General features: G+C 41.1%; 3 protein-coding genes and 3 pseudogenes across 7 annotated transcripts; 2 read left to right on the top strand and 4 right to left on the bottom strand.

Annotated features, from left to right (window-relative positions):
* The first annotated feature begins 30464 nt into the window (after nucleotides 1–30464).
* Nucleotides 30465–31695, top strand: LOC101703346 (26S proteasome regulatory subunit 10B pseudogene; annotated as a pseudogene).
* Nucleotides 31696–67177: 35482 nt separating this feature from the next.
* On the bottom strand, nucleotides 67178–84600 carry Mansc1 (MANSC domain containing 1). Of its 2 annotated transcripts, none has more exons than XM_087214086.1 (4): nucleotides 84443–84600; nucleotides 80844–81165; nucleotides 76001–76141; nucleotides 67178–68688 (listed from the first exon to the last, which is right to left on the bottom strand). In XM_087214086.1, exons 2-4 carry the CDS (start codon nucleotides 81064–81066, stop codon nucleotides 67805–67807), a joined length of 1248 nt encoding a protein of 415 aa, XP_087070212.1. In that variant the 5' UTR covers nucleotides 81067–81165; nucleotides 84443–84600; the 3' UTR covers nucleotides 67178–67804. The 2 variants fall into 2 exon arrangements, with proteins under 2 accessions (XP_087070212.1, XP_004845927.1); XM_004845870.4 differs by lacking the exon at nucleotides 84443–84600 and adding an exon at nucleotides 84224–84420.
* A 9317-nt stretch (nucleotides 84601–93917) lies between these two features.
* Nucleotides 93918–180304, top strand: Borcs5 (BLOC-1 related complex subunit 5). 2 transcript variants are annotated; one of them, XM_004845869.3, is made up of 4 exons: nucleotides 93918–94023; nucleotides 96776–96919; nucleotides 150708–150865; nucleotides 179658–180304. In XM_004845869.3, coding segments are annotated over exons 1-4 (534 nt in total). In that variant the 5' UTR covers nucleotides 93918–94022; the 3' UTR covers nucleotides 179889–180304. The 2 variants fall into 2 exon arrangements, with proteins under 2 accessions (XP_004845926.1, XP_004845925.1); XM_004845868.3 differs by having other exon boundaries at nucleotides 94011–94371.
* Nucleotides 124427–125920, bottom strand: LOC106009446 (dual specificity protein kinase CLK4 pseudogene; annotated as a pseudogene).
* On the bottom strand, nucleotides 138732–139348 carry LOC101701470 (proline-rich protein 13 pseudogene; annotated as a pseudogene).
* Nucleotides 180305–184950: 4646 nt separating the features above from the next.
* On the bottom strand, nucleotides 184951–257978 carry Dusp16 (dual specificity phosphatase 16). 3 transcript variants are annotated; one of them, XM_004845864.4, is made up of 7 exons: nucleotides 257320–257978; nucleotides 222081–222671; nucleotides 220946–221084; nucleotides 202439–202602; nucleotides 194553–194712; nucleotides 190403–190526; nucleotides 184951–188751 (listed from the first exon to the last, which is right to left on the bottom strand). In XM_004845864.4, exons 2-7 carry the CDS (start codon nucleotides 222306–222308, stop codon nucleotides 187578–187580), a joined length of 1989 nt encoding a protein of 662 aa, XP_004845921.1. In that variant the 5' UTR covers nucleotides 222309–222671; nucleotides 257320–257978; the 3' UTR covers nucleotides 184951–187577. The 3 variants fall into 3 exon arrangements, with proteins under 3 accessions (XP_004845921.1, XP_004845922.1, XP_004845924.1); XM_004845865.4 differs by lacking the exon at nucleotides 257320–257978 and adding an exon at nucleotides 255973–257282; XM_004845867.4 differs by lacking the exon at nucleotides 257320–257978 and adding an exon at nucleotides 256373–257282.
* Nucleotides 257979–278368: the final 20390 nt, after the last annotated feature.

The following is a 278368-nucleotide window of genomic DNA, read 5'->3' as shown; positions in this document are numbered from 1 at the left end:
GGAGGAAATTATAAAGATCAGAGGAGAAATCAATGCAATGGAGACTAAGAGAATGATACAAAAAAATCAATGAAGCCAAGAGTTGGTTCTTCAAAAGAATCAACAAAATTGACAAACCCTTAGCCAACCTTATCAGAAAGAGGAAAGAAAAGACCCAAATCCATGCAATTAGGAATGAAAAGGGTGAAACTACAACAGACCCAGCAGAAATCCACAGGATCATCAATACCTCCTTCTAGAACCTATATGCCAATAAGATGGACAACACAGAAGAAATGGACAGATTCCTAGATGTACATGAATTACCAAAGTTGAATGAAGAAGACCTAAAAATTCTGAACAACCCAATATCAACCAATGAAATTGAAAATGTAATTAAAAACTTACCAACTAAGAAAAGCTCGGGCCCTGATGGCTTCACTGCTGAATTCTACAAGACATTTAGAGAGGAACTGCTGCCACTACTGTTTAAACTCTTCAATGAAATTGAAAGGGAAGCAGTACTCCCAAATTCATTCCTGGAAGCAAGCATCACCTTGATCCCCAAAGCAGAGAAAGACCCAACTGAAAAAGAGAACTATAGGCCAATCTCACTAATCAACATAGATGCAAAAATCCTTAATAAGATACTGGCAAACAGAATGCAGAAGATCATCAAGAAGATCATACACCCTGATCAAGTGGGATTCATCCCAGGGATGCAGGGATGGTTCAATATATGAAAATCAATGTAATACACTATATCAATAGAGCCAAGGACAAAAACCATATGATTATCTCCATAGATGCAGAAAAAGCATTTGACAAAATCCAACATGCATTTATGATAAAAACCCTACAAAAAATTGGAATAGATGGTCTCTACCTCAAACTGATAGAAGCCATCTATGAAAAACCAACAGCCAATATCATACTAAATGGTCAAAAACTGAAATCCTTCACACTAAAATCAGGAACAAAACAAGTATGTCCACTATCACCACTCTTGTTCAATATAGTTCTGGAAACATTAGCCATGGCAATTAGACAAGAGAAAGAAATAAAAGGAATAAAGATAGGTAAGAAGTCAAATTGTCATTATTTGCAGATGACATGATACTCTATATAGAAGACCCCAAGAACTCCACCAAAAGTCTTCTAGACTTAATATCCAAATTCAGTCAAGTAGCTGGTTACAAGGTTAACACACAAAAATCAATAGCTTTCCTCTATGTGAATGACAGACTCACCGAGAGAGAAATAGGGCAAACAATTCCTTTCACAATAGCATCCAAAAAACTGAAATACCTAGGAATCAACCTAATGAAAGAAATCAAAGACCTCTTCTCTGAAAACTATGGCACTCTGAAAAGAGAGATTGAAGATGATATCAGAAAATGGACAGACATCCCCTGCTCCTGGGTAGGAAGGATTAATATAGTGAAAATGACCATACTTCCAAAACTGCTGTATAGATTTAATGCAATTCCAATTGAGATCCCAGCAGCATACTTCATAGACCTCGAGAAAACAATCCAAAAATTCATTTGGAGCAAGAGGAGACCCAGAATAGCAAAAGCAATTCTAGGTAACAGACACATGGCAGGGGGTATCACAATCCCCAACCTGCAACTCTACTACAAAGCTACTGTGATAAAAACAGCATGGTACTGGCAAAGAAACAGACTTGAGGACCAGTGGAACAGATTAGAAGATACAGAAACAATGCCAGACACACTCAGCCACCTCATCTTTGACAAAGGAGCCAAACACCCTCACTGGAGGAAAGATAGTCTCTTTAATAAATGGTGATGGAAAAATTGGGCTTCAACTTGCCAAAGATTAAAACTAGACCTATATCTCTCACCATGCACTAAACTAAAATCAAAATGGATTAAAGATCTAAATATTAAAATAGAAACTCTGAACCAGTTGAAACAGAGGTTAGGTAGAACCCTTGAAGACATTGGTTTAGGAAAAGATTTTATGAACAAAACCTCAGTTGCCCGTGAACTAGCACAAACAATCAACAAATGGAATCTCTTCTTATTAAAAAGCTTCTGCACAACAAGAGAAACCACCAGCAGTGTGAAGAGACAACCCACAATGTGGGAAAAAATCTTCACCTGCTCTTCCTCAGACAAATGTCTACTATCTGGAATCTATAAAGAACTTAAAAAGATCAGACCTCCCAAATTGAAAGACCCAATCCAAAACTGGGCATCTGAAATGAACAGACATTTCTCAGACAAAGAAATAGAAATAGCAAATAAATGCATGAAAAAATGTTCAACATCACTGGTCATTCGAGAGATGCAAATGAAAACAACGCTGAGATTCCACTTCACTCCAGAAAGAATGGCTGCTATCATGAAATCAACCAATAACAAATGCTGGCGGGGCTGTGGGGAAAGAGGAACCCTGCTCCACTGCTGGTGGGAGTGTAGACGGTGCAAGCACTGTGGAAATCAGTATGGAGATACCTCAAAGAACTAGGACTAGAAGTCCCATTTGACCCTGCTATTCCACTGCTGGGGATCTTCCCCAAAGAATTAAAAGAATCATACCACAGTGATATATGTGCAACCATGTTCATAGCAGCACAGTTTGTAATAGCTAAAACTTGGAAACAGCCCAAATGCCCATCAACTGGAGACTGGATAAAGAAAATGTGTTTTTTTAATAAAATGGAGTACTACTCAGCCATAAAGAATGAGAAATTAGAGTCATTTATAGCTAAGTGGATGCACATTGAGGCAATACTCTTAAGTGAAATAAATAGGACACACATGTGTAAATACCGAATAGTTTCTCTGGTGTGAGAAACTGAAAGTGTAAATAAGGACTAAATGTATAATAGGTCATGTGAAATAGGAAGAAAAGGGGAAAAGGGGAAGGAAGTGGGAGGGCTAGGGGAAAGGATAGAAGGGAATGGGATTAATATGAGAAAATGGAAAAATAGGAACAAAATCTTTGTCAATAGGGAGGACTGGAGGGGTTGAAGGGAGGGCTGGGCAAGGGTGAAAAATAAGAACCAAGAGAGACTATGTAAAGGTGCAAATTTCCAATGATGAATGTCATATTGTATACCTAAAATGTACCAATTATTAGAATGAATAATCGATAATGTAAAATAGGAGGAAAAGGTCCAAAGGGGTAGGGGTAGTGGGAGGGACAGCGAAAGGAAAGAAGGGAAAGGAAAAAATGATGAGAAATGGAAATAAAGTCTTTGTAAATAGGGAAGGGTGGAGGGTGTAAAGGGAGGGCTAGGAATGGGGAAAAAATAAGAACCAAGATGCATTATATAAAGGTACAATTCCCAATGAGAAATGTAATTGTGTTGTATACCTACAATGTACCAATAAAAGAATTTAATACAAAAAAAAAACAAACTCAGGATCCTCGTGCCTCAGCCTCCCAAGAGTGCTGGGATTACAAGTGTTTGCCACCACATCCCACTGAGTAAAGCATATTAAGGAAGGGAAACTCTTTTCTAATTCACCCCACTAAGAAAGGGAAACTCTTCTAATTCAAGTGAAATAAACCTCGGGGCTAATGGTGGGTTGAGGGTTAAGCTTCTAGTTGGAGGGGCTGCCAGACAGTTCAGTACTCAAGCACTTGCCTACCATGCATGAGGTCCTAGATTGAATTCCCACCATAAAAAAGAAAAAAAAATATTTGGAACCATAAACTTATCTAAGAGGATTAAGTATAACTAGAAAGAACCAGGTCAGAACCATGTGCTATATAATATCTAAGAGGAAACAAAAAAAAGAAACTAGAGAAAGAGACCCAAAAGGGGCAGATAGAAAACAGGTTGGAAAAAAAAAACAGGTTAAAGTACTACCACAAAAACAGTATGGCCGCTGGGGATTTAGCTCAGTGGTTCCACCGCCTCCCTTGCAACCACAAGGTCCAGAGTTCGATCCCCGGTACCAAACAAAAAAACCCAGTATGGCCAACAATGGCAAAACAATGCATTGTGGAAAAGTCTGCTAGGAGAAATACCGAAAGGGGCCCTGGGACTTATAACTTCTCAAAGAAGAAGAAGACTCAAACATTTTAAGAAAGCAATCTGGGAGTAAAATATACACACTTTCCAAACTAGAATTTAGCCATAGAAATTTCTTGGAATTTATCCATAGAAACAAAAGTCTTTTAAGATATGTGTACAGAGATATTATTACATTAAATAGAAAATGAAACCCCAAAAAAACCCATTAAATGGCAGTTCTTTTGACTCAGCCTAATCAAAAGAACCTGAATGTCCTTCAATAGGAAAGTCTGATAAACAGTGTATTCTGTAATTCTTTACTACAGAATATTATACAGCTGCTAAAAAGAATTTGACAGATCTGTATGTCTTGATTTGAAGGATAGCTATGATGTTAATTGAAAAGCAAGTTACAGAGTATATAAGACAGTGGAATTTTATATTTAGAAGAAAAGAAGGAATGAAGGGAGGGGACAGTGTGGGGAATAGGAAAAAAGAAAGAAATCCTATGTAATAGTTGTATATATGTCTGTTTTGGATTTGGACAAAGGGACAAGTAGGAGCACTAAACATGAAATTGTCGAGAGTAGACAAAACAGTATACTTACCTGGGTCAGAGGAGACTTAATTCTACTTTTAGACATTTTTAATTATTGTTTGAGCCAGAAGGAGAGTTGTTACTCTTGAGATTCAAATACTTGCCTTTGTAAAGTCAAAGTGAACTCAATACTCAGTGGTGACTAGCCAAAGCAGCCTCGACAGCATCAGGGGCCAAAGCAAGAGCGCAGTGGATTTAGAAATGAAGGGGAAACAGGGAGGATGGTAGTTTTTCCAAACTCTTGTTGTTAAAGGAAAAAGAGCAATTGGTTGGCTAGAAAGGAATTTGGGGCTGGAGGAATTTGGGAGTTGACTTGGTTAAGGTTGATTGCTTACTTTGTTTTTCTAAGTTTGAGAGGAACATGATCATATTTATAACCTAAAATGAGTGATCCAATAAAGAAGGAGAACAGAAAAGCGAGTCAGACTTCACAGAGGATCTGGGGCCAAGCAGGATGGATTGGCCTTGAAAGGAAAAGTGTGGGGGGAACAGAGTTTAAGGAGCTGGTTGACCTTCAGCTTCCCTCCCTCTACCCCCACTTTCACAGAGTTCCTCCAGAGGCCTTGGGAGGGACCCTGCCAATAATTCAGTAGAGTCATAAGTTTTTATAAATTTTACAAAAGTAAGGTTGTTGTATGCATTTTCTTTAAAATCATCCCCTTCCCCAATTTTATGTGTTCAAACAGACCAAAGCCTGAATCTGCCCCTGGAAACTACAAATAGGAGGGTTTGGGAGGTAATGGAAAAAATATCTGATGATCCTTATTTTCTTAATAAGTAAAAAGTAAAGTTGATTTGTTGAGAGTGAAGTAAGAAGGAATGGGATGGGGGGTTCAGGAAAGTGGTGAAGATTTGGAAGAACTGCTGCTAGGAACAGAAGAGAGAGCTGACAAAGGACATGTTATAGAATTCCCTACCATCAAAGAGAGTGCTTCCCATTAATTTGGTGGGTATCAGGAAAAATGGTGTTCTTGCCTGTATTTTTCCACCCTTAAATGGTAATAATCTTGTTCCTAGCTATACAATGAGAGTCATTCATGGATGCCTAAGAGGAATTAATTATTACTTGAAAATAAGATTACCTTGTTGCTAATAATATTCATATTTTAACATCAGCTATATAAGCTCCCTGCAATGATTATGAGAACATGAGCAATAAATAAGAATACTGCATATTAAAGTTCTTATGTGAGCCTCAAGCAGGATGAGAAAATATGTAAATAGAAGGTATCCTGAAACAGCCATATCAAAGAGAGGAAGGTGTCCATACGTGGGAGAAGAAACTGGCAGAATTAGAATATTGGCTACTGATATGCTTTGGATCAAGATGTCCTCCAGAGGCCTCATGCACTCATAGACAGGGTTTTCTGGAAGGTGACTGAATCATGAAGACAATATGGCTGACTTGCCATTGGGAGGTAGGGTCTCGTCAGAAGAGGAGGTCCCTGAAGGCATGACCTGAAAGGGTATAGCTCCTTCTCAGGCTCCTCTCCTCACTCTGCTTCCTCATCATCATGACATAAGCAGCTCTCCTCTCCCAGGCTCTTCCACCATGCTGCTTCTACCCTGGAACGAGAGGTCTATGGACTGAAACCTCCAAAGACTGTTGATTCAAAATAAACCTCTCCTTCTTTAATTTGTGGGTGTCTGGTATTGTGTAACAATAAAGTGACTAAGACAGATTTTAATGCAAGGAGTGAGGTCATTGCTGTGACTATCTGACTATGTAGTTTATAAACCATTAGAACTGACTTGGGGGAGGAGTTTGGAAACGTTTAGAGATGCTAGCCAAAGAAGCACTAGAATGCTGTAAGCTGAGTTTGATGGGAGAGTCTGGTCAAAGCTCAGAAGATTAGAATGCTGATAGAAATACAGACAGTAATGACCAGGCTTAGATTTCAGTTGAGTATAAGGACTCCAGTTGGCAGTTGGGCTAAAGCCCATGTATGTTATGCTCTGGTAGAAAATTTGTTTTTATTTTGGTTATGTCCTGAGACCCTATGGGAGACTAAGATTAAGGGTGGCAGACTCATTAATCTAGTGGAGGAAATTTCAAGACAGCCCAATGTTCATGCTTTAATATGATTACTTCTTGCTACTTTTAGTGAAATCTGCTGCTTGAACTGGCAGCAGAACTTGGCTTCAGCCACGTGGTGCTGATTTTGTAGGCATGCAGAATACAAGAGTTGTGGGGTCAGAGATGCTTCCGCCCAGGTTTCAGAAGAAGGTGTGGGAGACCTGCCAGTCAGCCCCTGTGAGAAGGAAGCCAAAGTGCAGTGGAGACCACAGGAAATTAGAGAAGTCAGGAACATGAAACAGCTAAAGAATGCTGCAAGTAGCAAGCAGAGCCATCCCAAGAGAGAGGCCATGAGGGCTACAACCAGCAATGCTGGAGGGGCAGGACTGCCCAAGCCATGTGGAGTTCATATCTCAAAATCATTATAACTTGCTCTGAAACTTTAGAAGATAGGCAGCAGCCAAGTGACCCATGATCAAGAGAATGGCCTATGAAACTAGGCATGGTGGTGTACACCCATAATCCCAGCACTGAAGAAGGCTGAGGCAGGAGAAGTTTAAATTCGAGTCCCACCAAGGTAACTTACCAAGACCCTGCCTCAAAATAAAAAGGGCTGGGGATGTAGTTTAGTAGTAAAATGCCCCTGGCCTTGATCCCCACTACAGGGAGGGAGGAGGAGGAGGGGGACACTGAAACTCGGTAGGAGAGGTTTCTCATGTTTTAATGTACCCTTATCCAATCTTCCTGCCTGGTACAGCAGTGATCTAGAAGATAACAGCCCATTTTCATGTTGTAAGTTCCTGGTTTGGAAGAGAGCATGTTTGTAAGGAATTTTGTGTTCATGTTTTGACCTGTTTGGGGGCTCCCTGAAGGACTGAAATAAGGGATCCCTTTTTTTTCTTTTTCTTTTTTTCCCCCCTTTAATTTATAACTCTTTCAAAGTAGAAAGTGGCTGTTTGAAGGATGTTTCTTGAAAACATTGGGAGGCAAAGGAATAAACGTCTGCATCTTGGGGAAAAGGATAACAATTGAATAAAATAATAGACATATATGGACATGTTGAAAGTCTGAGAGGAAAAGCTATGGATTGATATACTTGCAAAATGAGGGTTTTGAAAAGCTTCTGTATACAGGGAAATTAAAAACATTGTGTACATGCCCAGGGCAGAACACATCAAGAAAAGACTATCAACTTTCACCACTGGCTGATCATTAGGCTTAGCAGAAGTAGGAAGTGAAGGCTAAGGCAGAGTTTTAAATGGTCCAGCTAAGCACTGAAACATTGACCCTAACATGGAATCAATTTGCAAAGACATGAGAGTATTTTCTTCCTTTGTTGGTTTTAGTAGTTTAAGGGAATCTCTGTTAAACCATTACTTAAGGACTAAGCTGAAAGAACAGAGTCTACAAAGACCACATAATACAAAAAATACAATTTCTGAGCTTGGTGGCACACACCTGTAATCCAAGCACTCTGAGAGGCTGAGGCAGGAAGATCATAAATTCAAGCCGAACCTGGGCAACTTAGTGAGACCCTGTCTCAAAATAAAATATAAAAAAGGAGCTGAGATGTAGCTCAGTGCAAAGACTCTGAGTTCAATCACCAATATCACACACACACACACAAATTTTCTTACAAAGAGCATTAAGCATAGCAAGCAAAACCAGTAGATCCTGGGAAGGTAGATATTTGCTTTGCAGTTCCTGACCCCTTAATTCCTGATCCATCCAAGTAACCAAAGAGCCAGCATAATCCTATGACTATTCTTTATGGTTGGAGACTTCCTCTTATACCCTTTCCCAGGAGGGAGGATCTGCTCATAAGAAACAATACACCACAATTTGCAGGCTAAAGTTATTTATGGAAACTAGAAAGGGGGCACCAAAAAGAAAAAAAAAAAAAACAAGCTAAAAGAAATGCTGCTGAGAAATTTCTCGCCAAATTTAGTAATGTTTCTCTAAAGAACCATATTTCTCTAACAAATGTAGCAGGGCATTCTTTAGGATGCACTTAGCATTCCTTGAAGAATTCTCCCAGTGAAAAAATCAACTCACTGAAAAGAAGCCTCCTTAGTATTCCAAATACAGATTACATCCAGCTGCTTAGTGAAATTGCCAAAGGACAGGTTTTAACATAACATATTTCCATATAGAAGAACTGAGTACCAATGGACAGTATGTCCATCTTGGCTCCGGTATCTCCTGTGGCAATGCCAGAGTGATGTAGCTCACAATCCTCTGCAGTATTTAAAGATAGTAGGAGAAAGGAAGTAAACTTGGGGCATCTTAGAAAATTCTTCAGTGGCACATAAAGAGTTCTTCTCTCACTTCTTCCCAGGTAAAACTTCTACTGTAATATTGTGTCCCGGCCCGCGGGTAAGTCAACGGAGACCCTAGAGGGGGAGCGAGGATGAGAGGGGACAGGGGACACGAGAGATGGAGACAAGACAGGTTTCTGATCAAGTCTCGTTTATTATGGAAGCTGCTACAACATATATACCGTAGGGCGAGAGGGGAGGAGCAAGAGGAGTGTACTGGGGCTACTTCCTTGTTGCCGGGTAGATCTGCAACAAGCCCGGGCATGTCCGTAATAGGCACTTAAGAATTCCAGCGGGGGGGGGGGCAAGGCCCCCCACAGGTCCTCCCTTTAAAATTATAATTAGAAGAAAGGCGTCAGGAGAGCCAAGCCTGCGGGGGCTGAGCCTGTCTTGGGTCAGAGCAACAAACGTGTCTGCACCGTGCACCTTACCCGTCCTCGGTTAACCAGAGAATTAAAGCTCTGGCACCTGTCTTAGGCGGCGCACGAGGGCCTTTTTCATAGCATGGCACGCTTGCTCAGTTGCCCGTCATTGGCTTACCAGCCCTCTCACCAGGTACTCATCCTGATCAGCCATGGCTAACCGATTATAATGGACCTGTATGGGCGCTGTTTTTATTGCCTCGATTTGGGCTTTTAGGAAGGCCACGATTTTGTTATAAAGTATGGGCCCTAAAGAAATGAGCAAGAGTAGACCCAATAGAGGCCCCAACAAAGGGAGGAGATAGGGGAGAAAACCATTGAGGCCAGTCCAAAGGGGATTTTGTATGAGTTCTTGTCGTCTTCTGTTCAAATCTTCTTGAAGTTCGCGAATTTTTCCCCTGACGATCCCAGATTTGTTGGCATAAAAACAGCAATGTTCATTTAAGGCTAGACTGTGAATAAGAGAGTTAAGCTGCCCTGATTAAGCTTTTGAAGATAACCAGTGTGGACATGCTACAATAACATATTCAGAACTTAACCAATATGAACGTTTTGTAACAACATATTCAGTGCTTAAATATCAAGGACAACCAATACAATCAATTTATAACATATTTAGATAATATTCATTGTGATATGTCTCCCATAAGATTATATAATATAAAATTTACTAGGGGGTCCCTTTAATGAATTAAGACCAGAATAATCATTTTCTGGGTGGCCACTTCTATATTCATCAAAGGGAGTTCCCATCTATAATCGTTTTGACAAACAATTAAGAATATATATCTTTTTATTTTATAACTGTTAATTGCAATTTGATTGTTGCGTGTGGGTGACAATGCACGTCACTTTCATAAAATAAATTTCAGTGGTACCTTGATCAATTAACAACCTGGGAAGAAAAGCATGTCTTTAGTTTAATAATATTATCTATAAGTCAATTTAACAATAGGCGAATATCCTTTAAAGAGGAAGGAACATATTGAGCTCAACTGTACGAACACAAACAACAGACAATAGACAAACATATAAGACAGCGTACAAAACTAGGGTGCACCCAAACACAACTAGCCAAATTGAATTATACTATACTCTTGATGATTATTAGATTGTAATTGTAGGCGCCATTGTTAACTGGTTAAGATTGGACAACGTCAGGTCATCGGCATCATCAGCACGCCTATCAACTTGTTTTACTAGGCGTTCTGGGAGCCACCTGGCTGACTTCATTTCCTTGGAGTAAATACACACCGATCCTCGACCCCAGATAAGTACAGGATCGGGCCCGTGCCATGAGTGGTCCAGGGGGTCTTTCCACATCACCGAGGCAAATTGTCGTTGCGTCTCTGGTTGCCAGAAACGATTGGCTGCAGATAAACCTTTGGCATCCAAATTTAAGAAGTTAAGAATAAATAGTGCATGTGATATCAGGTTTCTAGGAGACCCCTTGGTAGGGTACCATTCCCCCTTTTTTATTTTGTCTAAAGTAATTTTGAGTGTGAGATTAGCCCTTTCTATAATGCCTTGTCCCTGAGGATTATATGGGATTCCCGTTATGTGTGTTATTTCAAATTGTTTGCAAAACTTTGAGAAGCCAGAGCTGGTATAGCCTGGACCATTGTCTGTTTTAATTTGTTGTGGACATCCGAGTACTGAGAAGGCAATGAGGAGATGAGCGATGACATGTTTAGTAGCTTCCCCAGACTGCAGGGTGGCAAATATGAATCCACTACAGGTATCAATGTTGACATGTATATACTTAAGAATGCCAAATTCAGGGTAGTGTGTGACGTCCATTTGCCATAGGGCATTTGGAATTAAGCCACGAGGATTAACTCCCAGATGAGGTGTACGAAGATGAAGAGTGCACGTAGGGCAGGCCTTAACAATTTGTCTAGCTTGTTCTCTAGTAAGCTTATACATAAGGCGAAGCGTGTGAGCATTAAGATGATGTAATTGGTGTGCCTTTCGTGCCTGGTCAATTGGAATGGGGGCATCAGCATTTATTGAACAGGCAAAAGCCTGCGGTCTTGTGGCTAGGTCTGCTAAGCGGTTGCCCTCTGCGAGTGGGCCAGGTAAGTTAGAGTGGGCACGAAGGTGCCCAATGAAAAAGGATTTGGATCTTTTTCTGATTAGATCTTGTAATTGGAGGAAAAGACCACCAGTCTGAGAAGCAAGTTTGATCAGTCCGCATGTCTCTAATAAGGGGACAGATTGAGCAATGTAAGCACTGTCAGTAAAGAGATTAAAAGCTCGGGCAGGGAATGCAGAAAAGACCGCTATGACTGCCTGTAGCTCAGTTAATTGGGCCGAAGAGTGGGCGGTTTGGAACTGGACAATGTTATCATCCCACACATAGGCAGCCATCCCGGTGGAAGAACCATCTGTAAAAACGGATAGGGCTTCTGGCAGAGGAGAACAAGAAGTGACTTTTGGGAAAATGAAGTCATGTCTGTTGGCAAAGTCAATGAGTTTGTTGGGAGGATAGTGATTGTCCAGTAACCCTGAATAAGAAGCGAGAGCAATTGGCCAGGAATCGGTAGTCTGCATAAGCCAATCGATCTGATCTTTAGGGTAGGGATGGATAATGACATCAGGTTCTTTTCCAAAGTACATCTTTCCATGGTCTCTGCCTAAAATAACCAGGTCTGCAACTGCAACATAATAGGGATAAAAGACCCGCTTAGGGGAAACTGGGAGATGAACCCACAAAAGGGGAGCGGTTTGCCAAAAGACAGCAGTGGGAGAAAGAGAGGTTTTGCAGATGATATACTGTAAAGGAGAGTTATAATCTATAAAGGTAATTGTTTGATTTTGGATGGCTTGTTCTACCGTGCTAATGGCTTTGCGCCCCTCGGCAGTGAGCTCCCGAGGTGAAGTGGGGTGGCTATCACCTTGTAGGGTATCATAGAGAGGCTTCAGGTCATGTTTGGTGAGTTTTAAATAGGGCATAAGCCAATTAATGTCTCCGAGCAATTTTTGGAAGTCATTCAGAGTTTTAAGACTGTCCAGCCGTAAGGTAAGCTTTTGGGAGGAAATATGACGTCCCTTCATCTGAAATCCAAGGTAACTGTAAGGGTCTTTTAGTTGAACCTTATCAGGGGCAATCTGGAGGCCACGAGATTCAAGGGCCCGCCGAAGGTCAGCATAACAAGCTAAAACCTCACTTCCTAATTGTCCCGCCACGAGGATATCATCCATGTAATGGATAATATACATTTGAGGCCAATTGTCTCAGGTGGATTGGAGAGCTGCGGCTACAAATGACTGACACAGGGTGGGACTATTGGCCATGCCTTGGGGCAGCACTAGCCATTGAAAGCGCTGCATTGGGGCACAGAAATTGGTCGCTGGAAGGCTAAATGCGAAGGGTTTTTGATCAGCGGGATGTAAGGGAATGGTGAAAAAACAGTCTTTTAGATCAATGACAACCTTATAGTATTCAAGGGGGATGGCTACCGGTGAGGGAAGACCGGGTTGTAAGGCTCCCATAAGTACCATGGTTTTGTTGACTGCTCTGAGATCTTGCAAGAGCCTCCATTTTCCCGACCGTTTTTTAATGACAAAAATGGGAGTATTCCAAGGGGAATGGCTAGGAATGATATGGCCAGCATGAAGCTGTTCCTGCACCAGCTGTTGAGCTGCTAGCAACTTCTCCTTGGAGAGGGGCCACTGATCGACCCATACTGGATCATCTGAGAGCCAGGTGATCTTTTCAGCATGGACCGCAGGAGTGTCAATGACCCCTATGGAAAATGGCCTAACGCTGCTCGAGGGGGCCGTGGGACGGGCTCAATGGGGCGAGTAAGGCTTGTAGGGTGTTTTCCTAACCCTGTTCCTGGAATGTACCCATTTTTAAACATCTGCATAGTGACAATTTCATTGGGGCTGGAAATAATTATCCCCATTTGTGATAATAGGTCCCTCCCCCATAAATTAATGGGTAACCCTGAGATGATATAAGGTTGAATGGTGCCCTGATTACCATCTTGGTCCCTCCAGGTCAGATCTTTGGCACTTTGTTTAGGATTTTGACTCTGCCCTATACCCTTGAGATGGGTGAGGGTGTCCTTCAATGGCCACGCCTGAGGCCAATCCTCTCCCTTTATGATAGTTACGTCAGCCCCAGTGTCTACCAATCCAGAAAACTGTCTCCCATCTAACCACAAGGTCATGAGAGGCTTTTGTGCTGAAAGTATCTCTGACCAGTAGACATCGGATGAGCTGAATCCCTGGCTGCCTCGGTCGTTGTTAAGAGCCTTATTAGAGGTAGAGAGAAGGGGAAGGAGTAACAATTGAGCAAATCTTTGGCCTGATTGAATGGTGTTAATAACTTTGGGGGAAGAAACCATAACTTTAATTTCCCCAGAGTAGTCACTATCAATCACTCCTGGGTAAACCAGCAGCCCATTCATGGTACTGCTGCTTCGGCCTATTACAAGGCCAAAGGTCTCCTTAGGTAAGGGTCCAAAGACTCCCGTAGCAAGGGCCTGAACTCCCATTTCTGGGGTCAATACTGTGTGGGCGGTGGCACTGAGGTCCAATCCGGCACTTCCTTTTGTGGCTCTGACAAGGTCTGAAATGGATTGCTGTTTATTGGAGCAAAATTGAGCGCCCTGTAAATTTGCTTGGAATTGGGGGCCCGGGGCTGGCCCCCCTTCCCGTTTCCCGAATTTGAACCCTGGGGAGGGGGGAGGGGTCGGCCCTGGGCATCAGTTTTGGATCGGCACTCACTCGCCCAATGCCTTCCCCGATTGCATCGGGGGCAGGGCCCTGGGGGCGGAGCGTTGGGGCCCTGCATTTTAGCGGTCAGGCATTCTCTAGCAAAATGGCCGGTGGCCCCACACCGGAAGCACTTATTGCCGACGTGGCGCTGCAGGAATTGTTTGACTGTGAAGCCTTGCATGGCAGCTGCCACGGCAAGGCCCTGTTGGTAGGCGGCCCCAATCCCAGAGCAAAGGCGAATGTAGCCGGAAAGGTCAGTTTTCTTTTTATAGGGGCGGATAGCGGCCTGACAAGCGGCGTTGGCGTTCTCAAAAGCAAGCTGTTTAACGAAATCCGTCCCTGTCTCCGCGCTCCCAAAAATCCGGCCTGCCGCCGTGAGAAGGCGGTGGACAAAGTCCGCAAACGGCTCGTCCGGACCCTGCCGGATATTAGTGAGGGAGGCACTCACGTCTCCTTTGGAAGGGAGTTTTCTCCAGGCTCTAGTGGCTGCAGTCTGAACCTGGGCATACAACCCCACGTCAAATTGCATTTGTTGGTCGTTAGCGGCATAGGCCCCCTCCCCAAGAAGCATGTCAAGCACCCAACCATTCCCCGCCTGAGCATTGCGTCTAGCGGTCTCTCGACAATTCTCAACATACTCAGATTTCCATAATAAGTAGTCACCTCCTGTAAGGGTGGCACGGGCCAGAGTCTGCCAATCAATTGGGGTGAGCCAATTTTCTGCCACCGATTCTAGAATAGCCATGGTGTAAGGTGCAGTGGCCCCGTACTGAGCCGCAGCCGTTTTAAGCTCTTTAATAACCTTAAAATCAAAGCCGCTATGGTGTCTCCATGCCTGACCCTGTGCATCAACAGTCTCAGTGACAGGGAAGGCTTCCACGGGCTCAAGTTCTAGGGGTACCCTTGACCCGGACGGCACCCTGGGGGTCGCCCCTCTAATGGGGGGTCGTGGCTTATGGGTGTCCTCTCTAGGGACATTTTCATGAGCCTTGCCTGTTCTTAAGCCCTCAAGCTGGGTAATAAGTTCTTGATGTTCCTTTTCTAACCTTATCTGTTCTTTTAGAAAGTCTATTTTGTCCCGGAGTTCCTTTTGGGGATCAACAACAGGATAGGCCAAAGCGGGAGTGCTGGGGCCCGGATGGATATAAGGAGGGGGGCACCCAGAGCCGCCCCGCAATGCTTCCCCCGCAGACTCGTCAGTTCCGGAGTCCTTTTGGGGTGGATCTGGGGGCGGAGGCAAGCAGCGATAGGCTTGAAGGGAGGGATATAGGGGCGGAACCTCCCGCGAGGGTGGGGCTGCCTTAGAGGCAGTAACGGAGGAAGAGGAAGCGGGGGTCCGGCGAGGCTTTGCCTTATAGGGCTTGGCAGGGATCGCGGCCGTTTGGGATTGGTCCGAGGGAACGTTATGTCCGTCGGGGGCGGGATCATCATCACTGTCAAAGGACATCAAGTCCTCTTCCTCGTCTGGCGAGGAAGGCGTGGCCTTAACTGGCCTGGGTCCCGGCGCCATATTGGCGTCCCGGGGAACTGCGTCGGAGTCACCAGCGGGTGTCAGCTCCTCACCACTACGGAGGGCTACCTCCCCAACCTGTATAGCCTGAGCTACCAGTGGATCCCTCGCTTTTTGGGAAATGATATCATTAATCAAATTCCAATATGAGAACGCCGCAATCGGGACCTTCCCGGGTCCGCAAGTGGCATAATAATCCTGGAGAGCCTCCCCCACCTTTTTCCATCTCTCTTCGTCAATGGTTCCCTCAGCAGGGAACCAGGGACAGAGATCTTTAATATAATCAAAAAATTTCAGCAATTGTTTGGCTGTAACCTTTACCCCTCGTGCCTGTAATGTCTTCTTGAGACCTTGCACAAACAGTTCATGCTGACTAATGCCCTGTCCCATAATCGCTGCTCAACTCACCGAGGTGCAAAAAGACGGCAGGTCCACGTCAATCGCAAGCCTCTCCTGTGTCGAGTGTGCTCTTTGTTCCTCAATCTTAATCTTAGGGCCCCTGAGCAGCGTCCTTCACTGGATCCCCCGTTCTCTGGCCCCACGTTGGGCGCCACTTGTCCCGGCCCGCGGGTAAGTCAACGGAGACCCTAGAGGGGGAGCGAGGATGAGAGGGGACAGGGGACACGAGAGATGGAGACAAGACAGGTTTCTGATCAAGTCTCGTTTATTATGGAAGCTGCTACAACATATATACCGTAGGGCGAGAGGGGAGGAGCAAGAGGAGTGTACTGGGGCTACTTCCTTGTTGCCGGGTAGATCTGCAACAAGCCCGGGCATGTCCGTAATAGGCACTTAAGAATTCCAGCGGGGGGGGGCAAGGCCCCCCACAATATTGTGTGTTGTTTCCAGATCTCTCTAGATTCATCAACACAACAAATTCAATTATCTACTGGTAGTTGTTACTAAGTTCTTTTTAATGGCTTCCGCTTTGTATTGGTGTACTGTATATATAAACTCTGTAGCACAAGGCAGCGTGTAGCACCCATTTTACAGGGCCAGGCACATAGGAGGAAGAAACTACATGTCTGATGATAATGAGGAGTTTAAAAAAATAAATAAAAGTACTATGAGCAACAGTCTTACTTGTGCTTAAGCTCTTTTTTGTGCAAGGCTCTGTAAAGGCAATTTGAAGGGAGCCTTTTAGAATTAGAGTGCCGAGAGACAACTTTAACAGGCTTTTATTGACTGTGATTGTTAAATTTCAGGGAACATGATTAGTCTGCTGTGTATTTGAAGCCATGTAATAAAGTCTTTTTAATAAAAAAAAAAACAGGGCCAGAAATTTAGCTCAGTGGTTCTGCCGCCTGCCTCACAAGAGCAAGGTCCTGAGTTCAATCCCTGGTACCAAAAAAAAAAAAAAAGAAAAATCAGGTTAATGTAAAAAAACAAATTCCGTAACAAAATAAGAGAATAAGGGCTGGGGATTTAGCCCAGTGGTTCTGCCGCCTGTCTTGAGAGTGCAAGGACCCAAGTTCGATCCCCAGTACCAAAAAAAAAGAGAGAGAGACAATAACAGTAGTTAATACACTGTGTATCGTTATCTTCAAAGCAGTCTCAGAGTACAAGACATAGACATAAAAGATTCTTACAGAAAAGAAACAGGTAATACCACAAAACTTTCTTTTCAATGAACTAAGAAACTAGTATATATATTAAAATTATATATACTAGTATATATATTAATTCTATATATATTATATATATAGAATTAGCATATATATTAAAATATTTAGCACTGGGGTTTTTTTGGGGGGGGTACTGGGGATCAAACTTGGGTCTTTACACTTGCAAGGCAGGCTGCGGAACCACTGAGCTAAATCCCCAGCCCTTAGTGCTACTGTTTTAATGAGGATCTGTTCCTTTTACTAAAGAGCTACTGACTTGACAATGAAAAAAACAGAAACGATGAATTATTGGCCTGTCTATAGAGAAAAAAAGAAATTAACAGACACTTCCACGAGGAAACATAAACATTGGACTAACTAGATAAATACTTCAGGTCAATTGTCTTAAATATATTCAAAAAACTAAAGGAAGCGATAGATAGATCCTACCTCTGTCCAGCAAACGGATGGATCAGTTATGGACTACTGAGAAGCAATCACCAAGACAAGAGCTGATGGGCCCGCGTTTTATTACGGAGTTGGAGAGTCTCCAATGATTCTCACATTTTAGTGAAATGTGATTCTCACTTCTGTGAAATCCGCTCCCTCACTGAATAAGCTTGACCTATAGAAGCAATAACAGATAATGACTTTAATGCTAGACAATGAAAGAAACGGGATTCTGGCTTGTTCTCTTGGAACATTTGATGTAGGGGGAAAATAACTTCCATGTCATGAGGACACTTGTCTAGTTTTCTCATTGCTGAGACAAAATACCCAACACCCAAAGTTAAAAGAGGAAAGGTTTATTTGCCTCACAGTTTGTTGAGGCTTCAGTCCATGGCAGAGGGGCAACAGTTCATGGAGGACCAAAGGCAGCAAAGCAACAAGGAAGCTCAACAGCGCCCTTCTGGCCTTTTATCTTATCTAGACTACCAGGATTAGGGTGGTGCCAAACCAATCAGTGGACTGATTTAGTTATCACACACCCTTAATCCCAGTGTCACACACTCTGGCTTCAGCAACCTCTGAAAAAGCCCTATGACTGAATGAGGTTTTGGGGGGCATCTAGACAGAAACTGTAACAGCACTCAAGAAGCCCTAGGCTGGATGAATCCTAATGGGATGGGTCCCTCCCTACCTCCTTGTCTGTATGTATCAGTCATCTTTCTCTCTCCCAGGATGGCTATTAGAACACTTTCTGCCTCAAGAATAGAATCAAGGGTTGGCAACCCAGCATTTGGGAAAATTCATACCCTGATCCCCACCCTCATTGTACCAAATGCTACAGAGGAAATAAGCAGGAAAAGAAAAAAATGAATGGCCTATTTGAATTTTCTTTATAAGATTAAAGGGGGACATATTCCTTTTACACTACTCAACTTCAGATAATCTTTGCCATTCATTACTTATCTGTGTGACGTAAATGAAGTACTAACAAATGAAATATTTGTAAAGTGAAAGGAATGTTTAATATATCACTGTTGTAAAATGTGTCCACAGACATGAGAAATTGAGCTATTTAGGTATTTCAGTGTTTGTAAACAGTATCCTTCTTTGTAATTTGATAGTTCTCAACTAGTTTCCAGCATTCTTCAAACAGAGCCTGAGTGTCCTTCATATGCTGGATATATACTGGAGGGGATGGTAATATAAAGAATAATAGGACACAGGATTTTTGGAAGGGTTCCACGTGTGTGTAAGAGGCAAGGAGCTATACATATAGAACACCCAAGTGCTATAATAAAAGTATATACAAAAATGGCAGGATCCATCCTTGTCTTGGGAAGTTTCAGAAGTCAGTAGTTTCACATGTCATTGGCTCTGTTCTGCCTCATTTCCGGAAAGATTTTGATGCACTACATTGAAAATCTAGTACGTACATTAACTGTATTCATTGTTCCATTTAATACAAGGGAGTCCCTTGCAAGTGAATTGTTATATTCACACACATTTTCCAGAGGACAAAACTGAGTGTCAGCAACTTGCTTATCCAAGTATACTGCTAAATCCAAAAACCTTTCCTGAGAGGGTGCCTCAAAATTTCATCAAATTACCTTGCCTTGCCTGGGGTAGGGGTATAACCTGGTGGTAGAGCGTTTGCCTAGCATGCACAAAGCCTTGGGTTTGATTTCCACCATCACAAAGAAAAAAAGTTGTCTGGATCATCACTATTGCTTTTTTTTTTTGCCTTCTAAAGTGCTCTCTGACCTAGGCTTTTGTGGTATCTTTTTTTTTTCCATTCATGTCATTTTTTTAAAACTTCTTTTATTGGTACATTTTAGGTATACAATACATTTACATTTCCCATTGGGAGCATGTACCTTTACATGATGCATCTTGGTTCTTATTTTTGCCCTGTTTCCCTGCCCTCCCCTCACCCCCTTCACCCTTCCCTATTTACAAGGACTTTGTTTCCATTTCTCATAATTTTTACTTTCCCTTCTTTCCTTTGCCCTTCCCCTCCCACTTCCCCTACCCCTTTGTCCCTTTTCTTCCTATTTCACATTATCTATTCTACCTTTTAGTACTTATTTACACTTTCAGTTTCTCACACTAGAGAAACTATTCAGTATTTACACCTGTGTCCTATTTATTTCACTTAAGAGTATCACCTCAATGTGCATCCATTTAGCTATAAATGTCTCTAATTTCTCATTTTTTATGGCTGAGTAGTACTCCATTTTATTTTTTAAAAAACACATTTTCTTGATCCAGTCTCCAGTTGATGGGCATTTGGGATGCTTCCAAGTTTTAGCTATTACAAACTGTGCTGCTATGAACATGGTTGCACATATATCACTGTGGTATGATTCTTTTAATTCTTTGGGGAAGATACCCAGCAGGGAAATAGCTGGGTCAAATGGGACTTCCAGTCCTAGTTCTTTGAGGTATCTCCATACTGATTTCCACAGTGGTTGCACCAGTCTACACTCCCACCAGCAGTGCAGCAGGGTTCCTCTTTCCCCACACCCCCACCAGCATTTATTGTTGGTTGATTACATGATAGCAGCCATTCTTTCTGGGGTGAGGTGGAAACTCAGTGTTGTTTTCATTTGCATCTCTCGAATGACCAGTGATGTTGAACTTTTTTTCATGTATATTTGCTATTTCTACTTCTTTGTCTGAGAAAGGTCTGTTCATTTCAGATGCCCATTTTCGGATTGGGTGTTTAAATTTGGGAGGTCTGATCTTTTAAAGTTCTTTATAGATTCGAGATAGTAGACCTTTATCTGAGGAACGGCAGGTGAAGATTTTTTCCCACATTGTGGGTTATCTCTTCACACTGCTGGTGGTTTCTCTTGCTGTGCAGAAGCTTTTTAATAAGAAGAGATCCCACTTGTTGATTGTTTGTGCTAGTTCACGGGCAACTGAGGTTTTGTTCATAAAATTATTTTCCTACACCAATGTCTTCAAGAGCTCTACCCAACCTCTGTTCCAGATGGTTCATCATTTCTATTTTAATATTTAGATCCTTAATCCATTTTGATTTTTGTTTAGTGCATAATGAGAGATATAGGTCTAGTTTTAATCTTTAGCAAGTTGAAACCCAATTTTTCCAGCATCATTTATGAAAGAGGCTATCTTTCCTCCAGTGAGGGTGTTTGGCTCCCTTATCAAAGATGAGATGGCTGAGTGGGTCTGGAGTTGTTTCTGCATCTTCTAATCTGTTCCACTGGTCCTCAGGTCTGTTACTTTGTCAGTACCGTGCTATTTTTATCACAGTAGCTTTGTAGTAGAGTTGCAGGTTGGGGATTGTGATACCCCCTGCCATGTGTCTGTTACCTAGAATTGCTTTTGCTATTCTAGGTCTCTTCTTGTTCCAAATGAATTTTTGGATTGTTTTCTCAAGGTCCGTGAAGTATGCTGCTGGGATTTCAATTGGGATTGCACTGAATCTATATAACAGTTTAGAAAGTATAGCCATTTTCATTATGTTGGTCCTTCCTACCCAGGAGCAGGGGATGTCTTTCCGTTTTCTGATATCATCTTTAATCTCTCTTTTCAGAGTGCCATAGTTTTCAGAGAAGAGGTCTTTGATTTCTTTTGTTGGGTTGATTCCTAGGTATTTCAGTTTTTTGGGTGCTATTGTGAAAGGAATTATTTGTCCTATTTCTCTCTCAGTGAGTCTGTTGTTCATGTAGAGGAAAGCTATTGATTTTTGTGTGTTGACCTTGTATCCAGCTACTCTACTGAATTTGGTTATTAAGTCTAGAAGACTTTTGGTGGCATTCTTGGGGTCTTCTATATAGAGTACCATTTCATCTGAAAATAATGAAAATTTGACTTCTTCATTTCCTATCTTTATTCCTTTTATTGCTTTCTCTTATCTAATTGCCATGACTAATGTTTCCCAAACTATATTGAACAGAAGTGGTGATAGTGGGCATCCTTGTCTTGTTCCTATTTTTAGTATTGAGGATTTCAGTGTTTGACCATTTAGCATGATATTGGCTGTTGGTTTTTCATAGATGGCTTTTATCAGTTTGAGATAGAGACCATCTATTCCAATTTTTTGTAGGGTTTTTATCATAAATGCATGTTGGATTTTGTCAAATGCTTTTTCTTCATCTATGGAAATAATCATATTGTTTTTGACCTTGGCTCTCTTGATACAGTGTATTACATTTATTGATTTGCATATGTTGAAACATCCCTGCATCCCTGGGATGAATCTCATTTGGTCAGGGTGTATGATCCTCTTGATGATCTTCTGCATTCTATTTGCCAGTATCTTATTAAGGATTTTTGCATCTATGTTCATTAGTGAGATTGGCCTATAGTTCTCTTTTTCGGTTGGGTCCTTCTCTGCTTTGGGGATCAAGGTGATGCTTGCTTCCAGGAATGAATTTGGGAGTGTTGCTTCCCTTTCAATTTCATTGAAAAGTTTAAACAATAGTGGCAGTAGTTCCTTTCTAAATGTCTTGTAGAATTCAGCAGTGAAGCCATCAGAATGTAGGCTTTTCTTAGTTGGTAAGTTTTAATGACATTTTCAATTTCATTGGTTGATATTGGGTTGTTCAGAATTTTTAGGTCTTCTTCGTTCAACCTTGGTAATTCATATGTATCTAGGGATCTGTCCATTTCTTCTGTGTTGTCCATCTTATTGGCACATAGGTTCTGGAAGTAGGTATTGATGATCCTCTGGATTTCTGCTGGGTCTGTTGTAGTTTCACACTTTTCATTCCTAATTGCATGGATTTGGGCCTTTTCTTTCCTTTTTCTGATAAGGTTGGCTAAGGGTTTGTCAATTTTGTTGATTCTTTAGAAAACCAACTCTTGGCTTCATTAATTTTTTGTATCGTTCTCTTAGTCTCCATTGAATTGATTTCTGCTCTGATCTTTATAATTTCCTCCCTTGTATGAACTTTGGGTTTGTCCTGCTCTTCTTTTTCTAGAAGCTTGAGGTTCAGTATCAGGTTGTTTAATTGGGCTTGTTCTGTTTTCCTAATATTCACTGCTATGAATTTCCTTCATAAGACTGCTTTCATTGTGTCCCATAGATTCTGATATGTTGTATTGTCATTGTCATTTAATTGAAGGAACTCTCTGATTTCTTCTTTAATTTCCTCTGTGACCCATTGAGTATTCAGAAGTGTGTTGTTCAATTTCCATGTGTTTATGAAATTTTTTGAGTTTCTTTTGCTATGGATCTCCAATTTCATCGCATTATGGTCTGATAATATACAGGGGAATAACTCCAATTCCTTTGCACTTATTTAAACATGTTCTATGAGTGAGTATGTGGCCTATTTTGGAGAACAACCCGTGTGCAGCTGAAAAGAATATGCATTCTGATTTTGTGGGGTGGAACACTCCGTAAACATCTATTAAGTTCATTTGTTCAAGAGTTTGATTGAGTTCTATTATTTCATTCCTTATTTTTTGTCTAGTTGATCTATCCATTTGTGACAGTGGGGTGTTGAGGTCCCCCACCACTATTGTACTAGTGCATATATGACTTTTCATGTCCGTTAGTATTTGTTTTATATAGTTGGGTGCACTAGTGTTTGGTGCATAGATATTTATGATTGTCATCTCTTCCTGTTGGATTGTTCCATTTACAAGGATGTAGTGTCCTTCTTTGTCTCTCTTAATCAGTGTTGGTTTGAAATCTACTTGATCTGCCAAGAGGATAGCTACTCCTGCTTTTTTTCAGGTTCCCATCTCATGGAGTATTGTTTTCCACCCTTTAACTTTCAGTCTATCAGTTTCCTTTTGAATTAAGTGTGTTTCTTGTATGCAGCGTATTGTTGGATCTTGCTTCTTGACCCATTCTGCCAGTCTATTTCTTTTGATTGGTGAATTGAGACTATTTACATTGATGGTTATAACTGATATGTATTGACTTATCATTTCCATGACTTTTTCTTTTTGTTGGATTCTCCCCTTTTACATTTAATTTCTTGTTGCACCCGATGGGTTCATTCTGCTTTGCTCCCTGGGGTTGTGATCCTCATTGTCTGTTCCTAGGATATTGTCTAAAATTTTTTGGAGTGCTGGATTGGTATTCATGAAGTTCCTTAGGTACTCTTTGTCATGAAAGTATCTTATTTCTCCATCCATTTTGAAAGATAGTTTTGCAGGGTACATCAATCTGGGTTGGAGGTTTTTTTCCTTTAGGGCTTGGAATACGTCACTTCAAGCTCTTCTTGCCTTGATGGATTTTGTTAAGAAGTCTGCTGTGATTCTGATGGCCTTTCTTTTGTATGTGATTTATTTCTTTTCTCTAACTGCTTGTAGAACTTTGTTCTTCTGTTGGGTTTCTGGAATCATAACAATTATATGCCAATGTGTAGATTTTTTTTTGATCAAGGCTATTTGGGGTCCTATATGCCTCACTTATCTGTATGTCAAGCTCTTTTCCCCTGCTTGGGAAGTTTTCTCCCATTAATTCTGTGAACAGTATTTTTGGGTTTTTTCGGTTTTTGGGGGGTACTGAGGATCAAACTTTGGTCCTTGAGCTTGTGCAGCAGGCAGCAAAACCACTGAGCTAAATCCCCGGCCCTGTGAATAGTTTTTTTATGTCATCTGCACTCTCTCCTGTTTCTTTGTTGACTCCAATCAGTCTTATGTTATTCTTCTTTGCATCATCTAGCAGCTGCTGGATTGATTTCTCATGGTCCCTTGCAATTTTGAAGCAATTTTTCTTTTCCTGGTCACTAATTGCAATCTTATCTTCTATATCTGAAATTCTGTCCTCACATTGGCTCATTCTGCTGTGTAGACTTTCAGTGGAGTTTTTGATCTCCTGGAAATCTATTTGCATCTGCTTTACGGATTCCATTTGTTTCCTATGTTGGGATTCCATCATGTTCCTCAGCTCCTGTCTAGATTTATTAATCATGTCTTGCACTACTAGCACAATCACTACTGAGAAATTATTTCTGAGTTCATTTTTTCCAGATCCTCTTTTGTTGCCAGTTCAGGGAGTCCAGGTGGTTGAGTATCAGAGTGTTCCATCTCATTTCCCTTTGGGGTTGCTGTAGGTGATCTGAAAGTTTGGTTTTGAGACTTGTTTACGTGTCTTCTCATTTTGATGGGGAAGGGAGCGGGTGCTGTTGGCACCCGTGTGGCTCACCTCCTCTGAGCTGGGAACCGTGCAGCGGCAGCCTGGAAGCCCCTACCTCTGGGCTGGGAGCGGTGGAGCAGCGGCCGGCTTTCATGCTATCTTGTCATGTGGGACCATTCTGTGATAGTGTAAGTTTATGTGTAATTGTAAGTTATGTGAATGTTATATGTAATACAATTTAGGGAAGAATTACATTGTTATTATTAGAAAAATTTTTATATTGAACAGATAAGGTGAAATTATATTGAGTACTCATAGATTCAAAGAAGAAGGAGAAAGGAGAGGGGAGGGAGAGGGAAAGGAAGGTGAAAAGGGGACAGGGGTGTAGTTCCGTGGTAGTGTCACCTATCATGTGTGAGGCCGTTGGTTTGATCCTGAGCACCACAAAATAAATAAATAAAAATATCAACAGAAACAAAAAAAGAAGCAGCAGCCCTGCAGAGTGCTTCATATGGTGAGGGACTCATACCTTCTCCCAAAACCTGAGTAGACCCTTCAGGCCCAGTCAACCCATCAGATGGCCGTGCCGTGGCTATTATCTTCACAGCTAGCTCCATCATCAGTGATTCCAAGACACTGAGGCTGCCCCTGAATTTCCAAAACTGTGAGATATTAAGTACTTATTTTGTTTAAGCCACTACATCTTGGAGGTTTTTTGTTTTGGGGTTGTTTTTTTTTTGATACCAGAGATTGAACTCAGGACCTTGTACTTGGGGAGGCAGGCGGCGGAACCACTGAGCTAAATCCCCAGCCCCTCTTGCAGGTAGTTTGTACACAGTAATAGGTAACTAATAAAAGTCGGGAGCAAAAAAAAAAGGAAGACAGATCCTTCAGCCTAAGATGCAGATCTGCTGTCTGTAGAAAGAAGGAACACTCAAGTAGCTCATTGAACCACAGCATAATTCCAAGAGTGGATTTACCAGCTGGGCAAGGCATCCTTAAACCAAAATACCCATCGGAGAACTCAGCCTTGCCAGAATGGATCTTCCCTAGTACCACTGCTGAGCTCAGGCACTATCTGGGAATAACCCTTCGTTCAGCGGCTTTTTGCTTGTTTGGCAGCTGGCCTTGTGTATCCTAGGCAAGTGCTCTACCCTGAGCTGTGTCGCCAGCCCTTGGAGCAACCCTTGGGAAGTGTAGCCTTCCTGTGAACAGGGTGAAAGATTCAGGAGGCAGCAGTCAGTTATGCTCTCCATAGCAAGAAATCTGAGTGACACATTTCATAGCCACCATTGTAGGCCCAGGAGCAGCAACAGCCCAAGGACTATGAGCACAATTAGTGTCCAGAGTTGTACTACTAAACAACATTTTCCTGTCAAAGTAACCTGAGCTCCTCAGAGAAATACCTGATCCCACACTAGGGTGAGGAAAACCTTTACATTTAAAAATAAACAAGTAAGTACAAGTATTTAGGCTATTTGGAAGATAAACAGGTTGTAAGTACAAGGTTTTACAATTTAAATCCAGAGAAGAGTCGGGAATGCCTCATTGTGACAGAGTGAAAAAGAGCTCAAGGAATGATGGGAACACGTCGAAAGGACGCATAAGCCAGCAGAAGGAACTTCCACTGGTGAACTCAGGAACAAATTCAGGGTCAAAATTAAACATGGCAGCAACGGATTAGCACTTATGGAATAAAATTGGAATTATGAGTCTAAGTAAATTAATATATCACAAATTGTAGGAGGGATGTGATATTTATATGAATTTCAAGTGAAAAAAGAACATGTTTATAATGGAGCATGTTTATAATCTGGCAGATATCACCCTAATCAAATGAATAGAAGCGGACGCCACTAGTGGTGAGGCAAAATGAATATATGTCCTGGCTGATATATGAGAAGAAAGCAGTCTCATCTTCATAATCCCTACTTAGTATAACCTTAGCATAACTATTCATTGGCAAACACCCATAAAGCACAAATTAAGGGACCAGCTACAAAATAACTGGCCTGTTTTCTTCAAGAGTAGCAAGGTCATAAAAGCCAAGGAATGCAGGGCTGGGGATTTCGCTCAGTGGTTCTGCCGCCTGCCTCACAAGCTGAAGGATCCAAGTTCGATCCCCGGTGCTGGAAAAAAAAAAAAAAAAAAAGCCAAGGAACGACTGGGGAATGGTACCAGGCTGAAGAGGGTGGAATAGACATGACAATTCAATGCAGCGTATGACTGAGAACAGGATCTTGTTGCTAGAAAACATTCTATTGAGACACTTGACAAAGCTTGACTGGAGCCTGAGAATTAGATGGCCATCATGCGTTGGTGTTATTTTCTTATTTTGCTGGTTCTGTTATGATTATGTAGGAGAAAGCCCTTCTTTGTAGGAAATAATACTAAAAATATTTGGGGAGTTATGGAGCATCTAGTCCTTATCCTTGAGTGATTGAGAACAGAAAGCTCTTTATACTAAACTTCACTTAAAAAAACTTTGTTTTGAAATAAAAAATAAATAAAAGCACTTATGTTATTTGAAAGATAAACATGTTATAAGTATAAAGTTTTATCACTTAAATCCAGAGAACTCTTTAACATTTTTTAACTTGGTGAGTAACTGCCCTGTTTCTTTTCTCCCCATCTAAGATTGCTGCAATTCATTCACAAGACTGACTGGAACCTCAACATTTAAATATCTAATCTCTTTTTTCATCTTTGGCACCAATGAACTGGATTTCCCCACTTGCATGAGTCACCTGATAGCAAATTTCCCAGCTTAAATAGTTTTAAAGTTGCACTGTTAGTAAAACAACATTGTGAACTGTGCCTCAGATTCAAGGTTTTATTGTAACAATGTGTCCTTTCTCGACATATACATTTTTCTTTCGTGCTATAAAGTTTTTCTTTTTTCCAAGTTTTATTTTTTTATTCATACATGTTTGCAATAAAACATCACATTCCTCATGTGGCGTTGGTACACGTACATAACATATCTTAATTTTTTTTCCACCCCTTCCCTCCTCCCCCTACCCTCTCATCTCTTGGTCCTTTTCCCTTTTGCAAAAGATCTGTCTTCTTGTTGCTGTAAAAAGTTTATCTGATGTTGAAGTTTTCATGTAGTTATGCCTTGGCAAAGCTTTCTCTGCTTTTCACCCCCAGAAAAATCACACAGCTTGATGTGTTTTTAGCCTTAGTCTGAATTGTAAAACACTGAATTCTTTCAGTTTTCCCACCAAGTGAAATGAAAGCATGTGCCATTGCTTTTTAGAAGCATGTGTCTAGATAAATAAAACATGGTCCTACACACTGCTGCCCCATCCAGTAATCCCTCAGCCCTGCCTCATCCTAACCAATTCTGACAGGGAAGATGAAGAGGAATACTGCAGTCAGAGAAGGAAAATTTCTTCTTCCTTTTCCATTTTCAAAATCTATTCCACTCCGAAGCCTATGAACCCAATTTTTGCCATGGTGATAAAGAGAAAAAAAAATCCTATCAAAATGTAAGAATGTTTTAGTAGTTCTCCCCAGAAAAGTGATTCTCAGTGGTTGGGAAAGGGGTGAGAGGTCATTGTTGTTGATGTCGTTGTGGTTGTTGTTGGTGTTGTGTACTAAGGATTAAACTCAGGGCCTTTGCAGTCAGTTACATCCCTAGTCCTTTTTCACTTTTTATTTTTTATTTTTATTTATTTAATTATTTATCTTTTTTGGTACCAGGGATCAAACTCAAGACCTTGCACTTTTGAGGCAGGCACAGTGCCACTGAGCTCAATCCCCAACCCTTCACTCTTTATTTTGAAACAAGGTCTCCCTGAATTGCTAAATTACCCAGACTGGGCTCAAATGTGTAATCCTCCTGCCTCAGCCTTCCAGAGTGCCAAGATTACAGGTGTGTGCTACCATGCCTGGTTAGTGGGAACTTTATACACATACACACACACACACACACACACACACACACACACACCATCTTGATATTTGGCAATGTCCAGAGACATTTTTAATTGTCAAAATCAGGCAGTAGGAGGTGATGCTGGCAACTTGTGGGTAGAAGGCATGGATGTGGCTAACCATCTGACAACATACTGAATACACCCATCCCCACAACCAGGATTTCTTAATGCCAAGATGAAGAAACCCTGAGCAAGATGGATACAGAGAAGAAGACATGGAAGGAAAAACCAGACCCCAGGAAACACAAACTCAAAGCATAATTTTTTTCAAGTTAATAAACCACAAATTCCACACAGATTTACAAAGATACAGGTTTTTCAGGATCACTTTTCCTATTTTGTGACCATGTAAGATGTGACTTTTAAATCCATTTGAGTTTTTGCTTTTGCTTTTGTTCTGTTTTTTACATTCTGGGGCTGGAACCCAGGGCCTGGAATGTGCTAGGCAAGTCCTGCACTCACCCCTGGAGATTTTTTTTTTCTTTCTTTTTTTCTTTCTTGTAATAGTACTAGGGTTGAACCCAGAGCTTTTGCATTGAGCTACATCCCCAGCCCACTTTTAATTTTTTATTACTTGAGACAGAGTCTCAATTGCTAAGTTACCCCAGCTGGGCTCAAACTTGGAATCTTCCTTCCTGCCTCAGCTTCCCAGAATGCTAGGATTCCAGGCATATGCACCACATCCAGCTCCTTGAAAAAAAAAATGTATATATCAATTCATTCATCAGGCATTTCTTGAGCACATATTGTGTGTCAATGCCAAGGACACAGAGATGATTAAACCTATCTCTTCCCTGAAGGAGCTAAGGGTTTTCAGAGGTAGAAATATACATAAATGAAGAGTTATAATACACAGGTCAAAAAGTAAAAGTGACCTAGGCCTGGTGCCTCAGGCCTGTAATCCCAGCACTCTGGGAAACTGAGGCAGGAAGATGACAAGTTTAAGCCCAGCTCAAACAACCTAGTGATTTAGTAACACCCTCCCTTAAAATTAAAAATAAAAACCAATAAATGGGCAGGGAGTATAGACCAGTGCAAAGGCCCCTGCCCCCCAGTACTGTGAACAACAACAACAACTGGTTTAACTCCTGGTATGACAAACAACAACAAAACAAAGAAGGGGAAGGACAGGAAAGAGACTTATTATGAAAGTTCTCTATGCCAATCACTTCTGCTTATCTCTAGTAATGCTCATATCAGCTCTCTCCAAGGAGTACTATTCCCATTTTACAAAAGAAGACATTACGAGATTAATAGCAAAACCCTATGAGTATGTATTAGGCACTATTCTCAGTGGTTTTACACACACACGTATTCACAAACATACTTTGAAGTGGACATGAATACCATCATCCTCATTTTACTTATGTGGGTGCTGAGGTAAATTATCTAAGGTCCTACCGCCGGGCCAACTGGCCCCAGAATCTATGCTCTTTACAGTTCACACTAATGCCTCTCTGTGACTCTCCCAAAGAAGAAAATGGCAAATCTGGGCTTAAATGCTAGAGTATAATCAGAAACCCAGTGCTCTGGCCTAATATACAATATTGCATACTCTTCTCTCTCCTAGAACAGAGCCCAAGGTGCTGCTGGATTACAGATGTCTGACCTTGCCTGAGGAAACCAAAGCAGGCTTCGTGTAGGAAGTAGCATCTGAGCTCAATATTTGAAATCTAAGGAGGTGTACACCAGGAGAGTCAGGGAAAGGAACCATCCCACCATGCTGAGCAGTTCATTGTGGTTGGAATCTAAGCTGTACCAAGAGAAAGCACTAATGAGATCCTAGAGAAGTAAGTAGGAGCCACATCAAGAAGTATGGCCCGGGATTTAGCTCAGTGGCACCGCACCTGCCTCAAAAGCACAAGGTCCTATGAGTGACGGCTTCTCATCATGGTGGAGCCCAGAGATAAGGCACTTCAGGACTACCGCAAGAAGCTGCTGGAGCACAAGGAGACCGACGGCCGTCTGAAGGAGTTAAGGGAACAATTAAAAGAACTTATCAAGCAGTATGAAAAGTCTGAAAATGATCTGAAGGCCCTACAAAGTGTTGGGCAGATTGTGGGTGAAATGCTTAAACAATTAACTGAAGAAAATTTCATTGTTAAAGCTACAAATGGACCAAGATATATTGTGGATTGTCGTCGACAGCTTGACAAAAAGTAAGCTAAAGCCAGGAACAAGAGTTGCTTTAGATATGACTACACTCACTATCATGAGATATTTGCCAAGAGAGGTGGATCCATTGGTTTACAACATGTCTCATGAGGACCCTGGGAAGGTTTCTTATTCTGAGATTGGAGGGCTATCAGAACAGATTCGGGAATTAAGAGAGGTTATAGAATTACCTCCCACAAACCCAGAATTGTTCCAGCGAGTAGGAATAATACCTCCAAAAGGCTGTAATATGGACCACCAGGCACAGGAAAAACACTCTTGGCACAAGCTGTTGCTAGCCAGCTGGACTGCAATTTCTTAAAGGTTGTATCTAGTTCTATTGTAGACAAGTACATTGGTGAAAGTGCTCGTTTGATTAGAGAAATGTTTAATTCTGCAAGGGACCATCAGCCGTGCATCATTTTTATGGATGAAATAGATGCTATTGGTGGTCGTCGGTTTTCTGAGGGTACTTCAGCTGACAGAGAGATTCAGAGAACTTTAATGGAGTTACTGAATCAGATGGATGGATTTGATACTCTGCATAGAGTTAAAATGATCATGGCTACAAACAGACCAGATACACTGGATCCTGCATTGCTACATCCAGGAAGATTAGATAGAAAAATACATATTGATTTACCAAATGAACAAGCAAGATTAGATATATTGAACATCCATGCAGGTCCCATTACAAAGCACCGTGAAATAGATTCTGAAGCAGTTGTGAAACTTTCAGATGGCTTTAATGGAGCAGACCTGAGAAATGTTTGCACTGCACAGGTATGTTTGCAATTCGTGCTGATCATGATTTCGTGGTTCAGGAAGACTTCATGAAAGCAGTCAGAAAAGTTGCTGATTCTAAGAAGCTAGAGTCAAAATTGGACTATAAACCTGTGTAAGTTACTCTAAGGTTTTTGATGGCTGCATGACAGATACTGACTTAATGTAAAAATAAAGTTAAGGAAAATAAAGTGTGTATTGGCAGTGAACTCCTTAAAAGTGTATAAATAAAATGTATGTGAATAACATAAAAACTAGTATGTAATTCAACTTTTAAAATTGGTGCGAAAAAATTTGTATGTTAATGTTGCATTTATTGCAGCAGAAGTTATAAGAGTATTAAAGCTTTTCATATTTGGAGTGTGAGCATTTTGTAAAACATTAAAAATGGTTTGAAAGGGTAAAAAAAAACCCGCAAGGTCCTGAGTTTGATCTCCGGTACCCCCTGCCCCCCCAAAAAGAAGCATGGGCTTTGTTCTCTAGGCAAAAAAGATGTGAAAGGACCATAAGCAGGGCATGATGTAACTTGATTATCAACAATTGTAACTGTACTTTGGGGTCTAGATTTTTCTGTCCCCCCGCTCCCTCTTTTTTATTTTTTTGAGACAGTACCTTGCTATGCTGCCCAGGCTGGCTCAAGCAAAGCTCCTGCCTCAGCCTGCCTGAGAAGCTGGGACCATGGGTGCATGACAATGTACAGTGGTACCTTGGTTCACGAACTTAATTTGTTCTACGATTTTGAAAAGATGGCCACATTTGCATCTGTGTGGGAAAGGTGGCTGCTGTGTGTTTGTCACTCAATGCTGAGTTTACAAACAACAACAAAATTTTACCAAACGCTTCTGTTTGCAAACCAAATTGTTTGTATACAAAAGTGTTCATGAATGGAGGTGCCACTGTACCTAGCTTTGTTATAATTCCTAACTTAACCTGGTTTACGTTTTATGGTGTGGGAGGAGAAAGGGGAGACTCTGGATTGCCTCTTCCCTGGCAATCCTCCCAAACATCTCTCCACCCAGTTCAAGCCAGCTGGCATCCAGGAGTTACATGCAGTCCTGTTGAAAACCAGGAAGCAATTACAACCAAGACTGAACTTTCTAGCTTGATGTGGTTGGACATTTTGAGTGTGACAGTGGGCCCATTAGTAATACTTATACAGTGCTTTATGGTCTACCAAGCTTTCCCATGCACTCTACTGTTTGATCATCAAAACAAGCCAGGGAAGTAGGTATTATCCCATGTCATAGATGTGAGAGCCGAAGCGTACAGAGCTGTGTAAGTGAAAGGGATGAAGACTAGACTCCAGACTTCAAGTCTCATTCTTGCCACTGCCTTTCTGCCCTGCCATCTCCCTCTTTAACAACATTTATTTATGTCTTTATTTTCCACAGGCATGGACAGCAAAAGCCAGGAGACTTGATTTTGGCTTGTATAGCTCCTGCCTCCTTTGGTCTCTATGCTTGATAATGCAGCTTGGTGACGTTTTTTCCAAATATGCCCTCTCTCCTTCCATGACTCTAAACTTCTGATGGATCAAGAATGTGATTGTTGGGTCGGGCATGGTGGCACATACCTGTAATCCCAGCACTCAGGAGGCTGAGGCAGGAGGACTGCCGTGAGTTCGAGGCCAGCCTGGGCTACATAGTGAGTTCAAGGCCAGCCTGAACTACATAGTGAGACTCTGTCTCAACAAACAAACAAACAAACAAATAAATCTGATTCTTTTCATGGCATATATGATCCTCTACATCATGACTTCTAACCTAGTGGGACCAACTATACTTGTTTGCCCAGAACTGCCAGACAGGGACTTTTGACGCTAAACCTGGGAGAATTGTGGACAAAGCAGGATAGTTGATTACTCTTCATCTTCCTCTCCAGCTGCTAATCTGAAATGCTGAAACTCCTACTTCTGAGCATCTATGTGACCTAGCAACTGCTGTCCTGTCTCAACCTCCCTGTCTTTGTTTATGCTCTTCCTTGGTTGGAAGCACATAACTCTGCCTTCTTTTTCTCTGCTGCTACCTACTTGTTCTTCAAAACTATGTTTCAAAGAGTAGGTAGTGATTTCTCCAGGAGACCTTCCTTGACTTAAGTGTCCTTTGTTTTGTGTTCCTTTCACTGGACAGGGTCTGAAAAGGTTCCTAAAGCTGAGATAAGGAACCTGATCCACACTGCCCATAGAATAAGTTCTCAGGATTGTTGACTCCTATCACAGAAAAACAGTTTTCAGGACTAGCTAGTAAGAGGCATGGGAAGGATTTTATTAGGCAGAAATTAAAAGGTACACACTCAAAGAAACAGTGTACAAGCCCTCAAGAGAGAAAGAGGTGTTTATTTTCTGGAACTGGGGTCATTTATTCTTCACTTGAGGAGATGGAAATCCTGGGAAGAGGTCACCTGGCCCCAAAAGGTTACTAGCCTATTCTACGAGCATGGGCCCAGTTTTTTGTGGGTTTTAAAAAAATATATATGGGTAATTTAAACATTCTTTGGATTCTCTCAACCCTATCTTAAGATCAGGTTCCTGTTCCCTACTTTCTCAATCGAGCCAATTTAAGAACTATCAGTATTCCTGAGGAATTTTGGATGTGATTGATCTGGAAAGAAAGAACCTAAATTTAACCAAGGGAATGTAGATATGGATCACCATGGGTAAATTTGACTGGGCCCCAGAAGTTGCAGTCTTCTTAGTACAATTTTTAGTTATGATTTCCTTGTCTCCTTTCTACCTATCTTTTATTTCTTCTAGTCTACCTTATCCCCTACCCCCAGGTTTTGGTTCCTTAGTCTTAAGAAGCTGCAGAAGGCCCAAAAGTCCATCTTTTTATGACTGCTTTAGGCTGAGGAAGGCCATTGATCTTGCCTAGCCAGGGATCAAAACTATTACCTTGATTGATCTAAAGGAAATAAAGAAAGATGCTTTTTATTGTTTGATGAACAATCAACTTTTGATAGTCTGGAAAAGAAGACAAGGACATTAGTAAGTCATTGATGATTACACTTCATCTTATAATCTTATTAAATAAGCCACGGCCAGAAATTAAAAGTAGAATATTGATGAACAGTGGCTTCAGGACAAGAAAACAGTAGAAGACAATCACATTTGACATGTCTTTTATCTTTAATATTAACCTCTACTTATTTTGAGCTGTTTACCCAAATATAATGAGTGGAGTTTAAGAGCATAGAGACTCCTACCTGTTTTGTCAATAAGAAATTTAATGTCAACTTATTTTAATTATAACAATGGTAAATTAATACACTAAATAGAGACATTGACTTTTTATCATTGGACCATTAATATTTTTACTATAATGCTGTATTTTGTAGACCTGAAGACCTTTTGTAGCAGTTGGCTCTAGATAATATAAACACATAAAATCTGAAGTAGATAGCACAGAAAGCTTATACCACAAAATCAATAATGATTAGTAGCTAGAATATTTATATTGGCATTTTTATTTTATAGACACCCATATATAAGAAGCTAAATCTTTATCTGAGAGGTACCTAAAAATACGCTCGAATAACACAATAGGAATACACTAAGGGTCTGAAGGACACATTTTTGGAAGGGCTAGTGAGAATATAAACTAAAAGTGACATTTTGGAGATAGATTTTGAGTTACTCATAATTATTTAAGATACACCACACACCGTTCATATCTCTCTGGTACACTTTTGGAAAGAGGCAGAGAAAGATAAAAAAAGGAAAAAGAAAAGATAGGATCCTATTTAGTTCCCAAGGTCAGACTACCTAAGCAGTTTGCCACAATTTTCCCAGGGTCAGGCTAAAACTCAACTCATTTTCCTCAGCGTCATGTTGCACGTACAGCCTGCCCCACCTTCTGTCATGACTAGTGTAGGTGTCCCTGCCAGTCAAACAGAAATCTTTCCTGAGACAGGCAATGTTTGCCAATCTATTTGCATCAATAGATCAGAAAGTCAGAAAAAAAGGAAGCCATGAACAACAGTGGGATTTACTCAAAAAAATCACCCCAAAGATATTTATATGTAGGGACCTGTAACATATGCAAGGGTAACACATGCAACTCAGAGGGTGTAAAAAATCTGGAGATGTTACTTAGCAACTGCAAATCACATACCATTTTTAATAAGGGAGATAAACTTGAGGCTAAAATTAGCATAACAATATCAGAAGAAAATAAAATGGAGGGAAGAAGCAATCTAGCAATAAAAAAAGTGACCCTGGCTGGGGATTTAGCTCAGTGGCACCACGCCTGCCTCACAAGCTCAAGGTCCTGAGTGAGCAAATTTCAGTTCATCTGACCCAGGAAAGGGTGTATTGACCTGAAGGAGTACCTGATGAGGCTGCTACATGTGACAAAACTTTTAGAGACTGAGAGCCCAAACTGCAACCCAAAACATACCCCAAAACCTACTTATTTATCACAAAGTGCCAACATGGCAATTAAACTGGAATGGTCAGCTGCTAGGGTGACTTGGCTTGAGTACTGACAGAGAGTACTGACAGACACGTGCCCACTGTGGCACGTGTGCCTCCGCTGTCTTAGAGGATACCTCTCAACACCTCCTTCCATTTTTGGTTAGAGGGAGCTAGTGCCTCTTGTCTTTGGTGCTTCTAATGTAAGCACTCATTTTCTAGGGACTTGGGAGCCTCTAACTGCTGAAAAAGAAAAACCTACAGCTGCAGAGGTTTTGGGACAAGGAGAGAGAAAAACAAAGAAAAAAAAAGAAATAAGTTCCACTTCAGAAAGCAAGGGGTTGGGGAAAATGGGGAAGAAAAAAATGAAATGAAAAGCCAAAGTCATGGTCCAGGTGTCTCTTTGACATCCTACCTACAGCTGGCTCACCAAGAGAAGATGCCACCAGACAGAGTCTGAGGAGTTCCTGAGGTGATGAGGAACCTGACCCACCCTACCTGTAGAATTAACTACAGGTTCACTAACTCCGTCACAGAAAAAGAATTTTTGGACTACTGTAGTTAGTAAGAGGCACAAGAAGGATTTTATTAGGTACACTTGCAAAGAAATGGAATGTGGACCCTCAAGAGAGAGGAAGAGGAGCTTACTTTCTGGAACTGTGATCATTTATGTTTCCCTTGGGAGGGTGGAAACTCTGGGAAAAGGTGGCCCACCCCCAGAAGGGTACTAGTCCATTTTACAGGTATGAGCTCAGGTGTTTTTCTTTTAAGATAAGTAATTTAATGCCACCTGCCTCAGAAGTGCAAGCTCCTGAGTTCAATCCCTGTTACCAAAAAAAAAAAAAAGATAATTAATTTAAATATTCTTTGGATTCTCTCAACCTGTTCCCTTATCTTAGCATCAGGTTCCTGTTCTTTGCTTTCTCAATCAAGCTGATCTATGGACATTTATTATTCCTGAGGAATTTTGGTTGTAATGGGTCTGGAAGGAAAGGAACCTAAGTTTAACCAAGGGAATGATGATAGTGATCGGCTTAGGTAACTTTGGGCCCCAGAAGTTGCCTAACTTCTATACTAGAAGTATAAATTAAAGTATAATTTTTAGATATGATTTCCTTGTCTCTTTTTACATTTTTTCTACCTACCTCATGTCATACAGACCTTTGTCCTAGCATGGAACTTCATTGCATTTAAATCATTTTTTGCTGTATTATGAACTGAATGTGCTCTGTAAAATTTTTATGTTGAGATACTAACACACAATGTGCTGGCATTGGGAGGCGATTAGGTCATTAAAAGCAGAGTCCTTATGAATGGAATTAGTAACCTTATAAGAAGAGACATGAGAGAGATGGTTTTTCTGTCCACTATATGAGGATATACCAAAATGGCCATCTCCAAATCAGATACCAGATCTTCTGGTTCCTTGATCTTGGCCTTCCCAGCCTCCAGAACCCTGAAAATACATGTTGGTGGCTCAATCGATGATAATAGCACTCCAATAGCTCAATCGATGATAATAGCAGTCCAAACTAAGACAGATGGTCTCTTCCAGTAGGCCATGCTTCATTGTAAGGCATCTCCATATCACAGTCCCTAGTGGAATCCCTGGCCTATCGTGGGCAGGTCACAAAGGGTTTTGAGCAGATCAAATGGGGCTAGGCCTCTGTAAGAACTGCTCCCAATTCCCTTCCATGGACTTCTCATCAGAGAGATGAGATTACCCTTAGAGCAGCAAGGTAAAAAAAAAAGTGTTTTTCAGGAGTCTACCAGAAAAAAAAAGGAAAGAGAGTCTTTCACTCTTTCCTAGCTACTCCCCAATATAACAAAAATAACAACCACCACCACTCTGTACATGATGTACACCCTGACCACACAATGTCTTGGGTATTGGTGGGCTTCAAAATAACTTTTTTTTTTAAACATTAGGCTTTGAGCTTTAAAAAAATGAATGTGTGAAAAGCAACCCAATTGCATTTTTAAAGAAAATATTTAGAGAAGTGTGTAGATACCAGAGGATGCATTAGGTAACAAAATGCCTGCCTAAAATACCTGAGATTCTTAGTACCCAAAGTGTGTTTTGGGGGTCAGCAACATGGGCACTCCTTTGGAGTCTGATAGAAATGCATATGCTCAGCCCTCATCCCAGACCTACAAAACCAGAATGTGCATTTAAACAAGACTTCCAGGTGACTCATGTGCACATTAAAGTTTCAGAAGACTCACTTAAAATAAGTAAATAAGGGTTTATTATTTCACATAGAAAGAACCTGAACATAGGTAATTCTGATTAATTATTGTAAAGTGATGTTAATCTAAGTGCTTTCTAACTTTTCACTTTGGCATCCTCAATTCTTTTGGCCACAGATGTAATATTTTGTTGTAACAAAGTGGCTGCCATGCCTCCAACCATCATGCCCCCACAAAAACTTGGAAAGGCAATCTATTCTTGTGCTTCTTTTTCATAGAGGAAAGTACTTCCTAAAAGCACCCCAGTAGACCTCTCCCTATGTCTCATTGGCCAGAACAATGTCACAAACTGTCTTCGAACTAGTAACTGGCCATGGGAAACAGGATTACTATGTCTGCTTACATGATTCATCCCCTGGAGCCAGGAAGGAGCCAACACATTCATGAACCAAATGGGGAGGGGTCTGTCACCAGGGACCCTAATCTCTGTTGCATAAGTGCTACATGGGCCTCTGAGGCGAGAGGAAGTAGCATTGCTAAGGGGATACAAAATTACTAAAGAGGAAGAGACATGTGGAAAATGTTCCCAATCTAGAACTTTTCGTGCAAATATTGAGAATGAATGAAAATCAGCATCGCACGATACATTTGACGAACAATGAGTGTACCTAGTGATCATAAAGTGACCTGCAGTCTTTATGAAGAGTAAAGCGGTAGGGGATGAAAGAAAGGTTTCAGGAGCTGAAAGAAATAAAGGAGTCAACAGAAACAATTTGAAATTTTGCCAGAAAAAAAGGAGAGCAGAGTGAGGGTGAAAGAGTAGCTCTGAGAAGGGAAGACTTTCTTTTTGTCCTCCCTTGCCTTTTTGCCCAAGCCTCACCCCTCGCCATAGCACATACCTGAAAACGCCAAGAGAATCAATGAAATAAAGAATGACAGGTATTGCTAGCAAGGAAAGAGATATGTCTTGAATCATAGGAGGCCTTGACTATCTCAGGGAAAGGACAGGACAGGCACATGATCTGTGGAGGAGAGAAATGTGGAATGGATGCTTGTGGTGGTGGCCCTCCCAGTATTGTTTCCAGACCAGCAACAGCACCTTTGAGCTTGTTAGAAGCGCACATTTTAAGGACTATGGAATCAGCAGCTCTGGGAATGGGACACAGCAATCTGTTCCTTAAGCCCAGCAGGTGATTCTGATACACGATCAAGTTGGAGAATGATCATGCTAGGACATTGTTTATATAGTACCTACCTATATGCGTACCTCTGCATTTAAACTATTTTGAGTTTTTCAGGTCAGGAGATGTTTTGCACCTTGTTCTGCATTGCTCACTCCAGCCAGATACACTTGTGTGTTCAAGGCAATTCACACACTGAGGCCTTCCTGGCCCTGTGCCAGTGTAAGGAACTCTAGGTAGACCAGGAGTCCTTCAGTGTAGCACTTTTGTTTTCTATACTTACTGGGCTGATTACTTATGTTTTTCTCCATACCCAGGCTCTTCTTAAATTCATAGACAGAGGACCATGGACTATGTTCTTTTTTGCCCATTAATGTCGCTCCATTGCTCAAACATGGAAGTCTGTGCCCCTTAGCATGGAAGTCCAAGCCTTCTACTATCTCAATTCTGCTTGGCTCTTCCTATTTCGTGTAAAGAAACTTAATTTCTCCTTGGCTTTCTTTGCTCTCGTGGAAATGTAAGTAGTATGTACGTAAATACTTTTTCCCAATTTCTCTTAGGACATCTGCAGATGTTAACAGATACTTCACAGTCCAAAGAGAAACCTCAGATTTTTCACACTGGAGTGGGGGGAGAACGGAAGACCCTAAAGCCCTATTAACTAACTCAGTTGTTATCAGGATTGCTGTTTTCCCTGCTAAGACTTTGTTTCCTAATGACAATATTATTTACTTTAATGAAAATTTTATATTTATACTAAACTCATAGCCATTAATTCCCTCACTACCAGAATGTGTACTTGTCTGAACTCAAATAGGCCACTTAACATGATACATTTGACATAAGAATAAATTGAACTGGTGAAAAATGAAAATTATATCCGTTTAGAGCTGTGACCAGGATTTTAGTTCATCAGACTGTATATTATTACCAATTCTTGATTATTGATATTAATGCAATTTTGCTTCACTAAAAATATCAATTGAGTACCTCTCTGTTTGTAGCACTTAGGCAATAAAGGTGAATAAGGTAGTGGCACACACCTATAATCCCAGCATTCTGAGAGGCTGAAGAAGGAAGATTTCAGGCCCAAGCAACGTAGTGAGACCCTGTCTCAAAATAAAAAATGAAAAGAGGTGGGAATGTAGCTTAATGCAAAGGTCTTGGGTGCAATCCATAGTACCATAAAAAATAGAAAGATAGGAAAAGCTAATAATGAAAAACATCTGTACAAGAGATTTGGAGAAGCAGAATGCCAAAGTTAGTGGTAGAAAAAATAAGTGCTAGGAGTTCACAAGCAATAGCTCTTTCAGCAGTTTGAATGATTTCGTGCAGTAGGTAAGATATCCTCATAGGAAGGGGGAGAGGGAGAGAGGCTCAGATACTCAAAGTATGAAAAAGTAGCAAAATAAAAGGAAGAAGAGTATCTTATATTTATGGTTCAGATCTAAAATGTTCCCCCCAAAGTCTCCTATGCTCAAAGGAAAACCTTTTGAATGGAGTTTGTGACACAGGCAGAGATTACCAAAGGGACCAAGAACCGACAAACTCCAGGGCCTTTAACCTGATGCTCATTAAAAGCATGGTTTGTGGTTCCTTCTGAGGCAGCCAGAGCTTAAAAGTGGTTTTTGCTCTTCATTTGAGCCTACAGATGCCTAGTAGGTAACTCAAAGTAGAACAATGCTTGACCATTTAGTACCTTAAAACTTTGGGTCATAACTTTGCCCAGTTCTGCACTTGGGTGTGTTAATCATTAAGAGAGTGTCTGTCTAAAAATTGGCAAAACAATGTCGATTAGTCCTATATTTACATAGCCTATCTTTTCCCCCTGTAAGACCAGGGACACAAAGATAAGAGATTTATGGAGACATTCAACTAAAAATGAGCATCCAAAAGTCTCTAGTCACTGCCCTACATCTAAGCCACCTTGAATTCCAGCAGAGCTTCTAGAGGATGGAGACTGCCCCAAGCAGAAATAATCATCTCATGGAGATAGAGTTGACCCCTGAAGCAATAAGGCCTCCTGGAGCCATGTTGCAAAACCAGAATTGAGATAATGATCAACTCAACTTTAGTCACCCTAGCAAATCCATAAAAAATGGTCTCATTCTTTGGTTAACATGCCAGTCTGACCTTCTTCATCAGAGCAGCGGTGCCTTGAGCTCCTCACACTGAAGTCCCTTCCCTGTTTTCTCTTATTTTGTAACTCTGCCTATGCCTACTACTGACACATCCTGAAATTCTTTTTCTGTGATGATTAGTTAAAAACCTACTCTGGGGGGCAAGGTGAGGTCCCCATCACCTCTTTGAGAGGACGTCCTTGGACCCCATGTGGTGAGAACTGGATGATGAGGGCTCTAGCTTCATCAGTGGATTAATCCATTGATAGATCATAACTTGATGGCATTATTGGGAGGTAATGAAAACTTGCAAGGCAGATCCTAGTTGAAAGGAATGGGTCATGGGAGTGCGACATTGGGGACTACTATATATCAATCCCTGTCCCTTGTTCTTTAGCTCTTGCTGTCTGCTTCTAGCTCCCATAAGGTGGACACCTTTCCTCCTCTCTTCCCTTCAACCATGATATTTCTGCCTTGCCACAGGCCTAAAAGCAATGAAATCAGCAGACCATGGATTGAAACCACCGAAACTGTGAGCCAAAATAAACCTTTCCTTCTCTAGACCTCAGAGAAAAAGCATTTTCATGCACTGGTGAGTAGAGCAGAGGTTATAGATGGTGAAAAGTAAGAAAATCATATTTTAGTAAGGTTACAAAATTCTACAGTTTCATCAAGTTCTCTGGAAGAGACAGATTAAATATAGTTTGTCACTGTGTAGTGAAACTGTAAATGCCTTATATAATCTGGTCAGTCCCTCGGCAGGAAACACAATGCACTATCACTCTGGATAACTGAGAACAAGTCCATAAAATGACTGTTTACAAAAACGTGGAGGTTAGTGAACATTTTCTTTGTAAGCTGGGGCTCGAACCCTGTGCATGCTAGGCAAGTGCTCTACCACTGAATTACATAACCCCTTAATGGAAACTTTAAAGAACAAGAGTAGCAATATCAGGGGAGCCTGGGGACAAAGAGAGGGAGGGGCCACCAGGACCCCAGAACCCATGGAGAGTCACTGGGCCACTTGACAAGAATTGTAGCCTTAGGTGGAAGAATGTGACCAACCCACAGAGGCCCTGCAGGATAAGAGCCAGGAGAATAAACGACTGATCTCATTGTCCTGCCCTCTGCTCTCCTGCTGGCATCTGCCACTAGTCAAATCCAACTAGAAGCTAGAGGGAAAGGTTTATCCAACATACCATGATGCACTGTTCTATGATTACACCTTCTAGAAACTCTTCCACATGTGTATAAAAGACAGGCACGAATAATGTCTTGCAGCATTGTTTTTAGTAGTCATACACTGGGACTGCTTGGGAGGAATCTGAAAGTTTCATCAGTAAAGACCAGGTATATTGAGGTATATTCATTTGTTAGAATGTAATACAAGCATTAAAATGATGGCACTGTGTGTGTGTGTGTGTGAGATAGAGAGAGAGAGAGAGAGAGAGAGAGGGAGAGAGATACATGCAGTATGGGAGATACAGAATAAAAATATTTAACACAAACAGAAAAAGTAATGGCTATAATTATTACATGTCATGGACACATATGTGAGAGAGGTATAAAAAACATGAATGGTGGACCAGGGATTTAGCTCAGTGGTTTCACCACCTGCTGCACAAGCACAAGCACAAGGACCCGAGTTTGATCTCTGGTACCCAAAGGAAAAAAAAAAAAAATATATATATATATATATACACACATATATATATATGAATGGTGAATGGGTGAAATCAGAGAAACCAAAATTGTGGTAGTGGTTCCCTGTGATGAAGGAGGAAAGGGAAATGATATTAGGGAAAATGGAAAAAGGAGCTGTATTACTTAGGGCTCTCTAGAGACAGAACAGTAAGACAGATAAACATATGCAGAATGAAAAAATACAGTGAATAATTAAATAGAAATTTTAAAATGTATTACAGTAAAAGACACATTGCCATTAATCCCCCTCAAAATATTTCCCCTCACTTAGAACACACTTATCTTTTCATTTCTACCTCTTTCTGGGTTTTTGTTTGGTTTGGTTTTGGTTTTTTGAGACAGGGTCTCACTGTGTAGTTCAGGCTGGCCTTGAACTCACTATGTGGCCCAGGCCGGCCTCGAACTTGCAGCCATCCTCCTGCCTCAGCCTCCTGAGTGCTGAGATTACAGACATGCATCACGCCTGGCTGTCTGCCGCCTTCTGAATCAGTTTTAGAAGTCCTCTTTCATGTCTTTCCATGGCTGCCTCAATGTTAAATCAATTCAAAATTTGCAGTTCTGTCAAATGAAAACATTACGATGTGTGTCCTCATTCACCTTATTCACAGGACCCAGCACCACGCAACTTTTGGCTCTTCTTCAAAATAAAAAATACCATGAAAGGTAAATGTTTTGAATCAGTTCAGGACATTGAGGCAGCCACACAAGGCAACTAGAGACTCTCATGAAAGAGGACTTCCAGAACTGCTCCAGAAAGCATCAAGAACAAAGGGATATGTGTGTTAGAAATGAGGGGGAGTACTTGAGGGGGATTGATAGCAATGTGTCTCTTACTGTATAATTTCTTTTAGTTTAAACATTTGCTGTACTTTCAATCATACCTTGTAGATAGACAGACAGGGATGATGGATGGATGAATGGATGGACAGACAGATGATAGGATTCACTAAGGGAATTGGCTCACATAATTATAGAGGCTGAGAAGTCCCACAACAGGGTGTTTACAAGCTATAGACCATGAGATATCAGTAGCAGGGCTGGTTCCAAATCCAAAAGCCTCAGAACCAGGCGAGTTAATGGCATAATTATCAACCAGAGACTATAGGCCTGGAAACCTGGGGATGGGAAGCTGGTTCATCTCCTGAGATACAAAGGCCAGATCTGATGTCCAAGGACAAGAAATCAGTGTGTCCCTGCAGAAGACAGAGAGAATAAACTCACCTTTCCTCCACCTTTCTGTTCTAGCTACCAGCCACGTGGATGTTGTCCACCCACAGAAGCCTATATCAATGTTTCATTCCCTTTTTTTTTTTTGCTGAATAAAATTCCACTATACATATATTTGGATTCATGATGTTTAAAATTTTTTAATTGTACTAAAATACACATATCAAAATTTACTTTCAACATTTTTGTTATTGTTCCTGTTGTTTGTTTGGTTTTGGTACTGGGGATCCACCTTGCGCTTGCCAGTTAGGCCTGGTGCCACTGAGCTACATCCCTGACCCTGTTTGTGTTTTGGAGACAAAGTCTCATTGTATGGTCCGGGCTGGCCTCAAACTCACCATCCTCCTGCCTCAGCCTCTGGAGTGCTGGGATTACAAGTGTGTTTCACCACACATGGCTTTATCTTAACTTTTTAAGTGTACAGTTCAATGGCATTAATAATATATATTCATATTGTTGTATAATTAACACTACCGTTTTCCTCCAGAACTTTTTCCTCATCCCATACTAAAACTCCATCACCATTAAACAATAACTCCCAAGTGTTCCCTCCCCCAGCCTCTGGTAATCCTTATTCTCCTTTCAATCTCTATGAATTTGACTACTCTAGGCACCTCACCTAATTGGAAGCACACAGTATTTGACTTTTTGTGACTGTCTATTTCACTCAGCATAGTAACCTCAGAGCTCATCCATGTTGTATCATGTGATAGAATTTCCTTTGTGTGGGGCTGAATAACATTCAATAATAGATATCTTCACTGCATCTCGTTTATCCATTCAGGTAGTGATGGATGGCTGGGCTGCTTCCACTTTGGAATAGTATGAATAATGATACTTTAGACACAGGGCACACATATCTGCTCAAGTTCTTGCTTCTAGCTCTTTTGAGTAGATACATAGGGGTAGGGTTGCTGGGCCACATTGCAATTCTATTGTCAGTGTTTTGAGGAATTACATACTGGCTGTGCCATTTTACATTGTCACCAACAGTGTGTGGTCATGGTGTCTCAGCGTTCCCCATTCGGTATGGGTGGAGAGGACTGGAATAGATGCCATCTGCACATTGCCTCTTAGGCCTCTTTCATTGGTTCAAAAGGGCAAGGCCAAGTAGTGCGGCAGGTGTGGCTCAGGGTGTGATAATTTTCTGTGTCAACTTGACTGGGCCATGGGGTGCACAGATTAAACAATGATTTTGGGTGCACCTGTGACAGTGCTTCCAGAAGAGATTAGCATTTGAAACTGGGAGCTCAGTATGGGTGGTCATCACCCAATCTGAGGGAACAGAGCCAAAGGCAGAGGAAGGAGGAACTCACTTTTTTTTTTTCTATCTCACTGCTTGAACTGGGGCAGTGCATTTCTTCCTCTAGAGTAGAATTTATTCCAGCAGCTCCCTTGGTTCTTGGGACTTTGGACTCAGATGACACTGGATCTCCAGCTTGCAGATCATGGGACTTCTCAGACTCCACAATTGAGTGGACCAATTCTTCACTAATCTATCTATCTATCTATCTATCTGTTTATTCATCCATTCATTTATCTAAGTCCTATTGGCTCTGTTTCTCTGGAGAATACTCACTAATGTACCAGGTAGACAGGTACCATGGGCCAGTTGAGACTTGGACAAAGACAATGCCTCTGGGAATGAAAAAGAGATGGACACAAGAGATGCTAGAATATTGCTAGAACCAAGTGTAGACAGAGACATGGAGAAACCGGAACCCTCATGCATTGGGGGTAGGAATGTCAAATGGTGCCTCTGCATTGGAAAACAGTCTGGCTGCTCTGGAACAATTAAACATAGTTACCACATGACTCAGCAATTCCACTCCTGGGTATGTATCTAAGAGAAATAAAAACGTGCCTACTCAAAAACTTGCACATAAATATTTATAGGAGCCTTATTCCTAATAATCAAGAGGTAGAAACATCCCAAATGTCCATGAATTGGTGAATGGAGAAAAAAAAATGTGATATGTCCATAAATGTAATATTATTCAGCCAATAACAGGAATGGAGTACTGATGCACTAAAGTGTGGATGAACCTTGAAAAGATTATGCTAAGTGAAAGAAGCCAGTCATAAAACCCCACATATTATAGTATTTGATTCACATGAAATGGCCAGAACAGAGAGATCTGCAGAGACAGAAAGTAGATTAGAGGTTGGTTTGGGTTGGGGGTGGCCTGGGATAATATAGGGATAAAAGAATGATAATCAAAGGGCATGGGGTTTCTTTTTGAGATGAAAATTTTCTAAAACTGGTGGTGATGTTTGCATGTATCTGTTCATATAATAAAAACTAATAAATTGTACACTTTAAGAGGTGGGTTGAGAGCCAGTCATGGTGGTGTATATTTGTAATCCAGCTACTCTCAAGGCTCAGGCAGGAGGATCACGCATTTGAGGCCAGCCTGGGAAATTTATACTCTCTCAAAATTAAAAAAACAAATTAGGGCCAGGGATTTTGCTCAGTGGTTCTGCTGCATGCCTCACAAGCGCAAGGTCTCAAGTTTGATCCCCGGTACCAAAAAAAAAAATTTAAGGGGTTGGGGGTATAGCTCAGTGGTGGAGTACTTGCCTAGCCTATGTGAGGCACTGGGTTCAATCTCCAGGACTGCAAAAGGGAAAAAAAATGTGATTGTATCTTAATACGGGTGTGAATTATATATTAATAAAGCTGCTTAAGAGGTGGGGTAGCTCAGTGATTCAGTGGTTGAGCACCTGCTCAGCATGTCCTGGGTTCAATGGGGGGTTGGGGGTAGAAAATGTAACTTGGACTTCATGAGTGACTACTTTTGGTGTCTGGAGAGAGGAAGCAGACAAAGAGAATGTCAAGTATTTGAGGAATAGCTCTTTGTTTTTTTGATACCGGGGATCGAACTCAGGACCTTGCACTTGCGAGGCGAGGCAGGCCCTGGAACCACTGAGCTAAATCCCCAGCCCAATGTCAAGTATTTGATTCATTATGATAGGAAGAATGTGATGGTGACCTTCACCAATGGAAACTGGACAATGTGGAAACTGAAAGAAATAAAAATGCAGTTTGGAAGAAGAGCTCTAATGACACCAAGGAAAAATAGAAAGGCAGTATAAGTTATTTCTAGATTGATTTGATTTTTTTCTAGTTTCTTTCCCAGAAGGTCCCAGAAAATGTATTTTTCATATATTTCATATCTTATGGGTCTATATTTAGTCATAGTCGTGGACCAAAAACTGAATCAATCTAAGCATGGTAGGAAAGCTAATTATCCTTCCGCTTTTATGCTGCTCTTTTTTCTTTTAGCAGAAGAGCTATCACTTTCTCATTTTTGCTGGGAAAATGGCCACTTCTCAGTTCTCTTTTGGCCAGATGTGTCCACTAGTTAAATGTGTCCATGTGACTAAGTTCAGGCTAATGGAATAGAAGGGAAAATGATATGAGTGCCTCTAGATCATCTCCGTAAAGATAGAACTACTTGTAGTGAGCTCTATCTTTGCTCTTTCTGCAGAACATGGAGCATGAAGCTGAGCCGGTCTCAACCATGTGAGCAGTAGATGGTGGTACAGTGAGATTACAAGTAATCATGTTCCTTAATGGCAAGTGGAACAGAGCTATCCAGTTCATCCTGCATATCTAACTACTGTATATTTTGTTAAGAGTCAAAAGTAAATGTCCGGTAGGCAGGAGCCGAGGCAGAGGCTGTGCTGGCCCCCTGGGCTGTGGGAGGCGCTCGAGGGAACCGTGAGCGGTGACCCCCCCCCCGCGCTCTCAGCAGGACGACTGGACCTGTATGCTGCTCATCCTGTTACTGAAAGCATTGTTGAAGTACAGGCAGAAGTGCAAAAATAGTTTAGTGTCTTTCTTTACCAGAGAACAAGTAGAAAACCAGCAAGAGATCAGTGCCAGGCTGGATAACAACCTTCATGCATGGGAAATGGTGCTTAATATTGTCTGGTTTACATTGTGCGCTGCTCTGTGACCTACAAATTGTTCTTGAGTTCTCTTTCACCCACATTTTAATCCATCTGCAAATGCTGAAGGTTGTTTCTCCAGAACACATCCCTGATTTTTCTGCCTGTTTCTGCCTCCTCTGTGGAGCTATAGTGCAACACCTGTTGTCTTACCTGGCCTGCTGCAGAAGCTTCCTTACCAGTACCAGCCTTTACTTGCCACCTTCTCTGCAGTACTCAGCCAAGCCAGAGTCACTTTCCTAAAGCATAAAGGAAATTGGAAGGGGCTTCCTGGCCACCATCCGTCCCACCACTCCCAGCCCAAAGGAAAGGGCATTTGGGCCCCTGTCTGTCCTGCCACTCCCGGCCCAGAGGTAGGGGCTTCTGAGATGCTGTCCCACTGCTCCTGGTCCAGAGGAAGGGGCTTCCCAGCCACCATCCCTCCCGCCGCTCCCAGCCCAGAGGAAAGGGCTTTTGGGCCACCATCCTTACCGCCACTCCCAGCCCCTGTCCCACTTCTCCCAGCTCAGAGGAGGTGAGCCGCGTGGGTGTCAACAGCACCTCCCCTGCACCCCCAGTCAAAATGAGAAAACACGTAAATAAGGCTCAAAACCAGACTTCCAGATCACCTACAGCAACCCCAAAGGGAAATGAGATGGAATACTCTGATACTCAACCACCTGGACCCACAGAACTGGTAACAAAAGGGGATCTGGAAAAAATGAAATCAGAAATAATTTCTCAGATAACAGGAGAAATTGTGCTCCTAGTCCAAGACATAATTAATAAATCTAGAGAGGAGCTGAGGAACATGATGGAATCCCAACATAGGAAACAAATGGAATCCATAAGACAGATGCAAATAGATTTCCAGGAGATGAAAAACTCCATTGAAAGTCTACACAGCAGAATGAGCCAATGTGAGGACAGAATTTCAGATATAGAAGATAAGATTGCAATTAATGACCAGGAAAAGAAAAATTGCTTCAAAATTACAAGGGAACACGAGAAATCAATCCAGTAGCTGCTAGACGATGCAAAGAAGAATAACACAAGACTGACTGGAGTCAATGAAGAAACAGGAGAGAGTGCAGATGACATAAAAAAAACTCTTCACAGAAGTAATGGCAGAAAACTTCCCAAGCAGGGGAAAAGAACTTAACATACAGATAAGTGAGACATATAGGACTCCAAATAGCCTTGATCAAAAGTAAATGTCCATCTTATTTAAGCCACTACTTTTTAATCTCTTTGTTACCATAGTTTTGCCTCTACCCAATCAATACACTAGGGAACACGGTGTGCTGTTGGAATTGATCCAATCAGGAGCCACCTCTGGGGGTGAGATCCGTTTCCCCTGAAGCACATGGGTTTTACAGAAGATAATGAACACCTGAATGAAAAATTCAGGTGCTTTTCCAAAGAAGGGGGAAAGGACTCTGAGCAACCAAAAGCAGAAAATATCTACTATACCCTAGAACAGGGTTTCTCATCTTGGGCACTACTGTCATTTGGGAATGCATAATTCTTTATCAGCACACTGTAGAATGTTAGCCGTATTTTCAGTCTCCACCCATTATATATGCTCCTGTCATAACAATCAGAAATGTCTGCAGACATGACCAAATATCTCTGCAGTTAAGAAGCGATTTAAGAAGCGTTGCTCCAGAAAGAGCCTTAGCGTTGCCTTTCCTGCCTCTTAATGCTAGTCTTTTTCTCTAATGACTGGTTGATTTAATTTGGAAACAAAAATATGCCTACTAGGAAATATGGACTTTAGTTTGAGTGCTTGTAGGGTAAAATCTAAGTGTTCAAGCAAGGCTTCCAAAATATTTTACACACACAAACACACACACACACACACACACACACACACACATTGCTGTCTCAGCCCATTTCTGCGGCGACAGAATACCACAGACTAAGGAATTCGTAATGAACAGAAATTTGTTTGGCTTATGGTTCCAGAGGCTGAAGATGCAAAGAGCTGCACCTTGCTGAGGATCTTTGAGTTGAGTCACAACACAGCAGAAGGCATCATACAGTGAAAGTGCAAGAAAAAAACCAAACTCACTTTTATAACATATCCACTCTCATGATAATGAACCTACTCCAGAAATAACATTAATGTATTGTTACTGGTGTCATAATTTCTTAAAAGCACCATCTGTCCACACTACTGCACTGATGTTTCCAATGCATGGACTTTTGGGGGATACATCCAAACCATAGCAACTACCTTACCTGTCTCGTCTACAATCCTATCCCCATGTGGCCATTCTCTTCAAATATTGAATTTTTCACTGTTCTCAAAGTTTCCATGCTTTTTTCACTTGTATGGTTTTTCTGCCTTGAGTACAATTCTCCATTTCTGTCCTAGCAAAACTTACAGACTCTCAAACTCAATTCAAACATGACCTCCTATATTTAAAAAAAGAAGAGCCCAATGCCCATCAACTGGAAACTGGATAAAGAAGATGTGGTTTTTTTATAAAATGGAGTACTACTCAGCCATAAAGAACGACAAACTAGAGACATCTATAGCTAAATGGATGCATATTGAGGCCATACTCTTAAGTGAAATAAATAGGACACACTTGTAAATACTGAATAGTTTCTCTAGTGTGAGAAACTGAAAGTGTAAATAAGGATTAAAATGAATAATATTGATAATTTGAAATAGGAAGGAAAGGTCCAAAGGGGTAGGGAAAATAGGAGGGGAGGGGGAAAGGAAAAATTATGAGAAAAGGAAAAAATGGAAATGAAGTCTTTGTAAATAGGGAAGGGTGGAGGGGGTGAAGGGAGGACAGGGGAATGGGGGAAAAAATAAGAACTAAGACACATCATGTACAGGTACAAGTACCCAATGATAAGTGTAAATGTATTGTATACCTAAAATGTACCAATAAAAGAATTTAAGGAAAAAAATAAATAAGTAAATAAAGAAGAAATAGTGCTTAAATTTCCTAAGAAAACTGTGTTTCTCCCTACAACTTTGTTAGTATCTCTAAGGTCATGCTTGGCACAATTTGCTATGGTTATTTGCTATAAATAATTGTTGTGTATTAATTGCTTTTTTAAAAATATTTTTATTATTATATTTTTATTTTTTAATATACTTTTATATATTTTATTATTAATTGGTTTTGAATCCCCAGCCCCTAACAAAGTGCCTGCTACAGAGAAGTCGCTCCATAAATGTTTGTTGTATGGATGAATGAAATGAAGAAACTGTTAGAGTAGTACCTTCAGATTTTACCAACAAAAATTGTAGTTTGGCCATAGACCATTCACTTTTATTAGCTTAGACTGGGTTTGCAGCAGGTGTCACTGTCACTGAGCTGGGAAGCAAGTGGGAGGCTAACCCCAGGGCACCAAATTGAGTATTTTCAGCACTGTGCCTTGGTAGTCCTCAGATCACTGGGCATGAAGTGTTTAAGCAGTAATTTCCAGTCTCCCCTGCCAGGAAGATACTGAATGAGATTGCACATTATAGTGTATTTTTCATGAATTTCTGTGCCTGACATGGTTTGTATCCTAGAGCATGGACTTGATCTTTTCAAACAAATCTGCCTGTCTTTATAGAGTCCTAGTTTAAAGAATTTAAAATGTATTTTGGAGATAACATATATTTAACATGTGAGCTACATGAGCCCTATGTGAGTATCTGAAACAAGATCCTGATATGCAGACAACACAAAAGTTAGCAAAGTATGTCTGTTTCCCAAACTTACAAGGCTCATTTTCTTCTGACCGGGTTGTATGGCTCTCTCCACTTTAGAGTATTATTATCAGAAGATGCCCACAGCATGGCATCCTGGTCTTTGCTGTTTCTCACTACTGTCTACTCATACTGATGGCAGAATTATCTTCCTGGTAAAACAAATATGAGAAAGTCTATAGGTATGGTTCAGATAAGTCCCCCCAAAAAGACCATGTTTTAAAGGTTTGGTCTCTAGATAGTGGTGCCATTAGGAGATGGTGGAACTATTAAGAGATGGGGCTTAGTGGGGAGTTTCCTGTTCATTTAAAAAGGATATTGGGACCCAGCCCCTTCCTATCTCTCTTATACTTCCAGCCATGCAGTGAGGACTTCTTCCCCCATGGACACTCACCGTGGTGTGCTGCCTTGGCACAGGCCCAAAAGCAACAAAGCCAACTGGCCTTGGACTGAAATCTCCAAAACTCTGAGCCAAAATAAGCCTTTCCTCATTTTTAGTTGATTACCTCAGGTATTTTGTTACAGTAACAGAAAGCTGACCAGTAAACACATCTGTTCAGGTAGCACAAACCCTGCATGAGGGCTTGGAAGTAATCAGAATGTCATAACTGATCCATCAACTCTACTGGGCTCTTTTTAGACTCTAAACTTAATCTTGTATTAACCTTACAGACAGATATCCACTTTGTAATATGGATAAGCCATATAGAAGTTTAAGGAGAGAAAGAAGGAGAAGGAGGAAAGAGAGTACATTGAGTTAGGGAGGGGCAGGAGGTCTCAGGGTCCCCATTATGACTTTCCTGACCTGGTCCACTGGATCTCAACTGTCTCCACCCTAGAACCACCTTGATGCCTTGGCCCAAATTAAATCAGAATCATAGATACTGACGTCTCAGCCACTGCTGAAATATCCAAGGATGTTTCAGGAGTCTGAACAAACTTTTATTTCCTAAATGGAGAGCCCAGGTCTATGTTGGGTAAGCAGAGCCTTATAATAGTTCTATCATGAATCTATGGAGCCAGAGAGGGATTGTTTCCCTGTCTCTCTCTCCCATCCTCTATCCCCCAAATAAGACAGTGTTACCAGAAAACAGAGGAGGAATCCCCAGGAGGAAAAAATACAGTACCATATATAGTACCTTAGTTGGTATAACTGTGACTAGGGCTTGAGGTTCATGTGCAGAGTCTGAACAACAATTACTAGCTGCTTACATCCTATTTTAGATCAGAACCTTGGTGGGGTTGATCTTGAACCTGGAAGTAAACAGCGCCAGGAAACTTACAATTCAACGCAGGTGGCAGAAAAAGATGTGGGCATATTTTCTTAGCTTTGAGTCAAGGGAATAGAAATCAGGAGGAAAATCCCCATTTTTCCCCAATGACAATGATATCTTCTGATGTTGAGAAGGTAAATATGTATATATAAGCCTCAGCCGTCCCTAAAATGTTTCAGCTATGTTATGTAATATATACCCCTGGAGCTAAGATATGATTCATAACCTATGTTTAATTCTCTCTTATTCATAAAATACGTGATATTTGTCAACATCATTATGATGTTAAGGCTTAAGAGAAGAAAGTAAATTCTGAGTTGGCTCCTTGTTACTCCACCAGGGACAAAGCAATGGAGGGAATAAAGTCTCATGTTTATAGGCTGCACATGAGAGGACTGTGTGGTGCAAAGATATTGCTACTCTAGGGAGAAAAATTTTACCTGGAGAGTTTTTACCCTAGAGCGCCTGCATGTCTGAAGGGAGCATATAACCTGGAGTGGTCTTTACTGGAGAATTTTTAGGTGTGGCTCATTAAGCCAAATGTCCCTAAGGAACATTTATTCTAAAGTGTCCACCACCTCTTAATGGTGCACATGCTGGCAATCAAGTCTTTAAGCAGATAGCCTTTGGGAGACATTTAGATTCAAATCATAACAGTCTCTTCTACCCAGGCTTCCCCACTTTCTTCACTTGACTCAAAGGACTGTACACTGGTTCCTTAATGGCTTCAGGTCACCCACAAATTCTGACCCCTGGGATTGGAGCCTGTGCCTCAGCTGCCAGATCTCCCTGTTGCCAAAAGGCCTCTTTCGCCTTCTTCTAATCGTGCGCCAGTGGCCTGCCCCTCCTGCTTGGGCTGACCCTCAGCTGCTACTGTGAATTTGCTTCTTAAAAGTGGTGTCTTTTCCCCTTAGGCTGTCTTTTCCCCTTAGGCTCATCATTTGGTCTTACCATTTTCTCCAAGGCTTCTGTCAAAGGAAACAGACTGAGTTGTACTTCTACATACAGGCCAGTGCCTGCTGCCTTTTTACATTGGTGCACCTGGTTCCTGATCTATCCAGGGTGTAGTAAGGTTTCTGAGTTTATAAAAGTGAAGACTTCTCAGGTTCCAGACACAGGATTGGATATTTCAACACAACAGGTTTATATGTGTTTATACCCTCAAAAGCTGTAGCAAACACTCCTCTTACCAAAACATCAATTGTGGATCCTTGTCCTTTTGGGGGGCTGGAAGCTGCTGTATTAAAAATACAAATGTAAGCCAGGTATGGAGGCAAATGCCTGTCACCCCCAGCACTCTGGGAAGTTGTGACAGGAGAATGGCAAGTTTGAGCCCCACCTGGGCAACTCAGTGACTCAGGGAGGCCCTGTCTCAAAATAAAAGTGTTTCTTTGTTTCTGCTTTTGTTTTTTGAGACAGGGTCTCACTATGCAGTTCAGGCTGGCCTTGAACTCACCATGTAGCCCAGGCTGGCCTTGAACTTCAGCAAATCTCCTGCCTCATGTCTGAGGGCTGGAACTACAGATGTGTGCAACCACACAGGCTCCAAGTGTTTCTTTAAGTAACTTTTGTGTTACTCTCTAATTATAAAAATGATACTTAAGGTAGGAATTTTTTTTCAGTACTGGGGATTGAAACCTGGGCCTTCCCATAGGCTACATCCCAGCTCATTTATTATTTTGATATAGGGTCTTTCCAAGTCACTAAATTGCCCACGCTGGGCTCAAACTTGCAATCCTCCTGCCTCAGCCTTCCAGAGTAAATAACACACATGTGTCACCACACTGGGCTAGAGTTTTTATAGACAAGCAAAATACAGAAGAAATATAAAGAAACAAAATCACCCAAAGTCTAATAATCCAAAAATGATGAACAGTTTGGTGTATTCACTATATTTTCTTAAGCTTTTACACAAAACTGGGATCATACTCAATATGGTCTTATATACTGCCATTTAATTTACTATTATCCTGCTAACATTCTCCCATATCATTAAAATTTTTTGAAAATGTGTTTAGTAATTATATAATATTTTGTGAATATACTGTGAATTACATAACCAATCCTATTCACAGACTTACATTGATTCAAATAATAAATGTGCTGATGTGAACGTATTGTGCATTGATCTCAATGTGGAGTTCTATGTCATTAATTAGAATCTTAGTTGTATAATTATTAGGAGAAGGATTACATTATATAAAGCAGTGGTTAATGAAGTTTTTAATCTCAGGACTCTTTTGCAATTGTAAATATTTTTGAAGACCCAAAGAAATTCTGTTCATATTGGTGATAGCCATGAATATCAACTATATTAGAAGTTAGAAATAAGGAAAAAATTTTGGGAGGTAGCAGGGATTGAATCCAGTAGTGCTGAGGTGCAGTCTCCACTCTTTATTTTCAGACAGGGTCTCACTAAGTTTCCTGGGCTGTGCTGAAACTCACCATCTTCCTGCCTCAGCCTCCTAAGTAGCTATTACAGGCATGCACCACCATACTCTGCAAAAATGAGAAATTTTGGGCCGGGGATTTAGTTCAGTGGTTCTGCTGCCTGCCTTGCAAACGCAAGGTTCTGAGTTTGATCCCCAGTACCAAGAAAAAGAGAGAAATTTAAAATATATTTAGTGCTTCATGTTAAAATAGCAGTAAGAAACCCATTATTGTTAAATGGATGGATTAGTGTGAGCTTCAAGTCAAGTGTGTAGGTTTCTTGCAGAGACATAAAAAGATTCTGAGTTTCTGGTGTTCTCATTCATGAGGCTGAGAATGGAGGGGCATAGAGAGGTGTGGACAGGAGGTCCTCCTTCTACCTCCACCTCCTTGGTGGAGGTAGAAGTAGGGAAGGTGGCAAGTCTGAGAGTCATGCAGTCTCCCTATGGGACGTGCAGAAGTGTTCAAGACTCTAGCCCACTAAGGTAGAACTTCAAAGGCTTATTGTCACATTCTTCCTTATCACACCTCTAAAATACCTGCTTTACAGGTACCTGCTGTGTAGGACTGGAGAGGCGATGTGGCTTGTCTCAGGTCCTCTTCCTCCTTCCCCTTGTGCAATAGAGCCAAGGCTAGAGCTCAGCTGTCCTGGTTGCTACCCTAGTGATGTGCCCATTGACTCAAGAGAGTGAACATTGTTGGTTAAATGATTTACCTTCAAAATCTCTGCCTTCTAAATGTGTTTAAATGGTATAAAAAATAGTTACCCCCTAGGCTTTGGGGCAGGTGTCTGATTGTCTGCAGGGGTAATCAGGCCCCTCCCACCTTTAATTTTCCACCAAGAGACTGAATGTGCAGATGTGAACAATGGCCAGGCTATGTACAGCTGTAGAATACTGACCTACACCCTCTGGCTTAATCAAATCACTTGGCTTCCAACTCAGGATCTCTACCTGCTTTCCAACTCAGCAGCAACCAGAGAAATCCAAATATGCTCCCCAAAACAATCACTTAAGATACCCCACTTCTAGGCAGCCAGCCTCCACTTTCCCAGTACTATGGGTCTTCAAAGCCGGCCTAGCCCAAGGCTTCCTTTCTTCGCTACAAAGCTTCCCCATTCTCTTCCCTGCTTTGAGTCTCTGCCACATCCAAGTGACGGTGGCTGACTCCCTTAGTTTAGAAAGCTCTGAATAAATAGCCTGGTACTCATTTGAGTTGTCTTCATTTATTTCTGTACCACTGAGTGAATAATAAAAGTGTTATAAAGCCAAGTTATGAAAAGAGCATCAGTTATTAAACATTTGTAAAGTGCTTTATAATCATTTTAGTATGCCTCATAAACACCTCTGAAACCCTGATATCCTAATTTTGGGGCTGAGAAAATTGAGAAGGAATCATGAGATTAAGTAGCTTGCCCAGAACTAGGAATGGAACATAAATTTTGAGGTCTGATGTTTATCCACCGAGCCCAGGCTGCTCTTTGGAATCATTACCATTTTAAAGTATTTGACTCTGGGTTGAGGGAATATTAAGGAGTATTCAGTCTGGCAGGCGCGAAAGTATTGTTTTTAGCTTGTTTTTCTAAGTTTTAGTAGAGGACATATGGGCTCCATTAAGTTTACTATGCAGCACAATTTTGAAGATAGTTTCTTTTCCAAAAAAATTTTCACCATCATTTAACATTTTAAAGTTCAGCACACACCGTCACATCTTGATACTTGTTTTTTTCCAAGTGTTGCCTTTTCCTCGTACTGCTGGGGTGAGGTGAGAGGTCATAAACCCAGCCATGGGTATGTACTATTGTTGTGGCTGGGGCAGTTTCCAAGGTTATGTAAGGCTGGGGTGCAGGGAGGGTGGGTCTGACAGTGCTGGACAGTCCCTCTCATGCAGGGCTTTCCTGCTTTTAAAGATGAGAAGCTTTCTTATTCCCTCCTCCAAGTTTTAAGGTTGTAGATGATGTTGACTTGAAAGGACATGAGGAAAACAGATCTATAGCACCTAAGTGGAGGATGAGGACATCTGTCTGGAAGGCAAGGGAGGGGGAAAGGATGACTCTTTGTACCTCCTTCCCGACTGCAAAATAAAGCTGTTCTTGTCCCTCTCTGTTCTGGGGCATTCAAAGAGGCTGTGAGGAGCAGCATTTGGTCTGGGTGCCATGGTACCTGGCCAGCCCGGAGTGGATTGCCCCCGGGGTTATCAGATGGCACTAGCTGAGGCTAATAAATTTAGCACTATGTGTAGTTTTGAAAATATTGAACAATAATAGCACTACATATAGTTTTATTAAATATTGAACATTTGCCTGCTAGGGTTCATTGGCTTAGTCCCTGGAATCATCTCATTTACCTTCTCATCCTTCCTTACTCACTTAAGCACTAATTCCAAATTCTATTCCTCCTCCATTATCTTTTCCAATTTCTTCAGTTCTTTCTTTTTTAAAGCTTATTGTGTATAAGCCTGCATAAAAAGCCTGCAAATATATGTGATCCAGTAGATGTTGTGTTAGCTGGTAAAGGTTTCCTTTTTTCCTTTGATGGTGAGAGCGAAGCAGGCTTTCAGGGCTTGTGAGAACAGGAATGGATAAAGAGACTTTCTGGAGAGGTGATTGGATCATGAGGGCCCTGGACTCAGCAGTGGATGGATCCACTGATGTTCATAGCTGAACATACGACGTGGAGGTGGGGTCCATTTGGAGGAGGTGGATCTTGCCTTTGAAGGGTGTATCTCCCAATGGTGCTCCTCTCCCTGGCCACCATGAAATGAGCAGCTTTGCTCCACCATGCCCCTCTGCCATGATGTCCCTTCCTTGGAGCCAGCTGACCATGAACTAAAACCTCTGAAACTGTGAGCCAAATTAAACTTTTCTTCCTTTAAGTTGCAGGTGTTTGGGTATTTTGTCCCAGCAATGATAAAACATATATGCACCCTCATTTCTTTTTGTTTCTTTTCTATTTTGGTATATGATTCCAATATATAAAATTTACATTTTTTGAGGAATCAGTATATATATACAGAGAATATGTATATGCAGAGAGAGAGAGAGAGAGAGAGAGAGAGGGGGGGGGGGAGCCAAAAAAATACACATTTCAGGAAAAGAAAAATAGTATGCTGCCGGGGATTTAGCTCAGTGGTTCCATCGTCTGCCTCAAAAAATAGTATGACGATTTTTCAACAGATGGTGCTACCCTCATATGGGGGACCCTAGAGGATGTCATATATTCCAGAAAACCCACTACACTTCTGACCCTTGGAGAAGAAATTGAAAATGCATGTGCAGCAATCTCAATGACCAAGATCACCCAAGCAGCAGTTTGCCGTACTATAAATGTCTGGGAGCTCATGGCCACCACTTTGAGCATCTCTTGTAACTGTAGAGACCAAAGGTAACTTGTATTAATCTCATGATATTGCAATGAATTTAGTAGTAAAATATTCATACAAATTTTTCTTTTCCTGAAGTGTGTATGCATTTTTTGATGATATATATATATGTATATTCATATCATAATCATTTTTGGTCCTTTTCTCAACCCTATGATTTTTCCAGTCTCCAAAGAGCCTGCCTCCCTGTTTTCTACCATCTATCCTTTATTTTACTCTTTACATATACTTTGGGTATATCATATAGGAGAAATCACATAATATTTAACTTTCTACGTCTGACTTAGTTCACTTAACATTATGGTCTCAAGATCCATCCATTTTCCTACAAATTAATTAATTCTTTATTGAAGAATAAAATTCTAAGATATATATATATTCATTTATTGATGGGTATCAAGGCTGTTTCTAGAGCTTAGCTGTCATGATTGTGCTGGTATAAACATGGACGTGCATGTGTCACTGTAACATGACTTTAACTAGATACCCAGGAGAAATACAGTCTCCTTCTTTCTCCTCTTTCCTCTCTCAGTGCTAGGGTTTGATCCCATAGCTTCACACATACTAGGGAACAGTTTTACCCCAATCTCCCCTTTTTAAATTTTATTTTGAAGTAAGGTCTAAGTTGCCCAGGCTGACCTCTACATTGTGGTCCTGCGTCAGTTGGCTGAGTAGCTGGGATTAGAGTGAGTCACCACACCTAGCCTCATTTTCTTTAATTTAAATGCAAGCTGAGGTTTCTTATTGAGAATGGAGGAAAAATGTTCACTAAATAATAAATTACATCATATATAATGAAATTGAAACTCAAAATTGGACCCTCCCTGTTCCAGTGACAGGGTATATGTGATATTAGATGTGCTATTTTCATAGAGATATATCCTTGCTCACAGGACTACAGTGTGGTGGAAGAATATTGAATGGGAGGGCTGGAGCACTGGGTTTTATTTTGGGATCTCTTGCTGTCTAACATAGTTTAGAGACAAATAAAGTTCTGAGCCTTAATTTGGCTGTGAAAGTGCTACTAAAGTTACCTTCATTAGGTGCACAGGTAACACGGAAAAAAATAAGAACCAAGATACATCATGTACAGGTACAAGCACCCAATGATAAATGTAAACGTATTGTATACCTAAAGTGTACCAATAAAAGAATTTAAGGAAAAGGAATAAAGTTACCTTCATTAAAAATTGATCAAAAATACAAGGGCACAAATAAAAACTCATTCTCTCAGTTCATCCTCTCTATGGACAAATCAACTCTGCTATCTAAGCCCAGATAATGTGCAGAGAAATGCACAAAATCAAATCCTCATCTACTGATCCCTGAGCACATGGTCTCAGTTAATATAGGAATATACACTTCATTACTGTGCACCTGGCTTTTATCCCATTCTCCTAAAACATGCATGTAAGTGGAGCCTTGACTTGATTTTCTCTTTATGATATAGAAGCTGTTGTACACACAGCCAAATCATATTACTGCCCATTGCTGAAAGGAATGACCTTCAACCAACAGGCTTTCAAATTCACTTATGATCATTTATGGAGTGTCTACTATGTCCCAAACACACTATTAAGCCTGGGAACATGAGGGAGACTTTGCTCTTTACCGTATCAGTCCAGCAGTGTAATACAGAAACTGATATGTTAGGAGATACCATGAAGTGTTTTGCTCATGATATAAATCAAGAGCTGTTCCAGGAATCCAGGAGGCATAATCTCTCCCTTGGGAGAGCCCGGAAAGATTACAGTGGAGCTGATGCTTGACCTTAGTCTTGAAGGATGAGAGGCAATTTGCCAAAAGAGGGGAAAGGGCATGTTTAAGCAGAGGGAAGAGCATAGCTCATCTAAGTGCCTGGCATATTTGAGAAATGATGAAAAGGGCTGTGTAGCTACAGCCCAAGTTTTGTGAAAGAGAAGGCAGAAGGGAGATCAGGAGATTAGGTTGAGGCTAGAATGAGGAGGCTTGCTAACGTTATGCCCCCATTCCATTAGTAATCACACCTACAGGCAACAGGGGGCCCCAGACTGTAACATGTGGAGTTACAGGTACATTCAAGGTAACCTGGAGTCATATGGAGAGAACTGTGATTTGAGAGGAAAGTAGAAAAAGGCAGGGAGATTGTCTTGGTTCATTTTGTGCTGCTATGTAACAGAATGGCTGATCCTGGGTAATTCATACTAAGCAGAGATTTATTTCTTATAGTTCAGGAAGTTGGGAATTCCCAGGTTCACAGAAACGTATCTCATGAAGGTCTTCTGGCTGCATCATTCCTGGGTGGAAAGCAGAAGGTCCAGGGAGCCCATGCATATGTGAATGAGATAGGGCAAGGGAATGAGACACCAAGAGGGGAAAGGAACCCACTCCCTCAATAACTAATCCACCCCCTGAATGACGCATTAGTCCATTCATGAGAGCAGAGCCCTATGGTCTATTCACCTTTTTTTTCTTCAGTGTTAGAGTTTTGAGGGTAGGACCTCACACGTACTAGGTAAATGATCTACCACTGAGTGACCCTCCAAGTTCAGTCTATTCACCACTTGAAGGCCCCAGCTCCCAAAGCTGTTGCATTGGGCATTAAGTTTCCCACACATGAACTTTGAGGAATGTGGCTAAACCATGGCAAAGACCAAACAGGAGATAGCAGTGGGAACAGCTGACTTTGAGAAGCATCCTTGAAAGAAAATTAATAACACATGGTAAACATTAGGTGTGGCGGCAGCAGAGGGGAAAATAGAGTATGACTTTGAAGCTGCTCAGTGTAGGAGAGATTGGGTGCCAAGTGGCACTATTAACTGAGATGAGGTGACCCGAGAGCAGGACGGTTCTCTATTCCAATGGCCCCTGGTAAAACAGCGACTCTTAGCTTTGGCACATGTGACCAGTGACCAAACAAGACAACAGGATCTCAGTGGCTGAGAAAGTGGAGGAAGCTACCCCAGAATGAGACCTCTGATCTCTTAATTTCCATGCTTTTGGCTCATTCTGTTCAACACCAATTTAAAAGCTGTTATCTAGAACACATATTATCTCTTGTGAATCTCTTTTTGGTTACACTTTGTATCATCCCAGTTATAAGAATATAAGGACTGGGAACTCTGCAACCAGACTACCTGGGCAAGTGACCTCAGGAAAGTCACCTAAACCTCTCTGTCCCTCAGTTTCCTCATCTGCAAAATAAGGATTAAAAAAAATTCTTCAAAAACTTGTAGGAATGAAACGAGTATGTGTGTTGTGTGCCTTTTACAGAGTATAAGTACCTTCTAAGTCTTTGCTACCATTATTATTATTACTACTGGGTTTTTTTGGTACAGAGATCAAACTCGGGACCTTGCACTTGTGAGGCAGGTGGCAGCACCACGGAGCTAAATCTCCAGCTTTACTACCATTATTAATAAGAAATCTGTCTTAGTTACATCTTCATTTCTGAGATGCAGTATCCAACACCTACAACTTAAAGGACAGGCTTCTTTTGGCTCACAGTTTGCAGAAGTTTCAGTTCAGTCAGCTGGCTCCAGGGCAGGGCAGGATGGTAAAGGGGTGGGGCAGAGGACGCTTGCTTATAGCATGGCAGTCAGGATGCACAGAGTTATGGGGGGGGGGGGTAAGACCCTTCCAGACCACACCCCCAGTGCCCCACCTCCTCCAACCAAGCTTCATCTCCCAAATCATATCTAGCTATAAATTCATCGTGGACTAATCCACTGATAAGTATCATGCCTCCATGATCCAATTATCTCCCAAACGCCCCACCTCTGAGCACATGAGGCTTTAGGAGGACATCTAGACACAAACCATTACATTCCTCTACACCCCACCCGAGACTCATGCTCATCCCTTTATGGAAAATGCACTTAGTTCATCTCTATATGTTGCCAAAGTCCTAAAAATTTCAGCACTGCTGAAAAGTCCTAGTCCAGAGTCTCCTCTAAGATTTAAGGCAAGCTCTTAGCTATGAGCCCTTGTGAAAAATGAAAGTTAAACACTACTGACATACAAAGGCAAGGATAAACATTCCCATTCCAAAAGAGAGAAATAGGTGGATAGAAAGGAATGGCACCACAGCAAGTTCTAAATCCAGCAGGGCAAACATTGAATCCTATAGATCAGTGGTGGTAAACCTATGGCATGCATGGTGCAATGGGCTATTCTTTATCACTGAAAACTCTAAAAGGTTCACCATTGCTGCCATAGATCCATGACTAGTGCCTGGGTAACCTGTGGTGAGATATGAACTCCAAAGAGCTTGGATGGCCCTGCCCCTATGGCATTGCCAGTAGTTGTAGGACCATGGCCTCTCTTGGTCAGGCTTTGTTCACTCCTTGCTTAGCATTTTTTTCCAGTACTAAGAATCGAACTCAGGACCTTGTGCTACATCCCCAGCAAAAGGATGGCTGCTAGGGCTGGGGATTTAGCTCAGTGGTTTCGCCACCTGCTGCGCAAGCACAAGGACCCGAGTTCGATCCCCAATACCAAAAAAAAAAAAAAAAAAAGGATGGCTGCCAAACCCCAGCCTCCAGCATGACAGATGAGGAAACTCACCACTGTATTATCAAGGACAACCGCTCACTCCTTGCAGCTTTCTTCACGTGTTCCATGTTCCTGGCTTTTCTAACATCCTGGAATCTCCCCTGAACCTTTGGCTTCACACAGTGCCCTCGAAGGGGCACACTGCCTGGCCTCCCAGGTCTCCTTCTGAAATCTTGGTGGAAGCTTCCATGACCCCACAACTCTTACATTCTGTATGCACCCAGAACTAGCACTATGTGGGTGACACCAAGGCCTGCCACCAGCGGGAGCAGTAGCTGAGCCCTTGCGCATCTTGCTGGTGGTTGTGGAGGCCTCTGATGGCTGAGCACAGTGAAACGGATCCTGGAGAATCAGTTCCTATTCCCTAGGCTGGCACAATTGTGGAGCATGGCACCCTGGGGCTCTCTTCTCAAAGCAAAGTCTTTTACTTTTGGAATTTTTACCCAGTAAAGGGTGGAGCCTTGCTAGTTCCTCACATTCCCTTGAGGCATTTTTCCTACTGTCCTGTTCCAAAATATTTGGCTTATTTTTAATGCTAAGCTTTTCAGCAACCAAGTTTTCCTCTGCTCCAACTTTGAGGGGCCCAGCTTTACTGCAGCTTCCTTTCTGGCCAAAGTCAAAGCTTTAAAAATCATTCTGCTGGGCTGTGTGCTCTTGATTTGCAATGTAGAGGTGGTTAAAAGCCCCAACAAGACCCAAGCCACAGCATAAATATTTGGCTGCTTTGAAATTTCCTCTGCCAGATTAGTTGGCCATCCTTAATCTCAGTCTCCCACAAAGTCTCTGGACATGAGCAAAATGCAGACAAATTTTCTGCCAGAGCATACCACACATGGCCTGGAGTCCAATTGCCAATGGAGTTCATCCCAACTGAAACCTCTTGAGCCTGGTCTTTTCCAGCTGCATTACTGTCAACATTCTGGTCTCAGCTCTGACCAGAATCTCTCATCAAGGTTGGCTTACAGACTTACCTCCTAAAAGCCTCACCTATGAACACATGAGGCTTGGGGGGGATCTAGATATAAGCCATAACAAAGGAATACTCGAACGAAAGTGCTGCAAGTATTGGAGATATAGTCTCACAGAACAAGGTTGAAACTGGCACTTCCAGTGTTAGTCCCATTGCTTAGCCAAGGCATCAGGGGCCATACATCTCTCTACCCCTGCACGTTAATTATTTCTGCCCCCATTACAGCAGAAAGGCTACAATAGGTGTCTCATGTCCTCACGCGGCCAGTATCCCAAGCAGAAAGCAGTGGAATGGGAGCAAAAAGAGCTTTCTTCCTTGTGGAAAATCTAGCCTACAGTCCTCAGTAGGTTTCCTCTCAGCTGAAACTGGGCCACAGGTTTAACCATCACTGCAAGATGGGTTAGGAAAGAGGATCTGGCATTTGCAACCTGTAACAGAATGGCAAAAACACAGCTGGGTCTGACTGTGGGGTGGATAATGAGTAGTGCTCACCACAGTCTGAAACTGAAGGGTTTTATGAGTGCCTCACTCAGGCCACAGAAAAGGGAGGTAGCAGTATTCATCTGAAATGAATAAACCATAGACTTCAACTCCTCGTCATTAGATTTTTGGAGTAGGTTTTAACCCAGGTAAGTATCTTCCTATTGACAAAGTTTTTGTTTGTTGTTTGTGACAGGGTTTCACTATGTTGCCCAGGCTGGCCCTAAACTCCTAGGCTCGAGAGGTACTCAAGCTTCAGCCTCCCGAGAAGCTAGAACTACAGGTATTGCCTCACTGTGTCCAGCCAAAGAAAGGATTTTTTCTTTTTTCTTTTTCTTTTTTTTTTGCAGTACCAGGGAATGAACTAGGGCCTTTTCACTGTGCTACACCCCTAGTCTTTTTTATTTATTTTTTGAGCAAGTTCTTGCTAAATCACTAATTTGCCCAGGCTGGCCTCCATCTTGGATCCTCATTCCTCAGCTTCCCAGTGCTGGAATTATAGGCATGTGCTACCACTCTCAGCTGAGAGGTTGTTTTTGAAGAGGGGGACCTTCCTAGTCTTCTCATTTATTCTAGACTGCCACCTTCCCTTCCCATAAACCAAAGGTGAGGCCTCATGGTTCAGTACACACTTTGTCTGAAAGGCTGGCTAGGCCAGTCACTGTGAAAGCCATCCAAAAGTGAGCAGTTGGCCCCACTGGTATACACCCAGAGTCCCAGCACCAGGAGGCAAAGGCAGGAGGATCACCTGAGTCCAGCTCAAGGTCAGCAAGCACAGGCGTCTCCCCCTTTCTTGCTCCTGAAGCAGCCTCACACACTCTGATAGTCTGTTTTGCATCAGGATGCTCTCCTACAACCCACTGCCCCATGGAGGCCCTGGCATTTTGGGCCTTCGTTAACCCTCTGGACTACTAACTCTTGCAGCCTTCTGCCTGGTCTCCCTTTCTAGAAAGCACCTGGTCCCCTGAAAGGCTGCAGCCAGGTAGACAGAGAACTACAAAAGTAGCAGAAGAAAGCTCTCTATAAACATTCACAGAAAGCCTTACTTCCACTCTCTAAATCCATTAACAAAGAGAGGGGATATTTTAAAATTCCAAGGCACTTGGTCACTAATCTGATTCTGGTCTATGTGTAAATATTCAATAAATACTTGTTAAATTAAATCGACTCAAGGTCTTATTTATTCAACCTACTTAAAGTTTATATAAGCTCTTGGAGACTTGTGTCAAACAGTTAAATTGGAAAATATATGAAAATAGTATTTTCAGTAGACCAGCTTTCCTCTTAATGTGCTTTATCAGCTTAATGTAAACCAAGGGGAAGAGGGAGGGGCACCAGGACAGCGGAGGTGAAGGGAAAGGCGAAGAGGAAGGGGGAGGTGAGAAAGAAAAATTCTGTTTCTTGTCGTTTTCTTCGTTTGCCTTCATTCCTATAACTACTTATTAGCCATCTACTGCCCTCTAGTGGTCACTGTGTAAAGCTCTCCTCTGAAGTCCACTGAGCTATATACTCCCAGTCCTTTAAGCAGCCTCGTCTAGGCTCAAATTTTCCATCCTCCTGTCTCAGCCTCCCAAAGCATTGACATTACAGGTGTCTAGCACCAACGCTTTCTCTGAAAGTCTGTTTTTATCTTTAAAAACCATGTTTATACCTGGAAGGGGCCAAACTTCTAGTTTTGCAGATAACTCCAAAGAAATAAAGTATCAAATTGAGCCAGGCAGCCTTCTGGACTCATAGTCAACCCACCTGTAACTCGACTCACACATTCTTCATTATAAGCATTTCTCAGAAATTTCAACAATCAATTAAAATTATAGCACACTAACCTAAGTGCTATATATTTTTTCCCATAGGTTCTTTTTTTTTTTTTGGTACTGGGGATTGAACTCGGGACCTTGCACCCAGGCAGCGGAACCACTGAGCTAAATCCCTGGCCCTTTTTTTTCTAATGCTGTTCCAAGTAAAAATAAAATAGCTGGCCAAGCTTAAGGATTTGAAATATGGGTACATTTTAAACTTTGTACAAGTTTAGACAATGTTATCACTGAAAAAAAAGAACAGATCCCAAGTGGATTTGGTTATTTATTAGAACCGATTTATCATTGTCTCCAAGTAGGCTAATATCCTCTCAAGGGAATCTCTCTTCACTGACGGGAAGGGGGGTTTGTCATTTTAACATGGAACACATATTTTCATCATTTCATCATTTTGTTGGTGGGAATAAACTGAAAGTTATCCAGCATGGATGTATCACTTACAGGAACATTACTGAGTAACAGATTTATTCAAATATTTAATTGGAAGGAAATACATCTGGAATAAGTTTTATTGGAATTCATTTAAAAAGTGAATCCATTAAGACTAATATCATAAACAGTTGACTTTATCTGGAACCAGAAATACTAATCAATCGGAACCGTGATATTCTGACCTGTTTTTTCCTTGCATAAAGCTAGCTGAATTTTCCAATTTATATGGCAATTACACTTTCTTACTTTAGGTAGAGCCTTATTTTCAGTGAATAGTTTAGAGAGATCACTCTAATTAGGTAATTTCTTCTCCCTCCTGATCAAAAAACAAAAAGAAAGTGCTGGGGAACATTTCCCTGTCTTTGAAATCTAATTCACTGAGATCAGCAAGTCAGCAGAAATGCAATGCATGTTGCTCCTCATTACTCAATAAATTTGGTCCTTAGATATCAACATAGATTCCATTGATCAGGTAATCAAGTCGTGAGTACCGCTTCCTGCGGAGGGATTCTGAGAATATCCTACCCAAGAGGGCTAGGCCGATCACCAGGAACAGAACACCAAAGAGCAGGGTCCCCAGGAGAAGCCACCTTTGAAATGGAAGCCCATCCTGGTTTCCTGAAACACTGCTCGGTGATGAACTGTCTACAGGGGCCTTCCCCTTTTCCTGGGAAACAGTTTTATTTGTAGCGGAAAATTCCACATTTGACAAAGGAAGTGTGGTAGGGTTATGCACATTTCCTGCATGTGAAGTGAGCCTGGAGGCTTCTCTAAAGGGCACTGATTCTGAGGTACCTTTCGAGTCTGTAGGTGTCTGAAAGACGGTACTCAGCACAGCTTGGGGTGTAACCACAGCTCGTGTGGAAACGGGGGTTGGAGGAGGCTGAGAGGGGACAGTGGTTATGGGTGCAATTGAGGTGGCCACCTGTGGTTGAGAAGTCACTGGAGGTATCGCTGAGCCACTGGTGGACAAAAGAGATACAGGCTTCAGAGTCACAGAGCTGTTATGTTGAAAACCAAGGGCCACTGCAGAGGGGAAAGTGGTCTTGTTTTCAGGCAACAAATGAGCTACTTCCGGCTCTGAGGAAGACTGTAAACTCTGAGAGTGGCCTTTGTCTTCATTAGTGGAGACCTGGGTACTTGCTTTACTGATCTGGACTAGTTTCTGCAGGTGATCTGAAGATGCAGACCTCTGAGAAGATCCATTTCTCCATAAGAGATCAGGAGGAAGAGGGGACAAGATGGCTTGTGGGGACTGGCCGTAAGACAGAGGAGGACCTTCTTGTGATAACTCTTGGTGTAGCAGATCAGTCAAAGATGGAACATCTGAAAAACACAAAGAGAATAACAGGAGACTTAAATCATCCATGCTAAGGTAGGTTAAAAATACAAATATATCAGCTTTTCCAGTATGTCTCCAAAACTGTTGATATGTGATTGATTGATGATTGATTGATTGATTTTGCCGGTGCTGGGGATTGAACGGAGAACCCTGTGCCTGGTAGGCAAGTGCTCTATCACTGAGCTATACATCCCTCATCTCTGTTACTTGAAATTTCAGCAAAACATGCAAAATTGAAAAAAATTAAGTTACTAAATCAGAATTGGACACCATTATTTTCTTTCCTGTGGTTTATTTGTAGCCTGATGGGACAGAAATGAATGGAGGAAGAGCAAGCAAATTATGGAAGAGGCGGGATCGGGGCTGCTTGGTTGATGGGGTGGGTGGGTATTTATTTACTGGCAGGGTCTCAGGGTGTAATCTGGAGAAGCTAAGAGGAGCTCAGCATGGTCCACAAGAGGTTTGGGAAGAAGGGAGGTGTATGGATTGGGGTCAGGCAGAGCTGGGCCAGGGTGACATGGGCAGGACAAGACAGCAGGGAGAAGGCTGGCATGAGGCAGGAGTTGCTGCAGGACATGCCACCCTGGACTGAGAGGATAGTAATTATTAGGACAAACTGTACTAATTATTAGGACAAACTATACCACTGGGTGAGGGGCAGGCAGGAAAAGGTACGCAGGAGCCTCAGGAAAATGAGTTGACGGAGTCAGAGAGAGAGAGAGGGAGAGAGAATCCTGTGGCATGCCTTTTTGTTCTGTTTTTGCTTGTTTGCTTACTTTTCCAGTACTGGGGATTGAACCCAGAGCCTTTGCAACTGAGCTACAACTTCAGCCTTGTTTATTTTTTTAAGACAGGGTCAACCTAAGTCACTAAGTTGCCCAGGCTGGGCTCCAACTTGTGCTCCTCCTGCCTCAGCCGCTCAGAGCACTGGGACTACATGAGCCATCTCTGGCTGCTGTGCGCCTTTGACAGAGACCAAAGATTTGATGAGGAGGAAGAAGGAGGCGCAGCAAGGTGTGGTCACCTCTGTGGGTACCCGGCCAAGGCAACAGCACAGGGCTGATGACATTTTCCAACCGTACTCAGAAGAGGGACAATTTCATTTTAACTCTCAAAGCTTAAGATTTTAGAGCCAATCAATGTCTTAGGTTGTAAGGATGACGAGGCTGATATCAGAAATCACGACAGCCACACGGCGGGTGTATGGGGCAGAAAACCACAGTCTTGATTCCCTAGGAGGATGAACCAGCCCTAGATCCTGCTTAGGATTTTGATCTTAACCACACACACCAGCCAGCACAGCTCAAACTGGAAAAGCTTGTTTGGCACTCAAGAGCACAGTGATCTTTGAATTGTTCTGTACTACTCTGCTATGTGGCTGACCAATTCACTTAGACCGGAACTGCAGGAAACACCAGGAGAGAAGCTGAAGGGCGTCTTAGCACTCACTGGGTCACTCTCTCCTTCCTCAAGTCCCTTCTCTGCCTGTTTCCAAACTAGAGTTATTGACTCTCCCAACAAATCCAGAGGAAGTTTCAGAGGTGTGACATCTTGTGTCTTTTCTCGGAGCCTCATATACCGCTAGGCGGTCCTTAAGCTCTAACCCATCCAGGACCTGGGTCCAGTGCTCAGATCTGGCTTGCAAACTAAAAAATGGTGTTTACATATAGAATGATTGAAAAAAAATCTGTGACACATGAAACATTATATGATGTTAAAATTTCAGTATCCATATTGTTTTATCAGCATGTAACCATGCCCAGTTTTTTTTTTTTAAAGGCAAACCCAGGCCAGATACTTCAGAGCTCTGGGATCTGAGTGGATTATTTATTTATTTATTTATTTAGAGACAAGGACTTGCTATATAGCCCAGGCTGGCCTCAACCTCACACAGATCCTCCTGCCTCAGCCTCTCAAGTACTGGGATTATAGGTGCACACCATCATACCCAGCCCATTTGTTTATATACTGTCTTTGCATGCTTTTGTACCACAAGGACAAAGGTGAGTAGGTACAACAGACTGTGCATGGCTCATAGAACATAAAATACTGGCCTGAAAAGCCATTAAAATACTATTTGACCATTGACAAACCTGGCAGACAACTGCTTTAGGATATAGCACTCTAAAGAGAATTTGGACGCCAGAAGTTCCTTTCTCCCCAATAATGCAGAACCAGAAAGTTTTTACTACAGGTGATGTTGAGCTCACAGGATTACCATGAGATAAATAAATCTTAATATTAATAATAATTTATCTGAAGATAAATCTTCAGAGAGGATCAGATTTTTTTATTAAGTTCTTTTATTGGTACATTTTAGGTATACAATACGTTTACATTCATCATTGGGTGCTTGTACCTGTACATGATGCATCTTGGTTCTTATTTTTCCCCATTACCCATGCGCCCTTCACTCCTTCCACCCTTCCCTATTTACAAAGACTTTGTTTCCATTTTTTTCTTTTCTCATAATTTTTCCTTTCCCTTCTTCCCTTTCCCCCTTCCCCTCCCACTTCCCCTACCCTTTTGCACTTTTCTTCCTATTTCAAATTATCAATTATTCATTTTAATCATTTTAACCCTTATTTACAATTTCAGTTTCTCAGGATCAGATATTTTAAAAATGAAAACTGGTGTGTGTGGGTTTCTGGCTCAGTGGTAGAACACTTGCCTAGCATGCACAAGCCCTTGGTTTTGATCCCCAGCATCAGAAAAAAAGACTCGACGTATTTCACTTTAAAGCTAAAAAAGAGGAGACTATTTAAGTAAATGCCCTGTGATAAGTGTGTGATATCAGAAATTAAATAAGGCCATTGACAAGAATGGCCAAAACAGCTGCTTTCTTCCTCAGGCCTGCAAGCTCAGTAATAAAGCAAAGCCCAGGAAACCCATGGCCCTGTCAGATGAGATGGATCTACTGACGAAGCTCCTAGAACAACGCAGAGATTCCTCGCCGCCCACTGCTGTGTGCTCAGGGCGCAGGACCTCCCCGAAGTGACAGACTCGAGCTGCAGACGGAGCTGGGAGACATCCTGATCCCCTCAACTCTTCTTTTCAGTTTCATTTTTCAAGGGACTTCACTGAGTTAAAAAAAAAAAAAAAAAAAAAAAAAAGAGTGGCTATTTCTTGGCAACCAACCGCGCAAACGTGCCCCAGGTATTCTATTTCTGTTGTTTTTTTGTTTTTGTTTTTGGTACCAGGGATCGAATGCAGGTCCTTGCGCTTGTGCGGCAGGCGGAGGAAACCACCGAGCTAAATCTCCCGCCCAAGGTATTCTCTTGCTGAATGCTCCTGTTCTTCCAGTCCTCAGTAGAAAGGACACACCTGAAAGCTACACATTCAATACCGCCAAGCTGCAATGGCTTTATGGAGGGAGCGGGGGTCACTGGCACCTTGAAACTTTCAGTCTGAAAATACTAGTCAATGGTGATACGGAGGAAGGGCTCCTCCAGAAACAAACCACGAAACAGATTATCTGCATTTAATTTCACTACAGAAAGGAAGCAGGTAATTTACCTTTTAAAGGAGTAATCTCAACCCACCAATTTGGGCAGATAATTCATACACATCTTGTCAACAATTCTTTGAGTATTACATCCAAGACTGATGCTACTTTGCCCCTAAATGTTTCATCAACTGCTCTGGGCTGATGATGCCCCCTGCTGGCTGCCACAAGAACGGGTTGATTCCAATTTCACTTCATTACATTCAAACTAGCCCTTCATTGGTTTACATAATCCCCACACTCTGGGAGGCTGAGGCAGGAGGGAGGCAAGCTTGAGCCCACCCTGGACAATTTAAAAATTTAGCAAGATCCTGTCTCAAAATAAATACAAAATATTAAAAAGGGCTGGTGATGTAGCTCAGTGCAAAGGCCCTGGGTTCAATCCTCAGTACACATGTGTGGGCATGCACATGGGCGCGCACACCAAGTTTATGTACATGCCGAGTTTCCTTTCTTGAATTTCCATTGGTGGGAACTTTGAGCACATACTTTCTGTATTATAGATGCACTATAAAAGCAATGACCAACTCAACTACAATTTCTATCATCATATTCCAGATTTTTACACAAAGAATGTGTGTTTCATGCTCTTTTTTAAGGGCATGTCTGATACATCAGGTTTCCTAGACCCATGAGCAAAACTTAGACACAGCCTCACTTGGGAGACAAAGCAGGGCCAGTGCCCGGGGCTGCTGGGCAGCACCATTCTCCAAAGTGCTCTCACTTAAGGCAGACAAGAAAGAACCCTTGATTCCAATCCACCATTCAACCCTCCACCTGCTCCTCCCCAACCAGCAGAGCATGTGCTTAGCACACTTAAAGTGCTAGGTTCAGTCTCCAGCATGCACACACCCACACATGCGTGCACACACACACTCTCACATTCATACTCCCCAACTCAGCTGAGCGTGGTGTTGCACATCTGTAATCCCAGTGCTCTGGGAGGCTGAGGCAGGAGAATCACAAGTTTAGGTCCAACCTGGGAGACTTGGTGACTTAGTTGTTGAACAAAAGAAAAGGCGGCAGAAAGGAAGGAGGAGGAGAAGGAGAAGGAAGGAGGGAAGGGTGAGCTGGAGGGTGTAGCTCCATGCAAAGACTCTGGGTTCAAGCCCCAGTACTGCCAAAAAATAAATAAGGGGACAGGGAGAAAGAAAAGAAAAGAAAATCTCCAACTCACCTAGACAGGAAGTAAAAAACTAAGACAAGACCTCACCGCTTCCTTTTTCCTGGTTCCCTACAGACACACCATCAGCGAGTCTTGTCAATGCTACCCCTGGAACAGCCCCAGGCCCACTCTTCTGTTCCTCCTCTACCATCTCCTGGGCCCCCGGGGGCCACTGCCTTTCACAGGCCCTACACTTCCCCACCCCTCCACGCTTTCCATTCCCCCTTGTGTGGCAGCCACGTGGTCTATTCCCAAGAGGGCAGCACACTGCACTTATAACGTTCCGGCTTCCCAACACACACATAGACTAAAACCCCCCTTCTCTGGCTTATAAAGCTTTATGTGATGTGGGATCCCTGCCTGCTTACATACTGTTCTCTGCTTAGCTCACTATGTGTCCACCAGCTAGGACTCGATGTTGTCCTTTGAACATCCCAAACCTCTTTGGCCTGAGGGTCACGAGCCTAGAAGGTCTACCCCTATCTGCCCCATCTGGCTCCTGACTGTTCAGGTCGCATCTGATTCCTTTGATCACCTTGATACAAGATGACTTAGTTACTTTTCTCTCATTGCTGAGACAAAATACCCAACATCCACAAGTTAAGGGAGGAAAGGTTTATTCAGCTCACTGTTTGTAGAGGTTTCAGTCCATAATCAGCTGGCTCCAAGGCAGGGCAGCTTGGCAGAGGGGCATCACAGAGGAGAAGCAGTTCATGGCAAGCAGAAGACAGCAAAAGCAAGCAAGCAAGCAAAGGAGGACGGGAGCTCTTTCTATTCCTCTTATCTTGTGCAGGCTACTCAGGGCGAGTGGCACTCACACCCTTATTCCTAGTCCCTTGAGCCTGGCACTGCACCATGAGTCAATTCCAGCATCACACACTCTAGATCCAGCTACTTCTGAAGAAGCCCCACTCATGACCACATGAGGTTGGCGGGGGGGCATCTAGATGCAAGCAGTAACACAAGACTACCATCTACCATTACTCAGCGATTAGCATTACAGCATCTTGCCCAAATTGCCTGCATAGCACTGTGTCTATCTTTCTCTTGATTACTTTTTATGTTTATTATCTCTCCTAAAATATAAATTCTAGAAATGAGAATTCGTTCATGTCTAATGCTGTACTGTTAGGACACAAAAAATGCTTGACACAGAGAAAATACTAAATAATATTTGTTATTCACTGAATAAGTGAGCAAACAGAATGACAATAATAACCAAGAGTATAATGACAAAAACTTTCCACAACTGAAAAGAAAATTTGATTTTTTGTCCTTTTTTTGCTGTATTGAGGATTGAACCTAGAACCTGGTACTTGCTACCCTGGCATGTGCTCTGCCTTGTCAGTGAGCTACAGCTTCAGGGCCTTTAATTTTTTATTTTGAAAGCGATTCCTGCTAAGCTGCCCAGGCTGGCCCTGATCCTGTGATCCTTCTGCTCAGCCGCCCAAGTAGCTGGGATTACATGTGTGTCTCCCACAATGCCTGGCTAAAAAGGAAATTTGATACTGAAAGCTTTTCAACTTGAAAAGTTAATAGGGCAAACTTGCAGCGAGACACAGCCAAATAATGATATTAATTCATTTAGCAGTTTCTTTTTTTAACATCTTTTTTGTTTATTTTTTATTAGTATGTTTGTAATATAGAATAATCATATTCACTTGGGAGAACTGGTACATGTATATGTTGCATCTGAATTAGTTTTACTCTCCCTTCCCCTTCCCCACCCATCTAACTGTTTATTTTCTGAATTTTGATTAAATCTATATGTAAGTTGCATGAGGATGGAGTCTGCATTTCCCATGCTTTGCATGGAACCTGGCACATGGTAGCTGTTCAATAAATGATTCCTGAATCAGTATCCCTCCAAGTAGACAATAAAATCCAGTAAATTTGACTGATATCATTATAAAATAATAGGGACTTAACAACAAAAGCATCAGAACTTTGTATAGTCACATAGGTTTTAATCTTACCAAGTCTTCTATAGCAGGGATGGCAAACCTCTGAGAGCTTTCAGTGATACCAAAGAGGTGGCTGTGGCACGCGTGCCATAGGTTCACCACCACCGCTCCAGAGATGTGTGAACTTACTCCAGTATTTCAACACCATTATTGATACTAGGGACTTCAAAAATGTCTCATAAGAGCCGAGGATTTAGCTCAGTGGTTCTGGTACCTGCCTCACAAGCGCAAGGTCCCAAGTTCGATCCCCGGTACCAAAAACAAAAAAAAGTCTCATAAAATATCTGTGCATCTTTTCTAATATGAAGGTAAAAACAAATATTCCAAGGTCTTTCACTGGAAAACAAACTTTGGCTTAATCAACTGAATTTCAGGAAGAGGAGGATAAGAAAGGATAATAGGATGGATATGATCAAAGTATATTTGAAAATGCCACAACGAAACATAATAATCTGTATAATTAATATGGACTAATAAACAGAATAAACTTCCTAAAAATAAAGCGGGAAATTTTAAGAAATTGAGTTTCAAGTCATGAAACACTGGTGAACCTTTTCATCGTTTGTTTTTTTTTTTTTGACTCTTTTCTAGAAAATCTTTCACAGAAGCCATCTCCTTAAATAATTCCAATCACAAAAGAAAAGAATGTGTTTTTTTTCTACCTGGGATTATCCTGTAACTCCTCAGGCCCTTTGCTGGTTTCAGTGGACAGGCTTCCACACTGGGACAGAAAAACAGGTAGCAGTTCGGTTGTCCAGCTGTTTTTCGAGTGTCGAAAATCATCAAGTTACATGCTTTGTCCCCTGCAATGAAAGGTGTTATTAGCATGATTTTGAAATAAGATTTTCTTAAGAGTAGCACAAGCAGGAAGAACTTTGTTTACTCTGGAGTCCAACACAAACACCGTTGTTCATTTTGTTCACTTGCTTGCTGGATGCTGAATCATTTCCTTTTCCTTAGTCCAGTCGTGTAAGGCAATTTTAAAAGACACTCAATGTACAAATCTGAGGGTAAATCTTTGGCAGAGCTGATTTTGAATAGTCTATTTAATTTTCTAAAAGTAAGACTGGAAATACCCCGGTAATATACTGACTTGCAGTCTTTACACGACTTAACATCAGCTGGACCCTGATAATTGGCTGTAATTCACACCCTGAAGACATCTCAGACACCTATAAAACTGTCAGCTTTCTTGGGTGGAGTAAATTAATCATCACAGAAATATCATGCCTCCTTTCACAAAGGATCTGAGTAGTGTATGGAATACAAAGTCTATCTTTATCATTTACTTATGTATTACATTTTATTAGTTAATTTTTATTTATTTACTAACTTTGCTTATTTACATACTTATTGTAGTACTGGGGACTGAATTTGGGCCTTCACAGTGAGCTACATCCCCAGCTCAATTTTTTGATTGATTGATTGATTGATTGAGACATGGCCTCCTTATGTAGTTCAGGCAAGCCTTGAACTGACTACATAACGTAGGTTGGCCTTAACTTGTAGCAATCTTCCTGCCTCAGCCTCCCAGAGTACTAGGATTTACAGGTGTGTGCCACCACTCCTGGCTTCGTTATTCATTTTTGTGGCCGAATGGGTCTTGCTATTTTACCCTGGATAGGCTTGAACTCTTGGAGTCAAGCAATCCTGCTACAGTCTCCAGAGTAGCTAGGATTACAGGGGTGTATCACCACACCTAGCTTCTATCTTTGTATTTATTTTTTATTTTATTATTATTATTGTTTTGTAGTACTGGGGATAGAACACAAGGGTGCTTTATCAATGAACTATATCCCCAGGCTTCCCTAAAGCCCCAGCTTTATGTCCATCTGATACATATTATTTATATTTATATGTAATATATATTATATATATTTAAATATATTATATATATATTTTGAGACAGGATCTTGCTAAATTGACCAAGTTGGCTTTGAACATGCAAACCTCCTGCCTCGGCCTCCTGAGTACACAGGATTACCAGTGTGGTCACTGTGTCTGCTTTTTATTTTTATCAGAACCATTCTTTTTTTTTTTTCCAGAACCATTCTTTTGCTGTTTCTTCACATTCCCCTTTTTGTCATTTTTGTTTTTTTATTTTCCTTCCTCCCTCACTTTTTATGTTAACTTCCATTCCTGGCTTCTTTTTTTCTTCCTCTCATGCCCAGTAGCAGTGATTCTCTCTATTCACCATGGACTAGAGTTGGTTTAGTCCTCCATGTGCCAGTCTCACATCTTGGTCTGTGACCTTGCGGGATCAGCACACCTCTGGTAGGGCTGGAGGTTAAGGGGCATATGGACTAACTATTAAAAATGTACGATTTGTCCCGCTACAATGGTGCACACCTGTGACCTCAGCTACTTGGGAGGCTGGGGCAGGAGGATCACAAATTTGAGGACACCCTGGGTAAGCTAATGAGACTCTGTCTCAAAATCAAACAACAGAAAGAACCAAGGCTTTAGCTTAGTGGCAGAGCACTTGCCAAGCATGTGCAAGGCCTCGGTTCAACCCCTAGTACCATGGGGTTGGTACAGGGAGGCTTTGCCAGCCATCAGCACCGCTCTCCTGGTGAGGCAGTGCCAAGGACCAGTCCTGACCGCCCAGGTGGAAGAGAAGACTCAGACCCTGCAGGGTCTAATCACATCGCCTCTCTGCTACTCAGGCAGTAAGAGAGGTACTCCTTCATTTCCTTTCTCAGCAGTGTGACACCTGGAATATCAGTCTTTTTGCCATCTAGATAAACAGGAGAGTCCATAAGCCCCCAAATCACATGCAAAATTTTGTGCTTTTTGTGTTTATGTTCATTTTTCTAGAATCTGTGGCTATCAACCAATTCTCAAAGTACCTTCTGAATCTAAAACAGTTAAAAATAATTGCTGAATAAATGAGGAAAAAATTGAGTACCATTAACTGTGGCCCACAGAGTAGTAATAATACTTTTTCTTGGAAAATAAAACAGCAAATCCTCATTTCTTGGAATTGAAAAGAAATGCCAGGTTTCCCATGTTGCCAGGAAATACCTACAATTATACCATTTAGCTTGCAAGTGATGTTTCTATTTTTAAAAAACTTTTTCTTGGTATTTGGGTTTGAACCCAGGACCTTCACATTGAGCCACATCTCCAGGCTTTTTTTCTTTTTTTAATGTATTTTTAAGACAGGATCTCCCTAAGTCACTAAGTTGCCCAGACTGGGCTCAAACTTGGAATCCTCCTGTTTCAGCCTCCCAGAGTACTGGAATTACAGGTGTGTACTACCAAACCTGTATCAAAATTTAAAGAAAAAATATCAAAATTTAAAGAAGTATAAATTTAAATTTCTGTGGGGTTTTTTGGGGGGCAGTGCTGGGAATTGAATCTGGGGCCTTCACATGAGCTACATCCCTACCCTCTTTTTATTTCATTTGGTTTAAAAAAAAAATTTTTTTTTTTAATTTTGAGACAGGATCTTACTAAGTCACTAAATTGCCCATGCTGGGCTTGATCCTGTGATCGTCCTGTCTCAGCCTGCCTGGATTACAGGCATTTGCCACCCTGCTCAGCAATCTCTCTGATTTCTACAAATTACTTCTACAAACAGTATCCAAAGCACAGCGTTCAATTGGAGACCACTGAACAGATTCTTCCTAGGCATCTGTTCCACTCTAGCTCTCCAAGTCTCCCCCCCTAGCCAGATATCTTATGATTCGATCCAATTCAGACTCTAACCACCTCAAGTTAGCAGCAGACCCCATGCTGAGCGTTTCTGGGGTCAGCCCAAAGCCTGCTGTCACTTCAGACAAGGGCGCCCAATGCAGAAGCCTCTGTCCTTGTGGAATTAGGGGGTGCCACCCTCCTGGCCCATGGATGGATGTGTTTATTAACCTTGAAGGTCCCCAAATTCCACCTCTTAGGGGACTGGATGGATACTTCATCACCTAGGTGTGACTGACTCAGTTATTGCCACTGTGATTGAACTCAATCTGCAACCCCTCCTTGGAGGTCTGGAAGTTAGGCTGAAAGTCCCAGACTTCTGAGTGAGCACCCACCCAGAACTCTTAGTCCTAGAAGCTGCAATACCCTGGTGGCCAGTTGCTTGCTTCTTGACTTACCCTAAGTCACCAGGTGTAGGGCGGGAGATGAAGTGGGGGTCTTGTGGTTCTACATAAAAATCAAATGCTGGCAGGGGAGACTTTGAGGAACCAGAAACAACAGCAATTCAAGCATGGATCAAAGTAGTGAAGGATGTACAAAAAAGATGAGCAGTGTGAATATTGACAAACATAAAGGATTTTTCACAGATAGAAAAGAAAATGATAGAAACCAGTGGAAAGAACATACTGGAAATTCAGTTGGAAAAGAGTACCTCTTTATTAAAAGTAATGCAAACAAAGGAAACCTCAATTAAAAAAGAATGTGCTGTTCTTCATGATATGATAAAAGGGCTACAACAGACCATTGAATATCAACACAATTTGAGAGGTGAAAATGAACAACTAAAAAGAAATGCTAATATGACAAGGGAAAAGCTGAACTCTCACAAACAGGACTATGAGAATAATATTGCCAAACTTGTACATGAAATGAAAATCAAAAAGGAAGAAGATAGAAATAAGCAAACTTTATCAAGACACGCAGAAAAAAATTGAATTAAATGAAGAAAAGCATAAAGATCCAATAAAGAAAAAGGAGATGGAAATCTGAGTTAAATGCAAAGTTAATAACTCAAGAAAAAGAAAAGCAAAATGAAACAATCAAACTACAGCTGGAGTTTGATGTGCTGGAGTTTGATGTGCTGGAGTTTGATGCCAAACTAGCAAGAGTTCAGACTAAGTCAAAACCATATCCAGATGCTACTATTTCCCCACGGAGTATCTACAGAAGGAAGCTTCAACATCTTCAAGAAGAAAAAAACAGAGATTGAAGTTCTTTGTAATACCATTCACAATTTGGAGCAGCGGCTTTCTGTTGGCAAAGATTCTCACTTTAAATGTAGACGATTTTGAGTATAACAGTAAATTCATTAATTACTATTTACTTTTTTAAAAAGCAATTGAAAAATTCGCTTCCATTTTCAACATAAGTATACTGCCTAAATAGCCTAAATAATAAATGACACAGCTTTAAAAAAAAAATCAAATGCTGATGTTCTCATCAGGTGAGTTAAGCTTACTTCTCTCGACTCCTGTGCTCTGTTTACATATTCTCTGAAATATCCCAGTGTATTCCAGTGTTCCATGGTGATGGCAGCTAAGCACTTAGCCAGAATTTTACTTTTATATATTCTAAGGGGACACAACATCAGGGGTCTTCAAACTTTTGTTTCCAAGGCTACCTGAAGGATGTTTCCACAACTTTAACACAGTTTAGGGGAGGGCAGGGCACACTCGGGGACAGCACCCCAGTGACTTGGTCACCCACATTTCTACCCCATTGAGAATCACTGGTATAAACTGGTTGGTCATGTCCCCCACCTACTGATGTCACGAAACACATGTGAGGAAGAGCTACCATGTTATTTACCTGCTATGTTTTGTGTGGAACAGCAAGAATTAATGCAGTCTTCTTGAGTTGCTTCGTGGATGGGCTCATTGCCTCTGATGCCCCTGGAGAGAGAAGACTGGATATCAATGACAACATCTGCTAGACTCTCCTTGAGGCAGGTCTGACTGGCAGACAGACTTAGTGTCAGGAAGCAGATTATCAGCAAAGAGAAAGGCAAGCGACATTCTTCCCTGGAGAACATTTTAGGCTCAGTTTAGGCTCAGGCTTCGCAGGTTAAGGATGATCCTCCCTCTGACTTCAGTTTGCTTCAGGAAGATTGCCCAGAGAGTGGGATTTCTCTCTAGAATAAAAGCAGAAAATCATCATTTGTTTTTTTCAACAAACCAGGGGTGGCACAGGCCTATAACTCCAGCACTCTGAGAGACTAAGGCAAGAGAATCACAAATTTGAGCCCAGCCTGGGCAACTTAGCAAGATTCTGTCTTGAAATAATAAAGGGCTAGGGATGTAGATCAGTGCCAGGGCCCTAGGTTCAACCCCCAGAATTGAAAAACAAAACCAAAAACAGGGAAGAAATATTTCATTTCCTTCAAGTCGATGAAAACGACCCATGTACAACTTAGAAGACAGAAACAAATTTTAAATATATCTTTAGTAGATTTGAGACAAACTTTCATTTAAAATTTGACAAAAGCTGGGCGTGGTGGTGCGCATCTGTAATCCCTGTGCTTGGGAGGCTGAGGCAGGAGGATCACTTCTAGTTCAAGGCCAGCCTGAACTACAGAGTGAGACCTTGTCTCAAAAGAACAAAATAAATCAATAATTTTTTTTAAAAACCTGACAAAGAACTAAACAGCATAAATATATATTCTATGTCATCAGTGATTACACGCTGACAGTGCCTATGAAGAGTGTGGACAGCAGGCCTGCCCCTGAGTGCTAGAATCCTTCATTTTCTTGCCTTTCTTGAGTAGGAGGAGAGAGGACACAAAATTTCTCATCACCATTGACACAGTGATAATGGGTTTGAGCACACTTCTTTTCTCAGGAATAACAACCAGCGTTTTAAAACCATCTATTGGGTGGTAGCCATCCTGAGAAGCAATTTGCATACATTACCTCCTTTAATCCTTAGACCAACCCCGCAGAATAGCTATTTCTACTTCATTTTATAATGGAGAGAGAGGGAGGGGGAGAGGGAGAGAGGGAGAGAGAGAGAGAGAGAGAGAGAGAGAGAGAGAGAGAGAGAGAGCACGCGAGCCTTTATTATTGCTGCTTCTCTTTATAAATATCAAACCAGAGGCAGATAACTTTAGATAACTTTAATAACCTAATTCTAGGAATTAGCCAGTCACCAGAAGAAATATTCTAGCTCAAGTGAGGACAAGCTGGGGGAGCTGTCCTTTCTGACAGCCCTAAAAACACAAGTCACACCATACAATGCCAACTCCATTGATGAGGTGGTTCTTTTAGGAAAAATAAACATTAAACTGGCAAAGCAATACCAGAATATCCTCACCCTCTCAACTTCAAATTTCCAGAATACAAATTGTTGACTGAATGATAATTTAGAACAGAATTACTCTTTCTTTAACCTATCTTTGTCATGAATCTGTCTGGTCTTCTAAGGAAGCTTCACATCTATTCTGAAAGATGTGTTTCAAAATACATAAAATGACATGTATAGCCAGTTATATTGAAATATAATTAGCAAAATAGTTTAAAAACTGTGCCTATAAAACTCTGACAAAAGAAATCGAAGATCTTAATAAATACATGTTCCACATTCATGGATAGGAAGATTCAATACTGTTAATATGTCAGTTATTCCTAACCTGACCTATAGATTCAACATAGTCCTAATCAAAAGACCAACAAATTACTTTGTCAGTACCAACAAAATGATTTTAAAGTGCACATGGAAATGCAAAGAGACATAGAATAGTGAACACAATAATGAAGAACTGTAATGGTGGATACAAAGCACTGCACATCTTTCAAAATTCACAGAACTATAAAACACATGAGTCAACCCTCTGTGAACTATGAACTTTAGTTGGGAAAAGAACCCAATAATTACAAAACGAAAACCAGTTATGATAATAGGACACAAGCCTAACATCCCAACTGTTATGTCCAATTTCTGTATACAATAAAATATTAACATTATTTCTCATATGCCAGTCTCCATATAAGCTCTTTACATATGTCCTTCACTTCTAAGAACCCTAATGAAGTCATTTACTATTTCCATTTTCAGTTAAGATAAAAAACAGAAATATTTATGGGATATATGGGCATTTTTACTAAGTTAGTTCTAAATAATAACTGCCATGATTTGGAAGTAGTGTTGACTATAATATTTTGTGACATGTGCAATAGGTAACGTATGAAACCATCTGATTTCTACTCATTGAAATCATAGCTACTGCTAATACTCCTGGGGCCTTGCATTTTTTCTGGAAGGAAATTCTACCTTTCAGTGAGAGGTTAGTGAAATAATAAAATTTTCCCACCTAAATTCACAGGCTTCCTGAATTTTCTCCATGGATTCCCCAGATTAAGCGTATTGGCATAAACCACACGTGTTATCCTGCTACATTTTGTAAGGCTCTTTTCTAGCCCTAGGGAATCAAAGGAGAAAAACCAGGTGCGAGATGCTTGGAATGCATTCTGATAAAGTCTTTAAGTGTTTGCAAGGAAACCTCAACTATGCACGGAGACTGAGAAGCTGTGGTCTCCGAATGCAGCGTCTTTACAGAACATGGACTGCAGAAGTGCTAAAAACTTTATCTCATTAAAAACACGCAGCGATTATTATCTAATAAAGGTCTCTGCCTCTTCTTTTTTGCCTCCACTTTTTAAATTATACTTATTATTTGGCTGGGGGCCTTGCACCTGCTAGCCGGCGCTCTATCTCGGAGCTATTCGACTCCGGCATATTAGGTCTGCTAATCGATCCTTCTTTTGGTCTAAAAGGTCTGAAGTCGAGATGAATCCTGCCGCACAAGAATACAGGGAGGAGAGAGAGGAAGCACCCGCGCTTACTCCAGCCGGCTGGAGTCACTAAAACTTACTTGTCCGTAACTATTTCAAATATTGGAAATCATTTTACTTAACGCATAGTCTTAATTTATCACATATTAGACAGATAATTAATAGTTCCAGTAAGGTAAACGGAAGACAAACCATGCAGCCATGGGGAATTTCCCCCTTCCTGTTGAGAAAGGGACGTTGCCCGCTGACTATTCTGCCTTTGGGGCCCTCATTCACTCCAGCCTGGTCCTTGGGTGCTCCGGTTAGGGATGGAGGCTCATTCGCCCCAGGAAAGCAGGGGAGCTGCTGGCCGCGGGAGGCAAGGCTGCAGGGGGCTGGCAGGGAGGGGAGAGGGGCCTTTACCTGGCAGGAGAGGACCCTGTGCGTCCCTGTGCCCCGCCCGGGGAGCCAGGCGGCCGCATTCGTGCACCCGCAGGGTTTTGTGGTGAGCAAGTTCCTGCTTCCGTCCCAGCCACCGAAAGTTTGCCGCGGGGGGAAGGGCGCGTTCCGGCTCCGCAACCCGGAGCTGCTTCCCAGCCACGTCTAGCCCGCAGAAGGAGCGTCCCCGCCCCGCAATCGCACCTGGTCCTGGGTGGGCCCCGGGCGGGCGCTGCGGGCTGTGAGGGCGCGACCTGCGCTGCACTCCTGGCCTGCTAGGCCGGGCCGAGCCAAGGCACGGGGCAGAAAGTCAGCTCCCAGAGACAGGATCCTCTCCAACACAGAGAGCTCTTCAGGGAAGGCGACCAGGAGCTGGAGCAGCGGGGAGGAATTAAGCTGTGTTATACACAGCTACCCACTCCCCACGAATGCGATCGTTATTACTGCAAACATGTACTAAAGAGAGAATAGAAAGGTTTATTATTACCATTATTTGCCTGGGGACCACAACTAGGGCCTTGCACCTGCTGGCAAGCGCTCTCTGGCAAGCGTTCCTCTGGGCTCTGGGTTCCAGTCGCCTAATCACCTGCCCCAGAAGCAGCCTTTGAGAGCAGTTTCTTTTTTCAAAGCAATGTGTTTATTAGTACGTGTTTGCAGTACATAGTGATTATATTTGTCATGGGGAGTTGATCCATGTACATAGCACATCTTAATTCCTCTTACTTCTCCTTCCCCTCCTCTCCTCATCTCTAGATCCCTTTCCCGTTTGCAAAGCATCCGTCTCCCACTTTCCTATTATCCAGCCTTTATTTGTTCTTTAAATTATTTACACTGTGGATTTCTCATGTAGGAGAAAGCATGTGGCCGTGTGTGATGGCGCATGCTTGTAATCCTAGCACTGGGGAGGCTGAGGCAAGAGGATTGCCAACAGTTCGAGGCCAGCTTGGGCTATACAGTAACTTCAAGGCCAGCCTGAATTACAGAGTGAGACCCTGTCTCAAAAAACCAAATAAGGGCCGGGGATTTAGCTCAGTGGTTTCACCGCCTGCCTTGCAAGCGCAAGGATCCGAGTTCGATCTCCGGTACCAAAAAAAAACAACAAAAAAACAACCAAATAAATAAATGAGTGAGAAACTATGTGATATTTATACTCTTGTGTCTGATTTATTTTGCTTAACATTATGACCTCAAAGTACATCCATTTTCCTATAATGGACTCAACTGCATCCTTCTTCATGGCTATCTAGTGTTCTACTGTGGAAATATACCACATTTTCTGTACCCATTCACTGGTTGATAGACAGTAGACTCCTTCCAAGGTTTAACTACTTTGAGTTGTGCTGTGTGAGCAGCTTCTGCATCCTATTTGGGGACACAGTTGTGAGAATCCTATTTCTACAGTTGGAACATGGAAGGTCTTCCATGAGAGAGGCCAGTTCTCCAGTTTAATATTACATGTCAGGCAAGGCTGGAGGAAAGCATTTGGCTTTTGGTTTATAGGTACAGGAAATAATGGTGGAAAGAATGGTGTCTGGGATAGTGGTTAAAGCTGTATCCCTGACACTTAGCATAAAACCTGGTATGCAGTAGAATGAATGGGAAATGAACATAGATTGTAGAAACTTTCTACATCCCTCCCCTCAATCCCGCTCCGTATACGCTCAAGTGAACCATTTCTATACTTCCGACACTTAATTTGCCAAGTGATCTAAACTGTCAATATCTTCACTTTGGTTGCTTTTCCAACCTGAATCACTACGCATTGTAGATGATTATTCTAGGTTTGTACAGCATACAGCTACATCCTGACTTTACCCAATCCCTACAGGAGGTATATGTTGTTGGAGAAAATTCATGAGCAATGGTCTATTGTGAGAAACTAATCTACTAGTTGTACTCAGATGATAAGCTACTCTACAGGTATAACAGTGATGCCAAAACTTGGTTTCAAAGAGATACCAGAGAGGCTGGGTGCAGAGCTGGACACCTGTGATCTCAGCTACTTAGGAGGCTGAGGCAGGAGGATCACAAGTTTGAGGCCAGTCTTGGCCAATCTAGTGAGACTGCCTCAAAATAAAAAATGAGCTCGCTGGGTTGAATCCCCAGTACTGGGAAAAAAAATGTTACCAAAGAAAAATAGATTCCACAGTGATTTTTCTGGATGCAACAGGGGACTGATGTGCATGTGAACTTTATCTCTGCAAATGAGATGCTTCAAGGTAGAGTGTTTGAAGGGCAGCCCATGCTAGGTACTAAGAAGACCTTTTCCTCAGAAATTTTAGACTTTGCTTTGATACAATGCACCTGTTATTGTTGAAATGCTGAAATTTTCTCCAATCACAAGAGTAAACAAATGATATTGATGAAAATAATGACTGAGGAAGCCTTTGTATTGATATGAAATAGATGTTTAAATTAGAAATTATGTCCAGTGTTACCTCCCTGCCTGAAGAGATTCTTAATCCTCTTATGAGAGAAGTTCTATGTGGAGACATATTTATTTAAAAATGTATTTTACCCCCAAAACACGTATTAAGCATCTGCAATAGAAATTAAAGACCAATAAGACATGGGATCTACCTCCAAGATGTTTCTATTTCAGTGGGGGAGACAGACAAGTAGATCAATAGTTGTGGGGTTTTTTTGTTTTGTTTCGTTTTTGGTACCGGGGATTGAACTCAGGTTGTTGCACTTGCGCAGCAGGTGGTAAAACCACTGAGCTAAATGCCCGGCCCCCGATCAATAGTTGTGTAAAGCATGAATGTCATGATAGAAGCTGCTGACTACAGAAGCTCAGATGGGATCCCAGGAAGAGGTGGATAGTACCGGGGATTAAACTTGGGACCTTGTGCTTGTGAGGCAGGTGGCAGAACCACTGAACTAAATCCCTGGCCCTGGATGAGTTAAATCTTATAGGATGGAGTTCAGCTGGCTAGATGGGGAGGGAAAAGCCGACTACTCCAGGCAGAGGATAGGACTCGACCTTTCAGGGAATGCAGCCCACCTGGCATGAAGGCTGCCTGTGTACACAGAGGATCAGAGAATGTTAATCAGAAAATATTCTTTAATATTCTGGACAAATTATCTGCCTGCCACATGCAGGATAACTGAAAGGAGGTAAGGTCAGAGGCTTTCTGTCTAAGGGGAAGCAGATTTCTGGCTTGTGAGACTGGGGGTTCCCCTAAGAGCACAGCTTTCTGCTCAGGTGAAAGTGACTTTTTTCTTGTGTTGCTGGGGATTGAACCCAGAGTCTTTGCACTGAGCTACATCCCTAGCTCTTTGAAAGATTTTTTTTGCCTCATTAAGTTTATTGGTACATTTTAGGTATACAATACAGTTACATTCATCATTGGGATCTTGTATCATTACATGAGTATCTTGGTTCTTATTTTTTCCCCTTCCCCTGCCCTCCCTTCACCCCCTCCACCCTTCCCTATTTGCAAAGACTTTGTTTCCATTTTTTTCCTTTTCTCATATTTTTTCTTTTCCCTTCTTTCCTTTCCCCTACCCCTCCCACTTCCCCTGCTCCTTTAGACCTTTTCTTCCTATTACACAATAACAATTATACATTTTTAAAATTACAGTATCAAGACCTAGGAGACATTACCACAGATTTTACAGAATTTAAAAGGATATAGAAAGCAGATTTCAAAAATCTGTATTGAAATAAATTTGACAACTTCTAAGAAGTACCTTGGAAGACAAATTAATGAAACTAACTCTGGAGGAAATATAAAATTTGAATAGCCCCTATTAAAGAAAGTATGTTCCTAGCTTGAAAACCTACCTATATGACAACAGCAGGCTCATAAACATTTTAACTGATAAATTATATCAAACATTTAAAACAGAAAAACAAAAAGGAACACTTCTCCCCTCATTTTAGGAAATCAACATTGTGCTAATCCTAAAACTGGATAAAGATAATAGAAGAAAAAAGTATGAACATAGATAGAAATTTGTTTAACAAAACAAACTATTAGAAGTCAGATCTGGCAGTATGTACAAAGTGGGTTTATTATAGGGATGGCAGTGTTGGTTCAGCATTGGAAGATCCACCCCCAAAAGTCATCATTTTAACAGAGGAAAGGAAAAAGCCATATGATCCTGTCACTAGTTGGAGAAAAAGGATTGGACTAAATTCTACAGCTGTTCATGGTAAAAGCTATCAGGAGACTAGAAGTAGAACAGAACCTTCTCAACAGATTAAAGACATGTACTCCATACTTCCAGCGAGAACGCCTTATATGAATGGAGAAGATACAGTGCTTTCTCCCTAATGTGGGGAACAAGGGCAGATATGCATACTCTTCACCTGTCCAAACAAAAATAGTCTAGCAATAAAATGACACAATTAGGATAGGATTGGCAAGGTAGAAGCAAAATCTTTATATGTAGATGAAATGATCATCTACAGAGAAAATGCTAAGAAATCTCTAGGAGTCCCTAGAACTTGTATTTGAATTTAGCAGGACTAGAAAACACAAGGTATATATAAAAATTCAGGTTTATGTATACTTGCTATAAATGAAGAACTGGATATTGAAATTTAAAAGTTATGTAGGAGTACAAAGGACCTAGAAAAGTAAAAAGAAAAAGAAATAAAACAGTGTTGGAGGACATTTAATACCTAATTTTAAGACTTCCTCTCAAGCTACAGTAATCAAGGCAGTGTTGGTGTAAGGAAAGACATATAGATCATTGGAATAAAACAGAGAATCTAGAAATAGAACCACACATATATGGTCCACTGAGTTTTGAAAGATTATTAAACATTAACATTTTATAGAATATAAACTCAATTCAAGAGCCAAGGAAAAGATAGTGTTTTCAGCACATGACACTAGAACACCTGGTATACATATATAAAAAATTAACCTCAACCCTTTATTTCCATACATAAAAATAACTTGAAAGGATCTATGAACCTAAATATGAAAGCCTAAAAGTATAAAACTTTAAGAAGAAATTATAAGGGAAAATGTTTATGAATTTAGGGTAGGCAAGAACTTCCTAGGATACAAAAAAACATGATGTATAAAAGAAAAAAATTGATAAATGAGATTCCATCAAAATTTAGAACTTTAAATGACATTGTTAAAATGAAAAGTGGTCCTTAAACAGACCATATTTACAATGCATATAACCTATGACCAGAATATATAAAGAATTCTTAGAGCTCATTAATAGACAACCCAATTAAAAAGTAGACATAAGAAGATGATAAATAGCCAGTACAGCACAAGGAAAGGTGTGCAACACTAGAATCAGAAAAATACTGCCGGGGATTTAGCTCAGTGGTTTTGCCGCCTGCTGCACATGCGCAAGGACCTGAGTTCGATCTCCGGTACCAAAAAAAAAAAAAAAAAAGGGAGAAAAATACTAATCAGTACAATAACAAGATTGAATTATACGCTCATTAGGGAGATAAAGTTAAAAGTTTTAAAAGCCTTGTCATAACTTTTTCTTTTTGTTGGATTCTCCCCCTTTGCACTTGATTTGTCACTCCTAATGGTTTCATTCTGCTGGGCTTCCTGGGATTGTGGTCCTCATTGTCTTTTCCTAGGATATTGTCTAAAACTTTTTGGAGTGTTGGTTTGGTATTCATGAAGTTCCTAAGGTTCTCTTTATCATGAAAGTATCTTATTTCTCCATCCATTTTGAAAGATAGTTTTGCAGGGTACATCAATCTGGGTTGGAAGTTGTTTTCCTTTAGGGCTTGAAATATGTCACTCCAAGCTCTTCTCGCCTTGAGGGTTTGTGTTGAGAAGTCTGCTTTAATTCTGATGGGCTTTCCTTTGTATGTGATTTGTTTCTTTTCTCTCACTGCTTGTAGAATTTTGTTCTTCTGTTGGGTTTCTGGAATCCTATTATATGCCTATGTGGAGATTTTTTCGATCAAGGCTATTTGGAGTCCTATATGCCTCACTTATCTGTATGTCAAGTTCTTTTCTCCTGCTTGGGAAGTTTTCTGCCATCGCTTCTGTGAACAGTTTTTTATGTCATCTGAACTCTCTCCTGTTTCTGCATTGACTCCAATCAGTCTTATGTTATTCTTCTTTGCATCGTCTAGCAGCTGCTGGATTGATTTCTCATGGTCCCTCACAATTTTAAAGCAATTTTTCTTTTCCTCCTCACTAATTGCAATCTTATGTTCTATATCTGAAATTCTGTCTTCACATTGGTTCATTCTGCTGTGTAGACTTTCAATGGCGTTTTTCATCTCCTGGAAATCTGTTTGCATCTGTTTTATGGATTCCATTTGTTTCCTATGTTGAGATTCCGTCATGTTCCTCAGATCCTCTATTTTTTTATGTGTCCTTTCTAGATTTATTAATCATGTCTTGCACTATGGGCACAATCTTTGCTGTTACCTGACAAATTATTTCTGATTTCATTTTGTCCAGATCCTCTTTTGTTGCCAGTTCAGGGAGTCCAGGTGGTTGAGTATCAGATTGTTCCATCTTGTTTCCCTTTGGGGTTGCTGTAGTTGATCTGGAAGTCTGTTTTGGGGGCTTGTTTATGTGTCTCATTTCGACGGGGGTGGGGTGGGGGGGCTGCTGCTGGCACCCGTGTGGCTCACGTCCTCCTGGGTGCTGGGATTGGCTCACCTCTGCCCTTTCCATAAGCTTTTGAAAAATGTTGCCTCAAAGACTTTCACAAATTTCTTCTATGTATGGCTGAAAAAGAGTTGATATCACTTGTTTCTTGGACAGGTGACTTTGTACATGTTCTACAGCTTGCTGTGAGAATGGATGCGAACAAGAAAGAAGCTCCTTCATGATGTAGGCATCATAAATCTGCCGACTTCTACACAGGAGATCTTCCTCATTGTCAAGCTTCTCGTATTCCTTTATCTCTTCATAAAACTTCACCTGAGGTACAACTTCATTAATTTCATTCAAACAAAAATCTTTAAATAGCAAGAAACGAATTTTCTGATTGAAAATCTTGTCAAAGGTTATTTTATTTCTCTCCTCAAGATATTTCTGCATCACGATCCAAATACTGGGCTCCAGCAGGACGATCTTCTTGCTGGCGCGGGTGGCCAGTGTCGCCTTGCTCTTCTCCATGGCCCTCACGTAGCTGACATTGGCCAGCACGGCCTCCAGGTCCGCCATGTTGGCGAGCGGTGGCGGCAGCAGCTCCTGGAGACCAGCACAGGACGTGCTCTTGCTGCCACCGCCCGCTGAGCCCCCTGAAATATTTTTTTTTAAGAAAAAAAAATTTTAAATTTGTGCCAGCTGGGTTTAGATTTGAGCTCCTCCTACCTCAGTTTTCCAGAGTGCTGGGATTACAGGTGTGAGGCACCAAGCCAGGGTTGTGAAAGTGATTCTAAGGGTGCTGAGAGACATGGATCCCAAATGTTTTCTACCGTGAGAACCTCTGCAGTGGTACCCTTATATTATAAATTCTGATTTCATTTTCTTGCCAAGACTGAAAGCTTTCTATGGATAGGGACTCGGTCTTGTGGGATCTTTTACCCTTAACCTTTAACAAGTGCCCGGCACATTACAGGCTCCCAGGAAGTGCTAAGTCAGTGAACGAGGGCACTTTATTTTCAGATATCCTTTTACTGAATACAGATTTATGGGGCTATAATTCACACACCACACAATTCACTTAGAGAGTACACTCTGGTGGTTTTTAATATATTCAGAATTGTACAGTGATCACCACAACCAATTTTAGAACATTTTCATCACCCCCAGAAAGAAACCCCCATATCCCATTAGCAGTCACCCTCCATTTCTCCTCTGCCTCCTTCTCAGTTTTGAGAAACCACTAATTCTGTCTCTATAATGCCTCTTCTGGACATTTCATATAAATGGAATCTACAATATGTGTTCTTTTGTGATGGGCTTTTAAAATCAGCATGTTTTCAAGTTTTATCCATGTTGTACCACTTACTAGCAGTTCACCCCCCCCCTTTGGTCAAATGATATTCCATTATATAGATACACCACATTTTATTTGTCCATTCAGCAGCTGATGGGATAGAACTCCCTTTTAGAATGAAATACTCATCCAAAGAGAAGCATTAAAAAAAAAAAAATCCCACCAAATCAGTACCGATTCAGGATGGAGCACAAGACAAATATTCTTTGATGTGGAAGGAGAGAGACAAGAACCAGAATGAGTTATTCTCCACCTCATTCTTCTTTTACCTTCCCTTCACCCCTAAAGAGGGCAGATCTGGGAGGGGAACCAAAGAGGGAATGGGCCTTCCCAGTCCTAACAGCCTGGTGGGTTATGTAAGCCTCAAAATATAGTCAAACACCACCTTCTGGGAGCCGACTTTGATTTCTCTGGAGGTTTTTAGTTAGCAAGCCTTCATATTTAGGTGGAATATTTTCATATCTCCACAGAACGCTGAACTTCCATCATATGCATACAGTGGACCCTCAAGTTAGGATGGGCCTGACATACAAACAACTTGGGTTAATTAGATTAATGGAAGATTCATCTGCCTCTTATTATCTATAGCGTGTACCCAGGTAAACATCCAGATCTCAGCTGTATTTACTTGGTTACATCCAGCCCTCAGGAACCAATTGCGTTCATAAGTCAAGGGTCCACTGTATTTCTCATTGTACTGCAATGGTATTGAAATCAGGCAGTTCTTAATAGTTTCACCACTTAACCCCTTTTCACTGTGAGGAAATTACTACTGGCCTCAGGAGTGTTGCGAAAATTAAGGTAAAATATGGAACATATCTGTGAAAGGAAGGGGGACTTTAATCAATTTGATACTCCTGAAGTTAATTTATACATATAAAATCACAAGGTATTTGCTTGTAATTTCTTTTTTTTTTTTTTTTTTTTGGTACCGGGGATCGAACTCCGGTCCTTGGACTTGCGCAGCAGGCGGTGAAACCACTGAGCTAAATCCCCGACCCTGCTTGCAGTTTCTTGAAGCAGGCAATATAAATTGCAAAGTTCTGAGAAGCCCTGAGTCACCTAACTCCTTGATGGCACAACACTGCTAGGTCTGGATCTTTTTATTTGTCCAAACCAGCAGTTTTCTTTTTTTGCATCGGCACTTCTTCCTCGATTTTTTTCTAGTTTTAGAATAACTTTTCCCCCCCTGGTACTAGGGATTGAACCCAGGGCCTTCGCACTAAACTAGATAACCATTTTTTATTTAGAAACAGAGTATCACTAAGTCGCTAAACTGCCTACAGTGGGCTAGAACTTTGTGATGGATCCTGCTGTCTCAGCCTCCCAGAGTGCTGGGATTACGGGCGTGTAGTACAGTAACCTATGGATAATTGTCACGATTCCAAGATTCATTTCCCTCTGAAGATGCACACTCCCTAATTACGACAATCATTATTTTCTATTTCTTCATTCTTCGGCCATTACCAGCCCCATCCTTCACAATCTCCTAGCATTGTTGTATGGGTGTCCACTGCCTTAGTCCCAGCTTTCAGAACTTATAAAGGAGGTTTGCATCCAGAAAGTTGCAGATTCGAAACCAAGGTCTATATAGCACGTCTTCATCTGTGAAGCACTTAAAAATACCCATTTTATAAAGTTGTTCTAATACGTGTACACTACCATTCTTAATTATATACGGGTATTTAAAGGTGACGCATCATTACTACAAATGGCTTTCTGTTTGAGGGAGCTCTGGTTTTGAGGTGATCGGGCCCTTTAAAGCGCCGTCACCCAGGTCTTCGGGGCTGGTCCCCCCCAGCCCCTCCCAACCCGGAACTGATGTCACACGTAGCCGACCACGCCAATACGCGTCCCGGAAGAAGCGGCTTGAGGCGTTTGAATCAGTGAGTGAAGGCGGCGCCGCCCGCCGGCTGCGGATGCAGCGAGCCAGTGTCCCCCGCCTGTTCTTTAGGGCCCTCTGAGGGAAAGAGGGCGAGCATTGTGCGACCTCGCTGCGTGTCTGTTCCCCACTCAGGGCCCCTCTCTCCCCCAGAAGCCCCGCGTGGGCTGCGCGCGCCACCCCACGTGTTGGCTCCCCGGAGCTCGCCGGCCGTTTAGCCTCCTCAGCCCCTGCCCTGTCGCCCTGCCACCGGAGCGGTGACGCCCGGTCCGCCGTTCCTCCGCTGCCGGCACCATGGGTAGTGAGCAGAGCTCCGAGGCCGAGAGCCGACCCAACGATCTGAACTCCTCAGGTCGGTGTCCTTTAACCCTCCCACTCTCCTCCCGCCCGTCTGCTAGCGGAGTAGGCTGCCTCCTAGCCTGGCGGTGTCTGGGACGGCCGGCGGCAACATAGAGAAAACCCTTGTCGAGCTTAAAAAAAAAGTGTCCGGACCTTGATTCCCCTAAGCCACCGCGAGCGCCCATGCCCATTATTTGTTTCCAAAACAGCCGTTTGTTCCCTCTGCTGATCGTTAAAAGAAGACTTAATTAAAATTTGGCTCCCTCATCATGACTGACATATTGAGATTTGTCTTACACAGTGGATGGCTCATAGGATCTCTAAGAACAGGCTTTCTCTAAATCGGGTTCAGAGGAGATGTGTGCTAGCTACGCAAGCGCTCTGGATTAACTTTTGGATGCCAGTGTTTTCAGAGACTGCTTTTCTCCTCAGGTGTCTAGGTCCCGTTTGAAATACAAATTGACCAGATGGCATGCTCTGGGCGGCCCCCCCTCCCCATGTTTTTTTGGATTCCCTGCGGCATTTCAGGGAATGGGAGGGTTATTGTGCTGGGAATAGTTAACGTTCAGTGAAACAGCAGGTGTTTAATTGCGAACCTTTTGTGAGCCACGTTTTAGGACAGCTCAGAGTGCTCTCCATAAGCCCCTGGGTTGTTAATCAAATTGGTTACATCTGAGGCCTGTAGAGTCCTGGTCTTGAGAATTTGCCTTTGGTTAAATCTGGGCCTTAGAAAGAGCACCTGGTCTTAGAACTGCTCCATTAGTAGAATTTGGCATTCAGATATGTGGAAGCTAACAGATCTAGGGGTGAGTCACCTGGAAGGGTGTCCTTCAAGAGACTAGTTCAGACCTGCATTCTGGGGCTGGATTGATAAAGCTTTTCGTGGTGAGGAACATCAGTTAGCTTAGATACATTCTCTTATTTTCTTGAAAGGCCCAGAATATTATATATGTTTTGTAGCAAATACAGTAATAACGGCTATCTCTTGTTTTCTTGCCTATCACTTGATCTTAGCCAAAAGGCCGAGAAGCGATTGTTTTCTTGCCTGTCAGGTCAAAAGCATAGTTTGGGGGTAAGGGGTTTGGCATTTAAAAAAATGCTTGCTGGTGAACCGACAGCATAAGTTTATACCTGGTGTTAGAATTTGCCTGTTCCTCTGTGCCAGGTGCTTTGTATATACATATTTTTATTTACTCTTCATATACTGTCACTTTTGGGTAAGGTAATGGAGGCCAGCTGGAATATGGGGAAGTCCTTCTCCAGTCTCTGGGGTAAAAGAAATCACAATTTGTAGCAGGAAAGATTTCTGGCATCTCTTGTAAAACGTTAGATAAATTTCCGAAAGAGGTTAAGAAATCGTTCTTGAAATGGAGTCACAGTAGCAGAGATTTTTTCTAAAAGAATGAATGCCAAGCCTCAGGAAACTAGCTTTGCGATGGCAGTGCTGTTCTGTGGCATCTGTGGATCGGCCTTTGAGACGTGACTATGATGAGCCTGAGACTACTACTACCTTCTAGAGTAGTGATGGCAAACCTTTCAGAGCTTTCAGTGATACAAATAGCTTGCTGTGGTGGCATGCCATAGGTTGGACACCACTGTTGTAGAGTGTGAAACACTTTGAGGATTATTGCCCTAAACGCACAGGGTATTGGGAGAAAGATGTCTTTGTCTAGGAAATCTTTTATGGCTTGAATCGCTTATTTCCAAATGGATTATATTCTTCCAAAGCATCTGAAATTGACCCGCCTCTAACAGTCTTCCAAATTTCTGAATTTTGCCTAGAAGGATCTAGAATGGACCCATTTTTTCTGTCCTTCTTGTAGTAATGCTGTAACTTTAAGAGTGAGGGGCCTGGGTCTTCGAGAATAGACTCCTTATCCAGAGTTGAAACCAGAGTGTTTTGCCACGTTTATGACCTGGCCAACTGTGATAGGGAAAACACAGCTTTGCAACCCCAGCGTCGCATCAAAAACCCATAGGCTCCAATTCCTTCCCTAATTGTAGTGCTGTTGACATACTGCAACTCAACAGCTAAATTTTATACCTTCCTTTCCTCATTGTAAAATAACAATATATGTCAGGAGGATCCAGGAATCTAAGAATTTAGAAACAATTTGTGTATCCTTTTGGGCACTGAATTATAAAAAATATTTAGTTATGAAAGAGTTCACACATGTTAGATGTTCCAGTACTGTTAGTTTTTTTTAATACTGCAGAAAATAGAGGTCCCTCATAATTCATCTGCCTAGCCAACACCAAAAAGTAGATTTTATTGTGTAAAAATATTCTTTTTAAAAGAATAAAAAAATTTCACACATTATGAGCACAAAATAAAAATTCTTTTTAACGAAAAAACAGCTTTGGTGAGGCAGAGGTGGCTAATATGCGGCTTCTCACCAGTGTAACTGTATTTGCAGTGACTCCTTCTCCAGCCAAGCATAGAGCCAAGATGGATGATATTGTGGTTGTAGCTCAGGGCTCTCAAGCCTCACGGAACGTCAGCAATGATCCAGACGTCATCAAGTTGCAAGAGATTCCAACCTTCCAGCCCCTTTTGAAAGGTAAGGGGTTGCATTTTTGTCTTATCTGAACTTGCTGGAGGAATTTATGTGGGCCTGCTGGTCTCCCCACATAGCTGTGTACCTTACTCTCTCATCTCCTGCAGGTCTTTTCCTTCAAGGGCATCTCCATGAAGACTTTGTCTTAAATATAATGTACCTTTTTCTTTGCTTACTTTTCTCTGTGGCACCATTGCCATACTGTCAATTTGTTTACTATCTGTAATTTTCTACTAGAATGTGAGCTCCAGGAGGACAAGAACTTTTTGTTTTGTTCACTGTTTAATCCCTAGCACTTGAAATAGAGCTTGATATAAAATAGGGACTGAGTAAATGAATGAGTGAATGTTGTTGTGTTTGGCTCTTCTCTGTTTTATTTCCATGAAAAGACTGATTGTTACTGCTGATCTAGACTATGACTTGCCTAGTTGAGACCCATAGAAAAATTCCATTACCACTAGTACACTTGTAATTAATCTTGCATGAGAACAGAGTGTGTATATGAGAGGGGAGAGTACCCACTTAATTGGCATATTTTGAGATAGTTTATATAAAGGGCATAATTTATTGTTTTCATGTCTCAAGGATGGAGATAATTTTCTGTTAGCCAAACAGGAGTTCTGCTATAAGAGTTCCTCAGTTCCCCCATCCTCCCCCTCAATGAGGAGATAATGAATGTAAAACCCCAGTTAATTAACCTATGTCTTGGTTCATATTCTGTTGCTATTACTGAATACCATAGACTAGGTAATTTATAAAGAAACGAGTTTCATTTGCTTCACAGTTATGGAAGTCCAAACACATGGCACAGGCATCTGCTTGGCATCTGGTGAGGGCCTTCCTGGTGGGTCACAACATGGGAGGGGACATACATGGCAAGACAGAGCAAATTTGCTAACTTTGTCTCTCTTATAGTTATTAATGTTATCGTTGGGCCCCATACTCATGACTTTATCTAATGCTAATTCCCTCTTAAAGGGCCCACCTCAAGTACCATTGGCATGTGACTTTGGGGGTTGTGTTTCAATGTGAGTTTTTCAGGAGACAAACACCCAGACCATAGTAGCCTGGTGTAATGTGATATAAAACATCGTATACTTACATTGCTGTTTGTATTAAAAAGTTCCTCCCCCCTGCCCATACTTACATATCATCCCTTTAATTCTTACATCATTAAACATGTTTGAATGATATGTTCAAATGTGTTTAAATGACAGTGGGAGGTAGAGATTGAACTTGGACCTTCACTGATGTCAGATCCTATCAGGTACACTGTTCCATGCTGAACTTAATAAAAATGAGTGGTGCTTCTAGGTGATCCATATATCATCATATTCTTCCCCATGGTTCATCTGTTTTACAGATGAGGAAGTACATGCTTTCAGTCTCTTCTCCACAGCTTCAGGGTTGGACTTTGGTAAGCACTCTGACTTACGTAAACCAACTCATTGCATCCTGTTACTGTTCTTATTAGTTTTTATTATTTCAAGGAATAATGTGATTCTCCAAAAAAGCCAACATTAATGAAATTTCCATCTCTGTATATCCTTTTACAATCAGATCAGAAGACAGCCTTTATGTTTAGAAACTTAGAGTTGAACACAGTACCGCCCATAGTCAACACTTTTCATGTCCTTTCTTTCTATAATCTCTATCCTCTCACTAAAAGGTATAATAGATAATGTGAAATAGGAAGAAAAGGGGCAAAGGGGAAGGGGAAGTGGGAGGGGTAGGGGTAGGGGAAAGGAAAGAAGGGAATGGAATTAATATGAGAAAATGGAAAAATGGAAACAAAGTCTTTGTAAATAGGGAGGGATGGAGGGATTGAAGGGAGGGCAGGGGAAGGGGGAAAAATAAGAACCAAGAGAGATATAAAGGTGCAAATTTCCAATGATGAATGTCATTATATTGTATACCTAAGATGTACCAATGATTAAAATGAGTAATTGATAATGCTAAATATGAAGAAAAGGTCCAAAGGGGTAGGGGAAGTGGGAGGGGTAGGGGAAAGGAAAGAAGGGAAAGGAAAAATTACAAGAAATGGAAAAAATGGAAACAAAGTCTTTGTAAATAGGGAAGGGTGGAGGGGGTGAAGGGAGTGCAGGAAATGGGAAAAAATAAGAAGATACATCATGTACAGGTACAAGTTCCCAATGAGAAATGTAAATGTATTGTATACCTAAAATGTACCCCCAAAAAATTAAAAAAAAAATCTCTATCCTCTCACCTCCCAAATTCTTCTAGTCCTGGGCCTTTTGTGACCAATTCTTGCCTTCCTCTTAGGGAAATACTAAAAACAAAACTTTTGAGCTAAACTAGTAATTTTCTGGGATTAGTTTTTTACTCATTTGAAATCCTTCAGAGTTTATGGTTAAACAAAAAAAAAAAGCTGACCAGTAGAAGTAGAATCTGGGGAAGACTTGGAATGAAGGAAAGCTAACTTCAGATTTTAATTCATTAAAATAATCAACTCTAAAGGTGAACGATATATGCAGTTAATGAAATACAGTGTGATGCAAATGAACTTGGTTGCGTTGATAGGTTTGTTTTTTTTGTTTTGTTTTTTGAAGGGTATTGAACTCAGGGCCTCAAACATCCTAGTTAGGTGCTCTGCCCCTAAGCCACACCCCCAATCCTTTAAAAAAAATTAAAAAAAATTTTTTTTGATACAGGGTCTCTTGCTTAATTGCCCAGGCTGACCTTGAATTTCTGATCTTGCTACCTTAGCCTCCCAAGTACCTGGAATTACAGGTGTGCACCATCACACCCACTGATACTTGAGTTTTATTTTTTGGTACCAGGGATCGAACTCTGGTCCTTGCGCTTGCGAGGCACGCGGCGGAACCACTGAGCTAAATCCCCGGCCAATACTTGAGTTTTGATGGGACTTTGCCACCAACTGTGTTGCCCTGGCCTTGTTTTTTTTCTCTTTTGGGTCTTGGTTGTTAAGGACATTGAGAATAGTTCTGGAAGGAAAGAAAGCTGGTGAGGAGAAGCTGATGGTAAGAGGTTATTTGAAGTTTGGCTAAGGAAGCTAGAGAAAGCATTTGGTGACAGTGGCGTGAATCTAGAATGGCAGCCTGTGGCTGTGACCAGGCTACAGGCTCTAAAGAATAAAAGCCAGGGAGCATTTACAGTGATGCATATTTTTTACTTGTGAAGAAGAAGCCTCTTAGTGATTAGAAAAGATAGGCAAAGGGGGAAATTGGCTAGAAATAAGATGATGATAATAGCTAAGAATCCCTCTGTACCTCCACATGTGAGCTATTATCTTTTGTATTTTATAGATTAAAGCATTGAGACTTGGAGAGCTTAAATTCATTGCCTAAAGTCACGTGCTGTCTTAAGATGGCATCAGGACACCTTGTTTTAGTTACTTTGTACATAGTCCAAGACTCGGTTTCCAATTCTAACTAAGCCTCTTATATAAATCACTAGGCTACAGTGGGGAAGAGTAGTGTGCTGAGTGTGAGGTTGTCGGGTTTTAAGTGCGGCAGTTATGGCAGCGCCTCCTGCTTTGACATTGTTCTGCCTGGCAGTTTGAAGCCCTGTCCTCTGCCTGCTGGTCTGCTGCAGGCCCACTCATCACTGTCGCCTTTATGCTCTGATCTTTTTTTTTTTTTTCCACCTCTCCTGCTTTCAGGATGAGGCTGTTTCTCAAAGTCGTAAAAAGGCCATGCAGTGAAGGCTGTACCCCCAGGTTTGATTTCAGAAAACTTTTATCCAACTTAATGACAGTTTATTCTTTCAAAGCAATATCTTCAAGTATTACACAGATTTCACTGTTGTTCCGTAATGTCATATGTAATGTGAGTGCTGGTGGGGGATCTGCAGAGGCAGTGGCTGGGCGAGTTTGGGGCTATTTGGACGACTGAGGTAATGTTCGCATTTTTAATAAGCAAGCAGATTCTTTCTTTGGTCTTAACCTTTTGTGTAAATGTACCAGAGTATACTTTATGCTTTATAGTCAAAACATGTTCCTCTTTTTTTTTTTTAGACAGAGATTTGTTTCATGGTAATCTGAATTAGCAACTTAGTTTGACACGTAAAGCACTTAATAGGAAAAGAAAGAAAATTGGAAAGTAGCAGTAAATGACCACCACAGAATGCAAAAGAAAAATGTTGATTTCACGTAAGTTAGTAAGATTCCAAGGTATTAAAGCGGAGGGGGTTTTGATTTAAATTCAGTCACATATTTTTTAATGAGTCCCACTCCATGTCATTCTGTAGAAATGAAATATTCACAAGAGAAGTGCAGTCTTGTTGATGTTTATTTTGTACATAGACTAAGACATGGTCTCCCTATGTTCTTCAGGCTGGACTTGAACTCACTATGTAGTCCAGGCTGGCCTCGAACTTGCAGCAATTCTCCTGCTTCAGGCTCCCAAGTACTAAGATTACAGGCAGGTGTCACCATGTACAGATTGATGTTTTTTAATATATAAAAGTTATGAAAATAATTATTCACTTTTGGTGGAGCTGAGTATGTGCATACACACAAGCAACTATGACATTCTTTTAACTGGCCTGTTTTTGTTTCTGACCTTGGATATAACATAAGGGGTCATCTTACTGCCTAGGAAAAGGGCTGTCCTTGTCACCAGCGGAGAAGATTATTCACATACAGCGTAGATGCTTGATACTAAGTAGCTTTGTTGGGTATTCTCAGTGTTTAGGAACATGATGCACATGAAGTAGATTTCAGTAATTTAAAGGGGCCTGGTCAGTGGAGGCCAACTTATGGTACGCGTGCTCCAGCAGGGTGTTTGTTCACCCTCACTGGCTAAGTCTTTTCTTGGTGGAGCCTCACACAACAGTAGTAAAAGATCTGAAATCACGCGGAACAGTGAGAATTAGTACTTGAGTCTGTAGTAGGGGAATGAAGTAATAAGAAAGGGTGAGAAAGAGAAAGTGAGAGTGTGAAAACAATCATTATCTTCATGTCTTTCTCAGTCACTCATCCATCTTCTAGACAAAATAAAGATGGAAAGTCTTTGCATTCATCATTAAGCTGCCTTTACCAGCTGTCAGACCTTGTCATTGAACTGGAAAATGGTGTCAAGGGTGGGGCTGAGAATGGATGTTAATCAGAGCCACTATCTTCTCTGAAGAGCTGAAAAGTAACCTTTAAACTGAGATTGATCTTAAGTATATTTTCTCTGAAATGCTATACTTCAAAACTGACGACTTACTCTTGATTACTTTGTAGATTTATGTGTGTATATATAGCTCTTCAGTTAATCTTCTAAACAAGGCTGTTCAGTACTAAAATGTTACTTTCCTTAGAAAGAGGGAGGCACCAGGTGAGTGGTTGCTTTAACTGATGGAGGTGAAACTGTCTCACCAGAGCAGCCTCACACTGTTCCTCACTCCAAAACGTAGATCTGCGTGCTGGCATCCATTCTTGTTTCCATTACATGTCAGGGGAGGTTTCCAGACGTCTCTAAACTTAATGCCTTTCTTTTTCATCGTCTGACCTCTGCTGGGACTTTGCTTGTGTAGTTGCTTTCCAGCATCTAACGTTGTAGACCTTTCTTCTCTTATTGAGACTTACCAATTTTCTGTCTTTAAAAGAGAGGAGGTGAAAATACTTTCTTTTGACTTGTATGTCCCTCCTGGCTACCATGCTTTTCTCTCTCTCTTTAAATCTCTGCTTTGAGGCTCACTGTACATGGCCACTGCATGTTGTCCCTGAGTCCTTTCTATCTCTGCTATTCTTGGGGCTCTTATATGGCTCTCATGTACGTGATTTTGTTTTTTTGTTTGTTTTGGTTTTTTGTTTTTTTACATGGTTTTGTTGATATTTGGTTCCTTAGAGAATTACTAGTATTCTCTTTTCACACTGGAAATTTTTTTCTTGTCCACATTCTCTTTTTTTCTTTTCTATATTTAACTTGATCTTAGCCAAAGGCCAAGAAGCGATTTTTCTTTTCCATATTTAACATAGATTTCTGTCCTACTTACAAAATCTTCCTTCTTTTAGCTTCATAACCTATCCTACCATTGTATTAGGCCTTTGTATCTGCTCACTACTGTCTGTTCTTTTCTGTACAGCACATTTCCTAGTAGTCTTTCAGAGACAAGTTTCTTAGAGCTTTCAGTATATCATTCCAAAGATCTCAAGATTGTCAGTCTATAACATCATTTTCACCTTCCAGTCCTATTTCTCCACAAACTAGTCAATATAGCCATGTTATTTTAAATTCAACATACCTCATCTTTCATGTATGTCTCTGTTTTATTCATTTCACTTATGCAATAAAAAGAGGACTCTGTGTGTGTGTGTGTGTGTGTGTGTGTGTATGTGTGTATGTGAGCGTATGTGAGTGTATGTGAGATTGAGCCCAGGGTCTTTATACTGAGCTACATCCCCAGCCCTTTGAAAAAATTTTAAAAGAAATTTTTTGAAAAAAATTGTCATACAGGTTCTTGCTAAGTCAGTCACACAGGGCTTGGGCTCAAATTTGTGATCCTCCTGTCTCAGCCTTCTAGAGTGCTAGGATTATAGGCATGTGGGACCATTCCTCTCTGAGGACCTTTTAAAATTAGGTGAATATGCACACTTGAATGTATGCTTGAAGAGTACATTCTGCAGTTGTTTGGGTGTATTGCTCTGTAAATGTCAAGTCCTAGTGGATGGTGTTCACATTTTATATGTCTTTATTTATTTTTGGTTTTTTGAGACAGGGTCTCACTATGTAGTTCAGGCTGGCCTTGAACTCACTATGTAGCCCAGGCTGGCCTCAAACTCACAGCAATCTTCCTGCCTCAGCCTCCCAAGTGCTAAGATTGCAGGTGTGCCCCACCATGGCCAACTGTTTATTTAATTTTGTCACTTACTGTAAGAGAAGTATTAAAATATTTGTCTGTGATTGTCAATTTGCCTATTGTCAGTTTTTGCTTTATTTTGGAAGTCTATCATTAGTTCATACATATTAATGATTTAGTATGTTGATCATTTTCATCATGATGAAATTTTCATCATGATGAAAATGTCCTTCTGTTTATGGCATTATCTTATGGTCTGTTTCGTCTTGGTTTTTTTTTTTTTTTTTTTTTGGTACTGGGGATCGAACTCAGGACCTTGTGCTTGTGAGGCAGGCGCCAGAACCACTGAGCTAAATCCTCGGCCCTCGTCTTGTTTTAATATATCCATTTCAGCTTTCTTTTTTTTTTTGCATAGTTTTTTCCATTCTTTATTTTTATCTATTTATATCTTTACAGTTCAAGCATCTTATTCTCTCTCTTTCTGTCTCTTTTTTCTTTTTGGTGGTCCTGGGGATTTAACTCAGGGCCTTGTGCATGCTAGGCAAAACTCTACTGCTGAGCTATAGCTGGCCTTGGCAGTGCATCTTTTGTAGGCTGTATATACAGTGAGCAGTAGAATCTTGTTTTTGTATCTAAGCTGACAGTCTGCCTTTTAATTGGTGTGTAAATTGATATAGTTGACTTAAGTCTACCATTTTTGCTCCTCATTTTCTGTTATTTTCTGTTTTCCTTTTTATACTCTTCTTGCTTTATTTGGATCAGTTGAATACTTTCTCATATTCTGTTCATTAGCTTTTTGTGTTTTGTTTTGTTTGGTACCAGGGATCGAACTTGGGACCTTGGGCTTGCAAGGCAGGTGCTGGAACCACTGAGCTAAATCCCCGGCCCTTATTAGCTTTTTTTAGTTGTGTTCCTTTGCATTATTTTTTAGTGATTGCTCTAGGGATTACAATATATATCCTTAATTTATGGTAGTTCATTTAATGTTACTATTGGATTACTTCACATAAAATGTAAGAACCTTTCAATGGCATGGTTTCATTCACCTGCACTTTGCTGTATCTGTCATATGTAGTGCATCTGCATATGTTAGAAATTCCACAGTGCTTTTATATTAGTATTTGTTTTAAGCATATCTTTTTTTTTTTTTTTTTTTTTTTTCATATCTTTTTTTTTTTGGTACCAGGGATCGAACTCAGGACCTTGTGCTTGCAAGGCAGGTGACGGCACCACTGAGCCCCAGCAATCATATATCTTTTAAAGAAACTAAGAGAATAAAAAAAAATATGTAGAAAAAATATATAGAATATATACATTAAAAAATATAGAAATATATATAAAAATATATAGAGAAAAAAATATATATATGTGGTATATGGTACCACATAGTTACCATTTCCAGAATTCTTAATCCCTTCTTGTAGGTTCAAATTTCCCCTTGATGTCATTTATTTTTAGTCTGGAGAACTTCGTTTAGTATTTCTTGTGGTGCAGGTCATCTGGGGAAAAAAAGCCCTCAGATTTTATCTCTGAAAATATCATTTTTTTGCCCAGTTTTGTTATTTTTTTTTTATAATCACTGTTTTTGAAAAAATATTGTGAGACTCAATCTCATTTTTCAGCCCCATTTTTTTTTCTGTAGTTGAAATATCTGTTGTTTCTTGCTTTAATCATACTATAATGGTTGCCAAATAGTGATTTTTCTAATTATATCAAGATTTCTACATTTTTGAATTTGTATTCTACTGTAAGGAAGAGTTTTCTATTTTCCCCACTTATTTATTGATTCATTATTTAAATCAGTGTGGAACAGTGGACTGCTGGGTGTTTTTCAATGAGTTATGTGTTACTATTATTTTCAATATTAAAATGCTCCAAATTTGTATATTGGTAGCACCTTCAGTCTAGCTTCCTGTGTTCTTTTAACATATTCCTTTTATTCTTTCAACATGTCTTTAGTCTCTGGGGAAAAATAATATTCCAGACTTCTCCTCTTCCCTGGCCCCCACCGTAGGACCAGGCATTTCTCAGTCATGTTGGTTCTTTTCATGGAGACTGGTACTTAGAAGCCACTCCCTGATCCGCAGTGAATTAGCTAGGAAATGCATAGGTATGTGTGCACCTGCATATATACTCACACACTTATTCCCATGTTTATCTCTGTATCTACGTATATGTAAACTGATGGGTTGACACTAATGTGCACCACGTGTTCTTTGTAGCCTTATAGTTTGTTTTGTTTTTGTTTTTTTTTGGTACCCAGGATCGAACTTGGGTCCTTGGCGCTTTTGGGGCAGGCGGTGAAACCACTGAGCCAAATCCCCGGCCCTGTAGCCTTATAGTTTTGTTTTGTTTTGTTTTTTTGGTACCGGGAATTGAACTCAGGACCTTGTGCCTATGACGCAGGCAGCGGAACCACTGAGCTAAATCCCTGGCCCAGCCTTATAGTTTTCATTAAATATTTTGACCATAAATTCTTCCAGTATTTTTCTGCTCTCAACCCTCTCTCACCCTATTTGATACTTTCTTGCAGTACTGGACACATTTCAGTTATTATGTTTAGTCTTTTTGCTTTTTGTCCTTTGGATAATATTTATTGCTGTGTTTCTAGATTCAGTGATCTCTTTTTTTCTGTTGTGTTTATACTATTCCTAATCTGTCCAATGTATTTTTAATGTCAGATATTGTATTTAGCTTTAAATACTCCTCTCCCCTCCACTTAAATGTGTATCTCTTCTTATCATGTTTGTTTTCCTCTACTTTTTGAACATATGGAATATATTTATAACCCTTTTGAACTTTTTCAATTTGCTAGCTCATCACTTTGTGTTTTTTATTGATTGAACTTTCTCCCAGCTACAAGTCATATTTACCTGCTTCTTTGCAGGCCTGGAAATTTTTTATTGTATGCCAAATTTTACATATTTTGTATTTTTAGGTGCTGCATTCCTTTAAAGGAATCTGGACTTTGTTCTGGGTTATAAATTACAAGTTACTTAGAATCACTTTGACTCTTTCTAGGTTTTCTTTTAGATTTTGTTAGGGCTCAGCCAAAGCAGTCTTTACTCTCATTACTAAGGTGATACCCTTCTGAGTACTCTGTTGACCCATGTTTTACAAGGTCTCTCTATTGTGGCTGGTAGAAGCCTGAAATATTCTTAACTCCATGTGAGTTTCAAAAATGGTTTGACCTACTGCTTTCTTGTAGTTGCTTCTCTAGCCTTATGGAATTTCACTCCATAAATTCATAGATTAGTATTCAGCCAGTGATGTGAGGGTACCTCAGGAAGATCTCCTGGGTGCCCTCTTCCTGAGCTCCTGCTTATCCCATCCTCTGTTTTTAAATTCTAGACGTTTTCTTTTCTCCAAACTTTGCTCTCCCTAGCTCAGTAAGGCAGCTGGGCTTCTGAATACCATTCCTGCCATGGACTGAGTATTTTTTACCTCTCCAAAATTTGTAGGTTGAAATTCGAATCCCTTGTATGATAATGTTAAGAGATGGGGCCTTTGTGAGGTGTTTTGATTGTGAGGGTGGAGCCCTTATGAATGGGACTCATGCCCTTACAAGAAAAGATGGAGAGAGCTTGCTTCCTGTCTCTGTCACTTAAGAACACAATGAGAAATTGGTGATTTACAGAACAGATATCACATCTACCACTGCCTACATCTTGGACTTCCCAGGCTTTGGATCTGTGAGAAACAAACTTTTATTGTGTAAGCCACCCAGTCTGGTATTCTTGTTACAGCAGCCTGAGTACACTAAGAGCCTCCCTGGTCTACATCCTGGAAACTGCCTTTGGCAATAAGCTGGGAAGATGGTGGAACATTTTACTTCTCTCAGGAAATAAAGTCTTGTACTGCCAGTAGTACAATATCTAAAAAGAATGTTTCATAAATTGCATCTGGTTTTCTAGTTATTTATGACTAGAAGGCATAATAGCAGTTATGTCTTCTTGTGCAGAAGCAGAATCTTTTCAGAAATGTTTTGTAACCAATATTTTTTTGTCCAGTGCCACTTCTTCTATTTTGCTTAAGAACCTCATGCCAGCAGCCTTTGATTCATTTCTGCAACATATTGATAAACATCTATTGCCTGATAGTGTTAGGACAGTGAAGACACAAGAAATATGGCACAATTGCTACCCTTTAGGAGCTCATGTAATTCTGTGAGCAATTGAGACAGGTAATAATACAATATGAGCAATACTGGCTATATTCCCAAAAGACTAGGCTTATGTAGAGGAGAGAGTTGTTAATTTGACCTAGAAATTTGAGGCAGGCTTCACAGAGGAAGCTGGGTTTTTAGGGATAAATAGGAAGTAGCTGAATACAGAGGCTATTCCTAGCTTAAAAGTGTTCTACATAAATAAAAGATATAATTATATATGACTAAAATATTTTAAAAGAATTCTTGACCAGAATTATTATTTTTTGATGTACTGCTTGATTTTCTTTTCCTGGTCTAGATAACAGTTGGTATGGAGGTTAAATTCTGACTTTAAAACAGTGTTAAATGTTCACTTACTAGAATAACTGTCTGATTGTGTACTCTGTGTGTGTGTCTTAGTTACTTTTCTCATTGCTGACACAAAATGCCCAACACCCACAAGTTAAGGGAGGAAAGCTTTATTCAGCTCACAGTTTGTAGAGGTTGCGGTCCATATTTGTCTGACTCCAAGGCAAGGTAGCATTGTAGAGAACTGGTTCACGGCAGGCAGAAGGCAGCAAAGTAGCAAGCAGCAAGCAACAAGCGATGACCCTCCTTCTTCCCCTTACATCTTATCCAGGCTACACACCCTTAAGGCAGGTAGTACTCACACCCAGGGTGGGGCAGCCTTAATGCTAGGCTGCCATGAATCAGTTGCAGCACCACACACCCTAGATCCAGCTACCTCCAAAAAGCCCTGCCTATGACTGCTTAAGGCTTTATGGGGCTATCTAGATGCAATCCATAACTCTGTGTGTGTGTGAGTGTGAAGGGAGTGGTACTGAGGTTTGAACCTAAGGCCTTTGCACTGGGCTGTATTCCCATACCTTTTTTTTTTTTTGGTACTGGGGATCGAACTCAAGACCTTGTGCTTGCAAGGCAGGCATGGGGTGCCACTAAGCTAAATCCCCAGGCCCTCCATACTGTTTTTTTTTTTCATTTGCACACATGAAGTGTCCTAGGATGGCTTGAATTTGTGATCTTCCTTCTTTAATCTCCCAGTGTGCAGGGATTACAGGTATGTACCACCCAGCTAGTTTGGGTACTTTTTATTCACTATATTTTTGTTTCTCTAAACTTAATTTGTGTTATATTCTGAATTTAAACAAAATTAACCCAGGGACATTTTTTAAACCCAGGGACATTTTTACAAGCAGTATCATTTCCTGTCTGGGCTAGCTGATTACTCTAGTATGACAGTAAAGATAGATGTACAGTATGTATTTATTTTGAAGTTTCTAGTTTATAGTTTCTGCTGAGTGATAGCTTGGAAACATTCTAAGGATGGATGAATAATATAAAGTTCTGTCAGTTATTTTCAACTTTTCCAAAAATCCCATATAACATTTAAAAAAATTTTTTAACACACTAACATTTGAGACTATAATGTTTATTTAGGAAAGCTGAGGCATTATAGGTATTCCCACAATTTAAAAAGATTCCATTTATCTCTCTCCCCTAATTTTAACTCAATTACCGGACAGAATATTTTGATGCTAATTTTATAGTATTTGGAATTGATCATAGGTAAGGTTCTTCACTCCTGAGCAGAAGTGGAAGTCATGTGGTCATTTTAGAACTGTGCTACTTTAAATATTCATTTATTCATTTAACCAAATTCATTGAGCTCTTGTTGGTGAGATACTGTTAGAATAGGGCTATAAAAACTACGAAAACCTGATTTCTTCCCATGAAGAGCTCAGTCTGCTGAGGGAAATGAGATTGTTAACAGGATAAACTGTGGTTCGACATGGTAAGTACTATAAAGTATAACCCTTTAGGGAACCTAAAGGAAAGAACAGCTTACTCTCTGAGAGAGACTGGAAAGGTTGACTAGAATCAGAAACGCCTAAAAGAATTTATATTTACTAACTAGACAGTAAAGCTCATGCATCTCTTATCCAAAATGCTTAGCACCAGCATTGTTTCAGATTCCAAATTTTTTCAAATTTTGGAATATTTTCATAGGTCCGAAATGCTCTGAAGTCTAAAACTTTTTGGTCAAATTTCAGATTTTGGAGCATTTTGAGTTTTTGGATTATGGATGCTCAACCTATAATTATTTCCAAAACTTTATTGAGCAAAAGAAGCCATACCTGGAGAAACTTTTTGAAAAATGGGCTCTAACCTCAGATATTCTGATTAGTAGATTCAGATATAAGACAAGCATTCCAGGTGATTCTGAAATGGGTCCATAGATCACACTTTGGAAAATATTAAGCTGTTTGAGATAACATATCTGTTAGATTGTTCAATTAAATGATTTTAAACTTTTTTTTAGAAAAAGAAGTGGTTATTGAAAGAGTATTTTGGAATTTATTACTAGGTTTTTACTCTTTTTAGACAAACTCTTTATTAAAACTGTGATTCACATTTAATGCCGGTACATTAAATTTTGGACTTTCTGAGAAGTCATTGTTTGTAGAGGACTCTGTTAAAAACATCACAGGTTTTAAAAAAATGTTTAAAAATTTAGTTTCACAGAAAGCTAGTGAAATGCAAAGTGATATTTTAAAGAATGAATTGGATAGGGCTGGGGATTTAGCTCAGTAGTTCTGCCTGCCTTGCAAGCGCAAGGTCACGAGTTTGATCCCTGGTACCAAAAAAAAAAGAATTGGATAGATAATGAACTGTTTTTCCCTTTGAGCCAATGAAAATCATTTACAAAAGTTTCTAAACATTTTTACCAACTATGAAAGAATCAGTGAACAGATCTATGTGAACAAAAATGCTGTTTGAGTTGGAAGAGTTTTGGAACAGGTATCAGAATTGAGGGGTTCCTTTGTTCTTTACTCAGTCTTTTTTCATTTTTGCTGTGCTGGGGATGGAACCGAGGACCTTGTGCATGCTAGATAGGTGCTCTTCCACTGAGCTATAGCTCCTGCTCTTCACTCAATTTATTTTATTTTATTTTTTTTTGGTACCGGAGATTGAACTCAGGACCTTGTGCTTGCGAGGCGGGTGGTGGTGCCACTGAGCTAAATGCCAGGCCCTTCACTCAATCTTTTTAAACAAAGGCTTTTCTCTAACTTATAAAATAGAAATACTTATTTCAGTAAATTTTGTTGTATCAATATTAGTATATACTATCTACAAGAAAAGGAAAATAAATATCATTCAGAAGAGTTAACAATTATGCCAGCCAAAGATAAAATGGTCTTTGATGCTGATAAATATTGTAGTGTTTTTTTTCATATTTTGCCATTTTCTCAAAAGATGGTCGGTCTTTTAATGTAGTTTAGTTTATTGCCGTTCTGGTGTTAGGAACACTTTCGCCACTAGATGTCACTAGACTAAAACAATTAGCTGGTTGAAATCCCAACGAGTGGCAGTGTTTTCAAAGGCTTTTGCTTAGTAACATTTGCTCTTGCATCTGGATTTCTTATAAAACCAGGTCACATCTCATTTCACCCATAAGCTAGTTGGAAAAATATACATGTTCTGTGACACTCTAATAATCTTACTTTAGTGTTGTATCAAGACAGGAAGAGGAAAAAATTTACTACCACAGGAAACTTTACAGTGACCTTAATTCTTTGGAGAGAAAACTCTATCCTTAGTCTATCACTATACTCAAAGAAATAATTCAGCTTACTGGAAACAGTCCAGATCTCAATCAACTGATGAATCGGATGAACAAAACAGCATATGCCTGCACAGTGAAATACTACTCAGCAATAAGAAAAACTATAAGCACATTATGCTTTGATTCAGGAGAACCACCCTGAGAGTGTAGTGGCCTGTTGGCTAAGCAGGAAAAATAGACAAGATATATGGGGAAGATGGTTCAATCTAAGTAAAGAGTGAAAGAGGTGACTAAGAGGGCCATATCAACATTCTTCAAGTATCCAGTTAGTACCTGATCCTACTCTTAGGCAACCTTGGATCTGATTTTCTGGACCTCTCATGTAAAAAAATCCATGAGCGATATCTATTTTTTAAAATTCTGATTTTTAATTTTTGACTACTGTGAATAGTACTGCTATGAGTCTTTGTACCCATGTAGTCATGTGTTTTAATTTCAGAATGTGTTTTAATTTCTTTTAAGTGGGTTTCTAGGAGTGGCATTGGTAGGTCACGTTCTATATTTATGTTTACTTTTACCAAACTTAAACTTTTTTCAGATGGCTATGCCATTTTATATTCCTTATTTTTAGTGTTATGAGAATTCCATTTATTCTCTTCCTGATTGTAGCCTTTGGAGTGGATGTGTAATGGTATTTCATTGTGGTTTTCATTTATATTTGTGTTAGTCAGCTTTTTGTCCCTGTGACCAAATACCCAAGAACAACAAAGGAGAAAAGATTTATTTTGGCTCATGGTTTCAAGAGGTTTCAGTTCATGGTTGGCCAGCTCCATTGCTCTAGAAGCAGAAACAGCATTGCAGAAGGGCTTGACAAAGGGAAGCTGCTCAGTTCATGACAGCCAGGAAACAGAGAAAGGAAATTAGCTAGTGAGGAAGGAAGAGTCTAGAGACCAGTTATGGTCCCCCAGGTCATGGCCCCGAGATCTGCTCTGTTCAATCAGGCCTCAAGAGTTACCCAAGGTGATAACTCTTGTTACCATCACCTCCCAGAATGCTGTTACATTATGATCGCATCAATGAATTAATCCACTGGAAAAGTTAGAACCCTCAAGATCCAATCACTTTCTGAAAATGCCCCCTCTGAACACGTGAGACTTCTGGGGGAAATTTTAGATTTAAACCTTAACGATGATATTTCTCTAGCGATATTGTGATTCTTTTCATGTGCTCATTAGCTATTCTTATATCTTTTAAAGTAAAATAGCTATTTAGATCTTTTGCTTGTTGTTAAATGTGTCTTTCACTTGTATTGTAAGAAGTTCTTTATTCTGGATAGAATTCCTTTATCAGAAACATGATTTGCAAATATTTTTCATGTCTCTAATTTTCTTTTTCATTTTTTAATATCTTGAACCACAGACATTTTTTATTTTGATGAAGTTCAAGTTAACCTTTTCATGGAGATTTCTTCTACAAGTGTTGTTTTAGTAATTACATTTAGGTCTGTGGTTCATTTGGATTACTTTTTGTGTTCATTTGTTTGCCTATGGATGTCTAGTTGACTCTGCACTATTTGTTGAAAAGATGACTTTCCCTAATTAAATTGTCTTGGAACCCTAAAAAAATGCCATAAATGTAGGATTTATTTTTGGACTCTTTATTCCATTGATCACTATGTCCAAGTTTTCTTTAATGGATTGGTGTTGTATCTAAGAAGTCATCACCATACCCAAAGGGGCCTAGTTTTTTTTTTCTTATGTTATTGTCTAGGAGTTTTTATTATTTTGTCTTTTACCTTTAGGTCTGTGATCCTTATTGAGGGTTTTTTGCTTGCTTGTTTTTTTTTTTGTTGTTGTTGTTGTTTTTGGCTATGCTGGGATTGAACGCAGGGCCTTGTACTAGGAAAGTGCTTATCACTGAGCCTACATCCCTGGCCCCATTTTGCTTTAATTTTTGTGAAAGATGACCATGTGCACTTTTAATGATTATGTACTCTGCAGTTATTGGGTTGAATGTCCTGTATATGTTAGTTATATCAGTTATATTTGACAGCATTGAGTTGTCTTTCCTTATTGATTTTCTGTCTAGTTTACTGAGAATGAAACATTGAGTATTTACCTGTTGTTAAATTGTCTTTTGCTCCTTTATGTCAGTTTCTTTCATTTGTTTTGAGGCCGTATTTTTAGGTGTGTGTATATTTAGAATAATTATATCTCCCTGATGTAGTAACTCTTTTATCCTTAAGAAATGTTCTTTGTCTCTAGTAATCTTTTTATCTTAGTCTGTTTCATCTGTTGTTAATATAGCTACTTTATTTCTCTTGTACTCAATGGTATGTGTCTTTTTTTCCAAATTTTTATTTTTACTAATACATGCTTACGGGACATCATGATTACATTCATTTTGGGGAGTTGGTACATGTACATAACACATCTTAATTCTTTCTGTATGTCTTTTTTTTTTTTTTTTGGTACTGGGGATCGAACTCGGGACTTTGCACTTGTGAGGCAGGTGGCGGAACCACTGAGCTAAATTTCCGGCCTAGAACTATTCACTTTTAATGTTATTGGTCTGTTTAGATTTACCATTTTGCTATTTCTTTTACGTACATTTTTATCTGTTTTGTTTCAGTGTTCTTGTGTAATTACCTTTTTTGTACTAGGTAAATATTTTAAGTGTATTTTATTAATTCTTCCGTTGATTTTTTAAACTTTTCTGGAGTTATTTCCTTAGTGACTGTTCTAGGGAGTACAATATGCAATTTTTTTTTTTAAGTAAAGTTGGGCTCCTAGCACCCACTGTAGTTTATTTGTGAAACAAATGGAGAAAGAGCTTGTCAGTCCGAGGGAGGTTCCTCCTCATCAGAGTCAAACTCAACATTTTCATCTTTTATCCATTGAGGTTGTCCATCTGGAATCCACCCAGAGCTGCCCCAAACTATTATTGAGCTAAAGTGAAGTTTTCATTTCAGTTAATTATACTTTCAACTCCAGGATTTTCATAATATATAAAACTTGTATCTCCTTATTGAGAATCTTCATTTGTAGGTTCATTAATGTCATACTGTTATTTAGGTCTTTCATTATGATTTCCATTAGTTCTCTAACTTATAATAATTTCTCTGAAATTTTTCTTTGTCATGTTTAGTAGTTCAAACATTCAGAGGCAGTTTCTTTTAACAGACCCCCTCATAAGTCACACTTTCCTGTTTCTTTGTGTATCTTGTAATTTTTTGTGAAGAACTAGTTATTTTAGATAATGTTATTGTTGTTACTTTTTCTTCACTGTTCTTTGTTTAGTGACATGTTTTCTAAACTTGTGATATTTCTTTTTTGGTGATTTGTGGCCATTGATATCTCTGTGCTACTTAACACTCCCCTTCCTTAAACCAGTATTCATTTTGTTATCTTAGGTTCCTGTGGGTCAAGGACTTAGAAGAGGCTTAGCCAGGCATTTCTGCCTTTGTCTCTTATGTAGCTGCTGTCAGTGTTTGGTAGCTGGAGCTATAATAGGGATTGGAGCATCTGAGGTCTATCTGGGCACCTCTTATGGTCCTCTTCATATGTCTGTTTAATTTTTAACCCTGTTTTTATATTTTTAATTTTGCTTTCCTGGGGGTGATCCCTATGTCTACATTGGTTAATAGTTGGCCAGTTATTAAACAGAAATTGTTATCACTTGGATCCAGGAAGGCTTCTGTCATCCATCAATAGCTCTGTGTTGGGAATGTTGCACATTCAGAGTTCAGGCCATTTCAAGTCTTCTCCCTCTTTTACTTGGAATGAGGTTGCTTCAACAATGACTACAGCCTCACGTTGGTATTCATGTTTAGCACTTCCCACTTGCCCATCTCTGAGACAGTCAGCTCCTCTGATGATGCTGCGGGGGTGGATGTTACTCATTCCTCCAAATCCAGCCTCCCCTACTGCAGGAGGAACATACCTGTTCTCATAACCTGTTCCGTTCTGGTATTGCGTCTGGTTCATTTGAGGCAAGGGGGCTAGGAGAAGCCCCAGGTTTGAGTGCCATAGATTCCTACTATTTTTACCTAAGTTCAGCTGTTTTTAAAGACATAATCCTTTCCTAAATTGTTGATTTCCTGGACCTTAAATGGCTATTTTTATAAATTCTGTCCAACTTTATACTTACTCTTTGTGAACAGGGAAGTTTTTACCTTTATAAATTACTTTTTGTTAGTCTTCTTACTGGGATCTAGTGAGAAGTCAGATCTGTCACATCCATTTGCTTTTACTCTAGCTTTGTGTTTACATTAAAGGTGAATTTCTTTTTATTTTTTTTAAGTTTTTTTTTTGGTACTGGGGATCGAACTTGGGACCCTGCACTTGTGAGGCAGGTGGCGGGATTGCTGAGCTAAATCCCCAGCCCTGGATTTCTTTTTAGCCAGCATTTAATTGAGTCTTGCTTTTTTTTGGTGGTGGTGGTGGGTATTAAAACCAGGGCCTCATGCAAGCTAAACATACACTGAGTCTTACCTCTACCCCTGAGTCTGAGTCTTGCTTATTTACATACAGGTTGAAAAATCTGTTTTTTATTGCTCTTAATTTAAGGTAGTTTCAGTGTGGTTGGACAAGTCTTCCTATTTTTATTATTTTCTATTTGTCCCTGTTCTTTATTCTTTCCCCCCCCTTTTATTGCATTAGGATTGTCTTTTTATGATTCATTGTTTATCTCCACTACTGGCTTATTATTTATATCTTAAATTTTTTAGTGGTTCTAGGATTTATAATGTACAACTTTAGTAACACTTCATATATAGTATGTTTTTTTTTGAACTCAGTGTACTTCAATTTCCTCATCAGCTTTTGTGCTATTGTTGTCATGCATTTTCTTTTTCATATGCTATAAGCTAGTGGTACATTGCTATTATTTTTACTTTCCACCAAGAGTTGGTAAACTTTTTCTGTAAAAGGCCTGATAGTATTTTAGGCTTTGTAGCCATCTGGTCTTTGTTAGAACTCTTCAACTCCTGTTTCATGAAGGCAAATATAGAAAGAATGAATGTTACTGTGTTCCAGTGTAATTTAACTTACAAAAACAGGAAATGAGTGAGATTTGGCCCTTGGGCCATGCTTTGTTACCCCCTCTCCCCTTTAGACAATGAATTATTCAGAGCAACTGAAAATAAGAAAAAGGTATTTGGTACTTATTTTCCTTTCAGCCATTTCTGGAGATTTTCATTTCTTTGGCTAGACCAGGTTTTTGTTTGATACCATATTCCTTCTTCCTGAAGATCTTCCTTTCACATTTTTTTGTGTTAGAAATCTGCTGGTAATGAATTCTTTTCCTTTTTCTTAGTCGATGAAGTCCTTATTTTAATTTTTAACATGATTTTTAGTTTTGGTCCTGTGTATATAAGGTGTTTCTCTTTGTCATACTTCAAGATATTTTGGGGTTTTTCTTTTCTCTTTTAAAAATTTTAAGATATAATTTAAATACTGTAAAATTCACCCATTTAATATACATTTCTGTGAATGGTGGATCCATACAGTTGTGTAACTACTCAAAACCAGCAAGATATAAAATAATTCCATCATTCCCCAAAACTCCTGTGCACCATTGTAGACAGTTTCATATTTAACCTCAACTACTGCCGAACTGTTTTCTGTCCCTATAGTTTTGCCTTTCCTGGAATGTCATATAAATGGAATCATATGGTATGTATCCTTTTGAGTCTGGCTTCTTTCCCTTAGAATAAAGCAGTCAAAATTCATTTATGTGTTTATATCAATAGTTTGTTCCCTTTTATTGCTGACCAATATTCCATATTATGGACATACCAGAGCTTGTTGTTTACCATTGGAGAACATTTGGATTATTTCTAATATTTGCTGATCACAAAGCCACTATAACAACTGTTTCATAATAATTACAATGTATGACCAGATTGCTTTTCAAGAGATTTAATAAACCAATTTGGTTTTTTTGGTTTTTTTTTTTTTGAGACAGGGTCTCGGTTTTTAGTTTAGGCTGGCAATGAACTCACTATGTAAGCCAGGCTGGCCTCGAACTCGCAGCAATCCTCCTGCCTCGGCCTCCCAAGTGCTGGGATTACAGGCATGAGCCACCATGCACCAATTTATAGTACTTCAGTTTCATGATATCCTCTTCAACCCTGGATGATGTTGAAAATTTTTGCCTCTAAAACGAATGTCTTTTACTTAGATTTTAAAAGTAATATGTACTCATTTGAAAGTAATAGAATAATTTCTTCTCTGAGCTAACAGTTTTAGTTCCTAATATGATTGTCACTCAGGCCTCTGATCTAAAACCTAAACATACTCCATGTTTGCACTTTTAGAGTGTGACCTCCAGAAATCCTCTGCCTCCTTCTTCATGCTATATTCCTTTTACTATGGTGGCTACATTTACTTATGTCATCTAAAACTATTTTAAATCATCTAAAATTGTCAAGCCTTTTTCACATGTACTATGTTAGGCCAAACCTCCTTGTCATGTATTTCTTCAGATAGTTTTTGAATCTTCAGTGCAAGACTTGGCATTCATTCACAGTTCATTGTCAGATGTTACTCGTCTTTCTAGCTTATTAAAGCTTTTTAAAATCTCTATCATGAACATACTGCGTGGCTTTATTCAAGCCACTTAATGTTTAGCAGGACAGAACCCAGATCCGAGAGCTGGGGAGAGTTCGTATCACACCACAGACAACAGGCGTAGAACTCTTTTTTCCTATATTCTACTTAATATTTTGGGAAGAAAGATTTGGGCATGATTGAAAAATACAGTGAATATTTAATTTTTAAAAAACATTACAGTAAAAGATACATTGTCATCAGACTTACTCAGAATACTCCTCCTTGCTTTAAAAAAAATTTTTTAAGAACTGGGGATTTAGCTCAGTGCTGCCTGCACCTGCCTCACAAGCACAAGATCCTGAGTTCTATCTCCAGTACCAAAAAAAAATTTTTTTTTTTTTTTTAATATTTGGAGACAGATCTTTCTGTGTAGTTCAGGCTGGCCTTGAACTCAATATGTAGCCCAGGCTGGCCTCGAACTCACCACGATTTTTCTGCTTCAGCCTCCTGCATGCTGGGATTACAGGGGTGCACTATCACGCCCAGCTGGAATTCTGAATTCTGAATGAGTTCTAAGGAACTTTAAGGAATATATGTTTAAGAGGATAAAGTAAATATTACGTACAGAAAATAATCCACTCTCTTGACATACTAGAACTAATAGCAAATGTATCTGACTTTTTAATAAACATTCACCATAAATTTTGATTATTCCTTGTATATAATTAGGTTGAGGTAATGCTTATTATTATACTTATCTATATTCCTTTTGGTATCTTATCAGCACTATGTTTATTCTGCAGTATTTAATGAGATATACTATATATTATCACTATGCGTGTTTATTACTCAAAGTGCTTATTTAAAATATTGAGCTGTTTTTTCCTGAGACTTTAAACCTCATTGTCAGCCACACTTCCCAAACATAGTGTGATGGTGACTAGAAGAATGGAAATCACACCATTGAAGAGAGAGTAAAAATTCTATTTTAGGACTTGTCCCAAACCCCAAATTGGAGAGCAGTGTCATGGCTGCTCCTAATTTAATTACATGAAATCAATGAAGATGAACTGCTGGCTAAGGCAGTTATTACCCAAAAGCAAAGGAAATGTACCTGTAAATAAAGAAGGTAAAATAAATCTCATCATGACATTCACTGTTTCTTTTGGATGTGGTCACTGAGCAGTAGTAGATAAACATACCAATGAAACCACTGTGTCAGGCAGTGTTCTGTAATTATGCAATAAGGAAAAATAGGACACAGCATCAGTAATTAATTAAAGGAAACAAAACTCACAAGGGGGATACATTACAAAAAGGTAAGAGCCATTTGAGAGTCTTTTCAGAGGACCAGAGACAGGCTAAGTGACATTGTGGCCAGATAGGCTCTATCTTTCTGCAGTTCTTCCCATTTCCTGACTGTATACTGGATGAGATTGAAACAGTATCAGCCCAGCTCCACACATTAAAAACATTAGATGGAAATGAAAAAAAAATGTTCCTGGATATGAGTGTAACTCCCCTTAGTTAGACAACTAAGCCATTCTTTCACCAGTAGTTGAAGCCAGTCCTCCTCTGACTTGCAGAAAGTTCTGGCAAGAAGCTACAGTTCTGGGGCCTATTTATTTTGGCCTCATTTTATCTCTCCTTTTATTTTGGTAACACTCATTGAGTCTCAGTCATTCCAGCATGGTGATAGGACTCAGGTTATTGAGGCAAATGCTGTCAGTTCAGTTAGAAAGTATATAGAAAGATTAGCTATCTCTGGCCAGAGTTTTTCCCTTAGGCTTATACAAATAAATTTATTTTAATGCAAATTTATAATTCTAATTAGTTTTTTTTGTCCCCTTTGGTTCTGGGGATTGGCACCCAGGGCTTCACACATGCTAAGGACAGCCTGTACCACTGAGCTATACCTCAGACTCTAATTAGTTTTGTACACCTCTACAGGGATTTTTCTTACGCTTTCTCAAGTTATTCGATTCCTCCTTAGAATATTTGGTTGCTGCCAGGTTTGGGTATGCCCTTCACTGGACACAGGAACCTCAAGCTGTCTTTATATCCTCATTTCCCACCCCTTGCTTGTGTCATGAGCTCCAAGCCAGCCAGAGTGATCTGATTCTTTTCTTTACTCTGCCTCCATGCCTTTGCTGACGCTGTTCCAGCGAGAAAACGGTCTTCTCCTTCCCTTGCCTTTTACTCAGCCACTCACTTGATCAGCAAACATGCGAGGGCCACTGTGTGTTCTAGTAGATGTACTTACAGCAAAATATACCGTCTTTGCTTTCAAAGAACTTACTTCTGGTAGTTCACTACACTAGAGTGTAAGTTTTTCTTAACCCATCTCTTTCATCATCTTTTGGACCTTCCCCAAATTGGCAATGAACATATTTACATAAATTATGAAGAAGGAGGAAAAGGCTTAAGGTACCTGAGGTGACCACTGTGGCTGTACAGAGAGGATTCCAAAATGTCTGATTTTAAAACTACGTGTCCTAAATGAGGTGAAGCAAATATAACCAAAGCAGGTATAAAAGAGTGATATGGATTTAAATGAATGGTGTGAGGCTATATAAAAGCTAGAATAAATAGAGGCTTTTTAGGTGAAGGGCACAAAGGATAATTAAAACTAGAGAAAGTATGGTCAAAACAAAAGCAGAAATAAAGAGGTGTACTCAGTTTTGGGGCTGAGATCATGTTAATGTCTGACAGAACTATTTAACACCTCTTTTTGCTTCCATATTTACTGTCAAGAAAGGTGATAACTGGAAATGTTAAGACATAGAAGTAGCTAAAATCTCAGAAGAACACTGTTAAGTGCAATTAGCTATTCAGAAAGCGTTGTTTTCTGGTGTTTGTCTCCTCACACCACTGTACCCATCCCCACCTTTCATTAAAAAGTAGTTTCACTAAAAGGGGGAAGGGGCTCATTATGGTGGCATGTGGTTATAAACCCAGCTACGCAAGAGGCTGAGGTAGGAGGATCACAAGTTGAAGGCCAACCTGGGCAATTTAACAAGACCCTGCCTCAAACAATACAAAACAAAAGGACACCACACCCCAATCACAAGGCTGGGGGTGTAGTTCTGCATCCCCTGGGTTTAATCCTGGCTACTGAGAAAAGGGGAGGGGCAGGGCAATTGAAAGAAGGGTGATGATACCAAAATGTGCATCACTGACATTCCAAATCCTTTGGTTCCAACCCTATACCTTTAGAGCTTGCTCCTTTTTCAGATATTTATAGAACGTTTTGCTTTCAGCCAGTCTTGCCTTTTAGAAATTAAAAATTTTCAAAATAAGATCACAAGATGTTACAAGGTTCTGATCTTGAACTTTATTCAACATCATATAATTGACTCCTACTATACTTAGCAAAGGATCTGGACATACTATATACACAAGAAAGACTTTTTTTAATATATCCTTTTCTTGGTGCATTTTAGGTGTACAATATAATGGCATTCATCATTGGAGATATGCACCTTTACATACTCTCTTGGTTCTTATTTTTTCCCCATTCCCCTGCCCTCCAACCCCTCCATCCTGCCCTATTTACAAAGACTTTGATGCCTTTTTTTCATTTTCTCATTTTAATTCCATTCCCTTCTTTTCTTTCCCCTACCCCTCCCACTTCCCCTTCCCCTTCCTCTTTGCCCCTTTTCTTCCTATTTCACATCATCTATTATACCTTTTAGTCCTTATTTACACTTTCAGTTTCTCACACTTGAGAAACTATTTGGTATTTACATCAAGAAAGACTTTGATTGACCTTCAAAAAAGAGGTAGATGTATATTAATCATATTGGTGGGTGATAAATATTGGATGGAATATCTAACACGATTCCAGAACCAAGGGTCAAAATTATCTTAGAAGACTTGGAACACAGTAACATTTAAAAGCAGTACTGTAAATGTCTAGTCCAGAAGGTCATTGTCTGGAAACCTTGTCACATGAAGAAGACTTGAAGCAGATTAGAGTTTTAGTTTGGAGAAAAAATGACTCTGGGAACACAACTATGTTCTAATATTAAACAGTTGTCAAATAGATACAGAATTAAATGTAATTTTGTAAAGTCCTAGTGATTAGGAAAGAAGCCAATAGAGAGAGGTTATTAGGTAGAGATGGTTTGATACAAATAACTTTCTATAATAATTAATTGGTGATTTTTATCATACAGTCATAGTGTGTCAGATAGTGAGCCAAGAACTTCTCATGAAGGTTACTCATTTGTTGCTGAACAAATGCTGGCTAAACAGCACTTCTTAACTGAGATATAAATGTTCTCAAAAACCTGTGTCTGTAACTCCTGTGGTCTCTTGCAAAGTAGTTGTGTCAGTCAGCTTTCCATTGCTGAGGCAAAATACCTGACATTCACCACTCAAAGGAGAAAAGGTTACTTTTTGCTCTTTATTTCAGAAGTTTTAGTCCACAGTTGGCTGGGATCAAGGCAGAAACTGCACGGCAGAGGAAAACACCTTTCCTGATGGCAGCCAGGAAGCAGAGGGAGAGCAGAAATTGTCAGAGGAGGAGAGACACTCTCTTCAAAGGGATGTCCTTGGTGACCTTCCTCCTGCTGGGCCCACTCAGCTGTGAACTCACCAGTGGGCTAATGCTAGGACTTTGGGAGACATTTCACTTTTCAGTCATAATAATGGTAAACTCTCACTTCTAGAACTGGTTAAGCAGAATTGGAATGATCATCCTTCATAAGTTAGAATCAGTTCTTGCAATTCATAGAAGTGTGGAGGGGCAGCATGGGGAATAGGAGAAGAGCAGACTTTGCAGTTAGTGAAGGAGTGAAAAATGTTAACACGTTGGCCATACTAACTTGTGTAAGTGACTTAACCTCTTGTATTCTCATTTCCTCATCCATAAAATACCTACCTCACAAGGCTATTGGGAGGTTAATTTTTGTGAGCAGTGTGACGTACAAAGTAAGTATTTGGCATATATCAGGGACTCTTAATTGCTATATGCAAAAATTCTAACTTCAGCAGTCATGATCATTATATTTAGACCACCATCATTTTAACTTTATGAACATTAACACTACTTTGTCTTGGAAGTAATACCCTGTTAGAAGTTTTAGGTACTAGGCTTGATTATAATTTTGTGCTGCTCGGTGTGTATGTTATCTTTTGGGTTTTTCTGTCATCTCCCTTGCTGACTACAATATATAGACAATATATAGGATTTATGATAACTCAGCCTTTTAATTTTTTCCTGTTTCTTGGCTGTTCAAGGAGTTGAAATGATTAAATAAATAGGATGCAACTGGATGCGACATGATTTTTAGCTCGAAGAGTTCTCCAACCTAGTAGGGAATTAAAGCTTAGATTTTACAAGCATGTCATTCATATGATATTACTTGTACCTACCACTTGTATAATACCATATGCCAACTGCTATACTAATTGCTTTTTATGTAGGATCTTCTTAATCTTCAGAATAATCCTGGGAAGGAGATACTAACATCATCCTCATTTTAATATATAATGCTGAGATCCACAGTTTAGAGAACTTACCCAACTTCCAAAGAGATTTAAACTTAGGTCTGTTGTATCTCAGAGGCCAAACTCTTCACTGCACTGGAAGAGGTGGACCTCAGTTACAGAGACGACTGTATAGAGGAGTTAACTGAGCTGAACCTGAAAGAACAGACACAATTTTAGTAGGTGTGTTGGCTTGGGCTGGAAAGCAGAGGAAGGAATTCCTAGACCAGGAACACATGAGCCAAGGGGCCTGAGTATGCTGTGGAGGTGATGGGGAGGTTGGGACAGTGAGAAAACTGCTTGACCAAAGCAAAGAATGCATCCTCAGGAGAAATAAGCAAGGTCAGAAAACTAGATTAATGTAGACTAAACTATTAATGTAGACTCTTTAAGGCTAGAAAAAGGAATTTGGAGGTGATACCATAATACAGTACTATAACACCTACTGTAGTTTTATTTGTTGCAATAGGATAGTACTGACATGTTGAGAGCTACAGTTTTTGGATTAGTGTGACGGTAGCCAGAGATGGACAAGCCAGTTAGGAGGCTATTGTAGTTTTCTAGTGATAACCTGATTAAAGTCTGTGCGGTACTGGGAAGAGTGGAATGAGAAAAAAAAAGTTTTTTTTTTAATAGTCAAGATTTTCTTTTACTCAAAAGAAAATATCACTTTAAAGTTGACTTCCATGTACAAAAGACAAGATCAATCGCATTTATCACTGGACACAAAGATATTCCAAAGGCCTTTAAAAATGGCAATCTCAAAAAGAAAAAAAATTATTTTTAACTTTTATATTTCATTCATCATCAAGACCATACTTAAGGCAATTATGCTACTGATACAAAATGTACAGCATTTACACTTAACTGTACAAAATAATTTAATGTTTACAAAAATATTAGAATGTTTAGTTGACTGACACAGTCTTAAATCTCTTCTAGAGAAGCATATAGTAAGACCATTGACTTTCATTTCTTTTTTAATAAGTCAAAGAAAGGATGCTGTAATGCTTCATCCAAGGTAATTCTTTTAGTTGGATCATATTCTAACATTCTTCGAACCAAGTCAAACAGCTTCTCATGCTCTTCATCATGACTGAGCGTAAATTCCTTTAGTGGTTTGCGGCGTCTCCTAAGATATCTACCAGCAGAGCTATGTTCATCCCAATCTAGCTGGTTATGGTGAAAATACTTGGGTTTCCTTGTTTTCTGAATCATATGTGTTGGGATTTGTCCTAGTATTTATTCCATCATTGCCAGATGCTCTTTACTATCATGAGTCTGAAAGACTGAATCCAAGGTAATATTCAATAAGAATGCAACCTGTGCTCCAAACATCACAAGGCTGAGACCAACCTAAAGCCAAAATAACCTCTGGAGCTCTGTAGTGCCCTGTGGATACCAAAGTACTATGATGTTCATCATCGTATGTTGCACTTCCAAAGTCAACAACTTTGATATCTGCGTTTTTCAGTGTGCGCTCATCACATTTCATTTTAGAATTATATTTGACCACGTAGTCAGACTTTACAAATAAAATATTTTCAGGTTTCAGATCTGTATGGGTTAATTTATTATGATGCAAAAAATTTATTGATTGGCAGATCTGATATGCCATCTGCCTGATGTGATCAATTTGAAATGGCAGAAAGCTGTTTTCCTTAATGAAATCATAGGTAGTAAGTCCCAGCAATTCAAACACAGTACAAACATGACCATGATGATCAAACCATTCTAGCATCTGGATACATGGAAAGACACTACTGGGATCTGTACTATTTAAATGCTCCAATACTTGGATTTCTGAACGAGCTGCCTCATAATAACGGCCTACATTTTTTACAATCTTCACTGCTACATGTAAGCCATCCATGTCATGATCAATGTACTCTACAACTTTGCCAAAGGCCCCTTCACCCAAAGTGTCCACGATTTCATGTCTTGCTCTTAGGACATCTCTCCACTTTGACAGATTAGGTGACCCTCCTCAGCATCCTCTATACTCCTGGATCTTTTCCTTTGGTGCCTCTTCGAATGTGACTGATGGCTTGAACAATGTCTATTACACTTCCTTTTAGGACTGCTGCTCCTGCTTTGGACTGAGGATTTACTGCAGTGGATCTGATAAGCACTTTCAATGTCTCTGTGATAATGTCTAGGAACATATCTTTCGCAGTAGTCATTTCTGTATTCATCAACATATCTCCGGTCCTGATAATCTCTCTCATTCAAGGACCTTGCTTCTAAATAATGACTGGGATGAGTGTCCTCTTCAACAAAGTGCGGAGCTTCAAGAGGGTTGCACATGGGGCACAGTCAGATTCTTTAAACTGGTGATGTAGTTTACAATCCCTGTTCTCCTGTGTACTACTGTGAGATCGCCTCTTCTGTTTGTGACTTCCGTGGTACCTTTCATGTCCCCAGCTTTCTCTGCTATCCCAATCAGGGCAGTGAGTTCGTTTAGAATGCCACGTTTTACTTGATCATTAGAGGAAAGTATGTTGAGTCCATCTTCCAGCAAGACAAATGGTTTGTATATCATCCAAGGCTCCTGTGATGAAACAGTGGGTCTGTTTATCTGTAGCTCATCAAGGTTATTGGCTCATGTTCAACAGCAGGTCACAGTGGGCTTCCCACGTGCCCCACACTGCCCAGGATGTGTAACATCCCAGGTTTCTCCGGTGTTTCCTGACACTGGTTTCGAGTTTAATTTCTTTGATCACCGAGACAGCAGTGCCCCTGCATCTGACATCAGCATGGGTCTGTATCCAAGGTAGTCAGCTCTGCTGTGGCTCAGCTACCTTCCCTCCATTCCGTTCCTGTGTTTCCTTCTGGAGTCTCTGCTGCAGCCCAAGGACCTGTTCCTGATGGAGCTGGGAGGGTCAGCGGTGCCTGGCGTAGAGATCTCGAGAAAAAAATTTTGAGAGGGATTCTCAAGAAAGAAATGACAAGATTCGACAGATTTGGGTACAGAAAGTAAAGGAAAAAGAAAATAGCTGTACATTTCCTTGACTGGGGAGAGCAGAATATTATAATGGCAAAATTTGGAAAGAGAGTAACTTTTTAAATTGGCCCTGCAAAACCACAGTTGGTAGGAGTAGTTTCAGGGGTGCACACTGAGTATCCCCTGCACCTTTGTAGTCACGGAGAACTCAGGTGGGTGGGGAAGAGTAATAGGGGTGGAATAATGGCTGTCTTCCAAATTTGCTGTTTTCTTGAGTTGATTTTTCCCACGGTTCATGGAATGTAGTCTCATAGTCATGGCAAATGCCTTTACATTGATGTGCCTAACACAAATGTAATGTTGTATGAAAGGCAAGCTAAAACTCTGGAGTGGAAATAAGGGATTATAAATCTTTATACTGTCATTTTACTGTTAATGCTGAGGAATAATTAATCCTTCTGGGCCTGAATCTTCACAATAAGAGTGAATACTGGGCCCGAGATTTAGCTCAGTGGTTTTGCTGCCTGCTGTGCAAGCGCAAGGACCAGAGTTCGATCCCCGGTACCCAAAAAAAAAAAAAAAAAAAAAAAATAGTGAATACTGATATGAATTTATGGTACTCATGTTGGAAATTGCTACCCTCATTTAGAAGCCGTTAACCTTTATGTTGATAAAATAATGTTCTTAACTGAGCATGTGAAATCTGCATTGAACAGCTGCAGTCTTTCTGGAACTCTAACTTAAAAAGCCTCACCATTTTACTTTTTGAAAATCAAAAGCATGTGGGTGGGATGAAGTCACCTGAGCAATTTTCTATAATTGTAACTTTCAAAGCCTTTCCCTTTGTCTTTTTCAAGCTAATTTAACACAAACACACACACACACACAAGCAGCAGCAGCAAAATAAACCTATAATTTTCTTCTTTTTCTCTATTGACATTTTGGATTTTAATTTAAATTTTGGTAGTCCTAGGCATGAGACTCTGGGCCTCACTCGTATTAAACATTAACTCTACCATTGAGCTATACCTCCAGGGGGATTTGTTTTTGTTAAGTAGTTGCAGTTGCACAGGAAGGTGTTTTCTTGCTCTCCTTCTCTGGTTTATTTGGAACTTTGATTTTTCTTTTTTTGAAACAGGTCTGGCTATGTAGTCCAGGCCTTGAATTCACTACGTTGCCCAGGCTGGCCTTGAACTAGCAATCCTCCTTCTTAGGCAGAAACTTTGAATCTCTGAGAACTTTGGAACCCCCAAATAGCTTGCTTGGCTTCTGAGCTCTGAGTGGCCCTTCCTAAAGCATTTCTAGTAGGTGTCAGTTGGATCTAAACTGACTCTTCCAGAGCAGCTCTGGAAACTCCAGACCTTGACATCCTAGGAAGTGAACCAGGAATATGTTAGTGCCAACTCATAACCTTTTTGTATGGGGTTAGGTTCCTCAGGGCCGTCCTGATCCACACTTGCTGGAATGTGACTGAATTGCATTGGTGTTCAGAACAGCCCACACTGGAGCTAGTTTCTTTTTGCCTTCTGATGGTTAAGTCAGGTTTGTTGCTCTTGTTCCCTGAAAGAAGAACTGTCAAATAATAATGTTTCCACTTGTGTATTTTAATTAGCAGAGGAATGGAATGGAAAGTGATTTAAAGAAGACTTTCCAGAGTGAAGATTAGTACCTGACATAGTTTGGTAGTTTCATCATACTTAAACATGTTTTAAGAATACTAACACCAATTTTTCCAGTAAGTGATCTGAAAATAATTGTGAATTTTAGCTTATTTTATGTGTAGAATAAAATTATTGGCTTTCCAGAAGTATTCATTAAGTAATGCCTTGCCAAAGTGTTAAGTATGAAGTAATATTACATGTCTGTCTTGTTATTTCATTTCTTTTCTTTTTTCCCCTGTAAGCAAAACAAGTTAGGAAGAGAATTGTAGTCTTGCATTTTCTTTAATAACTTTATCTCTTGCTTATTACTAGAAGCAGAGATATCTTCAGGGAAGTTAAAATTATCAAGTTATGCTGTTATGTTCTTTTTTTTCCCTCTTAGTAACTCAGGGGCAATGCTTTGCCTTGCCAAAGCTGTTTGGAAAGATCTGTGAATATGTGTAGATTGCGTTGGGTCATAGACATGAAGTGTGTCATTTGTTTCAGAAGATACATGAATGCATCAAAAACAAGGGACAGAGAAAACAGTTCAGTTAGTCATCTTGTTGCTTCAAAACTGAACAAACATTTTGGGAGAGCAAGTTCTTGCTGGACATCACTAAATAAGAATGAGTTGATGTCACACTTGGCAAGAGGCAACTTTTTTTTCCCCCCATACAAATAGTACAACATGGTGGGGAGGAGAGATTGCAGGCGAAGGATAAAGAATTCTGGGGACAAAATAAGCTGGAAAACGAACCTGAGAATGAGTTGATTGTTACAAAAATAATTAATATGATATAAAAGCCATGCTTGTGCATCAGGAGGAATCTGGGTTATGACATGAACTGGTGAAGGGGGATATGTTTACCTGGCTCCTCTCCCCTCTTCCCACCTTGGAGGCTGCTGTTGTGCACAGATCCCTGCGGAGGGTTGTGTAACTGCCTTGACTTGTTTTCAAGGCAGAATAGTCCCTGTAAGTCTTTTGGCTCAATATAGTGTGGTGTTAGGTGTAAGTGAAGAAGTCTCTAAAATACACTGATATCAAACTTGAAATATAGTTATTTTTAACTAGCATTTTCAAACACCAGGTAGTACCGCAAGCTACGTGGGGTGTGTGCTACCACCTGCCTCCTCCTTCCCAGAATTTGATGCAGTTTTGGGAATTTGGGAAGCCAAATTAAGATGGTTAATTTTGCATATTCCTAAAAAACCAGGAAATGTCAAAATAAGCCATATATTTACTGAACTCAGTTGGCGTTATCTAGCTAAATGAATGTAGTCCAGTGCTTCATAATAGGAATGGGGAGGAGGGTTGGTGATACTGCGGGCATTTGGGGTTGGCCGGTCTTCATCGTGTGGCACTGTGAGTGTATTGGAACTGATTAGCTTCCCTCAGCCACTAAATCTCAGTAACAAGTCAGGAGAGCCTTTATTCTTCCAAACTGTCTAAGGGGATGGGTGGGGAAAGAGAAGAAACTAAAAACAGCATGTGTTTTACAGTATTACTAAGCAATAGTGTGTGGGGTTTTTTTTTGTTTTTTTGAGATGAGGTCTTGCTTTGTAGTTCAGACTAGCCTTGAACTCACTGTGCAGCTCAGGCTGGCCTTGAACTTGTGTCAGTCCTCCTGTCTCAGCCTCCTGAGTGCTGGGATTATAGGCATGTGCCACCACACCCTGCAATGCTGTAGTTTTCTTTATTGTTTGTTTGCATAAAGATCTTGGGAACTATTAGGGAAACATCTATTTTATAATATAGAGTAACTTTCATTCAGAATGGATTTAATTTAAAAAATAGTACAGTGGACCCTTGATTTATGAACTGGATCGGTTCCCAAGGGAGGGTTGACTATACATCAGAAGAGCTGAGATCTGGATGTTTACCTGGGTACATGCTATAGAGCACAAGAGGCAGATGAATCTTCTATTAACCTAATTAACCCAAGTTGTTTGTATGTCAGGCCAGTCATAACTTGAGGGGCCACGGTATTGGGAAAAAAAGTTTGGAAAGATGGAGGGAAAGACATAGCCAGGAAAGAAGGGTGAGGTACAACATGGTTTCTTAACTAGCCCATTGTTTCCCACATCTGCACCAGGTCTCTGGTTCTGTGGGTGGTCTCTCTGAGAGGCAGCAAATGAGTAACCCAGAGGTGCAGAGGTGCAGGCGGGACTGGAGAGAAGGTAGGGGAAATGGAACCGAGGACCAGGGGAAGAGGCAGGGTGAAGAAAAGATTGGGATTGGGTTAGAAAGACAAGTACAAAGAAACTGGAGATCTTTCATCGCACTGATAGTCTTACAGTGTTGGTATTTCTTGGGAAATTCTGGGTATCACTGATGTGGAACTTTGGAAGTTCCAGTTTGCTGTAATTATCATAGAGAAAAATTCTGCAGGATTACATCACCTAAAAAGCCTTCATATGCATGTTGAGGTATAGTATGTGGTGTCCTTCTGGGTACTTGGTCAGTGATTTAGGTACACTGCCACCTCTTGGTTTCATTGTGTCTGTTACATATGATCATCCATTTTTCCTTAGACTGCACTGAGTCATTAATTAAAAGTGTCATAGTTTTCCATTTATCTGGACTTTGTGAAAGGCATGCAATGCTTTATTGGGAAAGCTAAGCATAAACAGTGAAATGTTAGCTAAAAATTAGCCAAATTAAATATTACTAAGATGAATTTTTAAATAGTTTATAATATTCTTTCATTTGTTTTGACTGTACCTGAATTACCTACTATCTGTGGCCTTCATACACTTCTGTTTCTTTTTCTTTGCTTGCATTTTTGAGGTTTATTGATGTTGAAGTGTGCCTTGTTTATTTTCACCACTATATAGTATTCCATTGAATGACATTTTGCAGTGTATTTATATCATCCTATTAATGAACATTTAGGTTGTTTCCAGTTGTTCGGGAAATCTTGGAAAGAAATACATGGAGACACAGAATTTGGGTAAAATAATAAAAGTTCTACTTGCAAGCAGGCAGGACTGCCAAAAAACAGTGTGGTCAGTATCTGCATGCCTCTTTGGTTTCCTTTTTATATCCTTTTTAGCCATTATCTCATCCCTAGTGGTCTTTGATGTGTAAATACAATTCCAGTTCCTATTTACAAGTCACAGACACAAGATAAGCACATATACATTGTAAATTCACCCAGGCATTGCAACTTTGTTAAGTTAATGAAGTTACTGGTTAAAGAGTCAGATAACCATCACCTTAAAGTCATCTTAAACAACAAGAGTTACAGGGAAAACAAATCTTAAAGGAATATATTACTTATTTTGCTTCTACAGCTACCTTAATATTCAATATACTATCTAAAACTTTTCCCTATCAGTTCCACTATTTTTTTTTTTTTGGAGCGGGGATCGAACTTGGGTCCTTGTGCTTGTGCACCAGGCAGCGAAACCACTAAGCTAAATCCTTGGCCCACTATTAAACAGTTTTGCAGTGTACGTCTTGTATCCTTTTGCCCACATATAAGAATTTTCTCTAGGGTATATAACTCAGCACAAATTGCAGTCTAGCAGGGCGCATGAATTTTCAGTTTTATTAGTTACACTGAATTTACTCTCCAAAGTGATTATGCTGATTTATATCCTTACTAGCTAGGTATGAGAGTTTCTGTTGTTCTACATCCTCAATAAAACAGGATATTGTCCCAGCTGTTCCTTGTTTACTGATTAATTTAAAGGCAGCAGTGTGCTTAGCAACCATCTCAAATGTAGGATCAGATGCAAACTTGATTTTTTATGGCAGACTTCCCCCTTTTCAAGGAATTGTTTTGCTGAGTTACAAATCCAATATAATGTAGCATAGCTTTTTTGCTGATTTTTTAAAATCAGAAAATGAATATATGTCTTAAACAATTTGGAAAATGGAATTATAAAAGATTCAAAATTCAGGCCAGGGATTTAGCTCAGTGGTTCTGCCACCTGCCTCACAACCGCAAGGTCCTGAGTTTGATCTCCGGTACCAAAAAAAAAAAAAATCAAAATTCTAGCACACAGACTTTAACAGCAATTGACATTTTGCAGTCTCTTTACTTCTAGTTTGTATATGTATAGGCATTCAGTTACTTTACAATTAAAATCATACTGAATTTGCTTTTTACATTATAATTTCATTTAACATATTAGTACATTTCTCATGTCATTAACTATTATTTTAAAATACTACTGTAATAGCTGCATAACATTTGTCTAAATGTGCTTAATCATCCTCTTACTGAAGGACTTTGGAGGAAATAATACTTGAATAAAAAAAAAACTTACTCAAAGTTAGGTGTGGTGGCACACACTTACAATACTGCACTCTGGGAGGCTGCAGCAGGAGGATCATAAGTTCCAGCCCAGCCTGGGCAGCTCAGCAAAACCCTGTCTCAAACAAACACACACACACACACACACACACTCACACTCACACTCACACTCTAGGCTGGGGATTTAGCTCAGTGGTTTCGCCGCCTGCTGCGCAAGCGCAAGGACCTGAGATCGATCCCTGGTACCAAAACACACACACACACACACACACACGGGTACCTGCACCAATCTTGGTGTATAAATCTTCACCTGAATTTGTGTCTTTGGGATAGATTTCTAGAAGTCAGTAAATGTTTATAGACTTAGATTGAATAGATGATGAGCAGAACATCCACAGAGGAAAAAATAATCAGGAGAGAAAAAATAAGCAACAGACCATTCTTCAGAATCCAGTGATCCATTAATTCAGTTTCTCTTATATTTGAACTGAATGGTAAATTTGTGTTTTCTTTTGGGGGACATTGGTAGAGGGAAATTCTACCCTACACCAGAGTTGGTTGATTGCAGTGTTAGGATTTAAGATCCTTAGAGTTGGGAAGGACTTTTTAGAAGGTTAGATCAGAACCACTGAGCAAAATTCTCAGCCCTGAAGATCTAAGTATTAAAATAGAAACGCTGAACCAGCTGGAACAGAGATTAGGTAGAACTTTGAAGACATTGGTGTAGGAAAAGATTTTATGAACAAAACCTCAGTTGCCCGTGAACTAGCACAAACAACAAGTGGGAGCTCTTATTAAAAAGCTTCTGAGGGGCCAGGGATTTAGCTCAGTGGTTCCACTGCCTGCCTCACAAGCGCAAGGACCCAAGTTCAATCCCCAGTACCAAAAAAAAAAAAAGCAATCAGAATTTCACTCTTCCAATAAAAAAAAGCTTCTGCACAGCAAGAAAAACCACCAGCAGTGTGAAGAGACAACCCACAATGTGGGAAAAAATCTTCACCTGCTGTTCCTCAGACAAAGGTCTACTATCTAGAATCTATAAGGAACTTAAAAAAATCAGACCTCCCAGATTTAAAGACCCAATCCAAAAATGGGCATCTGAAATGAACAGACATTTCTCAGACAAAGAAGTAGAAATAGCAAATAAACATATGAAAAAATGTTCAACATCACTAGTCATTCGAGAGATGCAGATGAAAACAACAGTGACATTCCAACTCACTCCAGAAAGAATGGCTGCTATCAAGAAATCAACCAGTAACAAATGCTGGCGGGGCTGTGGGGAAAGAGGAACCCTGCTCCACTGCTGGTGGGAGTGCAGACTGGTGCAACCACTATGGAAGTCAGTATGGAGATACCTCAAAGAACTAGGACTAGAAGTCCCATTTAACCCTGCTATTCCCCTGCTGGGGATCTTCCCCAAAGAATTAAAAGAATCATACCGTAGTGATATATGTGCACCCATGTTCATAACAGCACAGGTTTTTTTTGTTTTTTTTTTTTTGTACCAGGGATCGAACTCAGGTCCTTATGCTTGTGTAGCAGGCAGCGAAACCACTGAGCTAAATCCCCGGCAAGCACAGTTTGTGGTAGCTAAAACTTGGAAACAGCCCAAATGCCCATCAGCTGGAGACTGGATAAAGAAAATGGTCTTTTATAAAATGGAGTACTACTCAGTCATAAAAAATGAGAAATTAGAGACATCTGTAGCTAAGTGGATGCACATTGAAGCGATACTCTTAAGTGAAATAAATAGGACATTGATGTGTAAATACCGAATAGTTTCTCTAGTGTGAGAAACTGAAAGTAAATAAGGACTAAAAGGTATAATAGGTAATGTGAAATAGGAAGCAAAGGGACAAAGGGAAAGGGGAAGTGGGAGGGGTAGGGGAAAGGAAAGAAGGAAATGAAATTAATATGAGAAAATGATAAAATGGAAACAAAATCTTTGTAAATAGGGAGGGATGGAAGGGTTGAAAGGAGGGCAGGAGAAGGGGGAAAAATAAGAACCAAGAGAGATTATGCAAAGATGCATATCTCCAATGATGAATGTCATTATATTGTATACCTAAAATGTACGAATAAAATAAAATTAAGAAAAAAATCCCAGAAAACCAAGGGGCTGCTTTCCCCTTAGTTTGGGCACGTCATGGGTTCCTTCCTAGTCTCCTGTTGGGCATCTTCCTGCTTCTGGGGAAACTGAAGCACAAAATTAGAATATGGTAACAAATAATTACATTGGTTTCTTCCTGAATATTATCAACCATCATGTTCTAGAAAGGGGCATGTTTTCACAGCTGCGTGCTTTAGGTAGTGAGAATTGTTTGAACTTTTATAACTTGGGTGTCTTCTACTGCAGGGGCAGTGACACATATGCTTAGTGGACTTGGAATGTAAAAACCTCTTTGTTTAGCCCTGGGATAGAAATCTGTGTTTATGGTTACATAGGGATTCAGGTATGTTATCACAGTGAACTTGAGACCAGGGGTCAGAGAACCAACTAATGGAGCTGCTGCATATATGACTTAATTACCCTAGATCAGTCAAACTTGGACTTAGTAATGATGGGATATACTGTGTATGTATTTATAGGTAGTTGCTAGGGAAAAGGAGCAAAGTTCCAGGCTTGGTTTTGTTGACCTTTGGTGTCACTTTTATCTTGTAGTTCTGTACAACTGCCTTTGCTGAATTCTCAAAAGACTGCAGTCCAGTGATTGATTGATAAGGGCTCATTCAGTTTTCTCACAAGAAGAGCCCATATCTTCAAATGGGGGTGACGTAAGTTTACTTCAGAGATAGGAATGAGTTCATTTCTTTGGAGAGATATGAAGAGAATGTGTAACTCTCCTTAAAAGAAAAATAAATTTAAATTAAGAATTTTGTGTGGAAGAGAGTAGAACGGAGTAACTGGGCACTTGAATCTTTTAGAAGTTACCAAGGATCTTTTAGCTAAGGCCCAAGGGAACACTAGCACTTAGTCTTTTTGTGAGGCTGTAACAAAACACCTGAGAATGGGTAATTTATAAAGAACAGAAATTTATATCTTGTCATTCTGGAGCCTGGAAGTCCAAGATCAAGACACTCACAAATTCGTTGTCTGGAGAGAGTCCAGCCTCTGCTTTCAAGATGATGTATTGAACACGTTTCCTTCAGAGGGAAAGAATACTGTGTCCTCCACATGGCAGAAGAGCCAAAAAGGGAATGTCCTCCTTCCAGTCCTTTTGTAAGGGCACCTGACACCATTCTTGAGAAGAGAAGTACTCATGGCTACCTGAACATCGGAGGGATCATACTCAAACCTTAGCAGGTACCAGTTGTGTGTTAGCAGAATTCATCCAAAGATGGGCATTCCTCATTATATGAAATAACAGGGCCATGTAGAGAGCGGTGCAATTCCTTCTCTCAAGGACCTGGACAGGTAGCCAGGGACAGAGCAGAAATCTTAGTGCTAATCCACAACATGAATTCTTGGCATTGTGGTAAATGCCACAAATGTAACCAAATGTGTTCTAGAGATGCAGCCCATAAAGGGAAGGACTTAGTCATAAACGAGTTAGATTGCTCCTGACAACATGTTGATCCAAAGTATTAGCAAATCTCAAGTAAGCAAAACTGTCTAAGCATAAATTAGGAGGAAAGTGGTATTTTTAATAAGATCTACAAATAAGTCATCGAATCGTGGACACTGCAGTTTAAAGAATTGGCAATGCTCCAGAGCTCTCATGGTTTGGCTACATTATCTCCTTCAAATTGCAATATTTCTGTTACCAGAGACCTTTCCGGGATTTTTTCTGTTAATTCCAGCACTTATTTCCATTCACTGGTTTTAAAAATCATGATTATTATTACTATGACTTACTTAGTATGGAGGATAATCTGCCTCCCAAGATCATCTTGACAATTAAAATAAAATTAGCTATTGATCCCTGGTACCGGGAAAAAAAAAAGATTAGCTGTTGTTTTTCTTACTCATGAAATGTAAATAAAATGCTTTATATGGTGCCTGACATGTAGCTAAATCTTAGTAAGTTATAGTAACGTGGTTTACTGTTTACAATAATTATATACCGCAATTATAAATTTATCCTTACTGAATCCTTTCAGTTACCTTTAAGGTTTATAGTTCTATCCCTTTTACTGATATGGAAGTTGAGTCAGTCCATCAGATTTTCTGGCTGATTTAAGCAGATAGCTCACAGAACGCCCAGAAGAGCTCTGGAACCCTGTTTTGGGCTACCTAGTCAAGTATTGTATAATGATGGAAATCCTAGCTGGGCATTGGTAGCCCTTGCCTGTAATCCCAGCACTCTTAAGAGGCTTGGGCAAGAGAATCTTAGATTTGAGCTCAGACTGGGAAGGTGAGCACCTTTTTGAGACCCTGTCTCAAAATTTAAAAAAAGGCTGGGATGTAGTGTAGTGCAAAGGCCCTGGGTTCAATCCTCACTACTTGAGAAAATAATCCACAAACTGAGCCTGCACCACCACTTTCCCCAGCCAGTCCTGGCTGGCAGTAGCCTGGACACAGGTCTGCTTCTACTGCTGTCTCACCAACACTTCGCTGGAATTGCTGTCACAGGGAATGTGCCAATTGAAGCCCCTATTCTGCAACATTTGCTCCCTGTTTTGAGTCTCCAGTGGGTATCTAGATGAGTGGAACTTCTGTTTATACTCTACCTGCAAAGCAGGTGGGTAAAAGAGGCTGCTGTTCTTCAGCTTCTTAGAATAATAGGCCAGGAGGCTCACACATGTGACAGTTCTGTTGCCAGTTCCTTGGGTCTTTTTTTTTGGTTCTGGGAATCTAACTCAGGACCTTGCGCTTGCCAGGCAGGCCCGGTGCCACTGAACTAAATCCCGGCCCTAGCTCCTTGGGTCTTAACTCTCTGTGGAAGAAATACTTTGTTCATATTTCCTTATAACCCGAGTAGGTGGAAGTTGACATTGTTTTCCTTATTAGTAGACTTCATATGTGGAAAAATTAGGGTTTTTTTCTAAAACCAATTTTGTTCTTAGAAATCTCAAAAAAAAAAAAAAAGAAAAAAAAAGAAAAGGAAGTTAATTAATTATTTTCAGGTCCCTAACCTGATTCTCCATGCATTTGTATGCCTCTCAAAGTCTGTATTTGCAAGAAATTGTGTGTATTTCAGACTGATGTAAGTAATGTGTTAAAAGCCAGTTTTCAGAAGAACAATTTCATTTCCTTAAAGCAAATTGTTTTAGAAAGGAAACAAGTCTTTTGGTGCTCCAAACAACTTCATCTGGTTCTGGATTATTGATGGCTCAGAAATGGAGAACCCCTGGGTTTGGTGAGCGCCAGCTGCCAAGTTGTAGGGAGGACACAGGCGGCCCGTTCTCACAGGCTGGCATTCATTCTTCCAGACGACTGAGAGAGCGGGCTTTCTGCCTTCACACAGTAAGGGCTGTTGCAGGATTTCCCCATGGGAATTGTGAATTGTTTATAATGTTTGTTTATTTTATTTTCATACTAAGCATGAAGGTTTTCTGAATTTGAATACTTTCTGTAAATAATTTTCAATTAGTCCTGATCCTGTGTTAAAAGAAGCACGCATAACAGTTTAGATTAATACTTCATTCTCCTTCCTTAGAAACGTGAAAGTTTGAAAGTTTTAGACTTTTAAAACCTGGTTCAGTTCTCTTGTTTTCAGAGAAGGAAATGAAACTTATTTTTCTTTATCATTTTATAGTTCTCATTTTGTTTCCTGCTGGTCACTTTTTTTTTCCCCTTGACTTCCTTATTAGAGAAGTATTGTGGAATATTTTTGTTTTTTGTTTTTTTTTTTAACCAGGAGAAATAGCTTTATTTGCATTGAAAGCTGGAGCCTGAGTGGGACCTGAGATAGTATACTGAGCTAATGATAGAGATCAGCTTCTAAAAGGGCAGTTAGGTTGTCAACCAAACAGACTACTGTATTTCCAAGCAGCCTTGCAGTTATACAATCAATAAAAGACCTGCTGGGAGCTGGGCGTGGTGATGCACACCTGTGATCCCAGCACTCAGGAAGCTGGCAAATATATTTGTCACTAAGTCACCCCAGTGTGCCATCATTACCAAAAAAAGGACAGGTTTTCCATCGTCATGAAATTTCCCCCAAACCCCCCAACCATAAGTATTACAAAAGAAAGTTCAAAAAAGATCACATTTTACAGATCGTAAGCTTATTTTCAGCATTTAGCTCAGCTGTAGATCTATCAAGCAGCAAGAGGATGGTCTTTGCTCTCCCAGGGCAGCCCTCTTCCCATGCTCCTAGGGGGCAGGGCTGAAGAACAGGAAAAGAGTTGGGCAGGGCAAGGTGGGGACACAAGGGCTAGTCTCCCCCAGTTCTACGTGCAGCAACTGAAGCTTGATGGGAGAGCAGGACTGGTGAGACTTGAGGGGAGCGGGAGCGTCCAGGCCCTGTGTTCAGTCAGAGTCACTGCTGGAAGAGGAGGAATGCTTGCCATGCTTGTGGTGTTTATGCCCCTTTTTATGATCTTTATTCATTTTCTTCCTCATCTGGTCCATCACCATCCCTGGGCACACCATGCCAGGGGCCCAAGGGTTCACAGGAGGCATGCCAGGCCATGGAGGAGGATAGGGACCTGAGGGTTGGGGTCTTGGACACCCGGGCAGGGGCACAGGATAACCATGCCCACATGGAAGGAAAGCTAGATTCCCGGGGGGAGTTCCTGGGGGGGGTGGGGGCAGGAGCCAGGAGAAAAGGCTGGATTGACAGGTGGTGCATGTGGTGGACACACAGGATAGGCACCTCCAGGGCACCTAGGGTTGGGTGGACATGGGTTTGGCCCTTGATACCCGGCACTGGGATTCCACATGTTCAGGTGTTTCCCCTAGCTGCCTAGGATTGATCCGCCCTTCTCTCCAGTTTCAGCTCTCACTTCCTGGTCACCCGTGTCTCGTACTTCTGCCCCTGCCTGTGTTACCACCTACTTGATCACTCGGCATGATGATTGGAGAACAGGCCTGTCTATCACTCTGGTGCTACTAGACTAAGAGGAAACGGTTGCTACTGGACGGGATCGAGCCCTTTGGCGGAATATTTTTTGTTTAGCAAAACTTAAAATCAATCTACTAAACTTCATTATAAAATGTACATAACCAAAAATTTTTCAGGTTCATCATTTTTTGAGCATACAATTCTGTGGCGTTAAGCACATTTGCATTGTTGTGCAGCGTCCTTGCTAGCATCCATCTCCATAGCTTTTCTGTTATCCCAAATTGAACTCTGTACCCAATAAACAGTAACTTCCCAAGCCCCAGCCCTGAAGAACATTATTCTCCTTACTTTCTCATGACTTTCACTATGCTGTTTACCTCATGTAAATGGAATCATACAATGTTTGTCCTTGTTTCTAGCTTATTTCAACTAACATAATGTTGAGACAGTTCATCTATGTTCTAACATACATCAGAATTTTGTTCTTTATTTAAGCCTGAATAGTACTCCATTTGGTATACTAGATTTTGTTTATCCACTCATCAATCACTAGACCTTGGGGTTGTTTCTGCCTTGTCTTTTGTATTAGCCAGCTTTCCATTACGGTTACAGAATACTGTACCTGATAGAATCAACTTCAAAAGAAGAAAGGTTTATTTTGGTCCACAGTTTTGGAAGTTTCAGTCCATGATCAGTTGGCTCTGTTGCTTTTGGCCTTGTGGCCCGCCAGTAGATCGTGGTGGGAATCCATGTCACAGGAAGCCTATTTACCTCATGGCTGGGCAGAAAAGGAAGAGGAAGGGGCTGGGTTCCAATATCCCATTCAAGTGCACACCTCCAAGGTCCTAACTTCCTTTCACAAGGCCCACCTCTTACAGGTCCCACCACCCATGGCAATAAAGCCACGGTTGGGGATCAAGCCTTTAACACATGGGCCTTTGGAAGACATCCGAGGCCCAGACTATAGCAGCTGTTGTGAATGATGCTGCTGTGAGCATTGGTATTTAGGTATCTGTTTGAGTCCCTGCATTAGTTCTTTGAGTAACCCTAGAGTGGAATTGCTGGTTCAAGTGCTAATTCTCTGTGTTTTTCCTCAGATTTTTATTATGGTAAGATACACGTAACATAAAATTTACCATCCTAACCATTTTTAAGAATACAGTTCAGGGGCCGGGGATTTAGCTCAGTGGTTCCGTTGCTTGCCTTGCAAGCACAAGGACCCGAGTTCGATCCCCGCTACCAAAAAAAAAAAAAAAAAAAAAAGGAATACAGTTCAGTAGTAGTAATTCATATTGTTATGCACCTGTCACTGCCATCCATCTCCAGAACTCTTAGCAGTTTGCAAAATAAAACTGTGTCCACTAAACAGTAACTCCCCATTTCCCCTCCTCCCAGCCCCTAGAAATTACTGTTCTGCATTCTTTCTCTATGAATTTGACTATTCTATGTATCTCATATAAAAGGAATCATATAGTAATTGTCCTTTTTGTGACATATTTCACTTACATGTCAAGATTCATCTAAAATTTCCTTTTTAAGGCTGACATACAATACATGTGTATATGGCATATATATACATACATGTGCATATATTATTCAACCTCAAAACAGACCAAAGAAATCCCTTTGTAAAGAGCATACATTTTGCTTCTCCGTTCACCCATCAATGGAAATTTGAGTTGTGTTTTCAGCTGTTGTGAATGATGCTGCTCTGGGAGCATACATGTGTAATAGCTCTTTAAAAGTCTGCTTTTAATTCTTTTGGGTATATGCTTAGAGTTAGAATTACTAGGTCATATGATAAATCTGTGTTTAATTCTTTGCTTTCCTCCAGTAGATACGCTAGTTTACATCCCCCTGACAATCCCGAAGTGTTCTATGACCATGCTAACACCTCCTATCTGTGTGGTGGTGGGGTTGTTTTGGTAGTAATGAGTGTGAGATGGTATCTCATTTCAGTATTCAGTTGCATTTTTCTGATGATTAATGATGAACATCTTTTCGTGTGCTTATTGGCCACTTATATAGCTTCTTTAGAAAATGCTCAAGTCCTTTGCTTATTTTTTAATTGTTTTGTTGTTGCTGCTATTATTAGGTTTCTATATATCATGAATATTAATTCTTTATAAAATACATGATTTAAAAATATATAATATAAAAAGAATGGACTAAGGATGTAGGTCAGTGGTAGAGTGCTTATCTAGCATGCATGAAGCCCTGGCTTTGATCCCCAGCACCACAAAAAAACAAAAAAATAACAAAAATTCCGTTTTGTGAGTTGTCTTTTTACTCTATTGATAGTGACTTTTGATGCATGACATTTAAAAAGTTTTGTAAATTCCAATCTGTCTTTTTCTTTTGTTTGCTTTGCTTTTGATGTCATCTAAGAAGTCATTGCTAAATTCAGTATCATGAAGCTCTTGCCTTATATTTTCTTCAATAGGAAACTATAATGAAGACAGTAAGAATTTTATTGTTTCAGTTTTATATTTAGGTCATGAATCCATTTTAATTTTTGTAAATGGTGTTAGATAAAGGTCCATTCTTTTTTTTTTTTTCCTGGTACAATGAATTGAACCTAGGACCCCACGCTTGCAAGGCAGGCACAGCGCCACTGAGCTAAATCCCTGGCAGCCCCCAATGTCATTCTTTTGCAAATGGATATATAGTTTTCCTAGCATCTTTTATTGAAAAGACTGGTTCTTTGCTGGTTGGTCTTGTTATCTTTGTCAAAAGTTATTAGATTTTATATATTTGAGGTTGATTCTGGCCTGTCTGACGCATTGGTCTATATCTCTGTGTTTGGGCCAGTATCACACTGTTTTGTTTACTATGCTGGTTAAACTTCATTGTCAGCTTGACTGGATTCAGAGACTGTGAAGGGGTAATTGGATCATGGGGCGCTGTATTCACTGGTGGGTTGATCGATCCACTGATGTTCATAGCTGAAGGTGCTGCTGGGGGGTGAGGCACAGCTATTGAAGGAGATGAGGCACAGATGGAGGAGGTGGGTTACTGGGAGCATCATGCCTTTGGAGGGTATATCTTGCTGGTGCTCTTCCCTTGTGCTCTGCTTCCTGTCCACCATGAAGCAAGCAGCTTTGCTCCGCAATGCCCTTCTGCCATGATGGCTCTGCTGTGAAGCTCCCCAGTCATGGGCTGAATTCTCTGAAACCATGAGCCAATGGGCCAGGGATTTAGCTCAGTGGCTCTGCACCTGCCTGGCAAGCACAAGGTCCTGAGCTCAGTTCCCAATACCAAAAAGAAACCGAAACAAAACAAAAATCTGAAACCATGAGCCAAACAAATCTCTCCTTTAAGTTGTAAGTATTGAGTATTTGGAAAGCTAATACAATTACTATAGTCTTATAATAAATTCTGAATTTAGAAAGTGTGTTTCACCTTTGTTCTTTTCAGGATTGTTTTGGCTTTCCAGGGTCTCTTGAGATACCATGTGAATTTAGGATAGTTCTTATTTCTGCAAAAAAAAAAAAAAATGTCATTGGGATTTAAAAAAGGATTATTTTGAATCTGCTGATCTCCAAAGTATTTTATTCTTTTTGATGTGATTGCAGATGGAGTTGTTTTCTTAGTTTCCTTTTTGGTTTATTACTCTGTAAAATACAACTGATTTTTGAGTGTTACTACTTTGCTGAATTTGTGTACAGTATTCTAACAGTGTATTTGTAGAATCTGTATATAAGATCATATCTATGAATAAAAATAATTTTACCTCTTTCTCTAATTTGGATGCTTTTCTTTTCTTGCTTAATTGTTCTGATTAAAACTTCCAGGAGAGTGTTAAACAGAAGTAGTGAAAGTAGGCATTCTTGCTTTTTTCTCTGTTTTAGTGGAAAAGCTTTTTAGTTTAGTTGTCCTCTACCCCTGCCCCAAAACCCTTCCACATGCTAGGCAAGCACTCCACCCCTGAGCTAATTCCCAGGCCCAATTTTTCACACTGAGTGTGATGTTTACTGTGAGCTTCTCGTCACAGGTTTTATTATGCTGAAGTAATTTCTTTCTATTTTTAGTTAACTGAGTGGTTTTTTAACCAAGCAAGGGTATTGAATTTTGTCAAATACTTTCTCTGCATCAATTGAGATGATCATGTGTTTTTTCTTCCCTTCAGTCTTTTAATGTGGTATATCACACTGATCTTCATATGTTGAATCATCTCATTCCAAGAATAAGCTCATTTGGTCATGGCATATAATCCTTTTATGTATGTATGTATGTATTTATTTACTGGTACCAGGGATTGAACTCGGGTCCTTTCACTTGCGCAGCAGGTGGCGAAACCACTGAGCTAAATCCCTGGCCTATAATCCTTTTAATATCCCCCTGAATTTAATTTGCTATTGCTTTGTTGAGGATTTTTCCATCAGTGTTCATAGATACAGGGCTGGGGATTTAGCTCAATGGTTCCGGCGCCTGCCTCAAAAGCGCAAGGTCCCGAGTTCGATCCCTGGTGCCAAAAAAAAAAAAGCATAGATACATTAGTCTGTAGTTTTCTTGTGGTGTCTATCTGGCTTTGATAATGGTATAATTGCCTCATAGTTGAATTAGGGCGTGTTCCGTCCTCTTCAGAAGAGAATTTTGAGATTTAATGCCAGTTCTTTTTTTTAAATGATTGATAGAATTCACCACTGAAACTGTTATATTCAGGGCTTTGGAGATTTTTATTTATTCAATTTCCTTAGTAGTTATGGTCAAATCAGATTTTTCTGTTTCTTTTGCAGTTTAGTCTTAGGTTCTGTGTTTCTAGGAATTTAATTTTATCTAGGTTGTTCAAAGTTAGTGTTGTACAGTTACTCATAATATATAAAAAGACTTATAGAAACTTTTTTTTTTGGTACTGGAGGTCGAACTCAGGACCTTGCATTTGTGAGGCAGGCATGGTACCACTGCGCTAAATCCCCAGCCCTAAAGACCTTTTTATTTCCAAAGAGCTGATAGTAGTCCCACTATAATTTTTGATTTTTAAAATGTTTTGATGGGTGGAGGTATAGCACAGTGGTAGAGTGCCTAGCATGTGCCAAGCCCTGAATATGATCCCCAGTGTCAACAGAACAAAGCAAAAGAATGATTTTAGTAATTTGAGTTCTTTTTTCTTAGTTTCTCTAGAAAAAAAGATTTGTTAATTTTGATGATCTTTACAAAGAATCAACTTTTGGTTTTGTTGATAGTTTCACTCTTTTTCTATTCCCTATTTTTAAAGTCTCTAATCTTCATTAATTCTATCCTGCTACCTTTGGGTTTAGTTCTTTTTTTTTTTCTAGATTGTTAAATTGTAAAGTTAGGTTGCTGATTTGAGATTTTTTTTTTTTTTTTTTAATGTAAGCCGCCCCCCCCCCCCCCCCGCCAGTGATTGAACCCGGGCTCCTGAGCTGCATTCTCAGCTTTTTTCCCTTAATTCTGGGACAGAATCTAAGCTCCAGATTGCTCAAGCTGTGTTCAAAACTGTGATCCTTTTTCCTTCAGCCTTCCAGAGAGCTGGGTTTACACATGTGTACTGTAGCTATAAAATTCCTCGGTACTACAGTTTACTGCATCTCCTAAACTTTGGTGTGTTGTATTTTTATTGTCATTTATCTCTAAGTATTACAAAATTTCCCTAGTGATTTCTTCTCTGACAAATTGCTTAAGAGTGATGTTTAACCTCCACAAATTTGTGGGTTTTCCAGTTTGCCTTCTGTTACAATTCCTAATTTCATCTCATTGTTGTGGGAGAAGATACTTTGTATGATGTATATCTTGTAAAATCTATTGACTCAATTTGTAACCTAACATGGTCACATCCTGGAAAATGTCCCATGTGCACTTGAGAAGAATATATATTCTGTGGCTGTAAGAGAGTTTTTTTATCTTGTAGATCTAGTTGTTTTATTGTGAGTTGCTCTTTTACTCATGCTGCTTTCTTACTTATTTTGTCTCTGGTTGTTCTCTCCAGTACTGAAAGTGGGCTATTGAAGTCTCTAGTTATTATTACAGATCTACTTCTCTCTCCAATTTTGTCAGTTTTTGCCTCATAAATTTTGATAGTCTGTCATTATGTGTGAAGCTGTAATTCTTGGTGTATTGAACCTTTTATTAATATATGTCTTTTAATCTTTTTTGATTTAAAGTATATTTTGTCTGATATTGGTATAGTTACCCCTGCTTTCTGCTTTCTTTTGTTTACTGTCTGCATGGAATACCCCTCACCCCCAATCCTTTCATTTTCAACTTTGTGTCTGTGGATGTAAAAATGCATCTCTTGGAAGCAAGCGTGTAGTTGGATCATTTTTTTTTTCATTCTGCCAATCTCTGTCTTTTGATCGGAGTGCTTAATCTGTGCACACTGAAGTTATTATTGGTAAGTGGGACTTATGTAATAATTTTGCTGTTTGTTTCCTGTATGCTTTATAGCAGTGATGGCAAACCTTTTAGAGCATTAAATGATAACAAATAGTTGACTGCAGCACATGGGCCATAGGTTCACCACTACTGCCTTATAGCATTTTTGTCCCTCATTCATTACATTGCTGTCTTGTGTGTTTAGTTGATTTTGAATAGTGAAACATTTAAATTCCTTTATCATTTCCTTTTGTGTATATTTTATAGCTGTGTTCTTTGTGGTTATCATGAGGGCTGTGTTTGATATCCTAAAGTTACAGTGCTCCAATTTTAATTTATACCAGCCTGACTTCAGTAGCATACAAAAAAATGCCCTTTTACTGGTCAGTTCTCACTCTTTTCAGTTGTTGAATGTTACAATATTATATTTTTATACATTGTCCAGAAATATGAATACTTCTTAAATTTTTATTAGAAAAACATTTATTGGTATGTTTTAGATATAATGATAGCACTTATAGGGAATTTGTACCAGTACATGATATATCTTGCTGCTGCGCTTTTTTTTGGGGGGGGGGGACAGTGTCTTGCTAAGTCATAAGTTGCCCTGATTGTCCTGGAACTTGCTCAGCTTCCCAGAGCATTTTTATACAACAACAATGAAATTGCTAAGAAATCTCATTCACAATAGCTACCAAAAATTTTTTTAAAGGAATAAGTTTAACCAAGGAAGTGAATGATCTCCACAGTGAAAATCACAAACCACTGATGAAAGATATTGAGAAAGATACACAGTCAAAAATGGAAAGACATCCCATGTTCATGGATTTTAAAAATTCATGTTGCTAAAATATACCATCCAAATTATCTATAGATTGAGTGTGTTTCCTATCAAAATACCAAAGACATTCTTTACAGGAGAAAAACTAATTCTAAAATTGAAACTACAAAGGCCTAGAGTAGCTGTGTCCTAGAAGACCTTTTGTCTCAGCAAAAACAAAGAAAGCTGGAAGTATCACAGTACTTCTGTTGAAAATGTACTATAAAGGGTTGGGGATTTAGCTCACTGGTTCTACCACCTCGTAAGTACAACGTCCCTAGTTCGATCCCCGGTACCAAAAAACAAAAACAAAATATACTACAAAGTTAGAGTATACAAATAATGTGATACTAGTATAAAAACACATACAGACCAGTGGATGACACCAAGGAGGAGGTGGTTATTTTACACAGTTTTTAGAGGATTCGGTCCATGGTTGACCCCAAGACAGAAGCCCTGGGTTCAGGTCCCAGTACTCTGGGGAAAAAAGTTAGAAGTATACTATCAGGGTCTCTCTCCCTATCTTTGCTCCCTGTCTAATTCTTATCACTTCTTAGTTCTTTATGTAAAAATAAGTAAATTTGAGCATACATTTTTACTTACTTGCACCCCTCCCATTTTTACACAATGATGACACATTCCAAGCATTTTATATATACTTTGTATTATTTAATATCTTATGGGGATTTTTCTGTGTGAGTACTTGGAGAGCTTTTTCATTCTTTTATAGGTTAATATCATTTGTGGATATACTTTGATTTATGCCTCTTATTGGTGGACATTGGGGCGTTTGCTGACCTTTTGCTGTGACTATCCCTGCCACAGTAAACATTCTTATATGGACATTACATGTCATTTAGCATGCATGGTAACATATGTGTAAATCCCTAGTAGTGAAATTGCTGCATCCACACCAAAGTACCCTCTATAGCAGTGTTAACAATTTACACATCAGTCAGCAAAGCCTGTTTCCTCATGGTGCCACCTATGGCAGACTTTTCATGATTTTGGATTTTTACCAATTTGACAGGTGAAAAATGGGCCTGTAATGAAATTTTTGTTTTGTTTTGTATTTTTGTGTTTTGAGACAGAGTCTCTCTGTGTCATTCAGGCTGGCCTTGAACTCAGTGTGTAGCCCAGGCTGGCCTTGAACTTGTGATCCTCCTGCCCCAGCCTCCTGAGTGGTGTGCAATGCAGTTTTAATTTGTTTTTCTTATAAGAGTTGTGCATCTTATGATTAAGGCATTGATACTTCTGTTTTGTTTTTTGTGTGTGTGAAATGTTTTTACATATCCTCTGTTCATTTTTCTTTTTTGGCCATTTACTAGGAACTCTTCATATATTAAGATTCCCCTTTGTGATGTGAGTTGCAAATATTTTCCCCAGGTTTTCAGATTGTTTAACTTGTTTTTGTGCCATGAAGCATGTTGCTATTGTTGAATTTATCCATGTTTTCTTTATAGCATTATCATGGCCCACTATTGATGGCACAGAATCACTCATTCCTCTTTCCTTGGTGCCTTCTACCTCTTCTTTTTTCACTCTTAGACTGACAGCAGAGACTTTCCCCCATTTGCTTTCCTGGACCTACATTCCTTGCCAATGATAGGCTATCTATTGATAATTTTGTTAGATTTATTAGTCTGAAATTTTCCCATTTTTTTCTACAAACACTCTGGGAAATTGGCATTTTCTTATAAAACTAGACATGGAATTATCATATGACCCAGCACTTGTGTTCTTGGGCATCTGTCCCAGAGAAGTGAGAAGTTATGTTTACACAAAGACCTGTATATGACTCCTCATAGATACTTTATTTGTAATAGCCCCCAAATAGAAACGGTCTACGTGTCCTTCAGTGGGTCCATGCTTGAACACACTCTGGTATATACAAACTATAGAATACTACTCAGAAATAAAAAAGAACAAATTATTGGTACATCAATGATGTATAGAAATGTCTGCTGCCTCGGACCTGCAAAATAAAAATGTCTAATCTGTTATGTTGGTAAAATTCCAGACTCCAAAGTTATATACTGTATTATTCCATTTATGTAACATTTTTATGTGATGGAACCTTCTAGAATCTGACTGATGGTGAATACATGAACCTACACTTATGAAAAAAATGTATAGAACTAAATACATGAATGAATATAAGTAAAATGGGGAAATCTAAATATTAGTTGATTGCATCAATGTCAGGATCCTGGTTATGATATATTAGATGTTATCATTGTGGGACACTGGGTAAAGAGTACACAGGTCTCACTGTGTTAAAATTTCAGTTAAAAAAATAAATCCCTCTTTATACTACTTCTAGATTCCTCCAAGGTACTCCCTGGATATAGGTTTGGTTCAAGTAACTGACGCATTCCTGTGTTAGGACAGCAGTGGATCAGCCAAGGACTTGGTGCTGGCAGTGCCATGTGGAGCTTCCAGCTCTGCTCTTCAGGTCCAGGAAAGATCTGAGCACTGAGAAGCATGGTCGAGCCTTCTCTGGGGAGCCCATCCTGTCAGCCATCTGTGGGGTCGAAATCACTGGCTTATGCTCCAGTGCGTCAGAGCAGTGAGGGGTTGAAATTGGTTCTTGGGAGACTGCAGTGGGGGGGGTCCCAAAGATAAGCTTTGATGGGGTGAGTCTGCCCCAGTTAGGCTCAGATCTGCCCAGCTGTCACCTGTATTTCAATGTACCTTGTGCTGCAGCACTGGCCCTAGTATGAGACGGGTGGCATGCTTACTGGTTCTCAGAATGTGGGAGGGGAATGACTGTTTAAGACCCTGAGGCCCTGCTGGCCACTATCTGAGGTCAAATCTTTCTTGGCAATAATACTTGCACATTATTTGCAAGTCACTCCTGTTCTCTTACATGTCAGCTGTAGAGTTTTCTGGAAGTTTCATGAGGTGAACAGCAACAGATTAAATACAGAATCAGATATGAGAATCTGGCTATTTTCCATTAAGGCAGACATTACAGAGAGAAAAATATAAACCATTGGCATTCATCTTTTTTTGTTTTGGAAAATATAGCTGTTTTTCTTTAAATATGTTATTTGTAATGGTGTTATTTTTAAATGAATTAATATTAGGAATTTCCTCAAGTTTAATTAATAGGTGAATAACTAGATTTAATTCACAGAAATGAAAGCTCTTTGCAGCCCACAGTGAATTCTGAGAGTTTAAAAGGGTTTTCACACCCAAAAGTTTGAGAACTGATGCGTTGGGAGTGAGCACTTGGCCGCAAGTCAGTAGGCTTCGGTTCTAGTCAGGGCTTTGCTTTGTGACTATGGGGAAGTCACTTAGCCCCTCGTTGATTCTTCCTCTTGTTTTTCTGTCTGTGTGGGGTTCTGAGGTTCTAGGGATGAAACCCAGGGGGATCCTACCACTGAGCTATTGTACATGCCAGCCCCGCCTGTCTCCCTCCCTTCTGCCTTCCTTTCTCTCTTTCCCTCCCCCCTTTCTTTCTTTCCTTTCTCTTATTTTGAGATAGGGTCTCACTGAGTTGCCTAAATCAGACTTGATCTTGCAATCCTCCTGCTTCAGCCTCCCTAAGTGCTGAGATTACAGGTATGCACCAGTGCACCTGGCTTGATTCTTCTGTAAATGCTAATAATTTTATCCTGTTCTAGAAAGAAAAATCAGGTAATTATATATGAAAGGCTTTGAAAATGTATTATCTTGTGTTGAATTCAGAGGAGTTTAATAGTTATATTACTAAAGTGCTGCTGAAAGAAAGTGTAAAGAATGAGTTTGGCCATGTTTTGACAGCCCATTTACTTGTTAAATTTTTTCATTTTAGAATCTCCTCTTAGTTTTCCTACACATTTTACAATATTCTCAGTTTTTCAGACCACCATTTTAATTACTAAAAGAAATTAATACAACTTCTAGCCAAGAACGGGATTTATATTCCTAATACCTGAAAGTACTGGTAGCATGGTAAGATCGGAGCTCTGTCTTGGGGAACCAGTTCATTAGCTACAAGACTTTGGGAGTCACTGAGTCCCTCTTCGTCTTGGCTGCCTCATCTGTAAACTGAGGCAAGCAATGCCTTATTTTCCAGGATATGAATGTGAAAAATAATGCACAGGAATGTTGCACTTGGCAAAAGTGGTTGCCAGGTGACAGATACTCCGTAAGTGATAGTTGGGATGATTAGCGTACACCAAAAGATGCAAGATTCAATTTTATCCTCTCCCTTCAGTGAACTCATTATACCAGTTTTATTCACAAATTTATTAGCAGAAGCTTTCATTTCATTTCATTCTCTTTTTCTGTGTTGCAGGGCTGTTGAGTGGCCAGACATCCCCCACAAATACCAAATTGGAGAAACTGGATTCTCAGCAGGTGTTGCAGCTCTGCCTCCGGTACCAGGATCACCTGCACCAGTGTGCGGAGGCAGTAGCTTTTGATCAGAATGCTTTGATTAAACGAATAAAGGAGGTAATGTACTTGGGGACAGAGCATCGCTGAGTCTCTGTAACTTCTGTTTCCTCTTCTACTGGACAAGGTAGCCAGTGATCCCCAGCCATTTTCCATCTAAGAGGTGATGTTTGTCTCCATTGGTTTGAGGAGATTCTTTCCTAGTGGTAAAATGTGATAATGAGAAGAGTGGTCCACAGAGCAGGCCAGCCGGGAGTTTAAATCCTGGCTTGCTACTGGTTTGGTTGGGCAGGCTGCTTAAACTTCTTTTTGCCTCAGGTTATTCATGAAAGTGAGGCTAATAGTACTAACTTAACACAAGGGTTGAGTGACAATGAAATTGCTCAGTAGGTGTTAGCTATTGTTAGTATGTGTCCTGCCATGCTAATTTGCTCAGCTAACATTATAGCTTTGAGTTGACTTTAGCTGTTTCTTGTATATAATTTATATTTTCTTTCCTAGAAGTTTATTATTTCTTTGAAAGTAGGAGCCTTGACATCCCCCTCGGTTACATTTTTCACTGTATTAGCACATGAAAAGCTCAGTAGTTCTTACTGGTTGCATGGAAATAATTATGCCTACTTAGCCCACAGGCTTTTGTGAGGAAAGACACAGTGTAATTCATGGGAAAATACTTAGTGAACTAAAGAACTCAGTACAAATGTTATATAATTACCAATAACCGTAAGTAGGTTCTTCTTTTAAGCACTAAAATGTATCATTGACCAGGTCACTGAATGGCATAGTTCTAGGAGCATCAGGGTATGAGTAAATATAGTTTCCAGAGTTACCAATTAAGTTTTCCTGATACTTGAGGTAGTATTATATAAGGGAAAGGTCAGGAACTCTGTCGTGAAGCCACGTGTAGGAATGGCACTCCCTGAATTTAACGGAATGGCCCTGGTCATTAATTCTGGTAAAAGAAGATGGACATGTGGGCTGGGGATTTAGCTCAGTGGTTCTGGCGCCTGCCTTGTAAGCACAAGGTCCCGAGTTCGATCCCTGGTACAAAAAAAAAAAAATAGAGAAAGAAAAAGAAGATGGACATGGAGACACAGAGCCACAAATCACTTTTCAGTTAATAATAGAGATCATTTATCCTTAACGTTATGAAGTGGTCATTAGTTATATTAACAGATTTAAACTGCCCAGCACTTCTAATGTTTTAATACTTTATAAAATTTCATATGCATATAGATACTCTTCTCCCGTGGATTAAATACTAGTATTTGAAAACTGTTAAGTAAGACCTTTCATATTGTTTGGAATTGATGTGGCCTTTCGAATATTATAAACTTGGCTTTGCTGTAGTATGGTCTATAGAATGCTGATCCCCAAACACCATGTATCAGCAATAACTTTTTTTTTTGGTGGTACTAGAGATTGAACCCAAGACCTTTGCCCTGAGTTCCATGGCTAGGAATTCCCCAACACCTCCCCCGCTCCCCTTTAATTTTGGGATAGGATCTTGCTAAGCTGTCCAGGCTGGGTTTGAACTTGTGATCTTCCTGCTTTAGCGTCTTAAGAGTGCTGGGATTACAAGCCTGTACCACCATGCCCCACTCACTTGGGTATTTTTGTTTGCATGTTGGGTTCTCTCCTCCTCTCAGTAGGTATAAGGTGTGGTCTTTGAATAATTGTTTCATAAGTTTACCAAAAAATACAAATACCTCTTCATTAGGTAGGATTTGGGAAACATTGGTCTAAAGCACTGTTTTCCATAGTAGCTTCTACAAAGACTAGTCCCAAGTAAAGAGGATTAGGCTGTTTTCACATTCTGTTACCATTCCTTGGAGAGGGATAATGCATGTTATTTAAAGTTTTTAAGTAGCTTACATAAAAGAACCAGCACTTTTCAAATTTACTTGATCTCAGAACCCTTATCTTAGGTAATATCTCTAACATTCCATAGAAGTAAAGTTTTTCACTTGATCTTAGCCAAAAGGCTGAGAAGCAATAGAAGTAAAGTTTTTTAGGACATTAATTTGGAAATGTTCTTGTAGACATAAGAGTTGAGTATTTTTTCTATTGTGCTAGAAGTTAACTCTGACATTGGCCTTCAGATGATTCTAGAATAATAAATTGCCTTTTTAAAAAAGGTCCTGTGATCCGTATCTTATTTTGCAATTTAGGAAAGTGTGGTACAGAGAGATGAAGTGATTGACTCAAGAGTCAGAGAGCTGGGTAAAGCGTTCAGCAGCTGCTAATACCAGACAGAGCTCCTTATACAATAGTGTTTCTTGGTCGTAGGTAAGTGTTAGGATCACCTGAGATTTTGTCCCTCCAGGGTGTAGGTGATGGGAAATTTTGCACATACCCTGAAGAAGACTAATACCTTGAAGTTTCATGTACTTATCACCTAGTTACTGCATTCATCAGTTGTGCACACTCCTGTATCATCCAAACCTCACTTCCTCCCTGCCACTTTCCCAATTAGTCTGTTTCAGAGTGTTGTTTCATTTGGAAATATTTATGTATGTATTTTTTAAAAGTAAAGATTCTTTAAAGTAAAACCTTTTTTGGAGATAGATGGTTTAACCTGATGTGAACACTATACAGTGTATACATGCCTTGAAACATTACATTAGTCCACTAATATGTGCGGTTGTTGTTTTATGTATTAGTTGAAAACAAATTTAATTTTAAAAATAAATGTTTAACATTTAAAAAACTTTTTAATTTGAATTAATTTTAGACTTAGTGAAAAGTCACAAAAATAATTCAGAGAGAACCTGAATATTCCTTATGAAAGTTCTCTCAAAGTCAGTATCTTATATAACCTTAGTATAGTTGATCAAAACTAGGAAATTAGCATTGGTACAATACTGCTAAATAGAGACTTTATTTAAATTTCACCAGCTTTCCTGCTAACATGGAATTCCTTTTTAAAAAATGTAGCCACAGTGCTATATTTATAGCTGTTACAGCTGATACACTTAACAGTGATTCCTTAATCCATGCAGTATATAGCTAAGGTGCTTTCAGAAAATCCTGATGGTTAGATTTCACTCCTAGCCAGTCAGATTAGAATCTTTGTGGGGGCAATGAGAGAAGGAAGGGGAAGTGGGCACTGGCATTTAGGACCTCTTCTGCTGCTTCCAGTGTTTAGCCAGAATTGAAAACCAGTGTTCTGGAGCTGTCGTTTTATAATATTGGAGTGAGTTTAAAGTCCTGTTTGAGGGTCTTTGGGTTGCCTTTGAATAGTCAGCACAAGTTGAAGATCCTTAATTTCAAAATTCTAAAACCTGAAATACTCCAGAATCCAAAACTTTATGAGTACCAACATGATGCCACAAGTGAAAAATTCTATACCTGCCCTCAGGTGGTGAGTTGCAGGTTACCCTAAAAATATTGTGTAGTTACCTTCAGGCTATGTACACAAAGTTTATTTGAAATATAAATATATTTTGTGTTTATACTTGGGTCTCATCCCCCAAACACCTCATTATATATATGTAAATATTCCAAAATCCAAAACACTTCTGGTCCCAAGCATTTTGAATAAAAGATACTCAATCTGTAGTTAACCAGGATTATTGCAAAACAGAGAACAGTACTCACAGTACTGTGCAATACCTCAGCTCTGTCAGGGCAGAGGATGTGAACACCGTTTCAGAGTTTCCATTGGTAATTTAATGTGTCCATTGTGTCTCTGCTGGTGTTAGCAAGCTCCTGAGTCGTACACATCCATACTTGGGGTAAACCTAAGGGTTGAAATTAGTCACTTCCAAATGAATGAGGCAAAGGATGTAGTTTTGATCAAACACCAAGTCTCTGGTATTATTCCAGATGTTTCCTGAAAATTTGGTTAGAAGTGTGAGAAAGTAGCACAATGCTGTAAGTGTTGACAAGTATGGGAACTTAGTAACCATGGAGAGTATGTATTAAGTAGAGTTGTAGAACCTGGATCAAATGCCCAAAATTACAGCTACTGTGGTCACTTCACTTCAGATCAAAAGAAAACATGGCCGTAAGCATTTCTGAATCAGATAAAAGAAAGTCAAAGATAGCTACATGTTCCTGGTGTTAAATTTGGATGATGCTCTTGAATTAAAAGTTTATGATGGGGGGCCAGGGATTTAGCTCAGGGGTTCCGCCACCTGCCTCGCAAGCGCAAGGTCCCAAGTTCAATCCCTGGTACCCCCCCCAAAAAAGTTTTATGTTTACAGATTTGTACATGTGAAGGGGAAGTTTAAAAAAATGAAGGGAGTTGCTTTCACAGTCTTGTAATGTCCTGTAAAATGTCTGTATTTTTATTAGTCCGTATTTGCAGTGCATAGTGATTGCATTCATCACAGGCAGTTGAAATGTATACATTAACACATCTTCTTTTTACATAACCTTCTCCTCTCTTCCTGTGCCCCACCCTCTATCTTTTGGTCCCCTTCCTTTTTGCAAAAGTCGTATCTCCCTGTTTCCTATTATTTATTTTTTATTTTTCTCTTTAATGTATTTATACTTTGGATTTCTCATATTAGAGAAACTATGTAATATTTAAGCTTGTGTGTCTTATTTATTTTACTTAATATTAGGGTTTCACAGTGCGTCTGTTTTCCTACAAATGACTCAGATTTATTCTTTATTTCAGAGAAGTATTTCATTGCATATAAATACCACATTTTCTTTATCCATTCACCTGTTGCTGGACATATAGGCTACTTCAAAAATTGAGCTATTATGAATTATGCTGCTGTAGACATGGGTATGCATGTATCACTATAGAATGTCTTTAACTCTTTTGGGAAGATATTTCTTAGAAGGGAAATATCTTGGTCGAATGGAATTTCTATTTTTAGTTTTTTTGAGGAATTTCCATACTGATTTCCATAGTGGTTGGAGTATACCTTGACCACTAGTTTCTCTAATGGCTCTGGCATGGCCTCGGTCAGCCAGCCAAGCATTGCTGAGCATCTGGTGCTGCGGACTCACTTAGTGGGAGGTTCATTGGGGGTTAGGAGAGATGTGACATTGTCCTTGTTCTCTGACAGCTTAGCCTGAGTGAGAGAATGAAGGCACCCAGCAAAAAATACGAAAGCTACGGCACTGTGAATAGAGTGCTTAACTGGAGTTCTGTGGGCATTAAAGGTTGGGACATCCCAGAGCAGTTGGGGTTAAGCTGGCCCTTAAAACCAGGATTTGAGAAATGAATTCAGAGGGAGATGGCATGGTAGTGGGGAGCAGCTTGATGGTCTTAAAAGAAAATTAATTTCAGGGCTACAGGACAGTGAAGAAACTGGCTTGAGTTCTGGTAAATATGCTCAAAGAAATCTTCTTTGCATTAAAGAGCACAGAATTCTGAGAGTTGGAAGGACTTTACAGGCTCTTTGATCTGTGCTCTCATTATTTAGATACAGGAATCGAAGCCTTTTAGAGCAGTTTGCCCAGAGTTACAAAGTGAGATAGTGGCTGGAGTTCCGTTCAATTAAAAAGGGAATGAAGATCAAAAGGGATTTTCATGTTTTTACTTTTATTTCTCATTGTTATTGTTTTACAGGTACTACTCTTGAATATGTTTACAGGCTGAGGGGAAGAGGCAGAAAGACAAGATCAAACGTGAAGGAGGAAAAAGGGATTCTTAGGGAGTCCCTGAGGAAGAGGCAAGCGGAGGAGGGGCTTGAGCCAGGGCGGCTGTGTTGCGAGAACAGGGAGGATCAGAGCAGGGCCAGGGCCGTTGCCTCCAGTGAGTGAGCTGGGGTTGTGATGAGCACAGTGGGGAGCACAGGGAAGCATCAAGGGCCCGGCGGGGCGGGGTGGGGGTGGGGGGATTTGTACGAGGCCTTTGTCTTGTTTGGCCCAGTGGTTCAGATGTGAACTTGAGAGCCACACTGCTGGGGTTCAATCCTGGCACTGCCTCTAACTAGTTGCATGGCCTTGGACAAGTTACTTAATCCTTCTGAGCCTCGGTTTCCTCTTTTGTTCAGTGACATAAGAACAATATCTGCCTTGAAGAGGTTTTTGTGAGGGTTAGACAAGGTACTCTTATAAAGTACCTGGGACCAGGCCTGCCATATGGTGACCACTGTAGTGCCCAGCTCTTGTTAGTGTCTTAAGTATGAAGGCTGTTCAGCAGCCTAGAGAATCATTCAGCATTGGGGATTAGACCCAGGATCTTCATACCGAGTAAGATCCCCAGACCTTTAAGATTTTGAGACATGGTCCCAGTAAATCTATGTTGTCCAGGCTGGGTGTAGACTTGCAGTCCTCCTGCCTCAGCCTCCCATTGTGCTTGGATTACAGTTTGGGCCACTGAGCCTGACCTGAAGTTGTTGGTAACAGTAGCAGCCTAAATATTGACCCATTTTACAGCTCTGCTCTTAATAACTTGTGTGATAAAAGAATTGAATAGGGGCGAGGAAGGTGCTTTTTAGTTCACTGCAGTTTCATTCAAGTCCTACGTGGTTTCTTTCATGCCATAAATAAAAAGTAATTTTTTGGAATGTTTATATTTAACTGATTTGTTTGCCTTATAAATAGCAAACTGGTTCCCCAGGGCACATGGATCTTGAGAGATGTAAAAATGGATGATGACAGATGATTAGTCCTTGGCTTCTAGGCTGTGGATACATCGCTTCTCACTTTGGTGGTGGTCTGTGTACCTCATCATTCAAGCTAGCAGAGACACTCTGAGGTATAGGTTACATCGAGCATTTGAATTACGATTGGCTAAAGGCGGATGAGAAAGGAGCGTATTCACCCCACCTGGGCTCTTCCCTGGGTTGGAAGGCATGAGGAAGGAAGGCACAGATACACAGCCCAGGAAGGTGGGGTTGAGTCGTGCAGAACTTCTGTCCCGGATCGTGGTCACTGTGCTTTTTGCCAGTGGGTGAATGTGTCTGTAGATTGCAGTACATTCTTAACTGAGATAAAGCACTGGGTTTATTTTGTTACAGTTGCTCTGTGTTTGCTTAATCACTGTGAGAATAAAGTCATGATACAATTCTGATAACCCCTGTGTTTTAATTCTTAGATGCAGTGATAAGCATACTGTGTTCGAAAGAACTGATTAGAAGCATTGGAAGGGGTTTCTAGTGAGTGGATGAGAAAGAGTTAGAATCTTATAAAGCCATGTGACTTCTCGAGTTCAGCATTTTCATTGCACAGATAAGGAAGCAAAGGGCCTTAAAGCTTATTCGAGACTTGCTTGAAGTCTTTCTACAAGCTAGTGTCTAAGATGAGACTAGAAGATGAATCTCCATGGTTGCCAGTATTCTTTACCACTTTACAACATTGACTATCCCCCAGTCCAACAGTCCAAAATCCGAGAGGTTCCAAAATTCAAAACTTTTTGAGCAATGACCCAACTCTCAAACAGTATCAGACTTCAGATTAGGGATGCTCAGCTGGTAAAGTCTCTGCAAATATTCCAAAATCCCCAGTCTCCAAAATCTGAAACCCTTCTGGGCCCAGGCATTTTGATTAAGGGCCGCTCAGCCTGTACTTAAGTGCTGCTTCTTTGGAATCCTTCGCTTCCTTTGCAATTACTCCTTTTGCGCACGTGGGCACTCAGCTGGTGTTTGAAGGACTGCACAAAGCTGCCCCTCCAGAGCTGGCCAGGAGTTTCTCTCTGTCGACAGTGCTGTCATGTTTAAGACCTTGCGGAAGCCATTTCCCAAGTGTTTGACCCGACTTCCTGCACTGTGCATCCACCCAAGGCACAGAACACAGTTGGGGAGTTGTTCTGGTGTTGTGCAGAGCATCAGTATCTGCACTGGCCTTAGCACCCCTCTGAAGTCCTTCATTGAAAACTGGTTAGCATGAACCCTTGGCCTGGTGGCGCTTATTCTCTGCCTGCTACCTTGAGCTGAATCTCCTTTAAATAACAACACTGTTGGATTCCTGTCGCTGCTTTTAAACATATTCTTCCATCAAATATCAAATGCTGCTTTTTTTTTTTTAACCTGAAATTATAAAACGGGTTAGGAGTGCTTATTTTAAAACTAAAATTTTTTGACAACAGCATTGAGATACCCAACTTCTTTTTGCTGAAATAATGAGGCAAGGCACTTCAAGGAAATGCTGTACTCCCTTTCTGTCTTACAAGTTACTGTGGCAGGAGTGGAGGGACCCAAATTACTCTGGTATACATTTCACATTGAAATTATACAGTATGAATTATAGTCCCCTCTCCCCCAACGGTCCTTTGGGCAACCTTTCTTTTCAGTAAGAAATACAACTGGTCCCTTGGCTGACAGGAAATGTAGATGGGGGATTGGGCTTATTCTGATTCACCTGGCAGTAAGTTATGCTGTACAGTGCTTCCTTGGGACTGGCCCCACACTTCCTTTCCACCAGCACCATCCTGCCAAAAGAGAGAAATCCTGGAAGTGGGCCTAGTGTCATTTATTACTTGCCTGCTGGCAGTGTAGGCTGCGTTTTTTGGCAAGGTGTTATTAGCAAAGCCCAGTTATTTGACTGCTACGAGATTTAACTCCACACCTGGATAGTGGCGTATGAGCAGTGTGAACAGCCCCGTTTTCACCCAGTTTGCCTGCCCTGGATGTGCCCCTAGACAACTGGCCTTGCCAGTTCTCTTAGTGCTTGCCACCTGTGCCAGACACTGGAGCCCCTGTCCTTCTCCCCGTCTCCATTACACTTCCAGTCTGCCAGGGCAGGGTGCGTTAGAGGCCCAGGAACCCCAGAGCACCTGTAACCCTTAAGACCACTGAGGGCACTGTTAAAGGCTCATGGGTTATGGAAGTAGAACTAAGGCCGAGAAGAGATGTTCCCTTTCTGGTATACCTTCAGTGGGAACAAAGGAACTTCAGCACATTTGAACATTCTGCTGCTATATTTTGCATCTTGAATATCTCCCAAAAGCTCATGTGTTAAAGGCTAGGTCCCCAGAATGGTGCTGTGGGAGATGGAGGGACCTTTAAAAGTCGGGCCTGTGGAGGTCTTCAGGCCATTTGGAGCACACCCTTGAAGGGTGTAGTGGGACCCTAAGGTGTGCAATGTTTCGCTTTTGCGTCCTGGCCTTGAAGAGCATAGTTCTGTTCTGTTTTGTGCTCCTGCCATGATGTATTGTTGTGATAGGCCTAAGCAGCAGGGCCAACCAGTTATGCACTGAGAGCTCCAAAACTATAAGCCAGAATAAACCTTTACTCTTTATAATTGATTTATCATGGGTATATTGTTATGGTAAAGGAAAGCTGACATGCCAGCTGCAATGCCTAGAATAATGTCTGACATATAATAAACAATATGTTTGGTAAATGAACAGTTTAACAGATTATTCAGCTACATCATCCCATTAACTCATGAGCTTTCTTATTCTTTTGGAGAAAATAAAGGTTTTGAGAGTTGCATTAGGCAGGGTAGGCTAGGATGCAGCTATAAATAGACTCAACAATTATAATGGTTCAAATACAACAGAAGTTTATTTCTTGCTCATGTTCAAAGCAGAGATTTGTGGTAACCTCCTTCTCTGAGCTCAGAGACTCTGGTGCCTTCCATCTTGTCCCTCTGCCATCCCCACAGACCACAGTGCTGACAGAATTCAGCTGCCAGAGAGAGCCAGGAGCGTCTTCAAAGCTGTACGTGTAAGCGTGCACATCTGCTTAGGACTCACACGGCTGCGGCTAAATCCAGAGGAAGCTGGGCAGCACACCTGTGGGCTCACAAGTATACTAAGTTTTGAACATCCATATCATGTTTTTTTTTTTTTGAGACAGAGTCTCTCTGTGTAGTTCAGTCTTGAACTCACTGTGTAGTCCAGGCTGGCCTCATACTTAGCAGTCTTCCTGCTTCAGCCTCCTGAGTGTTGGAATTACAAGCATATGCCACCACGCCTGGCTCATCTGTATCATCTTTGAACTGAAATTTATCTGTGTTCCACCTTTGAGATTCAGAAGGGCTGGTACAAGGTTAGTGTTAAATTTCCTTTGGTTTAAGTCCTCCCAGTGAAAACCAAGGGACTTTAGGGAAATTATGGTTTAAACAATGAGTGAACAAACTCAGGACATATTTCAATATGATTTCAACTGTGTTAAATATTCATAAAAGATTAGAAAGAAGGAAATGACAGGTAATTGTGCTTGTCCTTTAGTGGTAAGATTATAGGTAGTATTTTTTAGCCTGCTTCTGTTTTTCCATATTTTATCAAATCACTATCTTGAACATGCATTGCTTTTTTTTTTTTCCAACTTGGATTATTGTTGTTGTTTCTCACAATATATGAGCCTTATAGGAGTTCTGTCTCCCTGTTGGGAAACATAGAGCTCACAGAGGTAGAACATGGCCCTCAGGACCGTGTGGACCTGTGCCTCCCTGAGCCCCCTTCATCTGTGAGCAGTGCAGCTGTGCGCCCGGCTGTATCGCAGGTGCCAAGAAGTCATCACTGGGCAAAACAGACGAAGTCCTTCACTCTGATCTTACACTCCACTGGGGAAACGGCCAAAGACCAAAGTAAAAAGTGAAACTGATAGCATATAAGATGATAATAAATGCCAAGAATTTAAAAATTAAATGAGAGAAGGAGGCGAGGGATGTGGATGAGTGGTAGAGCATTTGTCTAACATGCACAAGACCTAGAGTTTGACTTGTCATTGGAGAAAACAAAGAGGAAAGAGTTGAGAAAGGGGGATGAAATGTCATCGGGATAGAAATTTTAGACAGGATGGCCAAGGACGGCCTTCCTTGAAAGGAACTTTTGACATAAAAGACCTACTGGCTAGTGTAGAGCTAGCTAGGAAACTCCCTGTAAGTGTCTGTACTGTTCTTGAAATTGATCTAACTTTTTGACCAATGAAAATCATACCAAGATTCTACACATTATTAGTGTTTTCATTGCTGTGCTTATCTGGATGTTCTGAATTTAAGTGTGTGTGTGTGTTACTGGAGATTGAACCCAGGCCCTTCGTAGTGAGCTACGCCCCCAAGGAGGCTGGGATCACAGGCACGCGCCACTATGCCTAACTTATTTAGTGTCTCTCTTGTTAGGTGGGAGTACACTCGGAGATCTGTACTCCTTTCAAAACCATCTCTTCTTCTTCTTTTTTTTTTTAAATTTTTTTTTGGTACTGGGGATTGAACTCTGGTCCTTGTGCTTGCACAGCAGGCGGCGAAACCACTGAGCTAAATACCCGGCCCCAAAAAACCATCTTTCAGAACTCAAGGATTCCAAGATTTCTCCAGGATGTGTCCTGAAAGCTTGAGGTGGCTGTTACCTTTCTGCTGCCCATGCTGACAGACTACATGCTAATGTCATGAGACTTGAGTTGACATCCTGGGGAAACTGCACAATCCCCATTGTGCACATGAGTGGACAGAGCTTCTCACTTGTCTCATGTTGTTATTGGAAATTGCCATGCAGAAAGCTATGGTGACAGCCAAACTGCGGCCCAGAGCAAAGGGGCCAGTGAATGTGCAGGTGCTCTGCAGGGCTCCAGGGAGCAACGTAAAAGAAAGGTGGGATTCTTTGGGGGAGTAAAAATCATTTATGCAGGAAGCCGCATAAGGGATTGCAAAATGATATTCTGGGGAAATAGCATTAGTGGCACAATTTGAACACAGTTTTGGTAATCCTTTCTTCTCATATACTAAAGTACTTAAGCTTTTCTCTGTCCTTCCCTGTCTGAAACCTGTCTGAAAGTTTGAGTTCTTCCCTTTAGCTAAGCATGATCGCTAAAGGCCAGGAGATTTCAGTTGAAGATCTTGATTTTGCTTTGTGCTTAGAGATGTAGGTCACTTGCTGAGAAGTGCTAACAGCCACCAAAGCAGTGAATATGATTCTAAAAAAGAGATGCAGAAGGATATAGGAGTGGGGTGGGGGTGGGGTCCTCCCTTTTGCCCTTGCTGAGACTTAGATTCACTTGCATGATTGTAGTCTCCAAAATCCACAAAATTAGACTGCCGTCTGGGCTCTACTCCCTACTCCATGCCTTCTATTGTGCTAGAACTGCTCCGCCTTTGCCCGTTCAGTCCTGTCCTGCCTCTGATGCCAGTTGCCTCTAAACGAAAAGCGATCCTGGTTTCCTTTGTTGAGCTCTGTTTTTCATGTGCTTACACATTTGCTGGGTGTAGAATACATATTTTACATGTATTAACCATCTACATTTGACAGATAAACTGAGGTTCAAATAGCTGGAAGGGTAGTAGGTTCAAGGGCTATAGCTGTTACAGGTAGAAGTGGGATCAAGTCTAGAGAAAGCCCACACTGAGCCTCCACAGCTGGGCTTTGCCTGTTCTTTTTCCTTTCTTTCCAGTTCTTTAAAGGCTCTTTACCTCCCAGCGCCTCTCCTTGTTCATGCCTGACACTCACTTCCCCTTGTCCAGTGTCCCTCTCTGTAGTCCCTTCATGGTATCCTAGCACACATTTACATTTCAGAAGCCACCTTTGTAGGATGCAGCCCCAGGTTAAAAAAGCAAAAACCTCCGAAGATCCCACATGTACTTTCTTAAAATAGCAGTTCCACCTGTTTGGGGTGACATTTCCATCCATACCCCCAATCATATTTTTAAGAAAGTAACTCAGAGGATGTGTTGTCATGGAGCTAGACAAAAGGGCACAGTCTGGGAAGCCAGGGAAGGCTCACGTGGTGGGCTCTGGAGGAACTGTGGAGTGCTGGATCCTCAGCCAGAGAAAAAGGGTGACTGTGCCCTGTTACAGAGCAGGGACCTGTCACAGAGGTCAGAGAGCTAAGCTGACTGCCCTAAATGCCTGTCTCTCCTGTAATCCAAGAAAGCTCTCCCTAGAAGACAGAGGATCAGGATTTTTGCCCTTGAATATTTATGTATGTATGTGTGTATGTATATATGTGCTACCAGGGATCCAACTCAGGACCTTGCTCTTGCCAGGCAGGCGCAGCACCACTGAGCTACATCCCCGGCCCTTGAGTTTTTATTTTCACCTTCGATCTTTTTCATTCCCTACTTTGCTGACTTTCAGTGCTGCTTTGAAGGCCTTTATGGGGGTGGGGGTGTGATCTGCCTGGTTTTCCCATGTTTTGGGAACTGCTTAAAGGTTTTGAGGTTTCTTTGCTACCTAGACATAATGCCAAGGGTAAGGAGGCATAAAGAGAAGCTGGCAAGTCACAGAAGTTTTGAAACTAAGTGATGCAATTCAGATTCCTGCACTTCTGGTATCTCTTAATTCTCTTGAAAACAATAAAATTTGTTCCTTTATTGAGACATTTAGATACATTATTTGAACAAAGGAAACAAGATCACTTCAGAATGTCCAGTATGTGTAATCAATGCTGCCTGGCCTGTGGTGTAATTAATGGAAACAGTGGCGACAGTCTGCCCATTGTTTGTCTTGTGCAACAGGAAATGGCAGAGTAATAAGGAGCTGGAGGCTTTCATAATGCAGAAGGAAGCAGACATGTGCGCAGTTGTGACTGGTAGCTTTCTATTTGCAGGCCTAGGCTCACCTGAGCAGTTCCTATTCCTAATGGACATGGAGTTGATTGATTTGATTTTGTCGATTGATTTTTTTTAATTGACTAATGATAATTTTATTTCACTTAAGGCCAGAAGTAGTGTCTTGAAAAACTTCATTTAGATCACTTTCCATATACTATATAGTTGTAATTGGGGGGTAAGGGAAAATTAACTATGGAAAAGGAACTGTCGCTTGCAGATTCCTATTGCTTTGGACAGTTGACAGTAATGTGTGGTGGCCTTGGAATCGGGAGGTCAGTACTGGCTCTTCAGCACCAATGGTGTGAATTAGGCAACCTCTTAACTGCTGTGGAGCCGGCCTCGTCTGTGTGGAGAGCTTGGGATTGGAGAGTCTCCGTACCCTGGCAGCTCTACACGTCCTTGTTCTAGGCCCCCTTGGTGAGGTCAAAGATTGTGAAATGCTTGTGTAAGAGAAATGTCAGGTACAAAGTATATGAGCACACTTTCTCACTGGAAATGTCTTTCAAGTTTATGCACTAACAGTTTATTCCCTTTGGTCTCTTCTTAGGTTGTTTGTTTTTGTTTTTTTTTTTTTTTTGGTAAATGTGGATGTTTGTTTCTGGCAGTTTGTTATTTCTGTTACTAAAAAAATAAATATTGATGATTAAATTAGAAACAAAAATTTTTTACTTTACTTGAAAACATTAAAACTTGTCATTCAAAAAAAAACCCCAAAAACTTGCCATTCAAATTCATCCATTAAATATTTTTAAAAGATAGTGAATGCTTTGCTCAACATGGTATATATTTTATTGAAGCGAATTGACATTTAAATTAACTAGCTGTATGAAAAATACAGACAAAGATTAAGTGGGAAAGCATGAATTTAAATCCTTGTTTCATTGCTGGCCTCAGGCACATTTTGTCTTCTGTAAAACCCCAATTCCTCATCTTCTCTAGTAAGAAAATATTTTCCTACAGTATTAGGAATACTGTGAGGAATAAAAATGATATATATAAAGCACATACATCGTAGTACAATATCTGACGTTTAGTAATAATAATAGTTGTAACTGTTATACATTATTTTATTACATATACTTCTCACTTATCCTAATGTGATGCGCAGATATTACCAAAAGAAATATTTTCATTATTATAGATTTCTATTTCATTTTTGTTTTTATTAGAGTAGGTGAACTGAAATTGGCCAGAGCAGAACTTCTCTTGTCTGATTTCCAGAGCAAAAATATGCAAGTGAGAATAAATGGCAAAAGTTTATTCTTTTTTTTTTAAAGTTTATTCTTAAAAGCTGCCATTGAGGAGGCCGGGGATTTAGCTCAGTGATTTTTGCCACCTGCTGTGCAAGTGCAAGGACCCAAGTTCAATCCCCGGTACCAAAAAAAAAAAGCTGCCATTGCAAGCTATTCAGAACTCTTGTCTTTAAAACTTTGGTGTTCAGGAACAAGGTGACCACATAGTGTCCACTGTGTGGTAAGTGGCGCCCTTCAGCCTGCCCAGTGTTACCCACTATGCAAGAGCGAGGCAGCTAAAGGTCCCTCCCGAGGACTCACAAGTCCTTTGTGGTAGTCGTGTTCCTAGGATGGCCAAACAAGGGTTGGAAAAACAGCATGTCCTTGAGCCTGCAGGGTTCTGCTGCAACGTAACATACCCTGATCTTTTATAATCTGGCTGAAAAGCCACGAGGGGTCAAGTGGTGAAGGTGTGACAGAGCTAGACACTGGAAGCGTGCAGGACATGCCTAAGTGTACCTTGGAGCAGAGGACGTGCTGTTTTCTGAGGGGGAGACAGCTGAGCGGGAGCTGGAGAGGGTAGATGTGAGCACCGGTCTTGGAGAGTGGAGGAAAGGTCCTAGAGAAGCCGCCTCCGGTCTGAAGCATGAAGTGGCAGCAGTGTCAAGGGAGAGAAGTCGATGAGCTCAACTTCAGTAATCCTTCTGTGTGGTGTACGTTCCTTAAATATGTACAGTTTTTGTTTAAAAATGTTACAGAGTGTGGCCAGTGTGAGTCAGTGTGAAGACAGACAGGGGAGGTTCCAGGAGACAGCTGAGGACGCAGGTCACGCTTCCCTCTGGAATTAATTGATGCACAGTGTTCCAAGTGTAAAGATCCGGGACTGGATACACACCGCCATTTACCTGGACCGTTGCTCTTATGGACTCAGCTGCCACCTTCCTTTATGGTTAAAAAGGTTTTACCTGGCTCCAGCATTCGTTTGAAGTGTCTAGTTCAAGATGACCAAATAAGTGTGGTCATCCCTGTGAACTCTGGTCATTTGGAAATGGCCACCTGGGGTCCAGTGTCAGATAGCTTCTGAGTCCAGGTGAGATTTAAGGTGCAGCTCTGATGGATGTGAGTGCCTGTCACAGGACTGGGCAAAGGAAGCAGAGGTTCTTAGGTTTCACTCATTTTTAAGTTGAGATGGAATTCTCTTTTCGTAATTCACCCTTTTACAGTGTATGGTTAAGTGATATTTTGTATATTCGAAAGATAATGTAGTTAACCTCACTGTCTGGTTCCAGACCATTTTCTTCACCCCAAAGAGAAACCTCAGTCATTCCCCACACTCTTATTCCCTTCTCCACTGGGAACTACCAATCTACTTTCTGTCTCTGTAGATTTGCCTATTTTGGGCCTTTTATATAATATAATTCTGCTCATGTAAACAGAATAATATAATATGTGGTCTTTCAGGTCTGGTTTTTTAAATTTAGCATAATGCTCTCAAGGCTTATCCATGATGTAGCTTACATCAGTATCTCATTTCTTTTAATGGCTATACAATATTTCATTTTATGGATATACCATATTTTGTTTATCCATTCATCAGGATTCATCATTCAAAATAATGGTCATTTTTGGGTTATTTCTACTTTTTGTCTGTTATGAATAATGCTGGTGTGAACATATGTGTTCTGGCCTATATGTTTTGGTTCTCTTGATAGTCTGCCTGAAAGTGAAAGTGGTAATTCTACATTTAACTTTTTGAGAAACTCCCCAGCTGTTCTTCTGAGTGTACCATTTTACATGCCCAAGCAGAGCCGGATGGTTCCAATTTCTCCAGTTCCTCACTAACACTTGTTATTGTCTGCTTTTTTACTTTAGCCTTCCTAGTGTCAGGAAGTTGTCTCTGTGGTTTTGATGTTCCGTTCTTGAATGACTAGTGATGTTGAAATCTTTCCCTGTGTTTCTTGGCCATTTCTGTTCTTCTTTGGGAAATGAAATGACTTGAGCTGTAACTGAAACTCCAGATTTCACCCTCAGGATAGTACTGATTTGTATAGTTATGCTGACTGCTTTGTAATCAGAGAATTGGCAGATCTGAGTTTCACAAATGTGAGAAAGATGCATATAGAATGTTTTACTATGTAAAAACATTGAAGCACTTTTTTAAATTTTTCTATAATTTAGAGGATTTTTAGTTTTGAGAATGGTGAAAAACAAATATCCAAGCATATTTGGCCATTCAGTAGAATTTGTGATAATAATAGGACTTGACATTTTTATAGCTCAGTTTTGTTTTCAAATCACTTTTTTTTCTTTTTTTTGGAACCAGGGATCGAACTTGGGTCCTTGCACTTGCCCAGCAGGCGGTGAAACCACTGAGCTAAATCCCCGTCCCAAAATCACTCTTGTGTATATCATCTCATGTATAATCCTAATAGCACCACTGTGAGATACAGTGGACAAATAAATGTTATTTTCATTTTTAGGAACTAGAAGCTGAGACTTGGTTTGTGATTTGCTTAAGGTCACATAACTAGTAAGATTTAAATTTAAGACTCCCAATTCCATTGTTTTGTGGTAGTGAATTATTAGTCAAGTTTACGATTGGGGGGAGGGTGAGCCTCCATTGCTATAAATAAGTAATTTGCCCAAGACATGTGGTCACAGCCAAGTCCCAAAAGATTGTTGCGTACCTCAATTCGTTATTTAGATGGCTATGCAACAGGATGAATTGTCATTTTTTCATTTAGCTCCTTTTGCTGGAAAATCCTTACAATAAAAGAACAGAATTATGTATCCCTGAGTGTTCATTACTTTTTGAGCGCAGGATATTCGTGCAAAGACAGAACAAAGGTGAAGAGTAGATTTGGAACCATAGAAAGGACCGGCAGCCCTTTGTCCAGTGACCTTGACCCCGCAGGACCTCCTGTTCCCTACTTCTGTGTCCCTAAATTGATCTCCTTGAGAAACTGGAGTTGAAATATAGAATGAGTGCAGACAAAGTGAGCTATCTGGCTAATACTTCATTTGATCCATGATAAAGTTACTAAGCTTGCTTAAGTTATATGACTTAAAGTTTTAGAATTTAGCTAGGCATGGTGTCACGCATCTGTAATCCCAGAACTCAGGAGGCTGAGGCAGGAAGATTACCACCAAGTTCAAGGCCAGCCTGAATTACATAACAAGACCCCCCCTTTTTTTTTAGAATTTAGAAGATGTACAATATCTTGATGAGGAGCTGTTTATGTCACATAATTTTCTAATTTAAAATTATACACCCTTAGTGGCAGATTACTCAGGAGACTGAGGCAGGAGGATCACTTGAGCCTAAGAGTTTGAGGCCAGTGTGGGCAATACAGCAAGGCTTTTGTCTCAGAACATACCTACACGTATGTAGAAGCCTGGTAGTATGGTCACTGCTTTGAAACATACACCTTTCTCTGAAAACGAGATCACAGTGTCATCATCCTCCATATGATGTCCTATGGGCCCAAACCAGGGCCAGAGCATATTTATCAGGAAATCCAGGCCACAAAAGTGTTTGAAACAATGTGCTTTTGCTGGAGAAGATACAATTTATTAACGCCCTTTTGTTTGCTTTCAAAATATTTTTTTAAATATATGTCTTCTGGTGTACACTTTACTCTTATTTTTAGTATGTTGAGTAGCACCAGATAGCGCTAATAGTCCTTCTCATGGCTGAACATGCAGATCAGAAATACCTGGAGCCCTGTGTTCAGTCCCTGGCCTTGAAAAGAGAAAATAAAAAGGACAAGGAAGGAGTTGCCGGTGAAGGACGATTTCAGTTATTTCCTAGTGTGAGATGCTTCTGGCCGGAAGCTTGGGCTGAGTAATGGAACTCTGCTGTAAGATGCTCAGTAGCAGAAGTGGAGAACAGAGATGAAGGGTGTGAGTGACGGACACGGGGAGTTTCATCTGATTGTGCAAGTCATGAAGATGGTTACTGTGACCGATGAGACCTGGCCATAGCTCCGCCTCCACATAGGCACATTGCAAGACCCCACCATTTCCTACCCCAGTTTATTCATATCCTTTGCCTTGCTCTTCCATTCTTCATGTCAGAGAAGTTTCTAGACACGGTTTCTGTTTCAGTTCATACATTTTATAACTTATGCTGCGCAACCCCCCACACCCTGAGGCTATATTGGGGCGTTTTTCACCTATTATCTCACTTAATCCTTCATTCCTATGATGTAGGTACCATCACTGTCTCTTAGGGACAGAGAAGCTGAGGCTCAGAGGTTAAAGAACTAGTTCAAAGTCGCAGTCAAGATTTGGACCCATTTCTGTCTAATGCCGCTGCTTTCACCTGCAGGCTGTGTATATTTGGTCGTAACCCAGCATGGCTTCTCTGCCCGCAGTAATCATTTATCTTGTTGTTTCTGTGGATGCAACCCCCCACCCCCCCAGCTCCGAGACTGGGGCTCTGCAGTGCCTGCAGACGGCTGCACTTGCAGGGCTGGGGCCCGGCCCTCCAAGGTGAAGGGTTGGCCTGCCCAGCAAGGTGCCCAGTGGTCTGAGGGTGCCTGGGTCCTATCCCGCCACCTTGTTGCAGCCAGGAGAGGCGCTGCTGCGGAACAGGGCCACAGGATGGGGGTGCTGTACACTGCCACTCCCTCTGCAGAGTCACCAGAGGACCGGGACATCTCCGCCCTGAGCTGGAGCCCAGGATCCCCAGGTGACTGAATGGCTTCAGCAAGGGTGCTGTCAGCACAGCTGTCTGGGCAGATCTGGCTGCTCTGCCTCCGGCTGAGCCAGCTTTCTGCCATGTGGAGGGAGAGCATGGTCGCCACCCTGCTGTGCTCTTGGCAGCTCCTCCACCGGAAGTGGTCTTAGTTCTTTTAGAGATCTCAAAAGCTGGCTTCTTTTTCCCTTTGGAATATGATAATTCAGAAATATTTTCATGAGATAGAGGCCCTGAGACAGTTCTTCTGAAAAAAATTCCAAATTTGGATTTTTTTTTCTTAAAAATTAAAAGTTAAAAGAATCTTTTAAAAACTTTTAAGTACCGTGTCATGCCATCTAGAAGTAGAGACTGCAGATAACTATACATATTTGTAGGGCACTGTGACATGTTTCAGTACATGCATCAGTAAGCAGCAATCGGATCGTGACAACTGGCATCCGTCAGCACAAACATCTATCATGTCTTCGTGTTAGAAGCATTCAAAATTTCCTCTATGAGCTGTTTTGAATCATGAAATCAGTTCCTGTGAACCATAGTTGTCCTACTGTGCTACAGAACACTGGAAGCTCTTCCTTCTGTCCTGCCACACCCCGGGGCCCGTTAACCATCCTCTCCCCACCCTACTCCAGCCCCCGTACTTCCAGTCCCTGCTAACCACTGTTCTACTTTCTGCTTCTGTCAAGTCAGCCTTTTAAGCTTTGTACAATATCAGCAAGATCATGCAGTATTTCTTTTTCTGTATTCGCTTGCATTATTTTACTTAACAGTGTCCCCCAGACTCATCCATGTTGCCACAAATGGCAGTTTCATCTTCACAGCTTCATAATATTCTCCTGTTTCCATGCCACATTTTCTTTATCCATCCATCCGTCGTTGGATCATGATCCCATATCTTAGCTATCATGAACAGTGCTGCAATATACAGGGAGTGCAGGTATCTCTTAAGCATACTGATTTCCTTTTCTTTGTATATATATACTCAGTGGTGGGATTGCTGGATTATATGGTAGGTCTGTTTCTGGTTTATTTGTGTGGTTTTTTTGTACTGGGGATTGAACGTGGGACCTTGTGCTTGTGAGGCAGGTAGTGGAACCCTATTTCTGGTTTTTTGAGGGCCTTCCATATTGTTTTCCACTATTGCTGTGCTAATGTACATTCCCACTAGCAGTGTATGAGAATTCCCCTTTCTCCACATCCTTGCCATCATTTTATCTCTTTGGTCTTTCTCATAACAGCCATTGTAACTAATGTGAGATGATGCCTCACTGTGGTTTTGTTTGCATTCCCTTGGTGATAAGTGATGTGGAGCATTTTTTCATAGACTTCTTGGCCATTTGTTTATCTCCTTTTGAGAAATGTCTATTCAGGTCGTCACTCCATTTGTAAATCAGACTTTGCTGTTGAGTTATGTGAGTTCTTTATATGTTCTGAATGTTAACGTATTGGATGAATATTTCATAGATATTTTCTCCCATTCTGGAGGTTGTTGCTTTATTCTGTGGATTATTTCCTTTGTGGTACAGAGTCATTTAGGTTGATGCTATCTGTTTTGTCGGTTTTTGATTGTCTGTGATTTTGGGATCATGTCCAGAAAATCTTTGCCAGACCACTGTCATGAAGCATTTCTTCTACGTTTTCCTCTAGTAATTTCATGTTGTAAGAATGTCTTTGATGAATTTTGAATTGATTTTTAGATACTTTAGAGATCTAATTTTCTTTCTTCTGCAAATGGATATCCAGCTTTCCCAACATGATTTATTGAAAAGACTTTCTCTAATGTATTCTCTCGCTGTCTTTGTAAAAACCCATCGGCTATAAATACATGGGCTCATTTCTGGGTTTATTTCTGTTTCATTGGTCTGTGTATCTGTGTAGTGCCAGTGTTGTGGTGTTTTGGTTACTGTAGCTTACAGTATATTTTGAAGTCAGGTATCGTGGTGCCTCCAGGTTTGTTTGTTTGTTTTGCCAAAATCAGTTTGGCTCTTCAGGATTTTTTGTAGTTCTGTATGAATTTTTGGAGCGGGTTTTTTTTCTTCTATTTCTGTGTAGAGTGTCATTCTTTTGATGAGAACTTAAATTTTGATGAAGATTGATTAAATCAGTTTTTCTTTAATGGTTAATGCTTTTTTCATTATTTTTTATTAGTACATGATCCATTACACAGTGATTCCATTCCTTGTGGGGAGATGGTACATGTATGTAACACATTTTGATTCTTTTTTCATCTTCTTTCCCTTCCTTTCCTTCTTCTCTCTCTCCATCTCTTGGTCTTCTTCTGATTTTAAAAAAGATCTATTTCCCATCTTCCTGTTATCTTTTCTTTTGCTCTTTATCTTTCAGGTTTCTCATATAAGAGAAATCATGCGATATTTAAGCTTGTAATCTAATTTATTTCACTTAAAATTATGGTCTAAAGGATGCATCCTTTTTGTACAAATGACTCAGGTTTATCCTTCTTTGTGCTAGAGTAGTACTCCATTGTGTGTAAATACCATATTTTCTTTATCCATTCATCTGCTGATGGACACATAGGCTGCTTCCAAGATTTAGCTACATAAGTTGTGCTGCTATAAATGTGAGTGTGCATGTATCACTGTAATATGATATATTTAACTTGTTTGGAACGATATCTAAAGGGAGAATATGTGTCAAATGGAATTTCTAGTTTTAGTTTTTTGAGAAATCTTCATACTGATTTCAGTAATGGTTGTGTTATTTTAATTTTCAACAACAGTGTAGAGGGTTCCTTTCCCCTGCAGCATTAGTTATTTTTTGATTTCTTGATGATAGCTATTTTTTCTAGAGTAAGGTGGAATCTTGATGTTTTAATTTGCATTTCTTTCTTGACCAGTGATGTTGAACATTTTTTAATGTATTTATTGGCCACTTAGGCTTCTTTTAAGAAGTGTTTATTCATTTCATTTGGCCATTTTTTGATTGGTTCTTTCATGGGGGGGGGTCTAATTGGGGTTTTTTTGGGGGGGGGCGGGTTGGAACCGGAGATCAAACTCGGGTCCTTGCACTTGTGCCACAGGTGGCAAAACCACTGAGCTAAATCCCCGGCCCTAGTCCTCTTTTTAAGGAATAGCTGGCAAGATTTTTTCCCATTTGGTAGGTTGTCTCTTCACTCTGTTGGTTGTTTCCTTTGCCATGCAGAAGAAGGTTTTTAATTTGATAGGATGGTTAGTGCTTTTTGAACATAAAAAATCTCTGCCTGTCCCAGGGTATTAAAGATTTTTTTCTTCTGTTGTCTTCTAGAAGCCTGATAGCTGTGCCTTCTACATTTAGGTCTGTGATCCATTTCATATATACAATTAATTTTGTATTAAGGAACATAATTATAGAGATGCTGCATTTCATTGACTTTTTAATATATGTATATAACATACTTTGATCATATCCATTCCCCCTGTTGTTTGTGGCATGAAGTGTTAGAAGTCTTGTTTCATTTTTGTTGCATATAGGTAAGTAGTTACCTTAGCCAGAATTGTTGAAAGTTTTTCTTTTTCCCATTGAATTATCTTGAGACCTTTATAGCAAATTAAATCAATTAAATCAAGTGACTATATGTTTAGGTCTGGCTTTTTGTTTTTAGGGTTTTTTTTGGTACCGGGGATCGAACTCAGGACCTTGCGCTTGTGAGACAGGTGCGGTGCCACTGAGCTCCATCCCCGGCCGGCCCTGTTTGGATCTGTCTTTACTTCCTGTGTTCAGTTTGATTGATCTGTGAGTCTCTATGCCAATACCACACTACCGTGACTATTGTAGCTTTAAATAATTCTTGAAATCAAGTCCTACATGTCTTCAGATTGTTCCTTTTCATAATTTTTGGGGGTATTCTATGTATATAGAATCAGCTTATCAAATTCTACAAAAAATGTCTTTTAGGGTTTTTATTCAGATTGCAGTTGACTTTATTGATCAGTTTGGAGGAATTGACATCTTAACAGTGTTGAATCTTCCTGCCTGTGAATGTGGTGATATACTGCTCCTTTTTTTTTTTTTTTTTTTTTTTTGGTTACTGGGATCGAACTCAAGACCTTGTGGTTGCCAGGCAGGCGCGGTGCCACTGAGCTAAATCCCCAGCCCTATACTGCTCTATTTTTGAGGTCTTCTTTAATTTTTCACAGCGATGTTTTGTAAGCCTTGTACATATTTTGTTGTGTATTGCCAAAGTATTTCATATTATTGATATAACTGTAAATTGTACTTTATTCCATTTTCATTGCTATATAGAAATACAAAATTTTTATATTCCCATATGTCTTGTGAGTTTATTAAATTCACTTGACAAATTTATTAGTTGGGATAGTTTCCTTAGGATTTTTAAGTACCCCATCCTGTTATCTGCAAATAGACTGTCAACTATTTCTTTTCAACTTCTATGATTTTTATTTCTCCTTATTGATCTGTTATTCTGGCCAAGACCTCTATTGCAGTACTGAGTAGAAGTAGTGAGAATGGAAATGGACACCCTTGCTTTTTCTTGCTCTTGGGAGGTGAAATGTCTTTCACCAGTGACCGTGATGCTAACTATAGAAACCTTTTTTTTTTTTCGGTACCGGGGATTGAACTTGGGTCCTTGTGCTTTTGAGGCAGGTGCCGAAACCACTGAGCTAAATCCCCGGCCCTGGATAACTTCTATCGGGCTAAGAAAGTTTCCTTTGCTGAGATTTTTCAAAATGAGTGCATGTTGGATTTGTCACATGTTTTTGTTCATCTGCAGTAATACACAATTTGTAACTTTTTTCTGTTGGAATGGTGAATTACTTGGATTTTCAGAGGCTAAAAAAGCTTAGCTCCTTAAGATAGTCACTGTCATAACATTGTATCCCATTTGTATGTTCCTGGATTTGGCTTGCTTGTAGATCAGGCAGATGGGCAAATAGGCCCACACCACCCATTGAGGCATCTGTGATTGAGCAGGTTCTATAGATACCAATGCCTTAGGGAACCCTGCAGTTATACCCAAAATTGTCTCTTTTTTTTTTTAACCTGTCCTTTGAAATGTACTGCCACCAGAGACAGCATATGAATATGCAGAGCATGGTTAAAGTGCGAGTTTAATGAAACCATTAATTTCTTGAGGACAGGGGCTTCATCTCACTCATTTAACTAGTGTTACAGAGGCCCCAAATTACAGTGCCTGGTATAAAATGAAAGTTTATTTTTAACTTTCAGGCCTGGCACTGTTGTTACCCACAGAGTCCCCAGGAAGCCAGGCTCCTTCTACTCCCTGCTCACCCAACCCTGGGTATCCACACCCCAGCAGCGGCATGGGGGACAAGGGACTGAGAAGACAGCAGCACAGACTCATGCCACACTTTTCTTGGCTGACAGTCATGCAGTCACAGCAGTATGAGGGTTTGAAGCAAGCGTTAGTTGTGGAGAATAAACAGTTTTTCACTGTTTATTGGAAAATCAAATGGTTTGTTTTTTAATTTTTTCAAGTTCCTGAAACAAAGTTATTTGCAACTTTTTTCTCTCTGGGCTGGCCCTAGTTTTCTGGAATATTAAAGTCATGTTAACAGAGCCAGTGGAAAAGAAAAGTCCGTTAATGTACATGGTAAGCAGTGGTGTGAATAGTGTTGGTTCCTGCTGTCTGTATCCTTAGGACCTGGCACGAGCCACGGCGCATGACGGCATGCCTCAATGTCTGCTGACTGGCTGTGTATTAATGGCACCCAGGTAGGGGCGCTCACTCTGCGGATGCTGTAATAAGTGACCTGTGAGCAGTCCTCAGTGCTCAGAACAGTCCTGAATAGCCACTGTTGTTACAGGTGAGGAAACAGGCTTAGATACATTTTCATTTATTTGACAAACATTTCTTTCAGGACCTCCCATCTGCTAGGTACTGAGGATACAGCAGAGTTTAAAACACACCGAAACCCTTGCCCCAGTAGAATCTGCACTGACCAAATGACATGGCTACTGGATAGAAGATGGCACCCACGCTGAGGGGGTCGGACGGAAGCTGTAACCTCAGCCAGCGCCTGACTGGCCATGAGGGGATTGATGAGTAAAACTTCAACTGTTTCACAGAGAGCTTCACGGCTGCCCTTTAGCTACACACAAATCAGTGGAGGCGAACCTATGGCACACACGCCACAGTGGGCTGTTGGTATCAATGAGAGTTCTACAAGGTTCACCATCACTGGTGTAGACAGATTGCCCTGTCTTAAGCTCTACAGCAATCTTGTGAATGACTAAGGAGTGTTCAGGGAGAGGACTTTAAATGACCCCATAATACCTCTTTATAAAGATGACTACAATTACTACTGTGGTACCTTGGTTCATGAACTTAATTCGTCACATGGTTCTGGGGAAAAGGGCCACATTTGTGTTCGTGTGAGAAAGATGGCCACAGTCTTGTTCATCACCCGATGCAGAGTTCACAAACAAGAACAATTTTGCCAGACACTTTTGTTTCCAAACCAAATTGTTCGCAAACAGATCTGTTCGTGAACCGAGCCACCACTGTATGTGTGCTGTCTGGTTAGAATCTGTGTGCCAAAAATAGAAATAGGAAAGGCAAAAAAGGATATGTTGCTGTGTGTCAAAATGGGGAGTTCAGAATGCACGAGCTCCTGGCTTATGGCCTGACGTCACAGCGAAAGTGGTAGGAAGTGTGTGCCTGGGGTTTAGGGAGCAGAGAAGGATAACGGGTCAAAGGCGGTGTTGCCTTGAGAATAAAAGGGAAGGACCGTAAATTGGCGTCACCACTTTGGCACTTTTCCAGGTATTAAATTATTACTTGCACCAAATTGTGGGCTGCTTTGCAGTGAAGAGTGGGGAAAATTTAGAAAGTGACAGGTCTCCCATTGTGTGGCGTGGCATTAATGCTACGCCACACCGCCCGTGGTCCCGGTCTCTCCCTCAGGAAATACACATGAAAGGAAGACGACACACTTTGGAGATCTGGACTCTGGCCTCGGCTCCATCGCTGTGGGACCTGGGAGGTCTGTCCTTCCTCTTCAGTGGCGTTTGTCTCCCATGGACTCTGATGGAATTGGCTCTTCAAAGGCATGACATAAGCGTGTGTGAACAGCCTGCTTGGAATTGTGTGCTCACTTGTGCGTTGAACTTAAGTGGCTTTGGACACAAGCTCTGGGTAGAGGAAACACGGGCTTGAGCTGGGAGTGGAAGTGTGCGTGGACGCATGTGCCACTGGGGGTGCCGAGAGCTGCTGAGGGTGTGTGGGCCCGGTGACTGCCCAGGCCTGATGCGCGGGAGCCTTGGGCACCATTTCACACACGCCCGGGCCGTCTGCTGTGGAGCTGTGGGTGGCAGGCTGGGAAGGCCTCTGCCGGATGGGACTTCTGAGCCAGCCCGAGAAGGAGCAGGTTCTCGAGCAGGCACTGAGTGCACCACGCGGGTTCTCTCTGTCCCGCAGAGGGTGCTGCGCCAATGGCTGGTCCCCAGAGGCCTGGCAGTTGACTTACAAGCCCTGTCACTCCGCCGCACTGCTGCCACAGTCCCGAGGGACTGGTTGGGCTGCAGAGGACCTCTGACATGGACAACATCTGCCTCTTTTGGAGATTCCTGCTTGGATGTTTCCTGTCTCCCTTGCCCCTCCCAGTTTTCAGAGCAGAGAAGGAAGAATTAGCACCAAGGTGGTTTCGTCACCTCCCCTCCTCACTGCCCCAAGAAGAACGCAGAGCTGATTAGTTTTTCTCGGACCTGGCTTTGGACACTGGAAGGCAGGATGTGAAGGACGGCTGGCACTGGAGGTGGGAGGAAGGGTTGCGGTCACCTTGAGCACTATTGTAGGCATGGTCCTTCTGGGCTGAGCAGAGACTCGGGTGGGGGAACGGCCCCTCCCTGCCTTTGCATAGGTCGCAGGGTGGCCTGGTGGGGAAGTGCACAGTGGCGTGGTCCCCTGTGGGCCGCAGCTGTGGGTGCTGCTTGATGCTTTCGGCCCTGGCCGGGAGAGTGCCATCCCCTCTGCCGTCCCTGCCGCAGCCACGCAGGGCAGAGCAGGGGAGGGAGGCCCAATCTCCAAATGAGAGCTATATGAAACCAGTATGGGGGTCAGCTCGCAGAGGCCGGGCTCAGTCCTCGTAGGGGCACACTGAGACTGCAGCCTGTGGGCTGGGAATTGCGGGGAGAGCGAGTGAGTGTGGGGTACACAGGCCCCTGGGCTTTATACACACTGCACCCTTAGGCCGCACTACATTTGTAAGAACTTTTCCTTCAACAATAAATTAACCTTAGCTTTCTATAACATTTTACTTATTTTTAAAGTTTGTCTTGTTTTTGCGGTATAAGAGATCAAACCCCAGGGGCACTGTACCACTGAGCTACATCCCCAGCCCTTTTTCTTTTTTATTTTGAGGCAGGGTCTCATTAAGCTACCCAGGCTGGCCTTGAAGCCTTCTGAGTAACTGGGATTATAGTCACGGACCACCACAAACCGGCAACTTCTAAGTTTTTAAAAAACCTTTTGCCTCTTAACAATAACACTGAACTTAAATACATTGTACAGCTGTACAAAAGGTTTTCTTGATATCTTTGTTCTGCAAGCTTTCCTCAGTTTTTAAGTTGTCTTGTTTGTACTTTTTAAACTTTTTTGTTCAAAAGTTAGCGGGCTGGAGTGTGGTCAGTGGCAGAGAACGTGCCCAGTGTGCCCTCGTGAGGCCTGGGTTCCAGTCCAGCACCGCCTCCGCCACCCGGGATCAACCTGGGCCCACGTAGGGGCAGGGTGGCAGTGTCACCACCTCCCACCTCCACACTGTGTCCCTGGAAGGCCTCGGGCAGTGCGGCAGGTGGAGCTGTCCGCCCCAACAGTGCCTTCTGAAATCCCTCCTGAGGGACCTGCCCACGGCTCTTCCCAGTAGGAGGGATGCACTCTAAGCAGTGATTGAGAGTAAATGGTACTATATAGTGAGCACACTGGACAGTGATGCAGCGTTCATTAGTTCACTGTCACCAAGCACCATGTCCTGTGTGTGGCTGTCAGTGCTGCGCCTCGTTTGCACTGTCATCACCAAGGACAAAGCGGTGTGCCAAGTGGCCCGGGCCCCTTGTGCAGCGTGTTGCTGTGCGGCCTTGTGCTGGCCAGAAGCTGTCATGGGCACAGACTGGTCCCCTGTGCCTTGTCAGCGAGGCCCTGTGGGGCAGAAAGGGTGGCTTCTGGCACAGAACTGGGTTCGGATCCTGCCCTTTTTGACCCACTGAAGCCCAGGATGCTTTCGTGTAGGATCTCTGGGTCTTGCCAGCTCCGAGCACAGAAGTGAGAGCAGCCCTCTGTCCTCCCCAGAGCCTGGTCGAAGTGCAGCGGTCTTGGTTTTTTTTGTTTTCAGTGCACGTCTGTCCTACAGAGCAGTGATGTTTGCTTGGGGGTTGGCGGGGGCGTGTGACCACCTTGATCATTCCCAGTCCCTTTGCTCCCCGTCGCCGCTGACCCCACAGCTGCAGAGCAGTGGCTGCCCCCGGCCGCTTCTGCCTGCTGCACCAGGACCTTGCGAGGACTTGGGAAGCAAGTGTAATGTGTTTTCCTTTTTTTTGCCTTCTGCAGATGGACCTGTCTGTAGAAACCCTCTTTAGCTTCATGCAGGAGCGCCAGAAAAGATATGCCAAATACGCCGAGCAGATCCAGAAAGTCAACGAGATGTCCGCCATCCTGCGCCGCATCCAGATGGGCATCGACCAGACGGTGCCCCTCATGGAGCGGCTCAACAGCCTGCTGCCCGAGGGCGAGCGCCTGGAGCCCTTCAGCATGAAGCCCGAGCGGGAGCTCAGGCTGTAAGATTCCCCTTCCGCAAAGGCCGAAGGCCGAGGAGTGGCTGGTACGGAGGACGCGTGCTGAGCCTGGTCCCAAGCCCGGTCCCGTGGTGCGGCCTGAGTGCGGCTCCAGGTCTTCCCCACAGCACAGGGAGCCGCCGGCCACGGGACCTGATGGCCACCATCGCCTCAGCACACTGGGCTTGGTGGTAACCGAAACTGGAACGTCTGGCGATGAGGGGTTCTTTAAAGAACCCTGCGTTGACAGTTCTCTGTATTTTGCTCACATGTTTTTAAATTGCGTGTGTATATAGTCTTAGGTACTGGGGTGAAAATGTGGAGAGAAGGGAAAACATTTTAATAGCTGTGTTCTTGGTGTCCTTGTGAAGTTTTACTCGGGCTCCCTGGGTTATGAGTTGTAGACATAAAAAGCTAACTGAATGCAAGTCTGTGTGTTGTTGCCCTTCCCACCCCAGCTGTCTCCACCACCTGCAGGCCCTGCCTGGGCACCCTTCTCAGCCCTGCAAGTCCTCAGTGGGACTGAAGACGCCCTCTTTCCTCTCTCGCGATTCCCACCCACTCAGAGCAGTCCAGGGCTCTGTTTATCAAAGCAGTGCGGCAGGACTGGGGCACCCGCTTTACAGGGCCAGTGAGCGAGGTTGCCACTGTCGTGCAGCTGTTCCCGTTCCCCAGCCCTGCAGGGGACCCACTCACGAGCAGAATCCGTGCCAGGACACAGAGGCAGCCTGACCTCTCATTTCAGAGAGAAAAACAATGCAAAATGCCGTGAGATTTCTGTGGCAGCTGGGGAAGTGGAGCAGTGTGACACTCAGAGCACTCAGTTCAGTCACAGAAGCAGCGGGCGGGAAAGAGCAGCCTTGGTGGCAGGCAGAGACCCAGAGCCAGCCCAGGAAGCCACAGGGCTGGGATCCCCCTGCCGCCTCTAGCCTCCCCGGTGTCTCAGCCTCGCGTATTTCTAAGCTTAAAATAGATCTGCTTAATTCAGCGTAACTCAGCTAAACTCATAGGACTCTAATCTTGGATCCTAATCAGATGCTACCTTGTAAGGTTCATAGAACCCAGAATCAAATGTAGGACAGCAAACTAGAATAAGCATGAGTTTTCAGACTACATGGGAAAAAAGTTTTACATAGCTTCTAGTATTTTCTTTCCGTTTCTTCCTTCTCCCTTTCCTTCTTTTCTCCTTCCCTCCACTCCTTTTTCTCTCCCTTACTCCCTCTCTCCTTCCCTCCCCCCTCCTTCTTTTTGCAGCACCTGGGGTTAAACCCAGGGCCTTTTCACTGAGCCACACACCTCCCTTTATTTTGAGCCAGGACCTCACTGAATTGTCCAGACTGGACACAAATTTGCAGTCCTCCTGCCTCAGCCTCCTAGGATGCTGGGATTATAGGCATGCCTGCCTAGCGTCTAGTATTTTCTCATGACCAAAAATAAAAACCAAGATTGTTCATTTCCTCAGAACTAGAAAGACAAGTTGGAAACTGGAGCCAAGGGAAGAGGCCCAAGGAAGCATCTGCAGGGGACCCTTTAGATTCCTTGTGCCTCCTGGGAACGGTTGCCTTCCCTTCCCCATAGGAAGGCGGGAGCTGTGCACTGAGGAGGGAAAGGAGGTCAGGGTGTTGTGCAGAACTGGAGTGGTGAGCTGGAAGTGGGGAGCTGTTCCCCTGTTGGCTCCCCAGTGACAGCAGCTCGTACTCACAGTTCTTTCTGGTGATCAGGATTTTACTGCGTCCTTTAACCATTTCTCAGACACTCCATTAGAAGATGCTAATCAAGAGAGATGCTCTGTAACTTAGAAACCTATTAAATAGCAAGGTTGTCCCAGGAAATGGTATAGGGTGAAGAGGGGTAAATGACATGTTTCCCTCTATGATTTGCAGTATCCTATCAGGTAGCTGAGGATCGAGCGCCAGACTGTATTCTGATCCTCTGGCCTTTTCCATATGCTTCATTCCGTGATTGTTTTTGTACTGCTCTAATAATTTCACAATACTGTATATATTTCACTATTTGAAATGGCTAGATTAGGTTTCACCATATTTATTTTTTTTTAATTTTCAAGCAGTATGAATGAATGAATACTTGTAGTTCCTTCACTTGGTCTGATAGGTGGGTTTTTGTTTTTTGCCTTTTAAAAAAATTTTTGAGACAAGGTCTTGCTAAGTTCCCCATGTTGGGCTTGAACGTGCCATTGGGATTACAGGTAAGTGCCACCATACCTAGCCAAGAGGTGGCATTTTGAAGCCATCACCATCATTGTGGGTTTTTTGAGTTCAGAGTGTTTAGAATCCAACTCTGACCATGGCTGGTTGTCTACAGAGCTATAAAAACCATCCTCCCTGCACTTCGTGACACTGACGAAATCACAAACTGTGCTGCGGAGGGAGCCGTCGAGGTAGGGCTTTCTCACTGTTTCAGCACTTACTGTTTTACGCAGGCAGAAAAGCATGCCCAGCCTGTCATGAAAAAACTCCCAGCCAGCTCTTTTTCTTCTTAGAAACATTGTATTAAGATTTGGGTCCAAAGCAGACAAAGTCTGCTTGTTACTGGGTAGAGGCTGAGAAGAGCAGTAGGCAGAATCATTGGTTTTGTAAGGAGTTCGTGTTAATCTGCATGGTGTGTGGTGGTTTTGCAGTGTCATCTTGGCTGAGCTGAACTGTTTCCCAGAGTTCCTTTCTGGTGAGGGCTGGCTGCAGGAGAAGTCCTCGCCAGATCCGGACGGGAATACAGCAGTGGCCTTGCTAATCCAGAGTCGAGTCGGTCAGGCCCTGTGCTGTTCCGTGCAGTTTCTGGGCTCTGCTGCCCCTTCGAGTGGGCAGTGGCTGGACCACAGCCCCCTCAGCTCCCGCGGAACCCTGCCTTCAGTGTTTCCAAGCCCCGGGGCAAATGTGAGTGAGCCCTTGCTTCTCCTTCTGGTCCTCTGGTGAGGGCAGGCCCAGGTCTCAGCCCTCCCTGCTGCCTGCCGAGACCGCTGCCAGCTTCCATCCCTGCTTCGACGGACCCCAAGGGCACGCCCCGTGCTCCGCACCCTCCCCATGGGTCTCTGACCGGAAAACCCTGTGTGCTGACAGGGCATCCCCAGCCCTTCCCTCTTCCGTGTCTGTCTTTCCCCATGGAGGCCTGACTTAGTTCATACCTGGCGACTTACCTGGCCGCTGTAGGTGTCTCAGGGATGGGGAGTCAGCCTGGAAGTCCAGCCTTCGTCACCGGTGAGCCATTTCCTTTCCCTGAGCCTCAGAGCTGTGGTTTGGGTCTTCAGTGCCCTTCAGGGGCCTGCGGTGCTACTGGGAGGTGGGGGAACCTGTAGCAGGCGGGGCCTTGTGGAAGGGAGCTTAGGTCATGGGCTGCCCTCCTGGGGACAGGGACGTGGCCCTTCCCCAGCTGCTTGAGGTGAGTGCATTTCCTCTGCCACACAGTGTCACCCTGATGTTTGCAGGAATTTACTGATGACCCAAATAATTTTTCTTCACCAATCAAGGTTCATTCCTTGAGGTATGATTTATGCTGCAAGCTTTTGCAAACCAAGTATTTTTAATTCAGTCTTTGAGGGCCGGGGATTTAGCTCAGTGGTTCTGCCGCCTGACTCGCAAGCTCAAGGACACGAGTTCGATCCCCGGTACCAAAAAAAAAAATTCAGTCTTTGAGACCATTGTCGTTCCCTGACCAGAGGTAGCCCAGGCCTCAGCTGAGCTAACCCTTTCCCGCTCACCGTTTGTCTAGGATACTGTTTCAAGGTCACATTTTGCATTTCACGTGGGACAGTTTTTTGTGTTTTTTTTTTTGGTACCAGGGATGGAACTTGGGACCTTGCACTTGCAAGGCAGGTGGTGGAACCACTGAGCTAAATCCCCGGCCCGGGACAGTATTTTCTTTAACTGAGTCTGAAGTTTTATCTAGCACCAAAAGAATGAAACTTTTGACATAAACACAAACCGCAATAATATGACTGATTTGTAAGTATCTTTCAAGACAGTGCTGTAATTTTCCAGTTAATCTCCCAACACTTTAAAGATAAAACCAAGTAGAATACTGTTGTACCAGGATGAATGGGCCTCTCAGAATGCTAGGAATCACTTGGTTCCATTTTCCTTTTATAGATGCAGAAGAGTAATAAAGTGCCTAGAAAAATACTGTTTACTAGACCTAAAACATTCCTATCTAATGTCAGAAAAATGAAAGTAGACAACAGTATTTAAAATAGCAGTGAACATTTTGAGGCTCAAAAGTCTTCATTAACTAGTTCCGGTATACACTCTACTCTCACGTCGTCTCCGGACACTCAGGGCTCACTGCAGTTCTACCACATTTTGTTTGTTCCACATCTCAGAAACTTACACCTTCCCAATTAGCCCCTTAGTGAAGTTTTTGTCTAAACTAGTCTCTGGGAGGCTCCAACTGACTGGCCCTTATGCAAGCAGACAGCGAGCTTGGCCCAAGGCCTCCCCGCAGTCTTCAGTGGGTCGCCTCTCCCTCAATCGCCTGTTCCCTCTCTGGAGACAGTTACTGTACGAGCTGCTTGTTCTCCTCTCCCACCAGTGGTTTACCAGTAGTTTTTCTGCAACGTCCTGGCCAAGCCAGTTCTAGTGCTAGCTCACCCAGTCTAATCCTTCTTGCCTTTAAATTTTCTTACATCTAATCAGCTCAAAAGTCTTACAGCCAAAATCAGTGAGGTCACTGTGAGTTGGCTGACAGTCATTCCATCTGCTTGCACTGCAGGTAAATTCATTTCCTCTAATGCATAATTTGTATTAAACTGATGAGACTAAGCTACCAGTCTCATGTCATATCCAGGGTCCTAAGCACAAAGGTAGTTCATTAAGGCATGCATGGCATGGCTGGAGAACAGATCCTTAATACCAATCCTTCCTCAGTTCTTCCCGTAATTATAAGATCACACACTGTATTAAAATGTGCACATGTGTTGTAGCTGGTCTCTTCCCCACCCCTACTTGTGTGTGCTGGAACCAAATGCCCTAGGATTCTACACTGCAGTCTGCACATTAGAGGCAGCAGACACTATTGTCAGCCACCGATCCAGGGGCCAGTGAACGAGAGCACACACTAGATTGGATACCACCACCACTTTATTTTGAGCTAAATCCCCATTTAACTTGAGAACAGGAAAGCGTCCACCACTACCGCCTTTGTTTGGCAGCTTGGTCACTGCAGTTTCCAGCGAGTCTCGGCAAAAAGGTCCTTTCTCACATTTATGTATAAACAGGTACCAGTTCTGATTTTATTTCATCATATTAACATACATAACACACCAACTTGAGAAATGCACAATTTAACCATTCAACAGCTTGCCTCATTCCAGAGGAACCCTGTGTGCAGATTAAACATTTATACAGCCTTTGCACCTAACTTTACAAGTGCCCTGAGCCATCTTCCCGCATTTCTCACGTAGGAGATCGTTCTGTGCCGCCCCAGGTGACTCTAGGCTTCCTTGTGACTGCACTGCAGGGAGCCACCGCACTGGGCGGGCCACCCCGGCCCTGCCCCAAGAGCTGCCCCAGGCATGCGCTCTGGATCCCAAAACTGATGACATGACACACGTGATGAGGACTACAGGCTGTGGCGTGTGACTGCGACACAGTTGTAGGGAGGGGAGGGACCGTGCTCAGGAGAAACCCTACACCGCACAAGGTCAGCTTTTGTCTGATGATCGTGTTTAACCCAAGCCTCCCTACCCTCCTGAAACAGCTTCAACAATGGACTTGTTGGTTTCATCTCTTTAAAAGGTCCGACCAGATTCTGGATGTGAACTGGTGCACATTTGGTGTACACATGACACATCAGAACTACCACGTGAAAGCTTGGGGATGCCTGATTACATAAAAGGTGTACATAGAAAAATCAGATCGTAAACACCACCTTTTTGGGACGGTAACATGCTCCCCGTGCAGCTTACACTTCAGCCTCCATCCTACAGCCACATGTAGCACATGAGCTGTGTATAACTGGTTACGAGGGTTGTGAAGCCCACAACCCTCGTGATTGAGCCAGTCGGTTCTGAATCGTGTCATTCTGTGCTGGTTTTAGCAGTCACCATAGGAAACACGAAGTTGCGTCCTTGTCAGAGGACTATCCATTTCTCAAACAGAAACCTGAGATACAAGTCAGCAACTAGCTACACTTAACAGTAAAGAACAACGGCCACACCTGCCCCACTTCCTCACCCCCCAAAAAGCTGATGGGAAGGCTTCAAAAGAGGACCGTACAATAGTTGATAAAACACAAGCCAGGAAGGGGGAAAGCAGATCCGCACTGTCACTTATGTACTGTTCTAATCACCACCTGTTTCCAGCTGCCAGGACTGATTCCGTACAGTGGCTAGGACACAGACTGAGAGACCACCTCGTCTCACCCCACTGGGATACTAAAAACACACGAAGGGGAGAGTTCCTGAAAAGAGCTGGCTGTGACCTTCCATTCTATTCACAACTGAACAAGATCCAATAGCCTTCTCTTCATCGTCCTATACTGTTTTATTCTGAATATTCCCCATTTCCCAAAACCTTTCTCATCCCTATTGGTGAATTTTAAAGTCTGAAGGAATTACACAAATACCACCTTCATGCCAAGGGGGAGAAAACCCATCAAGGAAATGTTTTCTGCTTCTCCGTAAATTTTACCTTCCTTAATCTCTGTAGTTTTCTCTCTAGGTGGTTTCCTATACAATTCTGCTTTGTTACACTTTTACAAACTGTATCCATTACAGTGAAACAGAAATAGAAAACACCAATTTTGGCTGAGAACTTGAAGGTTCTGTCACTATTACCAACTCAGGTAATTCACATTGGCTTTAAACCAAGTCAGTCTTCAATTAAAGGATTAAAAGTCCCATTTAAACAACTCTGATTTATAGAGAGAGGCAGACACGGTTACCCTCCTAACTTTAGCTTAAATCATGTTGTCAGATTCCTGGCTAAGTTGAATCCTAGGTAGGTGCCCTTCTTTCTGAAAGCTGGGAAGAGGGAAGATAGCAACTACTCTGTTCAATACTAACTGGAATTTTGTGCACGCAGTTTGAATTGGTCTGGAAACTGACTCACTACTTGTTCACAATGCCTGGAAAACAGGCTCCCAGACATGGTAGTGGTGAACACCCCGACTGTCCTGTCTGAGGTACTAGTTTGTTCTACCGTCGATCCGGGTGACGCCCTCAGTGGTCTGTCCAGCAGTGATGTGTGAATCACTCGGCTGGCAGGTGAGCTTGGGTTTGTGCATTAGCTTTGGAGAGGATCATTTCTCTGGGATTTACCCCTCGGGTTCCGTCCCTAGAGGGCTCCCTGGACCCACAGCTGGCTCAGTCTCAGCACTAAGGTGCACTGGGGAAGGGACTGGGCAAAGATCAGTGAGCATCTGAGATCTCTGCAGCACGATGTGACCGTCAGGGGAGGGGGATAAACTTGCTTTTGTAGGAATGAGAAGATGTGCGATTCATGGACTAGAATTACTCTGCATAGGGGGAATTCTAGCACCTGCCCTTCCGCTTTTGTTGAGAGAAATAGTAGTTCCTCTCTCAAATGCAGATGTTGAGAGAGAACTGTGTTGATCTATCTTTTGCTTTTACACCACAGCTCCATTTTCCAAAAATATATATGTATATACATATACATATTTCAGATTTACAGGGAAATTTTTTGTGAACAAGAAAAACTGTCAATAGCAATCACAAGTCTCTTTCTCCTCAGGAGACCTCAATGATTTCCATGCTGCCTGAAAAGCTAGACTGACTACCCACCTTCCCCAGCTCTTCCCGGGACCGGTTCTCTGACATGATGCTCTCTCCAAATTCCATCTGGCAGCTTCTGCGTTTAAACTGCTTTTCAAAGGGGCTCTCTTCATGCCAGCTCCGCCGAGAGTCAGCCCTGTCGCCTGGCTTCTGCCGCCTACGCACAGAATAGACTTGGTCACTACAAGTGGGCAGCTGGCTGCAGCTGTAGGCAGAGTAGCTGGTATTCCCTCCGTAGATGGCCGAAGCAGAGTAGAAGTGAGAGGACTCTGTGGCAAAATACCAACTGTTGGTCAGGGAGGGGGTAGAGGTCTGAGGAGCCAGGATATCGGAGTGCCAGCCCTTGAGGCCCAGCCCGGCAGCAGACTTGGTGAGGTGCTGCTGGCTGGTGGAAAGGCCAAAGAGGAAGTTGGTGTGGTGATTGTCCTCCACGCTGCCACTTCGCTGCAGTGGAGATAAGAAGGACCTCTGCGTGGCACCACTGCTGCTGGTTCTTACTGTGTGCGGTCGCTTGCTCTGGCCCTCTGGAGGCCTGGCAGGTGGGGCCTTCTTGGGGATGTGGGCTTCCTCCTTATCTGGGCTGGTTTCCGGAGTCTGCTCTGACACTTCCTGAACTGGGGAGAACTGGCAGAGCTTGTTGGTCCCATCCAGGGTAGTGGAGGGTTTATAGTATTCCAGAGCATCTTCTGATGAGAAGCCATGTAAGGATGCTGCCATGCTGGCCGAATACGAAACCGATTTGATATCCAGGGAGAAGGAACGTTTCAGCTTACTGCTGTCTTCCAGCTTGTCTGAGGACAGGTGGAGCCCGTTGAGCGCCTGCACCAGTGGGCTGTCCTCTAACAGCGATGGCTGCGTGCTAGGCACGCTGGCAGGATGCAGAGGCCTTTGCCCTGCTGCCTCTGAGGCACCAGGCTTGGCACAGCGTGGATTGAGGGACATCTCACTCTTCTGTCCACCCTCCGAGGCTGCAGGGACAGGGTCATTTGACTTTTCCAGGTGTAGCAGCTTGAGTTTGCTCTTTGGCCCTGATGCTCCAGTCTGGTTCTTGATCTTCTTCTCATAGTCCAGAAGCTGGCCCAGAAAATTGAAGTTTGGAGATATAGTGGGTCTTTTTTCTTTCACAAATCTGTGAAGAGAGGAAGCAGCAAACACTGATTTTACAACTACCCTTTATCTTAATAATACGTGAATACACGAGTGATCAGGCAGACCTTCCCAAATACCTTGGAAGATGATGGCTGACAAGTTCAGGGAAGCCCCTGAAGCTAGACACAAGTGCCCCTGCCACACTCAGCATGTCCTGGAGGGCGGCGCCAGGCCCACCACTTCTCGTGTTAGCTCCTGGCTCAAGGGTCTGCAGTTCCCAGTGCAACTGGGCAGATGATCTTTGCTCACCACCAGGGACACCCGCATATGCATACCAAGCACAAAAGTCACTTGCCAGCTCTGTTTTCTGACGACCCCTTTCAATGTCTGCAGTCACTTCAAGACATTTCACATTTTAAATTGACAAAAAAGATGGTATCAGATGGTCAGAGTATCAAAGCACCTAATTCTGACTTCCTTTCTTGGTACTCAGCGTGACCGAAGCTGCAGCCAGAAAGTGGTCTGAGGATGTTAAGCACGATGCTAAAGCACTGAATTAGTGGTTCAGTCCTCAGACCAACCCTGCAGAAGGTGGTGTTTATTCCCACAGAGTACAAAGTCCTTAGGTGGATGTGTCCAAAATCACAGAGCTAGTAAATGATGGTGTCGGGGTTCAAAGCCAAGTCTGTCCAAAGTCTGGGTCCAATTTTGAAATCACCATGTTAAAAACGATTCATCAAGGGATCAAAACCAGTAACTGATTTTAACAAGGACTCAGACATTAGACAAATTCTGCAGTGGTGCCTGAAACTCAGGGATATCTGTCAGATGACACAAGAATTAAACTACTGAAAATTTGTATTTGAATAGGGAATGAGAAGAATTTAAAATAAACTCCAAGTAACCTACATCAAATGAATAAAGCCAACACTAACCGGTTCAGCTGTAACAAGTACAAACATAGGGCCGCCAGGAGCCTGCTCCCTCCCGATGGATGTGAAGGTGAGAGCGGCAGCCTTGAGCAGAGCTGGAGGGAGGGAGCTGGCGCAGAGGCCTCCAAGTACCTCCTCTAATGACGACAAGCCAAGGAGGAAGAAAATGGGGCTGCTTACCCGGGCCTGCTCCACACGGAGTTTCTGATTATTGCATGAAAACCAAAAAACCAGCCCTCTGCACTCAACAATGGCCACCCGACTCAGACTCGGTCGCCAAACACACTCCAGGCCTGAGCAGTCCCGCTGCTTTCCCTTGTGAGAAAAGGCGAGTGCAGCCTGGTCACAATTGCACTGCAGAATCATCAGCCAGTTCTACCCAGTGAGAGAGTTCGATGACTCATTTTACACTTGCATGTATTTGGCTAAAAGTAAAGCAGAGTAGATTCTGTCAAACATTCTACTGCCACCTTCCCCCCTTGTATGCAAACTAGAATTATTGATACTTCCCACGAGGAGGGGAATCTCTGCCTGAATTTGTTGTTTCTGAGACTTAAAGTAGCAGAGGGTAAGTATGATGCATTAGGGCAAAATGAATGCCAAATATTAAAACCACTCTTTTCCAGGCTTGGCAGGGCCATTTAATCAAACATCCGCGGTAACCTGTACAGCGTGTGATTAAAGCAATGGGGATCTGCTTTCATCTGGTTGCCAGCATCACAGCGCCGTGTGATTCAGGGCCCGCGCTCCTGTCCTCACCTGTAAGCCTCGTCCACAGACATGTCCATCCTCTTCATGATGTAGGCGATGGCGATGGTGGCGGAGCGAGAGATCCCAGCTAAACAGTGGACCAGGACACATCCATTGGAGGCTTTTGCTTTCTCTGTATGAGTGAGAGCCAAGAAAGGGCACCGGTAAAAAGTCAGCAATGAAATCTTGTTGCCATTTGCCCGGTGTCTTCACCCCAAAACCTCAAAGCAAATCTCAGCTGCTTACGGCACAGTTACCCTTGCAGGATTCATTCCTCAGAGGAGGGTGGGGAGAATATTTTCCTCCCCATTGGTATGCAGTGGACAGTTAAATTCTAAACACGTTCATAAGTGACATTACTCATTCAAGTTGTCCAACTCATTTCAGCACTTTTCACCAGATATATTTTTTAATTATTATTTTAATAAAATGTACAGGGTATAAATCCTACATCATATGATTCTGCTTGTTTAGAAAGTTTCATAAATACAGAAAAGTGTAAAAAGGAAATAAGACCCACCCAAAAGTCTGTACCTAAGACATAGCTAATACTCTATTTTCTACCCTGGACGGACCGGAGCACTAACACTCAGGGCAGCGCTTGGGCGGCCTCGGTTCTCAGTTATGTGTGTGCTCAGCCATGAAGCTGCTGCTGCCAGCTACCACCTCTCCTCCTCCCATCTTCTTTCCTTCTTTCTACCTCTTAGTACTAGAGACTGAACCCAGGGCCTTTGCACTGAGCTGTATCTCCAGCCCTTTATTTTTATATTCAGACAGGGTCTGGCTAAGTTACCCAGGCTGGGCAATCCTCCTGCCTCAGCCTCACAGAGTGCTGAAATTACAGGCTCATTCTTCCCTTCTCATTTTTAATTGGTACTACTAAGAGTTGATCAAAACTTACATTAAAAATGTGAACAAGTATGCAAGGAATCTGCTGCTCTTGCAGCTGAATAATAGAAGGCTACTCCAGTCTCAATGTCTATGTTTTAAGTAGTACAAACTTCTAATGTATATAATATACAGTGGTGCCTTGGTTCACGAACTTGATTGTTTCCATGATTCTGGTTGCAAACTAAGTTGGACGAGAACCGAATCAAATTCAGTGGTGAGGTTCAATGTTGACCTTAGGGGAAATTTGATTCAGTTCTTGTCCAGTTCGGTTTTGTGACCAGAATTGTGGAGAGAACTGAGATCATGAACCACGGTATCACTGTATTCATTCTCTTTGTACAAGATAACCTATAAGCCTTGGATAGTACATGAATATACTTCCCTTCTAGATAGGAAAACCAAACATTGAAGCAATACAGGTGAATACAAAGCGACACTGAAAGTCCACAGCACACTACAAAATAATACACAGACGGGTGCACGTAAAGCCTCAGCATTCTCCCTTCTGCATTAGCTGCTAAGAAGCTCAAAGCTACAACTTTCACTTAATTTCAGTAAGAATTTGGATGTTTTGTTTAGTTACTGTACCTTTCCTAGTCCCATCTTTCTTGGTTCTTGCCCTTTGACCCCATCTTAATGTGTCATTGTTTTTGCAACCATAACTTTTGATAATTTTTTTTTTTTTTTTGGTACCAGGGATCAAACTTGGGACCTTGCGCTTGCGAGGCAGGCACCTGATAATGTATTTTTAAGAATCAAAAAGCACTTATCCTGGAGTGGGTTTCCTTGGCACACTGGTTCCGGCAGACATGGGTGCTGGGCTGAGTCCTACAGGAAGTGATACACACGAGCCCAGCCGAGAGGAGGCGGCAAATGCGCCGAGAAATGCCTGCAGTGGGAATGAGCAGCCTGGCTTGGCTGGCACTCATGAGCAGGGTGGGAAATAACCAGAGAGAAGACTCCACAGGTGGGGAGCCGCTGGTGGGGGGTTCTTGGGAACATCCGGCTGAAGGACGCAGTTGTATGTAGGAAATTGAGGAGCCGCTGAAGGTGGCAGGTTCCAACCAGGATGCAAGGAGGCAGTGATGGTGTCACCGGAAACACGGGGGCAGTGTCACAGACACGGTGGGGGGGGGGGACCACAAATGAACAAGGGGACACCCCTCATGACAACTTTGAAGCTATTTAGTAGCTGGGCATGGTGCTAGTGCCTATGGCCCCAACTACATGGGAGCATTGCTTGTGCTCAGGAGTTTGAGGCCATCCTGGGCAACACAGTGAGACCTCCCATCTCAAAAAAAGAAATACACATACATTCCTGTAAGGCAGTTGCATTCTCTTCAGTTTCCAGTTCAGGAAACGGACGCACAAGTGTGAAGTACCTTGCCCCAAACCACGTAGCTAAGAGCCAGGGACACAGAGCTCAAGTACAGCTTGGCTCCAAAGCCCACAGTCAGGGGACATCACCTCGAGTAGTGAGTTTGGTGTGGGGAGGAAGCAGGGCTTGTGGAAGCAGCCAGCTGGTCCCCACAGCACAACAGCTCAACAGTTACTGCTGCCTGCTGCTAAATAAAACTCCACAACAACCTGAGTCCTTCCCCCAAACCCAGGGACTTACTGAAATTTAAAGAACAAAACGAAAATTCTATAGGTGTGCAAGTTGCATCTTTGTAACACACACACTGCCGTGATACCACGCTGAGAAGGCCATGCGGAGATGATGAGCAACTGCAGTGAACATAAACATGTGGAAGTCTGCCTTGTATAATTTCAGTGGGAAACAGCAGCGGCCACAGTAAATAGGACCAAGCAAGTTAAATGCAGATAAACCGTCACAGCAGATTCATGTTCTCTTCGACCCACAGAGATTCTCAAATTGTGTTTCTAGCTGAAACTAGAGCCAGTGTCTCTGGATCAGTGTGACATGCGATGAGAACATTAACCATAACTGCTGCTCTTTTAGAGAGGCAAAAATTGAGTGCTATGCTGAATATATTTCCTGGAAATACAATGGGAAGAGTTAATTTTGGGAATTTTCTTTGTGACAGTTCACACTGAGACAATCACAGCTATCTTCAGATTTTCACAGAATGCGTTCTTGAAGATAAAAGCCCTTGGCAATCTGGAAATCTTGAAAGAACTGTTTCAGAATTAGCGCTCTGAAAGCATTGCCTAGAAATTCCTCTCAAATGTAGATCAGATGCTGGGTGTGGTGGTGCACACCTGCAATCTCAGCACTCAGGAGGCTGAGGCAGGAGGATCCCTACAAGTTCAAGGCCAGCCTGGACTACAACCCAGCAAGACCTTGTCTCAAAAAATAAAGACCAGGTGCTTAATTACGTAGTTTTACTTTTTTAAAGGAACTGGTTCTTTTATTTTTAATTACAGTAATTCCGAGTAATCTCAGTAGAGTCCTCAAACTTACATGCGGGGGGGGGGGGGGGGGGGGGACAGGGACGACAAAAATTCCTGAGTGACAGTCAACACCTTGTTATGCTGTTTCCCTCTGTGCTCAGCCACTGTCCAGGGAAACCACTTCAAATGCACATTGCTATACCGGGAGATCTGACCTGCGGCACGGCAGGGTCACGACAGCCCCGGAGGTGGACAGAGTAAGGGACAGGTCAGCTGCTGTCCACACCATCCAGGAGACGACCTCGCATGCACCTGTGTGTGCCTGGGTTGGAATTTCATTAGACCCAAGAAGAAAACTGACACATGGACTGAGGCTTAGGCATCTTGTGACATAAAAAAAAAAAAACCAGACTTTCAATGTAATGGGATTTGTGTTCACAGAACTGTGACTTTTCTCTGGGAAACACTTTGCAACAAGGCAATGGGGACTCAGAGTTTCCCTGAGCACCTCATCGGGTTGGAAGGGGGAGGATGGAGTTTAACTCCAGAAGCCTAACTGATGTTCAGACAACTCCAATCACAGACCTGTGAAGGCTCAACTTTGGTACTGTTGGGCCGGGGATTTAGCTCAGTGGTTCCGGTGCCTGCCTCGCAAGCACAAAGTCCGAGTTTGATCCCCGGTACCAAGAAAACAAAAACAAAAAAAACCTTTGGTACTGTTCACAGCCAGGAGGTCACAAGCCCAGTGCCTTAGGGACACCACTGACCGCTAAATGAATAGGCAGCATCATGTGCTGTTTTCAGAGTCCCAACATTTCTGAAGTAGGTTTCTGTCCTCTAAAGGCAAAACGGGGAGGGAGAGGCCACACCTGCACGTGACGTTGTAACCAAGGAATGCTACTGAGCCACTCACCAATGAAATCCACTGATTTGTCCAACCAGGGCAGAATCTTCTCACAGAAGCTATCATTCACAGGCACTCGCAGGAAATGAGACTCAGGGATGAAGTCAGGCTTTGGACAGGTACTGCTGGCATTTAGCACATATCCAATCCCATTCTGTTGCATCAGCTCCTGTGGAGGGAAAGAGCAATTAAAGTGACTAATATATTCACATCATCATTTTGAAAGATTAAAGTTTAAATGTTATAAAAATTACTAGTTTCCTTAAAACAATTCACATCAGAGGAACTCCAAACTCAGCAAAATGGTATTTAGACTAAAATTGAGAGGGGGAAAAAAGGCTGTTAAATAGTATGCCTGAAGTTACATAACATTAGTATAGACAGCTCCATTATATCTATTGCTAGAGAGAACAAACTACCAGGTGAAACCACTGAAATGTGCACGCACAAGGACACCCTCCCACACTGCACATGCTGCTGTCTCTAAGATACAGTCCTAGGCATTCTTCTCAGTATTCCTTTTAAAGATAGCATCTATTTCCACAGCTTTTATCATCGGCCCCACCTGCCCCTGGGTGTGTGTTTTGCCTGTGACAGTTTGTATCTTCCCTTAAATTTCCAGGTACCTGGTGGATATTAGGATATCCCACAGGTCCTTCACATTCAAAATGTCAGAGATTAAATATATTATCCCTCTCCTTTCTCTGCCCCAAACTCCAATTTCTTCTTGCTAATCCCCAAATTGGCATCACCCAACCAGTTGAGCTAGAAGATAAGATCATGTGGCCGCCTCTTAACTCCCCCAAATGCTACCAGAGCCATAACTGCTTCTCCCAGTCACCCTCTTCTCTGTCCTATTCACTGCTCAGTGCTCGGTCTTCACCAAGACAACTAAACTGCCACCAGGGAGCTCCTCAAATTCAAAGTGCTTTTCTCTTCAGACCACATTCTTACCTAGAGTAACCCTCCCATCCCCTCCCCTCCCCTCTTTTGTTCAGGACCCTCACTGACTTACATCCACAGCATCTTTCCCCTTTTAAAAAATGTATTATTTTGAGATGGCGTCTTGCTAAGTCACTGTGTTGCCATGCAGGGTTAGAACTTGTGGTCCTCTTGCCTCACCCTCCCAGAGTGCTAGGATTATAGGCGTGTGCCACCACACCAGGCCCATTTTATATTTCTTTCTTCTACCAGCAGTACTACAGATTCATAAATTAAAAGGGAAGCTGGGTGTGATGGCACACGCCTGTAAGCCCAGGGATTAGGAAGGCTGAGGAAGGAGCATAGCAGGTTTGACGCCAGTCTGGGCAATTTAGACACTGCCTCAAAATACAAATCAAAAGGGCTGCGGATGACTCTCACTGGTAGTGGTCAGCATTTACGAGGCCCTGGGTTCGATCCCCAGCACAAGAAGAAAAATGGAAAGTGATATCCCGTCCCACCCAACTCAGTGATGGTATGATGGGAATTTCTGAGGAGAGGGAGTGACAGCAGCAGTGTACACGTCCGGAGGAGACGGGCAGTGCTGAGGATGAAACATGCTGCGTGTCAATAAAAGCTGTCAAGCTTGAGTTTCCACAGGAAGACACCTCGCCCGGTAACCTGTCTTTTGCGGAAATGATAACCTGCAGTCAGCGCACCTTCGCTAGAGCCTGTGGGCGAGACACTGCGGCACAAGGGACGCAGTGAGGAAACTCTGCCTCACATTTCTGCCTTCTGCGAGGCGGGCCTGTGCGAAGCATCGAAGTAGATTCTCCCTGAATTCTCACACCCCCGTCTGATGTGGTGTCCTCATTATTCTCGTTCTCCAAGGGAAGAGACAGGCTGAGCGAGGCGGTGTGGCGGCTCCAGTCTCGCTAGCTCGCCGGTGGTACTGTTAAGGTCCAATCCAAACACGCCCTTGGCCAGAATCGACCCTCTCCTAGTTTCCTCCGCGGCAAATGAGACAGTAACTAGCGGACATGTAGACTCTTCAGCTAAACGAAGTATCAGACTAAAGTTTTAATTTCATTCTGTCTTGCCCTTTTTAACTCTAAAAGGCAAAGGAGCAGCATTCTGGTCATAGGTGTTTTCGAGAAGGCTTGGGGAGTGACTCAGGACAGAAGCGGATATTTGAGAAGACATTTATCCAGGTTGTGTACTTTTTGACTATTTCTTTTCTGGGTCAGCTGACTGAAGTTCTTAGGCAAATCTCACCCAAATGCATCTACCACTTACAGTTTCCAATTTTTTTTTTTTTATGAAGAACAAGGACTTGTGCAACTATTGGTACAGCAGCCTTTGAGATAACGATTGCCAAGTATTTTACAGTTGCTTATGCCCACCTAATGTGACAAGGAAGAAAACCAACTTCTTGAATCTTTCCGAAACATTTAATTAGGTCATACAGAAACAACCATTTTTCCTCATGGCTCATCTGCATTTGCACCCAGACAGCTGAACAAGGCCAGGGAAAGACCATTAGTACGTGTAATATTTTATTAATGAGCACTATTATGATGACAGATGTGTACACAAAGCTGACTTTGACAAGAACACTGTGGGACTGCAGAGGCAGGCGTGTTCCCCCACAGAGGCTGCCCAGCCTGTGGAGGACTTGGACAGATGGAGGTTTCTGAAGTGTAACACAACTATTCTACTCACTTACTGATTGATGTTTGATTTTTTTTATGGGCATACATACACGTGGCAGATAGAGCATTTAATGTTTTTAATGGTGGACATGAGACAGAACTGTAATTACGAAGAATGAGTATTTTATGGAAATATTTTTAATCATGGATAGCATCACCTCATTAAATTTAAAGTACATAATCACTCGGTTTTGTTTTGGCATAATGAAGAAAACATATACAAAACTGAATATCCTGTCCCATAATTAAACATCATCATATTTAAATTTCCAGAAAATAGTCATCTAATGCTGTTAAATACTTAGCTCAACTTCATACCCAGTGTGCTAACACATGCTCCGACTGATATGGGAAACCCTTCGCTGGCGGCAGATACTTCAGCTCCTTGGTCTTGCAGCTCTCTGAGCTTGTCACCTGGCTGCTTGCTCCCATGAAGCCCTGCCTGGCTCCATCCTTACCAGTCCCCGTAACCTTCTCGTAACCTGCACCTCATAGACCCCACTCTGCAGCTCGCTCTCACTCGCCCGACTCCCAGAACCCTTCTCTCCTGCACATCTGCAATCTGATCGCCCTGCCCACTTCTGTCTCTCATCTCATGTCTGCCTGCTCTCTTTGCAGCTTAAACTCTGTGTCAGTCACTACAACCTCTCCCTTGCTCTCTACCTCAATTCCTCTGCCCCTTTATCACTTCTTCACTCTCAGGTGGCAGAGTTCCACACCCAGGCAAAACCAGTTCTCTGGCTCATCAGCATTTGCGCCCAGACACCTGAACAAGGCCAGGGAAAGACCAGAATGCTACCTGCGCTCACTTTCCACTCAGCAATCCCTGCTTCTCTACTCCATTCACTTTCCCTCTCTGAGTTGCCTTTCCACACATTTCCCTTTTTCTTCAATGCCCTATGTGTCCTTGCTCATCCTCACCCTAAGCTCACTGATGATCCTGTTTCCAACTACTCTGGAAAAGCTGAAACAATCAGAAGAAATCTGATAGGCTTCCACCTCCACTTTTACCCTTCTACCAGCACATGCACTATCTACTCTGCCTTCCTGTGTGTCACCATGCATAAAGTTGTCCAAACGCCTACGGCCAGACATCTACTGCTTCATAAACCCCACCCCGCTTATTCAAGATATGGCTCTAGCTATTCTTTGCCTTTCTCCTACATTAATTTTCCACTCTTCTGGGTCATTCTATCAGCAATTAAGCCAACCAGTATTTCTCCCTTCTTAAAAGGATTTCCTCTCCATTTTCTCCTCCAGCTACTGCTCCACATGTATGCTGCTCTTATTAGCAAAATTTCTTGAAAGAGCTGCTCACATTTACTATCTCCAACTCTTCTTGTCCTGTTACCTCCTGAACCCGTTCTGTTCAGGTTTTCGCCACCACTCTACCAGAACTCCTTGAAGATCACCAGAGATCTCCACTTTGCTCAACAGCCAGCCCTCAGTTCTCACCTCCCATTGGCCTGTAGCACCATCTGCCATATCTGATTCCTCTATCTTCCTAGAAAACACTTTGTTGACTTGTTTCCTGGACTACTACAATCTTGATTTCCTTTCTTCTTCAGAATTTATTTCTAAATACCATTTGTTGGATCCTTCTCAACTGCCCAGATTTTAAGGCTGGAATGCCCCATGGCTCAGTCCTTTCCTCCAATTATATATTTCTCTTAATAATATTATTATTTTTGGCATTAAATACTGTCTGAACGTTGATGACCCCCACATTTATACATCCTCCTACAGGAACATCGTCTTGAATTCAGACACCCATCTGCCTGCTCAGCACATCCACCTGGAAGTGCAAAAGGCATTTCAAGCTAGCATGTCCAAGACAACTGTCCTGCTCTTCCCACAGGCTTCCCTATGGCAAGTGCATCTCCCAGTTTCTTTGACCCTGTCTTTTTCATGCACCTCTATTGTCCACACCTTAAGAAATCTGGCTATATGTTCAAATAAGAACCAGAATCCTACCACCACTACCACCTTGATTCTGTCCCACTACCAGGTGGCCTCCTCCTTATACAGCCTACTTTCCACACAGAAGCAAGTCAGATCACGTTACCCTTTTGCTCAGAACCTTTCAGAGACTCCCTGTCCTTCAAGTAAAAGCTAACATTTTAAAAAAAGTTTTTGAGGTGCTGGAGTTTTAGGCTGGCACACTTGCAATCACCCTGTCTCAGCTTCTTGAGTAGCTGGGATCACAAGTATGTACTACCATGCCGGCAAAGGCTAACGGTTTTTCTTTTGGCAGTGCTGGGGATTGAACCCAGGGCCTCATGCATCCCAGGCAAGTGCTTACCACTGAACTAGGGCCTCAGCAGCAAAAGCTGGCACCTTCACAAGGCCTGCAATGTCTTATAGTCTTGACCTCCTCCTTCCATATTCTGACCACACTCCAGGCTCCTGCTGCCCCAGCCACCCTGGTCTCCCTGCGCTTCCCTTGTCACGTGGACACCAGTCTTCGCCCGTGCTGCTCTTCCTCCAGGTATCCAAATGGCTTGCTCTTTGACCTCCTCCAAGGGTTGTTCAAATGTCTCTATCTCACAGGCTTTTCTTCGCCACCCGTTTCATCACAACCCACACCCACAGGCACTCCTTGCCTCTTCCTCTATTTTCTTCATAGCACTTGTCACCATAATAAATAGGCAATCAATAATAAATTGCTCTGTCCAGCTTACCCACTTATTATGCTGTCAGATTTCTTTTCCTCCAGGAGATCAGCTCATGTCCCATTTACTGAGGTGTCCTCAGAGCCCAGAACATAGTCTGGCACACAGCAGAGGCTTAATGAGTAGCTGATGAATGAACCATTATCCTTCAAATGATTAAAATCAGGATCTAATAACTAGATTGTTGGTATCTTTTGATAAAGAATCTTTGTACCTTCCTTATACATTTTCATTTTAGGGGCAGGCACTGTGCCACTGAGCTAAACCCCAGGCCCAACATTTTCATTTTATAATAGCCAAATGTCATTCACTTATATTCCATTCATTTCATAATTTGTGAAAGACTATTTTACCTGTTTCTCAGATTTATTAAGGGGTTTTCTGAGTAAACAGCATGAGAAAAGTTTTTAGGAGGTATGGTCACTTAAATAATTTTTAAAGACATGCTAAAATTTTGTAATCTTCCCTAATGGTATATCCCATTCTATTAAAATTCAGAAGCTGGTCTTTAAAAATAGCATCCACAAGGTCACTGATTTTATTAGTCTTTCTAAAATAAAATGTCACCAAAGGATGTCAAAGGCATGTCACAGAACTTTTCTATGCATCAGCATACTCTGCATAGGGTGCTCTGGGCATAGAGACCAAGCAGTGCCACTGATGATGAACTGTACTTACTGTATAGAAGGCAGCTGCTCAGATGTCAGTGATACAACAAGGTCTAATGAATGCAATGTAGCAGAATAAACAAAAGAGCTTGGACTAAAAACAAAGGGAACAATTCTGAAAGAAGACCACAATGAGAATTAAAATCATTCTTCACTATAAACTCCGACTCAACACTTTCAAAGCTGTCCAGCCTGCCAGTGTTATTTCTCACTTTCCCAGGTCTGCACATCCATCTGGAAGCAGCTTCTGGACAGTGCTGCATTACGATTCCTTGCCCCAGCTGCTGAACCACACTGTCCTGAGCCTGCTCTCCCCCACAAGCACTGCATGTACCCTGCTTGCTGCCTGTTTAGGAGGCAGGAAGGCAATGCAAAACAAAACCATCCTTTCCCTGTTCTCAAGTCTTGTCCTAAGTTGTGAACTGACTTATATTTCTTAAATTTGAAAAAAGCATAGAGCAAAACAAAGGTACCATTTCATTTAATGTCAAAAATAACAAAAGTCACCATGTAAAATTACCTGCTAACTAACTGGTTAAAGTTTACCAGATTAAACAGGATCCTTAACTAGGAATTTTATTTTCCAATTTGGGAACTAAATAAACCCTCTCTGGCTTTGCCTCAAGAATGCATGTGACTTTAGAAAATTAACTTTGCTTTCTGTAGCGTAGTTTGATTATAAAATTAATAATAATCACAAGCTCAAAGGCATTGAGGCCCTACCAGAAAGGCTCCATACAAGCATAAGCTATCAAATATCCAATAGGCAGATCTCACAGTAAGAACAAACATTAACAACACAGTGTTGGAGCAAAATTTTAAAGAGGCAGAAATCTTGAGGAAAAAAAGAGGAATAAATAATAATGGCTCATTGTTGCCCAAAGATAGTTTTTTTTTTTTGTTTTTTTGTTTTTTTTTGGTACCAGGGATGGAACTCAGGTCCCTGCGCTTGCACAGCAGGCGGCAAAACCACCGAGCTAAATCCCAGGCCCTAGATAGTTATTTTTTTCCCTTCTGGGAAAGCTCGCTAGAGAGAGCTACAGCCCGATTGTTCTAGTCACTGAAGGAGAAAATGTTAGGAACTGCTACAGCCCTTCACATGGGAAACTAGCGTTTGTAAATTACCTGTAGCTGCATTAGGATCTTTGATTGCCTTTTCAATCTGTGGTGTCATAAATTACAAAGTTTTAAAGAAAACTTTCCAGGCAATATGAGCATTGTTTCACAGCACTACTGGTGAAAAGCATATAGCTGTGGAGTCAGATTATAGCTCCGTTATTGTGACGTATGTACCATTACATACAGGGGTTTCCAATCTAATCTGTGTTCCTCTATTAGCGTGCGCCTGCTCAGTACTGCCAACCCCTTCAGCAAGAATCCATGCTCTCTGCTCTTTTTACTCAACCGAGCTCTTCCAACAAGCCTTAGACATAATGGGGCTGGCAGTACATACTTGCAGCCTTGATCTTCACCATCGCTTACCACTCTCGCTGTATTTGACCGCCTCTCCCCCACCCTCCAGCCCAGAGGTCTTCAACTGGAGCCCAATGTGAGTCCCCTTCCAGTGTGCCACAATAAATACATCACTAAATGTGCATGCATTAATCTTGCTGCATGCACCCAATTACTATAATAAACCAATAGCCTAATAAGGCTAAAAAGCCTGTCCTATTTCAGGTCTTTTGGACCTACAAGGAAACAAGCAAATATGACATAGTTTGGATTTCCTGTGGCAATAAATAACATCAAACAAAATAACACTCCAAAAGATGATGTAACCGTTAGCTGGGGAGTCTCACTGCAAACAGTGTTCTTCCTTTCTGGGACTGCAGTGTGTTTCAAACGACAGTTAATGGGCAATTGCTGTTTTCCCAGCTGCTACCAATAAACCCAGCAGTGAAGGATATTTTCAAAGCACCCACCTTGTTGAGGACATCTCGCTGGCAGCCAAGATAAAGATTGGGAAGAATTCGGGTTGGCCCAATGTTGGCAACAGGTAAGCAAGGCTGAGAAATGCAGGTAGGGACTAGGGTAGATTTTCCTTCACAGAGGCCAGGGAAACAACGAGAGAACTCAGCAAACCCACCTGAGAATAAACATCATAGAATTATGCCAGGCACCTTCCGTAACTACCCAACAAAGCGGTTTAAAGCAGAAAAATCAAGTCTCACAGATCCAAGTGGACACCACTGTGCAAGAATCCCTCTCCAAAAAAAAGAATCCCTCTCCAGCCGCTGAAGCCAACCCAGATGTGTTACCCAGCACCGAGCCCGGTGTGCGAGGCACAATTTGGACATGCATGTCCTGAAGGCCCTTGGGGGTGACCCTCAGGCTCCTCAGACGTCTCCTTTGCCCTTGCAGACCCTATTACATTTGCTCTCTACTTCCAACCCTCATGCAGGCTTCTTTTTGTGGAGCACAAAGAGAATTTTTAGTCAATGGCAAAAGGCCAAACCATTTATTCATAGAAGCAAAATGGGGATATTAAAAAAAATGTGAACATCTCCCTACTTCCTATTTATTGCTCTTCTATTTTGTGTGCTACCTATATTGGGGGGGTGTGATATTTGAGCTTTTGTTCTGACTTATTTCTTTTAACATTATGGTTCCAAGATGCATCCATTTACCTACAAATGCCTCAAGTTTATCTTTCTTTATGGCAGCATAGTACTCCATTGTATATGAATACTACAAATTACATATTCTATTTTTAAAATATTTCAATATATATGCCAATGTGTTTCATTTATATTACCAGGCTTTTTTTTTTTTTGGTACCGGGGATCGAACTCAGGTCCTTGCCCTTGAGCGGCAAGCGGCAAAACCACTGAGCTAAATCCCCAGCCCACCAGGCTATTTTTTGTTGTTGAAAAGTGTTGTGTTATTATCTGGGGTTTTTTGGTATGAATCTTTTTGGTTTATGTCTTGTACTTTGAGTAACTACTTTGAAGATAATGACATACAGTGCAATAGCTATTGTTATTCTCTATTTGGTTATGAAATTTTAATTTTCATAAAATAAAAAGTTTTAAAATTGTAAACCAAGGCTGAATTACTTTAAAATAAAATTGGTCATGCTAAAAATTTTCTAGAATTAACTTTCAGTCATCCTACCATGCATATTTTTTCATTTCAAAGATATATTCACCTCTACTCTTAGAAACAGCCTATCAAGTCCTTGGACTCTAGGCAATTAATCAAGGTTGGTTAGGGTTCCTATAATTACCATCGATATCTGGAGATCTGTTCTTTTTGCTGAGCACTAACCAGAAGGAAGTGTTGAGGACCCTGCACTGCTTGGGTACAGGAGGGCCTGTGTCCTTCCCTCCTAACACTCTGCTCTGTGGCCCTCACTAAGTCACAGTCTCACCACCACTCCCAAGTGAAGGAGGAACTCTCATGGCCTCTGGGAGAAGAATGAAGGTGGTCTTTACCTGGTTTTCCAATCTAAATATACCTTGCTATCCGAATTCGAACCCAGGAGCCAAATAGATTCTGACAGACTTTCATATAAATCCCTTGCCATCCAAATGCTCACTGCTTAATAAGCCGAAACTCAGGAACCAAGAAGATTTGAATTATAGAGAATACTTATAATTTATAATAGTATTGATTCATAATAGTAATCAATACTTTAAATTAAAAAACAGTTAATATGGTAAGTTTTATTGGAAGATAATACAGTCCCAATGGGGCCGGGGATTTAGCTCAGTGGTGCCAACCCCTGCCTTGCAAGCGCAAGGTCCCAAGTTCGAGCAAAAAAAAAAAATACACTCTCACTTTTTTTTTTACTACCTCTTCAATTGAGCCTTAGAGAAGACCCTAAACACCTCACTAAAGTTATCTCCATCTCCTTCTAACAGACTTGTCTAAACTGTGTGTTCCCAAACTACAGGAAGGACTAGGAGCTGAGAGGAAGAGAAAGCCCTTCCTATCACCCTGTGCTGTGTTCAACTCAAGCACGACCACCAGCGGGACCCCTGTCTACTGTCCGTGCTTAGTTCGGGGCCCAAGACGCAGTGAGCTAAGATGGCAGCAAGTTGTGACAACTGAGCCACCTGCAAATGGGCAGAGTATGTATATTCCTGGCCTGCACCTGCTGATTATCTGCACTTTAAGTTCTTAAACTTGCTGAAGTTTTTAAGGTGATGTGCTGGGCAGAGGAGGTCCATCACAGAAATCAGGAATTCCTCTGCGTGATGGATGAGGCCTTCAGGATCTACCTGTACAGCTTCACTTCTCACGATTTCCAAACATGAGCTTCATCCATACAAATTCATTGCTATCTCTTGCCCAGGAATGCCACCCCTGGCCCGCCCACATGTGCGCACGCAGAGGCCGTGGCGCATACACACAAGCCCCATGGTCGTACCACAGGGAAAACCAGAGCACAAGCTCCTGCATGCGTGCTCATCCTGGCTTCACCACTTTCCAGCTGTCTTATTTGATAAAGTTATTTAGGCCCTCTGGCTCTTGGCCTCTTCGTGTGTATAATGAGGATGATGATCACAGCTACCTCATATGTGTGTTGAGATGATTAACACATCTGAGTATTCTGTGTGGAACACAGCAAGCTCTTGACAGGTATCAGCAATTATTATTCCACCCTAGGCACAAGGACAGCGCCATCTGTGAGGTCTTCCCCCACCCTTGATCTGCAGCTAGCTGTTTGGCTACACCTCTTGAGACACCAAGTAAGAAAGCAATGCTTGTAAGGTTACCTTCCTCAGAGTGCTCCACGCACTGCTGTCCTACAAGAGGCTGGTAAGATGGAAGACTTTGTCCAAAAAGTAAGAGAAACACTGCATCTCCTGTCTCTCTGGGAGAGTCATAGCACTCACTAGTATATTAAAGGAGCCAAAGAGTATCTTCAAAGAAACCAGTTTAATTTATTTAAGCTAAATGAACTTTTCCAAACATATTTGACCATGGAATTCCCGCTAAAAACCTATTAATTGCTAGTGGAATTGAAACTTACAGAAATGCTGGATTATGGCCACTGCAACTACTAAATGGAGTCAATCAAAACTCCTATACTATAAATACAACCCGCAGACAATCTCAACAAAGGGGTCAGGCAGTACTGGTGTATGAGTGCCCACTGTTAGGATTTAGTTTTATTTCTATTAATGTTTTGCTCCTTTCCAGTTTCTCTAACTGCATAATATAGTTGTTATTTAAGGTGAAGCTTTTCCCCTCAAGGTAGTTCTAGCAGTGAATGGCAAAGATTTTCATCATTCTTTCCTTATATCCACCCAACATAACTGACATGCACTATTTTGATTCTAATTAATTGTACAACTTTAAGTTGTAACTTTCATAAAATTAGGTGATCTTGTGTTTTGGTAAAGAACTGTCCTCATATTTTTTTCTCTTCTGGCTCTGCTACAGTTAGTTCATAGGATGGACTGTCATTTAAATCTAACAAAACAATGTTCCAATAAATGTTCTCAGGGAAACAGAAACCACAGGATCCAAGGAAATTCTACTTGAATTCCATTTGAAATGTATAAGTAATCATACTTATAAATTATGTAAGTAATCATGTAATAGTCACAGAATGTCCTGAAAATTTACCATGTGACAAGCATTGCTTTAAACACTTTACAAGTATTTCCTCAATCTTTATAACTACTCTCTGATATAGGTAATAATTACTATTCTCCCTTCCAGAAAAGAAAATGGAGGCAAAAATCACTTTGTGTAACACTGGGCAGAGGTAGAATGAGTGCTCCTCTCTCTAAGTTCTGTGACGTTAGCTCCGACTCTCCCCGGGCTGCAGGGACAGCCTTGTCCGTACGCACGGGGTCCAGCTCCACTGTGACCTGACAGTTGTCAGCACCGGACTAGCAGTGGTCATGCCCTCTCCCAAAATGACGGAAGAGTGTGTTTCCCTGAAGCTATACTGTTCAAACAGTTCAATGAAAAAAAAGAGAAGGGGTCTGACATGACCAGAGATACAAGAGACTCTTCAAATATATTTTGCACGTAGCCCACACATCAGAGTTTACACATGAGCTAAATGAAGCGTAAATACAGTCACTGGCTTGCTCATGATTATAGTTTCCAAGTTGGTAGTGAAACTGAAGCTATGTTTTGGCTTTCAAGCACCCTCTACAGAACAACTTTCAGAAAGATACAATTCCACAAGAGTCATAGCCAGCCAGCCTAGCTGTCCAGAGTCCATCCAAGTCTTTCACTAATTAGTACAGAGGTCTTAGATCACTGACTTCAGTGGGGCTCAAAAGTGAACGTGGCTCTGAAAAATTCCATGACAGGGAACAGAAATAAGTGGAAAAAACAAAACACAACACAACCACACTGTTCAATCTCAGAACAAAAAAAGCCAAAGCAACAAACACTACCTTGTAAAACATTATCAAACAAAACAAGAACCTCTTGTTTACAAATATTTTCAACTAATATCTAGCCAGAAAACAAAGAGTCAAATATTTTAAAATATTTAACAGGTTTCAATGAAATCTGAGCACTCATTCATTTCAGTCTGGCTTAAAATGTCCCGAATTGTAGCTCCTGTCACTTCCAGAAAACACTACTTCAGCCAGGAGCACATTCTCCCCAATCTCTTCACCTCTGACAGTGCCCCACCCTGCTGACGCCCCCTTCATTGACAGCGTTTTCCATTCACTGGCCTTTCATTTGATGTTGTGCCCTTGTGAGTCCAGTTTCGTTTCATTAACTGACAACAGATGAGAGACTGCTTGATTTCCCCCAAACCTTTGAAAAACTATCCTCGGCTTCACCATCAACTCATTTTGAAACACAGTACAGTATATCCAAAATCCCGGTTTCCGTTCCTTGGCTCTCTAATTGGAGCTACATCCCAGGAAAGGTACTCTGCTGCAAATGGCTGACACACAGAAGAAAACCTCCCCTTGGCTGCAGGGCTCTTAACTCTCCACCACCCTCTGTCAGCCCTCACTCCATGTGAGAGTCCATTACAAAAAAAATAACAAAACATCAGTTCATTATCCTCCTTTGTCTACCATGAAAAGCAGTATGAAAAAACTGATATGCTTTTTGAAAAAGTTTTCAAATATTTTTAAAAGTTGTTCAAGGATCCGTCACACTGTTCAATCTTACCAAATTTCTCCTATCTCTAAACATGTGCTGTTCATCCTCTGGAATGTAGAAAATAGGTAGAGCTAGTGACCCACATGCTTCCCCCACATTCCCCTGAATCTAAGGACAGCAGCCTCTGCCGGTCCCCCTGCACTGAAGTGTTTGTGTCTAAGGGTAAGGAAAACACACTTAGCCACCTCTGGCCCGGAACGGAGTGGAGGCGGAGAGAGAGCTGTCTTGACCTCAATGGACTTGGATGCACAATGCTGAAATCCACATTTCTGTTTCTCAGTTTTCCACAAATTCAACTGAAAGAATGCTTATTTAAAAATTAAAATGTGTTACTTTGGACAGAGAAAACCATTTGTTAAGGTATATATAATTTATATATCACTTTATTCTAATTTAGCCAAGAAGAAATTTCTTTCCTCAAGGTCACCTCCATCTAATTCCAATCAGAAGTACTATTTTCCATTAAAAACACAAAAACATTGTAAACCATCATTCCATTTTGAGGGGAAATCTGCCAAATAAAATAAAATACATTCAACAACCCTCCTAAACAATTCCAATTACTCTCTTTTCTCTTCGCTTTGACTCATGTAATCAGTTATAAATCACTTTATTTTCTTAAAATGAAAGAATATCTAATTAACAAAATCACCACTTTACTACAACTTAACAATGTTCTTTAAGTTCTTCAAGTCCTGAATTCTAAAAAAATAGATCCCTTGCTGGGGATTTAGCTCAGTGGTTTTGTCGCCTGCTGCGCAAGCGCAAGGACCTGAGTTTGATCCCTGGTCCCCCAAAAAATAAAAAATAAAAATAGATCCCTACCCTCTTTTTTTTTTTGGTATGGGGGATCAAACTCAGCAAACTGCCTTGTGCTTGCGAGGCAGTCAGCGGCACCACTGAGCTAAATCCCTGGCCCGATCCCTACCCTTTTATTAAAGTAAATATCAATTCCATTATTTTAAAGTTCCCTTCAGGGAAAAACAAAGCACTTCCCCCTCTGCTTCCATTCAAATAGGTAAAGGTCATTAGTGCTTTGTCAATTGACAGAGCTGCCTAAAGAGAAGCAAGACCCATATTGTGAATGGATTCCAAGGCTACATTCAGAAATGGTATTTATCAAAACTATGTAACTCTTGTATTTTAAATCATTTTCACATAGCTCAGATGTTTGCAGTTTCTCAAGATAGTTCTCATGTATATTCTGTAAAACAACAACTCCTTTTTTGTGACATAAGCACAATTTTGTGACATAATGCAGGTGAAAAACTGGAGTACACCTGCACCTGTGCAGAGCAGCTCTCTCCACACTGAAAATAAAATCTTACTTCATTACAACACAGAGAAACACCACAATATTCATTTTTAAATGTATTTTTCAAATGAATACACTGAAAATGATTATTTTACAATACTTTTATCGCTCTTAAGAGTAATTCTTAATGCCTGAGCCTGAAGTGACTGATTCTGGCAACTCCGACTTCTTGTTCTGACCAAGAACAGACTCAAGTAAGGTTACACTTCTTCAAGGATCAGCAGACTGTATGGACAGAGTTGACAGTAACTGAATATGAAAAAAACGAAGGAAACAGAATCTGTACCCCTAAAAAATCCAAACAGAAACATCTAACTGTAATTTTTCTGTAAGAAGTTGGTCTGAGGTAGTCAAGCTACCCAGGCTTGATGCGGCCTCTCTGAGAGGTGGTGGGGTGACAGTCCTCTCAACATTAGCAGCCTCCATCTGCTTCCCACATGGCCAGCTCTCCACCGAGTGGCACTGAGTCAATGGGCAGCACCGAAGAGAAAAATCCCAAATGGTCCCAAACACTAATTTACACTTTCTTCCAATCTACCTCAAATCTACTGCCACAGACACCGAGCACAAAGGAGACTGCTTTGGAAATGCTTTAGTAAGACTAAGAAGTCACCTATACTTCCTAGTACATATCCCACAAGTGACACATATACAGCAAAAGAATTAAAACATTTCAAAGTACTAGCATAAAAATCATTAAATATTATAACAATGTAACTTATAATTTCTTATGATTCAGAATATCCAGATCTTACTCCTCCTCAGGTAATGTCATTAAATCAACTCAACTGGCAAAACCCAGAGTGCCATTTAAGAGTCTCAAGACGTAGTGATAACTAGTTCACTGACCTTTCAAACTGGCAATACATAACTTTCCCCAGAAACTTCTCTTCAAACATACCCCTCCACAGGACTTTTAATAAACACTTCAAATAAATGAAGACTATTGTAAAGAGCACAACCAGAATAACCACTCAAAAGGAATACAGCCAGAATCCTCCCCTTGGCTGAGAATTAACAAGCAACCTGACTGGTCCACTAGCGAGTGATGTTAAGCTGTGAAGACAAGTGAACAGTTTTCTGGGACTTCCTGGGAAGGAAGATCTAGGAGAGCTCTCACTTCCATCAGCAGGGAAGGGTGAGGGTTATTATGGAGACCACATGTGTTCGTTTTCACCTGAAGATCAGAGTGCCCACTTTGCACTTTGGGGCTTTATGTCTCCAACTCCAATCTAATATTTCCAGCCCTCTTTGATCATTTCCCTTTGCAAGACCTTAGAAGTAAATTGAAAGGCAAAATCCCCCTCTCTTTCCTTCATCTCTGTCCACGTCAGCACCATCCCATCAGCATTGCAGCCCTCTCAGCAGCGTTCACTCGGTACGTGCCGCGCTGATTTCCCTGTGCAGCATCTCTTCCCTCTGTACCTGCCTTCCATTCTCCTATCCCCACCCCAGTCCAAGACCTTCATGCCTCGTCCTGGAGAAATTTCAGCAGCAGTTCTCTCTGAGCCACTTGTCCACTTTTCCGATTCATTTCTATTTTGCTGTCAGATTGCTTAATGGAAAATAATGTCTTGATGTTATTCTCTGCTTCCAAATACCCACAAAATAAAATCCAAAATTTTTAGGCAGACAATCCAATCCAGTCTAAGTCCAGCCTCATTTCCCCACTACCATCCTACACATACGCAACACACCTGTGCTCTGGCCTTTGACAATTCAATCTTTCCAAGTCACTTCGTGTGTCCTTCCTGATTACAGGTAAGCCAAGGTGCACCCCTTCTTTGTGTGTATGTGTGGTACTAGCACTTGAACTCAGGGCCTTGTGAATTCTCTGAAGTGGTCAACCACTGAACTGCATTCCCAGCCCTTGTGCCCAGGATATTCCAAAAATGGATATTCCAACAAAATACATTTTATATCAAAACCCTCTCATGCACGCTCACCACTGAAACAAAAGTTTCATAATACTTTTTCCTTCCTATGTGAAATGCTGATCTTTTCTATTCTACTGAAAAAATATCTTCCCTGACCAGTGTATCTGGATGATATGGTGTTGCCATCTCAGAAGTTCTATAAAAACGATTCCAGTCCTTGAACAATGTTTACCATGGTAACTGTGAATTACCTGTTTCTGAGACAGGACCTCGCTGTGTAGTTCAGGCTGATCCTGAACTCACTGTGTAGCCCAGGCTGGCTTCAAACTTGTGGTGATCCTCCTGCCTCGGCCTCTTGAGTCTTGTGAATTACCTCTGTGTGTTGTGACCTGTCTTATTTCTCTAGCTATTATACACTGTGACTTTCTTGTGGGTAACAAGTATGTCTTATACGCCTTTGTAACTTTAGGATTTAGCTTAGTTCTTGCATATAACTAGAATTCAATAAATGTTTATTGACTCTTTTCTTGTTACAATGAGTAGCTGTTGATGGACATAAGTCTTGTATATTTTTGGTGTTCCAAGGATTTCCTGATTCCATTCAAAGCCAAAAGCTATGTTGGCATGAGAGGGAGCACAAAACTGCTTCCTATTTCTAGACTACAATGCTGCACAAAACTCTCAGGGTGAAAGAGGAGGCCACAGAACAAGAAAGACATTTTTCTGCTACTAAAGGGAAAACGGTAGGACTGGTGAATGCCATTTTGGTCTTCCAAAGTAGTAGTAATTCTTTACGGTGCATCTCACCATACCCAAAGTACTTTGTATGAAGGGTGGATCAAGAAACTGTTCTCTGATGCCCCTAAGTGGCCCAGGGTTCCATAATGTCAGGAGTGCAGTACTGTCTCTGTGGTTCAGGCAGTCGGAAGTACATCCCCTAAGGAACCAATTAGACACCAACTACAGCTGGATGAGGAAGTGGTCCCCAAAAGTCACAATGAAATGAGATTATCAGCTGGCATGACCCTATGACTAAGGGGAAAAAGGAATACAATTCTGGTCTCTGAAGAATGACTCAAAAATCAAATTTTCGTGACTTGTGAACTTTCTGAGAATCACTAGGAAAGTCATTTTTGGCCCTATGTGATGCTCACAGCCTTTAATCCACCCAGGGGCAGGATCCCCCCTCAGACCACACTTCTGTGTACTCCATTCTATCAGCAGTCCTCCATGGCCAGTGGCAGTTTCTTGGAGGACTTCATAGAGCAACAAAGGAAGAAAGGGATCCCTGTTCAGCCAACCAGACAACTGGAAACCACTGAGACTCACACATAAGTTCAAAAAAGCATTCACTGAGCACCCCTTGAGCTGGACACAGAGCTAGGTAATGGGGACAGAGGTGACTGAGACAGAGGCCTTCTCTGCAGTTGACAGTTTAGTGGGACAAATGTTAACCAAATGATTAGATGAGTAGTTAATTATAACAGGTGGTCAAAGAAGTGTGGAACCCAACCACCTGACAGCTAGAGAAGGCCTAACAACTATATTGAGTTTAGGAGACACCTACCACTGGTGAGTGGGAGAAGAAGAGACTTCAAGGCAGAAGACAGCTGATGCTGGAGGCTTACAGCAACTAGGGTAAAGGCCTAATGAGCTCAAACAAATAAACAAGAAGAAACACCCGAGGAGGTAAAGTGACATCAGACAAGGTGGGCAGAAGTCAGGCACTGCAGGGCCTCATGAACCAGCTAAGGATTTAGTAATTAATCTTTCCACTGATGCATATTAAACTGGAAAGAGATATAAGCTGGATTACTATTAAAAATAAACTGAAACTTTGGCTATGGTGAAGAGTGGATTGGAAGGTGGAAAGACAGAGGGGTCTGAGAAGACCAGTCAGAGGCTCCCAGAGCATCCTTGAGGAGACGGTGTTGGCAGCAGAAGAGGACTCCTCAGACCTCGGGACCTGAAGGAAGATCTATGAGTGAGTGATGATAGGTGTTCGGCCAGATCTCCACAGCCTCACTATGCCACATATCTAAGTGGTAGGCTAAGGATGTAACTTGGTGGTGGAATGCTTGACTGACATGCACAAGGCCCTGAATGTAGTCCCTGGTACTACACACACACACACACACACACACACAATCTTCCTTCTCATTTAAAGGGCTTGCGTAACTTAATTACATTTCCTCTCAATTCCCATTTCTCCCCACTCTGGTCCTGAATGGGGAGTAGGCAGTGGCACTGTACTGAGGACTGAACCTAGGGCCTTGCAAATGCTAGGCAAGTACTCTACCACTGAGCTACGCCCCTACCCCCTTCCTAAATTTTGAGACAAGGTCTATGTTGCCCAGACTGGCCTTAAATTTGCGAACCTCCTGCCTCAGTCTTCCAAATAGATTACAAGTGTGTGTCACTAAACCTGGCTCCTGAGATTTTTAATCATACTTTTCTCCCCTAGAATCCTAGTGATCCTCCAAGCTCAAATCTTACTTATCTTTCAAGGCTCAATTAAAATGCCACTGCCATAATCAAGTCTTCCCCAATTTCTGTGGATATCCTGAATCACTCCTTATCCCTAGAACATGCAGCTTAGCACATGATCACCTGCTTCCCCGTTTCATCCATTTAAGCACGTTTCCCCAAAGTAATCACTGGACTTCTCAAGGGCAGGGGAAGCTTTTGTTTTTTCCTGTATCTCCATTCCCTAGAGCCAAGTCCAGAGCACAACCACAGAAAAGCCGTCAAACACTGCAAGGCTGACTGAAAAGGCAAAAAGCGTGTTCGCACCTGGCATTTCTCCAGAGCACACAGATGACACAGCTGGGGCAAGGGAAGATTGATGTCGCTGTGTCATCTTCTGTGCTTTTGTTTGGCTTGTGCAAAATATCATGATGAAGAACCAAAGAACTATTTTAGTCAGCTCTGTAGCTTGGGGTATTTTATCTGAGCCACTGGTAGCTGGGGACTAACATAAACTGGCTTACTACACTGGCAGGTAGTAACTGGAGAAAAGATCGAATCTGGACAGCCTTGTACAAACCAAGACTCGGTAGTGGGGCCAGCAAATAAATATATGACAACCAGTGTGCAAAACAACATCATTTCCCCCAGCTTTCTTGAGGTATCATTGACAAGTAAAAGTGATAGAAATCAAAGTTGTATGATGTAATTTGATATACATATTTACTGTGAAATGATTACCACATCTCATATAGCTACCTGTTTTTTGTTGGTGTAATGAGAACATTTCAGATCTTCTTAGTCTCTTAGCATATTTCTGGCATACCACACATTATTAACTATAGTCACCATGCTACGTATTAGGTCTCTAGCCCTTATTCATCTTATAACTGAAAGTCTGTACTTTTTAAGCAACATTCCCCGGCCCCACCTCCACCCTCTAGCCAGTAACCACTATTCAACTGTTTCTATGCCTTTGAGATTTCACAGGTAAGTGACACGTCGCAGTAATTATCTTTCCATATGTGGCTTACTCAGAATGATGTCCTCCAGGTTCAACTGTTTGTCAAAAATGGCAGGGTTTGCAGGGTGGTGGTGCTGGGGATCAGTGCCTTCCACATGCTAGGCACACGAGTTACTGCTAAGCTACAACCCCAGGCACTTTCTTTTTTTAAGGCTAAGTAATATCCTCTCTGTGGCAGGTGTATATACAGCACCTTTCAAAAGCTTCTTAGTGACTCTTAGTCACTGTACATTTAGAGCAATGAATTCTGAATAACTGAAGTACTTTTACTAAAATGCCTTTATTCTTGTCTCATTTATCAAATGCTACAACATTCAAAGTACAATGTTTGAGATGTCCTTTCTCCAGAAAAAAGAAAAGATAAAAGGTAATGGAACTAACTAATGATAACAATAGCACAGACAGCAAAACCTATAAAAAGGAAGATCAAGTTCTATTATACTTCCATTAGGAAGGACAGTAATTAATTCCACTAAACCAAAATGCCACATATATTGCACAGAACTGTTAGCTAAACCTAGATCCCTGTTAGACGGAAACTGTGTAAAGAGTTAAACACATTTTTGTTCACTCATAGGTCTAACTGCACTAGCAAATCTGATACACACACAAACTATTTGCTGCTGTGCAGTAGTACATGCGTATATCTCAGCTATTGGGTAAACTGACGCAGGAGGACTGAGTTCACAGCAAGCGTGGGCAACATAGTGAGACCCTGTCTCAAAAAAAGAATAAATAAAAATGTATTTGACCTTTAACCACAGCAAAAAAATCAAAGACCTTAGGTATGTTCAGAGACTAAATATTTATAAAAGCCCTTAATTCTGTACCTAACTTATATAAACCTATACCTATATCTGCTAAAGTACTTAATAAGTGGTATTTTCTATAATTATTCAAAGTTATACACTTTGGCATAAAACAGAGGAGTTAAGCTCATTTGAAGATCTCTGGCTAAAATAATTTAATGCTTTAAAATTGTCTATATACAGCATATTCTTTATCAGGCGTTTCATTCCATGAAGTATGGAGTAAGAGTACCATGAAGAGGCCAAGAAAGAGCTACCACAAAATGAGCCTCTCAGAACAAGCCTGATCTGACAGGGCAGCCCCGACTCCCAGCCCAGCTCCCCAGAAACCCTAGAAGCTCTGGACTCCCTGCAGGCCTGGGCCTTGGACCCAGATGAGGACAGAGGGCTTTGGAGATTAGCTCACCAGCTCATATACTGCTTACTTTCATTTGTAAATGAAACAGCTGAACTGTATTATTCGTCCATGAGTTTTATTTGCTGTAGAGTTACCCTGTGCCTGCCTCATCACAAGCTAGGGGTGAGTATGAGTAGAATACAAATAAAATTTATGGACCCCCCTTTTTCTGGTCCAGGCACCTTAACACTGACACTCCCAGCAACCCTTTACTTTTGCTCAGGCTGTAAGAGTAAGGACAGAGAAGAAAATGACAGGTAGAACAATATTTCTTTCCCATAGGTTCATCTTTTATTTTTTAGACAAGGTCTCAACTGTGTAGCTCAGGTTGGCCTTGAACTCATGACATCCTCCTGCCTCAGTCTCCTGAGTGCTGGGATTACAGGCATGCACCACCACACCCAGCTATAGGTTCATCTTTATTGCTATTAAATTAATCCATTGTTTTTCTCTTTTCTGTGTGTTAGTACAAAATGAAAGCTTAAATTCAGCAGTTTTTCTTATTTTTCCTATATTTATTTCAGTTTTGTATAATGAATGTAAATAAATCTGGCCCTCCTAAAAATAGACAAGGGCAGGGCCAAGGATTTAGCTCAGTGGTTCCAGTGCCTGACTCGAAGGCACAAGGTCCCAAGTTTGATCGCCGGTACCAAAAAAAAAAAAAGAAAGAAATAGCCAAGGGCAAGTAAAATAAAATGATAGTGAATAAGTAAAAAATCAAGAAACAGAACTAGTTTTCTGAACAAATCCAAAAAAGTTGATTGGTAAGTAAATATTGGTAACTGGTTATTTTGTTTTCTAATTCATAATGACTATAGTTCTTTTCAAAAGGATGCTGACAGATTTCAAATGCACTATCTAATATGATTCTCACAATAAGGCAAGAGTTATCTTTTATTTTTTAGGAGTTGAAAAAACAATCACCATAACTCAGATTAAATGATGTATCCAAAGTCACCCGGATGCGAGCTGCAGAGATGCAAACAGGCTGCTGTTTCGAGCCCTTGCCCGGTTCCCGCCAGCTTCAGACTGCCCCGCGCAGGCGCAGGGAGCCAACAGAGACCCCAAGACCTGAGGACCCTACTCTCTCCCACTCTGACCTAGCCTTTTCTCTCCTGCCTCTCCTGCCTCTCCTCTGATGTATTCTTTTCTTCGGTCGTTATCTAAGGTTTACATTAAATCTATTTATTGCCAAACCCTGAAAATGACTCATAGTTTGAATTCTCTAAACCCCACCTCTCTCTTCCCCCTCAATCTGAAATTTTACTTAGAGCAAACACTGCCGCTGCTGCAGAGCTGGGCAGCACCCTTTCTCTCGCTCTGCTCTGCCTTCGGCGATTACCTATTGCTGCCGTTAATCCGGCGTCCTATATATTTGTGACTCTGTTGCAAGTTGAAAATAGTTTATTCTTTGTAAATATTTCTTTACAATTCTTTTAATGTTTAAATTAACTACATAAGCTTTCCTGAAATATTCTCAATAGAATTATTCTCTTCAGATTATTAGAAAGTCAGATTTTTTTCAGGCAAATAGAAGTCACAGCCTGTTCTAGGTTACAAAGCCTGTTCTAGGTTACAAGTCATTTTTATGAAACAAATGTTTATGCCTCACCCATTCTGTCACCCTATTAATGTGAGTTCTTAAGTCATAATTTTTTTTTTTTTGTACCAGCGATCGAACGTGGGACCTTGCGCGTCACCACTGAGTTAAATCCCCAGCCCTTAGGTCATAATTTTTTAAAAGGTGGTAGAGAAGATATATGTGGGTCTTTAAACTGTCCTTATTCAATAACCGACTTCAAAATCTGAGCAAAAAGAGGGAGCGCTGTTGCCATAACCTACCCAACAGGGATGATGGAAAGACTCATTCTTTTTTGCTAAAATGAGGCTGCAAAATGAGGAATAATTAAACCCTTCAATCCAAGAGGGGACAGGGTGGAGGGGTTGAAACAACGCTATGGTGTGACTATTACCTTAAAAAAAACCCTTACATTAACTTTTTTTGTTTTTGAGACAGGGTTTCACTATGTAGTTCAGGCATGAGTTCAGGTCTTGAACTCATTATGTAGCCCAGACTGGCCTCAAATTTGCAGGGATTCTTCTGCCTCAGCCTCCTGAGTTCTGGGATTACAGGTATGCACCACATGTCCAGCGTTACATTTACATTTTAAAATATAAATGTTATTTCAATTTTTCTCCATTAACATGGATTCAAGAATTTGTATCTTCCTATGAATAAAGCTAGATTTTTAGAGTTAGCTATCAAATTTCGGTATTGAAGCATCACAAAAATTAGCATTATTTAACTGCAGTATTTTTATCAGGTTTTAATATGCTTAAATCTACTTAGATGAAAACATTTTCATATTACTTTTCCCATAGCAGTTACATGTTGCTCTATCTGAATAAATGCACTTTGCAAGTAACTTATTTCAAAGCAATGAAGTTTTCTCTACACTTTGAGTTTATCAGATTAATCACTTATATTCTAAACTAATAAAATAAATCATATGAAATATAAATGGTTATAAAACCTATAAGTAATGGGTATATCAAATATTTATTGAAAACTTAGGAAGCTGTAGGCTTTGAGGAACACAAAGATTAACAAGATCTGTACCCTGTTAAAGCATTAAGCCCACTGCATTGCAGTACAGCTTCCACACATCCCACACCCCATTCCTGGCTGTAGCCCTTCATTTTGTAGGTTCTCCAGGTAAGTTTGGGTCCCCCTGTCTGAGACAAAAGCTCATTAAGACGCTGTTATTAGCTGGGCATGGTGCTGCATCCCTATAATCCCTGTGCTCAGGAGACAGGCAGGAGGATAGTGAACTTGAGCAGCCAGCCTGGACTACATACTATGTAGTGAGGCCCCATCTCAAAAAAGATGCTCTTATCAATTTGTAGGAAATCCTCTTATTCCTCTTTTACCAACTCAATCATCTCTGGGTGAGGAAATTCTGACAGTATGAGTAGAACTTAGGCCACAATTCACTTCCCTACCTAGTGACCATAAACTCCACCTCACACAGCTGATGCTTTCCTTTCTCAAGGTGGTGGAAAGTTCTAAAGTGATGGAAAAATTACTCCAAGCAAGGACTCTGTTTATATCATAGTGACCTAGTAATTTACAGAAGCCCCTGTGGGAAACTAGTGTGATTTCCCATGGCCAGTTATTTCTCCCCAAGCAGAACATTTAAGAAACTTTTATTGATACATCCTCTATCTCAATTCCTGGCACACCCAGTGTGCAGCTGGATCTTGGCAAAAAAGAAAACAGCTTCCCAAAAATCGATGGCCTTACCTTCTCAACATTCTTTTCTACTTATGCCAATTTTCTATCTACCCCAAGGAACAGATCTACTAACTAAGAGAATTCCCAATTGGTCAGAGGCTTCTGGATGGCTGGGGCCTTTCAATGCTACAGAACACACTCCTAGGTGTCAGAAGAGGTCTGGCTGCTCAGAAGCTCCCGAATAAGGCACTGCAGACCTGAAAGCCACTCCTAGGCTGGGAAACACAGGATTCTGGAGGTGTAGACGAGGATGTGGTGCCATCAATAGTCGCTGTGGTTTGTGGCGCTGCCTCAGTGAGCTTCCATGGAGGCCTGGGAAGCGGTTCGTGTCTGAAGTGAGGATGTCGGAGTCTCCTGACTCAGTGTGTGTACTCCATGTCCCTAGGGCTGACCTGGCTGATCAGAATGGACCCCTGTGCCCCTCCCAAGCTACAGTGATAGATAAGAACCAAGGAATGCTCTTTGGCAAAGGGAGTTAAAGGGGAAAGCACTTAAACAGACGAGACACCTGTGCTGGGAACTCAGCGCGCTCACTCTTGGGGTGTCTGCTCGGCCAGCTTGTCATGTCTGAGCCCCCACAGGGAAAAGGTATCTCTACTAGAGCAGCTGGCAGAACCACTTTGTCATAAAGCACATCTGGGTGCACAACCTCTAAAAAACCCCTGATCCTTAGGGCCTGGGGCTTTAGCTCAGGGCACAGTGCCTCCCTGGCAAGCTTGAGGTCGTGAGTTCAATCCCTGGTACCAAAAAAAAGGAAAAAAAGAAAAGAAAAAAACCCTGGTCCCATGAATAGAATTCCAAAGTAAAGTCTGTTCCAATGGCTACAAAAGCAGGAGATGAGGGCCTAAACTCAGGAAATCAGTTTAGTGGCACTCTAGTAAGTGTTATATTTAGCACACTTATATTCCCGTTAAAAGAATGTACGTAGCAGGCTGGAGGTGTAGCTAGTGGCAGAGTGTCTGCCCAGTGTAGGCAAGGCTCTGGGTTTAGCACCCAGCACTATACCCACAGAAGTGCTCATCAGCAGACAGGATGGAATATTACAACTCCCAGCCAAAGAATTCTCAAATCTGCACTGTCAAACAAGCAAGCCTCAGTTAAGAACACTCACAGAGAGATCAGACAGAATCACAGCATGAACGAGAGGTGCAGCCACGGATGATCTGAGCCCGACACAGAAATCTCACCTAAACCTGCAGAGCTTAAAAGCTGTTACAGGCCAACAACTGGCTAACCCTTTTCTCTTAAAACAGCAACGTGTATACTTCTAACAATCGACTGCCAGTAACATCAAGTTCCCTGCACCCTCCTTCTAAGAAGACACTGATGGTATACAAGTGACAACTTCAATATTCTGATTTTCTCAAATCAGATTTTTAAAAGCATTCTTGCCTCTCCCTGTGGCTAAATGTGCCTGACGGCAGCTTTATGTTAAGATTCCATGCACTGGTAGACTGTATTCATCCCTCTAGGAGCCAGCACAAGTGAAAGGACCTCAGTAACATCCACAAAACAGGGAGGGAGGGATGGACAGTCTGCTCTGGAACTCAGTGAGCTGGAACTCCCTTGGGGCAGATACAAAATATTTGGTCCTTTCTAAGCTCATCCAGTCATTTACCATTTGTAAGTTGAGTCTTCTTTTTCCAGTGTAAAAACAAAAATACACAAGTTTTTAAACAGTCTCCATAATAATTAGAAGATTGTGCACACTTCTCCCTATCGTATTGTTCACTAATACCCAGAAAGGTGACCTATCTCTGGAGTCCACGAAGTCTGATAAGAGCCTGACACTGAATTAGTCCGACTCTCGCCACAGAGGTGGGAACAGCAGCAGCTAAGGCCATTTGGTGTTTTTACATCACAGCTGAACAGAAAAGTCCTCAGGCAGAAAAACAGGCTCTGAGCTATCCACACCCAGCACAGCGATCTGTGTGGCTCTACTAGCTAATAAACACCAAGGAAGGGGTACTTGGGCTGACCAGTGGGAAGAATGAGGCTCTCAAGTGAAGCAGAACTGTCACATCCGTCAAAAGCCCTAAGTCATTTTGTGCATCACAGCTGCGGTTGGCTCAGGGACTGTGAACTCCCGGGCCAGCACTGCTTACATGGCTCAATGAGAGTCCAAGTCCTCAGCACTGTACACAGCCTTACCTGCAAGCAGGTGGACAGAACTGAAGCTCTTCCCCAGTTTGCCCAGAAGCACAGTGAGAAAGCAGTCTGACGACAGAGAGGCAACATCTTGGGAGCTCTGGTCGTAAACTACCACCTTCTGGCTGCAGTCAATGTCAACCTGAAAGGCAAATGTGAGGCTTGCTGTAGGAAGGCAGGTGAGAAAAATAATTGTTTTTTTTCTTTTAGAAAAATAATCTTAAAAACAACCGGTTGAGCAGACTCATGTTTATTGGTGCTGACACAGACAATGGCTTCTTGTTTTCAATTAATTATTTGAATAAAAATGAGATAGGATTAATTTATTAGTCAAAATTAGCATACACACTTATATAAATCACCTTTTTTTTTTTTGGTACCAGGGATCGAACTTGGGTCCTTGCACTTGCGCAGCAGGCGGCAAAACCACTGAGTTAAATCCCCGGCCCTAAATCAACTTTTGAAAGGCTAATTGATGCTTTTTCTATGTAGATGTGCTCCAAACTCATTGGTTTTAAATACTTGACACTTATAAAAGGGTAAAGTTCATAAACCAAATATGTAATACATAAAACTTAAACATTTTAAACATTGTTCCTCGATAACACTAAGTCAGCTGTTTATTAAAGTTAAAAGATGAGTTTGTTTTCATTTGTGAAGAAAAGATATAGCCTTAAAAAAAAAAAAGAAAAGATATAGCCTTCTCTAATACAGACACAAAATTTCAGTACCCTAGGAATAATTTCCTTGAGGGTAAAATCCCTTTGTCTCGACCAGTATTACCACACATAATTGTGACCAGATATGAAAAGGACATCTAATAATTAATTTCTACTTACTTTCCAAAGTGGATGTGTAGAAAATACATAATGTTTAAATTGAGAAAAAAATTTCAACAAGCCATTAATAGGGAAACAGCTTGTGACCAAAATAGAACAGGTTAACCTTTCAGTATAGTATAAATTATTCTTAAATGTGACAATTAGTAAATTGTTTTGGGGTAGTACAAGGTACCAAAATCTAAAAAGCAACCAAAACTTCTCAAATTACTTTCTCCACTTAAAAATGAGGTTTCACTTAAAATTGTTCCCCAGTTTATCCATTTGACTTAAAAAGGCCAAAAAAGGAAAGCATTTACCTTCTGTTTTGCTGAATGCTGGATAAGTTCTGTAATTAACACTTTGTCCTGTTGCAACCTCCGCTTCATGAGCTTGGAGCAGTTGATATTAATGGCTTCTAAAATGTGGGATGTATTGTATTCCACAAATGGCCGGCTATCAATTAGCAGCACTTTTTCCGTTCCACTTTCCAGCAGAGCCACCAACCTCTCAGTAACAATTTGAGTTCCAATCATCTCATGGGCCATGACAACAATAAGTCCTCTTTTCCACCTCCTCCTTTAATTTGCCCCGATGATGTAATGGTGGTGTGCTCAAAGGCTCAGCCACTCCATTGTACTAAAATGCATGAGGTCAGGCTGGTGGTGACTGGCAAAAGGAGAGTTAAACCCATTTTCAGCAAGAGCCCTCCAACTGAATGTCTCTTTCTCTTCCCCGTTGATGTGCTCTTGCAAAGGACTCCCTCCACAAAGCAGCCCCTCACATTTGATTCATAGAGAGATGACTGGAATAACCATTCCACAACAAAAGATGCTTTGGGGCAGCCAGTGCATTACATCATTCTTTACCTTTGCTCCCTCGCTCCAGCAGCTTTACACTGGACTGACAGCCTACATGAAGAGAGAAAGACAGACAGAAAACAAAACATGGGGTCAGAAAAAGAAGAAAGAGCAGCAAATTAGAGAGTGTATGATTCATAATATTTACTCCATTAATCTAATTCCACACTTGATATGCTGTTTCATTTGAACAAACAAAAGGGACAAATAGGTATGGCTTCAGAAAAAAATATGCTAGTGGTGATTCAGTTATACTTCAAAAGCAAAAAACTTCAAGAAAATAAAACATAACATATTCATGAATTATAATCACCTGGGGCCAGAACTACATGACTTGTATGAAATTAGAAGGGCTATATAAAGCAGCTTGAAGTATTATTATTCCAAATGGTTTTCTTCCATTTTATTTTACTTCTTGAAAATAGTACACAGAGCAGCAGCCAAGGGCCATTTTAACAATCTTATATTATCAGGACAAAAAAAAAAAACAACAAAAACCTATGGTTGCTTGAGAGTTGCTATGATAAGTGCTAATGTGTGAGTGCGTGCATGCACAAATACCAGCTTGCAAACAACAGCCCCTGGAGAACAGGCAGGAAAACAAGTTGTATAAATTTCAGCCCCCTTTTGAAGAGGAGGGACAAAAATGGCTGATACGCTTATCGGAGCAACTGCTGAAGTACTGGGGCTTGTGATGTACCCAGCTCCACAGGAGGCAGTCTTGGGGCTAGGACTTTGGTCTGTTTCCTTCCTATGACCATTCTGCTCACCCTACGTTCCCAATCTGCACCTCATTCTCAAGAGAATCGCTGACTCCCAGCCTTAGAAAATTTTACACATTAACCTGAGACTAAATCAGCCACCCCCATGTACAAAGCCCTTAGAGCTAGATCCAATGTCTTCCTGTTCCTACCAAGCTTCTATAATCAACCATTTCCTCATTAACCCTAATGGGAGTTTGCTGCCCATAATGTGGACATGAGCCTGACCTTCAATATTCTCAGATTCCTCCCCAAACACATCTCTTCTATTCAAAATCCTCTACTGTGCTACATACAGCTAGATGTCGACTCTCAAAGGATAAACTATTTGATGGCAAAGGTTTTGTATTTCTTACATCCATTGTGCTTTGCGTGTTAAGATGCTCCAATTACTCTACAACAGTAAGTAAAATCTTTCTTGTCCCTGAAATAATTTAAGATTCTAAATAAATATGTTATTAACTGATTTCAGATCAGGATGATAAAATCTTTAAACATCTTTGTGTCATTCTTTCTAATTTTATTTTATTTATTTATTTATTTTTTGGTACCGGGGATTGAACTGGGGTCCTTGCACTTGTGCAGCAGGTGGCGAAACCACTGAACTAAATCCCCAGCCCATTCTTTCTAATTTTATACTTACAAATTCAAAACTGAAACATAGAGAAGAGGAATCAGGATATAAAAGAAGCTGTCTTGCCATTTGCAGGGTAACTGGGCAAATCACAAAACTCCTGTAAACCAGTTCCTTCTCCTATAAAATGCAGACACAAGTGGCCTTGTCTCTTCACAAACCTTTGAGGACAAAATTATGAAATTTATCTAAAATTCATAACTGAAAAAACCAAACACCACAGAGAGAAAGTAGGGAAAATGCCCTGAAGATGCACTGGTGAACAAAGCTGGCTGCATAGAGAATCTAAAAGACATTGCGGGCAGACAAAAGCAGAAGTAATTCCACCCTCCGTAGTCCAGTGGCAACTTTCCTCACAGAACCTGACACAGAGTTAGAAGGCACCTGAGAAATCTTCTCATTTACCCATTTTACAAAACAGCTGCATTTAATACACTACATGTCCATTTCTCGTCTTCCAAGAAATAAGCTTCACTGTATGTCAATAAGGTACTAAAGTCATCTCTCAACAGAGAAAATAGAGCAGAGAATGTATCCTGGTCAAAGGACTGGTCAGTGCCTCAGCACTGAGTCATGACACAGTTCACGCCAATGTAAGGTCTTGGACTCAGATGTCTGACTCCCAAACCAGGGCTTCTGCTACTGGGTTACCCAGTTTTCCCTACGTACCAATTCCCATAACAGAGCTGGACTGAGAAGAATAACACGACTTGTCCGTGAGGTGCCTGAGTGGCACAGAAAGTGGAAATCAGAGAATGAGAGGGAGTTGGTTCCAACAATGACACTGAGTCTCAGAGTCTGATTGGCTCCTCTCAGTGATACAATCGGGATGGGACGGACAAAGCAATGATCTGGGTTAACAGATCAAGGGACAAAAGGAATGGGACGACAGCAAACATGCAAAAGTTGAATTAAAAAAAAATTGAATTTGTAAACTCTCATCCTTGCTTCCCTTCGGCAGACAGTTCTACAGAGGGGAAAACTGTCGTCCTTATCAGACAGAGAACCAGAGTCAGCAGCTACAGACACAAGAAGACCCTTTCCATGACCAAGAAAGGGTCTGGTCAAAGTGACTGTAGAATGAGGAGGTAACTGAACCAGAGTGGGGGAAGTCAAGTGAGGATTAAGTTTCGCGATCTCGGTGCTGTGCTCTTGGTGCCAGCTGGAGTCCTCCTGCACACTTTTATGCCCAAGGCCTGATTTGCCGTAGCCCCAAACTGAATGTGTGAGAGGCAGAGCTGAGACAAGGAGTTGTGGAGGGTGAGGCAACAATGCCCTTAACCTTGTTCACTTATAGCTGGAGAATTCTGGTTAAACCCCTATCCTCAGCTACAGTTTTAATTTTAAAAATGTTGCCGCATCCACTGTTCATTTTGAAGGATGTCAATAACCTCAGATCAGGGATGTGTCTGTGACAGTTTTGCTTTCAAAATCTTTTCCATCAGGTAGGATTTAAAAGCTGACCAGAATATTTATATTGTTTGCAAAACCACCAAGGTAACCTTACCCAAAATTTCTATAAGAATTAGCTAAAAGGAACAAAAATTCTTAGCTTGAATTACAAGCGCCCAAATGCACAAAATCCAAGGCAGAGCTAGACACAGTGGTGCACAGTTGTGATGTCAGTTACTCAGGGGCCTGAGGCCAGAGGAGCTTAGCATGGCCCTGTCTCAAAATTATTTATTTATAAATATTACACATATATATACATACATACACACACACACACATTTTTTTTTTCTTTAAGGGGTAAGGATAGCTTAGTGGTAGAGTGCTTGCCTAGCACGCAGGAGGCCCTGGGATTAATCCCCAGTAGTGTGAAAAAAGATCCAGGCAGATCAGTTTTAATACTATTTACTTAGCCAATTTTTAAAGCTTTAATTAACTTCTTGCCATTTTAATAGATGACATATTCATATAGTTCATATTCATATTATATACATGTTTTATACTATGTGTAGTTTTTATGTTCATTATACTTAGATGAAAGTGTTAGAAAGTGCTATCTTAAAATTCCAATAGGCGGGTGTGTTAGCACAGGCCTGTAATCCCAGCACTCAGGAGGCTGAGGCAGAGGAGGATCACCACCAAGTTGAGGACAGCCTGGGCTACACAGTAAGTTCAAGGCCAGGCTAAACACAGTGAGATCCTCTCCCTCAAAAAAAAAAAAAAAAAGAAAGAAAGAAAGAAAGCCAAAATAACAACAACAAAACACTCCAACAAATATATTTAAATGAAAAAATATATAAAAATCCTCCTCTTGCCCTTGTCCTTTATCTGCCCAAATTTCAACCCTGCCCTCTAATTGGTAACAGTTTCTTTTGATCTCTTCCAAAGATTTTTTTAATGAATATAAACTAACACACAAATATAAAGTCCTTTCCCTTACATACAGTTTTTATATCCTACTCTTTCATTTATAATACTTCAAATTTGATTTTCTTCAACATTTACTTAGAAAGTGAACCAATCCATATATTCATAGGTCTTTTGCCTTTTTGGAAATCTGAATAAAACATATAGAAATACATAACCTTAAAAGACAATCCCTCCATCCCTGCAGAATTACATCTGTTCAATCAGCTGTTTACTGAGGCACCTAAACTCTGAAAACTACTTCCATAATAGTAAGCTTACTTAGCAAAGTAGTTTATGTCATCCTAACAAGTATTTGCTAACTGCTCTGACTCCAAAGAAAACTAAAATGTGACAGTCTACATTCATAGCATTATGAAAATTATCTCTTAAAAGACATCCCGAAGTCATTAAAGCAGTATTTACCATATTGAAAACAGTAACCTTAACCAGTGCTACCAAAACAATTTCAAAGTATCCCACATTCAGAAATAATGGATTTAAAAGACTTTACCTAGGGATAAAGACAGGCCGAAGCAACCTTTTAGAGTGACATAATTACTATACAAATCAGAGGAGGAAAAATGGACACATCCATAAAGAAATGTCATTTCTGGTGCATTTTAGCTTTCAGAAATTACTTATGTTTTATAGTTTATAACATTTAACATTAATATAAGTTTGTAAGAACTTTCTTCCCTTGAATATACAAGTTTTAAAGTTTTTCTGTGATTTACTTTTATGTTTTAGATTGATTGATTGATTGATTGATTGATTTTGGTACCGGGGATCGAACTCGGATCCTTGCGCTTGCGCAGCAGGCAATGAAACCACTGACCTAAATCCCCGGCCCTTATGTTTTAGATTTCATTCATTTACCTAAGGACATGTATCTATGACTTTATAATGGAAATTATTGAAATTTTATTTACTGAAATTCATTCTCTATCCAACTTTGCAAAAATATATCAATGAACTATATCAGCTATGTTTGAGAATTGTAAGTCTGACAACAAGTGAGGCCTGTTTTAATTTTAAAAACAATACAAAATTTAACTATAAAAGAATCGATCATTTACCAGTAATTAGCTAAAAGGAAAGTTGTTTTGATTCTCCTCAGTACTTGTAGCCTTCATAGTTACTGCTTAACCAGAATTTTTTTTAAAGATTACTTTTAAATCAGTCTATTAAGCATCTTCCTCTTCTCTGATGAGGCATTTTTCTCTTCAACTTCCCAACTGGATTCTAGGTCAGTCACACGGACACTGGATATATCCCACTAAAAGGGGGGGGCGGTGTCCCTTTCCCCTTCCATCCAGTTTTTTCCTGCCAACAACAACAGCTTATCTGCTACTAGGTGCTGCTGTCTTAAACTATCCACTCCCAAGGTCTCCAGCAGGTAGGTAAGGGGTGAGCCCCCATAAACATTCCCAATGATGGTCTGACAGAAAAGTGGGGAGGTGGGTGCTCCTGCTCAGTCAGAGATGCTTCCTTTCACACAGGGAAAGTCTCAGGGGAAGGAACAGGATCCCATGGTTATGGGGTGCTTCAAAGCCCTGTTGTGAGGGGAGGAATTTAGCTTTATTTGGTTGGGTTAGAGCTCAAGTTCAAATTCTCAGAATTTATGGAAAGGATATAATCAGATGAGAAGTTTACTTTTATTAAACTACAAGCCAGACTTAATTTTTTTCCTTCCAATAAAATTGAAAAAATAGGTAACAAAATATACCAACCAGCCTTTCACCAGAACCCTAAACAGACTTTCAATAACGGAAAAAAAAGAACAAATCTGAAAGGAAGAAGGGAGGGTACTCTGTCTAGAAGCATGCAAGAACATCTTAGGCTTCGGCCACCTGAATTCTCCAATGATAAAAGCAACTTTACCTCAGGGAGGGAAGAATCTGGTAATAATTCACACCTGATTTTTGGTACATACATCAATAAAGCAAAACAACAACAAAAAACCCTACCTTAACCAAAGCCATGACAGCTGTGAACATAATGTGGTTTGTCTGTTATAGTCTTAACTATATTTTCTTACCCAAAACTTGAGGACACGTGTTCTGACAAGGACAGCAACAGCAGAATTGACTGCGTGAAGCAAAACTGTCTAGATGGCATGAGACATGGCAGCAACAGTCAGCACAGTAAAACCCAGCCACCTATCACTGACACGCAGCACTACGGAAGGCCCCCAATCTAGTCAGAAGCTCGGGCTGCTTACACAGGTCCCAAGGCCCCACAAATGAAGGCTGGACAAGCAGCGGGCCTCCAAAGAGTAACCACAGTGTAAAATACAGGCCAGCCCAAGCAGAGGCCAGCTCTGTGAGAAGTTGCTACCAAGTCTCCACTAGCCAAGAGCACAACATTCATGGAACTGGCTTAAATGGAGCCCAAGTCTTGCTTCTTAGCATGCTTCCTGTTTCCTACCTCACTCAGTTTACCAGCTTCCCCTCCCTGATCCAATCAAGCTTTCTTCCTCTTTCTGTCCACCTCTCATATCTTACACAGACTCCTCCTGCACCCAACACTTCAGTTATCACGTATCCTCCTGCACCCTGCCTCACACCAAAGACCCTCTGGACTAGGAGAGGGACCTGGGGATGGAGGTGGTCTTGAGCTAGTGGATCACTAAGCAAAAGGAAATGTGCCCAGGGTTAGCTTCATCTGAGAAGTGAGCCGAAAATGTCTTAGAAGGATAAAAGGTAGGCTGGAGTTAGAAGAGATTTAGAACAAGTAAGAGTCAGCTGGGGACTAATTTGTGCACCCTGGTTTTCAGGAGCATCTGCAGTCCTAATGTAGCTCATTCAGTCAGTTATGAGCAGTTACTGGGCACCTAGAGTGTGCCAGGTACTGCTATGAAAATGCAGCAATATATGGTAATTATTCATTATAGTTTATAATTACAAATTCACTGCTGAGTTATAAATTAAGCAGCAAAACGTTCTTGCCTTCCTAGAGCTTCTAATTTCATGATGGGATCCTATATTAGCTTTCCATCACTTTAATAAAATACATGAGGCAACTGACTTATAAAGAAAAAGGATTATTTTGGCCTACAGTTTTGGAGATTCTAATACAGGATGAGGTTCATTGCTTTGGGTCCCTCACAGACAGGAATGTGTGACAGGGCAAACTGAGTCAAGAGCAAAAGAGAGGAAGAGCTAGGGTCCCACGTCCCCCCCTCCAGTCAAGGGCACACTCACAATGACCTAAGGGCCTCCCGCTGGGCCCCACCTCCTGCGATTCCATCACCACCCAAACACCACCTGGGAACCAAGCCTTTAACATGTGGACTCTGGAAGGCATTCAAAATTTAAACTACAGCAGGTGCATACAATAAACAAAAATATTTAGTGTGACAGTGATAGATGCTAGGAGAAAAAATAAGGCTGGGAGAATAAAGAAAGCATAAATGAGTCAGAGAAGGCCTTACTCTGATGGTGTCATTGAGGTAAAGACTGAGAGGTGAGAGAGAAGCTATGTGGATAACGGGAGACTGCAGCTATGTCTAAGGCTAGATTGAGACCATGAATGTACTGGCCAAGAGAATGCAAGATTGGGCAAACACCAAAAAAAGATGTGGCAGATGTTCAGTTTTTCTTCAGAACTACAGTTACATCTATTGGAAATGATGCATTTCCAGGCAACTGAACTTTTAACCTGAGTGTGAAATATACATTACAGACAAGAATCTTCAGTGGTTTCACCCTTTAACCTTAATGACAAAGAGAAAAACTATAGTTCCTTTATTAGTGCATGTCTTGGCCAAGAAATGAACAGAAATACTGTAACAGGAAAGAGTACTATTAAGGTTAATTCAATACAATTCTCCAAGTTCCCAAATGTTTATATCTAATAAGATTCTTGATTATAAGATAGTAAAATATCAAGTATGTTTAACAAGATGTATGTTTTTAAAAAAGCTACATAACAAGATGTAGTTTTTTTTATATTAAAGAAAAATGGCCAGGCATGGTGGCACATGCCTGTAATTTCAGCATCCTGGAGGCTGAGGCAGGAGGATCTTAGGTTCCAGCCCAACTTAGGCAACTTAGCCATTCAGCAACATAGTAAGGCTCTGTCTCAAAACAAAAGACAAAAAAATGATGTTGCCTTTGTCAGAGGACTTAAAGTCCTTAACACAAGGAATTTACTGTGTTCAAGAGGTTGGTAATAGTAACGTGTATTTATAATCTTTACCTATATGTACCACCTTTAACCCACCTCACACATATGCTGTACTTTCCTGCACTGAGCTAAATTACTGAGCGTACTTAGACCGGAAAAATCTGAATAATTTGGAACACATTCTAATGGAAGAGAGCTTACAACTTAATTTTTTCAGAGGATCAGAGGGCTCCAGAAGTAATGGACTGCAATCAGAAATGATCACTAAGCCCCCCATCTCTGCTAATATTCCAAAATTTTGTCTAATAAAATCGCCTAGAATAAGCAAAACTAGTATACCGAACTATATTCTCCTGAAGATAATTTCAAAATGGTTTACAAAGATAATTTCAAAATGACTTCCAGGAAAATTCCTTACTTTTCAGTTGAAATCCACATAAAAATACTGGAAAAGACCTACATCTGTAAGGAAGAGATTGGCTGCGTGACTTATAAATTATGATAAATCCTGTAATATAGTATCATGCAATATTCAAAAGAGATGATTGCCTAATGTCTTGAAAGTGTTTGATAATTAAGGATGGTCAAGAGATACTGAGAATAAAATCAAGTCACAGAACAGTTATGCAAAGTAGAACTTTAAATACCTACATATGTACAAACACGCAAACACAGGATGGAGACTGTGTATATATGAGTATAGCTTTACTTAGGCAATTACAAGTAATTATTACATTCTTTTCCATAATCTTGGAAAGCATGAAAATTTTAGTAACAAGCATGACATATATATAGACCAGGTACTACCACCAGGTCCTGCTATTTGTTTTGTTTTGTTTCATTTGGTTTATTCACTGTACTGGAGGCCTGAATCTAGGGTCTTGGAACTGAGCTACGTTCCCAGCCCCCCTCCTCCCTTTGTGAGACAGGCTCTCACTAAGTCACTAAATTGCCTAGACTAGGCTTAAATTTGGCAATCTTCCTGCTTCAGCTTCCCAGAGTACTGGGATTACAGCCATGCACCACACCTGGCTCCTGCTGTACTACTTATTAAGACTGTTGAGAAAAGTTTGGTGCATACTGTGTAAAATGAGCAAACACAATACATGGACATTTCTGGTTACCCTCAAGGTGATAGTTGAATTGCTACCTTACAAAAAACAAAATTATTTTAAGGCTCCATTGTAGAGTACTTATCTACCATGCACAAGGTCATGGGTTCTATCCCCAGCACCATGAAAATTAAATTTTACTGATTTATTTTTAATTTTTGGCTGAGCTGAGGACTGAACCCAGTGTTGTGCACACACTCTACCACTAAGCTACATTCCTCAGCCCCCCAAAATTAAGTTTAAATCACACACTTGTGACTATAAACCTGGAATTTAAAAACAGGCCAGTTGGGGTATAACTCTTAATACAAAAGATTTCTTCCATATCCAAAGGATTTATAGGTAATATTTTTCTTAATTAATATAGCTGCAATACATTCTTAAAATATGTTTCAATTGATAAAGTTTCCAGAGTAAACACCCTTGAAGTATGGCACATGCGGTACATTCTGTCTTTCATTCCTCTCAGGAAAAGTGAGGTTCCTCTGAAGTCTATGCAGTGGCTTAAGTCACTACCCTCAGCTCCCAGCAGGCAGGCACAAGGCTTGAACACGTTCCAGGCATGGCCTTCAAGCCCAGACCACACCTGCTTCCAAGGCCCTGGGGCTAAAAATAACTCTGGGGCCTCAAAAATGGGACTCCAGCCAGACCCAGGGGTAACTGCAGGCCCCTTGCTCAGCTCCACTAACAGTAAAAGCAGAAGCTACAAAACTCTGCAGCCACAGAACAACTACCACGGACTTCCTTCTCCCGGTCTCCGTGCGTCAATGACTCACAACCCAGACCTGCTGGGTTTCTTTGCTTCTTGGGACCAAAACTAATCCTAGGAATTCATAAACAAGTAAGGTTTTAGGATATTTTTTTTTTTAACAGAAACAAATTGTTGACAAGGACTCAGAAGAGCTTGTTCCTAATCTCAGCCCTACTAAAATGCTGACGTGGCATGTGTCACCGGACATCCCCAAACCTGTATTTTCATGACCTGCAACATGAGGAATTCCATGATCACTAACATCTAAGGATTACTTCACTAAGGTCAGAAGACATCGCCATAGGTGTACCTTAGGACATAGTGAATAGTCCCGTTAGGGGGAGAGGACCAGGGCTGATCTGATCAATAAACAGTGAAGCTACAGTGTTAGAGTTTACCTTTTCAGGTAATTTCTTTTACAGAGGGGGACTTCTCAGGCTTGCTCAGAAAACAACCTGCAGGTCTCTGTCAGCCCCACAGTATGTGCAGCCTCCTCTGGGGGACATTACTCCACCAGGTAAAGAAGAAAGAAGGGGAGAGCAGGTGGCAAGGGAAGCAGGCAGCCGCAGTATCGCCGGTCACTCGCCTTGGGACCCCGGCCCGCGCTGCTCCAGCCACTGCACCTGTCTTCACACCTCCCCCTGGAGGCCTGAGTGTCCAGGGTGTCCCATCCAGAGGCTGAAGCATAGCATCTCGGGCCAGTGGGGAAAGCAGAGGCAGCGCAGCCCAAGACGTCATCCCTCGGTTTTGTTTCACTTTGTCCCTTTCGTGTTTATCTTTTCCCCGTAAATTTGCTCTATCACATCATTTAACTGCAGTTTCTGTGCCCCTCCTCTGTTCTTAGAAGCTTGGCTGTTTACCCCTCCCTTTCTCCTTATATTCCTCTTCATTTCTCTCTTGCCTTCCTAAGGCGAAGCCCTCATCACTAATCCACTTTGTTTTGGGGAAGGAATGTAAAGGCCCTTGATGTCCTGCTATTGTAATAAAGTAACCACAACTGTTCAGACTGTTTTAAGACAGCTACCCAAGGGCTTAGGGGTCCTATCAACCTTTACAATCTTTGTTACTATGAAAAAAAGTTTTATTCTGCAGAAGAGAGATAAATCTTTTCCAGGGTGGTATTTTTACACACGGTTGTTTATACTAAGTAAATACCCTGATAATCTAGATTCTGAGGGACAGGCCTCTGAACTTCAGAGGTAGATAAAGATTCTCAGGATTTTCACACTAGATTGTTTAGAAAATTAATAATCTAGTGTTCAGGTTTTAGAAGCAGAAAGTAACCTCAGCACGTGTGGACACAACTGGTTTCACGGAGTCTGAGTGGCACCTGTCCAGGAGTATGGGTCTTTCCCCTGCCCTCCTCCTTCCCCACCTGCCTCTCCTGCAGGAAAATAGAAACCCCATCCAGAAAGAACTTCAGAAATAAAGTCAGTGGAGCACGGTGGCACACACCTGCAAACTCAGCCCTCAGGAAGCTGAGGCAGGAGGATTGCTTCGAGTTCGAGGCCAGACTACACAGCGAGTTCAAGGCCAGCCTGCACTACATAGGCAGGCTGACCCTGTCCTTAAAAAAAAAAAAAGAATCAAGAGCAGAAAATGTTAAATAATTACAGCTCCCAGTAATTCTGTTGGCTAATTTTTAAAAAGGACTTCCCACACAACCTGAACAGCAAGATAAATAGCAATGGATTAGGTCTCACAGAAAATGAATGCTAGCAAGTTTAAACTTCTTTTAAAAGGGTTGTCCACAAAACACCTGCTCTACAATTAAAGTTTGAAAGGTTGGTGTTTGTCTGCTCTTTTGTTTCTTCTTAGGTCATTTTGTCATCTTTGCACAGTACTGTACTTTGCCCTCTATAAATTCTGGGGGCAAGGTACAGTCAGGTCCAGGCACGCCACACACAACAGCAAACACCTTCTTACCCAAGTCTCCAACCCCTGCTGAGAAATACCAAGGTCTGCATTAGTTGAAGCAGGTTCTCAATCGATACAGGGTACTATGGGGAAAAGAGAGTAGATGGCTGCTCTCTGACACGAGTAAACAGCTGAAAATGACACTTGAACAAATATAAAAAGATAATGAGCTAGCAGGATGTACAGTAAATCAAAACAAAAGGCTTCCTGAAAAACGTTAAGTTTCAGAACAGTTTTGAGGGAAAACAGAAACAAACTTCCAAAGAAAAGAGAGGAAAATTCCAAATGAAGTCAATGCATAAGCACCAGTAGAGGGACAAGCATGCTGTGTGTGACTGCTGGCTAGAGCAGATCGGACCAGCAAGTAACAAAACAAGCTGAGGCAGGAGGAGGCAGCTGCTAAAGCATCCTGAAGGGCTAAAACCATCAAAGCCACTGTAAGCTCTACGAAAACAACTTGAGAACATTGCTGAAGGAGTTTCACTGGGGTGACTGTTTATAATGCACAGGAGGAGAAAATACAAGTAGAGAGACTAGCTGCAGCCTGGTTTTAGTGGCCTAAGGATGGGCTTAGCCTAGCATGATGACTATTCAATCTGCCAGGAAAGGAAAGAGCCAAGATTGGTGTGCTCTAAACTCAAGGCCTTATGTGTGGCACTTAATATAGTCTTGTTAAATAACTGACTCGCTGACTGACAGCACCATTGGAAATGGCTATCCAGACTGCATTATTACACTGTTCCCTGTAACAATACCTGAAAACACCTCAACACTCTATCCTTTCCCTGCTTCAGATGAGCTCATATGAAGCAAAATGAGCACTGTGTACAGGTTCAAGTTTTACAAGTCAGGTCACTGTTTATAACCCAGAAGAACTAGGCATAATAAAAAGATGACAGAAGGCAAAGCAGAACATAAACAGAAGTGGACTCTGGATGTTGGCATTATGATTTTCTTCTTTTATTTCCTGTTCATGAAAATTACAGAAAATGAAAATGTGGAGATCTAAATGTATTTTTAGGTAAGAGACCAAATTCTCCAAAGTCACAGCCTCTGTACTTTCAAAAATAATAAAAGAGTCCGGGGATTTAGCTCAGTGGTTCTGGCGCCTGCCACACAAGTGCAAGGTACTGAGTTTGATCCCCAGTACCAAAAAAATAAAAAAATAAAATAATAATAATAATAATAAAAGAACATAACAGTTCACCTATGATACCCAACAGAAGACCAGAAGCAAAACTCCATTATGGTTTAATATGGTTGACGTGGTCTAGCTTCTAATCTTCATCAGTTTTTTTAGATGTAGATACATCAAGAAGAGATGTTTAAAGGTTGAGAGGAGGTGACAAGATACAGCTCAGGGTTCCCCAGTATATGGATGCAAGCTAAAGAAATAGTTCCACCTAGGAATTTCCCATTATTAATTTCTCATACAATCCTTGGAATTAACTTCCCCCTCTAATCTAATCCTACAAACTTCATTAAAGTAAGATAATGGAAACCAGCATTTGGGCTCCAGCCAAACAATCTACATTATATTAAATAAAAGACATCCCTATCCTTCTCAAGGCTGGGCCAATAGTTATTTTTTGAAAAGGGTGGTTATTTAACCAGAGTCAATTTTTATTCATACCATACCTTATTAATATACAACAGAAGAAACCCTAAACTAGAAAATAGTCATTCAGCTACCTCCCTTGTGAAGTGGATCTAACTCAGGGTTCACTCACTTATACAACAGTGTTTGAACATCTATATATTGTACAAGGTTTTTTCTCAAATACCTTTAGAAGACACAACTTTCTCCTATTTCATAATAGAAATAAAATTTGTATATAGATAAATGCAAGACTCCCTGTAACCTTGCTGCAAGAATGAGATGGAAAGAATTTCCAGAGGCAATGTCTAGAAGTCAAAAGGGGGAGGTGATAAATCTCACCAATGTATATTTACTCTGGATGCTCTCCTACTCCAACTCCTTAGGGTGCTGCACAGACTCTTTGTAGTCACAAATAACCTCTGGCCAAGGGAAGTTTAGAGGGACTAGGGACATGGCCAGCCAGCAAATTTCTACTAATTCTGGAGGCAACTTCCTTTCAACCGGTCCCCTAAAGGCTGGCTGCTTCCTGCCAGGAACCACTTAGCACAATTCATTTTTAGGAGGCAGACAGGTTGCTGAGTCTTACTGTGGCCCTGACTTTATACAGGGGAAAGGAGAAAGGAAGCCAGTTCATCTTCTCTCAGACCACAGGTACATCCAGATCCCTTCCTGAAAACAAATACAAAGAGAAAAAAGTGGTCCAAGCTTTACAAGTGATGGTTACCTGACAAGACTGCACTCAAGTTATTTCCACCCAGCAGCATCTCCGTTAAAGCATAAAGGGGGAAAAATAAGAGAACTATTATTAAAATTAGTTTTACTGGAAAGTCCAGTAAGACAGGCAAATGACATTAAGTGCTCAGGAGTTCATCCATCTATACTAATTGTAGGAAGGAGAAGATGGCTGTAGAGACCCATGATCCTCAAGCTTTTTTGGTCCATAAGCCACTTTAGAGTGACAAAATCATCTGATCTGCCTTCCTAACAACCGTTTCTCTGACTACATGTGATGCACTACAAACCTAGAGGAAATAACAGTGAAGAAAGTTACACACAATATAGTGAGACATGAGGCTTAGAGCAGAACACAGACATAAGATTGAAAAGTACTCACAAAAACATGTACAAGAATGCTCATAGTAGCATTATAAATGGCTGAAAGGTCCACCAACTAATGAATGCTTAAACAAAATGTAGTTTTATCCATACAGTGAAGTATTATTCAGCCATAGAAAGGAATGAATACTGTTACCTGCTACACTATGGATGAATCTTGGAAACAATATATTAAAGGAAAGAAAACAGACCCATTAGGCCACATAGTAAATAAAATGCCCAGAACAGATAAATATATACAGATAGGAAGTAAAATATTAGTTGTCAGGGGCTGAGGGAGCAAGGAATAGAACGTAACTATGTAATGTGTAGTTTTACAGGTGAAGAAAATGTTCTGGGAAGCCAGGCATGGTAATTCCTGCACTCTGGGTGGCTAAGGCAGGAAGATAATAAGTTTATCTCTCCTGTAATTTAAAATTATCTTGAAAAACAAGATAAAAAATAAAATACATACTCAAAGATCCAGAAATTCTATTACTAATTTTTTTTATATATTCATCTAAGGACACTGTATGTGCAATATTGCTCATTTCAGCCAGGCATAGTGGCACATGCCTATAATCCTAGCACTCGGGAGGCTGAGCCAGGAGGATTGCCATAAGTTACAGGCCTGTCTGGGCTACACAGTGAGTTCAAGGCCAGCTTGAACTACATAGCAAGACCCTCTCTCTCAAAAAAAAAGGCAGTAAATGGTAAATTGTCTAAATATATTATTGATGTAGTTTGCCATATAGCTGTCTAAAAACAAAGATGTCAATGTGCTGATACAGAATAATTTCCAAAAATACACCCTTTTGTGAAGTGGGTGGAAAAAAGAGACACTGGAAGAATGGTTTTATCCTTAACAACAAAAGCAATAAAAAACTCAAGAAACCCAGGAATATTTTAAGTTCAGTAGGAAAGAACCGTGCTGCTCCGAACACTCTCGTGTGTCTTTGCACACTTTGGACCCCATCTGCTGGGTCGGAGGCACGGTTAGCTCAGTCTTCACAGACACCACCAAGGAGTCTCCAAAGCAGCTGTCCACTGTCTGTGTGCAAGAGTTCCAGTTGTTCTACAGCCTTGCAGACAGTATTTTCAAGTTTTGGCTTATTTTATTTATTCTGCTGTATAGTGATAATTCACTGCAATTTAAGTCAGCATTTTTTGATGACCAATGTGATTGAGTAGCTTTTTTTTTTTTAACCTTTTACATTTAGATCTACAATTAACTGAGAATTTATTTTTCGGTTTGATGTGAAGTAAGGGGTCAAAATTAGAGGTTTTGTTATTGTTATTTTTTCTTCTTTCCCATATGAGTAGGTAAGACTGATCCAGGCTCATTTACTGAAAGACCTTTATTTAACATTGCTGCATTATAACGTTTTAATGATAGAGTGTTTAAGTATAAATATGAGGGTCTGTTTAAGGACTTTATATTATTCCATTGATCTAGTTATTCCACACTGCATATCCAACAGTGTGGATCCTGAAACTCAGTTCTTTAATATTACCTTGGCTATCTTTGCTGTTTGTATTGCCATCTAAATTTTAAAATCAATTTGTGTAAAAGTTTTAGATATGTTTCATTATATTCACTTCTAGACATTTGATATTGATATTATGTCATTTTCTAAAAATGTCATTTTCTGATGACTATTACACAGAAATTCATGCTTTGTATATTAACTTGTCTCAAAAATAAAAAAGGCAGTACATGATAAATTGGCTAAATATATTATTAATGTAGAAATGTTACTAAATTTACTTTTTAGTTGTTTATATAAAGTAAAATTCACACTTTTTCTTGTATAATTCTGAGTTTTGATCAAATGTACAGAGTAATGTAACCACAATCAAAATATGAACAATTCCATCATTCAAAAACAATTCCCTCATGACACTTCTTCATAATCAACACCTTCTCTCCACCCTAATCACTAACTGATCTGTTCTCCATTCCTCAAGTTATACCTTTCTGGAATATAACTTAAACGGACTCATACAGTGTACAGCCTTTTGAGTAGCTTCTTTCACTTGACCTAAAGCCTTTAAGATTCCACCTTACTGCATTGATCAACAATGCTCCCTTATACTGCCGGGTAGTATTACATAAGAGAGATGTACTAGAGTTTGTACATTCATTCACCTGTTAAAGGACATTCAGGTTGTTCCCAGTTTTGGGGGATTATGCTTAAAGGTACATAAACATTTGAGTACAGGTTTTTGTGTGACTGTAAATTTTCATTTAAGTATATACTCAGTTAAATGTATATTTAGCATTATAAGAAACTGGAAAACTATTTCCCAAAGTGGCTGTATCATTTTGCATTTCCACCACCGATGTATAAAAATTCTATTTGCTTTGATCCTCATCAAAATCTGGCACTGTTGAGTATTTTGTTTTTGCTTCTTCTGCCATTCTAGAGTTATCATTGTGGCTTTTTATTTTGCATTTCCCTAGTAACCTATGAGCATTATTTCAAGTGTTTTTTGCCTCCTATATATCTTCTTCTGTAAAGTATTTTCAAATCTTAGCTCTTATTTTCATTGGTTGCTTATTGTCCTATTGTTAAGTTTTATTTATACTCTAGATATGAGTCCTTAACATATTCTAGATACAAGTCCTTTGTCCTATGTCTGACTTATAGCATTTTCTCCCAAACTTATTTATTATAACAGCATCTTTGGCAGAGCAAGTTTTAAATTTTGATAATATCCAATTTCTCAGTGTTTTTCTTTTATGGATCATGTTCTCAGTGGCATAAGAACTCTTTGCCTAATTCAAGTCCCCAAAAGTTTCAGCTGGGCCAAGGATTTAGCTCAGTGGCACCTTACCTACCTTGCATGTGGCAAGGTCCTGAGTTCAATCCCTGGTACAAAAAAAAAAAAAGTTTCACTTATGATTTCTTCTACAAGTTCTGCAGTTTTGTTTTACATTTAGGTCAATGATCCATTTTGAATTAACTTGTATATGGATATATAAGGTATACAATGAAGTTTTGGATTGTTTTACTCTGTTTTTTGTTTTGTTTTGACATAGGGATGTCTAATAGTTCCGACAGTTTCTCCACTAGGAGAGGAAAAACTAGCTCAACTGTGTTGCTTTCCTATGTCAAAAATCAACTAACTGCTGGAAATGTAGCTCAGTGGCACAGTGCCTGCCTGGCAAGCTCAAGGCCCCGAGTTCAATACCTGATACCAAAAAAAAAAAATCAACTGACACCTCATACCCATTAGGATGGCTGCCAACAAAACAAAAAACAACAAGTGTCTGCAGGGAAATTAGAATACTTGTGCACTGTTGGGATTAGAAGAGTTGTAAAATGGTGCAACCGCCATGGAAAACAACATGATAATTCCTCAAAAAATTAAAAATAAAACTACAACATTATACAGCAATTCCATATGCTATGTACATTTCTGCTATAAGGTTTTTATACACACCTTTTGTAATATTTAGGAAATCCCTTTCCATTTTTGTTTGCTAAAAATTTTATCATGATAAAATGCCTGTGCATTAGATTTTAACATGTGCTTTGTCGGCATCCACTAATATAGTCATCTGATTTTTCTACTTTTTTACTGTTGATGTGATGAATAATATTGATTTGTGAATACTGTCAAAACATTTTTACATAACCATCTTGTTTACTTAGAAAATCTTATTCAATATTTTATAAATCATGGTCAACTCATGTTACTCTAATAACAGATAAGAAGGTAGAGACATAGGTACAACTCTCATGTTTAGTACTTGGATTCTGAAGCATCTGAAAGGAAAAAGAGCTTTCATTATCAGTGATATTAATGTTATAGTACAGCAGATACCTTAAAAAAACCAGAAATAAAATCACAGTAGGGAAATGTTATATTTCACATGCAACAAATGAATGGGTGAATGCTAAAAAATCTGTATTATAAATTTTGTCATACTATAAAATTTATGAAATGCTCACAATTGGCAGGGAAATTTTAGAGTTTTAATAATGATTACATTAATGAATTCTGGTTACTGACTACCACTCACAGGTTAGTTTTAACTTTTTACTTTGCCTATGTTCTTCTGGCTGTGTTTTTCACAATTAAACGACCAGCCCATGATCAGAAGGGAGGTGATGGGAAGGCTCAAAGGGCCTAAACCTTCACAGTAAAATTGTCACAGTGCCGCCAAATGAATTTTCAATCCTCGGGTGCACAGTCTGACCCGAGTTAAGAAGGATCTCGGGTGACTCTGATCATCTTGCAGCTTTCCACCACGTAGTTCTTTAAAGTGGCTTCCGTCCCCTTCATGAAGCCCCTCCTTCGCCACACCCAGCTGCATTTGGTATTCTGACAGAGGAGGAGCTGATGGTGTCCCATCAAGGCCTGGCAGCACATCAGAAAGCAATGCAGATGGTACAGATGCTCAAGCACAAGGACAATGCTGGGCTAGAAATCTCTCCTGTTGTAATTGCTACCAATAAGGCACTCATTCTGCATTATCATACAGATTCCCCATCCATTCCTACTCAGTTTGCTGGACTTTGCATTCTTTATTCCTTCTAGAGTACTGTCAACACAAAAGCATTTTAAATCATCACACCAGATGGCAATACATAAAACAAAATGAGCTCCGTAAGGACAATTTAAGTATCTATATCTACAATATGCAAAATATATATAATAAGGGCCAAGGATTTAGCTCAGTGGCGCTGTACCTGCCTCACAAGTGCAAGGTCCTGAGTTCAATCCCCAGTACCAGGAAAAAATATATATAATAATATGCAAAAAAATACCTAATACTTGAAACCTAAAAGTACTTGTAAGCATATCATAGCACCCTTCAACCTCAACCATCAAATTACAGGACTTCCTCCTATTAGTTACTTCTATAACACCACTGTCTATGCAAGAGCCCTGGACAAGCAATACATCAATCAGCTGTTCATACATTTCTTTAAACTTGGCATTTAATACTTACAAATATAGCTATTCTTAATGGAAATTTTAAAGTTATCTTAATTTGGACTGGTTGTACTGTTTTATCTATTTAAAGCAAAAACAAATACACTTTGTGATGAGCTTTTTAGCTTCTATTTCCTCAGGAAATAGAATAGATTTGAAAAGATTTCAAAAAACAAGCAAGCAAGCACTGCTGTGTATTTATTTCCAGGATAAAGTACAAGCTCTACCACTCCACAACAGACTGATTACAAGAACTATATGCAGCAGCAGTTAAAGAACTAGCCTTTAGGCCAGGTGTGGTTGTGCACACCCGCAATCCCAGCACTCAGGAGGCTGAGGCAGGAAGATCGCTGCAAGTTCAAGACTAGCCTGGGCTGCCTAGTGAGTTCAAGGCCAGTCTGAACTACATAGAGATACCTTGTCTCAAAGCATCAAAATAAAAATAAAGAATTAAGCTTTAGGCCCTGAATTTTTAGGTGATATATTATAATAGAAATTTATAATAGAAAAAAATGAGACAGATTGAGTAGAAAATTACCCAACTAGAGCTTTGGTGGAGGACTACCTACTACCAGCCACCCGGCAGCAACCAAAATTTCTATCTGTAAGTCAGATATTACTGACGTTCCAAGGAAATTTTAGGTGCTGGAGGTCAGGTGGTCAAAGGCAATACTTTAACAAGAGCTTTAGAGATGGAAGAAGGCTCAGACATCCTCTAGTCCATCTACCTGGTTTACAGACAATGAGGAGGTGGTGGAGGGGCCGGAAACAGGCAGGAGATGAGTCTTAGTCTTCCAAATCCTCTACGGAGTATAAAGCCCTGAACTAAGCACGCTGTAAGAGTAACAGCTAGTGATGGGGAGGCAGCTCTGCAGCTGCTTTATACTAGGCTCCATTTCTGTATCCTGACACCATATCACATCTGAACTGTGAATAGTTTTAAGCTGCTGATTCACATTTTAAAAAGAAAAAGGCACCCTACAACTCAACAAAAAAAAATCAAACAACCCAATATAAAAATGGGCAAAGGATTTAAAAAGACATTTCTCCAAAGATGATATATAAATGACCAACAATTATATAAAAAGATGCTGAGGGTCACTAATAAGAGATGCAAATAAAATCATAATGAGTTATCACAGCACACATATTAGGATGGCTACTATGAAATAGAAAACATTGGCAAAGAAGCAGAAAAATTGGAACATTTGTGCATTTTGGTGGGAATGTAAAACAGAGCAACTGATATGGAAAACAATATGGAGGCTTCTCAGAAAATTGAAAGTAGATCGAGCAAATTCCACTTCTAGTAAATATAAAACAATGTGAAGGCAAGATCTCAAAGAAATATTGTATACCTGTGGTCACACCAGCACCATTCACAATAACCAAGAGTTAGGAACAACTCAAATATCCATTCACTGTGAATAAAATTTTTGAATATGGCATATACATACAAAACATTAGTTTTTAAAAGGAAGAAAATCCTATCACATGCTCCAAGATGGATGACTCTTTAACACATGATACAAAGTGAAATAAGCCAAGCACAAAAAAGACAAATACATTTAACCCCTTCTATGAAGAATCTAAAATAGCTAAATTCATGGAAACAGAATATAGATTGGTGGTTATCAGGGTCTGGGGATAGAATAAAAGAGAAGTCATTTAATGGCTATAGAATTTCAGATTTGCAAAGAGAAAATAATTCTAGAATGTTTCACAACCATGTGACTATACTTAACAGTACTGAATTGTACATTTAGAAACAATTAAGATTATAAACTTCAGGAGGTGGGAAGGTCTGCAATCACAGAGAAGGGAGTTGTCAGGAGAGGCTTCAGGTAGACTGTCTTCTACAGCTAAGTATGACTTTATCAGGGAGCCAGGAAAGTGTAGACTGGGGCAGTGAATCCCTGTTGAAGAACACTAGGCAATAAAAGAGTCTCTTATAGTGTTTTGCTTAAACTATGAACAGCAGATAATCTTTAATAAAGAAATGGTGGCAGCAGCAAGTATAAACTCTTTTGCTTTTTGAGATAAGGTCTTTCTATGTAGTTGAGGCTGGCCTCAAACTCACAGTGATGCTCTTACCTCAGCCCCTGAGGGCTGGGATTACAAGAGGATGTGCCACCAAGTATAAACTGCTTAATAGCTAAGACCGTATGCATCTCTGCATCCTTTCTGGTACAGAAATCACTATGTATGTCATTATTTATGAATGACAAGGACATCATTGGCAAAAGAATAGATTTTTTTGTCCAGAAAAATGCTCATGAGACTCAGAAGTCAATGTGATTATTTTAATGGATGAATTAAGGTCACTTCTACAATCAAAATCACTGATTTCACAATAACTTTTTATTAAAAACTTATATAAAACTTTTCCTGGCAAACAGACAGATGCCATATTGCCCAACACTCAACTTAATATTTGGAAATCTCCCCCAATTATACCGTTCACTTTAACATCCCTTCTATAATCAAACAACCACTGGCAGCATCTAAAATCAGACCATTCATTCAACCACAAAAATCACTAGTCTTTCAGTTGGGACTATAGACAAGAGAAGGGGTTTTCCATCCTACGTGATTTTTTTATTGTTGGTTATAAAACTGAGAAGCTATAAAATCAAACTTCCTGAGTATTTACATTAACAAAGTTCTTAGCCATTCACAGAATTAAAAATGAAAACAATTGTTTTAATTACATACATAAAAGGTTTCAGTAGAAAGAAAAGGTTTCTAACTGGTATTTAAATATTGTGTGGTAATATTAGACTCTGCCCCTAAGCTGTTTAAAGCAGCTGTTAAGTATAAGTACACATATCCTTTTTATTCTTAAAAATACACCCCAAATTGTAAATGCCTTCTGGCCCTTTAAATATATCAGTTAATCACATTTATCTCCAAAATCTATCAAAATTGATAAGCCACAAAAAAAATGCAGTGAGATCCTTATATAAAAATTTTGTTGGGTGTACGATCAATAGTTTGAGGCAAACATGTTTTAATAGACTTTTATAAAAACTGTAGTGTTTCATAACTTGTTAAGAGCTGGGAATGCAATTTTTAACTCACTGTATATACAAATCATACAACCTTGATAGGGTCCCATATGAGGAACCAGATCATCATTCTGAAAAAGCAACAATCTCACCTCAAAGTATTTGAAATGCCAAATGTCCTGCCTCATTCCAGTAGTTTATTTGCTACAAGGCACACAGGGGATCACCTTCCTTGAGTTGTCCTTTAATTTTATCCACAGCTAATATGCAACAGGACTATTCTTACCAAATAACAAATGCTCAACAAGCAAAAGGGATGTTTAACCAGGTTTTTACAATAGTACCCAAATGTGTCCTATGTTTGATGGGAAAGCATTTCCTCAGAATATACTGATTCTAGAAATTACCACACACACACACATATATATCTCTACTAAAAGTGTAATTAGTTTTACATTTTCAGCGGAAATTTGAAGAATACAGTAATCCCATCCCCTTGGCTATACATTTCATTTCTCCTGGGAATGAAGGCAGGCTTGTGACATAATTCAAGCATATTACACTTCAGAGAGAATCGGATGGAAGTTTTGTGAAAGATTTGTTTTCAATTAGGGAGGCGCGAGGGGAAGGCCTGCTCACACTGTCTCCTTTCTGCTTTGACAAGGGATGTGCTGCCTAAGACTGAGGCAGCCATTTTGTGACCTGGTGGCAAAAATCCTGAAAATAAGCACGCACAAAAAGGCAGCAGAGTCGAGGACTGGAGGGAACCCAGGCCTTGATGACACTGCTGAGCAGCTGACCCAGCCCTGAGACCACTTATCATTGAACTCTGAACTGCCTAAGTAAATAATAAATAGCTTACACTTTAAGCTGCTAGTGGCTGTTAAGTACAGCTGAAAGCAGTCTTGAATTAAGAACAAAAATGTTCTGTGGCATGCTGTGATTTTCCTGCCCAACCTCACTTCCATTACACACACATGCTGTTATACTACAGGCAACTTAAAAGTTGCGTCTGTGTAGTTAAGAGACCAATTTGATTACTTTATAGCTATAGTGCCTTAACTATGTGACTCCACTGAGATGAATGTCACCAGCGGAGAAAACATGAGGAAAAAATGTGACCTAGAATCATGTTTGGCCCTGAACACTGACTTTGATCTTTGCTTCTCCCATCTCAAATCCTTTCTGGAAATAAGTGCCATATAAATGGTATCTGAACTAAAGTCTTCTGTCTCCTTGAATCATAACTTTTTGTTAGTTAAAAAAGCACAAATAAAGTACTAAAATGTCATTCCTGAATTTTCAGCTTCCAATCTACCCAGTTAACATTTTCACCACTGATCCTAATAACCAAAGCTGAGACTTACCATGGCATTGCTATTTTCCCTTCTATAACAGAATACACAGAATTTGAGTATTGTTAAGACAATAAGTCAGATTAGTCACTGCAGTTATTTTAATCATATTTTGACAGAAATCTTTCAAATATATATTCATGTCCATGAGTCCTATTGCAGATACCCCCGTACTCCCAGCCCCATTTGTCCAGGGTTCAGGACACGTTGGAGCCAGTTCATTCCATCGCTTTCTCCATCTGCTGATTCTTACCTCTACTCTCTGCCCACAGCCCAGTCCTGCCGATAGCTTTCATTCACTCTTCTCTTACCATTTGTTCTAACCTTATTTGTTATCCCTCAGCTTTCTCAGGCCAAGGGAAAAAGAATCTACAACTCCCTAGTTAGATGGAACAAACAACTGCCAGGAGCACTCTGTTCTCTCAAATATGTGCTACCATCTCTTCCCTCTTGCTATTCAAAGGGGAAATAAAATGACTGATTTTTTTGAATACAGTTAAAAAGAGGAACATAAATATGTACATATATGGGCACAGAGCCGTTTTAGTTTAAAAGTAGGGAGTGAATGCTCATTTTTGGTAAGATGTGTTTTTACTGACTGCTCCCTTCTCCCTACCCTTCATCCACCTCTCTGATGTCATACGACCTTCCACCCATACAGTCTCTGGGTTACCTGGATCATCCTACACACTAGCATGTTCCTCTCTCCCTGACACTGAGTCAGCTAAGATGAAACATCACTTTATCGATACGCATGTACATGTCAGATTGTTCTAAATAGATACACTATTTTGCACCAGCAATTTCTTTAGTGTGATCCAGAGACTGGGAGATGTGAAAGACCCCTTCAGAGAAGCTCCAATGTTAAGACTATTTTTGGTAATTTAAAGGAATTATCTACCTTTTTCACACTTATTTCATGAATGAACCTTTTTCACTTATCTCATGAACAACAGTGATTCCAGATTATATAAAGTATGTAATCATGCATCACCTTGACAGCTAGTGCATGTGCTTATTTATATATTCTTCACTCCCATTATAAAAAGTACCACTTAAAATTGTTCCTGGTAGACACACTCAGCCACCTCATCTTTGACAAGGGAGCCAACCACCCTCACTGGAGGAAAGATAGCCTCTTTAATAAATGGTGCTGGCAAAACTGGATTTATACCTGCCAAAGATTAAAACTAGACCCCTATCTATCACCATGCTCTAAACTAAGATCGAAGTGGATTAAATATGTAAATATTAAAACAGAAACACCAAGCTTGCTGGAAGATAAGTTAGGTAGAACTCTTGAAGACACTGGCACAGGAAGACTTCAGAAACAAAACCTCAGTAGCACGGGAACTAGCACAAAGAATCAACAACTGGGATCTCATCTTATATAAAACGCTTCTGCAGGGCCGGGGATTTAGCTCAGTGGTTCTGCTGCCTGCCTCACAAGCACAAAGTCCTGAGTTCGATCCCCGGTACCAAAAAAAAAAAAAAAAGAAAAAAGCTTCTGCACTGCAAGAGAAACCACCAACAGAGCTAAGAGACAACCTACAATGTAGGAAAAAAAATTTAACAGCAGTACCTCAAAGGGCTGCTATGTAGAATCTATAAAGAACTTTTAAAAAATCAGACCTCCCAAATTTAAAGACCCAATCAATGGGCATCTGAAATGAACAGACATTTCTCAGACAAGGAAGTAGAAATAGCAAATAAACATATGAAAAAATGTTCAACATCACTGGTCATTCGAGAGATGTAGATGAAAACAACCCTGAGATTCCACCTCACTCCAGAAAGAATGGCTGCTATCAAATCAACCAATAACAAATGCTGGCGGGGCTGTGGAGAGAAAGGAACCCTTCTGCATTGTTGGTGGGAGTGCAGACTGGTGCAACCACTGTGGAAATCAGTATGGAGATACCTCAAAGAACTAGGGCTAGAGGTCCCATTTGACCCAGCTATTCCCCTGCTGGGTATCTTCCCAAAAGAATTAAAAGAATCATACCACAGTGATATATGTGCACTCATGTTTATTGCGGCACAGTTTGTAATAGCTAAAGCTTGGAAACAGCCCAAGTGCCCATCAACTGGAAACTGGATAAAGAAGATGTAGGTTTTTTATAAAATGGAGTACTACTCAGCTATAAAGAATGAGAAACTAGAGACATTTATAGCTAAATGGATGTATATTGAGGCCATACTCTTAAGTGAAATAAATAGGACACACATGTAAATACTGAATAGTTTCTCTGGTGTGAGAAACTGAAAGTGTAAATAAGGATTAAAATGATTAAAACGAATAACTGATAATTTGAAATGGAAGAAAAGGTCCAAAGGGGGGGGAAAGGGGAAAGGAAAGGGAAAGGAAAAATTATGAGAAAAGGAAAAAATGGAAACAACATCTTTGTAAATAGGGAAGGGTGGAGGTGGTGGACAAGGAATAGGGAAAAAATAAGAACCAAGATACATCATGTACAGGTACAAGAACCCAATGATAAATGTAAACGTGGGCCGAGCATTTAGCTCAGTGGTTCCACTGCCTACCTCACAAGTACAAGGACCCGAGTTCGATCCCTGGTACCACAAAAAAAAAATAAATAAATAAAAATAAAAAATGTAAACGTATTGTATACCTAAAATGTACCAATAAATGAATTTAAGCAAAAAAAAAAAGTCACTGGGTAAAGAAAATGGTATTAATTTTATGAAATCTCAACTCATGTTGCTCTTTTTAGTAGTATGATGGAATGGAAAGTCACATAGAGGACTTCTGATGGAATACTTACATACAATGCCTCTCCTGAAGGAAAGTACATATTCAATTGTTTATGAGGTTTTTGCTTTTGTTTGTTTTGGGGGAGTTTTGTCTTGTTTGGTTTGGTACTGTGGAATTGAACCCTGCATGACTCTACCACTGCATTATACCCCAGCCCTATTTTTAAGTTTTGAGACATAGTCTAAGTTGCCTAGGCTGGCCTGGAACTTGCAATCCTTCCACCCCAGTCTCCTGAGTAGCTGCAATTACAGGTGTCCACCTCCACGCCAGGTGAATTATGAGCTTTTTTCAGAAAATACCAGTTTGCCTTAAAAGAATAACTGCCACAGAACTTACTCAGACTTAGGCATCTAGCAGACATTTCCTTTAAATGAGGCAAGCCTCTCTTTTCAAGGAAAACTGAAAATATTTGTTGCCAATGATAAAGTTTAAGCATTCAAGATAAAATTAAAATTTTGGAAAACTGAAACTCACTACCAACATCTTAACCATTTTCCAATTCTTAAAAGACTTTGGATGAGACTAACAGTTATTAATGAAGGTTATTTGTACAATATTGTATAATCAAATATACCAATACCCAAAAGATCTGTGTAACTCAGTAAACCATTATTTTTCAAAGGACTAGTCCATGATATTACAAAATGACACGTAAGTCAAATATCCATTCAAAATACATGATGGACCAATAGATGTTAATGCTACAAAGTACAAAAAAATTCATAGATGTGGTATCAGTTTTAATGCCGAAACTTTGAAGAACCTACCAGTCGCTGAGTTATGACATAACAAAGATATGCATAATTATATAAAAAGACTATTAAAATACTCCATCTTTTTCAACTATGCATTTGTGCATAGCCAGGTTTTCTTCATATATTTCAACCAAAACAGTGTATCAAGAGATTGAATATAGAAACAGTTATGCATATCCAGTTATCGTCCTTTAAGAAATACATTAAAAACAATGACAAAATGTAAAACAAGGCCACACTTATTAGATTTGTCTTGGAATAATTTTTGTAATAAAAGTGTGTTAACCTTTAATGTTATTTTTAAAAGACTTTTAAACATTTGTTTTAATTTCTAATATGTTAAATATTGATAGATATCATCCACATAAAAGTAGTTGGGGGTCCTCAATAAATTTTAAAGGTATAAAGATATCCTGAAACCAAAATGTTTGAAAAACCACTCGAAAGATCTTGGGTCCATTTCTAGCACCATTTCTTTCTTGCTCAGGAATTTTAATAAATTAGTTTCTCTGAGGCCTTAGTTTCTTCATCTGTGAAATGGATAAGTCATGTGTTCTTCTGAAGATAAAAAAGACAAAATATGTCAAAGCATGTACTATAAATTACAAGATATATTATTACCACAAGATCTCAAAGTTGAGTTTTAAGCACTTATGATGCTTCTCCAAAATTCTCCTATTCTTAAAATTTTGTGCCAGGCATGATGGCACATTCCTGTAATCCCAACACTCGGGAAGCTGAAGCAGAAGGATCGCTGTGAATTAAGAGGCCAGCCTGGGCTATATAGGAAGTTCAAGGCCAGCCTGAACTCCAAGACCGTGTCTCCAAAAAAAAGTTATGAAAAAGAGAACTTACAGAAAACGCTGAGTGAAGATTTTCAATTAGCTGATTAGCTTAAATCTCCAACTGCATACTTTTACTATGTTAAATTTCTAACCTAACAGTTATACTAATTGGGAATATATACTTTAGTCCATTATTGTGCTTATTTCCAAATGTACATAACTATATAGAAAATAATAACAAACAACAAATGCCAATTACCCAGCCTCAATTTTAGAAAACTTGCCAATATTGTTTCATCTCCCACTTGTTTTCACGCCTATCTTGATACTTTTAAAACCCTATCCTGGTATTTTTTTAAACACATATTAGGTATCATTCCATTTTGCCTATACATACTTCCATAGGTATCTGTAACAGATGAAAAAGAATTCTTTTTTTGGTACCAGGGATTGAACTCATGACCTTGCACTTGTGAGGCAGGCGTGAGTGCCACTGAGCTAAATCCCCGGCCCTATAGATGATAATTTAACATAACCACAATACCATTATACCTGAAAATGTTATGGTTATAGTTCTTAAATTTCATCTGATACTCGATGTTCAAATTTCCTGTCTCAAAAAAAAAGTCTTTGTTAGTTTTTAGGTGGTTTATTTTATCAATATGTCATTCTTACCAGTTGTTTCAAGTGAACCCAAGATTTTTAACAAAGGCTAGGAAGAGGAAATAATACCATGTTTCATATGCCACACACAGTTTACAAAACAAACTCAACAATCTTCCTGAGAAGTGTGCTTTTCCAACCAAACAACAAACAAAACACACTACAAAATAGGTCAGCATGGCAACACATACACTTGAGTATTCTGAGAAGTTTCCAGAAGAGGACACAGCTCAGCTGCTCTGGTAAGGGAAAGAGCTGTTAGACTGTGAGGGGACAGAGGGGACAGGAAACCACCACCCACCATTTCGGAAAAGATGAGGTGAGGTCAGCCACAGGGTCAGAGCTGGAGGTGAGGTCACAGACCTGTTCTAGTGTCAGCACACAGCTCAGACAAAAATCAGCCCAAAACCTGCCAGCTGCAACTCAAAGCTCAGAAAACAGTGCTCTAAGCTAGAGACATAATGTGACAACTATAAGAATTAATTCAATTTATTCAGCAAATATTTATCCAAAGACGACTCTACTAGGTACTATCCTGGAGACAAGCTGTGTATTTAAGAAATAAATCAATATACAATGCAAATAAGAAGTAGCATATACTTCTCTACACATCTTTTCCCATTAATTCGAAGAGGAAGAACAGGTATATTTAATATTAACTATCTTGCTAGACCACTACAATTTATAGCGTATCTTTTTTTCTATAAATTATAGTTTGCCCCCTCTATACTCCTCCTACAGAGACATTAAAATAAATCTGAATTCTGCGGTCCTTCCCAAGTATTTGTAAGGCATAGAGTCAGGATTAGCTTTCATAGGCCGGGGATTTAGCTCAGTGGTTCCGGGGCCTGCCTCGAAAGTGCAAGGTCCAGAGTTCGATCCCTGGTACCAAAAACAAAACAAAACAAAAAAAACAAGATTAGCTTTCATCACACAAACTACAGACCCCTGACATTTATGTCTACAATTCTTTTCTAAATGAAGAAATTTAGAAGGAAATCAAGGAAATACCAATTTACCTCATCTTAAAATTGTTAGTTTTCCATTGGCTTATCTCAAGTTTATCTGAATATGTTACAGATGAAAATTGGTTAAGTGCATACAGAGTAATTCTTGAATAATTTGAGTGATTTGGTTCCATAGTGCTATACATTCATAATATAAACGATTTTAGGAATCTATTACCTAATTTCACCTATAATTTTGTTTTTAGTTAAAATGCAAAAAGTGAAGAGAGAAAACATTATTTCTTAAAGAATGCTTGAGGGAAAAAAAGGAGAAAAAAAAGAATGCTTGAGAAGCACTTTGTAAATGTTCCTCGAGACACTGAACAGTCATTGATAAGTTTTTAGTCAACGCTATAAAGAACATCTTCAAAATTAAGAAAACAAATTCAGCAGTCAAATAATAACACTTTTTCTTCAGGTTTCTGCTATTTGTAAATAAACAAGAAAAAAATGACTTTAAGGTCGTATTTGCAGTGAGACCCTATGAATCTTTAAGGAGACATAATTAAGAATACAGAGCACATGACAGTCTAAATTTACCATTCCATTCTGCAGCACGTGGCCAAGTTCTAGAAAGGGGTCCTCCCTTACACTAGTTTACCTGTCTGGTCCTTAAGCCCAACAGCTTTCTTATATTTTGACATTTTTTTGTTTTGTGTGCTCTCATCCAAGGTACCATCAAAACAAACTGTCCTTAGAATTTAGCCCTCCTTTATAGCACTATTGTGATTGTTTTCAAAGTACATGAAAGCCCTTACTAAACAGTAAATGATGATATAAGCCTTACTGCAAAAAACATGATTCTTAGCAAATGGCAGCAAAAGAACTATGAATAAATTGTTGAGTTAAAAATGCAAAGCTTGCATGCCCCAACCTAAGTAAAAAAGTCACAAAGGTTTCTTTTTTTTCAAACAAAAGACTGGTTAGAGATGAATTAATGCAGAGAATTCTATTCAAATTGGTTTAGACCACATATGAATATTTAAAAATTGCAACATTAACATTATTCATCAAGATACCACAGGCAGAATAGATTACTCACAGTAAGTGGGTCTGTAACTAACCTCTATAAATTTCTTGATCATTATTATCTCCACTATTTGGCACCAGTTGGCATCAGATTTTTCATATACCGTGTGCTTGTCCTTATTATTTACTGTGTATCTTCTCCCCCACTGGACTCTAGAGTTCCAGAGGAGCAAAAATCTTATCTTGTCTCACTATACGGCCAGTGTCTGGCACCCAGGAGAAGGTCAACATAAATTTGGTGATTAGTCCAGCTTTCCACCTGGACTTCCCTTCCTGCGAATACAACACCACCATGGGTTAAGGCCAGGGTCAAATACTATTATCTCTAAAGATTACTTCCTTGAACCTTCCAATCTTTCTCCTTTATACCAGGAATTTGCCACTTACCAGCTGTCTGATCATTGTTTATCTTTGCCTATACACAAATCTCATTTAAAATTCTTGTAATCTTCCTCTCCTTAAGGGCACAGACTTACATTCCCAACTTTTTGTATTCATGTAAATAATATACCTTTAATAAATGGTTTAATTTATACCTGTAAACAGACATCTAGTTAAAGTTAGTAATCTCAACTTTTTATAACTTATCCCTCCCTTCTGAATAACTCCAAATCGGTCATGAAATTGAAATGGATCCCCCTCTATTTTGAATTTATCTCTAGAAATTTCAAGTTCATATTCTCATATTGTATAAATTGTAACTTATGATCATAGTTTATCCATCCCCCTCCACCAAGATTAATTTATGTAGTAAAAATCTTGACTTTTTTATAACACCTATAGTGAAATTTTAGCCCCAATGTAGAAGAGAGTGAAGTTTCCCTACTACTCCCTTCTTGTTGCTGCTATATCAAAGGGTATTCTTCCACTTCTGCTCTTTCCTGTCACATCAAGATGTATTCCATTTCCTTCTTCACTGGTCATACCCCGGCAAGCTTTTATTATTTCTTTGTACTTGTTCTCAGTAATCTGCTTTCAATCCTTCTTTCTGAACCACTCTTGTTTCCTCCATTTATTTGATTAAATTTCTAACTATCTCAATCGATCTGTGTGAGACTGGCTTGTTCTGCAAGTCTAAGTTCTTTAAGTTCACCCATTTTATGACCCTTCCTTCACACTGCCAACCCCTCATCATTCTAGGCTAAGGAAATGTATAAAACAACAGATTATCCACAACACAAAATCAGGAGCAAAAATGACATCTAGCTTTTGAATATGTAATATGTAGCATTGGGCAAGATTTGGTTTATTTATGTTTTTGCTTAAGCCAACATTACTAAGACTTTATTTTGTGACAGTGGATCTCTGTTTTTAAATTTGATTCACTTATTCCTTCAAAGGCCAGTCAAGCATCAACTAGCTTTTTCTATGAAGTCTTTTTAACTTGTTCAATCTCTTGAAATGTCATAAAATGTTTTCTGTTCCTCTTTTTCTTAGGATTCAGATCCAAATGAGTTTAATATTAATTTATTTCTTTAAGCTAAAGTACTTTTTGCTTGAGAACTCAAAGCATTTTAAAAACATTAAAAGGCCAGTAAAATTTTTAGTCCAGGTAATATAGAACAGAATGCTCTGTTTTAGTAAGATACTCCGGGAAACCTGGGAGTTCTAGGATAAATGACACTGATAACTTTAGCAAATTATATTTAGTAGGATTTTATAATTTGCTGAAAAGGAACAACTTTACCGAACAGCTATATAAATCTGCTTCACCAATATATTAATCCCACATGCTGAAAATTCTATGAATTTCCTCAATAAAGGCACTTAAAATAGCATCAAAATAAACTCACATCAGTCCTGTCTCTCCCAACTCCAGCTCTAACTCTTCTTCAAACTATAGTACTGCACTTTTTCTGGAGGTGGGGAGAGCTGGGGGCTGAACCCAGGGCCTGCCTACATCTCCAACCCAGACCTACCTTAAACCCTCATCTCTCCCCTCACTTCCAACCATGCAAATAACTAACTTGAATGTGCGTGTGGGGGGAGAATTGGCTTAACAGGATCTTCCCTTTTGCTCCCTTCTCAGTTACTGCCATTAACATTTTGACCAACACCCCCCCACACACCAGAATCCTCAATTTCACATTGACCATTTTTATTTTACAGGTACTCAATTACATTTAATAAGCTGAAGGAAAGGACAGGAACCTTCTAACCTGAGGAGTGGCAAAAGTCGATGATTCTGCAGTAGTGTTCCTCACCCTCCCCCATAATTATGCACTGAAACACTCAAGTAAAATAAGTACAATTTAAGCCAAATTAGATATTTTACTTTTGAGGTGCTGACATACTAGAAGTTAAAACTAAAAAATTTTTAAATATCATTGCCAGTTTACATATTTTTTTAAAACACCTAAATGTTGGTGTACAGTGCATGAACTAAATCCATAATTCAAAATAAACACATTTCTAATTTTCTTCACACATGTGGAACTTTGATAAGTACAAATTATTTTATCTGAAACCCAATTTGAACAGGTGTTATTTTGTCCAAATCTTTACATAAGATGCCAAGAGTTGAGCCCCGCAAATTTTTTTTCAATAGCAACCTTCCCACAATGTGTTTGAACTCAGTAAATTCTGTAACTTTCTTTTAAAAACAATGACAAAATCTTTCACAGTACCTTGTCACATTTTGACTAAAATACACAAAGCCACAAATTCTTACTTTTTCAATTTACTGCTCCAGGCTGCTGCCTTCACCAACCACAACTGCCGGTGCCTTAATTTAGCATTGCCTCCCAAACTGTGTCCACCAAGGAAAAGTAAATAATTAAAAAGTAATTAACTCCATCGGTATGCATTCTTTTCTTTTAAAAATCTGCCTAAACTTTAAGCAATCTCTTTTCTTGATGGAGTTGAAACAGCAAAACAACTCAGGAAACAGTTGTCGCCTACAGGTACTATCAATCAGCCCAGAGAGTGGGGAAAAAGGAGGCATTTTTCTGACAGTCTCAGTTCCCCAAATGGTAGTCAGAGCCCTCTCATGAGTGGTAAATTTCACACTCATGTATTCCACACACACACACACACACACACACGCAAAGACAGACAAGAAAGAAACATACCTGGTCATTTTCTAAACAGGTTTGATAGGTTTGGTTCACTTGTAAGAGCTCAGTATTTACTTATAATCTCTTAAAGCAAAGTGGCAGCCAGAGCGCTGGGTAAATAAAAACTTCAGAGGTTTTTAAACCCTGCATCTTAACTCACTTCCCCTTCGTTCAAGGGGACGGCACAGCAAATCCCAGAGCGAATGAGATTATGCAACAGGTTCTTCCTCTCCACCTTATTCATCACAGGCTGGCTAGAGGTGTGCTTTCTCCACAATCGAGACACCCGGGACTTCAACGCGCCAAGGGTCTCTGCAGCAGGCGTTTAGCAAACGTCTTCGCGATTGTGCAGTATCCATTCATTGCAAGATCTACTTTATATTTTCTCACCTTCATTACCAGTTGTCTTTAGGAAGTTAAACCCAGCATTACAAAACTTAGGTTTTGGGTAGACACATGTTCTTCTGCGATATTTTATGTCATGAAATGACACACGGTACACAGACCCTCCGTTGTCTCCCTGGATTTTATTTCTCACGTTTCTCGGGCAGTGGAAAGAATCCCTGGCGCGCCGGACCCCAACACCACGACCCAGGGTGAAAGTTAAGACTTTATTTTGGGGGAAAGGGGTAGTTTTGCAAAGGCAGCACGGTCACCACCCAGGTGGCCCCGCCGCCTGCACCAAAGGCGACTCCGGGATAATGGGAACAGTCAGGCCGGGGCCCCGCTTGGCAGGCGTGTTGTGTAACAGCCGCGCCTGGAAGTGAGCAGCTTCGCCCGCGAAGGTGCCAAGTCCCGGGCCGGCCGAGCCCGCTGCCCTCCTCGGCTCCGCTCGGCCCAGGCGCTCGGACCGCGACCCGCGCCCGGCCCCCAGCCCCCAGCGAGGCCTACACCCCGGCGGGCTGCCCGCCGCTCCCGGACTGCGGGGGGGCGCCCCGACACCCCGCCCGCGCGCCACTTACTTCTGGGGCCGCCGAGCCCGGCTCCTCGGGGGGACGCGGACGTTTCGCGGCGTCGCCCGACGGCGGCTCCCCGCGGCCCCTGGCGGAGCCGGGAGGGCGACTGCGCTCTCGCCCAGCGCCCGTCCCGTCCAGTCCCGTCGCTCCCCCGCCGTCGTCTTTCCACGGGATGACCCGGTCCTGTCGGAGGGTGGGCGAGGGTGGGCGAGGGTGGGCGAGGGTGGGCGGCTCGGGAGGAGAGGGGCCGCTCGCGACTTTCCCTCACTCTTTTTCCTCCACCACCGCCGGCCCCAGCCGACCTTCCAAAAGAAAGAAGTCCGAGTGAGTGAGAAACTCGGGAGGTGGAGGCGAGGGGAGGGCGCGCGGGGGCGGCGGGCCGAGGAGAAGCGGTAAAAATTGATGGAGGCCCCACGCGGGACCCACGGGCGCGGGGGCGGGGTGGGGGCTGGGAGAGAAAGAGTCGCTGGTCAGGAAACTTCAAGCGCGGATGAGGTCATTGGTTTAAAAATAAAGAGATGGCGTCACTTGAAACCAATCCCAGTGAATGAACTCAGCGGAGCCCCGGGGAAAGGAGGAGACAGGCGAGGGCAGGGCGGGGGGCGCCGGGCGGGGCCGCGCGACCATCCCGCCCCTCGCGCCCCGGCCCGGTCCGACTCGGTCCGCAGAGCGCTCGCCGCTCGGGGAGGCCGCTCGGGGAGGCTCGGGCCGCGTTCCCTTCCCTTCCCGAGCCAGGCGACTCGGAGGCAGGTTCCGCGGGCGCCGCGGGGAGGGGCCGCCCTAGGCGGAGGCGGCCCGCGGCCTCCAGCTCCTCCCGCGCCCGCCGCTCCGGGCTCGCGGCCCCTAGCCAGGCCGGGTCCTGCCGCGCTTCGCCCCACTGGTAGTGCGGGTCCCACCCACCCGGACCGCAGCCTTCGCCCAAAGCCGTAGGTGGTTTTCGTCTGCCTCGCCAGCGTGAGGACACGCAAACTGGGATTTGAGAAGATTGCGATCATCCTTTTAAAAAATAAAAGTCTTTGGAACCCCAGGCGTAGGGTTCTGCTGACTTAGGAGAAGTTACAGGTACTTTAAGAAAAATCGCACTGGTGTTGGCAGGCATTCGGCCGACTTTGTCGTTGAAATCCCCCCTCACCCGGCTCACGAGTGTTCCTAAGTTATTTTACTTTGCTTGTACAGTACTTACAAATAAAATGAGTATAAGCAGCCTAGAATTCTCCTTAAAATATTTGCTACACCAGGCAGCCCAGAATCATCTTTAAATCACACCGGGGACACATTGCCTCTTGAGAGGTGCAAGACCTTTTTTGATTTAACGACACATACCGCGTGCATTTGCTTATTTGAGTTCATTAAAATAGCTTTGTTTTGAGACGGCATTACACACTTTGGGAAACTAGAGACCTGAGGTGGTGACAAACCAGGACTTGGAATCTCTGACTTAGGACAATCGGAGCTTTATTCCAGCGTTCTTTGAGCATTTGAGCATGAAGCAGCTTCTGAGGACTCACGTGGATATCACATAACAAAGATGTGATTAATGACAAAAAAGCACACTGTGAGAGGACTGCTCCTTGAGCCAGAATTTGTGTGTAGGAAATAATCTAGCCCTTAAAACATTCCCTTAGCACTGTACCAGAGTAGGGTCACTGCCCCCCACCCCCACCCCCGGCACTGTTTGTTGTCGGGTATCTATGTGGACATTGCCTAAGGGACTTTTTTAATTGGCAGAGTACTCTGAAGTGGGTTTGGGTTGGTTAGAAGATAATACATCTCTGTTAATACTTTTCTGCCTTTAAATCCTGCAGCTGAAGCGCATTCATTGTGATTGGTAATCATTTAAGGTTAGCGTGATGGCGAAAGCCTGTGGGTATTTTCAGCTCATCCTCCAGAGCAGGAAAAGGAGCCCACTGGAGGTAGAAGACAGCTGAGACTTCACCCTGTACCGGAAGCCTGAAGGCTCCAGACGGAGCCCCAACTTTTCAGCCTGTGCCTGTGACCTCTTGCAGACTTCTGCTCCGCTGCCTGGTCCCTGTCCTCTGGTGGCCGGGAGATGTTACTGCAACTTCACTGGGATTACTGGAGCTCTAACCACAGACCTGCAGTTTTTAGAACAAGTTTGGAGGTAGGAATTGGAAAGGAACTGCATCTCAAATCTGCTTAGTTGGAGGTATTGGGATTTTAAGGAAGGAAGAGTCAGAGTCCTACTAAGGATGGACAACACAGATATGCCTGAATAAAAGACTCAGGAGAGGGCCGGGGATTTAGCTCAGCGGCATAGCGCCTACCTGGCCGGCACGAGGTCCTGAGTTCGATCCTCGGTACCAAACAAACAAAAACTGCTTTCCCCTTTTCATCATTTATAATTAAGTTGGAGTGTCTTCCCATGTATGTGGTGCTTTGAGAGCATTAGGAGTCTCTTCACTCCGGCTCATTTTAGGCAGATCATCAAGGCAGACTAAAGCTAATTAAAAACTAAATTAATGGTTGAGTGGCATACAATATGAGTTGAGTCCAGAGAAAAAGCAATGTGGAAGGGTTGTTTGTTTCGAAGTACTCAGGATTGAACCCAGGAGTGCTCTATCACTGAGCTATATTATCCCCAGGCCTTTTTTTTTTTTTTAAGTTAGAGTAACACTAAATTGCCCAGGCTAGCTTTGAACTTTGGATCCTCCTGCCTCAGCCTCCTAAGTAGATGGGATTACAGGCATGTGCCACTGTGCCTGACATAGGCGGAATGGGGGTGGGTACCGGGAATCGAACTCAGGACCTTGCGCTTTTGAGGCAGATGGCAGAACAACTGAGCTAAATCCCCGGCCCTAGGAGGAATTTTTAAAAGAAGGCATCTTATAAACAGCTTTGACCTGCTCCTTGAAGGATAATTAAGATTTAGTTTGTGGCAAAGGAGTCAGTAAAAGGACTCTTCTAAAGAGGAAATGGCATGACCAAAGACTTAGAGGTGGAATGAATAAGGTGTATTCAGGTGAGAGATGATCAGATCCAGTAGTACTTGCAGTTGGTGTTTAGCAATTAGGTATGAGGTCCAATTAAAGAGATTCAGAGGCACATTATGGAGATCTTTGAATATTGGGATAAATACTAGTCCAGGTGGTTAAGGGGAAACAATTCAACAAGTATACTGAAGGGTACACTTCTGTTTGTTCTGTTAAAAAAGCTTCTATGTATGCTGATAACAAACATGCAGAAACAGCAATTTAAAAAAATGTATAATTGCTCCAAAGAATATGAAATATGTAAGTAAAAATTAACAAAACATGTAGGGTATCTGTGTGCCCCAAATTATAAAATGCTGATGAAGGGACTTAATGAAGACCTAAATAATTGAAGTGATATTAATCCACAGGTTGGAAGAGCCAACATAGTAAAGATGTCGGTTCTTCCCAAACCTATTGATTTAATGACATTCCTAACAAAATTCCAGAAAGAGTTTTCCAGAGACAGAGAAGTTTAAGCTAAAACGATGTCCAGCACATGTACAGAGATGGATGCATGGGAGAGTCCCCAAAGGCAGACAAAGAGCTCATATACTTAGGGTACCAGCAAAACAGGGGCTCGGAAATGTTATAATCAGATCCATAGAAAGGTGTTTTCCCTTAGTACATGCAAGTGTCTGGTATAATATTGATTTCAGTTAGTTAAATATGAAGAGGAGCACCAAAGTTTTAACTTAGAAATAAATATGGAGGTACTTAGATTTTCTTAAAATCTTAATCCACCCCAGCTGAAGTTCATTCATTCAACAGTGATTGAATGCCTCCTGCATATCAGTGTGTGCCAGGTACACACCTAAGCCCTGGAAATATGGTTATAAATAAGACAGACAAGGCCTTTTCCTTCATGGGACTTACATTCTGGCTGGGAAAGAAGAGTTACAAGTAAGATACTAGGTTAGGGGTTTTTTTATTGTTTATTCAGTTGTTTTGCAGTACTGGGAATTGAACCCAGGGCCTGGCACATGCTAGATAAGAATGCTATGATTGAGCTATACCTCCAGCCCACTTTCATTTTTTATTGTGAGACAGAGTCTCCCAAAGTTACCCAGGCTAGCCTCAAACTTGCAGTCCTCCTGCCTCAGCATCCTGACTAGCTGGGATTACAGGCACCATGCCTAGCATTATAGGTTAATTTTTATTTATTTATTATTATTTCATTTTTGGTACTGGGGATCAAACTCTGGATTACACTTGCAAGGCAGGCGGTGGAACCACTGAGCTAAATCCCAGGCCCTAGGTTAATTTTTAAAGAGAGTTTTAGTAATACTCTATAAGTGTTTCTTATTTTACTTGGCAGCTCTGTTTTCCAGTAAGAAGAGAGCATTTTTTTTTTATAATTTCATCAATCTCCAGGGATCCTTTTAATGTCCCAAGACAAATGCTGTTAGCTTAGGACTCATGGATTTTTAGAGACTACCTGAATGGGCTTCCTAGGGTCCAGGAGGCCCTTGAAATTTTATGCATATATGTTTATATGTGTTTTTCTGTGAAAGGGTCCCTAGCTTTCAACAGACATTCTAAGGGATTTGTCACACACACACACCCAATAAGTAAGATTTCATGTTGAGGTGTTGGCTGTACTTTTTGGATAGTAGTTACTGCTGTTGCCTTAGGGTTCATGGCACTGTACAAAGAAATTAAATGCTCTGGAAGGAAGCACGTTCTCTCTCGAAGAGACAGTACATTGTTTGAGGAGGTCAGTATTTACAGCAGAGTAGAAGGGAATGCTATATTCTACAACTAGAACTACTTAGAAAAGTTTTTTGCTTGTATAATGTGAAAATTAGAAGAGAAACATTACTTGGTATCAAATCACTCACTGTACACGGAAGAAAGTGAAAGGTTAGGTGGCTCACCCAAGACTGCACAGCTAGTTAGTAACTAAACTGGGAAAAGAAACAGCACTCCAAGTTCTCAGTACAGCGTCCTATGCTCCTCATCTAAAAGGTTTACATTTTGAGTTTAAAAGGTTTCTCTGGGGGAGGGTGTCACTGGGGATTGAACCAGCGCCTTCTCCCTGAGCTCCATCCCCGGCCCTTTTTTATTCTTTATTTTGAGACAGTGTCTTCCTAAATCATAAAGTCACCCAAGCTGGGCTATGAGAACTTGACTAGCATGCTTGAAGCCCTGAGTTCAATCCCCAGCACTGTGTAGAGAAAAAAAGGAAAAAGGGGAGGAAGGGAGGGGAGAAAGAGAGGCGAGGAGAAAGAAGGGGGAGGGGAGGGGAAGGAGGAAAAAACAGGTGGGCAGAAAAGAAGAGTACATAGCTATAACACGGTTATTGGTATATATCTGATCTTGTAGTGGCAGATTTGTAAACAGCCATAAGTTGCAGAAACTAGATGATTTTTCATTTACTGATTTGGCAATGATTTAAAAAATGGGTAACCATACAATTGAGTCAAGAGTGGGGAGAAACAGACTTTCTCATTACCACTGATGAGACTATAAATTGGTATAACTATTCTGGAGGGCAATTTGGCAATATGATTTCAAAAGACTTTCAAAATGCATACACAGCAATCCACTTTAAGAATTTGTCTCAAGGAAATTAGAGTACTATTTTCAAAGACATGAATAAGGATGTTATTTAAAATAATAGCTGGCATTTATTGAAAGTTACCTCATTTATTTGAAATTTATTGAAAATTACCTCATTTAATGCTCAAAACTATACTATTACCTCAGATTTACACTTCACTTGCTCATGTAACATAGAAAATGGAAAAGCCAGGATCAGAATAACATGTAGTACACATCAAGCAGGATCAGGTCATGGGGTCTTCTTTCAAACTGTCTCAAAGGGCTTGGGTTTATCTCAAAGGTAAGCAGTGGGGGAGACACTGAAAATTAGGCAGGAAAAATACAGGATCAGATACACATTTTGCTATGTAAAGAAAGGTTTGGTAGAGCACATGCTTTGCATGCATAAGACCTTGGTTTCAACCCTCAGAATTCATTTGGCAAAGCAAAATAAACAAGTGTATAAGGGGCCGGGGATTTAGCTCAGTGGTTCCACCGCCCACCTCGAAAGTGCAAGGATGCGAGTTCGATCACCAGTACCAAAAAAATAAATAAAAATAAAAAAATAAACAAGTGTACAAATTAGAAAAATAAATGTAAATGGAGAGAGGACAATTTAAGACACTAAAAAGCTAGAATCAAAAGGACCAGGTGTCCCATTATAAGCTAGTGAGGGGAAAGGTATATCAAGGATGACTCCTAAGTTTCTGACTTGAGCAAAAGGGTAAATTCTGCTGCTCGCCAAGGTGAGAGCAAAGATAAAACGGTCAGATTTGAAGAGTGGTGGAAACTGGCAAGGAAGAGGCAGTTGCATTTAGGACTCTGAAGGTCCTAGGCAAGGTCTGGCCAAGAGATAAGGATGTGCGATTCATTAGCCATTATTTAATAGGAGTCATGGCCAGGGATGAGATCACAGGGTAAAGAAAGAAAAAAAAATGTCGGGAGTCAAAGAAATAGGTTTATGAAAGCTCACGTAGAGGCTGGGAAAGAGAAATTTAATGGAGACGCTTGTTACAGGAAGCCAAGGGTTTCAGGAGAGCATTTCAGCAGGTAAAAGCCTCAGGAAAGCCCCCATAAGAAAAGACTAAAGGGTCTTTCTTTGATTAAGCAATAAAGTAGTCCCACAGAGAGGGTGGTTTCACCAAAGACAATCTTGCACTGCAGAGACTTCAGTGATCTGAAAAAAGGGAATGAGAAGGAAGAGAATGAAAACAATGAAACATGAACTATTGCAAGAAATCTGAGCATTTTTTCAGAGGAGAAAAATAGGATAATATGTAGTTAGAGACAGAGGTAGAATATTTAAATCCTGTAAGATCCTACTGACCCGATAACCTGTCTAAAGTTCTGTTTGTTTTATTTTAATCAAGCAATTCATAGCAAGTAAGGGTAAAGAAAGGAGAATTTCTCAGTTTGCAATCTCGGGAGAGCTGCAGATAGTCTTTAGCTGCGTACAACCCAAACTTCATTTTCAGTATTATGTAGAAAATAATTCGGGGGCTTTTGTCAAGGATATTAAAACTTTCAATAACTAAAATAAAATATTAAGAGCAAAAGAATTATCATTTCTAACATAAGTTATATTTATCTTTTAAAAGGCTGGAAAGTACTTTTATAACCAGAAAGAAATGATAGTGGTGGTAAGGAAAAAAGTTTAAAAAAAAAAAAAGACTAAAAAGGATTTCTTAGCAGTGGCTTAGCAATAGCTTTCCATGATTGTTGACTCACGGAAATTTAAAAGTAAATGATGAATCCCTAATTTTGTATCATCCCTCTAATCTTCTAAGAGAATTTCAGCATAAAATTAAATTTAATTCTGTTCAGTAAATAAAGGTCTTATAACATCTTTAGTAGAAAGTCTATGCAAGAATTGAAGAATTGGAAAATGGGACTAAGAATGATACAGCAACCAAAAACATGTGAATCCTTAATTTAAGTGAATTTTGCTTCTTTTATCTGACCCTAAAGGAAATAATCGGAACAAATATGGTGATGCTATTTTCTCTGATATTAAAAATCTGTTTTAAAAATTGGTGTCTGTTTTTGAAGCCCAGTCATTGAATTTTTTTTCCATTTCTTAGTAAACATTGGTCTCAATATGTTCAGTTTTAAAATTCTCAGTGGCTTTCCTGACTAACAATGGCAACATCCAATTAACAACAGTTAGGTTTGTAAATGTAAACATTTACATTTAGGAATGGTCTTTAACCAGTAACTAAATTGCTTATGCAATGTTGATTAAACAGCAAGATTCTGACCAAATAGCAAAGTGCCATTTTAATTACAAATACTTTTTAAAAATTTGTGTAAGTCAATTTTTTGTCTTGATCAAAAAAAGAAATCAACTTCTATTTCTCTAGACTAAATGACTAAAGTTTTAGGAATAGCTTTAATAATTTTCTTTTTTGGGGGGGCACAGGTTCTTGCTAACTTGTCTAGGCTAGGCTCAAATTTGCAATCCTCCTGCCTCAGCCACCCTCAGTGCTGGGATTACAGGCATGTGCTACTGTGCCCAATGAGCCACTACTATTTTGAAAAGCTAGAAAATAAATGGAATTTGAAAATAAAGTACTATCACCATATCAAATCAAATACACAGCACACAGCTCTTTCGTACAAGGTATATACTTGCTTTTTAACTTATTAACAACTCTTAAGAATATTATTGGTTTTTCCTATTAAGTCCGAGAAGAATTGAGTTTGCTGAAAGACACACGGCTAGTGAATAGCAAATTGGGACTCAAACTTTCCCATAAGGATATTTTGTTGAGAAGATAAAAATACAAAATATCAGTAAATAACATTAAAACAATGCCGCTATCTTAGAATGTGCCTCTGTGATTGTTGATCAGATTTGTCATTCAGATATGCACCAAAAAAGTTGAAAAAAAGCTGGGCATAGTGGCACAGTCCTGTAATCCCAGCCCTTCGGGAGGCTGAGGCAGGAAGGTCGCAGTTCAAATCTTGCCTGGAGAATTTAGCAAGACCTTATCTCAAAATTTAAAAATAGCACAAAGAACTGGGGGAGTAGCTCAGTGTGAAGGTCTTGGGTTCAACCTCAGGTATCACGCGCGCACATACGCGCGTGCGCGCACACACATACTCAAACAGACACACAAAGGCCAGAATCAGCCAGCTACAGGTTGCAGGTCTGTCACACACTGGCTGTGTGACTTGAGAGAAACTGAAGTTTCCTCATCTGCAGGATGAAAGTAGCGAAAACCAACCTCCCAGAGTTCCAGGGCTTATATGGCATACAGAGTAAGGCACTAAGTATAATGCACGGTTGGGCCAGGGATCTAGCTCAGTGGTACTGCCTGACTTGCAAGTGCAAGGTCCCAAGTTCGATCCCCAGTACAAAAAAAAAAAAGTATAATGCATGGCAGACAAAATAACACCACATAGTGGTTCTTTCCCTCTTAAGAAAGGCTGTATGTAGAACTTAGATCCTGAGTGAGAGATTGTGTTGATATTAAAAGAGAATGGGGATTCCAAGAGGAGAAAATGAGCCCAGTCAGAGACACAGCAGGGAAAATGTGTTTCAAATAGTTTAACTGAAGCAGAACATTTGAATTTAATAGTATAAAATAAGCCTGGAAAACAGTTTGGGGTCAGATGACATCAGGCCTGCTTGAAGAGTTTAGATGTTATAAGTAGCAGGGAATGATGGAAACTTTGGTCCTTGTTAAAAATTATTCTTTCATGTCCTTTTTTTCTATTATAAAGCCGCACATGTTCATGGTAGAAAGTCTGTAAGAAGTATACAGGAGAGAATATAGCTAAATGTAATGGCATATCCCTGTAATCCCAGCACTCTGGGACCCTGAGGCAGCAGGATCAAAAGATTGAGCCCAGCCTGGGCAGTTTAGTGATTAGCAAGACCCTGACTCAAAAGAAAAAATTTTTAAAGGGCTGGGGATATAGGTTGGTGCAAAAGCCTTGGGCTCAATTCTTTTTATTGTTACTGTATATCATGTAATGGTATTTTTTTTTCTCTTTTCACTCTCAGCTTTATTGAGGCATAATTAAAAATAGAAATTATGTATCCAAGGTGTACAATGTGATGTACTTCTTGTCACTGGGAAATCATACCCAATGCCCACAACTTACAGGAGGAAAGGTTTATTTTTTGGTGCACAGATTATAGAGGTTTCAGTCCACCTTTGGCTGGCTCCAAGACAGGCCAGGATGGCGGAGGAGAAATGGCTCAAGGCCTGGCAGCAGGAAGCAGGGACAGAGATTGAGGGAAGAGGGAGGGAGATGGACCCTTCCAGACCAAGCCCCTACTCACCCACCTCTTCCAGTCAGACTTGGCTATCATCACATTTAGCTATAAACTAACATTACATTACACTTAGCTTTTACATTTAGTTATAAATCACATTTAGCTACAAACTCATCAGTGGAGTATCCCACCCCTGTGATCCAATCACATCCCCAAACCCACCAAAATGCATGAGGCCTTGGGAGACACCTAGATGTAAACCATAGCATTCCACTCCTGGCGTTCCATCTCTGAGAGTTGCCAAAGTCCTAACAGTTTCAGCATTGCTGAAAAGTCCAGGTCTAATCACTTCTCAGCCTCTTGGCTAAGATCCAGTGAAAAGGCCAGGTCTAAAGTTTCTCTGAGATTTAAGGCAAACTCTTTTCTATGAGCCCCTATAAAAATAAGAAAGTTAAATACTGTTGACATACAAAGGGACAGAGTAAATACTCCCATTCCAAAAGGAAGAAACAGGGTGATAGAAAGGAATGGGACCAAAGCAAGACTAAAATCCAGCAGGGAGAACACTAAATCCCACCGTTCCATCTCCAGCATCCTGGGCAATCTGTGGAAAGATGTGCACTCCAACACTTGAGTGACCCCACTCCTGTGTCATTGCCAGTGGTTGTAGCCCTCACGGTGTCTCTCTTGGGCTGATTTTGCTCACTCCTTACAGCTGCTTTCCTCAAACATTCCATGTTCCTGGCTTCTCCAGTTTCCTGGGTTCTCCACTGCCCTTTGGCTTCACACTAACAGCGTCACACACTGCCCTCTCCAGAGCACACTGCCTGGCCTCCCAGGCCTTCTTCTGAAATCTGGGAGGAAGCGTCCCTGACCCCACAACTCTTACATTCTGCATGTGTATAAAACCAACACCATGTGGATGACCCTGAGGTCTGCTTTCAGCTTGAGCAGTAGCTGAGTCCTTTTCCATCTTGCTGGTGGTTGCATCTTGCAGAGGCCTCTCAGTGCCTGGACGACTGAGCACAGTGAATTATGGAGAATAAATTCCCACTGCCTAGGATGCTGCCACTCTAGAGCATGGTGCCCTGGGACTCTCTCCTCAATGCAAAGTCTCACTTTTCCTCCCTTGTACCCTGTGAAGGGTAGGGGCTTTCAGATTCCTCCTGTGCCATCAAGGCGTCGTTTGTATTGTCCAGATCCAAAGCACTTGGCTTCTTTTTTTTGGTACCGGGGATGGAACTTGGGTCCTTGCGCTTGTGCAGCAGGCGGCGAAACCACTGAGATAAATCCCCAGCCCCACTTGGCTTCTTTTTAATGCTAATCTTTTTTCATTCATTAATTTTATTGGTACATTTTAGGTATACAATATGCTGACATTCATTATTGGGGATTTGCACCTTTACATAATGTATCTTGGTTCTTATTTTTTCCCCATTCCCCTGCTACCCTCCCTTCAACCCCTTCACTCCTCCCTATTTACAAAGACTTTGTTTCCATTTTTTCCTTTTCTCATATTTATTCCTTTCCCTTCTTTCCTTTCCCTTTGGACCTTTTCTTCCTGTTTCACATGTAATGCTAATCTTTTTAGCAACCAAGCTCTCCTCTACTCCATTTTTTCAGCACCCAACTTTACTAGAGCTTCCTTTCTGGTCAAGGTCAAAACTTTAAAAATCATTGAGCTGTGCCTTTTGCTCTTGATTTATAAGGTAGATCTGGCTAAAAGCCCCCAACAGTACCCATCCCACTGCCTCAACATTAGACTGATTTGATGTTTCTTCCACAAATTAATTAGTGTGCTCCCCTTAATCTCAGTCTCCTACAGAGTCTCAGGACAGGAGCAAAATGTAGATGATAATGATGATGATTAATTCTTTTTTTTTTTTTTGCCATAGCATAACAGACATGACCTAGAGTCCAACTGCTAATAGAGTCCTTGTTCCCAAATGATACCTCCTGAGCCTGGTCTTTTCCATCTGTCTCTCTCTCTCTCTTTTTTTTGTACCGGGGATCAAACTTGGGACCTTGCACTTCCAAGGCAGGTGGCACCACCACTGAGCTAAATGCCCGGCCTTTCCATCTGTCTTTTTACTAGCATTCTGGTCTCCTGAGCTCTGACTGGAATCTCCCAAGAAGCTTGGCTTACAGCATTCTTGGGCTGTTTCTTCAGCCAACATCTCCATACCTTTCCAAACTCCACTCACAAGCCAGTTCCAAAGGCTTATGAACCCTGTGGTCAGATAGCATCACAGTAATGATCCCACTTTTGGCAGCAAGAGCTGTCCTAGTTACTTTCTTGTCACTGAGCCATAATACCACAACTTAAAGGAAGAAAGGTTTATTTTGGCTCACAGTTTCTATCACCATACCTTGTTACTTTTTTCCTTAGTAGTATTTTGATTTTCTTTTTTTTCAAACCTTATACATTTATTATTTTAATACTAATAAGGTTTATAAATACATGAAAAATGCTAAGCATATTTAGGCAACTTTTTATGTGAAGATTTACCTCTAAAAAATGGGATTGCTTACTTGACATGGTCAGATGATCAATAAGACCTCCCCAAAGCTGGAACAAATGAAGTTTGAGCTACATATTTATGGGGTACAATAGTTGCTTATCTTTATTATTTTTCTGTTCTATAATTTCAACATATCATTGTAACATTTCTTCCTTGTCCTTTTATTATAAGAAGTTATTTAATTTCTCTGAAGAATATCATCATAATCACACTATTCCACAATGAGCAATGAGGATATTTGGATACATCTTCTTCAGTTTAAAGGTTTGAACTTGGAGATGGCCTGGAGCTCTCAGAGTAGGATTTGGGGCAGCCTGCTCTGACCAAAGCTTACTGGAAAGGTCTGAGGAAGGAGATTATGAAAGAAGGGAGACCATACTGGGCTATGGCAGCAACTCGGGCATATGTCAAAAATAAGCAAGACTAGTGCATACAACGAACGTGGACAGAAAGCAACCGACCGAAGAAGTAATACAGAGGGAGAATCTACAGGACTGGTTGATTAATGAGATGGGGAAGGGAAAGGAGATAAATAATGAGAGACGATGTGTCACCTTTGGTGATTTACATAAGCTTCAATTCCTCAGGTGTTACATGGGGCTTGTACCTTCCTCACAGGGTTATTGGGAGAATTTAATGGATGACCTCTAAAATGCTTAGCACAATAACTGGAATGGATTCTTAGTAAATATTAGCTGTTACTGTTTTTAATAGATGTTAAATCTAGGTGACTGGGTTTAAGAATAGCAAACTTCTTAAAAGAAACAGAAAAGTGAAAAGTGAGGAAAGAGGTCTGATTGAGGTGGGAGAGGTGCAGTTGAGCCATATTTTAGACATGTCCTATTTACCTTTTGTTTTGTTTTGGTTTGGTTTTGGTTTTGGTTTTTTGAGTCTCGATAGATAGTTCAGGCTGGTCTTGAACTCACTATGTAGGCCAGGCTGGCCTCCAACTCAAAGCGGTCCTCCTGCCTCAGCCTCCAGAGTGCTGGGATTATAGTCGTGTAACACCACGCCCAGCATATTTATGTTTATATTCAGCAATAAGCCTCTACTAGCCCCATATGTTTCATGATAGGTACATTTTGGGAAGACTGCATATCCATGAGAATCAGGCAATTGAAGAGTAGATACTACTGCAAAGTATTATCTGTACAGTTTTCTCCTCCCAGTCTCCATGTCTTTCCCCCTCCTCCTTCTTCCTTTTCTTTTTTGAAACAGAGTCTCACTACACAATTCAGGCTGGCCTTGGACTCACAATATAGTGCAGGCAGGCCTCAACATCTCTCCGAGATCCTCCTACCTCAGCCTCCAAGTGCTGGGATTACAGGCATAAACCACCACACCCAGCTCAGGGTCTCACTAGCAGAATCTACTAGAACTAATGAGTGTTGACTGTCTGGTTGAATGATTCTCCAGGCAGGGTAGATACCAAAGTAGCACTGAGATTTTGGAACCAGATAAATCTGTTTTAATCCCAAATCTTTTACTTTTTTTTTTTTTTTTAAAGAGATGAGATCTTTAAAAATAAATAGAGAGAGATGGTATCTTGCTATGTTGCCCAGGCTGGTCTCCCACTCTCAGATTCAAGTAATCCTCCTTCCTCAGCTTCCAATTAGTTGTGAGTACAGGGCTGCACCACCAAGTCTGGCTTTCTTCCATTAAATATTGCCTGATCTCAGGACTCTCTAAATTTCAGTGTTCTTATGTAGAAATGGAATAATACAAATTTCTACATCATAGCATTAATGGAAGGATTATGCATATCCTTTAAATGACTATGTTTTTTGTTTTTGTTTTTGGTACTGGGGGATCGAACTTGGAACCTTTCGAGGGAGGTAGGCGGCAGAACCATTGAGCTAAATCCCCAGCCCAGATCCTTTAAATGAAACCTTGTACAAAACACAAGATGTGATGTAAATACCAACTTTTGCTGTTAATCCAGTCTCTCCTTGAAGCCAATAATTATGTTTCTATTTCTACATCATCCTTCATAGTGCTAAATATAAGAATCGCTCTCTACTAACTGCTGATCACTTTGCTCACATCCCTGTGGTCCTCAGCTTCACCCTGGCTCTCAGTCTCCTTGGGAACCTTGTTGCCCACAGTGTATGGAGCCCAGAATGCCAAGCAGCACCGTTGGGGCAAGATTGGAGAAGCCTCTGAATCTCTTTTCTGTCTGGAGAGACTGCATTTGCTCTCCATCATTGTTGTGAATACTGATACACTTTTCTGAGACTAAATTACCCCCAGGTCCAATGTGATCACTGGCTTCTTATTTCTTCAACAGAACCTTGACAGCAGTGTTTTCATTTTAGCACCAACTGATGATTAATGAACAGCAGAATATGTCCGAAGAAGACAGGTGAAAAATATCAGGTTGCAAGCCAAAGCATGTAAAAATATCAGAGATGGGACCTTTTTTTAAAAGAAAGGGTAAAAGGACATGAGTACTATTTTTGGTTTTTGTTTTTTTTTTTTGGTACTGGGGATTGAACTCAGGTCCTTCTGCTTGTGAGGCAGGCGGCGGAACCACTGAGCTAAATCCCCAGCCCTATGAGTACTATTTTTAACAAGCGTTCAAACACTGCAGTTAGCAATGGGCAAAACGTCAATGCCTCTGAGTTTTCCTCTAAAATTCTGTATTTTTATCTAGTACTTTTATCTCTACATATATAAATGTGCTCATAGTAATTTATTCAGATCTCCAGTGAAGGTAATTTGTATCTTAAAAATTCCTCATTGGTCCTAATTTTTTAGTGGATAGGAAGTCATCCTCAGTATGTGATTGAGAAAATTTAGTTTGAAAACCAGAACAAGCTATTGCTAAATTGTTTTATGACTTTGGGAAGACACACAGAGAAAGGAAAGACAGCCAACAAGTCTTGAGTTTTGCTTTTTTTTTGTACTAGGGATTGAACCCAGGACCCTCCCACTGAGCTATATCTCTAGCCGTTTAAAAAGTTGGTTTTTTTAAATACTGAGACAAGGTCTCTCTGTGTTGCTAAATTGCTCAGGCTGGGCTCAAACTTGTGATCCTCCTGCCTCAGCCTCCCAAAGTGGTGGAATTACAGGTATATGCCACCCAGATGGGCTTGAGCATCCATTGTGGCTGACAGTGTGTTTTTGTATATCACCTCACTTAATTTTTCAGAACATTTTTAGGTAGACTCTGAGATGCTAACAGTCTCTCCCATAATCATACAGCTGAAAAGTAGTAGCACTGAGATTACAATCCAGTTCTCCCTGGCTCCAAAGCCCACATACACTCTCTCCCACCTTTAGCTGCTTTTCCCTATTTCCTCATCTTACAAAATAGGATAGTTGAGTCAGATAATCTTTGATGTCCCTCAGGCTGCAATTGTTTGCCCTTTGAGTTCTGAGGGAAAAAGAGTCAGGGAAGAGGGCTCAGGCACTAGGATGGAGCATCTTCCTTTCCTAAATTGGAAGCCTGGGTCCACATGTCCTATCTATACCATTCTGACTTCCTGTTCCATGAGAGGAGGCTGCTCTCATGCTGCTGACAACACATTAAAACCACTTTTATTTTTTTATTTTTTATTTTTTAAAAAAACCACTTTTAAAAAGGATCAAATCTTCCAATTCTCTACTTTACATGAAATTTCATTTCCAAAAACACATCTAGCAACACTTACTGTTGAGAATTTCACCATGCCCAACACTGAGTGAATTGTATTGTGAGGCTCTGTAGAGGAGTAAAGGAGTCTAAAGTATCAGCCAGGCATGGTGGTGCACGCTTTAATTCCAGCATTCTGGAGACTGAGGCAGGAGGATCACAAATTTAAGCCCAGCCTGAGCAATTTAACACCTCGGTGAGATAAAGGAAGGAAGGAAAATGAAGAAATTATAAGATATCATTTGTATTTTCAGGGAACTTATAACTAGCTGGGCAACACGATTACACATAAAACAATTTTTAAAAGGCCACGTATAATGCAGTACTGAGTGGTGTAATCCGGATGATAGATTCTACAGGAGTGCTGAGAAAGTGAAGCCATAGTCCCACAAGAACTGGGGCAAAGACAACGTTCTTCAGCTTGCATGCTGAACTAGTCTTTCTTGGCCTTCTCTGTAATTGTGAAACCCTGGTATGAACCTTTCACATAGTTCAAACATTCTCAGCTCTGCTGGCTGTACTGTGTCCTTCCTATCACGTCATCTGAATGCCACTTCGTCTTTGTTGGCACTTATGGGAGGGTAAAACCCCAATGGTATGCAAACACCGTCATGGTTACTTGCTTCAAGCCATGGGAAGTTTCATGCAAAACCAGTTTCTCAATAGGCGAATGTTGTGTAAAGGTGTAAGGAGCTTGAGAAGCTAGTTAATGACAAAGCCTGTCAAGCAAGAACTAGATTTTTTTTTTTTGTACCAGAGATCAAACTCAGGACCTTGTGCTTGTGAGGCAGGTGCAGTGCCACTGAGCTAAATCCCTGGAAGCAAGAACTATATTTGAATGGGGAACCTCCCTGTCTGTGGGAGAAAGAAAGGATGTGACATGATAAAGTAGCCTAGTAGATTAAATAATCACCTTATTTGTACTATGTGTTATAAAACAATGCTGGTCTGAGGAACAATTTCTAAATTAGTTGAAGACATAAAACGAATACACAGAAAACAGTAGCTTAGCTAAGTGTATCTGTCAGAATAATAGCAATAAGTGCTAACTCAAGGGTAACTGTTTCCGAAAAATGAGACATTCATGAGTACAGAAGTGAAAAGGGAAAGTTTCAAGGCAGATGTGGCAGCATTTCTCAATATATATCCAAGCATTCTGGGAGGCTGAGGCAGGAGGATTGCAAGTTTGAGCCCAGCCTGGAAAACTTAGTGACTTAGAGAGATCTTGTTTCAAGATTTTTAAAATGTAAAAAGGCTAGGAATATAGCGCAGTGTGAAAGCCCTAGGTTCAATTCCCTGTAGATGGTAATTTTCATGGAGACAAAGTTTAGGAATGACCTTAATCAACAGGAAAAATCTAGAGAGGCAGAGAAGAGAAATTATGACATTTTAGAAATGAACACCATAACCAAAAGCAGGGAAAGTGGAAGACACATGGAAAATGGAAATGGTCAGCCTGCCTCCAGGAGGGCTGAAGATGTAGATAGCAAGAATTAGTGGAAATAAGATCATACGGAAAAGATGAATTCATCAAGAAACTCAGCAAACACATAAGTGCTGATTAGGTGTCAAGTGCTATAGTCTCTTGCCACATAATAACAACAGTTTACTCCTATTAAAGCTACAATGTGCCAGTACATACACCATTTTACCTCACTGCAGATCTGTGATGTAGGCACTGTTAGTATCTCCATCTTACAGACGAGGTTAAGGAACTTGGTTCAAGTCCCAGCATTAGTAAACTGAAAGCCCTGGGTTTGAGCCAAGTGAGTCAGCTCAAACAAGGGTTCCGAGCACAATACTAAATTATCTCCACGCATATTATCTTATTAAATCCTCATAAAATTCTCTATGAGAATTTCAGCATCATTATCCTCATTTTGCAAATAAAGATCCAAGGCTCCAGGAGTCAATGGATTACCCAAGATCATTTAGCCAAGTACAAAGCTGGGTTTGAAAGCAGCTCCACTAATTCCAAACCCATTAAATTTTCCATTACAATATAGTCACCTGGTAGAGAGGTTTCCAACATGAGATCAAAATAGGGGAAAACCTCTGACAGACTGATAAGAGCACAAAGACTATTTGATAGGAATAGGGAAGAACTTTGGGGTTTTAAACTAATGAGCTTTTGATTAACAAAGGTAGGGCTAGGTCTGGCCTCAGCCAGTTATAGGAAATTGAATCAAGGCAGGAGTGGAAATGAGACTAGATGAACTTAGAGGTGGTAGGGACTTAGAAATGGGTATGGGAGAGGGAAGCACAGAAACAAAATCAATATTTGAAGATAAATCTGATCATTCTTGGGGTTGAATGGCTGAGAGTAATAAAAGAGATTAAATCAAAGAGCACTCTGCTTCTGTTTGTGTCTAAATGACTGAATGGACTATTATTATAGGAGCAGCTGGTTTCTGAGAAAATATGAAGGTTCTTTCTGGACATGTTGCAATCTGTTTTGCAGAACAAGGACTAACACATTGCTGAGGAACTGACCAGTAGGCAGTCAGAGGATGTGAGATTGGAGCACAGGTAGACAGCAGAAGCTGCCAATCATATTTGACAAAAAAAGCTATGCAAGACCCACTGAAAGAGCAGCCAAGTGAGAGCTCAAGGAAAAGCGATAACTAAGAGTTGGAATAAACCAGGAGTTATGACAGAACAAAAATGCAGCGTAGCAAAAGCAAGCCAGAGGTCAAGCCAAGTGGTTAGGGCCAAGGCAGAGATACAAATAAAAGGGACACAGCAGCAAATGACATCTCACTTGTATTGTCTTAATTACTTTTCTCCTTGCTGAGACAAAATAACCAACACCCAGAGTTAAAGGAGGAAGGGCTTATTTAGCTCACAGTTTGTAGAAGTTTCAACCCATAATCGGCTGGCTCCAAAGCAGGGTGGAAACAATTCATGGCTCACACAAGGGAGCAAAAGTAACAAGAGACCTTAACAGCCCTTTCTGCCCCTATTATCTTGTCCAGGCTACTTAGGGTGGGCAGCAGTCACACCCTTATCCCAGTGCCCTTCAGCCTAGCCTTGCACCATGAATCAGTCCCAGCATCACACACTCTAGATCCAGCCACCTCTGAAAAAGCCCCACCCATGACCACATGAGGCTTTGGGGGGACATCTAGACACAAGGCATAACAAATATCATGTGAAATGAATAGTTTTCCTGCACTGTTTCTGGTATTTGGGAATGTTTCCATATTGTAGGAGCCAAATCCAGCTTAAGTGGAAGGGACCCTGCAGGCCGATCCTATGGAACAATCGAAACTTTCCTGGTTCCTACCTCCTGCCACATCAGCAAAGTAGAACTGAAGTCATCAAAAAGAGTCTCTCTTCTGAGATGTACAGGTAAAAATGCTTACAGTGATAAGTGTTATGTATATATAACCACAATAAAAAAGAAGGGCCTCAGCCCTGAAAATCTATGGGTCTTCCCCCAATCTCCAAAAGCCCACCTAACTTAGCCTCTCTATTGGAGATCTTTATTTTCTTGCCCAAGTTGGTGGCTGTGGAGGAGAGGATGAAAGGACTTATGAAGCCATGGATGCTACAGCTACCTGGCTGCCCATCTTTCCCATCTAGAAAGACAGCAGGACAGTCAGTTGTGGGCAGTTTGTAGCAGACACCTCTCTGGTTTCTACTCTCCCTGTCCTTTTTCTCAGAGCACTGGGGATATGATACATTGGGCAATGCCCGACCCTCTGTGACCTCTTCTGCCTGACAGAATTAAGAAAGTGAGACAGAGAACAACGCGGCCAACACCTAGAAGGAACTGACTTGAGATAGGAACTGGGCATCCTGTGATTTCAGTTCTTGCTCATTGTCCTTTGGATACACCCTTTTAGGGTTCTAGGGGCCTCCTTCTCACTGACTTCACAGAGACCATTTGAAATACTATATCTGTTTCTTTCCAGCTTTCTATATATCCTGTTCCCAAGTCAGGGGTCCTTCACAAACCAAGGCAACACAAATAGGCTCCTATACTCTTGGAAGTACCAGGGTGGGGTTCCTCGCCATTGACAAGTGAAGAAACGGGGGCCCATTATTGCTTGTCCGAGGACACATGCCTGGTTCACTGCAGAACAAACGGAGATGCAGGCCTTCTGCTTTACTCTCCAAATCTCTCTTTTAGCTGGACAAAGTGATCTCAAATAAAATCTTCAGAATTCTGTTTTTATTGAAGCTTTGGTTTCACCAAGATTTGGTCTTTCTTACTGCCTTTTTCTCAAAAGATGTTTAAAATTTCTGGAAATGGCACTTAAGAGTCTACAAGGGAATGGTAAGAGAACTGATGGGGTGAGGAAGCTCACTGGTTACCCACAAATCCATCACAGACTGCCTATTACAGTGTGGTAAAAACTGGATCCATCCCCTCCCCTGGCCTTCATACACCAGAGCTTAGTCAGAGCCCTTCGTTCTAGGGCTTTCTAGTCCTTTCTGTCATTGCCCCACGTTGATCTTGATGCCTGCCTCTGGCACCCTAATATCAACAGGTCAGCTAGGGATGGGCCATCCCAGGCTGCTGTCACAACACAAAAGAATGACAGTGCAGCTCACCAGAGATGTATTTATCAGGCAAACTTCTGGAAAAACTGGTTGCTCGAGCTCACTACCTCAAGGAAAATAGTTTTGTGTGAAGCCTGACACGGTGTAAAATAGATGTAAGGAAGGCAGTTCCGCTGCCACACCCTGTGGGTAAGGCCAGCACACAAAAAAGATCCTTCCCCCTCCCTGGAGATCATTTAAGTTATAAAGTTCACCAGAGAAATGGATTACCTGTTTTCACCAAACCTAAATATCTTTTCTATGGTCATTCTCTGCAAAAGGCAGGAATTCGGTTTAGAACCTTTAAGTTGCAGAGTCCTATACTTATAAAGGTGTTGAGTTGTATGGGATTTGCTAACCATCTCATCTAGCCACTCATTTTGAAGATGAGGATATGGAAGTTTCCCTTAGTAGAATATTGTACTTCTAGTATGCAGCCTAAAGGTGTACTCATGTTTTCTACAAGCTTGAATTACACTGTTGGTGCTCATAGGCCTGCCAGTTAATTTAAAATCCGTAGTATTGGGGCTGGGGATTTAGCTCAGTGGTTTCGCCACCTGCTGTGCAAGTGCAAGGACCTGAGTTCCATCCC

The sequence above is a fragment of the Heterocephalus glaber genome, unplaced genomic scaffold, assembly GCF_053883595.1.
Source record: "Heterocephalus glaber isolate CG9 unplaced genomic scaffold, H.glaber_assembly_v1.0 deba00001444, whole genome shotgun sequence".
Classification (NCBI taxonomy): Eukaryota; Metazoa; Chordata; class Mammalia; order Rodentia; family Bathyergidae; genus Heterocephalus; species Heterocephalus glaber.
This window is presented reverse-complemented; position numbering and strand designations above follow the sequence as displayed.

Coding starts and splice junctions, on each gene's coding strand:
- Mansc1 (XM_087214086.1), bottom strand. CDS start 81,066: ATGTTCTCCAGGGAAGAATGTCGCTTGCCTTTCTCTTTGCTGATAATC. Junction 76,142..80,843: donor TTCCACACAAAACATAGCAG/GTAAATAACATG, acceptor CTTTCATTGCAG/GGGACAAAGCATGTAACTTG. Junction 68,689..76,000: donor GAGTTACAGGATAATCCCAG/GTAGAAAAAAAA, acceptor TGTGTTTTTCAG/ATGTTCCATCTTTGACTGAT.
- Dusp16 (XM_004845864.4), bottom strand. CDS start 222,308: ATGGCCCATGAGATGATTGGAACTCAAATTGTTACTGAGAGGTTGGTG. Junction 202,603..220,945: donor TTCTGTCCACCTGCTTGCAG/GTAAGGCTGTGT, acceptor GTTTATTCTCAG/GTGGGTTTGCTGAGTTCTCT. Junction 188,752..190,402: donor TCTGTGGACGAGGCTTACAG/GTGAGGACAGGA, acceptor CTCTCTTCACAG/ATTTGTGAAAGAAAAAAGAC.
- Borcs5 (XM_004845868.3), top strand. CDS start 94,314: ATGGGTAGTGAGCAGAGCTCCGAGGCCGAGAGCCGACCCAACGATCTG. Junction 94,372..96,775: donor CAACGATCTGAACTCCTCAG/GTCGGTGTCCTT, acceptor CTGTATTTGCAG/TGACTCCTTCTCCAGCCAAG. Junction 150,866..179,657: donor TGATTAAACGAATAAAGGAG/GTAATGTACTTG, acceptor TGCCTTCTGCAG/ATGGACCTGTCTGTAGAAAC.